The sequence below is a fragment of the Micromys minutus genome, assembly GCF_963924665.1.
Source record: "Micromys minutus genome assembly, chromosome: 9".
NCBI lineage: Eukaryota > Metazoa > Chordata > Mammalia > Rodentia > Muridae > Micromys > Micromys minutus.
The window spans coordinates 57,336,285-57,597,218 of record NC_137978.1 but is presented as its reverse complement, the minus strand read 5'-3'; the positions used below and the strand labels follow the sequence as shown (position 1 = coordinate 57,597,218).

Here is a 260,934-nt window from a genome sequence, read left to right as displayed (position 1 = left end):
CTCCCATTTCCTTGATTCATGATCCATGCACCTCCTTAGCACGTCAGTGAGAGGCTGTGGCTTTGTGCCCCCATTGGCACCTACCAGGGGACTGACAGCCAAGGCCATACGGCCTCCTCTAATACCCACATTCTGTTGCTTCCCTGACTGCTGTACCTGTGCCTGCTCCTGCCCATGCAACTTTTCCTGCCCCTGCCGCCTCCCTGCCCACAGGAGCACCAGTGTCTGCTTCGTGGTTTTGGTGTTTTTGCCATCGGAGCCCAAGCCTCACCAGCATATGGTGACTTGTCAGGGCCCCTCTGCACAATCCGAGGATTCCCTGAGCATGTCCAGGAACAGAACAGGTGGCTCTCAACGTTTGTTGGGTGAATACAGGTGCTCAAATAGAAACATGACTTTATCTTTCATGGCTTCCCTCCTCCCATGGTATTCCACTATTGCTTCTTCCTGGGTTCCTGAGGATGTCTTCTGACCTCTGCTCCCTCCTCTTTGTTCTCCAGCTGTCCTGTTCCTCTCCTTTTCTCCCATTGACACCTCCCTCTACCGTGGGAGCCTATAAACCCCAGAATTGTGCCCTGCTCACCCCCACGATGTCTCGTTCATAACATGCAAAGGTCATGGTGACTTCAAATGACCTTTGGGTGCTGTTGAGGCCCAGGGTAGAAGTTTCTTTGTGGTCCCTTGATTCCAGTTCTCTCTCTGCCTGAGGTATTTGAAGCTACTCTGAATAGACTGGTTGGCTCTATCCTAACCCAAGCTCCCTTGAGTCGCAGTTTCTGGGAGCCAGGAGCCAGGATGAATAGACAGCTGTCACAGCTATGGGCCCTGGCAGGTTCTGCAGATCTAGTGGCAGCAATAGGAACAGGTGACCTGCAGCTGACATTTGGGGATAATGCATGTCTACCCTCTGCTACTCTGGCATTCAGTCCTCGCCAACTTAAGGAACTTGGAAGCTCCCAGAGGCCAGGCAGGATGGATGGAGTCCCTGCTATCCGTTCAGTCTGTGGTGTCTGCTTCTCTGTCTTCCAGGGGTAGGGATCAAATTCCTTGTGTATGGTAGGTGTGCTTTAAAATGCCAACCCCTGAATTTTAAGTGTTGTCAGTCAATTCACTTAAACCAGCTATCATCACTAAAATCAAAATGTACCTATGCTGGGTTTGACCCAGTTGGTACTTACCCTTTCTGTGGTCATGGGGAATGTTCTTTACAGACTAGGCAATGGGCAATCTTCTGTAACTGCTTCCTGCTCACATCCTAGGTTCTCTGTTCTGGCAAACTGTTCTCTCTCTCTCTCTCTCTCTCTCTCTCTCTCTCTCTCTCTCTCTCTCTCTCTCACACACACACACACACACACACACACACACACACACACAGGTGTGCTAATGAATCCGTGGGTCTATGTGGAAACTAGAAGACAACCTCAGGTGACATCCTTAGGAACTCCATTGACCTCCTTTAAGACAGTTTCTCCTGTGCTGGAGAGATGGCTCAGTGGTTAAGAGCACTGACTGCTCTTCTAGAGGTCCTGAGTTCAAATCCCAGCAACCACATGGTGGCTCACAACCATCTATAATGAGATCTGATGCCCTCTTCTGGTGTGTCTGAAGACAGCTACAGTGTACTCACATATAATAAATAAATAAATTAAAAAAAAAAAAAGGCAGTTTCTCCTTGGCTTGGAGTCTACTAGTTAGACTTGGTTGGTTGGCCTGAAAACCCCAGAAATCCCCCTTTCCCTGCCTCCCAAGTCCTGAGGTTACAAGGGTGTGCCACCATGCCCAGTCTCTTTGGGGCATAGCCTAAGCCCAGGGTTGTGTTCTTCTTAGAATACCTTTGTCTGCTTTAGATAATTGTCTGCAGTAGGAAGAGTTGGGCTGGGAAGCTGGGAAGTAAGCAGACAGAGGCACACAAGGGTGATGTATCTGCAGTCGTGCTAGAGGTGAGCTAGGATCTTTAGCCTCTTCCCACAATCTTAACCTGCTCCTGGGACAAGAGGCAAGCGGCAAAGACACCCTGATTCTACGATCCCCAGACTTACCCTCCCATCTCGTACTTCACAGGTTCTTCCCACGGCAGCCACGGGACCCATGTCAACGTCACCTGCATTGTGAACGTCTGCAGTAGCTCTGACCATAGCTCTCAGTGCTCTTCCCAAGCCAGCACCACAGCCGGAGACCCGGATGCCAACCCTTCAGAGTCCCCAAAGGATGAGAAAGTCCCCTTCTCCCAGGAGGAGTGTCCTTCTCAGTCCCAGAGGGAGACCACAGAGACACTGCAGAACCATGACAAGCCCTTGCCCCTCGGTGTGCCCGATGTGGGCATGAAGCCCAGCCAACCCGGCTGGTATGACCAGATTGCAGTCAAAGTGGCCTGACCCCTGACAGGGGTAACACCCTGCAAAGGGACCCCCCTAGACCCTGAACCCATGGAATTTCATGACTTTTTCTGGGCCCATTTCCTTTAGTGGCCTCCACAGCCCCAGTTGCAGGTCAAGTGAGGGTTGAGGCAGGAGAGTGGCCAAAAACTGCCATGGTGTTTTACGGGGCAGTCCCAGGAAGTCCTTGCTCTTTTGTGACCCTCTGGATCTCCTGGGCTCTGGCCTGATTTTTGCTTCTGAGAGGCCCCAGTATTTTTCCCTCCTAAGGAACTAACATCCTCTTGCATAGGCTTGGAGAATGGATAGCACCTAAATGCTGACACTGCAGGACAGTCCCGGCAGGTAGGAGGAAGTGGTTCCCTGGTAGAGAGCAGAGGCCCTTCGGATTAGTGCTAGACTCTTAGGAAGTATCCTCTCCAAACTCACCGAAATCCTTTTGATGCAAGAATCAGAGGCCCCAACAGAAAGGATTGCTCTGCTGTAAGGTGCTGGGGCTGTAACTCAGTGGTCCAGTGTGCTTTTAGCACACCCTGGGCTTGATCCTCAGCACCACACGCAAAAAACTTAAGCAGGCAGCAGCTGACAGCACAGCCTGCCCCCTGTGTGGTCTGCATCCTCTGCCTTTGACTTTTACTCCTGTGGGCACACGGAAGGCTGGAGCTTCTCCTCCTGGCCTTCTAAGGAGCCCTTCCAAGGCCACACCTTCCTTTAGGGAATCTCAGGGACTGTAGAGTTCCCAGGCCCCTGCAGCCACCTGTCTGTTCCTACCTCAGCCTGGAGTACTCCCTCTAACTCCCCAACTGCTTGGTACTGTACTCGCTGTGACACACACACCCCCGCCCCCGCAAGTGCATGTCCGGGTTACGCACCCTGAGTTGGAACAGCTGATGGCATCAGTTGAAGGGTCCATCCGGAAACAGCTGAAGCCAGCTACTTTGCCAAAGGATTCATGCCCGTTTTTTAATCAACCTGTTCCCCTAGCATGCCTGGAAGAAAAGCGTTCAGGAGACCCCTTAAGACGGAAGTTCAGTCTCAGGTATTTGGATGCCATGCTCACAGATTCCACAGGATATGAACTTGTTAGAGGATCCCGGTTGTTACCATGGAGAATTAAAAAGACCGGCACTCAGGAATCAAGATATTGGACACTTGGGACTGACTTGTAGGTCTCTGTAGCGTCAGACTGGAGCGGCTAAGGAAGGAACACATCTGCCCTCTGGTGGTCAGTCCTGGGATGACCTTGGGCCTCCTAGGCACCAAGTTAATGAATTGGAAAGAACTGTTTCTGGACGTGGCCTCAGCTCCTGCGCTGGTGTGGATGTCTACAGGGTGTGCTAAGGAGTATTTGTACTGTATGCTGGGGAGAATTTCTGCTTATAAATGCTTTTTGTTATTGTTTTGCACACTGATCCCTGGCTGTGTCTGGGGACTGGTTGGGATTTTTCTGTCGTCCCTCGGGCCCACCTCTAATGTGTGAAGGAGAGATGGTTAGTTGGATTTAGGAGGTCCATGTAGTAAAGAGCTCTGGAGCCACCCCACCCCCAATCCCACAACCACTCTTTTAGAGAACTTGGCTGCCTTTCACTTGTAGCCTGTGGATTCTGAGGAAACATCCGGTCAAGTCGTCTCCAGGTGTGCCCCTATCTCCTGCTCTAAGTCTGGCCTTCCTCATTGTGTTGTGGGAAGGAGAAGGGGTTCTGTCATCTAGGAAGCCCGAACCATGGGTCCGAACAATGGCTGTACCAGCTTAGACCAGCTCAGGGCTCTGTGAGCAGGGGGTGGCGGGGGGGGGGGGGTCAGGGAATTGTTTGACTGCTGACTATGACGCATTTCTAAAGGATGGGTAGTCTAGAATCCTCCCTCCTTCAGTTTGTGTATGTGTGGGTGTGTTGGTGTGTATGCATGTTTGCATATATCTGTGTGCCTCTGTGTGTGTGGTGTGTCCCTGTATGCATGTGTGCCTGTGTGTGGAGGCCAGAGGTTGGCTTTGGGTTTTCTTTTTTTAATGTACTGAGGCAGGGCTCTCATCAACACCCAGAGCTTGCACATTTGCTCGTCTAGTTCGCTTCATGGATCCCATCCCTGCCTCTGGAGTGCTCGGATTACAGGCAGGCTGCCATACCTGTCCGGCATTTACATGGATACTAGAAATCTGAATTCTGATCCTTAGACTTGTGTGCCCAGCATCTTATTCACCAAGACATCTCTCCGAGGGCTTCCCTTCCTACTTAATGAGTTAATTTTGGACTGGCAAGATGGCTCAGTGGGTAAAGCAGTTTGCTGACAAACCTGATGACCCGAGTAAGGTGGAAGAAAACTGTCTCCTGCAAGTTGTCCCCTGACCTCCGCCCCATACATGCTTCTGCACATGTGCACATGCACATTCTTGCACACACATACACACTCACATACAAGAAATGTAATAAATTTTTTAAAATAAATTGAGTTTATTTTTATCATTATTTTTGGCTATCTGTCTTGCTTATAGATGGGGTTTTGCTATATACCCAATCTGGCTACATACTCCAGGCACCTTGAACTTGGACATTCTCCTGCCTCAGTTTCCAGAGTGCTGAGTTATAGGCATGAGCAACCATGGCAGGACTCTTGGCATTACATTTTATTTTTTAATCTTTTATTTTTTCATATACGTTTCATACGTTCCAGCATGAATATATGATGAATCTTGCACAATACGAATCTTGTCTAAAGATGACCTTGACTTTGGTATCCTCTTGCCTCTACTTCACAAGTATTGGGATGACAAGTATACTCATACTGTGATTTATGTGGTGCTAGGAATTGAACCCAGGGGCCTCCTGCATTCTAGGCAAACACAATCAACCAAGTACATGCCCAACCCCCAAACTTTACTTTTAACCTGTGATTTATTGACATTGTTACTGAGCAGACAGTTTGACCAGGATTCTGTTGCCTTGAGGAACTTTGCTTTGCCAATGCTCTGTTTAGCAAAGAACACTTACAGAGTTCAAGATCCCAACGCAGCAGTTCTCAACCTGTGGGTATGACCTCTCAGGTATCCCATATCAGATGCTTACATTATGATTTATAACATTAGCAAAATTACAGTTATGAAGGAGCAACAAAATCTTTTTTTTTTTTTTTTTTTAAGGCAGGGTTTCTGTATGTAGCTCAATCTGTACAGACTAGGCTGGCCTTGAACTCAGAGATCAGCCTGCCTCTGCCTCCTGAGTGCTGGGATTAAATGCATGTGCCAGCATGCCCAGTGCAATGAAATAATTCTATTGTTGGGTCACCAAAACATGAGAAACTGTATTAAAGGGTCGTAGCATTAGGAAGGTTCAGAATTACTGCCCCAAAAGATGTGTTGAATCCCCTAGAACTGGTATTACAGACAATTGTGCCAAATGGGTGTTGGGAACCCAAGTTGGGTTTTTTGAAAGAGCAGCGAGTGCCCTTAACTGCTGAGTTATCTCTCTAGCCATAATATACTCTTTTTTTTTTTTAACTATAAAGTTTAGCATTTTGCCAGGTGTGGTGCATGTTTTCAATCACAGCACTTAGGAGGCAGAAGCAGCTAGATCTCTACGGTTTAGAGGCCAGACTTGTCTACAAGGTAAGTTCCAGGTCAGCCAAGACTACGTAGAGAGTCCCCGACTCCAAATACATGTGTTCTTGAAGCCAGAGAGCTGGCGTGGTGGGTAAAGAGCCTTTCTGCTGAGGTTGACAGCTTGTGTTCTGTCTCGCATCTCACATGATGGAAGGGCAGAGCTGACTGACCTCCATTCCTACACCCACACATATTCATAATAAACATCATTAAATTTTTAAAAAGTATGTACTATTCTTGGCTCGAACTGGAGCTCTGTTGTGTTTGCCTGGCATGCACAAGGCACTGGGTTCAATCCCAGACACTGCATTTATTGGGTAGCCTGTAGTTCCTACACTAGGAGGCAGAGGCAAAAGAATCAAAAGTCGGTCATCTTTGGTTACATGCCAATTAATTCAAGGACAGCCCAGGGTGCATGAGAACTTGTCTCTGAAAGGAGGAGGAGGAAAGAGAGAAGGAGGAAGAAGAAGAAGAAGAAGAAAAAAGACAACACTAGCATTGTTCTTTTGGGCAGACCTTTAATAGATCATCTGCAAGTTAGTGTAAACCTTGTTTTTAAAACATTGCAACACTGTATTAAAGCCAGAAGGCAAATACATTAAGTACACATTAGTTAACTTTTCTCATTGCAATGAGGAAAAACATGACAAAAACAACCTAAGGAAGAAAGCTTTTTAGTTTTTGGTTTTGGTTTTTTGGCTCCTGGTTTGAGAGTCCAGGCCATCATGCAAAGGAAGGCAGGCAGCCGGTGGTTGGTCACACCGCATCTGGAGTCAGGAAGCAGATGGAGAAATCCTGCCCCGCTTACTTTTTTTCCCTTTAGCTCAGTCTGTGTCCTTAGCTCTTAGAGCGGTGGTTCTCAACTTGTGAGCCTCGACTGATTTAGAAGTGTCATATGAGATCTCCTGCATATCAAATATTTACGTCTCGATTCGTAATGGTAGCAAGATTACAGTTATAAAGTAGCAACAAAATAATTTTAGGGCTGGGGGTGGGGGTCTCCTAAGGGGCTGTGGCATTGGGAAGGTTAAAAACACTGCCATAGAGGGTGAGACTCACCATCTGTGTTAAATACCCTAAACAGCTTTCTGTGTGCTTTCATGGCTGCTCTGAACAGTCAAATTTGACCATGAAAATTAACTGCAGAACCAATCACTTCTTTATTGATTTTCAGATATTATACCAAAAGAAGGGGAAAAAAGCTCATGAACTCTTTTGTTTGGGTTGGAGGTTAAGACAGGATCTTATGATGTAACCTTGGCTGGCCTGAAACTCACTAAGTACACCGGGTTGGCCTTGAACTCATAGAGTCCGCCTCAGCCTCCAAAGTGCTGGCATAAAAGGCATGTGCCACCATACCCAGATCTCCATGAATTCTTTACTCTGGCACTGAGCATTGAAATGCCAAAGGTGTAGGTGTAGCTTAGTTGAAGAGCATTTGTCTACATTCTGAGAGGGGGGGGAAATACAGAAAGGAAGAAAAAGAAAGGAAGAAGAAATTATGACTCATTGATAGGATTTTTTGAGACACAGTTTCATCCTCAGGATCACAGAGAAGCTAGACAGGCTGGCTCTAGAGACTCAGCGAGTGAGTCAAAGCACGTGGAGCTCAGAGCTAGTGAGGAACCTGATCCCACAGCCTGTTCTGAGCATGTCATCTGAACCTAGCCCACAGTGTGAAGTAGCTTTCACAGCAAGCTACGTGTGTGTGTGTGTGTTATTTATTTCTCATATATATGTAAAAATTGAAATTTTATTTACTTAGAAGCATTCAGAATGTCAACAAAACAGCTGCATTTTTTTTTCAATTAACCGAAAAACAATTATCTTCATATCAGCTGCATCAGAGACAACTGGAGATGAAAAGAAAACAAAAACAAAAACAAAAACAAACCCAAAATAAACCAAAAGAAAAAACATGGAAAAAAAAGAACAAAACAACAACCAAAAGCCCAACAAAACTACTGTCCCCATATATAACTAATCTGTGCTGTGCACCAACAAGAAACTACCTTAAATTTCCATACCAATTTACATCCCCCAGACAGTACCAGGCAAGGTACTGTTGAAGGCTGTTGAAAATACCACCAGGACAGGGCTATCTAAAGACACATTCAGTAGTGTGTTAACTATATTAAAAAGAGGTTGAGTTCCATTTAAAGGCAAGCACTTGGTGGGGTGGGGGGCAGGGTTTGAGAGTTACTTCATCCATTAGGAGCACTGGCTGTTCTTTCAGAGGACTGGGGTTTGATTTTTGGCTCAGAACCATCTGTAACTCCAGTTCCTGAGAATCTGATGTTATGGTACTAGCCCTCTTTTAAAATTAATTTTGTCAGGATAGTTTATCACAGTAACAGAAAAGAAGGCAAGACAAGTAGAAATATCCTGGGCTGGGCTCTTTCTCAAAAAGGTCCATGTTCCTGCCAGAGGCATGCCTACTGCCAGAAGCTAAAGTCACGTCTTATTTGGTAATATGTTCCGCCACTGTGAACACATTGTGGTGACTCACAACCACCTGTAATTCCAGGTCCAGGGGATATGCCATCTTCTTCTGGTCTCCAAGGGCACTGGATGCACATGGGGCACATACATGCAGGCAAACATTCATACCCATAAAATAAAAATTGATAGATATTTGAGAGAGAAAAAAACATAGACTGGGAGTGGATGGGAATAAGGAGCTGCTCTCAGCCATGGTCACAGAGAAGCCAAGGAAATAGACCCATGTGCAGGTAGGGGGAGGGGCATGTGTGCATTTGTGTGTCTAGCAAAGGTAAGGGGGCTGCTGTCCAGTCTGATGACTTGAGTTCCATGCCTAAGACCTACGTGGTGGAGCGAACTGACTCCCACAGTCGACCTTCATGTTCAAAGACAGCTGTGTTAAGAGGGGCATGGTGGGTCACATCAAATTGTCCCAGCATTTGACGGCGGAGGCAGGAGGATCAAGTGTTCAAGGTCATCCTTGGCTACATAGCAAGTTTGAGACCAGACTGAATTGCATCAGATCCTGTCTCAATACCAACAAAAATTCGGACACTGGTGTAATATTTTCTGCAGTTACCTTCTCTTTACCTCTCAGAGATACAGATACCTATGTTTACACTGAACCAATGCAGACAGGCCCAGGAAGTATCCCCATCTTAGGATTCTGAAAAGTAACATGGTTTCAAGATGCTCCAAATTATTTTGAAGGGGGAATTCATTAGTATCCCCCAGCAACACACACACACACACACACACACACACACACACACACACTCAGACACACACTTCACTATCCAGATGGATTCTTTTACTCCGTCTCCTCACAACCTGGTCCTAACTCTGCCCCTGCCTCATCTTTAGGTGGGTAAACTGGCTGTTTCACTGACAAAGTAACAGAAACACAAGGGAATGCGGGCAGCTCCCAAGCCCCGCCCCCATACCTGAACTTGAGCCCATTTCCTTGGCTTCTCTGTGACCATGGCTGAGAGCAACTCCTTATTCCCATCCACTCCCAGTCTATGCTTTTTTCTCCCTCAAATATCTATCTATTTTTTATTTTATGGGTATGAATGTTTGCCTACATGTATGTGGACCATGTGCACCCAGTGCCCTTGGAGACCAGAAGAGGGTGGCATATCCCCTGGACCTGGAATTACCGGTGGCTGTGAGTCACCATGTGGGTTCTGAGAATTGAATGTGGGTCTTCTGCAAGAGTAGCCAGTGCTCTTAACTGCAGAGCAGTCTCTTCAGTCCATGGTATCTCTTACTTATGTCTTTGTTTGTTCACTTTACAGGCTGATCTCTGTCCCCCTCCTTCTGTTCCCCCCTCCCACAGTTTCTCTCTCCTCCCCCCTCCCTTTCCCCTCTGAGGAAGTGGAGCCCACCCTTCACCCCCACTTCCTGGAATCTCTTGAACCAAACATTGTTTCAGGGACTGACTCCACCTTTCCTCCTTCTGCACCAGCCTCCCTGTCTCCACTTTTCCCTGGTTGCTTACAGACACAATGACCCTTTTGTCCCTTTTGCAAAACAACATCCCACCTCTCACCAGAAAACCGGAAAACAAGAGTCTCTGTTGGTGAAATGTGGAGAGAGTGAAAGCCAGTGGCCTGCGGGTGGGCTGTAAACGGTGCAGCTGCTGGAGCAGATGGCACAGACGTCCCCCAGAAAGCTAAACCTATGTAACGAGCCCTGGATTCCACAGGCGCTGAAAATAAACCAAACAGAACAGTCAGATGATCCAGAAATCGCACTTCCGGATATGCACCCAGAAGCACTGCAAACCACACTCCCGAATGGGCAGGTATTTGGCGGAACACAGCCGTTCACTGCGGCGTTCTCCACAAGTAAGAGATGGAGGTACATCACCAAAGATAGACATCGACAAAATGTGGGCTACGCCGCAATGGGGGTCTTCTCCCTTAAGAAGGAAAAGTGGCTTCTGGAAATGGTCCAGCAGTTCAGAGTGCATAGTGCTCTTACCGAGAACCCAAGTTCAATCCCCAGCACCTCAGTGATCACACCAGATGGACTGAAAGCATCCATTACTGTAGCCCAGCTCCAGGGAAGCCAACACCTCTAGTCTCCATGGGCACACATGCGAACACTCATTTATCTTCACATACCGTACACATAAAATGGATAAAAATCAGACCCAGGCATGGTGGCCCATGCCTTCCATCTCAGTCCTCGAGAGGCAGAGGTATGTAGTTTGAGGCCAGCTTGATCTATGTAGTGAGTTCAAGGCCAGCCAGAATCACATGGTGGGATCTTGTCTCAGAAAACAAATAGAAACAAGCAAACAAAAAAACATTGTGCGGTCCTGTCTCAAAAAAAAAAAAAAAAAAAAAAAAAAAAGAGAAAAATATATATGTTTATGTATATGTTAGAATAAAATATAAAATAAAATAGAGAAAGTGATAGAGGAAGACACTTGATATCACTTTGGCTTCCGCGTGTGCATGCACATAGATCCATATAAACAAATGATGCATCTCTCTCTCCTTTTTTAAAAAAAGTACTTCAGAATGAGTTAGTATGAAACGAAGTTGAGATTTGTTGGGTTTCTGATCCTCCTACTTCCAGCTCTTGAATGCTGGGATTATAGGCATATACCACTTGTTAAATTTATATCTGGGAATTAAACCCAGGGTCTTCTTGTCTGCTAGGAGAGTACCAGCTGAGATACGCCCCTAGCAAGGCAGGGTTTCAGTCCGTAGCTTGGGCTGAACGAGAACGCTCCGTATGGCCCAGGCCGACCTCCAATTCACAGCCTTGCTCCTACCTCCTTAGTATGATCACCACAGCAGCAGCTGCCGCTTCGGGAGTTGCTGGATTTAAACTGCATTTTGCTTATTTATGGGCGGTGATGCATACATGCCAAAGCACTCATGTGGATTGTTATGGGACCACTTTAGGGAACTGGCTCTGTCCTTTCATTGTATGGGTCCTGGGCATTGAACTCAAGTGGTCAGGTTAGGGGTAGACACCTTTACTTGCTGAGCTAGATATCTGTCCAGAACAACAGCTGGGGTATATTAAGTACATATACTAAGAAGGCAGATCCAGAGCACAGGGGTTCAGAAAGAGTTGCCCTTAAGCACTATAACTCCCTCTTTCTGTGTGTGTGTGTGTGTGTGTGTGTGTGTGATTCCATCATTTCTGAAGTCACATTGTTCAAAGGATATAATTTACAACCAGATTCAAAGATGAAGCGGGTTTAAAAATTAAGTTACAATACACGAGCTGGCTTATTTATATCTCTTATTATGTAGAGCTTCCTTCTGTAAATGAAGTTATAAGATGGCTTATGAGGTTTCTTGCTGCCGTTTAAGGGTGAGGGCGGAGTCCTGATAAGGTTAAACTCAAAGATCACATGCATTTTGGCACTCAGTATAGGTTGTAAAGCATTTATGAGCTCTTGTTGAGATAGTAGTCAACACAGAGAGGATTGTCTGGTTCTGATAAGGTGTGCATGCATTCATGCCTGCGTGTGTATGTGCGTGTGCGTGCGTGTGCATGGTATGCCCAGTACAGAGAAGGATACTGCGAATCCTGCTCCATTTATTTCCACCTTGAGACAGTCTGTCACCTGGAGGTAGGCTAGCAGCCAGCAAGCCAAAGCAATTCTCTAGTCTCTGTCCCCTCCCCGACACCTCTAGGGTTTCAGTTTGCTAGGGTTACAGACATACCTGGGTTCTGGAGATTTGAACTTGGGACTTGACGCTCACACAGCCTGTTCTTTTACCCACTGCACCATCATCTACCTAGCCTCTCATAGGGATATTGACGGTGAATATCCTTGACTCTCAGCCAATAAGAAACGAAAACCAGATCCGCGGGTGAGGGCCTCCCTCCCATTTTCATGTTGTTTTAGTTTCCCACCCTTTTATTTCCTTATAGCCATGATTCTTAATCTTCCTAATGCTGGGACCCTTTTAAACCAGTGCCTCCTGTTGTGGTGGCCCCAACCGTATAATTATGTTGTTGTTGCTTCATAGTTGTAATTTTACTATTGTTACGAATTGTACTGTAAATATCTGTGTTTTCTGATGGTTTTAAGCCACCCCTGAGAATGAGTCGTTCAACCCCCAAAGGGGATGAGACTCACCTATTGAGAACCACTACCTCGTACCTACCTCCCAGGTCAGTCTTTGCCCCTGCAAGCGAAAACACCCAGTTTATGCTTTTCTGGGTATAGATGTAAGTCAGCTCTGTGGTCTCTCCTTGATGGACTATCCTCAGCAAAGACCGTCCATGACCCCTGGATTCCATGTTCTCTTTCTCCCACAGAGAGACCCATGTGGTCTTGAAAGCCCAGCACACATACAGAACATCCATCTGAGACTCCGGGGCCGTACGTGTTCTATGACACTATTCTCCGGGGCAATATGAATGAATGTCTACCCACCTCATATAGTGAAGGTAAGGAAACTATCTCTCTGTTCAACTTGGGAAACCAATATATTTATTGGCGCCACAGGAGTGTGGGTGAGGAGTTACTTCCAGGAGTAAAGAAGGCAGTTGTGCTACTGAATGTTTATCCCAGCAAGAGTGACCGCTCACGAAAGCCGGAACGCTAGAGCTCACTGCTCAACCTGTAGGCAGCTCCACAGTTCTAAATGTCTCTTCCAGGCAGCTCAGCCATCTTGACTGCTTATAGGATCAGGGAATGTGGTTTGACCGAGAACTATCTCAGTAGGCCGAGGTACTTGAGCACTTGGTTTCCAGCTGGGGTTGCTGTTAGTGGGTGGAGCCTTTAACTGGAGAAATTACGTCATTTGGGGTGGGGCCTTGCCTCGCTTTCAGTTTGCTCTAAAGATGTGATTGTTCAGCTTCTCCTCATTTGTAGCCATTCCTTCCCCCTACCATTATGGAGTCTCTTCCTTTTGCTTTTGGTCATGGCATTTGATTACAGTGCCAGAAAGTGACTAATACAGGAAGGGAGGGAGGGACTTGCACATCCAGTCCGTTTCAGGGACTTGACGCTTTTTAGTTGTTTCCCTTCTGAGTTTTAGCCAGCTCCAGAGGACTTTGCTAAGCAAAAACACTGGTCCCAATCTTTGAACATCTTTATCATAGGCTCAGTACTGGCCCTAGACATTGACGTATGACGAAAAAAGCTGAGAGCTGTCGTGACAAAGCCGGTAGCATGCTTGAAGCCCTGGGTCTGATCCTAACACTATATAACTGGGCATGGTGGGGTACACTCTTCAATCCTAGCACAGGAAAGATCATGTATTCAGCGAGAGAGAGAGAGAGAGAGAGAGAGAGAGAGAGAGAGAGAGAGAGAGAGAGAGAGAACTGAGAGGCTCCTTCAACCACAGGGCATTGAATATAGACTAAGGATGGAGCCTCAGGGACCTATGACTCACACCATTCCAGTCAAGGGTGGAAGCATCAGGTAATTAAATACAAGAAGGTACAATTTGGAGCAACTGAGGCAGCCATCTGGCTGACGTCACCAGTAACAGACCAGGTGCTTGTCCCCTGCTCTTTACAACAGAGCAAGCAGTCTGGCTAAGGAGGGGAGGGGATGTCTGCTTGCTCCTTAGTTTCTGTAGCTCACCCTATTACTACTCAAGACATGCCCATGTAGTAATGGTGTCCAGAACCTGTGTCAGAGAAGCTAGCTGACCTGCCATGAAGTATATCTTGGCTGTCCCACTCACTTCCTGTCTGTGCGATTGATCTTGGGCAAGTGATACCCGTTTCTCCCTATCTGGAAAATGGGGTTAAGAAAATACCTCCCTCGGAGGAAGGGAGGGGTGCCTTCAGTGCCTATCTGTAAAATGCTTTTCAAACACTGCTTAATCTGTTGTAAGTGCTTAGTTTGTGCCAGTCTTTTCTGAAGATGCCAGAAAAGCAACTAAGGGCGGTCTTGTCTCTTCATGCCGTCAGAAACACAAGAGGAAGAAACATAAGATGAGACAAAGGGACAGGGGCACTGGCCAGGGCTGGGTAGGATGGCTGAAGTGTTGGTGTGCTTTAGTGAACCAGGAAGTCCAGACAGCTCTGGGAATATGGGGTTAGACAGATCTGAGGCTGGGTAGAATATCCTTGGACACTCAGCACAGGAAGTTTTACTCTCAGATGACATAGGAGTGTGGGAACTGCTCTAGTATGGCTTGATCTTATAGTTGGGAAACCAGGCTGGTGGCTTGCATAACTTCTGGGAGACTGTTGGGGGGCGGGAAGGAGGCAGTTCACTGTCTGCTTTGCAGAGGAGGACTAGGAGGCCAGGCCGGTGGAGCTGGTCAGGCGTGACACTTATCAAAGGAGCAGGCTGGGTGCTTGTGGCAAGCCATTGACTCTGGGAGGCTCCTGATAGCCAGGTCCTTAGAACTGTGGAAGAGAGCCAAGGATGCCTGCCTGGGTGCCTAGGGAAAACTTCTCTGCCTGACCCTGACTCCATGTTAAGAAATCCACATTCAGAGCATCATTTAGGAAGGCGGGGGGCCAGGTTGAACCTGCTGAGGCTCAGATCCCTTACTCTGAGCCAGGGGCTGCTTTCTGCCTTTGTCGTTCTTGTTCTTTTGTTTGTTTTTTTTCTTTCCAGTTTTGAGGTGACAGTGACACCCTTTGCTAGGCCATCTTCATTTTCACTATAGACTTTGGTCCTGTGTAAGATGATGTATGTGCAGGACACACTTCTCTGAGCATGTATACACGCTACACATATGCATCTTGGGCCAATTTTATGCTGCTTACACGTTAAACTTATGTTTTGAACACACTGGGGTCAACACAAATCGTAACGTGAATTCCATGCCTTTCTTTTCTCTCATTCTCATTGGGCTACTTGACAGTTTAAAACCAGCTCTTGTGCCTTGAGCTCCTGTTTATTTGACAGTACTGTTTCAGAGCACTGGACACAGTCAAGATACTGAGTGTGCACGCACCTTTAATCTCAGTGCTTTGGAAGCAGAGGCAAGTGGATCGTGAGTTCAAGGCCAGCCTGGTCTGCAGAGTAAGTTCTAGGAGAGCCAGAGCTACACAATAGTTTCTCTCTCTGTCTCTGTCTCTGTCTCTCTCTCTCTCTCACACACAAACACGCTCACCTGTGCTGATATAGAGTTTATGGGGGGTGGGGTGGGGACTGAGGGCACAAAGACTTTAAATTCATGTTTTGTGTGCATACGTGTCTTTCCTACATGGATACATGTACATCATTCATGTGTGAGTGCCTGGTGTCCTCAGAGGTCAGAAGAGGGCATTGTTTTTCACATCACTGTGGCCAAATAGCTCCTGGAGCCAGAGTTACCATATTTATTCATTTTCTTTTTATTAGCAAATTCTAATCAAGAGCTCTCTCAATGAGTCCCTCCCTGAGACCCCACAGCCACATTTAAAAAAAAATGTGGACTGGAGAGATGGCTCAGTGGTTAAGAGCACTGACTGCTCTTCTAGAGGTCCTGAGTTCAAATCCCAGCAACCACACGGTGGCTCACCGCCATCTGTAATGGGATCTGATGCCCTCTTCTGGTGTGTCTGAAGACAGGGACAGTGCACTCATATGCATTAAAAAAAAAATGTTCCTCAGATAGAGCCACACCTGTGCTGCCCAACCTAGGCTTTGAGGCTGAAGAGCTGCATCCCTTCCGCATTCCATCTGGAGCATCCCCGGTTTTGTTGCCCCACTTCAGCTGCCGAAGGAGACCTGGGTTTGAGATGCTAAGAGGTGGATCTTACCTCCCTGGGAATCCAGGCCTCACTTAGGACTGAGTCAGCTGTCACAGTCACCCACGTCAGGGCCGCATTATGAAGCTTCATAATTACCACCGTGAACATGTTGCTACAGCCTTGCCGTTCAGCGTTCTGCACCTTCTGCTTGTGTGTAAGCCTTACAAGCTGCTCTTGCTGCTTCGGGGATAATGGAAGAACATTCATTCATTCACTCACTCACTCATTCATTCATTCATTCATTCATTATTGGTTACTTTTGTGCATCACTGTGGCCAAGTACTGGGCAAGTAGCAATGTTAAGTGAGGATGGGTTAATTTTGGCTCCCATTTTGATGGTCCTTCATGGTGGCGACAGCGTGGAGATAGGAGTAGCCTGGTCTAGGCCACAGATTCTGTGGCAACAACCAGGTAGCAGACAAAGAGCAATGTTGGTGCTCAGTTCTTTCTTCTTAAGTTTTTTTTTTTTTTTTTTTTTTTTTTTAATTAATCTGATTTCCATGCATGCATATGTACCAGCTTGTCTGTACATCATCCCTAGAAGCCAGAAAATGGTGCTAGATGGGTCCTCTGGAACTGGGGTTACAGGCAGCTGTGGGCCACCTGATATGGGCACTGCCTACTAAGCCCTGGTTGTCTGCAAGAGCAGCAAGGGATTTTAACCACTAAGTTGGGCTCTGCCTGCTGCTTTTCTCTTTTACTCAGTTTGAGGTACCAGCTCATCTTCTACATTCGTTCTACTCCTCAAAGGCACGGTTCATTGATTCACGGATGCCCTAGGTGGTCACTAGTCCAATGAAGAACACACTTGGGAGTTGTTATTAGGAGCGAGTGCACCTTCGTGCAGACAAGTGGAGGGGGAGGGGGAGGGGGGCGGGGTGGGGGAAGGGGATACCATTTCAAATGTAAATACAGAGAGTATCTAATAAAAAGAAAAAAAAAAAGAAAAAAGAATACATTTGGGAATTCCGTTTGTCCTCCCCCCCCCCTCTCTCTCTCTTGTCTCCTCTCCCTTCCCCTCCTGGTAGGGTCTCATGTAGTCCAAACTGCTTTTGTACTAGCTACATAACTGAGGAGGGGCTTGAACTCCTACCTCTCCTGTCTCCACCTCTCAAGTGCTAGGACTGCAAGCATGTGTACCATCACCTGGAGCAAAGATAATGTTTGCCGAGAAAACACCAGCGACAAGACAAAGCATCTGCCGTAGAGTCGGGGTTAGGAGATGAATGCAGTACAGACAAATCCGCAGATCATTTCTAATAGCATTAAGCGCCGTGAAGAGCCGGTCCTGATGGTTCACATGGCAGTTCCAGCCCTTCAGAGGTGGAGACAGAAGGGGCAGGAGTTCCAGATGAGTCTTAGCTCCACAGGGAGTTTTAGGCCAGCCTGGACAGACAGACAAACAAGGTCTATGAAGAAATACTGAAGCTGGGCACAGGAATCAGTGCTTAGGAGCACTTGGCTGCTCCTGCGGAGGAGTTTGATTCCCAGCACCCCCATAACCACCTGAAATTCCAGCTGCAGAGGAATCCAATGCCCCTGGTTTCCAAAGGCACCTGCACTCGGGTGCACATACCTGCACAATAGCCATGTGTGTGTGTGTGTGTGTGTGTGTGTGTGTGTGTGTGTGTGTGTGTGTGTGATTGTATATGGTTAAAACTACAAGTTTGTAAAGAGGAAAATTCGACGGGATAATGGATGAGAGAATTTCATAGAGGGAGGGGTTAAAAGTCCTGTGAAGTGGGATGTGTGGAGAAAGGAGGTAATATATCTTATTAGCCATCTTTCTACCAGGAGGCTGAGGCTGGAGAAGGATCTTGAACTTGAGGCCCACCTGAGTTATATGTAACGACTCTATTTCAGAAATCAACCTAAACAAGTTTTGCTGTTGGCTCTATGTTGTGATAAGAATATTTTGGATCCATTAGAGTGACTAAATTACTAAATTTAAATATTCTCTTTATCTCTCCCCTCACCTGACTGTCCTTGGTCCTGGGTGCTGAATCCAGCATCATGCATGTGCTAGGAAAGGACCCTGCTTCTATTAGACAGCACTGATCTAGGAGAAAAGCATGCTAAGCAGAGAGAATGACACGTGCACAGGACCCGAGGCAGGAACTGAAGCATGCTGGGAGTCAAGCAGACCAGAGAAAGTCATGGAAAGGGAATAAATCCAGGAAAAGCTTAGTGTGGCACAGTACAGAGGGTGTTTATTTATTTGTTTGTTTGTTTTTGAGACTGCCTCATGTAGCCCAGATTGCCCCACTCCCACCCCCAACTCACTATGTATCTGAGAATGACCTTCAAAACTTGATCTTTCTTTCTCCACCTCCTGAGCTCTTGGCTCAGTGTGTGTGCTTACAAGTGTGTGTCACCATGCCTGGATTTATGTAGTGGTTCTTGCCTCAACTTTGGGAAGCATTGTGGTGTGTGTGTTGTGTGTATGTGTGTGTTCTCTGTGTGTGTGTTCTGTGTGTTTGTGTGTTGTGTGTATGTGTGTGTTCTGTGTGTATGTGTGTGTGTGATGTGTGTGGTGTATGTGTGTGGTGTGTGTGTATGTGTGTGTTGTGTGTGTGTTCTGTGTGTTTGTGTGTTGTGTGTATGTGTGTGTTCTGTGTGTATGTGTGTGTGTGATGTGTGTGGTGTATGTGTGTGTGGTATGTGTATGTGTGTGTTGTGTGTGTATGTGCATATGTGTGTGTGTGTTGGGGTGAAAATATGAGAGGGTAAGATTTGAGACATGGATGAATTTGATATGTAGGCCAAGCTGTCTTCGAACTATCAATCTTCCTGAGTGCTCAGAAGGAGGTTTTTTTTTTTTTTAAATTAAAATTTGCATGTATTCATTTTGTATGTATGTGTGGGCAGGCACACCTGGAGGCCAGAGGACAGCTTGTGCGAGTCAGTTCTCTCCTTCCGCTGAGTGGGTGCTAGGAATTGATCATCTGGCTTGGCTGCAAGCTCCTGTTCCTGCTGAGCTATCTTGACAGCCCAAGAGCTGAATTTTAATAAGTGTAGTGGGGAGAGTGTTTTAAACAGGAAAAGACATGTTTGAATTACAGATTTCGGTGGCAGTCAAGGGGTCACTCTGGGTGGTGGGATGGAAAACATGGCGTTTTGGAGGCATGATACTGTCCCTGCTCTCAGTTTACCCAACTGTAAAATAGGACTGATTAGGCCGGTGCTCGCTCTTCAAGCTCCCAGCATCCTGGGAAGCAGCAGAAGCCCTTGCAGGAACGGCTGCCGACGCTAGGGGGACGCCTCATCGACGGCTCGGTGCTCGGCTGGCCAGGCCCAGGCACATAGCTACTCGATTGGTCGAGCCTAGTGCTTCAGTCACCGCCATTGAGGAGTGGCGGAGAGGAAGCACCTCGCAGAACCCGGCTTGGGCGGTAGCGACAGTGGTGTAGCTACAGCTAAAGCGACAGGTAGGGGGGCGGCGGTCAGGGCTGAGGACCTCGCGGGAAGCGGCTACATAATCGACCCGGCTGTGCTCCGACGGCCCGGCTCGGGGTCCGTGGCACCCGGCCTCTCCTGGAGCCCGGGCGCCCTCGCGGGGACCCGGGAGCCGGAGTGTCGCCGGCGCTTCAGGCCCGGGCTCGGGGCACCGGTCCCTGCAGTCTGGAGACACCACTGGATTTTCACTTCTCCCGAGGCCTGATTCCAACGTGCCAGTGTCCCTTCTGCACGCCCTTAGCGGGGCGGCGTCCCTTCCCTCAGTGTCTCCATCCCCTCTGGGGTCACCTCTGGGTGGGGACATCAGGCTTGGTCCCCGTGGTCCCTCTCCCACTCCTCCTCCAGGTAGGGGACCCTTCGTCTCTCCTACCCCTAGAGAGCCATCTTCTCCAGGCTTGGTGGCTCTGTCCCCTGTTGCTGCCAGATTCGGGGTTCTGACAGAAGACCGGAGATATGGGAAGGCCAAGGGAAGCTTCGTGTTCCTGTGGAGCCCCCGGTCTGACACCCACTTGGAGTTGTCCCCTTGTGGCAGAGCTCCTGGAATTCCTCAGCACTCAGCCCTAGCTCCCTGGCAGAGGGACTCTCTGGGTCCAATTGCAAATGCTTCCCTTTCCCGGTCTGGCCTCTTCTCGGGTGGGGCCTGGCTCAAGGTCATGTCCGGCTGTCTGCCCAGGCTGTGGGCTGAACCCAGATCCTCAGTGTCACCTGCTACACTAGATAGGGGAAGCCAGGTGGGGGTTATTGCCGGGCAGTTGCCTAGAAGTCCTGATGGACCTGAGCATATAAATACTCCGGGACTCTGGCCAGTCTGGCGGACCTTCCTGAAACCAGATTCCTTCAGGGAATCCTTGAAGTGGCCTCAAGCCTGCTCTAGATGCTCAGCAGAGCTAATGGATGCTTTCTGGCTTGGGCCTCACACTGAGCAGAGGAACATCTTAGGACGCTAACAGCTCATGCCTTTTAAATGCGTACTTTGTGTTCTAACACATTGAAAATAAGTATGGTACGGCCAGAACATGGGTTCAAAGGGACAATAGTTTCCTGAAAAAGTAGATTTATTTTACACTTATTTTGTGTGTGTGTTGCGGGGGTGGGGGGCAGCAGTTGTCAGAAGACCACCTGTGGGAGTCTGTAGTCTCTTTTTAGCCATATGGGTTCTGGGGACTAAGCTCAGGTCTTGGTAGCAATTTCCTTCACCCTCTGAGACATGCTAGCCCGACAGTAGTTTTCTCTTTACTGGGAAAACATCTGGAGTTGGCATTTTAGGGAGAGTTGGCTTTTAGGGCTGAAATTAATGGCAATAACAAAAGTAAAGATTACTCCAACCTTGACTCAGTGCCCAGGACTGTTTGAGGCTCACATAGTAAAACAATCAGTTTCACATTGTGTTTTTAATAGATTTACCTTGTTAAAATGGCAATAGAGAAATGTCTCTTTTACTTACACTGTGAAGCATTTTTGATTAAAGATGAAAAATTGTTTTTTGTGATCTTTAAAGCAAATCCTGAAGAGTCTCCTCCCGGTTCTTGGTTTTATGTCTGGAGCATAGTTCCCCCTCCCACCAAATCTTTTGAAAGAAATAAGACAATAAGGTACGTTTTCTTCAAAATGTTTCAATAGTATTATTATTGAGATAGGGTCTCAATATGTGGCCCTGACTGGCCTGGAACTCCCTACATAGATTAGATGATTGTCCTTAAATTCAGAGGTTGCCTGCCTCTTCCTCTCTTATTCTGGGGGAACATCAGGCTTGGTTCTGGGGGTCCTGAAGATTTAATTGATTTTTAACTGTCCCTGATTACAATTATGTCTGGCATGGAAGTGCTAGGAACGACTGACAAGTACGTATTAGTCTTCCCTTGAGGCTGGGTCAACTTTTAGGGGGCTTTTGCTTTGGGGCTGTTTTGTGTTGTTAGCTTTTTCCTTGGAGTGAAAGGATTTATCTACTCTCCTGGCAGTAAGATAAATCACTAGTCATAGGGCAGAGTTGTTGGAAAGGATCCTGAAAATAGTCCGGTTCCAAGTGGGGCACATACCACAGGAAATCTGGAATGTTTGGTGTGGTGGCTGGTGACCAGTATGATGACCCAGAACCCACCTAATCTTTTGTTTTTGTTTTGAGACTGAGTATGTAGGCCCTGGCTGTTCTGGAACTGCTCGGCTGCCCTTAAACTCACAGACCTGTCTGCTTCTGCCTGCCAGTGCTGAGATTAAAGGCCTGCACCACCATTCATGCCTCTCACTTAAACCTTTTTCTTTTTTCTTTCTTTTTATTTTATTTTTTTTGGTCTTAGTCTTTCTCATGCTCACTTTAAAAAAAAGTTTATTTTTGTATGTATATATGCATTTGAGTCTGTGTGTGAGTGTGCCCATACCAGAGCATGCATGTGGAGGTTAGAGGACAACTTTCTGGAGCCAGTTCTCTCCTGCATGTGAGTCCTAGGGATGGAATTTAGGCTCTCAGGTTGGTAGCAGGTGCCTTTACCCTCTGAGCTATTTGGATGGCCCTCAAGTTAACTGTTTGTAATAGTAAAAATATCTATGTAACTCCAGGAAAAAGTTTTAAAAATGTTTACTTTAAATTGTGAGTGTTTTGCCTGTATGAATGTCTGTGTACCACATGGGTGCCTGGTGCCTATGAAGGACCAAAGAGGGCATCAGATTCCTTGGAACTGGAGCTACAGATGGTTGTGAACCACCAGGTGGGTGCTGGGAATTAACTGAACCTGGTTCTCTAAAAGAGCAGCCAGTGCTCTTAACAGATGAGCCATGACTCCAGCTTCCCAGCAACACTTTGATAAATATTTGCTAAAGTATCATAGATATACTTACAGCAGATGAAAGGAAAACTGACTTTAATTGCCAATCAATATTCTGATAAGCTTTAGAGTGTTTATTAAGTGTGTGCTTAAAAGAATAATTATTTTTTTTTTTACAATACTGGCAAACACAATATTATACTACTTATTGTAAGAAGTAATTGTGATTCAGTACTGAATCTACATGCTGAACCTGTAACCAGAGCATTGGTAGTGTTTGCCTTTGTTGGCTAAAATAGTCATTAGGTTAGCATCAGTGGGGATGTTGAAGATTAGTGGTAAGGCTGGAGATGTACCTAAGTCGGTAGATTGCTTGAAGCCCTAGAATCAGTTCCCAGCACCACATACAGCATACATGATGGTGCAGACTTGTAATCCCAGTACCTCCTAAGAAGACCAGCGTTGAATATATTAGACCCTGATCTGAAAAAAAAAATAAGATCAGTGATAAAGCATTCCCTTTCTCTTCCATTTAGATGATTTTATGAATGAGCCTAATGAATAAATTTGTCTATTTTAATTAGGACACCCTAAGTAGTGTTGTAGAGTGTGAATTTCATTCACACAGCCTCTTGAACAGTTTTGCTTTGATCTAGGTTCATGCTTTTTAGCATTTGGGCTGGATGAGTCTTTGCTGCTTGGGGTTGTCATGGGTGTTGTAAGATGCTCATTAGTTTGTGCAGGCCCTCTTCACAAGACAGCCGTAGCAACATCTGAAGTGACAGTGATAAAAATGTCTTCACAGAACTGGAGAGATGGCAGTGGTTAATAACACTAGTCTTGCAGAGGAATTGGGTTTAGTTCTCAGCACCTACATGGAGGCTCATAACCTTCTGTAACTCTAGTTTCAGGTACCCGTATGACTTCTACCCCCCAAAGGCTCCTGCATGCATACAGTGCACACTCATACACATAAAAAAAGGAACATCTTCAGATGTTGCTAAGTTGCCCCTGTGAAAAGCTCTGATGAGGGCAGTCTGGTCCCACGTCTAGTCCCCAAAGGAAGGATTTCAGAGAACAGCTAACTTAAAAGGCTTAGCTTCAAATTGCAGGTGATTTTCAGAGTTTCAAAGTGACTGTCTCTATAGCCGAAGATCAGTTTGGGTGCCTCCTGAGTCCAGCTTGAGGCAGGCAGAAATGGGAGTCAACACAGAATTGCACCTAGGTTCTGTTTTGTTGTTGTTTTGAGGTAGGGACTCATTATTTATCCCTGGCTGGTCCTGGAACTCTAGACCAGGCTGGACTGGTACTCCCAGAAGTCTGCCTGCCTAAATTTTCCAAGTGCCAGCATTAATGTGTGCCCCACCACACCCAGCTGTGCTCTGTTAACTTCCTTTTTCTTTTTTTTCTCTTATAGATTCAGTGACCATGAGAGAGAGAAGTAAAAGACTGACCCATGATTTCTAAGCACCTTTTTCTGAGGAAATAGTCATGTTGGAAGGTCTTGTGGCCTGGGTTCTCAATACCTACTTGGGGAGATATGTCAATAACCTGAACACTGACCAGCTGTCCGTCGCACTTCTCAAAGGTGAGCACATCATTTGTCTTCAGTAAAACACGGTCTGCCTTTCCTTCCTTTTTTCTATTCCTTTTAAATCCAATGGATTAATTAAATTTTTATATAAATTATGTCTATCTGTCTGCGTGGGAAGGTAATGCATGTGCCATGGTGCCCCTGTGAAGGTCAGAGGGCAATTTGTGCAAGTTGGTTCTTTCCCTCTACTGTGTGGGTTGGGGAAGGTGGTGTCAGACTCATGTTAGCAGCCTTCCTGCACCTGTCCTAACTCATTGAGTCCCCTCACCTGCCCTAATTTCCTTGTGGGTTTGTGTTAGTTACAAAGTAGCAACAAAACATGAGAACCTATATTAAAGGGTCACAACATTAGGATGGTTGAGAACCACTGGTTTAATGTGTATAGAGAAGGAAGACAGCTATCCTGGTCTACTTTGATTTCCAGGTAAGCCTGTTCTTCATATCGAGTTCTAAGCTAGCCAGGGATACAAAGTTAGACCCTTCTTCAGGATGATTGGGCTGCCAGTAAGCAAAGTCAGAGCTAGTGGAGAGGAAGGAAGTGCAGTGTCCTGGGAACAGCGTTTGCCCAGGACCAGGCTGGAGGGAATAACATCTTGTGGGTTTTCACATTCTGAGGGTGGGACCAGAACTTCCTTGTCTTGGACCCCCACTGTGTTCCAGGAGTTTCCCAAACTCATGCTCTTCAGGACTGATTGAGTTGGCTGTGGGAGCTAGTGTGGTTCGGCTGTCCTCTACCCTCTCCTTCCTTTCTTTAGAGACGGAATTGAATTCTTCCCTCTCCCACTTTCCCTTTTGTTCTTTGAAGGAAACTAGTGGGAAGCAAAAGTGAGGAGTTTGCAGGAGTGTCAAGTTCTTGCTCTGAGACTTGTTGATGTGCCCGGTACCTCGAGACTGCAGATAACAGGCTTGGAGAGCACTGCAGGCTCAGCTTTCCTCACTGAGAGCAGAGTTAGCTAGTGACACATTGCTCACTGACAAGATGGAGCTTTAAGGCATGCGATGTATCTCTGGACGTACTAATGACGGACTTCTGATCTTAGCACTTCTAGGCAGAATGTGTCTTTTTAAAAAATTAAATTAAGTGCCAGGTGTGGTGGCACATCTTTTAATCCCAGTTCTTGGGAAACAGAATCAGATGGATCTCTGTGAGTGTATCTCGGTGAGTTCAAGGCCAGCCTGGTCAATGTAGTGGAACCCTGACTTAAAAAAAAAGATTAAAGTTGCATTTGTTTATTTTGTACGTTTATGGGTCTACATGCCATGGTATGTATGGGGCAGTTAGAGGTCAACTTTTGGGTGTTGGTTCTTTCTCTCCACTGTGTGTTCTTAGGCTCTTATTTAGGCTGGGCAGGAAGCACCTTTACTCTCTTGAGTCATCTCCTTGGCCCATGCTGCTGTTTTTCATTCACTCTGTAGTCCTGGCTGAACCTGACACTTACCATGAAGTTTCTGCCAGCTTCAAACTGGTAGTGATGCTCCTGCCTCTGCCTCCCAAGTGCTGGGATTGTAGGCAGACCACACATGGAACCTAGAATATGTCTTATAACAACTGTATGCATCATTGAGGTATTTAGGGTAACTTTTCTAGCATCCTCTTTAAGGACTGTAATTCTCTCTGGAGTTTAAATCTATGGAATGCAGCTGGGCAGCTTTTGGTCCCAGCACTCTGGAGGCAGAGGTAGGTGGATATCTGATTTCGAGATCAGTCTGCTCTTACATAGTGAGTTGCCAGGACTAGATAGACCCTATCTCAAAAAAAAAAAAAAAAAAAAAGATATGAAACCTTGAGGAATGTTTTTCTCTCATAACTGGTGTGAGTGGTGACCCTTTACTTAAGGAGTCAGAAGCACACCACAGCCCATGGAGCCATGACTGTGAACAGGGGGACTGGCTTTGGAAAGGAGCTGACAGTATTGGTTGGTCTTGACATAATGGAGTAGTGATTGAGGGAACAGGGTATTAGACAAGCAAGAGACCCTTATTTTGACCTAGTAGCAAATATTTACTGTTGTTAAATGTGTGGGGAGGCACAGAGATAACAGCGTTCAGGTGGCTGAGCTATCTATCATGGGTTTCTGTGGTTGGACTGCCTAGAAGGGACAAAAAGGAGAAGAAAAGACTTCATACCAGACTGAATTTATGTCCAGTTGTAACATTTATTAGCAACGTGAACACATGCGTGTGAGAAATTATTAACCCTCCCATAGGGCTCTGAGCACCAAGTAGGTTAATGAGGGTCAAAGGGCTTAGAGCTGTTCTTGGCAAGTAGTGGGCTCTCAGTGCAGGTTAGTCACCATTTATCAGCACATGGTCAGCTCAGGATTGGCTGGTGTGCAGTGGTGAGTTGTGCCTGTGCACTGAAGTACTTAAAATGCCAATCACTGCAAGAGTAGTTGGAGGACAGAGGTTGCACTTGGCCAACACTTAGTGAGCACCTGCCATTGGCAAGGCTCTGTGCTTTCGACTGGAGCTCAGGCTCAAGCTCACCCTGCTCTAACCACTTAAAAGCTGCCAGTGACTGTAGCATCCACTAACCACCTGTGACCTCTGGTGCTACCACTTAACCAGCTGAGGGTTCTAAGCAAGCTGCCTTTGAGAAACCGATGTCCAGGCTGAGCATCCCCAGTCTGGAAGATTCGGAAATGTGGAGCATTTTAGTATTGACCAAGGTCAAAATGCCTGTGATAGCAGGTCACCCTGGTTGCATTTTGAGTATTTTTAAAAATTAGTTTTCCAGCTGGGCAGTAGTGGTTCAATGCCTTTAATCCCAGCACTCAGAAGGGAAGCAAAGGCAGGCAGATCTCTGAGTTTAAGGCAATGCTGGTCTACAGAGTGAGTTCCTGGACAGCCGGGGCTACACAGAGAAACCTTGTTTTGGAAAAAAAAAAATTTTTTTTTTCCTTCACTCGTTCCCTCCTCTTTTTTTTCTTTCTTTCCATTAGTTTGGTTAATTGGCTGATTGGAGTGTGTATAAACTATATCAAATAGGTGGAGATCAGAAGATAGATAACTTGTGAGAGTTGTTCTCTCCTTCCACAGTGTGGTCCCAAGGATCAAACTCAGGTTGTTCTGCTTGATGGCAGTCGACTCTCCCCATATCAGCCCCTGGATTCTTCATATAGCCCGGCTGCCCTCAAAGTGGATTTGTAGCCGGGGCTGACTTTAAATTTCTGATCTTCCTGCTTCCACATTCCAAGTGTTAGGCTTACACGTGTGCACACTTCCAGTCTGCAGTGGTGACAAGGAACCCATAGTTCCATACATGAAAGGGAAAGTGTTCTACCTACTGAACTACAACCCTGGCTCTGAATATTTGATTTTTGTTTGGGAGTGCTCAACCAGTAAAATTTATTAAAATGAAAAGATCTCCCAAACCTAAAATAATTGAAATCACAAGTATTTCAGATAGGGATATTCAGCGTGTAGTATTTCTTTGCTTTTTAGGATGATTGAAAGAGATAATGCATTGGCTGGAGAGATGGCTCAGCACTTGTTGTTCTCCCAAAGGACCTGGGTTCAGTTCCCAGCACCCACTTGGTAGCTTGCAGCTGTATATTACTCCAGTTTCAGGGGATTTGATCCCTTCTTTAGGTCTCTTCATGCACCAGGCACAGAAGTGGCACACAAATACATATAGGAAAATCATCTATATACGTACAATTAAAAATTAGAGTATATTGTTACTTAGTATACTTAGTTACTGATCTATCGCTCTGAGGAGACACCAAGGCCAAGGCAACTTATAAAAGAAAACATTTAATTGAGGGCTTGCTGAGATTTCAAAGTTAGATCATCATGACAGGAAGTATGGTAGCAGGAAGCAGGCAAGCAGGCAGGCAGGCAGGCAGCAGGCAGGCAGGCAGCAGGCAGGCAGACAGCAGGCAGGCAGCAGGCAGGCAGCAGGCAGGCAGGCAGCAGGCAGGCAGACAGCAGGCAGGCAGCAGGCAGGCAGCAGGCAGACAGCAGGCAGGCAGCAGGCAGGCAGCAGGCAGGCAGCAGGCAGGCAGCAGGCAGGCAGCAGGCAGGCAGCAGGCAGGCAGATAGCAGGCAGGCAGCAGGCAGGCAGCAGGCAGTCAGCAGGCAGACAGCAGGCAGACAGCAGGCAGGCAGCAGGCAGGCAGCAGGCAGGCAGCAGGCAGATAGCAGGCAGACAGCAGGCAGACAGCAGGCAGGCAGCAGGCAGGCAGGCAGGCAGCAGGCAGGCAGGCAGGCAGGCAGGCAGGCAGGCAGACAGCAGGCAGGCAGGCAGCAGGCATGATGGCATGATGCTAGAGCTGGAGCCAAGAGCTCACATCTGATCTGATCTGAAATGCAGATTGCAGGTAGAGAGTCATTGATCCTGGTATAGGCTTTTGAAACCTCAAAGCCCATCCTCAGTGACATACCTCCAACAAGACCACACTTCCCCATCTTTCCACACTTCCCCATCTTTCCTAAACAGTCCACCGACTAGGGAACCAGACATTGAAATATATGAGCCAGTGGGGGCCACTTTCATTTAAATCACCACATGTATTAAATATTTAAAAGATTATAATAATCATATGATTTACCCCCTCCTCTTCCTTCTTCTAAACCTTCCTATATACTCCTTCCTTGCTCTTTCAAAGTCATGGTAAATATATATTTTTTTAAATTAAAAAATTATTTACATTGGTGTTTTGTGTGAAGATGTCATCCCTCAGAAGTAGGATTACAGTTAAGAGCTGACATGTGGGTGCTGGGATTTGAACCCAGGTCCTTTGGAAGAGCAGCCAGTACTCTTAACTGTTGACCCAAATATCCAGCCTATATATATATGCTTTTTAAATGAGATAATTCAGGGACTGCAATTATAGTCTGGGGTTAGAACACTGGTTTTGCATGAGTGGGTGGGAGATTAGGAAGGCATGAGTTTGAGGCCCACTATTTTGGGGATAATGATGAAATACTTGGCACATGGTGAGACCTCACTAAATGGTGGATCCTGTCACTATCATCTTTCACCTCAGCCTGTAAGGTTCCTGCCCACAAGGCAGTCATCACTGAGTGGCTGTGCTTGAGCTAGTGGCCGTAGCTGGATGTGACCGCTTGCTCCTGTGATCCCAGTACTTGAGAGGATGAGGCAGGAAGGACTGCGGTGAGGTCAAGGCCAGTCTGGGGTATGTAGAGTTCTAGCTAGTCTAGGTGACACTGCTAGATTCTGTCTTTAATTACAAAAATTACATTATATGTTTAAGTGCTTAGGCGAGGAACTCTGTCTGTAGGACCTGGGGAAAGCTGGGGTAGCTTTTGAGTGAGCTGAAAAGAGTTTCAGTGGATTGCACAGTGGTAACCACTTTCCACAAGGAGCGGCTCCCAGGAGCAGGGGCTGGGAACTTGTGGGTACAGGAGGATGATCTGGAGTCAGAAAGTAAGGCTTTGCTGGGCAATTTCTCCTTGTTTTCTGAACCCCACTCGGCCTGGTCCTGTAAATAATCTGGAGCAGAATGCAGAGACTCGGGTAGTCAACACAGATGGCTGGGAAATGCCCGAGTTCACCACAGTAGTAGTGTATAGGTCTCTGACCAGTGTGAGATGAGGAATTTTGGGGTGAGGCATCTATGAAAAAGCTGGGAAATTGTCTGCCTGGAAATGAGTGAGTGGCATTCTGGCTTCAAGTGTCTACCTCCTTCGGTGCTTTGCTGCATGAGTCTTAGGAGCAATTCTTCTTAGCAGGGCAGGGCTTTTCCCAGCAGAGCAGACCGGGGCACACATTTGTGTGTGTGCGTTGTAGGGGGGCATTAGTATGTTTTCTGTCTTGAACCATTACTGTGTTTTTGCTCTTCCCTAGCTATTGGCTTGCTGCAGGCTTCTGTTGCTTCTCTTTACTTTCTAAACCTGTGCTCTCTTCAGGTTCTTTAATGTTTTATGGTGGAAGTTCCTTCTATTTCTGAACAGTGCAGTGGCCAGGGAAACCTAGGCACCACCGACCTTTGTGACTGATTAGCATATGAGAAAATACGGCAGGCCAGTCTCAGTTCAGATGAGAAAAGGGATGGTGCGTGGCTACACTGGATCACTTAGTTCTCATATGCCTTCAGTCACTAGTGCTGTAAAAACAAACAAAACTGGAATTGTCTATCTGAAACATTTTCTGATTTAGTCTCCTTTATGATAATCTCTCCAATTGTGGAAATAGGTTTATTTTGCTTTAGGTTAGTTAGGTTTATGCAATGTGGGACCCCATGTGGATCCAACGTTCCCCCCCAAAAGCTCCCGCTTGATTAGAACCTGCCAAATTGCTAGGTTTGATCTGTTCTTTAGAGTTTGCACATCTGTTTATCCAGGAAAGTAACGTCCCTACATCATATTCCTTTGCAGTGAGCCTTGTCTGCCCTATTTCTGGGCCTTCCTACTCATTAGTGGTTCTTGTCTGTATTCCATGGCTATAATCCTCAGCGTTCTGCACACAGCCTTTGTTGAAATAAATGATGAACATTTATTTCATGGTGTTTTGTTTTTAGGTGCTGTTGAATTAGAAAACCTCCCATTAAAGAAAGATGCCCTGAAAGAACTGGAATTGCCCTTTGAAGTCAAAGCTGGTACGTGGAACCAAAGGAGGGAGGAAGGTTTGGGGATCAAGTTGTATCAGTTTCACTCAAGTGCAGGTGGATCTGTGAGATGGAGGCCAACTTGGTCTATATAAGAGGTTCCAGGCTAGCCAGGACTGTGCAGTGAGACCCTATCACAAACAAACAAACAAACAAACAAACAAACAGATAAACAAAACTTGACTCAGAACAGTCAGGGATTAGGGTTAGGGATGGAGTTAAGTGGTAGAGCATGTGCTTAACATGCTCAGGGCCTGGGATTCTAGTCCCAGAAACACACACACACACACACACACACACACACACACACACACACACATACACACACACTTAAACCCTCTTGCACACACAGAAAACCACAAGATCAAAAGAGTACCTATATATCTTGTATTTTTACAACTGTTCTTATATTTATTTGTGTATATGTACATGTCTTTGCACCAGCAAAGACACCGACAGATGGCATCTGAAAGCTTCCACAATTCTGACACTGGCTACTTTCAGAAGGTGATTCTTCAGACATTGAAGGATTAAGAGGAACTCTTTGGTGGAAAATTAATGGTTTTCTAATATTTGTGAAAATCCAATTTTTTATGCCTTTTGTATTAGCAAACTCGACCTTGTTTCTTACCAAAGGTCACTAAGATGTGTGAGGTTCTATTTTGCTGTCAGCATGCTTCATACTCTCTTGCAAACTCATTCAGTACTGCCACTGTGGCCAGGCATAGCAAAGCATGCCTATAGCCCAGCATTTGGGAGGGAGAAGGAAGGCCTGGTGTTCACTATGTAGATCAGGCTGGCCTGAAACTCATGTTACTGGGCTGGCTTCAAACTCACAGAAATCCTCCAATCTGTGCCCCCATGCTTAGTGAGATATCTCTTACTACATAGAGTTTAAAGGCTTGGCTAAAATGGAAGAAGGTGGGAAGGAAGTATATTCTATAGGCAAGGTAGTTCTGAGCCCAAGTTCTTGTGAGCATTAGGTTTCTTTATCCATATACTGTGCTGTCTGTTTTAGTTTACAGTGGGTATGGTCAAGGTTAGATATGTAAGCATGGTAACTCCCAATGAATACTCATCAACCAGCCAGTTATTAACAAGAGATGAGTTCTGTGACCAGGGGGCCTGTGCAGGTGGGCACCGTGAGAAGAAAGGCACCTTTAGGAATTCAAGATATAGTCTAGTTGGAAGAGTGTTACCATAGGACATAATCTATATCTAATATGAAAAAACCTCACTGGGCATTTTCCAGCTTAATTCATTGTAGTTGGTTGTCTTAGTTATGATTTTATTGCTGTGCACAGACACCATAACCAAGGCAACTCTTATAAAGACAACATTTAATTGGGGCTGGCTCACAGGTTCAGAGGTTCAGTCCATTATCATCAAGGTGGGAGTATGGCAACATCCAGGCAGACATGGTGCAGGAGGAGCTGAGAGTTCATCTTCATCTGAAGGCTGCTAACAGAATACTGGCTTCCAGGCAGCTAGCTGTAGCTCACACCCACCTACTCCAATAGGGCCACATCTTCTAATTGTGCCTACCACTCACTGGGCTGAGAATATACAAACTATCACACTGGTTCTTTTTAATTAATGACTTTATTTTGAGGTGGCTCTTACAGATCCTACTCTAACACTTGTTTCACATGATTGGCTAGTCTTGAACTCTGATCCATGCTGGCTTTAACTTGCCATCCCCCTGCCTTAACCATCTGAGTGCTAGGATTACAGACATGCACCACCACACCTGGTTTGTTCTTTTGTGATTATTTGTGATAATTGTTTTTTTTTTTTTTTCCCCTTCTGGTACTGGGAATGGAATACAGGGCCTTGCACTTCCAAGGCAAAAGTTCTACTAGAGCTAAATGTCACCTTCCAAAGCTCCCACTGGCTTTGGACTTGTGAATTTCTTACCTCTCTCTCTCTTCAGCATTTCCTAAGTGCACCACCACACTTGTCAGTTTTTAATTTTTTAATAAAATAAATAATGGTACCTGAGAAATGTGCAGGTGTCTAATGAGAGGATCCTTCTTCCAGGCTTGATTGGGAAAGTGACCCTCCAGATTCCTTTTTACCGCCCCCATGTGGACCCTTGGGTGATCTCCATCTCCGGCCTTCACGTAATTGTTGCCCCTGAGAAAATCCAGGACTTCAATGATGAGAAGGAGAAGCTACTGGAGAGGGAGCGTAAGAAAGTGCTGCTTCAAGCCCTGGAGGACAGATGGAAGGCAAGGCATAGAGCCTCTATATTTTAGGGGCTCCTGTGACATCCCCAGCATTGAAGCACTGGCCTCACTGACACGGGCTCTTGTCTTTGCAGAGTGAGCGGCGGCAGCAGAAGGGAGAACCATATTGGTATTCAGTCACTGCCTCAGTTGTCACAAGGATTGTGGAGAACATTGAGGTGAGTCCTGTCACCTTTATGAGGGCACATGAAGGGCTTCTGAGGTTTTGATGTGCTTTCGCTTCCGAGTTGCTCGTTTCTTGTGGGTTTAGCTGGTGCAGTGTTTGGGGGCTGGCTGTTCAGGTGTGCCTTTTTAGAGGTTGTTGCCAAAGGGAAAAACTGAAAAGCAAGTCCTGGCTTGTGAGGCCAACACAGGCCTTTCTTGCTTTAGGTGTGAGTAGGCGTTTTCTATTTCACTCCCCCTCCCCTTACCACACTTTCTTTTTGAATGTTGGAATCCCACTTGCTAAAGGATTTCTTACCTCAGAAGCCAAGTTATTTAGGTCTGGATGACTGGTTTCAGGGCAAGTCATCTAATTTCTCTGGTCACAGTTTTTTCATCTGCAAAATGAGTGAGGTGGGGTCCCACTGCCTACTGTGTGAACTGTGACCTCCAACGGATGTATCTTACTGAGTTTAATGGGCTGTAGTGCAGTGTCCACTTGTTTGACCATTAGGAGTGGGGTCGGGGATGAATCTTTATCAGTGTCACAAAGCAGTTCATGCTGACAGTCTCTAGGATTCTCTTGTAGTGTCAAGGCGACCCAGGCCAAATGTGCTTAGTGTGTGTCATGTTCCCCAAAAGTATAACCTGAGTGTCTTAGTCAGGGTTTCCATTCCTGCACAAACATCATGACCAAGAAGCAAGTTGGGGAGGAAAGGGTTTATTCAGCTTACACTTCCACATTGCTGTTCATCACCAAAAGAAGTCAGGACTGGAACCCAAGCAGGTCAGGAAGCAGGAACTGATGCAGAGGCCATGGAGGGATGTTGCTTACTGGCTTGCTTCCTCTGGCTTGCTCGGCCTGCTTTCTTATAGAACCCAGGTCTACCAGCCCAGGGATGGCACCACCCACAATGGGCTGGTCCCTCCCCCCTTGATCACTAGTTGAGAAAATGCCTTACAGCTGGATCTCATGGAGGCATTTCCTCAACTGAGGCTCCTTTCTGTGTGATAATTCCAGCTTGTATTAAGTTGACATAAAACCAGCCAGTACACTGAGGTTGTTAGTTTCATGACTTGGATAAAAAGATTGGTACACTTAGGGGCACTAATTTAAGAAAAAAGGTTGTTGTTATTATAATGTAGTAATATTTTTGTGCATATGTGCACAATGTTCTATGTGTTGATATGTGTGCATATTTTCTACAACAAAGGAATATTTTTTTCTTGTAAAACTTTTTTTTTGCATTTATTTATATACAGGGGGAGAGGTAGGGGTACATGTGAAAGTAAAAAGATTTCTTGTGGCATTTTGCTTCTGTTTTATTCTGTGAGTCTTGGGGATCAAACTCAAGTCATTGGGCTTGGTGGCTAGCATATATGCCTGCCTAGCTTTTTGCTGACCCCGGAAACTTCTTTCCCCAGAGGGCCACTTATCTATAGTATAATCACAGGAATGGTGGGGCCTCTGCTTGGGGAGTTTGTTGTTGGTTGTGTGTACTCTCAGAGAAGCCGACTGTACCAGCTCAGCAAAAAGACACACTCACTGTGTACTCCTCCACTGTTCATCCTCTGGGTCTTATATCTTTTCTGTCTCTTCTTCCTTGATGGTCCCAAGCCTTGGCAGGGGTGATGTACCTGTGTCATTTAGGGTTGAGCACCCCACCATCACTTTTTAACAAAATTTTGTTTGTGTGAGGGCATATGAGGGCATGTGAGTGAGTGAGTGTGTGTGTGTGTGTGTGTGTGTGTGTGTGTGTGTACACATGTACATACATTTGGAAGTTAGAAGACAGCTTACAAAATTTGGTTTTCTTCTACAAGGGACCTGGGGATTGATCTCAGATCATCAGTCTTGGCAGCAAGTGCATTTGTCCATTGGGATACCTCACTGGCCCATATTATGATTTTGCCATTAATATTAAGCATTGGTTTCCCCAAATTGGCTTCATTACTGTGATGGTAATCATATTGAGTGGTAACTTACTGTTGTTTGACTTTCTTTGTTCTTTTCCTTTTTTGTGGTGTGTATGGTTTATGTTTGGGCATGTGGACAAATTTGCAGAATATGAAGGCCAGAGCTGGGCTGGAGAGATGGCTCAGTGGTTAAGAGATGCTCTTCCAGAGGTCCTGAGTTCAAATCCCACCAACCACATGGTGGCTCACAACCATCTGTAATAGGATCTTATGCCCTCTTCTGGTGCATCTGAGGACAGCTACAGTGTACTCATAGTACTCATATACATTAAATAAATAATTCTTTAAAAATGAATGAAGTCCAGAGCAGTGTATCAGGTGTCTTCCTCTGTTGCTTTCTACCCTAGTACCTTGAGACTGGGTCTCTAAATGGTTACATTGTCTTCTGGAATGACTTGATTACAGCCTTCCTGAGATAACATTTATCACAATGAACTGTTATTCTTGAGTGGTTTGTGAGTAGAATTTTGAGCACACTGGTGTCTTTGAGTAGATGCCCTCTGTGATTGGACCCCACTTATAGGATTTTACCTGCAAGAATTATCTAAATATATTTTCTCTTTCCTTCCTCTTTGCAGTTAAAAATTCAAGATGTCCATCTGCGTTTTGAAGATGGTCTTACCAGTCCCTCCCATCCTTTTGCATTTGGCATCTGCATTAAGAATGTTTCCATGCAGAATGCTACAAATGAGCCTGTGAGTATGAGATCTGACCACACAGAATAAAACTCCATGCTAGGAGGCCTGGGGCTCTGCCCTCTGTCCTTGAGTGCTGTGTAAGCAGAGTGCTGCTACTTGGCTTTGCTATGTGTGTCTTGTATGTAGGTAATGAAAATTAATTTGCTGGGAAGAGGAAGCGGTTGCTTTCATTGACCTGTTCTGTCACTTTGGTTTTATACATAAAGAAGCTGAGCTACAAAGGAAACTCCTGCTCATAGTTTCATTCTCTGCCTGGGAATGTCTGTGACAGTTTCCACACCTTGTCTTTTTGTAAAGCTATTATGTGGCTTGTCTGTGGTGTGTTGCAGTAAATATTAAAAAATAACTAATGCTTATCTCTGCCGGCCGTGAGGTCTCACTCCTCAAGCCTGGTTTTAGTTTGGAGCCACATGCTCCTCTGACGCCCTGTCTGAGCTGCCACCACGGCTCAACTTGTCTGTGCAACTCCCTTCCCTGGCGGTGTTGAACTCACAGAGCTCTACCTGACTCTGCCTCTGGAGCCTGGGATTAAAGGTGCACACACCATCACGGCTCTGCTGGATGCTAGAGTAAATGCTATCTGGCAGGGCCAATGAGCTTGGTATTGTCAGCAAGTGCAATAAAAGTGGACAGTTCATTTCAAAGTTTGAGACGGCCTCATGGAGCATAGGCCAACCTTGAACTAGATTTGTAATTTACTACATAGCCAAATATCTCTTTAGATTTCTGGTCCTCTTGCCTTATTTACTTTCCAAGCGCTGGGAATTACATGTGTGCACCACATGTCTAGTTTGGAATCCTATAATTTTTATTTACTAGGACACTTGTTTAAAGGCTGAGTCTTTATGTGGATCCTGACCCTCTTCTGGTCTCTGCAGGTACTGAATACATACACATAAAATAAGAAACAGGGCGTGGTGGTACATGCCTTTAATCCCAGCACCCAGGAGGGAGAGGCAGTCAGATCTCTAGTCTGGTCTATATAGTGATTCTAGGCCAGCCAAGGGCTACATAGTGATACCCTGCTCCAGAACAAAACAAAACAAAAATGAAGGTAAAAACAAAAACACTAAAGCAATTTATTCTCTACTTCTGGAGAAATGTGAAACTAAGGAGTCAGAAGGCTTCTGAAACTCCGAGAATCAGTGTGCGTACACTTCCCTCCATCAAATGGGCACCAGAAGCTCTGGTTCCTTGTCTTGTAGGTGCAGCACACTGGTCTCTGGTCCACAAGACCTTCCCTCCTGTGTTTTCCTTCTTACAAGGACCCCACTCATTCACTTTGCCTACACCCATCCAGCACGGCACCACATTAACCTGATTCTGTCTGCACAGATGATGTCTGTGAATAAGACACACTCATCCTTGTGCTCCATGCTGACTTCTTAGAAGAGGACACTGTCCAAACCGATAACCCTCTTAATATTCCAAGATAGTCTTTCTATACTTAACTGACTTCCCACTTCAAGTATGTGTTCATGCACATGTACCCATATTGTTTCTCTGCCATTTAGAGTTCAAGTTAACAAACACAATTACTGTACCCTAAAGATAATAGGCCTTTTGTGCTTCTGACTTACAGGTAATTTGGCACTCATCTGTCCAATGATTATTTTCTGTTTGTTTTTTTTATAGCATCTTAGATATCCATTGCTGCCTCTGTATAATTAAAAATATTTGTGCACATTGGTATTTTGTTGTTTGTTTATTTATTTATTTATTTATTTATTTATTAAATACCTACTTACTCATTCAGACAGGGATGTACCTCTGGCTTTTTTGGAACTCACTACAGAGACCAGGCTGGCCTTGAGCTCGCAGAGATCAACCTGCCTTTGCTCTTGAGTGCTAAGAGCAAAGGTCCAGACCTTGAATGGATGGAGTTTAAGCTGTATAAGAGCAGTCTATTTTCCTTCAGTATTGCATCTCTTGCTCCTTGCAGAATGCCTGATGTGTGAACAACAGTTATATCTGTTTCTTCCTCTTTCTTTCCTCAGGTACAGAAACTAATGCGAAAAAAACGATTAGATGTGGCTGAGTTTAGTATCTACTGGGATGTCAATTGCACTTTATTGGGGGATTTGCCTCAAGCGGAGTTACAGGTATGTTCTGCTTTGGGGACTTAGTGTAAGATGGTACTGAAGCACATGGTACAGGAACCCTGATTTGCAGGCTGTTGTCCCCTGTGCTCTCTGTCTACAAGCATCTTCTCTCTAGAGTTTGCCTGAGGTGCTTCTCATGTCTGAAGGTTTAAACTTCAGATGCACAGTAGCTTGTGTGCTTTAACATGGATCAGGTTACGTGGTGAATTTTGTGTGTGTGTCTCATTTTCATGTAAAGTTATGTTTTTTTTAATTTAATTAATTAAATGTATTAATATTTAGTCATTACTAATTTAACACATTCAGTTAATACAATTATAAATGCCAATGGACTTAATTATTAATAGAAAGTTTAATTATTAATTACCAATTAATTTAACATGTTTAATTAATAAATATATTAATTAAGTTAATTTTGAGACAGGGTCTCTACATAGCTCTTGCTGTCCTAGAACTCGCTATGTAGAACAGGCTGTCCTAGAACTCACAGAGATCTGCCCGCCTCTCTTCCAAGTCCAAGTGCTTCTATTAGTTGCATGCACCGCCATGCCCAGCTAAAGTTCTATTTTTAAGATGTGTCTGTGTTGTCTAATTCCTTGCTTACTGCTGTGTGCCTATGACACACAGTGGTCAACATTTTGTTGGTCAGTAGGAACTGAACATGAAGGTTTTGAATGACCAGAGCAACAGATCAGTTTTTTTATCAAGGGGCCAGCCTGCTTGGGTTTCTTCTCAAACATTACCATGGTGGTGTTCCTTTAAGATACTTATATGAATAGACAGTGTCACTGTTTGGGAAGGACAGTGACCAAGCCTTAATCTTTTTGTAAAGAAACTGTAGTTACCTTTGTGAAATGGAGAAACATGGTTCATTTCCCCAGCTCCAGGTGACATCAAGTAGATTAGGTAATGTTGATGCTCCTACTGACTTAAATTCCCACTAGTGTAGAAGGTAACAGACAGAAGGAAGGCTGGTCTGTGTATAGCCAGCGTTCTTGTGACACAGGAGGCCATGGCCAGAAGCATGGAGAGTCGCAGTCACCACTACATCTTGGAGCCTGTATGCGCATCTGCCCTTTTGAAAAGGAACTGCTCCAAGGAGCCTCTGAGGTCCCGGCACAGCCCGAGGATTGAATGTGATATTCAGCTGGAGACCATCCCTTTGAAGCTGTCTCAGGTATGGTGTTGTTCTTAGAGGCTCAGACCTTCTGCGGGGAGCTGGAGTCGAGGAAAAATCTCAGGGCAGTGTCCTCAGCATTGTTTGACCCCAGGAGAGAGTCTGTTAGGTGTAAGCCCATGTGGGATCATATGGGGAAACTGAGCTCAGGCCCATTCTTGTACTCTTTTGGACTTGTGTTTTTTCAGTGCTGAGCAAAGAACACGGTAGAACTAAGAGGCCATCAGAGCGCCTCCTGCTGGGGCTTTGGTCACTGGAGCTCATCTCAGCAGATTAAGTGATGACTTGTTCTTGCTAATCAGGTCTCTAAGCCAAAGAACCAATTCTATACAAACCTCTTATCTCTTACTCTTACAAAGCTGCAGTACCGGCAGATCATGGCATTCCTCAAGGAGCTGGAACGAAAGGAGAGGCAGGTGAAATTCCGGAAGTGGAAACCCAAAGTGGCCGTATCCAAGAAGTAAGGGCACCTCTCTGTGTCACCCATAAAGTGTGCATCTTATAGCATCATGCTCTCCCTGTCCTTTACATGTGACTGCAGAAGAAACAGCAGTTGGTTTAACTTTGGTTCAGTTAGCTAGGTTTTAACATGTGTGACATGTGACTTCACTTAGCAGGCAGATTGCTGTTGCTTGCTGAAGTTTCTTGTATGCAGCACTCTCCAAACCCCTTTATTCTGTCCTCCAGTCTGGCCACATTATGTAGGTTGTGTTCTACTTCCAGAGCAAACATCAATTCTCTTTCTTAAAAATATATTTGAATTTAAGTTATGTTTAAGTGTATGTGTGTATGCACATGAATGCAGGAGCCCATAAAGGCGGGAAGGAGGGCATCAGATTGAAACTGGAATTAAAGGCAGTTGTGAGCCTAATGTGGTTCCTGGGAACTGAACTCTGGTCGTCTATAAGAACAGTATGATTTGTTTGTTTGTGACAGTCTTTTTATGTAACCCTTGATGTCCTGGAACTCCCTATGTAGAGCAGGTTATCTTCAAACTCATAGATCTGCCTGCCTTTGCTTCTTGAGTGGTGGGATCAAAGGTGTGTGACACCATGCCCAGCCTCAGTATGTGCTTTAACTGCTGCCATCTCTTCTGCCTCATAAAGCCTTTCTTCATGATCCAGTGATAAGTGTGACCAGTCTGACTTGTTAAACCTCTTAAAAGATCTCATGTATTCCCACACATGTCTTTAGAAATTCAGTTGAAAATCTGTAATGGTCAAGTCTGTGGTGATTGTATCAAGATGGCACTTGCCTTACTGCCAGCAACGATTTACTCCCTGAAGAGGGACTGCTCTGAGTGAGGCCTGTTGGTTACATGCTGTGCGCTTATTGACACACTGTGTAGTTCAATGTTCTTTGGCAGCAGATTCAGTCTTCTCCATATTGAGTTTAGCTTAATGTTAAAATGGACCCAAGACAGAGACAGTGGGCTGATATGAGAAATGTCTCAGTTTAGGACAAGCAGTGTTCTGGGTTGTCCTGGGTGAAGAACATTGTAGTGGTTTTTACTGGGAGGAGTAACACATTGTCATGGATTGTTGCAGCTGTCGAGAATGGTGGTATTTTGCCGTGAACGCTAATTTGTATGAGCTCAGAGAGCAGAGGAAGTGTTGGACATGGGATTTCTTGTTGCACCGTGTCCGGGATGCTGTGTTTTATACTGACAGATATTTCAACAAGTTAAAAGGAGGTTTGTTGTCTGCAGATGACAAGGTGAGTGGACTAATTTGCTTAGTTTTTTTTCTTGATATTTTTGTTTGGTTTTGAGACAGCATTTCATGTAGCCCAGGCTATCCTCAAGACTATATGTAGCTGAGACTGGTTTTGAACTCTTTATTCTCCTGCTTCTGCTTCCACAGTCCTGACAATACAGGTGTGAGTCACTACACTTAGCTCAGAGTGTTCTCTCACAGGCTGAAAAATCAGCTGAGTCTCTGAAGATGCAAAGTGCCTTACCAGGCACACTTTCTTAGGCTAGTCTCAGTAGAGTGGGGATTTCTTGGGAGGTAGTGAGCCTCATCTTGGGCCAGAAGCATGTTTCATCCGTGCTCCCTGAGGAGATACCTTGCCAGGCCCCTCCTGGTTCAGTTTTATGCATGCAGTTCAAGGAGAATTTTAGGGACTCATCAATATCTCTTCTAATCCTGAACCTAGTCTATTAGTTTATGACTAATTTCTGTGGATTTTGGCCTACATTTTCTGTAATCCTAGTTGGCTTGATTGACCTTGGGCTTCTTGGTGATAGAGTTGAAGCCAGAGCTGGTACCACAGGTGAGAAGGCAATTCTTATCTGAATGACCTGCAGGCTAATAGAACCAGCCCTGCCAGATGCTGGTAAAGGCCTCACCGCTTCCTCCTTCCGTCTTTCCTCTCCCCGTGAAAGGGAAGGCAATTGGCTGCTTTGCTTCTTTATTGTTTTGCTTTTGTGAACATTCTCTCTATTATGGCTCAGGTTATTTTTGACAGATGGTTCCTTTTGTTAAACCTTATGAGAAAAAAGGAGCATTTCTCTACTGGATGGTCCCCAGCAGTCATGCTGAACCCCTGAGTTCTCACCCTCCCTGCCAGCAAGCTGAAGTCATAGTCCTTACTTGCCTATTGCTGTCTTCAGTGGTGTCTGATATGGCTACTGACAGTGGGCGCCTTGTGGAAAGGATGGGTTACATCGTACATTTTGTTCTGAATAACTTTCTTGAAGACAGAGGCAGGATACTGTGAGAAAGGACGTGAGTCAGTGCTGAGGTGGCTGAGTGACAGCAACTCTGTGAGGTGTGGACCACACTTACAGTGTGTCCTTCTACTTTTAGGAAATATGACATTATTCTGGATGGGTAACTTTGCTTTCTAAAAATGATGCAATAGTTTTTGCTCCTACTCTTTAGTAACTAGTAAGAAACATGTTGAAATGACCACAACTTTGTTAATTGTGAATATAAAAGAGCAGGGGCCAGCATGCTCTTGAGTCTTGAGGGGTGGAAGACTAACTCTGCTTCCTTTGATCTCATGGCTACTTGTGACTTGAGTCCGTGTCGTGTAGAGCAGGACGCCTCAGCAGCCGCCCACTGAAGCAAATTATGTTCTCATTGCTCTGTCTGTCCCCACTGGTTCTAGTGGTGTTTGTGAGAACGAGTAACAAATGCTGGGTTGTAGGAAACGTCATTGAAACCAGAGACAGCTCTCATGACACTTGTTAATGTCTCATTTCTCAGCCTTCAGGGCGGTGCTGTGGTCAGTTTATTGGTGAGGGTGCTCACTTTGTCCAGCGCTGCTGACTTTTCTTTTGTCCCAAACAGGAGCAGATGTGTCGGATTGAGGAGGAACAGAGCTTTGAGGAATTGAAGATTCTTCGTGAACTCGTTCATGATAGATTTTATAAGCAAGAGGAGCTAGCAGAGGTGAGAAGTCTGTGTAGGAGGGTCATTTGGTCCTGTCACACCCTGAGCCCTTCAGTGTTGATGAGCTTGTGCTTCTGTCAGGACACATGGCAACCAATGGCACATCCCAGCCTCTGTCCATGGGTCTTCACGTCTGCCTCTTTGTGGTTACACAGAGTCTTCGAGAGCCTCAGTTTGATTCTCCGGGAGCCTCACCTGGAGACCCAGATGGCAGTGGAGGCAGTGGGATGCTGCAGTACCTGCAGTCCTGGTTTCCAGGGTGGGGCGGCTGGTATGGACAGCAGAGCCCCACAGGGAAAGTGGGAGGACTGGCAGCCGAGTCGCAGGAGCACTGGACACCTGAAGATATCTTGGGTATGCTGGGACCCCATCTGCTGCCAAGCTTGCATGCAGAATGGAGGGTTAGGTCCTAAATATCATCCCGTCTCTTTGTGCAAAAGCTTGACAGGTCATTTCCAGAATTCAAGGTCACATTTGGACAGCAGTTTGTTTCATAGAGGTAGGAGGGAGACACATCTGGAAGAGACTTCATGGCCACTGTCATTCGTTGTACATTATTAGACAGGTCTGAGTGGCAGCTATTATTAGAGAATTAAATCTGAGCCTTTCGCAAACAGACTCTGAGGCTTGATGGCAGTGCAGAGGCCTTTTGTAGTCTTACGATGCCAGTGTGAGCCTATAGAACAGGGCACTACTGAAGTGAAATTGCATTAGCCTCGTCAGCTACATGTGTCATACTGCCTGGTAGCCACATGTAGGTAGTGACCATAGTCATTTAGTCATCTGTCTTTGGGTTCTTGTCTACGGAAGGGAAATCTGGTTCAACAGCATCATCTCAGTCAGGGTATCTGGTCTTGCTCTCTTTAGGTTCTCTTAAGCCCATTTTCCCATACCATGTAGGCACCGAGGAGTTCTTTGACCCCACCGCAGATGCTTCATGTATGAATACCTACACAAAGCGAGATCACGTCTTTGCGAAGCTGAATGTGCAGCTACAGCGGGGCACTGTGACTCTCCTGCACAAGGAGCAGGGCGCTGCTCATGCCAACGAGAGTGCCTTCATGCAACTTGAGTTCTCAGGTACTGCTCAGAGCCAGCTCTGCCTGTTTCTAATGCCAAAACACTGTCTGTTTTTATCATCTGTGGTATTTAGACTCTATGAGAAAATAGGAACTGGAGAGATGCCTAGAGGTTAAGAGTGCAGACTCCTTTTGTAGAGGACCTGAGTTTGGTTCCCAACACCCATGTCATGAGATCCCAACTGCCTGGAACTCCAGAACCAAGGGATTTGTTTTAGTTAAATTTCTATGTGGTGATGAAACACCATGACCAAAATCATCTAGGGAGGAAACTTCCAATGGTCTTTGTATGCTTATGTAGACAGATAGGGTGTGTGTGTGTGTGTGTGTGTGTGTATGCATATGTATATTCAAATTTTATGAAAAATACTCCTGGTGACATATAGTTTGTTGTAGAATAAATGCATTATTTCTAGATATAAAGCACATTAGGCTTTAGAACATAATACCATCTCTTGTATTTATCTTTTATAGATGTAAAACTTCTGGCAGAGTCTCTTCCTCGAAGAAACTCCTCCTTGCTTTTAGTTCGGTTGGGTGGACTGTTTCTCCGGGACCTGGCTACGGAAGGAACCATGTTTCCTCTCCTGGTCTTCCCCAACCTGGTATGTACTTCAATGGCATGGCTAGCACACATGTGTGTCAGTGTGTACTGCAGTGACATGCCTAGCACACGTGTGTCAGTGTGCACTGCAGTGATATGCCTAGCACATGTGTGTCAGTGTGCACTGCAGTGACATGCCTAGCATGTGTGTCAGTGTGCACTGCAGTGACATGCCTAGCACATGTGTGTCAGTGTGCACTGCAGTGACATGCCTAGCACACGTGTGTCAGTGTGCACTGCATTGGCATGGCTAGCACACGTATGTGTCAGTGAATTATGTGTTTTAGGAAGTCAGAAGTCCTGTTAGCTGGACTGATTTTGACATGTAATGATTGGAGTCAGGCTGGGACTGGTCCTTTGTTAGTTATTACTGAGCTGTGTGGCTCTGCCTCTTCCCCGCTCATGCTGTGTCCACTGTGGGTGTGTGGCAGAGAACCTGGGAATAATGCCTGGAATACCACTCACTGCTTTCTGCATTTCAAGGTTAACACTTGAGTCTCTTTTATATCTGACAGCTCTGCTCATGACCTGCTGTTGTTAATGTGAAATCTCATCTTTCTAGGAGTCCAAAAGAGAACTACTCTCAGTCCTTTATATATGTTCAATTTTATATATAATATCCTTTACTAACTGTAGGATCTTTGGTCTTATTGATTTAGACATAGTCTAAATGAGGATTTACCTGTCCACACTGTCTATACTTCTCTTTGAATGTTCTTAGAAAGTATGGGAGGGTGGAGTTAAAATGTGAAAAGTGATAATATTCAGTATCCATTTGGCAATTGTTGTTGTCTGCTCTGGGAAATGGCACAGTAGTGCATGGATGTGGTAACGCAGTGTGAAAGGGGTTTGAGTCGTGTGCACAGAAGGAGCAGAGTGTGCAAGGTAAAGGGGGCAGTGCACTGTCCCTCTTACCTGCTGAAGTGTGTTTGTATATGTGTTTAATAGCAGAAAGAAGTTGGCAGAGTCTCACAGTCTTTTGGTCTTCAAACAGCATCGGAAGATAGAAGTGATCAATACTCTGGTAATTTTTCATATGTTCTTAAAATTAATCCTTAAAAAGCACGTTATTACTGATCGGTAGATTTTGATTTCTGTTCTGGTATAGTGTTCTGGGCATAGTGATTTGCCAGGTGGATCTGTGTTGCTCCTGAAAGCAGCATGCGCTCTCTGGGTACGACTGTGTTCCCCTGGTGTCACTAGAGTATTTTTGCAAGGCCTGTGGGTCTTGCACTGCAGTATGGGAACAAATACAGTAGTCTAGCTGTCAAGATTTCTGTTAAAAATTAGAGTCAGGTCACATTAGGCTTTATTTTTAAAATTGGCATAATTGTGAATAGATTAGAAAAGGATTTAGAAAATGTCTTTCCCCCAGAATGCTTCTCAGGCCTCCGTGTGGGTGTGGTGGTAGTTTTGATGTGTTCTACATCTTCTGTTCTTTTTTTTAGCTGCAGACCCAGACAATCCAGTCTTTGAGATGCTCTATGAGAGAAACCCAGTGCACAGCCACTTTGAGAGGCGGCTACATGTCAGCACGAGGCCCTTGAACATCATCTACAACCCACAGGCTATTAAGAAAGTAGCAGACTTTTTCTACAAGGGAAAGGTTCATACCTCAGGTTAACTTTTTTGTTTGTTTGATCCTATGTTACCTTTGAAAAAACTCTTTTGGGTCATTGCTGGTGGAATGCATGGTTTTAATGCATTTGGAAGACCCAATAGTGCTGCCAGAGCCTGCAGAGTAAGTGGTAGGATTGTGTGAGGACACCGAGTCTCCATGTCCTTGGCCAGTTGTCCTTCCAATGTTCCTTTAGGATGTACTTTTCCACCCTTCATCCTGGGATTGCTGTTCCTGTGGCCAGCTAGAATGTTTCAGCTTGGTGAAGTACAGTGGAATGTTCAAAAACTCCTTTCTAGATGGCAACATCGCTGTTCTTTTGTGACTGTAGTGTTGTTGATACACTTATGACTTCCTTTATTCCCCACAGAGACTGAGACAGTTAGAGAAATTCCTTCACTGGCAGGAAGGAAACAGTAACCGTGATAGAACTGGCTAACATTTTGCCTTCAATATAATATTCTGCTTTGTGTGGTTTTTGAAATACAGCACTTTGGAGTTTTTAGAAATGGTTTTAGGGATTCTAAGAAGTTAGGTGCCCTTCTCTCATGTACCTCCATGTCCTCAGGCTGCTCACCACTTCCCCAAGCCTTTTCCCTGCTGTCACGATGGCTGGTCTTCTCTGAAGAAAGAGCTGTTTTTGTTACTGATTTTTTTTCCACTTTGGTGGATTTTCTGGGTGAGGGCAGAAGTGATGGTGTTTTATTGGCTCAGTCACTTGACTTCTTTTGCCTTTCCAATCTTCCAGGCTTTGGTTATCAGTCTGAGCTTGAGTTGAGGGTAGCTGAAGCAGCCCGAAGACAATATAACAAGCTGAAGATGCAGACCAAGGCTGAGATCCGACAGACTCTTGACCGTTTGCTCGTTGGAGATTTTATTGTAAGTGACCTTGTGTGATTCTGTTTGGGGATGGGAGAGGCAACCATGTTTCCTGACATGCTCCTGACTTACAGTATATAGACTTGCTCATATCCCTTATGCCAACTAGATAAACTTCCCACCCTCAAAATAAATAGATTATTAGATAGATAGATACCCTTGTAGCTAGCATTTTAAATAGCTCATATCCTTTCTATTAATGATCTAATTAAGCAATGACTGATGCTGACTAGATCATGTTTTCCTTGCTCTGAGGGTACTTTGCTTTGGTACTTTGTTTAATTTGTTTTCCTTTTGAGACAGGGTTTCTCTGTGTAGCTGGCTCTCCTGGAACTAACTCTCTTTGTAGACCAGGCTGGCCTCAAACTGACAGATCAACCTTCCTCTGCCTTCTGAGTGTTGGGGTACTTTCCAGATTTGCTTGTGTCTTTCTCCAGATCTAATTTTGCAAGTATGTTGACTTTGGGATGTTGTATGTCCAGCTGATTCAAGGACAACAAGAAACAGCTTAATTGTCCAGAAAGGGCGTTTCTGAGAGTGCACTGCCCAGGCATGGCAGTAGATGGAGCTGTTAGACAAGTATGGTGCTTCTGAATCCTGTAGAACCAGCTGTAGGAAGTTGGCCATGGTGTTCCAAGTCAAGTGCCTAAGGACTGTTGGAGATGGGAAATTACTCTTGATTTCCTGTGTGTGAATGTATGTGTTTCAGCATAACATGGTTATTAGTGCCTTCCTGATAGCTTCACACACAAAAAAGGGCCTTTTTCTTTATTTTTCTAATTTTTATTAATTTTTTTCATATCATAATTTATTTTTTACACGGTTTCTCTGTGTAGTCTTGGGTGTTCTGGCACTCTTACTCTGTAGACCAGGCTGGCCTCAAACTCTGAGATCTGCTTGTGTCTGCCTCCTGAGTGCTGGGACTAAAGGCGTGTGCCATAACACCAGACCTGTAAATTATGATCAAAACCTTCTTAATCCAGGGTCATCAGTCAGTACAAACAACTCCTAAAATTAATAATTTGCTAATTTTTTTCTCTTTTCTTCAAATATCAGCTTATGATAATATCTCCAGCCAACAAGTGCTAAGTATCTTGTATGGTATCCTGGATGGGATTTCAGGGTTGCTTGGACACCTCTATAAAGCTCCTTGGCCGTCAGGGTTAGCAGTAATACAATTACCCCAGGCTAGCCTCAAACTTGTGGTTCTACTGCTTTGAGTTCTGGGGTTACAGCAGGTTTATTTTGCCTCCACAGGAGGAAAGTAAGCGGTGGACTGTTCGACTGGACATTTCCGCCCCTCAAGTGATATTTCCGGATGATTTCACCTTCAAGAATCCTGTGCTGGTTGTTGTGGATCTTGGAAGAATGCTTCTGACCAACACCCAAGGTAGAGTGTCAGTGTAAGGAAACAAAAGCCTGTCTATCTGTGCGTCACCATGGAAAACTGGACAGGTTTTCATAACATTTTAAAACTAAAGTTTAGGGTCTGGAGAGAAAAAACAAAACAATTCATCCAACCAAATGAAAACCTTCCAAAGTACAGTTGTTGCTTTGTTAATAATAGCTTGAAGTATACTTCACATTTCAGAACATCCAGGTCCGCCAGGCTGAATCTAAACCCACTGGCAGTCTCTAACTCTAATCCCTCTTTGCTCTTCTGTGGCCGTCAACCTTAATCTTTTTTTTTTTGTCTCTATATTTGTCTGTTCTAAACATTTCATACTTATGGAATATTTGAACATGTTGCCTTTCATGTTTACCTCTTTAACTTAATACTACTACTGTCAATGTTCATCCATGTTATTATTGTTGGTGGTGGTGCTAGTGTGTGTGTCCTTACATGGCTTTTACGAGTCCCTTTTTGGACGTGCCAGGTTTCTTTATCTGCTCTTTGGTTAGTAAACATTGGCAACACTGCCTCTGAACCCCACTGTTCAAATGATACCACGGCCAACAGTCACATCATGTTTTTGTGGCAATATAGATGTTCAGTTCTTTTTCATGCTTGCTTAGGAGAGGAATTGCTGGGCTGTGTGTCAGCCTTATATTTAGCGTTTTTAGGAACTACCAGGCTCTTTCCCAACTGGCTTATTTGCCCACTGGTTTGTGACGGTTCTGGTTTCCCCACATCCTCTCATTACTTGTTGTCTGACCTTCTAACTGTAGCCAGTTTAGGATTGTGGAGAAGTATCTCCCTTTGTGGCTTTCTCTTTCTTTTTTTAAAGATTTATTTATTTATTTATTATATGTGAGTACACTGTCGCTGTCTTCAGACACACCTGAAGAGGGCATCAGATCCCATTACATATGGCTATGAGCCACCATGTGGTTGCTGGGAATTGAACTCAGAACCTCTAAAGAGCTTTTGGGATAGCTCCCATTCAAGTTCTTCAGACCCACACAGAGACCACGTAACACATCTGCTACATATGGAGAGGTATAGGTCCAGCCATTTTATTTTCTTTGGTTGGTTGGTTAGTTGACTATGTTGATCTTCCTGTGGAGTTTCTATCTCCTTCTGGGTTCTTAATCCCTCCTCCTATTCTGTAAGAGTCCTCTAGCTCCATCCACTGTTTGACTGTGGATGTCTGTATCGGTCTGAGTCAGCTGCTTGGTGGAGCCTGTCTGCAGGCGTAATAGACTGTCATTAGTATTGTTTGGGATTGGTGCTTGCACAGGGATGGGTCTCAAGTTGGGCCTGTCATTGGTTGGTCATTCCCTCAGTTCCATCTCCTGTGCCGGCATTTCTTGTAGACAGGATACATTTGAGTTGAAAGGTTTGTGGGTGGGTTGGTGTCTCTATCACTCTACCAGGGCTCCTGCCTGGCTATAGGAAATGGTCTCTTCAGGTTACATATCCCCAATACTGTGAATCACAGTAAAGGTCACCCCCATTGATTCTTGGGCACCTCCTTTATTCCAGGTCTCTGTCTGCTCCTGGAGATGCCCCCCACTTCTTCATCCCCTTTACTGGCAGATTTCCATTAATTTTCATTGCTATCTAGCTATTTCTCCTGTCCTTCACACCTGGACCTGAACCACCCCCATTTCTTCTTCCCATTTTTACTTCCCTTCGTCTGACTCTTGTGACTGTATTATTCCCCCTTCTAACTTAAATTCAAGTTTCCTCCCTTGGACCTTCATTCTTGTTTAGCTTCATTGCATCTGTGTAATATATACTGTCATACCTGTATTTTATGGCTAATATCCACTTATAAATGAGTACATACCATGCATGTTCTTTTAGGACTATGTTATCTCTCTCTGGATGATATTCTCAAGACCTGCAAAAATCATGATGTCTTTGTTTTTAATAGCTGAATATTTTCCCATAGTGTAGATGTACCATGCTTTCTTTATCCATTTTCACTTGAGGGACATCTTGGTTGTTTGCGGTTTCTGGCTCTTATGGTGCTATGAACATAGTTGAGCAAGTGTTCTTGTGGAATGTTGGAACATCTTTTGGTTACATCCCAGGAGTGGAATAGCTGGGTCTTGCGGTAGAAATATTCTCAGGTTTCTGAGAAACTGCCAATTGATTTCCAAAGTGGTTTGTTGACTTTGCACTTTTATCAGCAATGTCTTTTCGTTGGACATTGTGCATTTTGATAAACATTTCCTAATACTCAGGGTTAGAGTTGGAAAGTTAGTTTTTTTATTTTTAAATTTTCTGTATTATGATATTTGTCTGGCAGTTACAGATAACTTGGTGTTTCTGGTTTTATTTTCCTGCCTTTTTGTGCCAGATGAGGGTATTGTGTAGAGCAAGAATACTTTGGAAGGGAAACAAAATGAACATTATAATAAGTGGAGAAATGTAAGTTTGGAGAATGCTGTAAGAGAGCTGTGTCAGCAGCCTTGCCAGTGTCAATGTGTGAAAATGCTCGCAGTGGCTGGTGGCTTCAGCATCCTAATGTGAACTTGGAGGGATTTTACCTACATTTTTACTCTGTGTATTCTGGTTTTCAGTTTAATAAGTTCACACTGAATACATAGCAGTTACACAGTATATGTCTGTCATTTTCATCCACTTAAAAATCATTGGCTTGGTAAAAGCTTTCCTGTTCTTCCTCTTCCTCCTTCTCTTCTTCCTCTTCCTCCTCTTCCTTTTCTTCTTCCTCATCTTTCATAATATGAGGTAGGGACTCATAATGTAGGCCTGGCAGGCTTAGAACTTTCTATGCAGAGTAGGCTATTCTCAGACTTAGAGTGACCTGCCTGCCTCTGCCTCAGAAGGGCTGAGATATTTTATAATAGAATTCTCAAGATTTTAAATCTATGTCTATGACTTAGTGGAATTTGAGATTCTTTTTAAAAATTTATTTTTTTAATGTGAATTTCTGAGTTTATGTACTACATCTGTGCAGGAACCTGAAGAGGCCAGAAGCAGGGCATCTGGTTTCATGGAGCTGGAGTTATAGGCAGCCAGTGAATTACTATGTGGGTGTTGGGAACCAGTCCTGGATCTTCTGCAAGAGCAGAAAGAGCTCCTAAGCACCGAGCTATCTCTCCATCCCTTCTTATTTATAATAAGGGAGGGAGTAAGGGAGCAAGTAGGAGACGTTTCACTTACAGTCTTTTCATTTCCCCTTATAGAAGACTCTAGGAGGAAAAGTGGGGATGGCTCAGCCTCTGAAGAGAATCAGTTCAGTGATGATGAATATAAGACTCCTCTTGCCACTCCTCCTAGCACCCCACCTCCAGAGACCAACAGTAGCAATGGGGAGAAAACACCACCCTTTTCCGGAGTGGAGTTCAGTGAGGAACAGCTTCAGGCTCATTTAATGAGCACACAGATGTATGAGAGGTACTCCTTGACATTCATGGACCTCCAGGTCATGGTAGGGCGTGTCAGAGACAACTGGAAACGTGTGCAGGACATCGATGTGGGGCCCACACATGTAGTTGAGAAGTTCAATGTTCACCTACAGTTAGAACGTCGGCTGATTTACACGTCAGACCCCAAGTACCCTGGAGCTGTGCTCTCAGGCAACTTACCAGACTTAAAAATCCACATCAATGAAGATAAGATATCTGCCCTGAAGAACTGCTTTGCTCTCCTCACCACTCCTGAAACAAAGCCCTCTGACACCCAGATCAGAGAGAAGATTTTCCCCCAGGAAGGACCTCGGGGAAGCTTGCAGGATTCTGTAATGAACTTGACCCAGAGTATTGTAATGCTGGAGCAGCACACAAGGGAGGTGCTGGTGGAGTCACAGCTCCTCCTAGCGGAATTCAAGGTGAACTGCATGCAGCTTGGTGTTGAGAGCAGTGGCCGCTACATCTCAGTGCTCAAGGTGTTTGGCACCAATGCTCACTTTGTGAAAAGGCCGTATGATGCTGAGGTCTCCCTGACTGTTCACGGATTGCTCCTGGTGGATACCATGCAGACTTATGGTGCTGATTTTGACCTTTTGATGGCTTCACATAAGAATCTGAGTTTTGATATTCCCACAGGAAGCCTCCGGGATAGCAGGGCACAGTCTCCTGTCTCTGGACCTAATGTGGGCTTCCAAACTGACATGGCCACCCTCAATGACCAGTCAGCCACTAGTGTTTCCCTGGAGAAAATTCTCACCAAAGAACAAGAGTCCCTCATTAAACTGGAGTATCAGTTTGTGAGTTCAGAATGCCCATCCATGAACTTGGACAGCACTCTGCAGGTAATTTCCCTTCAGGTAAATAACTTGGACATCATCCTAAACCCAGAGACAATTGTGGAGCTCATTGGTTTTCTTCAGAAATCCTTCCCTAAGGAGAAGGATGATGTGAGCCCTCAGCCTCTGATGACTGACCTTGAAAGAAGCATTATGGAACAGGGCACAATTCAGTCGACTTACGAGCAGAACACAGAGGTCGCTGTGGAGATCCACAGGCTCAACCTCCTGTTGCTTCGGACAGTAGGGATGGCCGATGGGGAGAAACATGGCAGGAAAATCGCAACAGCCAGTATTGGTGGCACCAAGGTGAACGTGTCGATGGGCAGCTCGTTTGACATGAATGGCTCCCTTGGCTGTTTGCAGCTCATGGATCTAACACAAGAGAATGTGAAGAACCAGTATGTCGTCAGCATCGGAAATTCCATAGGCTATGAGAACATAGTCAGCGACATTGGCTATTTTGAAAGTGTGTTTGTCAGAATGGAAGATGCAGCCCTGACTGAAGCATTGAGTTTCACATTTGCTGAGAAATCAAAACAGGAATGCTTTCTCAACCTGAAGATGGCATCTTTGCACTATAACCACTCTGCTAAATTCTTGAAGGAGTTGACATTATCTATGGATGAGCTGGAAGAGAATTTTCGCAGTATGTTGAAAAGTGCAGCCACCAAAGTGACCACAGTATTAGCCACCAAAACTGCTGAGTACAGTGAGATGGTGTCACTCTTCGAAACCCCGAAGAAGACCAGGGATCCCTTTGTCTTGGAGGAGAATGAAATCTATGGGTTTGGCCTTCCTTCCCCTCGATCAGACACAGTGAAGCTCATCTTGAACATAAACATCGAGTCTCCAGTAGTTTCTATCCCTCGGAGGCCTGGGAGTCCTGAGCTGTTGGTGGGACACTTGGGACAGATATTTATCCAGAATTTTGTGGCAGGAGATGATGAATCCAGAAGTGACCGCCTGCAGGTGGAAATCAAAGACATTAAACTCTATTCTCTGAATTGTACTCAGCTAGCAGGTAGAGACAATGCTGGACCTGAAGTCAGTCGGACATTTTGCCCTCCCTCTGGGTCGGCTAGTGTTAACAGCCAGGAGGAGGCTTACTTTACACGACACGATTTTTTTGAATCTTTGCATAGAGGCCAAGGTGAGAAGCAGAGACATGTTTTGAATGTGTGTAAAGGTTCTAAACTCAGCTCCTGTGTGTGTCCCTGAAAACAACACAGTGCCTTTCTTTTAGGGTTATCTCTGGGTAATGTTCGAACAATCATAGTGGTGTTTTTAACAGTTTTGTAGAGGGCTGGCATAGTTTTACTTCCTCTCTTTGGATAAGATAATAATGTATTTTGAGCCAGCTGTGGTGGTTCACACATTTAATCCTAGCACTCCAGAGGCAGAGGTAAGCGGATCTCTGTGCGTCTGAAGCCAGCCAGGTCTACGCTGTGAGTTTTAAACAGAGAAACCCTGTCTGGGAAATGTTTGCAGCTGGGTGAATGCTCCTTTGTCAAGATGCTTCAGTGGATGGATATGGTGTAACCTCACTTTATGTACTGTTTTTATTCTTTTGTTTTAAACTGTACATTTTTTTATACTTAAATGTTGCAGCCTAAGGTAGCACAAGAGTTTAATATAAATACAAAAGAAAACTTGGTCTCTGAGTGTGTTAAGCTTTTTTAGTGCTCTGATTCTTCTAAGTGGGTCTATACAGGGTACAAGGAATGCCATTTTCATGTTTGTATTCTGGATATGGACAGTCAGACCCAAGCAGTTCAGCTACAGAATCAGAAACATTCTAGAGACTGTTCATTGGCGAAGAAAGTAATACCGTTGAAAATGTCTGTGGTTCTCACTGATTCATTTGAAATTTGGAGAGCCAGCCTCTGGCCTAATGTGTTAGATGTACTCTTAACCCACTGGGCTACATCCAGCTTAGTAAACAGTTCTTTCCTATGATTGGAATGAGCATTCAGCTAGAATGCTGTCTTGAGGTCCAAGAAAGCTGGGCCTATTACTGAGAGCTGTGGACGGGGCAGTCTGTTTTGGAAAAGCATGGCTAAGAGAATGTTAGGTAGTCCATGCACTGTCTTAGTGTTACGATATCGGATACATTTTAAATTATATTTATTTGTTTTATGTGTGTATGTATGTGTGTGTCCACACGCATGCATGTCACAGTGCTATGTGTAGAGATCAGAGGACAACTTGTGGGAGTTGCTTCTCATTTTTAGCCATGTGGGTTCCAGAGATCAAATTCAGGTCATCGGACCTTTATCTATCCTTTGAGCTATCTTTGCAGCCATACCATTGCATATTTTAAAGCTGACAAGCAGAACATGTCATGAAAGCACCTTCTTTTCCCCTGTAAACTTCTCTGTGGTTCCACTTGCTGTGCGTTTTGGTCTCAGCCATAGACTCAGCTGCAAGGCCAACCTGCCGTCAGATAACCAGCCCCTAGCCTTTGTTATACATACGGGCACATGATCATCAGTGACAAACCAGATGTCAGTGTTCATGCTCTGTCATTTCTCTCTTCTGACAGCCTTTCATATCCTGAACAACACCACCATCCAGTTTAAGCTGGAGAAGATCCCTATCGAGAGAGAGTCTGAACTGACTTTTTCCCTTAGTCCAGATGAGCTGGGGACGTCCAGCATCATGAAGATTGAAGGAAAGTTTGTCAACCCAGTCCAGGTAAACAAACATAGGATTGATTTTCAGGTCAGAGCCAATTGTTCCTTGTCTGAGATGTGGGGGATCAGATACATTTTAGGTTTGGGAACTGTGTATTTGGGACATTCACAGAACCTTTACGGTTCAACATCTTTGATATCTAATGTGAAGTCTGAAATGCATTTTTTAAAAGCTTTATCTGTTTCATGTATGTGAGCACACTGTTGCTGTCTTCACACACCAGAAAAGGGCATCAGATCCCATCCCAGATGGCTGTGAGCCACCATGTGGTTCCTAAGAATTGAACTCAGGACCTCTGGAAGAGCAGTCCATGCTCTTAAGTACTGAGCCATCTCTCCAGCCTCTGAAATGCTTTTAAATTGGAAATCTTTTGACTGTTGTAGGTTTCAGGCATATTTTGATTTTAGATTAGGAAGAATTTTCCTATGTTTGTGTGTGTGTGTGTGTGTGTGTTATTTTAAGTTTTATTTATTTTTACGTGTCTGAGTGTTTTGTGTGCATGTGTGGAGTGAATTGTGTAGTGCCTGGTGCCCAAGTAGGCCAGATGAGGGTGCCCAATCCTACGGAACTGGAATTATGGATGTTCATGATTGTGAACTACTATGTAGTGCAGGAAATTGAACCCACGTCCTCTGTAACTTAATGCAAGTGATTAAGTACTCTTAGTCACTGAACCATTTCTTTTGCCCCATCTGTATTCATTTTGTATTTATATTGTATATAGTACTCAGATTATAATGGTATATATTTATGTATATTAAGTGTTGAAAGAAAATACATAAATTCAAGGACATATCATCAATGAATATTCATGTTGTAATAATTTGCTCTAATACATTGAACCTTGTCTAGCTCTGTAGCTAGGCTGACTCTGAATCCATGGTCCTCTTGACTCCTCATTCCCCAGTGCTGGGATTATGCGTGTACTCCACTGCCCTTAGCAACATGGGATCCTTCGGTTGTGCTATTTTGTTCCTGGCAATGGTTTTCTTCATGTGTCACAAAGGAACAAAGCTGACCTCTAGTCCCATTCTCCAGTGTGGATGGGAAATTGCTGCCTAAAAAGCCAGTTGCTCTTTCCCAAGAGGATATAATTCTTCTCCCGCATTAGATGCACTTGGAATAGACAGTGTAACAATGTGATCATTCTAGCCATTGACAGATCCTTTCAACAGAGAATAGTTAGGTTTGCCCTTTCTGAATTAAATTGGGCCAGTTAGGGTGTGTGTGTGTGTGTGTGAGAGAGTGTGTGTGTGTGTGTGTGTGTGTGTGTGTGTGTGTGTGTACATACGTATCCTTTCTTTACAAGTAATTTTTCCCCCTGATTTTACAAGACTAGAGGAAAGAGTAAGTTGATGAGTGTTTTCAGGATCTTAGGACAGTGTCCCCTCTGTCTGACTGTAGATGGTTACAAGTTTGACTAGTATCAGTGGCTCCTAGGTGTGAGTCTTTGGGTGAGAAACCTTCCTCTAGCTCTTTCTCTTTTTAAAGTTAACTTTTATTCTGTATGTGTGGGTGTTTTATTTGCATGTGTGTCTAGTTCTCATAGAGGCCAGAAGAAGACGTCCAAATCCCTTGGGACTGGAGTTACAGATGGCTGATAGTCTGGGTGCTGGGAACTGAACTTGGGTCTTCCATAGCATCATGAAGTACTCTCAATCACAGAACCATCTCTCTAGCTTCCCTTGCTCCCTTTCACTGAGATAGGGTCTCAGTTAGCCCAGGCTAGCCTCTAACGTGCTGTGTTGCTGAGGATGACCATGAATATCTGATTTCTCCTTCTAGTACTTGACTCCCCCCCCCCCCCATCTCTAGAACCTACATAAGGAAGAAGGAGAAAACTCCACAGTTTTATGCTTTGACTTCTATACATGCCACAGCACATGTATGTACATATATGCACTACACACAAGGATAATAAACAGTTTTTTAAAGGAAACATTTTAAAGCGAATCTTAGGCTTTATTTCACTTCATCTTGTCTATTTGGAATGTGTCTCTCTGAACGTTGTCTCCTTATATATTGTGATGGTGTCTGATTCTCAAGAATGTCTGCACTCTGGTTTGTTTGCATCAGGTCCAAGTAGGCTCTGCAGACTGCAGTTAGGTGCAGTTCCTTTTAGGGCTCTCCAGATCTGCCCTGCCTCATGTGCCATGCCATAGTTCTGTGTGGAAACTGGTCAGTTGCCTACAGAGTGGCCAACATGGTACATTTGTGTCTTTCTGAACTGGAACCAGTATTGCCGTGAGCCACCCAGGCTTCCCGGGATTCTGGTCTTTCTTAACTCTCCTCTTCTGGCTAGAGCTTCCCAGGCAAGTGCTGTCAAGCACCTCTGGTTACATTTTATCTGTCACACAAACTTCTGCATTTGATGAGGGTGTGTGGGTGGCAAGAGCCTGATCTCTCACTTGTAAAATTCCCTGTCAGTCATTTTTGTTGCTTCATTCCACTAATGAACTCTGTGGGGATGAAGATTAAATTAGGGGTTATAGAACGGTCACTTTCCAAGTCTGTCAAAATTTCTGTGTCTGAGTTTCGATCCCTCTGTTAATTACCCTTAATTAGTAAAAAAGATGTACTTGAAAATATTTTTAAATAAGAAATTCTAACTAAAAGAAAGTAAGACTCCGGGGGTGCAGCTCAGTGACAATGTTTGCCTATTGTGTTCTGGGTCCCACACCAGCCCCAACAACGGAAACTGTAAGAGAGAGAGAAAGAAATAATTGCAGATCTGCATATTTTTGGAAAAGTACCAACCATTGTTTGTCCTGCTGACTGCTGACGTGCAGTAGCTTTGCAGTCTTGTTTTTCAGTCTCTGTGCCCACATTAGACGTTTGGAAGGTTCCTGCTTTCTGCAGTTATTTTGTGTGGATAGAAAGAGTGGCTATGCTGACTCCATCCAGGGAGTATTTGCTGCACATTGGTATGTGTACATTTCTCCATGAGTGGCTAGGGAGTGGGTAGGCAAAGAAAGGACAGAAAACAGTGCTGGTCCTTGATGCCAAGTAACTTAGAGCCTCTTGGTAAGCATAGAAATACCAGCCGAGAATTGAGGTCTATGTGATAATAAATGGAGAGAGAGCTGGCGAGATGGCTCAGTGACTAGGGCTCTTCTGCTCATCTAGAGGACCTGAGTTCCGTTCCTAGCACCCATGTAGGGGAGCTGTCAGCTACCTATATCACCTCTAGGGGCGGGTTCTGACTCTTCTAACCTCCATGAGCACCTGTACAAAATACACAAAATGACAAATACATTTTACATGGTTCTGGAGTAACTGGGGCATTTCCTTTGAATGCAGGTGGTGTTAGCCAAGCACGTGTACGAACAGGTGTTACAGACGATGGACAACCTCGTGTACAGTGAGGATCTGAATAAGTTTGCAGCCAGTGCCCCGTCCTCCCCCTCCCCTAACTCTCCCCTGCCCCCACTCAGTTCCTGTGGAGAACCTTCTGCGGAGAAGAAGGAGAATGGATTGTTCAGCCACTCCAGCTTTTCTAGCACTTCTCAGAAGTCCTTGTCTGTAAAGGAAGCCAAAGCCTTCACTCAGATTCAAGCCAATTTCTGTATATCGGAGTTGCAGGTTCAGCTGAGCGGTGACCTGACTTTGGGGGCCCAGGGGCTTGTGAGCTTAAAGTTTCAGGATTTTGAGGTGGAGTTCAGTAAAGACCACCCACAGACCTTGTCCATCCAGATTGCCCTGCGCTCACTCCTCATGGAAGACTTATTGGAGAAGAATCCAGACTCTAAGTACAAGAGCCTGATGGTGTCTCGAGGGGCTCCCAAGCCATCCAGCCTAGCACAGAAGGAGTACCTCTCCCAGTCTTGCCCTTCGGTATCTAGTGTAGAGTATCCTGACATGCCCCGGTCTCTCCCTTCTCACATGGAGGAAGCACCTAACGTCTTCCAGTTGTATCAAAGGCCCATTTCTACATGTCGGAAAAAGCAAAAGGAAGTCCAGGACAAGAGCTATCCCCAGACCCCACCTCCTTCTCCCTCAGTGGATGAGCCCAAGGTGCTTGTTGGAAAGAGTAAATTTGACGATTCCTTGGTTCACATCAATATATTCTTGGTGGATAAAAAACATCCAGAGTTCTCTTCCAGTTACGGTCGTATTAACCGGAGCATTGATGTTGACTTTAACTGCTTGGATGTGTTGATCACCCTGCAAACCTGGGTGGTGATACTGGACTTTTTTGGGATTGGCTCTACTGCTGACAACCATGCGATGAAAGTGCCACCTGAAGGCCTTCTCCAGAACGTGAAGGCGGAGTCCAGTGCTTCCATGGAGTCTGAGGTCCAGGAGCCAGTGAACTCCAAGCTGGATCTCAAGGTATCGTTACATTCTGAGGATGAGTTTAAATCCTGTCTACATGTAAGCACTTCACATTTTCCTTAAAAAGAGCTCTGATTAGCAGAGGGCTGTTGAGAAATAAGACTTCAGATGTCTTGGGAAGGTTGTAAAGCCCATCTGCAGGCGGAGAAAATATGTAGTTTAAGTAGTTTGTCCTTCTGCTAGCTTCTCTAGCCTGTTTCCTCATTGTCCATCTTGTGTGACAGTGTGAGGTCTGTATGTAAAACACCTAGCCGAATGTCTGTCTGGTGCATGGTAGCAGCTTCTATTACACAGCTTTTGTACGAGGCTTTCTTGTTAGCTCCCCACCCTCTCACAGCATTCTTGGCTTTTGCTGGGCTCACTGTAGCAGTGGCCACAGAATTCAGTGTGCAAAGTTAGATTGCCTGTTGGAATCCTGACTCCTGCACTGCAGCTGTGGCCCTGGGAGAATCAGGGAACCTATCTGTTCCCCTTCAGGATTTTTATCAGTGAACTGGGTGGTGTGCCGCAGTGCTTATGGAGAGGTGGTCTCAATGTGAGGTCTTCCACCTAACAAGCATCCAGTGAGTTGTTACCATTACAGTTTTTATTTTGATGTGGATTTTCATGTTTGTAACTTAACCTTGATATTCATATTGTAAATATTAAAAAAAAAAGAGGTAGCAAGTAAACAGCCTGCCATTTGTGATGGAACAGCAGGTAGGTACAGGAGTTGAACAGCTGGGGCTAACTAGCACCTACCTGTCAGCGTCCCGACATCTGTGCAGCAGCAGCTGGTCACTTCTGTGTGCCTGGGGAGGAAGGTCTTCATCTGTATGCCTTGGTGCAGTTGGCTCACATGCACTGCCGGAAGCAGCCAGGAAAGGAACTCTGTTTCCCCATGTTGGTGTTTGTCTTGCTTCTCTACCCTACAGGCTTTACTCTATAGAAGCAGGAAGCCTGGGAGGAGAGATGGGGAAAAGCCAGTTCTGCCTCTTACTCACTGGTGAGCGTAGGGGTGGGGATGGTGGTGAGCACACTACTTGGCTGTGCTGAGGCTCTGGGACATTGGGCCTAACAAGGTGACTGGAAATGGCAGTGGTCAGTCTTTCTCTGGCTGGCTTTGATGGGTCCTTAAGGTGGCTTTGTTCTCTTTGTGCCTCAGCAATTCTTCCCTGCTGTAATAAGACGCCTTGTGCTCCTGGGGGCTTTACATACAAGGCCGTAGGAGAATAAGACCTGTAGGAGAATAAGATAAACGCTCCTTAACAATGTATTTTTTGAAACAAGAATTTTTGAGCATTTTTATTAAGATGAATTTTTTTATAGATTACAGAAGAAATGTGACACGAACTTCAGTATTTCCAACACTATAATCCATCACCTTTCCTTTCTTCACTGAAATCTTTTAAAGCAAATTCTAGGGCTGGTCAGATGATTCAGTAGGTAGATGTGTCTGCTGTCAAGCCTGATAGAAGGAGAGAACTGACTCCTGAAAATTGTCCTCTGACCTCTACTTCTGGGCACATGCACGCCGGCACATAAATACAAATACATTTATGTAAATGTCAGTAACATTAAAGCCAATTAATGAGACTGTCTAAAACTCAGAAACATAAAAAGCATAGTTACACCCCCACGTTTGTTTCTAGGGAAAGAATATGGGTATTTTTTTTACATAATCACAGTCATCGTCCCTCTCACTACACTGACAGTCGTGCCTTAGTGTTGTGCAAAGCTATCAGGCTGCTCTCAGATTTCCAGATTTGCACAAATGCCTTCTTCTGGATGAAATATGAAGGCATGGATAGGTTGAGAGATTTCCGGCCTTTCCTTTGGTCTCTGCAGTGCTAGGCTTTCTGAGGTGAGTTTGCTCAGCTCTGGAATAAGAAGGCAGGAAACCAACAATGGACCTCTGAGTCAGCGTTGCACTTGCTGCTGTTTCTTTAGTCTCTGGGATGTAGAGTGAGCCTTCCCTCCTGGTCCCCATATGCCGGTTGTGCTCCTCTTTCCCCATGACTTCACCTGCCTTTGGGATTAGGAGCAGGTGGATGGGATTCAGGTGCACCCAAGTGGCAAGTGCTCTGGTCACTCTGCATCAGGAGGCAGAGGAGAGTTGGTCCTTTCTCAGTGATGTGAAGGTGCCATGCTATGAAGTAGGTTCAGGCAGTGATATCTAGGTTCCTTCCCACAAAGCATTTTTAGACCACGGTGTCTGGTCTTTGGAGATTTGATGCCTATGGAATTTATTTCGCCTTTTTCTGGGGTCCCAATGTCCTGCGATCCTTCTGTGGTCTCTGTCAGAGGAATGAGAACATCTCTGCCTAAGGTCGCCGCTCTGACTACAATGCTCCTTCTTCCACTTTCTTGTCCTTTATGAGTACGTTTGCTTCCTTTGGCCATTGTTTTCCCTTTTTTTTCTTGGAGTTCCTTACCCACCTGGCAAATCCTGAACTCCTACTCTGCACACTTGGAGGAAAAGGGTGCTGGCACACATGTCCTTCCATTTCCTGCACCTTCCTGCTCAGTTCCTGGTCTCTAAGACAGAAGAGCTGGGGGCCAACCAGCAAATTCTAGTTGGAGTTACTTTAAGTGTAATGAAGCCTCAGTTAGAGAATACCATTCCTGAGATAGAGGTCTCTGTCCCTGTCCTGAAATCCAGTTGCTGAACAGAGACCTCTTTTAAATATGGGTTCAAAGGTATTAGGCAGGATTCCATGTCATTTTCCTCATTTGCTAATATAGATTTTATAGATGAGACCTGATTTTACAGATCTTTGAGTCATTACAGAACTGTGCACTGCTAGTGATGAATGCTAAGATGGGAAACCTTGTTTTCACCACCTACTGAGGAACAGAGAGGAGATGTGGCAGGATCTGGAATTGGAATTTCTTCCTCATGTGCTCCAGCAGCAGGTCTTCTTTGGGGCATAAATGAAATTGGCATCTTGTAAGGTTTAGGCTGGTGAGGTGCCCTGCTAGCAAGCTCAGCCATCGGAGTTTGGATTCCCAGAACCCACACAGTGGGAAGAACAGTAAAAGGAGAGAACATTCATTATTATAGGTTGTCCTCTGACTTCCATATACATATACAAGTCCACATACACAGGTGCACATGTAAATACATGCATGTACAAAGGCATGCACATGTGTGAGTACACGCAGTCTCTCTCTCTCTCTCTCTCTCTCTCTCTCTCACACACACACACACACACATGCACACACACACACAAACACACACACACATGCACGCACTGAATAAATAAGTAGTATTTACCTTCACCTTGTCAAGCCTATCATTGTTCTTACCCGTTCTGACTTGCCATTTCCTGTTCCCTTCAGTAACTTGCTTTTTGTATTGTCCCTTGTATCCTAGGTTCATTCGCTTTCTCTTGTGCTGAGTAAGGCCACCAGTGAGCTTGCTAAAGCAAATGTGTCCAAATTAGTCGCACACATGGAGATGATTGGTAAGTGGGACTAAGTCAAGCACTCATGATCTTGTAAGTATTCAAACATCAAATTATTTGTCCTCACACACCAAATGAGGTGTATAGCTGTGGCTTGATTGTGGGAACTGCTGAGATTATTATTTACAGTGGTGGTTTGCAAAGCTGGGCTTTGGAATCAGCATTGTCTAGTACAAAGGCAGGTGACTAGACCAACTTTCTCCCTGCTTCTCTTCCATCTTATTCCAAGACTCTTCTGAAGATTGTATGGGCTCCATCATTGTTGTAGGTGACCAGATAAAGTTTTGTTCAAGTTGGGATAGTTTTGAGAATGAAATGGGAGCTATTAATAATTAGATCAGGAAGACAGACAGGTCAAAGGGCTATTGTAGGGGTTCTGCCAAAAGAGGGTATAGTGTTCTACAGCAGGGCGTTGCAGCAAATCTGGCCCCTTTCTGGCAGGCTTTTGTAGGTTGGAATTTTTACTAGAACATCATATTTTAAGTAATAGGGTGTATAAACCACAAGCCCAAACACTGCTCCTTCCTTAAGGAATGTGTAATGCAGTAGTGAACATTAAGATGTGAATGCCATCATGATATCAGGAATATTATTTGGAGAAGAAATGGACTAATATAGAGGTCTCATGGTTTGATATAATTTTAGAAAGCATTCTAGAAAAGTGGTCTTCAACTGGGAGAAGCATAGCATTTTTTTAGATGACATTAGGAATCGTGTGTGTGTGTGTGTGTGTGTGTGTGTGTGTGTGTGTGTGTGTGTATGATGAGTCCCTGGTGACCTGATCTGGCCTGCCAGAGGTACATACCTTGGTGAGCATGGTGTTAGCTGTGTAATGTTCTTGTTGGTTTTGTTCTGTAGGAATAGTAGTTTAGTAGCTGGCCTGGGACTTCCAAGCCGACTAGTCTGATCTCCAAGTCCAAGGAGCCACTGTAATCCCCCCACACCCTCAGGAAGGATCACTTTATGCTCCTGTTCTAGGGGCATGTGCCCCAGCACCTATCTCTATTCTCTTACCCAGCGGTGTGCTCTCCCCTCCTAAGCAGACTCACTTCCATTCTGTGTCAGCACCCTCTGTCCCCAGCTTATTTTCTTCCTTTATCAAGTGACTCCAGGTCTACTCCTGTTGCTTGAGCATCCGATACAGACACTTCCTCATTCTTTCATATTCCTAACTCAATGCATAGACCTGGTGGTGGCTCTCTCCAGTCCAGTAAGTGGTCTGGTATCAGGATCCTGCTTCTTTAAGTTGGCAGTGATTTTAGTTTGATTCCTTTCCCTGTACCCCTAGTATGCAGTGTTGCTGGCTTGTGTATTGCTTAGACTTGTTCAACTCCTATAAACTTTGTCATTAAAACCCTTAGAAATAGCACATGAAATGTTTTCTGGTGTCTTGGCATCTGAAAATGTACCTCTGATATTTCTGTTGATCAAAAAATGAAAATTGGAGGCATGTGTATATCATTTTAAATTCAGATGTATTAAGTGATTTCAGAAAAGGTCCATAATAACATGTTCTGATTTTGACACATGTAGAAGGAGACCTGGCCTTGCAGGGAAGCATTGGGAGCCTGTCTCTGAGTGACCTCACGCCACATGGAGACTTCTACAGAGAACGCTTCACCACAAGTGGAGAGGAGGCTCTCATCTTCCAGACTTTCAAGTAAAGCATGCACCTCTACCCTAGCTGTGTCAGGATCACTGGTCTTCAGGGTTCTTTTCCAATATTGTTGTACACTTTATTTTCTATGTGTCTTCCACACTGGACAACTTGCAGAGTTGGTTCTTTGCTTACATTATGTAGGTTCTAGGGATTGAACCCAGGTCTTGCAGCTTGACAGAAAGTACGTTGATCCTCTGAACTGCCTTGCCAGCTCACTGTTGAAAATTCTCATTGGTTAAATAATGGAAAAAAAAACTTTTACTTTTTAAAGTAAAATTGAAAAGATATAGCTTGTGAGGACTCCTGATTTATATAGAATTTTAATAAGAAAGATTGTATTGGAGATTATTTAGTTCCAGATGAATATGGGATGGGATTGACATAATCCCAATTATCAGAAAACCTGGGCTCTATCAGTTCCGACCAGCTTGCTGTGTGACCCAAAGCAAGTCACTTAATCTGTTTGCCACTTGTCCTATGTAATGGGGGCCTGAGCTGAGAAATCTCCAGGCTTCCACACAGCATTGACTTTGGTCTGAAAGCACTGCTCATGCTGAATAACGAGAGAGTGAACTGTTTCTGCTAATAAATATGACTTATAGTGAGTTCCTTGTTGGGTTCTAGAGGGTATATTTTGGCCTGTTTACCTTAAAGAAGGGTTTCCTGGATGAGGTGTTCAGCGTTCTTGAGAGGTATTAGAGCATGTGTATTCTTACGTAAGGTTCCCCTCCCTCATGTTTAGTGTTCTGTTAGTGCTGAGAAAAGTGGTTCCAACAAAACCGGCCGTGGGCTGAAGATATGCCTTAGCAGTAGGTGTTTACTAGCATGTGTAAAGCTCTGGGTTCAATCTCCCTTGCCTCCCTCTCCCCCAGGTCTCAGAACTCCTCACTGTGAAGTTACCATTCTCTCCTGAGAATTTGGACTTCCAGGTTTAGATTGATTTGTTTATTTTATATATCACAATGACATGATTTTACAATAAATGAGACTGTGTGAACTCTTAATTTTTTGCTTGGCACAAAAGTGCATTTCTTAATAAATATGAATGTCCCCTACTTACTGTGGCATCTGGGCCCATTAGATCCAGAGTGACTATAAAAGTCCTCTGTTCATGTTTGAATCCACACTTGACATTACAGTCTACATTTCAGAGACAAAAAGACACAGAATCCCCCTCTCTGTTTATACAATCTCCTTTCTCCAGAAGCAGTAGTTCTGTTGCCTCCATTTCTCCAGGGCTTTTAAAATTACATCTCAAACCCATATTGTCACAGTCTCTGCCAGGAACAACTGTAGCCCTTAAGGCAGGAACAGAAGGTGCTGTGCAGTTTAGGTTCTGGAAATGTGAGTTTTATGCTCAGTGTTACCCACTCTTGGTTGCCCTGGTTGCCATACCACACTTTTGTTTAATATCCTTAACAGTGTGAAAATTATTAACGGGCTTGTTTTTGCTGCTTTCCGTTTTAATAGCTAAAGCTTTTTGGAGGAGAAGCCCTTAAATCAACCTTAGTTTTCTTTTAATCCTCAGTTTTGCTGCTGTCTGAGTCCCTTATTTGTCCCAATTTCCAGATATGGGCAGCCAGACCCTCTGCTTCAGAGAGAGCATGACATTCGTGTGAGCCTCCAAATGGCCTCTGTGCAGTACGTGCACACTCAGCGCTTTCAGGCTGAGGTGGTTGCCTTCATTCAGCATTTCACTCAGCTGCAAGATGTCTTAGGGCGCCAGCGAGCTGCCATCGAGGGTCAAACGGTGGGTAGCACAATGTCGCCAAGTTGCCTTTCCAATCTGATCTAAGGAGCTTTAAAAAAGAGTTTTTTTTTGTTTTTTTTTTTTAAATTGAAAATAGGTTTTATTCTTATGTTATATTCTGATTATGGTTTTCCCTCTTCCAGTTTTTCTCAGTTATTCTCTTGTAGCCTCCCATCCAGATCCACACCCTTTCTGTCTCTAGTTAGAAAACAAACAGGCATCTAAGGAATAACAATAAAATAAAACAATGTGAGGTGTACATGTGCATGCTTGCTTATGTGGGCACACAGGATCAAAGGCTGACATTGGGTATCTTAATTACTAATCTGAAGATAGGGTCTCTTATTGAACCCGAAGCTTGATGGTTTAGTTAGCTTGGCTGGCCAGCAAGTCACTAGGACCCTCCTGGCTCTACTCCCTAGCACTGGGGGTACTGTGCTGCCATGGTGTTCTTGTTTCCTTTCTGCTCTGATAAATCACCCTGACAAAAGCAACTTAGGGAAGAAAGGGTTTCTTTAGCACATAATTCCAGGTCACAGCCCATCAGAGCTGGGAAGTCACTGCAGCTGGAGTATTTTGTAGTCCAGATCAGAGAGAAATGAATGAGTGCGTGCATGCTCACTTGCTCGCTCACTCGCTCGCTCTGCTCGGTTTCTTTATCCTTAAATAGCTCTGGGTCTTCTGCCTAGGTAATATTGGGCTGGGTCCTCATATATCAGTGTAGGTGTCCCCTGCAACCTCAGACATTCCCACAGGCCCACCCAGTGTAAATATTCCCTCATTGAGACTGTGGTTCTAGACAGTATGAAATTTACAATTAAATCTGATTAACACATGTAGGTTCTGGAGATCTAAATTCATATCCCCATGTTCACATAGCCAATACAGTAAACATTAAGCTGTTTTTAGAGTCCTGATCAATAGAACTTTACAAATTATTTATGATTTTTAGTTATATGAATGGGTGTATCTGTTTGTGGGTATGTGCCCATAAATTTATGTACATATAGAAGCTGGAGACATCTGTTGCATTGGAGCTGGGGTTACAGGTGGTTGTGAGCTGCCCAGTGTGTGTGCTGGGAAGGAAATACAGGTCTTCTGGAAGAGCAGTACATGCTTTTATCTACTGAGCCATCTCTCTAATCAATGATCAATAGAATGGTTAAGCCCCCAGAGAGAAATCTACAATATCACACTGAGAAAAGGAGATGTATTTTCTGATTAGCAGTGTGTTGTCTAAGTGTCAGGTTGATTCCTCACCTCTAAGTTATACTTCAAAGTTCCTTTGAAGTTTAATTTTAGGTCTCTGTAAAAATAATAGAAGAGATTTCTGATTCACACTCTTGGACTTCTGGTCCCTTTTAGGACTTTAGTGAGATTGCTTCTGAAAACTGTTGGATCATTTTCCAAATGGATGAAACCTACCTGGACATTTCAGGTCATGGCATCCTTAATACCTTGATCATTTCCCCCACTTTTTTGCTGGGGCACTCACATTGCTAGCGCCTGTCCTACCCTTGTGCTAGAACCCCAGACCTTGGTTTGTGAGGCAGTGCCTTACTGTAAGCCAGGCCGTTTTTTACCTCATTGTGGCAGTTAAGCTGGCCTTACTTAGATGTGTGATCCTGCTGTAGCTCAACCATTGAAATGATAGACCTGTGTTATGTTGCCTAGATATTCTTCCTATTTATTTTTTAATGCTGTAGAAGTTATTTAAAAATATTTTAGTTTTTTCCTTTGAGAATTTTGTACACGTATACAATGTGTTTTTATCATCAACACTTCTACTTCTCCCATCAAGCTCCTCTCAGACTTCTAAGAAGTTACCATCTCAACTTCCTCTTTGGTTTTGAATAAGCCCAGTTAGCTGCTCATGTAAACATGGATGTGGGAACTCCACCGGAGCATGGACAACTCACCAGTGGCTACATTCCCAAAGACAATGACTCTCCTGGTGTGGTTAGTGGGATGATAGCAGCAAGAAAACAAGCTAAGGAGTCACGATCCTTAGCGAGATGGTGGGGTCGGCATGTAAGTGCTGGCTCAGCATGTAAAGGCACTTGTATAAAGGCCTGACGTCCTGAGTCTGATCCATAGAATCCATTTAAAGGTGAAAGGAGAGATCCAACTTCATAGAGTTGTCCTTTTACCTCTGCACGTGTGACATAGAATGTATGCCCCTCCCCAACACACGTACCACACACGTACATATTAAATTAAAAAGTTTAAAGAGTCGCTTTGCAGGTGTAGCTCATTGATAGAGCATGAGGTTCAATCCCTATAATACTTGCCTCCTATCCCCCCAAAAACCCTTTGTACTGCAAAGTTGTGTTTTTCTCTTTAAAAAGTAGCACAGATGGCTCAGTGGTTAGGAGCATTGGCTGCTCTCACAGAGGACCCAGTTTTGGTTCCTAGTACCCACATGGTGGTTCACAACTGTCTGTAACTCCATTTCCAGGGAATCTGGTGCCTTCTTTCCTCTTTTCCTTCCTAGACATGAGACACTTATGTAGTACACATATGCATATTCAGGAAAGCACACATATGCATAAAATAACTTGTTTGCCAGGCATGGTGGCACACACTTTTAATCCTAGTACTTGAGAGGCAGAGGCAGGCAGATCCAGTTTTCAAGTTTGAGGTCAGTCTGGTTTACAGAGCAAGTTCTAAGACAGCCAGGGTCACACAGAGACCTGTCTTGAAAAACAAAAGGAAAGAAAAAAACCCAATCCAAACAACAACAACAAAGAAAAAGAAGAATTAAAAAAAAAGGAAACAGCAGCTCAGGCCTAATGAGACTGGTAAGAGTACTTGTTACCTGGGTTTACACGTGTCCTGTAGTGTAGTATATTTTTTCATCTTTGTGAAATTATTTTCCATTTATTTTATGATTTATTCTCTAATCTGTATGTTATTTTGAAGTATGAAATCTAGTTTCCAAATATTTGAGGACTGTCTGGTATCGGTTTGTTTCTGATTCTAATTTACGTTGGTGGCACAAATAATCTGTCATGTTCTTTCATTGCTGTGTACATTTATGGAAGTTTTTGGACTCTGTGGGGGTACCATTATAAAACTGGAGAATTAACTGATCCTCAAGAGACTTTCCTTTCTTACCAGGTGAGGGACCAGGCTCAGCGCTGCTCACGGATTCTTCTGGATATTGAGGCCGGTGCCCCTGTGCTTCTTATCCCAGAAAGTTCCAGATCAAATAATCTGATAGTAGCAAATTTGGGCAAGTTGAAAGTGAAGAATAAGTTTCTCTTTGCTGGGTTTCCTGGGACTTTCTCCTTACAGGATAAGGTGAGACATCAGTGTCTGTGGCTGTTCAGTTTAGTTCTCATTTGAATATGAGTTGAAAAATCCCCAGTCCACAGCTCAGTGGCTGCTGTTACTTCTGAGGCCCTGTGGCTGGGAGATTTCTTTGGCGTTTTATTCAGTAACCCTTACAGCTGAAATAGTGTGAAGTTGTAATCCTCATTAAGTGTAATTAACTTGTTTGAGCAGCATCCCCGTGGGACCAGCCTTTCCTCTGTCATAGTGCTCTGCATGCATAAAAGTGTTTCTGGGCTGGTGCGATCACTTAGTGGAAAAACCCACTTGCCACCAAGCCTGAGCGCCTGAGTTTGATCGTATGCTCACATCTATCCCTGCACACACCACACATCATGCACTTACACTGTAATAGTCATTTTTTAAAAAAGGCATTCCTTTCTGTTTTCATGATTTGGTCCTGTTTTTATCCGAAGACACTTAATACCTTAGTGGTTAAATGCTAGATCATGCCCTACTCTGTATTTTAAAATGACCTGAGCATTTGTTTCTTACCGTGTTTGGAGTTGTTCAGGGTCAGCATGAGGCTTGCCAGCATTTTCACTGTATTTGGGAAGGCCAGGACGCAGCATGAGCAGCCAGAGAGCTCCAGAGCTGAGCTTAAAGGCGCTCCGATGATCCCCTCCTTGTGGGAGGCTGAGTGACATTTCTAACTGCAGTGATGCCGTCATTCTCAGGGCATGCTGTCTCCACTCTTTGTTAGTCTCCAGCCTTCACGTCCTCTGATTATTCAATACAAACTCATCTTTTGTGTGTGGCTTTAGTACTCCCTGGAATCCCCACCAGTGGTGCCCATGTGTTGTCCAGCAGCTAATAAGCTAGGAAGAGTTAAGTCTTGAGGAGGTGAGATAAAATTTGATTGTAAGCTTATCAGAACAATGAAGATATAGTGAGAAGCTGGTAACTGTTGAATACCCATTGCATGTCATTTGGTGCTAAATTTTCTACATATATAAAGAAACCCTGTTTCTTCATAGTACTTCTGGCACTAGCTTTGTAGGACCTTCCCAACATGCATTTTCTAACTTTGTAGAAACCTGCTGGACATTCTCCAGGTGGTATAGCTACCTACAGTTAGCTAGCTTGGGCCTACTATGGACACTAGCCATAGGTCCAGGTGCCTCTCATTTCTGACTGAGCAGCAACAGATTAGGGGTTTGCACAATCCCTCCCTCAGGTCCAGTAAGTTGCTATAAGAGCTGTAGAGCACAGGAGAAGCAGGCTTACTAGCTCATTACAGGTCTGGAAAAGCAAGGATATTCCAGGGTCAGGGGCAGTGGGACCTCTCTTGCATGCTTTAGAGAGTCCCACCTTCTCTTGTATACAGTTGTGCACACTTGGCAAGTGTGAGTCCGGTGTGCATGCTTTATTGAGGAGCTCCATAGCTCTTTATGACTGCATTTTGTCTCCAGCCCTTCTCCCATTGGAGGTGTAGGGAGTGTGACAGGGATTGACAGTGAGTTCTTTAGAATGTGTATGCAATACATCTTTATTATGAGGGCACACTAGATATGTGAGGCAGGGGTAAGCTGCAGTCAGAAATGGTCGTCTGTTCTGGAGCAGGCTTTTGTTTCTCTTCCCTCCCAGGAAGGGGAATGAGCTCATTTTCTGTGCTACATCTGTCTGTATATAGTCTGACAAGTGTGCTCTAAAGTTGGCCATGGGTGAAAAATTGCCAAACTATTGCAAGATATTTTTTACAAAAAGATTTCAATTTTTGTTAAGACAAATAACAATACAAATAGTATATTAATGACAAAAATTTTCCTGTCTTTGATTTTGAGGATTTGATTTTAGGTGGCAGTACCTACAAAGATTGCCTTTTCTTCAAGGTATAATGTGGTTGGTTGGCTTTCTCTCTCTCTCTCTCTCTCTCTCTCTCTCTCTCTCTCTCTCTCTCCCTTCTTTCTCCTCTCTCTTGGTTATTCTGAATAAAATAAAACAACTTTATGGGATTCAGTAGTATGTTCATACTCATATTCTTAAAACAGAACAAAATGAAGCCCCCAAATGCTGACCCTTTGGAATACTGTGCTGTGTGTAAAGCCTGCTTTATCACTTTCTGTGTGGTTGCTTTAGGAGAGTTACTTCTCATCTGTATAGAAAAGTCTTTCTTAAGGCCTATATTAAAAGCCTTTTTAGTCCTGGCTAATACTTCTTGAATGTCCTCATTTTATATTCAGAAGTCCCAGGAAAGCTGCTGTGTTACAGACTCATGGCTGTTCAGTGGAATTCCATAAGGCTGTGTGGAGTGTGTCTTTGTCTAGATCCCTGTGGTCTGGTGCACTTAGCTGTGCAGTTTAGCTCATCTGAGTTCAGTGCTGATGGATGGTTTCTGTGTTTTCTCTTATGATACTTTTCTCTTCTGCATTTACATTCTCCTGTTGAAGTTCTTGCCCATGTGGGATGTGTCTAATACAATGTCCAGTGGCCCAAGAACAGCAAATCCTCCTGACTTGGTGCATGTAGGTTCCCGAAGCACTGGTGCCTTCTGCCTCCAGGTTTTATGACTCCTGCATGTGAGACAGTTTCCTTTAAAACCTGTTTTACTGAGGACATGCTTGGATTTTGGCATGTGCTTGCCTTTTCTTTTTCTCAACCATTGCTTTTGCTTAAACCATAATTTCTAAGTCAGAGTAATTCAAAAGCTTTGGGTTGATCTCCTCAAGCTATTGATTTATTTAAACTAACTGCAGAGAGAGGATGTAAAAGTGAGTCAAACAAAAGAGCCCAAAACTCTCTGGAGTTTAAGTATACAGTACCGGGGCAGTTTTACTATGGAAACATTTAAATGACAGCATTTACCTAGTAATGCTCTTTAGAAAAATGCAGGAAGTTTGCATTACTGATAGTTTTGATTACTGCTCAGGAAGCAGAGACTGTGGCTTTTCAACTTTTCCAAAGCTGAGGGCAGCCTTGCTGCAGCGCCAGGGAGCCATGCTTTTCATGCTCCCAGGGAGAGTTCCTGTGGTGGGTGAGAAGGAGCTGTCTCATGATGCAGAAGCGGCACACAGCCGGGTCTGAGGGGTCATGTGGACCCAGGGAAGTAGAAAACACCAGTGACTAGTTCACTGTGGACTCACCTTTTCTACTTGTAGTCAGCCAAAGCACTCAGCTAGAAGTGTGAGTCTCTGGCCTGTCTGTTCAAGAGAGTCCCAGGGTTGGCTTTACCTGTACGAACAGAAATCTGACATGGGTGGCTAGCCTCCTTTGTTTGCTTTTTGTTTCATTTCTATGGTTACTGAGATAGGAAATGTAAATGCATTTGGGGGGATTAGAAAACACAAACATCTCGGGGCCTAATTCTATTACAGTCAGATTACCATTAGATACTTGTTGCTTAGATCCCAGGCTGACTTGATGTGTAGCTGAGGATGACTTTGAGCCTCTGATCCTTCCACCTCCATTGGGATTACAGGCGTGTGCCACAACATCCAGTTTATTTGGTGCTGGACATTGGACCCGGGACTTCTTGCAAGCTAAGGAAGCATTCTAATATTGAGGCACAGCTACAGTCCCCTAGATACTTTTTTTTTAAATTACAGTAAGCCCTTCATCTCTCCAAAGCAGTAAATATATTATATGGCTGAGAGATTTGCTTTGGTTGAATTTGGCAAAAATTGGAATTTGTTCTTAAGCCAAAGACTGTCTTCTTGTGATGTTGCTGTAGTTCTTAGTAGGTATGGAATCTTAGGCAACATTTTTGCAGATAATTGTGTGTGGTGATGTCATGGTGTCACTTTCTTGTCTCTGGGATCTTCAAATTGAAGGTGTTGTTACCTCCTCATCTCTGCATTCTAGTTTTCCTCTGTTCCTCCTAGGAATCTGTGCCTTCAGCTTCTCCAGCAGGCACACCAAAGCACACTATGAAGAAGATGACAAGCACAGAGGACCCCAAGGGGCCCCAGGTACAGGGGCTGCTCGTGATGCCTCCTGCAGGAATGGGCCTTGGCAGCTTGAAGAGTGACTTTGTACCCAGTGCCTCCATCAAGCAGCGCGGGCAGCAGGCCGTGCCACCTATTAGCCAGAGTTCTAGTAGTCCAGGTAAGAGAAGAGGGAAGAGTGGGGACTGTCATGAAGCTCTTTCAGGGAGCTCTGCCGTGTGTGATACTGTGGAGGCTGACAGGAGACAGCATCTGTGTGACCATCAGGCCTCATGCTGCTTTGGAGCAATGGGTGTCTTAGGCAGATTTAGTCTTCTGTAACTTCTGGAGTAGATTCAGTTAGAAGATGCAGTAGAAATAAAGAATTTTTCTGTTGTCTGTGGGACTCATAGGGGTCCAGGTGGTTCCCAGTAAATGGTGATATCCCAGTTAGTTCTGTGACCTCATAAACTGTCATCCAGACCCTGTTCTTATCGGGCACTGTTAAGTTTTCCAAAATGAGACACTAAACTTAGTGTCAGCAAGGTGTAGAGTGTAAGGGCAGAACTATAAAATTACTCTCAGAGATCTGAGTCATCTTGCTTACGCATGTTCTTGTTTTGGATTTCTATTTCTCTTTGGGCTTTATGGGACATGACTATGTACTCTAGGCTATCTTGACCTCTTTATCTTGCCTCTGCCTTTCAAGGGTTTTGTTGTGGCTGTGCCCTTTTTGTGAATGTAAGAATTAGTCATTCTGAGTCTTGTCCTAATGTGTAAAAATCAGTCATTCTGAACCTTGGCCTAATCTGGACTCTGGAGTTTTTAACATGTCATGGTGGATGCTGTATTTGAATGTGAGGACCTGGGTTGGGAGGGAGGTATGTGTAAGGGCGGCAGGGATGAGCTCAATGCTGATGCACTATGGGCAGAGAAGAATGGCAGCTGCTTCTGCTAGATCTGCCTGAGGACTGGTAGACTTCCTGTCGGACCTCACAACACTAGAGGCACAGGCAAAGGGACTAATGGCTGTGCTCATGAAAGATGCTTTTCATAATTGTGGCATTTTCTTGAACACACCAAATGAACCTGATGCCATGCTCATTTGGATTTACCCCCATGTCATCTTGCTCAAGATTTATCTCCCCTCACAGGGGAAGGGGCCAAGGTTTAGACAGATGATATAACTTGGCTGGTCATATGGCTGACAAGTGGCTGGGCAGTGAGTTTTGGAGGAGCACAGTACACTGGTGTGACTCTGTCCTTGAGCTCTGTGTGTGAGCTGAGTGCTATGGTGCTTGAAGGGGTGCCATGAGCCAGTCTGTAAGTGGTTAAGACAGTGACAACTAGGCACGCAGCCAGACTGACATGTAGGTAGATGCCTGTAAGAAGAGATTTGGAGTGTGGTACTTGGTCTTGGATGAAGGCTATGGTTTTCACACTGTCTCCACTTCCACAGCTGCTCCTTGAGATCTCTCTGAGGCCACGACTTTGCCGTTCTATAGCTCTCTCATAGATCAGCCCAACTCTGATAAGTTTTTACATATTTGTTAGTGCAACTGTACATCCAAGAACTCTTTATTAAGCCCCTGCTTAAGGCTAGGTGTTTAAATACTGTCCCCAGTACATCAGCATCCCCTCAGGTGTGCTTCCTCCCAGTATGGTACTTACAGGAGAAAGATGCTAGCTATCTAGATATCAGATATAGTTAAAGATAGATATGAGATGAGCATAAATATTGATAGATGACAGTATATGTTATGAGAAAAAGAAGAAAACTGAGGACCTGACAGAAGTAGGAAGGCGATGGTACTCATGAGGCTGCCAAAGAAGCAAAGCATGTGGCCTTTTGAAAGATGCCCGAGGTTTGGAGATTAAATGGGAAAATGGCAGGTTAGATGTGGGCTTATGTAGTGCCTCCTAGGCATTTGCAGGGAGTTTTGCAGGGTTTTGGATTAAATGTAGATACTGAAGTTTCTAAAGGAAGAGAACAACATTTCAGTCTGTTTCTTTTCCATCCAGATATTTTGTGAAAATAATGACTTTATGAGGGCCACAGTGGAATTATGAAGGTGTACTGGAGGATACTTTGTGGAAGTGTAGGCAAGGAGAAGGTGGTTTGATTTGATTAGTGGTAGTAGAAACGCATAGTATGTGTTTGGAAGGAGAATCGTGGCCTAGTGTTGAGGGTGGGCAGTAGGATGTGTGGATATGACACTGTGCCTAGGGGTGGGGGTCTCTAGAGGATATTGTCAGGGCCCTTGACAGTTAGGCTTCTGAGTAGTGCAGAGCTGGTTCGGAGTCTCAAAAACAGAATGAACTGACTTTGGTCCTTAAGTTTGCTCAGGCCCAGCTTTCTGCTTGCTATTTTTTTCCTTACTTTTTTCCCTTGGGTCCTTGTAGAAGACCATGTATGTCTGCTGGATTGCATTGTGGTGGATCTCCAGGACATGGACATCTTTGCTGCTGAGAGACACCCCAGAGAGGGCTCTAAAGCCTCAGAAAACAGTAGCGGGGACCTGATCTTCCCTTCCTATTTTGTGCGACAGACAGGAGGAAGTCTCTTGACTGAGCCTTGCAGGCTGAAATTGCAGGTGGAGAGGAATTTGGACAAGTGAGTGTTTTATCTGGATATCATGTAAGTCCAATCTTAGCATCTTAGGAGATGAGTGCTGTACGGTAAGTCAGGCGAAGCACACGCCTTTACTTAGTGAACGTTCATTGAGTCCTATGTGCTGCTCACAGGGCTTCTGTGATGAAAGAGAAACTGATGTTGTCACAGGGTTTAAATGTGGTTGAGGGACACAGGCAGTGTTGGGTAGATAGCTCTAAGGCAGTGTTTGATTCAGAGACCCTGTTACAAGATGATACAACTCTGCCTTGGAGACAAAGAAGAGAATGTTGGAAAGTAGCATGCATTTCAGTGGTGATAGGGAGGTAGGGGCCAGCAGGCTGTCTGGAAAACACGGACATTTGGAGTAAGTGTTCCATGTGTTCTGGATGTGCTACCCCTGGCCCCCTGGAATCTCTTTACTTTGCATAGCAGCCCAGGTTCAAATTTACCCCTACCACACCAGGAAGCCCACTGAAACACTAAGGGATCTGGCCCAGTCCACCTTGCAGTCAGCCTAATGTGTGGGAAGCGTGAGTCTGTAGTTCAGAGCAATCATTGATTTGGTTCTCACTGGCTCCATAACTCTCTGGAAAACTCTATGATCCTAAACCAGCAGAGTCATGTTCAGTACTAAAGGCTGGCTATGTATTTAGCCCAGGGAGTGCTCCTGCTTGTCTAGCTCACTCCTAGTTCATACATGTGCACTGGAAGTACTTACTGCAGTATGTGACATCTCTCACTATGGTTCTTTGGTTTGGGAGGAAGCAGCATTTTGCATTTTGACTCCAGTGAAAGATAGAAAGTGGCTAGATAGCAATGAAAAAGATTTGCTGAGTCTGGAGATGGTTTAGTGGTTAAGAAAGCTCTTCCTGGGGATCCATTTTTGTTCCTATCATACATTCTAGGCAGCTCACAACTATCTATAACCCCAACTCTGGAGAATCTAATGTCCTCTTCTGGCTTTCGTGAAGAGCTGCAGTCACATGCACACACACAAATGAAAGTATATAAACAAATCCCAAACAAAGATACTTGCAATGGGGACACTTTGAAAGATGACCTCAGTACCCGACTGGGGTTTACTAGCCCCGTTCCAGTCTCCAGGTTTGGGCGACTCACTTGGTGCCATTTCCCATTTCTCTTTGGATGCCTGCTACAGTTTCGTTCACTGGTGTTTCTCTCACTGGAACCGGTTATTTCAGAACTCCCTGGCTGCTGTCCAGTAATGGTTGGCATGAGCTCTATTTGGCTAGTCTGGCTTGGCCATCCCAAGAACTTCTTATTTAGAAATTGAACTCTTGAGTTTTTTTTTTTTTTTTTTTTTTTTTTTGCAAGCAGTGGTTTTAAAGAAGTACTTTTTTTTGTCTTTCACTTCTATAAACTTCTCCCACTTCCTGTGTGCTATGTGGGGTGGCGAGGCTCTGTAGCCCAGCAGGAGCACACCAGCAGACGTGCTGTCTGCTCCTCACCCATGATGCTAGGCTTCCCTGCTGTCCTTTGTTGACTGCATTATTATTCTGTTTAAACTCTGTTGTGGTACTTGAACATTGTTTCAGAGCATGTGTTGCTTCTGAAAGGCCCTGACTTCAGTTCTTAGCACCTGTATCAGGTGACTTACAACATTCTGTAACTCCAGCTTCTGAGGATCCCATGCTTCTGGCCTCCTTGCATGCATCCTACCTCCCCCCCCCCATTCATTAATAAAAAAATACAAAACAGACTGTTGTATATAGGTTTTTCCTTGCAGGCAAGTCAATATTATTTATGTTTGGCAGTTCTGAGTGTTATACCTAGGGTCACAGTATATGCTAGGCAAAAACCCTATCGTCAATCTGTATTTCAGCCTCAGGACAAGTCTGTCTATCTTCCTTATTTCTGTTTCTTTAAATAAAGATATGTACATTTTCCACTCTAAACCTGGCTCTTGAGTTCAGGCATAGTATCTGGAGGATTCAGGATGCCTGCTGCAGTCAAGGGAGGCAGAGAGCTCTTTAGTTCTAGCATGAGCACGTGTGTCCTGGAGCCCTGAGCATCTTCAGTATCACTCCAGGTCTTCCTAGGAATCTGTCAGGGGTTCTAACCAGTGTGGTTCTTCTACCCTACCCCCAGGAGGGCACAGGAGGAAAGGTCTTTTCCCATCTACTTTGGGAGCTGGAGATAAGAGCTGTGTATCTATCTGGTCATTGCAATTTCCCCAACTGGAATGTTTAAGCTGTTTGAGTCTTGTGAAATTTTTCTTGATCCTAGACTAGTTATGCCTGGTGTAGGTGTGGTTATGCCTGTAATTCCAGTATTAGGAGGCTGAAGTGGGAGGATTGCCATGAATTCCAGGTCTGTATGGACTGTAGTGTAAGATTGTCTCAAGAAGTAAAAAACAAAAACTAAAAATGTGTGGCTAGAGACAAGGCTCAACAGTTGTGAGCAATGGTTGCTCTTGTAGAGATTCTGGGTTCAATTTTCATCACCCATGTGGTAGCTGAAAACCACCTATTACTCCATACCTAGGACTTACATACGCATGATCCCTTCTTATCTCTCTTTACAAGCATTGCACACGTGCGGTATATAGACACACATGTAGGTAAAACATTCATGTATGTAAAATAAAAATAGCTCATATGTATTTGTATGTATATGTTAATATTTATGTGTGCATACTTATTTGGCATGCTTAGGATGGAACCCTGGGCCCATGTATGCTAGACAAGCTTTACTGAACTGTATCCTCAGCTCACTAGATTTGAGGATTTTTTTTTTAATTGCACATTTGGGAGCTAAAGCTGACTCTGTTAAAGCATGGCAGTCACAATACTTTGCACACTGAGAGATACGTGACTTTCTTTTGCCCATTGGAAGTTTGAGATGAACTGGTTGACAATGTAGGTAGTCACATTACATATAGTCTTCCATTTGGCTGTGCTGTGCCAAGGCAGTTAGTGACTTATTCCTGAGCATGGCTTCCTTTTTTCTCATAGAGAAATAAGTCACACTGTTGCAGACATATCTGTCCATGGCAGTCTGTCCTCTGTGCACTGCTCCCTGGATCTGGGTAAATACAAGCTGATCCGAGGCTTGCTAGAGAACAACCTGGGAGAGCCCATAGAAGACTTCATGAGGCCTTATGATCTGCAGGATCCAAGGATTCACGTGAGTGAGACCGACAGCGTGTTCTTCCAAGCTCATAGTCTCAGCTGATGATCACCTATGTGGATATTCCCCCAAGAATGCAGGAAGCAGAAGGGGAAGTGGTGGGACAGTCAGGGGACTAGAGCGTTTAATCTTTGAGCCATTTTCAGCTTGACACCATCAGTCTAAGGCTGACCAGACTTTTCCTTTTACAGACCGTGCTGAGTGGAGAAGTGTACACCTGCATGTGTTTCCTCATTGATATGGTGAACGTGAGTCTGGAGCTCAAAGATCCGAAAGGAAAAGAAAGCACTGGCTCCTTAGCCAGGTAAGGCTTTGCTTAACTCTCATAAGAACAATGTACCCCATGTGCAGGGTAGATTGGAAAGTAAAGAGCTCTGGAATAGCCTTAGGTGGCACTTCAGTGCTCAAGAACACTTGGAGCTGGAGCACGGTCCCACTAGTGTTAAGCAGTGGGGAATGGGACAGAGTGCCACTGGCAACTGCCTTGTGGGTTAATGTTTTAAAATCAAGAGAATTCAGACAGATATAGATAGATAGACAGACAGAGAATATGAATGAGAACTGTTTTGAAAATTGGCAGAACTGGACTGAGCTCCGTACTTGGAAACCTCTAGAAGCAACATAGCAACTGCTTCCTTTCTGGGCGTGTGCTGGCTAGTTGAAATGTGTGGTGTAGGATACAGAGTGGGATTTTGAAGCATGCATTGTAATTTTAGCCCTTTCCTGTCCTCTAAGTGGGGCAGCTGGTGCTCTGGTTTTCTAGATAGACTGCTGTGGTTGGTCTATTTATGTATCTACTTATTTTACTAGCCGTAGGATATATGGCTGGAAAGTTGGGTCACATTTGAAAATGGGATGTTAAGGCTCGTAAGGCCTGTCTGAAGCACTGACTTGTCTTTTTGTTCAAAGCTTGTGTGGCCTGCTCCCAGCTCAGCTGAGGGGAGCCATGCCATGGTGAACCTGCATTCTTGGGGGCCAGCTACTCTTTTGATTTGTACCTTGAGTTTTTCAATATGGAAGGATTCTGTGTATATTATAATGGTACTGAGCAACTCCTAATCGCTCTTTGCAACTTTCTCTTTTTCCAAAAAAGACAGTGGGTCTGAATGTCCTTCCTATTGATGGGTCAGTTTTCTTGCTTGCCTGAGTGCAGAGTAGGATGCTGCTTCCAGTGAGCTGTAGTGGTCTTACACAGACGTGCCCGCTGGCTCTGCAGAGAGAAATTTAGGCATGCTATAATTTCACAGGTGGAGGTCAAAAGAGACCCTGGATATCCACTGGGGATTAGGATTTAATACATGGCTTTGTTAGCCTAGGATGGGACATGGGATAGTCAATCACTAAGGATATGATGGACTGGGTATATTATTATTCCTTATGCCTTCCTGTGGATATAACACCTCTCTGCGATTGGAAACGGTTTAAGGCACAGTGCCACTGACTGCATGTTGAGTGCCCAGTTCAGGGTTTCAGATTGAATGGTGCTCTGGTACACTGATGATGTCACTCTTGTCCCACACCTGAACTTCATTTCACAAAGTAGGATTGTGTTTAACATCTCCTTTGCTTTCTTCCCTTTCAGATTTGACTTTAAGAAATGTAAGCTGCTCTATGAGAGTTTTTCCAACCAGACCAAGTCCATTAACTTGGTTTCCCATTCTATGATGGCATTTGACACCCGATATTCTGGGCAGAAGCCCAGCCATGGCATGACCAATGTGTTCAACTGTATCTTTCAGCCCTCCAAGAGCAGCAGCGCCACCCAGGGCTCCATTCAGATTGAACTGCATTTCAGGTAGTGGAGGCAGACGCCAGCTCTGCCTTCCTTTGTCTGTCTGTGCTGTCCTCCACCCTGTACGCCTCGCCTCCAGAGAGGTCTCATTGGGTAGCATAGTGTAGCTTGAAGTTTACTGTGTAGCCCAGGGTTTCCTCCTTGCCTCCACCTTCCCAGTGATGGAATTATCCCCACATTTGGCTCCCCAACTCTGCCTTTCCTTATGGTGATACTTCTTTTCATGTCCAGTGGGCCAAGTCCCTGTGGATTTAGAACGTCAAAGAGAAACTGTGAGGGTGCGCAGTCAGGCTCACAAGCACTCACCAGCTCTCTGCTGTGTGAACAGCCCTGCTTACTTGCAGTATTATGGATTCGCCAAAAGATGTCTCTGTTGCTTAAAAAAGAAAGAAAGAAAAAAGAAGAAAAAATGGGGGGGGGGGGGGGGAGAGAGGAAGGAGTTTGGCATTAAGCCAGATCCTCAAAATCAACCTCCTTGTAAGCTTTAATTTGTAAAGTGGCTTGGGGAAGGAAGAAATTATGTGAGTTTAAGGGAAAAACCCAAGCCAAAAACCTTTTGGTCTGCATGAAAGAATGGTGGTTTTGAACATTATTTATTTCTGTCTGGCAGTGGGGCAGAGAGGGGAGGGAAGGTGCTCTAGAATCAGACAGACCTTATCCCCAAGACTTAGTCTTCCTCTTCATAGCAGTGTGTATCCTTGTTGAGCCCTGAGATAGACTTTCCTCTTTTATGGAATGAACCAAAATTCAAACAAAAACCCATGCCTGTATCCTTGGTCAGGGGTAAGAGTTGAGTCATTCTGACAGTCACTTGGCACCTGCAGAAGCTGCTGCTGTCACTGTTGTCATAGCTTGTGTGAAATTATTATGACTTGGGGCTATTCTTGAACTTGTAAGGCTGGCATTTCAGTGTGCTGCTCCGAGTTTAGCCTTTGAAGGAAAGAGATCTTGGTGTCTCATATGCCTTTAGGAAGCCTAACAAAAGAGACATTTTAGCCCTTGTGTACCCAACAGTGGCAATGCTAGTGGCTTCCTGCTAGTCCCTGACTTGACCAGGCCTACTGCCAGTTGAATCCTCCCAGATCTGCAAACATGGGCAATTTCTCTCTCCTTTTACACACGAAGAGATAGATACCTGGAGAAGGTCCAAGTGACTCTTGGAAGGTTACACAGCTTAAAAGTCTAGTAGTCACAAGTTAGACCCGACCTTTGATATCAAAGCTGAGTCTCTCTAACTCTTAGGCCCTCTGGCCTCTGTCAGTGGCTGGGTATAGCCTTGGGATATGATGGGTGTGCTTGGCAGCCTCTTGGAAGATATTTCTCAGAAGGGAAGGCTTCTGTGTATTTGGGCCTGTTGCAGAGGGATAATTTGGTCACTTTATTCAGATTGATCTTGACTTTTTACACTTTATTCTTATTGATTTTGGCTTTTGACATTCTTCATCATGGCTTTAATGTACAGGGGGCCCAGATTATTGTTCTGACTATATACTAAAGTCATATAATTTCATGCAGCCAAACAATCAGTTCTTACCTTGGCTCTTGCTAACAGAAGTGCCCTTGTTAGTGAGAGGAGAGAACTGCTTCAGGAAGAATTGTTCTTCTGTTGGGATTTTGTATGTCAAATATAAATCACTTCACAGTGTTTAAAGGCTTGAAATTTTTTCCAGAAGCAGAGTCTGACACACTTACTTTCCAGTTAGCACTGAATTCTGACAGTCCCTGCTTAAAATGGGCTGGAAAAATTTTACAGAGGGCAACATTTTTTGTTCATTACAAAGGGCAGAGTGTTTCTGTGACAAATGCTGTATGTGAGAAGGAGCTGTGTCTGGCCATGCCCTTTAACTAGAGGCAGCAAGCCAGGTTTAGCAGAAATGAGACTGGAAAAAGCAGCCTCAGGCACCCTAAGTCAGCCTTTCCCAAACAGGCTTGGAAGTGAGTGAATGCACAGCCAATCTCCAGACCCTGCCTGTCACTAGCCTGTCTCTGGCTTTCCTTCCTCTGCCTGCTAGTGTGGTAATAGGGCTGGCTATTGCCCTGAGGACACTGTGGCTTCAGGCCAGGCCTGGGAAACATTCTTGGGAACCTTGAAGGCTATAAAACAAGTTCTTGTCCCCCATCTTTTCCTCTAAGTGCCCCATTTCCACTCTGGGATGCTTACTATCCTTTTGTGGCCAATGTCCTCTTCTCAGGCTAAAAGATTGGGTTCCCATGTTAGTTGAAGCTAAAGAAGCCAGACAGCACTCACATATGAATGTGGTGTTTGTGAAGCAGTCCTGACCTGCCCATCAGAAAAGAAGCTGGCATTTGGAGAGTACCTGCTGTGTGCCTCAGGCCTTCTCCTGCAGTGTTAGTACTTTTCGATTTATCTGTGAGGAAACAGGTTGATATGCCCAGGGTAACACAGGTTGAGAGTGATAAGATTTTAGTGTGGTTCTCTTAACTTCTAAGTCTCTGGTCTTCCTCCTAGACCAGTCTTTCCCAGACCAGCACCGCAGGTTTGCCATTCTTAAAAGAAGTGCCAAGGGCCAAAAGCAACTCAGAATTTGGATTTTTCTGCTGGCATTTTGGAGAATTTGCATAGGCTTTGCTAGCCAAACTCTTCTAGTAATATCTAGGAAGAAATGCCTCAGCAATTAAGGCTGCTTTCAGAGGGCCCAGGTTTTATTTCTAGAACTACGGTGATGATTCACAACCATTACTAATCCTGGCCCAGGGGACCAAGGTTCTTTTCTGGCCTCCTTGGGCACTGTATACATGTACTGGAAAGACACACGTACAGGCAACACCCATACACATAACAACAGAACAAAAAGCACCCAAAGGTTCTCAGGGCATATTGGAGCCTTTTGGGTTGACTGGAATGTGTACCCTGCATTGGTATTCCAGGCCCGGCTGTACTATGTGTACACTGTGGTGTGGCTGGGACCATCCTAGCTCCACCTACCACATGTCCATTGTGCCCTCTCAATTATTATATTATCAATATCAATAACAATAATAGACAGCCAACAAGGTTGACACTGCCAAGTGCCTGTTTCAGAATCATGTTAGTTAAAGGCACTGCTGTCTTGCCTTCTTAAATATAGTTAATACTCTTGGTTATTATTATATATTTTTAATGGAGGTCTGGCAGTTGGTTTGTTGATTAAGAGTATTTGCTCCTTTTGCAGAAGACCTGGGTTCAGTTCCCAACACCCACATGGTGACTTAAAACTGTTAGTAACTCCAGTTCCAGAGGATCCAGTGCCTTCTTCTGACTTTCATGGGTTCTGGGCATGTACATATTACACAAACATACATGCAGGCAAAACACTCAAACATAAAATAAATTCTTTAAACCATACGACTAACCTCCAGAAAACGTACTACTTTGTGTACTCATAAAGCAGTGCTCAGAGTGTTTCCAACTCAAAGCTGGCAGTGTAAGCATCACTGGAGGGGCCTGGCACTGCACACTGCACACCTGCATTTGCAGCTACACAGCAGCCTGAAGCAGGAGTGTCACTGAGTCCAGGCATTTGAGGCCACGTTGGATAACACAGGGATAACATAAAAACAGAATAACACTGAACTGCTACTTGCTGGAGTAGGGCCTTAGGAGGCCCAGCCGGTGATTAAATACATGTTTCTCTTTGCAATTCTGTTTTTTTTTTTTTTTTCTGCCTTCCTTTTTGTAGATCTACGAAGGATTCCTCCTGTTTCACTGTCGTTCTCAACAATCTCCGTGTGTTTCTCATATTTGACTGGCTGCTGTTGGTCCATGACTTCCTGCACACTCCCAGTGATATTAAGAAACAAAATGTCACCCCTGCACGCCATCGCAATGCCAGCAGTGAATCTGCTGTTGTTCCCAAAACTGTTAAGAGTGGAGTAGTCACCAAGCGGTCTTCCCTCCCTGTGTCCAATGAGAGGCACTTGGAGGTCAAGGTCAATGTAACAGGTGATTGTTCATAGTGTGCTTCACTGATTGGTGGTTTGGATGTTCATCAGACCTGTCTTGACAGTTTCCCTGTGCCAACCATCTCTCTCTCTCTCTCTCTCTCTCTCTCTCTCTCTCTCTCTCAGACAAGATCTCACATAGGCTAACCTCAAACACTGAGGCCTGCTTGCTTCTGTCTGCTCAGTGCTGAGAATAAAGTGTTTTTGTGTTCTGGGATTGTTGGTGTAAACCACTACAGCTTTTTTTTCTTTTTTCTTTTGGATAAAAACCCAGTGTGCATGAGTCTTTGAGATGCAAATGACCACAAAGCTGTCAGTGCTTACTAGTAGAGGTTGCTGGGCACCAGTGGGATACACTCTTGTGGGCAGCATGAACAGCTGTGCCAAGCTCTTGTGATGGTCCTGCCTGACCAACCAGTCTGACTTTTTGCTTGGATTCTAAGTCCTTTGGAGAAGGAAAGCTCTCCCACCTCTAAGATTTATTTGTTCATGTATTTAATGTGTATGAGTACTCTGTCATCATGCACATCAGAAGAGGGAATCAGATCCCATTATAGATCGTTGTGAACCAACATGTGGTTGCTGGGAATTGAACTCAGGACACTGGGAAGAGCAGCCACTGCTCTTAACCCCCGAGTCATCTCTCCAGCTTGGAAAATCCTTTTTAACCTTGGACTACCTTTTTTGTGCCTCTCACAATGACTGGTATGTCATTTCTGTCTGTCTTGAACATGCAGGTCAAAGAGAAGAGCTAATTCCATCCCTTCTGCTAGGCCCTGCTCTGTTAGCTCAGCCGTGCTTTCTAGATTCCAAGTCTGGGATGATAGTGAAGCGGGATGTTGAGAGCTGTCCTGAGTAAACAGTCGGTCTTCTCACCTGCCACAACTGCGCCTCTTGTGTTGACAGTAGGTGATGCAAACCTCCTTGCTTGCCTTGACTGATGATGTCCTTTGCAGGCACAGAGTTTGTGGTTGTTGAAGATGTGTCCTGCTTTGATACCAATGCCATTATTCTGAAAGGCACCACAGTGCTCACCTATAAGCCCCGCTTTGTTGATCGCCCCTTTTCAGGAAGTTTGTTTGGCATTGAGGTAAGTTTGTGTGTTGACCACATCATTGCATGTTGGGCTCCATAGGGAAGCATCTGGAAAAGTATTTGTTTGCTTTATGAATGCTTATCTACCAGTTCTAGGAATGGAACTGAGGGCCTTTTGTGAATGCTACGGCAAGCATCTTTCTACTAAGCTACATCTCCATCCAGTTCCCTTTTTATGTTAAACTGTTTGCTAGTCCCAATCTCCAGAGCTTCTGAGTCAATAGGGCTGGGAAAAGACTGGAAGCTCTTGTCTTTATAAATATATTTGTTTGTGTAATATATATATATATATATATATATATATATATATATCCACACATACACATATATATGTATATGTAGTGTGTTATGTTCTTGTAATTCATATATGGATATATGTGGTGTATATAATTTATAACTGTATTCATATATATAATACAGTATAATTTATACATACAGATATATATTACATCTATATGATTTTAATAGATATATGTATATAAATATATGATATAGTATATGTAATTTATATGCAGATATATGGTATATAAATTATGTATGTATACATATATAGTATATGTGGTATACATATATAGTATATACTTTATATATAATATGGTTATATAGTATGTATAATGGAGTGTGTGTGTATGTGTGTGTGTGTGTGTGTGTGTGTGTGTGTGTGTATTGCTTTGCATTAACCTAAGGCCTTGTGCTAGTTAGGCAACTACTCTACTTAGGTATATTTCTGTTCAGCTCAATCTTTTTCTATTTTGATTGTCCTAATTGCCTAGGCTAGCCTTGAACTTTTGGTTCTTTTGCTTTAGCCACTGGGGTAGCTGGGATTGCAGATCTGTGCCATCATATTCATCATGGCCTCCTGAGCTCTTCTTAGGGAAACATTGTTTAGTAAAAGGCCGCTTGCTTTCTCCTTCAGTCTGGTACCTTACTCTCCTATGTTCTCTCCTCCAGTGCAAGACTGTGAACACACAGGGCTCTTTCTTAGAGACCTGCCTTCTCAGGACATTAGTCAGGGAGACTTTCTTAGTTCCCATTTCCATTAGCACCTTGTTGGGTGGTCTGTCTCTGCATGTCTCATCTCCCCCTAGCCAGGGTTTATGCAGTATTTCTTTTTTCTTTTTTTAAAAAATATTTAAACAATGGTGCTTTATTGAAAAAAGGGTTAATTTAAATGGATACAGAGTTGGAGTCTGAAATGTTTTCAAAATACATTTTCTACAAGTGCAAGTTACTTCTTAGTAAGAGTAAGCATTTGTTAGCAAAAACAGTAAAACTGAAGTGGCTGCAAGACCTCACAATGCACACTGCCATCCTTGGGTGTCAGCTGGCCCCAAGTGGCATCCTTAGCTCACAGACACCGGACTCACATGGAATGCTTGGGAATTCCTTCGTTTTGTTTTTAAATCTTTCTCCAACAAAGTCAATGTGAAAGTAAGTCAAGCAAAGGTCTGCATGGGTGCACTCTAAAGTCATCGGCGCCTTTCTTGGGAGAGACTTCCCTGACCACTCACAGTGATGCAGTGTGAAGGGCAAGGTGAGCAAACACATTTTTCTTTGTACTTCATAAATAATCCTTTGTAAGCTTCGCTTTATTAGTACCATTGGTTTTTGGCCTGAATTAAACATAAATCCCTGCCTCATCGTCAGTCACGCACTTCCTTCTTTATGCAATATTTCTTTCCTGTGCTGGAAAAGATGGACCACAAGGCTCCTTAGCATATGCCAAGTTAACATCTTACAATACATCTCCCCTGTGAACTCTCAGGGAGAATTTAGAAATAAGATCCAATTGGGGATTGATTAATGGATTGCCAGATACAGTTGGTTTTGTGTAGTCTCTAAAGGAAAAAGGAAAATGAATATTTTTCCTGTAAAGTCTTAGAAAAACTTTGTTGCAGGTTTGTGCAGCTGAGGCAGTGGTACTGTTTGCCTCAATTGTTTCCTCACACTGAGTACAGTCCTGTGAGCAGCCAGGGCCCTGGAGTAAGGCAGGTCTGCTTAGAAAAGACAATGAGGGGCTTATATGGTGTCACTCAGGAGTATATGATCTATAGTACTGCTCTGGTGAGTCATGTGTGACTTAAAGGATTATGTCTCTGATGTTGGTGTGATTATGAAGGAGGAAATTGTACTTGGGTACTCTTTGTCACCAGGGCATATCATATGCAATATTAAGCAACATTCACCCTGTCTCTTAAGTCTTGAGACAACAAAGGGGACAAGACAGAGCTATCTCTGTGGGTTGCTCTTAACTCATGGATCTTAGTAAATGTTCCTCTCACCATGTAGTGGGATATTTGCTCAGCCTCTTGCCCCTTCTGATAGAACTTTGAATCCCTTCCACTGGGTCACTCATTTTCACTGGAAGCCATATGTGGTCCTTTGTGTAGCTGAAGCCTCCTCTCTCCCCCAAAGAAAAAAGGAAAATGAAACTTTCTTGTCCCAATGTCTCAGTAAAATGATGTGGCAAAATATTTGAGATGCCCAGTTTTTTAGGTAATACAATTAGATTTCAGTTGGTAGATCACTGGGGAGAACTGGTGAAGCAGAATGTAAGAATCTTGAATACAGTGGAGGGCTTTGGTAATCTTGGCTTCCATAGTGCTAAGAAATGCCCCACGAGGATAGAGTCTTGCCAGGAGATGAGTAGCTTCAAATGAATGGTCCCCACTTTCCTCCATGCTCCTTTTGAACACTACAGTAACTTGGCCCCAGAGTGGGAGCCCCTCTCCCCACTTCCGTCTGTCTGCTCAGAAGCATATTTATCTGTTAGCAATGTGTGAGGTCTAATGTAATGGACTCCTGAGTACTCTTCCCTCAGCTTCAATAATGAATGAACTTTAGAATTAGCAAATTCTGAAAGGAGGGAAAATTCCTTTGAAATAAATAATTCCTATTTTCTTTGTGTGTGTGTTCTATCTTGTCTTCAAAAGAAATTCGTCGTCGTCGTTGTCGTCACCATTGTTGTCATCATCATCATCATCATTTTGTTCACTTGATAATAGGATTCCACTATGTAGCATAGGCTGGCTTTTAATTTATAGTCCTTGTGGATCAGCTTTCCAACAATTGGGATTCTAGACAAGAGTCTCCATGCCTAGCTTTGTAATATTTAATGGGGCTGTATTTTTATGTTACCTGTGATGTGCTGATCTTAGTAGAGATTAACTTGCATAGAGGGCTGGTGTGGTGGAGCATGCCTCAGTCTTTCAAAGAGCAGGAGATCTATAAGCTGTTGTGGACGAATAGAAACACTTTCCTGCAGGTGAACTACTGAACCTTCTCTCGGCCACTGGCTAGAGTGGCAGCCTCGGATCTTTACAGTGTTTACTTCAGTAGATGATTCAGGTCTTGTGAGAGGCTGATTGCTCCTGAGACAGCCCACTGGTGCTGCTAAGTGCTACAGCCTCTACAGCCTCCTAAGGCAAGCCATAATCTTTCTTTGTACTGTTTCATTTTCAGGTGTTTTCATGCCGACTAGGGAATGAGCAGGACACTGCTCTTTCAATTGTGGATCCGGTTCAAATTCAAGTGGAGCTGGTAGGGAACTCTTCTTACCAGAATAGTTCTGGGCTGATGGATGCGTTCAACAGTGAAGACTTCCCACCCATTCTAGAGGTAATGCTGAGCTGTGTCCAACCCATGGATGCACTGTAGGTTCAGTTCAGGCACTCAGTCTAGCACCATTGTAGGTGTCTTAGTAGATGTAAAATAAATGTGATGTCAGCTAGGATCTTGCCATGTAGACAAAGATAGAAGACCCTTTAAATTACTAATACCATTTTGAATTTCTGTAATTGTTGACAGAAAGCATAACACAATATAGGTAAGATATATTCCTTGTGGGTAGAGTGCAGGATTGAGGAGTCCAGGGGCAGATAGGATAATCCAGCACAGGAGGAGAGCATTCCAGGTCCAGAAGCCGAGTTAAGGCAGAAGGGGGTCTCACTGGGACTGAGAGGTGTTCAGGAAAGTGGCAACTGAAGCTGAAGCCAGGCAAGGGAGGGTTAAAATGCTGGTGTTCTTGATACTACTTTCTTTTAAAGATTTCATTTCTTGTGCGCGCGCGTGTGTGTGTGTGTGTGTGTGTGTGTGTGTGTGTGTGTGTGTGTGTGTGTGTGTCTGTTTGTGAATGTTCATAGAGGCTAGAAAAAGTTGCTGAACTTATAGGCAATTGTTGCTTAATGCAGGTGCTAGAAACTGAACTCAGGTGCTCTGGAAGAGCAGTAAATGCTCTGAACCACTGAGCAGTCTCTCTAAGCAAGGTATTCTGTGTTGTTTTTTGTAAGAGGGCAATGATCAATCATTCACTTGGATCATGGGGAACCAATAGAGAAAGCCTTATTGTTTTTCAGTTCCAGCAGTACCTCACTAGAAAACTATTGAGTGAGTAAATAAGGTTTCTCCCAGACCTGTGCACCCTCACTAGTGTTGCCTGCTCACAGCATCTGTGCTGCCCTCACCAGTGGAGTGTATTGCTTACCCTGAGGAGGTGTGCATTTCAGAAATGGTGGTTCTATACTTGACCAAGTAAGGCTATGTTTGAATAAAGAAAACATTTTATTCATTGTTATTTTTATTAATAATAATGTATTATTATTACTATTATTATTGATGAGGTCCTGTGTAGCTTAGGCTGGCCTGGAACTCCTGATTCTCCTATGTCTATCTCTTGAGTGCTGGCAATATCAGGGGCAAAGAGATTTATTTTGTTGATGTTCTAGTTTCAATTCTGTTGCTGTGATAAAATATCCCGATGGAAAGAAACTTAGAGGAGAAAAGGGTATTTCATTTTACAGTTCCAGGTTATGGTTCAATATTGTGAAAAGGTCAAGGCAGCAACTTCAAACAGCCAGTTATATCATATCCTGAGTCAAGAGCAGGAAGAAATGAGTGCATTCATAATTGCTTTCTTGCTTGATGTTTCTCACGTGCTTCAGCACCTGCTGCCTAGGGAATGATACCACCCACAGTGGGCTGGGATTGTTCATGTAAGTTAACTTAAGACACAGCCACTAAGACATGTCCAAAGGCTACCTCAGTACAGCCAGTCTCATACTGAGACTCTTCTCCAGGTAATTATTGGTTGTGTCATGTTGACAAAGTTACTCATCACAGTTGATCAGTTTTTTATTTCAGACATTAAAAAAAAAGTAATGGCACTATGTAAAATGGATTAGTAAAATGTTGCCAATAGATGATCCTCTCCCCTAGCTATATTCCTTTCTTGTGTGGTATTAATTGTTCTAGAATAATCCTAATTTAGTGTTTTGTTTTATTTTAATTTCATTCTGTTTTGTGACTACTATCTGATGGCTGAGATATAGTACCTCATCATCATTTACTTAATTTCAAGACCTTTGCAATCTTCTAAATAAGAAGGTTGTAATTACATCTAGACTACTGGGACATAAAGTAGGAGTGATTATATTTGAGTGATATGTAGGACAAAGCCAAAAGCAATTTTAGAAACCATTGCTACCTTTTACATTCCATTAGATTCAGTTACAAGCCCTGGATATCAGACTCTCCTATAATGATGTTCAGCTATTTCTTGCCATTGCAAAATCCATCCCAGAGCAAGCCAGTGCTGCAGCACCAGACTCGGCAGCCTTGGAGGCAGATTCTGTCAGCAGTAGTCTGCCAGGGGCATCTCGAATTGGAGAGGATGTCAGAGACGGGTCAAGACACACCTTAGATCCTGTCTTGGGTACGTGTTGAATTGGAGACCCATCAGTTTTCTAGGTAATATTCTCTTTCTCTCATTCATGTTTTACTCTACATCTTGGCTGGCTCTGCAATTGCTTCATCCTACATGACCCATGATGTTCTCAAACTTACGCCAATTCTCCTGCCTCAACCTCTGTGGTGCTGGAAATTATTCACCATATGGGTAACATACCCTGTCCCCCTTTAACCTTTTTCAGTTTTCTTATGCACAGTTGAATTGCTCCTAGCCTAATTGTCACTAAGTGTCATAGAAAACCCTAAGTATGACATTTTGTTTGTTTGTTTGTTTAAAAACAAATACCCTACAGTAACTGTTCCAGCTTGCAGGTGGGTTCCCCTCCCCCACCAACTCCTTGTGGAGTTGAATGGCTCACCTTCAAGTTTAATTTTAAAAATTAAGACGGAAAACTCTGAAACGATGCTGTTCTCACTAAATGATAGTCTTCTACTCTTAACAACAAAACATAAGGGAATGACAGAAAAGTTCAAGGTGCACATGTTAGACGTCTACACTAAAAGCTTACTTTCCCTCAAGAAAGGAAATGCTATTTGTCACCCCTTCCATCAGCCTGTGGAGTAATGTGTATGAAATTGTTTCCTAGAGTTACAGCTGGCTAGACTACAGGAGCTGGGCTTCAGCATGGAAGATTGTCGAAAGGCTCTTCTGGTGTGTCAAGGTAATTTGGGTGTGGCTTCCATTATCTGTTTGTCTTGACCATGCACTTCCTTCTTATTTACTCCTCAGTTCCTTCAGTTGGAGTGAGAGAGAATATGAATATTCAAGAAGTGTCTTGAAGAATATGAATATTCAATGTGTTTTGAAGAGGGGGTGGGGCTGAACATCCTTCTGATTTGGCCATGGTTGTGATCCGACAAGGGTTATCATTGGAGCTGTCTGTGTGGGTCAGATTCTTTCTCTACCCCACATCAGCTGCTCTTAAAGGACCCTGGGCAAGTCACTGAGCCTCTCAGTGTTAATGCTTCCTTACCTCTGAAGCTCCAGAAGAAGGCCCTGGCTGTGGATAAATGCCTGGTACTGGTTATTAGTGGTGTTGGTAATGGTACTGGCTCTGAGGCTCTGATGACCATGACCATGTGCTGAGCTCTTATGGCTCTGTCTCTGGTCTTTTAAACAAACACCTATTACATATTTACTTGTGTGGATTTATGTTTATGGTATACTTGATAGTTAGAGGACAACTTGGAGTTAGTTGTCTCCTTCTATAATGTGGGTCTTGGGGATTGAATTCATGTTGTCAGTTTTAGCAGCAGGTGCCTTTACTCATTGAGCCTTCTGACTAAGCCCATCTTTGTTTCATTTAGTGTCAGACTTGAACCCATTATGAGGCCCAGGATGATCTTAAAACTTCTGATCCTCCAATCTCTACGACCCTAGCACTAGGATTATAGGTGTGAGCTACCTTGCTTGGTTTTATCCAGTGCTGGTGATAGAACACAGTAGGCAGGCATTTTGAGCTCCATCCCTGTCCCTAGCCTGGCTCTGGGTTTCTTGTGGAGTCTCCTAGCTCTTAGAAATAGCCATTATTGTCTGGACTTCAGATGAGGAAACCTGCTCAGACAGGTTAAGCAAGTTTGTCTGAGTTTATCCATTGCTGCTAGCCTAATGTGCATTAAAGAGAAGTCTGTCTGATGTGAAGCCCGTGTCCTTTCTTCTGTGGCCTGATGCACTCTGTGTCCTTCTACTATGGCAGTCCTTACCCACCTCTTGTTTATTTTAAGAAAAAGACAGTATTTCCAAAGTGTGGTTCCTTCCAGCCATTCCACATCTGTGCATTCTCTACTTTTCTAGGTGAAAAATGTGTATGGGTGTACAAACACACAGAGTTTAGTGCTAGAGACTAAGCCTAGAGCCTAGTACATGCTAGGCGAGTGCACTGCCGTGGAGCTGTGCCCCTGACCCCCACTGCATTTTGTTTATTGATAGTTGCATGACAGTCTCCTTCTTAACTGCGGTCTTCTCACTCCATGGTTTCCTTCATTTGAGCTCAGCCCTGCTCTGAAGAAGATTAAATTGACAGTCCTACGAACAGTTTATGAGTTTTAACTTTTACTCCATTCTGAGTAGAGTGGTAGAATGGTTCTCTAGTCGGCCTGGGAGAGGAGTCATCCTTTGACTGACGTATCCACAGTCCAGGTGCCACTTGCTCAGTACGCAGTGTGGCAGAGCTTGTGTTTGTGTAACCCTTTTATAACTTGAAAGGGGGCCCAAAGCAGAGAGCAGTGCCCTGTGGGATTCCGAGGTGCCCAAAGAAGCTGCAGAGTGCACCCTTTAAGGTCCAGGTAAAAGTTTTTAGCCAGGAAAGAAGTGTTCAGAGAAGCCCTGTGCTGAGGTTGCTGAGATCTATAGATACATAGAATTCTTCTGTCAATAAATTTCGAAGGAAAATTTGTGCCAGTTTTTACCAAATGCTTCAGCCACAGTACGCATCAGTGACAGGGTAGGTGCTGAGGTACAGGGCTTGCTGCTTTATACTTGCAGTGGCCTTGGAATCTCATGCATGAGATTTGTGATTTTGGAAATCTTTATGGAATCTGGGATCCACAAATGAGAGAAATCATGTGACACTTGTGTTTCTGAGTCTAGGTTATTTTCCTTCACGTGATGGTTTTTAATTGTGTTCACTTTCCCTAAAACACATCATTGCATTCTTCTCTGTGGCTGAATTACTGCACTGTGCATGCGAATCATACATTCTCTTCCCAGTCATGCTGATGCACACCTAGGCTGACTCTCTCTCTTTCTTCCTTCCCCTCTTTCTCTCTCTCTCCCTCTCCCTTTCCCTGTGTGTGTGAGCGTGTGTGTGTGTGTGTATGCACATGAGGCTATGTACATATGTACATATCTGTGGTGTCTTTATAGCTCTTTCCTGTGGAGAACACATACTATTTTAGAATGCTGTGCTAAGGTTACACCCCAGCATATTGTGTGTAGAGATGCTCATTGTATCCCCTGAAACCCCTTTACCACTGAAAACAGTCAGGGTGGCTTAGCTGTCTGGGTCCCTCAGCTTTGCTTTCACTCAGTCGTCACGACTTAACTTTATACTTCATCATGTCTATGACTGTTAATTTTTTAGCTATTCAAACACATTTTCTCCCACAGTCTACAAACCCTTTTGGATTTCATTGTGATTGAACTAAAGCCACTTAGTGCCATTACTCAACAAGATGGAAATAACAGCTGCTTAAATCCAGGATCACTTACTGGGCTCTGCTCTGAGAACTCACTTCCTCTTTCTGTTGTTCCTCTAAGTGCTGCAGGGCACAGAGATCAAACAGCTTGTCCCGTATTTTGTAGCTGCAAAGTACAGAACCAGTCTAGACCAGGGTCAACTTGCTTCAGAGCACTGACCCTCAAGCAGGTGAATTGTCTTATGTTCTGAGTTCTGAGTGTGGAATGACATTGCTTCTTCCTTCTTTCTTTTTTCTATTCTGCCTTTATCTCTGTCCCTTCCTTCTTTTTTCTTTTCTTGGTGGCAAGAGGGTGTTAGGACACTTGTAATTTAGGCAGGGGGGATTAACAGTTCTCTTTCTCTCATATACAAATACATGAATGAGAGAGAGAGAGAGAGAGACAGACGGACAGAGACAGACAGATCACACTCAAGCATGCATCTTATTTTGTTCTCTGCTGTCTGGGAGTTTGTAATTAAGAAGACAGACTATGCACAAATTAAGACACTTGAGGACAGTTAACATCAGTATGATCAGAACTTGGGTGGAGATAAAACTTGCATGCTAAGTGGACTCTGGGCTCCCCAACTCTGCCCCCTTCCTCACCTTTCTGTTCACAGTTGCTACAGAAGGGGCCTTGGGAGTTAGTGCAGGGAAGGAGTTATCAACTTGAGTAGAAGATGTGCAACAACGGGAGCTTACCCATTATGTGCACCCCAGCCTAAGAATCCTTCCGGATTACAGCTCTCGGCTGCTCACAAATTCTTTGTAATGCTTTGGGAAGTAGTGGGACCTCACACCTTCTGGTTTTCTTGAAGGCCAGCTGAAGAAGGCAGCAAGTTGGCTGTTTAAGAATGCAGAACCCCTGAAGTCGCTGTCCCTGGTCTCCAGCAGCAGAGACAACCCAGGGGCCATGTCAGCTCCACGCATCTCTGGAGTGGAGGTCAAGGCTGAGAGCGTATGCATCTGTTTCATCGATGACTGCATGGACTGTGATGTGCCTCTGGCTGAGCTTACCTTCTCCCGTGAGTGTACCTGCCTGTGGGCTTGTCCTGTAGCCCAGTGCTGGTCTTTTCTTAGGATCTGCCTTTTCAGTTTTCCATGTATTCTTGTTCCCCTCTACTTCATAATGAAGGTAAAACTTAATAGTTTGATATACATTTTCAGAAAAAAAAAAAAAAACTTTTTTTTGAGACAGGGTTTCTCTGTGCAGCTCTGGCCATCCTGGAACTCTTTCTGTATTCAAGGCTGGTCTCGAATTTAGAGATCTGCCCGCCTCTGTCTTCAAGTGTTGGAATTAAATGTGTAAGCCAGATTTTTTTTTTTTTAAAACAAAGCAGAGTTGAGGCTTAGTAAAGGTATTTTAGGGTACGCTTAAGCAGGAGGGTTAGTGAGAGAGGCACTCAAGAAAAGAGTGAGCCATGCCTGAAAACATGGGTATGGGGTCTCAAGGGATAGTCAAGGAAAGTAATATACTCTCAATGCGTACAAGGATGTTTGCCCAGATAATTGTATTTGTTTTTTGTATGTGGCTTGAGCCTATAGCTCAGGAATAGGAGAAATTGACACTAATAAAATTTCCATCACATCAAGAGCTCCAGATAAGTTACACTGTCTGTCCCATACATAGACATAATGGTGAGTAGAGTCTCCTGGGATTTCTAAAACAAAATCTGGCAGAAAAATGCTTCTGCCTGTTTCTGTCTTGAAAACGAGGATCCTGTTAGAAGGCTCATGTGGCATCTCCTGCAATGGTGAGCAAACTATTCATCTGTTTTTGAAAGGCTGGGACCCTGGAAGGAGTGTTCTTTCCTCAGTGCCATAGGATGTGCTAGGATGAAGGTTCTGAAGGGAACCAGTGAGAGTCACCTGTCACTTGCCAGGTGGTTGTTGGTGGTAGATACCTTTAATTCCAGCACTCCAGAATTCAAGGACAGTCAGGGCTATACAGGGAAATGCTGTCTAGAAAAAAAAACAGAGGGGGTTGGGAGTTCAGAGGTAGAGAATACCCTGTCACTTCCAAGGTTTGCAGCTTGCCATCCTTCTCTCCCTCATCAAGTTTGGTTCTGGGGACTTGAGGTCAGCCTTTGCCTATCTTACACTTGAATCTTCTCCATGCTTTTTAAGGCTGCACAATTAAAAGCCACTAAGTTTTTGAGTGCTGGCATGAATGTCTTTTCTGTAGAGAATAATTATCTAACTTCTTATGTTTTCTATGGTGACCTTAAGATTTTGAACAAATACAGGGTAAGAAGGGGTTCATGAGTCTCCACACTTTTTTGAGGAACTGTGGACACTGATGGTCTCTGTGGAACACAGAGCCAGTTTTTAAGGGTGTGGTTCCTGGTTAGTCAACTGCACTGCTGTGGATAGCCCCACACCCAGGAGTATGTGGCCAGCTCAAATTGAAGTTGATGGGTTTAAAGTAAAAAGAGGGTACAATGTTCTTGGGGTAGGGATGGGCTATAGAACTCAGGGTAGATCTGAGAGGAATTAGAGGAAGAAATTGGGGGAAATATGGTCAAAATACATTATGTAAAAATTCTCAAGGAACTAAGAAACATGTTAAAAGCAATATATGCTACCATTTAGCAAGACATACCTTTTATTCTTTTTTCCCTCTTTCCATGCATTCAGGAGAAATACACTTTCATGTTACTAAGGCTTTGGTTATACCTATGTGCTGTGGATGGGAGCAAGGGGGAGTAAGACCATGTTTTAGGTGAAGTGCTGAAGGGAATGCTAAAGAATTACAATTAAGATAATAATGTATATCTTATTTTTTATGTATATGGGTGTTTTACGTACAACTATGCATCACTGTATGCCTGGAGGCCAAAAAAGGTCATCACATCCCTTGGAACTGGAGTTACAGATGGTGTTGAGCTACACGTGGGTGCTGGGAATTGAACCTGGTTCCTCTAGAAGAGCAGCCAGTGCTCTTAACCACTTATCCATCTCTCTAGCACAAGATAAGAGTATTTGAATGCAATGTTTATAATGTGCTGGTTATAAAACATTAAAATTCATATACAAACTTTCCTGGGAGCAGAACTGCTGTAGTTATGTGTGCTCTCCCATGAGGCTGCAGTAGCAGCTGTAGCTAATATTTGAAGTGCAGTTTGTCTGGGGAGGCCAGCTTTGCTCCTGCCTCTCCAGTGAGGTTTGCTTGTGTTGCAGGTCTGAATTTTCTTCAGCACATAAGAACTAACCCCGAGGGCTACGCCCACTTCACCCTGTCTGGAGATTATTATAACCGTGCTCTATCAGGTAAGTATGATGTGTGTATTATTGTAGGATTTAAAGAATAAGCTTTTATGTTTACCAGGACCTGTTGCTGCATACATTAGATGAGAAAAGGGTGGGGTGGGGAGAGACTGCGGAACAAGGGGCACCAGCACAGATCTCCTATTTTTTAAAAGTGTATTTTTGATGTGGTATGACTACACTTAGAAGTCGTTCAGAAGTTAGTAAGCTGGTCTTAAAGAGTTGAGCATTAATGGTTTTGTTTGTGTATTTGATTTGAGACAAGGTCTCATTCTGTAGCTCAGGCTATTCTGTGATTAATGCGTTAAGGCTCATTAATCCATTAATTCCAGGCCTCGAATTTGTGTAAACCCTTTTCTGCCTCAGCCTCCTGAGTGCTGAGATTATAGGCCTACACCACAATATGTGGCCCAAAATACAGTTTTCTACCCTGCAGTCAGGCAGGAGCAAAGTGTGGTACTACTACATACTGGGTGCAAATGAGCCAGTTTCTATGGTAGACTTGGAATTCATGTAGTTTAGAAGTATTCTTCATGACTTAGTGAAGTTGAACAAGCATATTGACAGCTTCTCCTCTTCTTCCTCCCCTTCCTATCCTCTCTACTACCTTCCGCTTTGAGACAGCGTCTCTCTATGTAGCTCCTGTGTCCTAGAACTTACTGTGCTCACTAGGCTGGCCTTGAACTCAATTAAGAGTCTTCCTGCTTCTGCTTCTCCAGTTCTGGTATCAAAGGTGTATGCCACCATCCCTGGTCTGATTTCCCATTTCTTATGTTGAACAACTACATGAATGCTTATAATAATATTTCCTTTACATTGTGTATATAGATATATTGTTAAAATTCATTTTGTATGTGTGACTTGTTTTAAGATTAAAACAAAGAAACAAGAACCTTGGGAAAGTTAAGCTAATGAGCCTTCAAATATGGCCTTGGTTCAGTGGTGGATTGTTCTGCGAGCAGGGTTGATGTAGGAGCTCTTAGCTAAAGCCACAGTTTTCTATTCTAACCTAAGTCTGAGGCTCTTTTTTTCCTGTCTTGGTTAAGGAAGAAGTCTTCTAGCTTCAATGAAACACGATGTGTACTTTCCCTCCTGATGGAGAGTGGTCATGCTCTTCCAGGCCAGTTCATGGACACCAGGCATCTATCTGTAGGATGACCTATAGCAGACGATGGTGCTTTCACTGTGTGATTGAATTGGAGCCATTAAGCTGTAGTCTGTCCTTGCCAAGCATTCATGATCAGTATTCTATAAAGCCTAGATATCTGCTGAACAGATGTTTTATTTCCTGCACTCTTTCAGGCTGGGAGCCATTTATTGAGCCATGGCCGTGCTCTGTATCCTGGCAACAGCAGGCAGCTAGTCTTCTCCATCCTCCTCGACTGAAGCTAGAGGCCAAGGCCAAACGCCGCCTGGATATCAACATCACTTCTGTACTGATAGGTAAGTGGGAAGCTGCCTGTTTTAGGCTAACATCTTTTCTGTAACATGAGTCTCATGCCTGCAGACAAGGATGCCAGGTGGGCAAATGCGTGGCCCTGTGCCTCACATCACTTCATCATGGCTGAACCCCTATGCTCAGTGACTAAGCAAGAATCGCAAAGGGTGAACTTTCTCATAATGTTTTATTAGTAGGGTTCACTAAATATCCTAGAGATGAGGTTAGATTCACTTCTGTTATTCATAGAGGAATATCTGTTTATTTTTTAAGCAAGATGTTGTGTTTAAGCCTAGGCTAGTCTCAAATTCACACTTTTCCTGTCTCAGCCTTCCAAGTGGGTGGAATTGCAGAGATGTACCATAATGTTCAGTTTCAGAGTGGTTCTTTAAGATATTCTTTGAGCAGAATGAGTTAGTTCCCTGTCAGTTGTCACGCCACCTTAACTCTGAAAATGGATTGTTTAAGGAACTGTCAAGCCGATGCAATGTGTTCTTGCCGCTTCTTTGGTGGCCCTGAAATACACGTTTCTGGATTCTGGATGTCCCTGCTGTGTCCCTCCTACAGAATGTGCACTGAAGACACAGCACAACAGTCACTGCTCCTGAGTGTGCTGTGTACTTAATGTCTCAGTCCCATCGCCTAGAGTCACTCTGCCGTCACTCTCACTGAGTCACATTTCATGAGGGACTTTGGTATACACCTGCTTTTGCCAAAGCCGAATAAATCTGACCTTCTCTGCCTTCCAGCATTGTATTTCTGTCTTTGCTTTAGCCTTTCACATCATGGGTGGCTTTATGAAGGTAGATCATCGGATTGCTTTAATCTCTTCCATGTGGAATTGCTGTCTCTAGGGTTCAACCTTTTTAGATTCTTGCATAGGCCCAGCATGTAGGGAGGCACTCAGTAAAAGCTACTTTTGCTCAATTGAAATTATTTGATATGAACTTTTTATCTTTTTCCATCTCCCTTCTTAATGTATGAAATTCTTTCTAGATCAGTATATAAGTACCAAGGAATCCTGGTTGGCGGATTACTGTAAAGAAGACAAGGAAACAGAGTCAGCCAAGACAGAAGACTGGATGGGCTCTTCTGTGGACCCACCATGCTTTGGACAAAGTAAGATTTTACCTATATCAGAGTTAGTCTGTAGAGCTGTGCTTCACTGAGATCCTCGAATAGAATGGTCCTTCTCTGAGAACTCCATAGAAGTTCTGACTTGCCTCTGTTGTTCATTTTAGACTTTGTAAAAGGCAGTTTTCTGGCACAAACTACTGAACTGTTAATGCAGGCTCTAATTCCATTGATGTGGGGGAGAGGAGATCTGCAGAACATTACTCTTGATTCCCAGTGATGCTGAAGATGAGTTGGTCCTGACTGTGTCAGGACAGGCTGTTGGTTCCTTTATTTTTACTTGGGCGAAAACAGTTGGCTTTGCAATCAACAGGATACTTTAAAACTGGGTTATAAAAACATTTAAAGCTAGTGCTAGAGGGTTTGTGTGTATTCTTGGAAAGAGGGAGAGCAAGATCCCAAGGGGGAAAATGTTTTTAAAAGGGTGGCCTGTATTGTTCATGGAATATAAAGGAATTGAATCCCAGAATCTTGAGGAAGAAGTCAGTGTGTTCTTTGTTGGTGTTTTCTGTCCTGATGAATACCTCAGCATAGAGCTCTGTTGGCCTCACAGCTGGGGAGATGGTGACAGACACCACAGGTCCTGGTTGTTCCACAAGCCACTGTCATCCAAATTCAGCTCAGCCCCAACTCTTTCAGTGTGGTTTCTTTGGGGAGTCTTGGCCTGACTTCACATAGCTTATGAATACTTAAGTATTCCATCTGGTCCACAAACAGTCCAGGAAGATAGGCTTTCTTAGCATAGGAAGCATTTGTGCTGGTTTGCCCCTCCTTGGGGCTTGTGAGCAGAGTGCATCCAGCTTCTAGAAAGACGACAGAGACTGCCCTGGGCTAGTTCTCTGTTCTTAGGCTATTGCTTCTGAGTTCGTGGAGTCCCAGCTCCAGCTCCCCTAACCCTCCTAATTTGTGTGGCAAAAACAGTAACCTCGCCTGTCCAGAAGATGCTTAAGTGATCTTTGTAGGATGGCCAAGAGCATGTGGTTCTGAAGATAGCTTTGTACTGGGGACCTTAGATCCTGTCAGTGCCAACTTCAGGAAGGCCTGACGCTCTGGAGACCCCACTCTTCTTACACTTTCTCCTCTCTCTGTTGTTAATAATCACCCTATCTATACTAAAGCTTGATTTTTATTTCTCTAGGTTTTTTTGGTGTGGCTGATGTCATACACTGTTTTAAACACCTGAAACTGACGTATCTAAATAGCAAGTGCCTTTTTATTGGGAATCCTGGAAGCCTTCTCAGAGGCCCCCTACAGTTTGTGTAGCATTGGCTTTCAAGATAGTAGCTTTCAACTATGTTGAATTGACTACCAATATTAAGAATTTATTTGAGAATTTTAGCCATATTTCTCCCAAAGTTAGGCATTTTACTGAGTCAAATGTAAAACAGGCTCCTGGCTCAGCCCTTATAGTGCAGTTCAGCCTTAGGAACTGGGATTCAATGCTGTTTCACTGTAACTTTAGTTTTGTGTTACCTTGGTTGTGGGCCTTGCAGTAAGGGCTGATTCTGTAGGCAAATCTCCATGGCATAACTTATTCCATGGATTATTTTATGAGCAATTCAAGTGTTTTTATTGATACTTATGTTCAGTTTAGAATTTAGTACTGTGAGATTCACAATGCTGGATTGTTGAAATCTGGAGGCAGCCTAACTCTTGCCCTAAGTATTTGAGGTACCCAATCGTCAATGTTCTGTCCTATGTTTTTCCCACTGGAATGGCATATCTCCCCTAAAATATGTACTGATTAGTTTCTATGACTCCTGGGCCAATCCATAACATGCTTTAAATGAAAACTCCCCAAAGGCTTGTTGTTTTCCTCAATGGGATATTCAACACATTCCCTGTCGCCTAATTAGAAAAAGAAGATACAGCCACACCATCAAATCTGTGCAAATAAATAAATAAATTAAATAATTGCTGGCTTTCACTAGCTCTTACTGGTTCTTAGCAGTGAGGAAGATGTTCTTGAAATTGCATGATGCTTGCATGCCATTTGTAATTTTTCTACCTGTGCTTGTTGAAGGTGAGTCTTGTTCACCGCACCTATTTTTGCCTTCTAACTTTGTCTCTCTGTCTACCAGGCCTCCCTCTTGTCTACCTTAGAACTAGGAGTACAGCCAGTCTGACTAACCTAGAGCACCAGATCTATGCTCGAGGTACAGTACAGCCAGAGGCTGGCATTATTTTCCTGTTTCAAGAACTGCCTTACATCGATCTGTTTACTGAATTTTTTAAAAAAATTATTTGTTGCTAATCGGAGCTGAATGGGAATATATTCACTTGTAAGTACTTTGCCTCAGTTACCTGAAACAAGGTTTCCAGCTCATGAATAAAGAGCAGCACCTCATCATGTCAGTAACAGCAGATGTGACTCTGGTGAAAGTGGAATCACACAAGGAATGAAGCAGATGGAGGAACTCCATCCTCCACTAAGGCAGTACCACAGCCTCTTAGCGAACATTTATTCTCATGGGCATGTGAGGGGCTCTGTGAAATACGAACTGTAATAATTAGTCACAAAGCCAAGAATGCATTTCTGAACAAATTGCTTAGATACAAACATTAGTTTCCTTACATAGGAATTTATGTATTTAGGAGACAGAAAAGAAATTGTTTTGGAGAACTGACTGGTTGATGTGAGCAAGAAGAAACTCCTCACTTTGGACAGCCAACTGTATTTCTTCCTCTATGTTAATGAGTACTGGTAATCTAACGGATTTATGCGCGTGACTGATTCCAGATCATGGCTCTTGATATATCTTATTTTGAAAGGCATTTGAGCTGGGTTTGGTGGTATACATCTGTAATCCCAGCACTTGGGAGGCCGAGGCAGGAAGATCATAAATTCCAGTCTAGCGATGGCTTACATAGCAAGAACCTGTCAAAAGAAAAAGAAAGATAACCCAAAAGGCATTTGAGCCTCCTTTACTGGGAATTCTGAACAGGTTTATTAATACAGACATGTCACTGTATATTTTGTTTTAAGACGGCTCAACTGGGATGGATCTTTGAGAGTGGGCTCCCATCTTTATTTATTATGAATTCACACTGCTGAGCTATCTACTATGAGTTCCTTGTTTAGGCAAAGCCAAGCATTATTCCCCTGTAATCAGTGTAACAGACTCTGGTGGGCAACATAGGAATTTTCCTTCACTTTTTGACTAGCCAGCATTGGACCTGGGGCTTCAATGTCTTTATTATGATCCACAAATTAGGTCCTTTTGACAGCCCAAACTGCTATGTAGCATAAAACTCCCACTCCTTAGAATCGCTGATTACTTAGTAAAAGACATGCATAGGGGATAGAAATTTTTTCGGCTGGCCTCATTTGATGCTGAACTTGGATTTGAAGAGCTTGAGGCTTTCTCAACCCCTGAAGAAATTGGATTCATTTACTGGAGGCAGATTTTTGAGGTCATCAGGAAATAATGTTCTCTTTGATGGATTTGGGAGTTTTCTTTCTGGTATTGTGCCAAAAGGCAAGAACACAGTTGAGTTGGATGCTGATGCAGTCTGGGATTTATGTGTTCTCTGTGGTGTTTTAGCCTCTGTTATTAGTTTTGATCGGCACAGGAAGCATGGGATCCTGTGTACTGTGCCTTCCTTGTTATCTAACCCCACAGCAGTAGATACGTGGATCTCTTTATATATGGATGTCTAGTATTTGAGTCTGAATTTCAAAGTGGTCAAAACCATCTACCACCTGTTTTTTCAAAGTATGATTTGCAGATAGAAACTGTCAGTCTGGTTCACAGTAGGATAGGAAGGTATATCTGGTCCTTTTCCTCTTGGCCTTTGTCTACTGTAATGAAGGTGCTCTTCTGGCTCATGTGGAGGGAGGCTCCTCGCAGAGCACATGAGCACTGTTTACCCTTTGGAAGGATCTTGTGTGGTTCTCAACCTTCATAAGGATGAAATGCCTTAATGCAACTCCTCATGTAGTGACCTCCACCCATAAAAACCATTACACTGCTCCATAACTAGCTTTCCTTCTGTTGTGCAAATATCTAATATGCAGGGTATCTGATATTTGACCCCCAAAATGAGCCCGATCTACAGGTTGAAAGCCACTGCTCATAGTCTCAAACAGATGAGTGTAACAGTCTCTGCTGATTACTGTTGTCCAGAGAGAACTTGTTTTAACCTGAAGTTGCCTGTTTGGCAGTCATCATGTTCCTCCCTTTTGGAAAGTTGTCAAAATAAAACATCAGGGAAAGTGATGGCTGGGCAAGCTGTGGTTTATCTTGTCTGTGGAGGCGTATGGCCTTGTGACATGCATTCAGCTTTACTGGCATTATCCACTGCCAGCATTTGTTGTCCCTTGAGATGGGCTGGTGCCCCATCCTCATTGATGTTATGATGTGTTTCTGGCTGTCTTTGTGCTTCCAGGATTTCCACACTGGTTCTGCTGGACTCCGGGGCCCACTGTGCTCATCAGTGCCCATGTGCTATGAGCTCTGAGCCAGGTGCCTCCTGCTCTAAATTGTCACTGCCTGCTGGCTCCTGCCACCACCTCCCACTTACTTTGTACGGTTATTGGAGGTGACAGGCCCTTTGTCATAGCAGGGTGCAGAAGGCTCTTGGGACACTGGAGCGCCTTTGACAGTTCTCAGTGTTGATAGTCAGTTCATCTCTCCCTAGCACTTGGTTTCATTGCTTTCTGGTGGTTCTTTCACTGTAGTTTCCCAACCACAGTCTGTTTTGTGAAACAGCTGCGTGGAACATGCCTTTTTAGCCTCCTTGGTGGCTTCATTATGGTAGCTAGGGGTTTTTGCCTATGTTAAAAATCAAGCTATGTTGTTAAAGTGCCTTCTGTGTAAGCATGAGGACCAGGGTTTGATTCCTGCAACCCATCTGAAAAGCTGGGCATAGTAGCAAGTGTGTGCTTAATCCTAGAGTGAGTGTGGTAGGGGGACAGAGCAAGCAGATCTGTCAGTTGGTGAAATCCAGATTCATGTGACATCCTGTGTCAAAAATAAGTAAGTATAAACTGAAGAAGACCATGGCAACTCTAATTTTCACATACATGCATGCCTGCATACACATGCACATACATGCAGTACTCACTAAAAATGAGAGCAAGCATTTTATTTAAAAGCTTTTAGATAGCATGACCTTGATTCCTCAGTGAGAGAGGGGGAAAAGCACTAGAAGAGAAAACAGAGTTTTAATTTTGTTACTACGTACATGCTATGGTTCAGGGGTGGGGGCCTTCCATCAGGGCTAGGATTAAGAATGCATCTCTTGGGAGGAGTAGCCTTTTTCAGTCTTTTTCTTGATTTTAACCAGGTCAGGTCCTGATGGCCTGTTGTGAGCAGTAAGAACCATGAAAGTTGTGGGGACTGTCTATGCACCTGTGTGTGTGTGTGTGTGTGTGTGTGTGTGAGAGAGAGAGAGAGAGAGAGAGAGAGAGAGAGAGAGAGAGAGAGGGCACAGAAGCCTGCAGATCCATGAAGCATCTCTCTGTCGTATCAACAGACCTGCAGTTCCTTTTCTCTCTGTCTTCACACAGGAGACAGCTGTGGATATCATCTTCATGAAAGGGTTTCCATCATACACACAGAGTGGATATTAATAGTCTTTTTTAATTGTTTGTCACAGCAGAGGTGAAAACACCCAAGCGTCGGCAGCCATTTGTCCCCTTTGCTCTTCGGAATCACACAGGATGCACACTGTGGTTTGCCACCCTGACCACCACACCCACCAGGTAAAGAACTTTCATTCTGTCTCTGGAGCCACTGAAATTCCAGCAGCCTCTATGCAGCAGCCTTGCAAAGCAAGACTGGCTCCTGCTCAAAGCCCCTGGGCTTGTAACTGAGCCAGTAACTCATGTCCGGAGAGTTATGGTTGACATTCTGATTCTGTAGAGGACCTCTGTGAAGTGGGTCCTGAGTGTGCAGTGGTGCTGCTGTTTGACCTGGTTTGTTATGTTCATGGTAAGAGGGTGAAAGAAAAGTCATCCCAGGCCTCCAGAGGCTCCACATTCTTTAAAGAAGCTGTATGTGGTCTTAAAACTAAGTATTTTGCATTTTTTCTTTCTAAGCTGCTTTGGAAATAAATGCCTTCCACTTCTGACTCCTGAATACTTATTTTTGTCTCTAAAGCACACTTTGACCCAGATAGCACTGGGTGGAGTTGGGAGGGCCGTGGGAATTTGCCTAAGCTAAATGCAAACCTTGAATGACGACTTTGCCTGCTTAGATGTTGGCTCAGTGTTCTCAATACATTGGGGGGGCCTTTCCAGCTTCACGAAGGGCAGAGCTGAATAACCGTCAGCGCGCACACACACACATTCATACATGCATGTGTGAGAGTGTATGAATGTGGCTGTGGGTGAATGTATGTGTGTACTAATCCTTGTGTGTGAGTATGTATGCAGAGGCCAGTGAACAACTTTAAATGCCACCTTCAGAAATGTTACCTACCTTCTTTGACAAAGGTTCTCTCATTGGCTTATTGATTAGGCCAGACTAGCTGACCTCAGCTCCAAAGATCCTGTCTCAGTGCTAGGATACATGTACCACCACACCCAGCATTCCTACATGGTTTCTGGTGATTGAACTCTTATGTTCCTGGCTTGTGAGGCAAGCCATTTAATGCCTACTGTGTAGGACTAGGAAGATGGCTCAGTCAGTAAATTATTGTATGTAAGTATGAGGTCAAGAGCTTAGATCCTCAGCACCCTTGAAAAGCTGGAGATGATAGTGTGTGGCTGTTTCCCAGAACTACGACATGAAGACAGGAGGGTCCCTGAAGCTCACTGACAGCCAGGTTAGCCAGCTGAAGAGCTCCAGGTTATATTATAAGAGACCCTGTCTCAAATAATAAGGTAAAAACTGATTGAGGAAGTCACCTGATGTTGACCTCTGGCCTCTACATGCACATATGTCCATGGTGTAACACACACACACACACACACACACACACACACACACACACACACATTCTTAAATTAAAAACCATTACTTGAAACAGGGCTTCACCATGTAGCCCAGGCTGGCCTAAAATCGGCCATATAGCACAGGCAGGCTTTGCAATCATACTCATTCCTCAGCTGAGGTTGTAAGTATGCTGTACAATGCTCAGCATTACTTCAGTCTAGTTCTAAACATCCAAAGATGTTTAGTTGTGACTGAGCCTGAAAGTAGCTGAAGTCACTGGCTCTCAGGTCCTTTTTGGGTCACACAGAACAACCAGGTTATGTCATGCCAGTCAGTTACAGGAGGGCTGATGGCCCAGTGGCTCGAAACTCCTGTAGAGGCAGCAGAGAGGGCAAGGCAGAAGGGACAACCTGTTGTCTGGTTTGGTTCCAGGGCTGCACTGTCTCACAGTGGGAGTCCTGGAGTGGTTCCTGAAGGCAATGGAGCCTTCCTAGATGATGCACACAACGTCAGCGAGTGGCGGGAAGTCCTCACAGGTGAAGAGATTCCCTTTGAATTTGAAGCCAGAGGAAAGTTAAGACACAGGTAAAATGTGGTTGTTTATTCTTCTTCCATGAAAGATGTGACATGGCTATAAATGTTTGTCCCTGGTGTTTTATCTTTCTTCATTTGTCTTCACTGGCTTGAATGTTTTATTGTTAAAGATACCTCAACAGTCACTGTTTCCTCTTAAAATAGAGACTGTCATGCCATCTTAGAAAAATTTCTATTCCCAATTTCTTGATGTGTGAGAAGATAACTAAGTGTTTCAGAGTCTGGGCAAAAGCTAGATCCATCCTAACACTCGGATCCATTATATCCTGTCCAGGTTCCCATATAGATGACCGAGCCTGAAAGTAGCTGAAGCGGATGATGTGTTAGCCTGGAAAGGTTCTCAAAGCTTCATAATTTCAATCTTAAAATACACTTATGCCACAGACTTTCTGTAAGCAGATAGGCCCAGGATACAGAGCTGGGGATGGTAAGGCAGAAATTCGAAGCAGTGTAAGACTACCTGTTCATGGGGGCACTGCTGGCCCAGTCAGTCCTGGAGCAACCAGCTAGAGGACTTGGCACAAATAGGGAGGAAGGCTTTAGTTTCATTTCCTGAAAGATAATAGAAGGTATTATCTCACTATTTGTAAGTATTTTTAAGTAGAAAGGCTGTCTAGGGTGTAAATAGGTGAAGGCTTAGTGTTTGAGCCTTGTACTGATTTCAAGGAAGCTGAAGAGATTGTCCTGAGCTCATATGCAAACCTCGCTCACAACAAAGCCGTTCTTCCTCTTGTTCTACCTGCACTGGTTAGTTCTGACTGGTGAGGGTTTTGAATATATGGGTCTGGGTCTCTGGGAGTCTTTTGGAGGTGGGGGTGGAATCTCAATGCTGGACAGATTTCCAGAGTGTCCTGTGCTTCAGGAAGCTCTTGTTAATAGTGGCTTTCAATAAGCCCTGCCTCCTGCATCAGAGAGAGCTTGGTATCATTTCTGTCTTAGTTTCCGTATTCTATAACCCACTGTACTGCTTGAACTCATCAAAATAAATGCAGTTTTTGGCATTTTCCCCTTGGCATACTGTAGCCTATTCTGCCCTCCTCCCTTCCTGTCAGCCTCAAGTTCAGTTCCCTGTTTCAGCTTCAGCCTTCTGGCTTGAATTAGGCAAAATCTAAAATAGAATTAAACGTGCAATTTCCTCCTATTCCTTCTGTTCTGCCCACTGCCTCCTGCTCCAATTTCAGCTGAGTACTTGCCCTTTTAACTCCAGGAGCTCTGTCTCCCAGGCCTGTCTGTGGTCGTGTAGGGCCTGAGCCAAATAACTGGATGTGTTCCTTAGAGGAGTAGAATTTTCAACAAAGGAACCAAAAAGAGAAAGCGTATGTTCCCCAAGAGCATGGGTACGTGATTCTGGCTAGTACACTTTGAGCATCCCACTCAACTGATTTCCACCGACATTATTTCATGAAGATTAGGTAGGTGCTGCTAGGAACCACCTGGCAAGCATACAGATTTTCCTGGTTCTTATGAGAAGAGGGCAGATGCCCCTTGTTTCAGGCCCTCTGCATCTCAGCACTAACCATCAGCATAAAAGCCAGTTAAACTGTCTCTCACTAGGTAATGCTGAGAAGGCTTAACTGGCTTTTACATCATTATAAAATACAATGAGGTTGGCGTCTCTGCTCCTAATTTCCTGTCTTTTTGTGACTGGACCCTTTCTGTTCCTTTTGACAGACATACCCATGACCTGCGTATCCATCAGCTGCAAGTTCGAGTAAATGGCTGGGAGCAAGTGAGCCCAGTGTCTGTGGACAAGGTCGGGACCTTCTTCCGATATGCAGCACCAGACAAAAATTCCTCTTCCTCTACGGTGAGTGGCTGCTGTGCGGTGTCATGCACACTCTGCCAGGCCAGGCTGTCACACAGGGAAGCTTGCAGTGACCGTGTTCTGCTGAAGTGCTTTGCTCTCTCCTGTTTCTAAGAAGACATCAGAGTATTGGCTCAGGAGTGGGTGTTAGGAATCAACATGCAGATTAGTCTGCTAATGGTTGACATCAGTAGAAAACAAGGTGGAAATTTGGCAGCAATATGCTGTCTCATGTAGGTAGATATCTTTCTTGGCTGCTCACTTGAATAGTCAGTGTCTATGGAGGATGAGTTTCAAGGCTTCACCTGCTCCACCTCAGACCCAAACCATAGTTTTTCAAGTCTTTATTTTTTATGGCATAGTGTTTACACACAGTCCATGCTTATCCTCCAGTAAACTTCAAGTGATCAAGAGATTACATTTCCACTAAAGTGCTGTGGAAGTGGTTACTAACACTGTATTGTTTAGGGGCTAAAGATGAGAAAAGAGTTTGTTTCATATAATGTAGTAGGCCACATCATACCAAATGATCTGGGCTTGGCTGAGTTTGAGGGTGTGAGCCATGTGTATACAGAGGGCCAACTCTCTTGGTTGTTTCTATTGTATTATTAAGCGCTATCATTTACATACACCTTCATGTTATGCTGCTCTTTCATGGTCCTTTCATGTTCCTAATCCTACATAATCCATACATGTCTGATCACACAAGTTCATATGCCCTCTCCCTAGTTTTACCCTGGCCTAACCTGGGGCTGTGGGGTACTGGGGAAGGATGCCGGCAGCTTCCCCCGCTGCTACAGGCAGACACTAGTTAGTGTTCTGGTGATGCAAGTACCTTAAGTGGTTTTGTGCTATATTCATGTTTTCTTAGGCAGGTGACCTGTTTATGGGCATCAGTGATAAAGCAAACACTGTAGAGACACTGCAGCTTTCCTCATGATTCATACCTTTGGAAAACTCCATTCTACAGGTGCTTATTTTCACTGTCTGTCTCTGACACTCCACTTAGATTCAGTGGGAGAAAACAGATTATTTTCTTCCTAAATCCATGTCAGGCATGAAAAAAACAGCTTTTTCCACACATACTTTCTCATTGCATTGATGGGTCCTGGAGAAACATATCCATTGGGTAATTGTAGACTGAATATAATTTTCTCCTCACTGCTCAAGACATGGTCCATTGTCTTTAGACATACTACACCTGAAAGCTGTCTTAAATACTACTCTTTCAAGGCAGTTACATAGTCACTGAATTTGGTTGCACCTGCTATTGTGGGTCTGTGCTGAAGCTCTGATTTTTGTAACTCTCTCATAGATTGGCAGCCCAAGCAGCAGAACAAACATCATACATCCCCAGGTTTATGTGAGTATGGCTTTCCTGTTGTCATCATTGTGCTTACTGAGTGTGTTCACTGTACTGAGGCTGTATATAGGTGTGTGTTTCTTGATGGTCAAAGGACTCTGGCCTGTGTGTAACTGACACCCTACCCTTTCCTGTAAGTGGTCCTCCTGAAACAGTGCTAATAGCTGAAGATTCTAGTAACCCCAGGGCCTCCTTTCCTTCTCAGCTCAATTATCAGTTTCCCCTGGTTCAGCTGTGAATTTCATATGTAAGGAAAACACAAGAGCAGTTAGATTACTCCCCAGTGGTGCTTGAAACATTGTTGCAAGGTGACATGAACATAGTCCAGGCAATCTTTTCCTATTTCTTGTGCCTAAGGATCAAACACTGAAATTGGAGGTATGTCTGGAAGCTGTAGTATGTGGTTCTTGGGACCTAGGCTAGTGGAGGATTGAGCTTTAATGGTGATTTCTGACTACTATGTGTTCCCTAAAAACATTCAGAAAGGGGGCTGAAGACATGGCTCAGAGAATCTCAGTTCAGTTCCCAGCACCATGTCAGGCACCCTGTCGTTGCCTGTAACTCCAGCTCCCTCTTCTGGACACAGACACCTTCTCATCCAGGACATTGCTCACATAGACATACAGCCATCCACAGAAATAAAAGTAGTAATAATTAAAAAAAAAAATACTCCAGAAAGGATGATTGAGTTTTGACTTGGACTTTCCAGACCTTTGGTTTGGAAGCAGAGCACTTTGTTTTATAGCTTAGTAGGCCGGGTCTCTTGGTTGTTCTGTCATTTGTTTCCATGGCAAAGAAATGTCTAAGAGTAGTGCTTTTAGAACCTCTGTGGTGTATGTTACATGGAATTCATTCTTGAATATTTCTGTATGGCACTTGTACAAAACCAATGTTAAATGTGAACTTAACATTTAACATGGAACATTGGCCCAGCAGCATTGAGGGACCACTTCCCTCAGTTATACTGTCTGAAGTGGCGTCCTGTTTTTAAGGGTTATATAAGCATGGAATCTCAGTACTGGGGAGCTCAAGGTCCTCCTCAGCTACACAGTGAGTTAAAAGTCAACCCTGGCTACACGGAAACAAAACATGAAACCAAACCATTTTTATGAAGCAGAACCTTGAGGGTTGTGATGAAGAAAGTTTATTTTTAAAGCTTTTCATGTCAGGTAACAGTGCATGGGTCTTCAAAGGAAAGAAGCCCTTTGCTCCCGAGGAATGTCTCCTAAACAGACCAGGCTTTCCTGTTCTCTGTACTTTGCACAGACAGTTCTAAACCTCTGTAGACGTTTTCTGTTTTCTGTGTGTGTCTGGGCAGTGCCCATCCCATTGCTGGTGTTCAAGGAATGCTTTCTCAGTCTTAATTTGGAAGGAAGATGCCATGTGACAGAAAGCAGTTAGTGCCCTGGCAAGGTTCTACTTTTTTAATTCCTCAGGAGATTTGAAAAGAAGTCATTCTATAGTTTCTTTATTAGGCCTGGTGGTGTGCTTTTGTTTTTGTTTTTACCACATCACAGGAAATCTGGAAAGTTGAATAAATCCTTACCACTATTGAAGTTCTTTGTAATACTCTGTAGGCCTGGAGATAGCCCTTCCTCCCTTCCTCTCTTTGTAGAACTAAGAATCTTTGTAGAACTAAGAAGTGAATCCAAAGCCTCTGGCATGCTACACAGATAACTCTGACACTCAGCTTTCCCTCCAGCTCCACGTGTTCTTTTGGGATGTACTTTGTGGTATTATACCTGAGTAGACTATCTTATAGATGTTTTTAGAGTTGGCTCTTTTAAAAATGATTTATTTTTAATTATTTGATGTGTGTGTATGTAAGTGTGCTGGGTGTATATCTTCTTACCGAGGAGGCCAAAAGAGGGCAAATCCCCTGGAACTGGAGTTGTGAGCTGCCATGTGGGTGCCTGGAATCGAACCCAGGTCCTCTGGAAGAGTGGCCAGTGAACTTAACTATTGAGACACCTCTCTAGTCCTGGTCCTGCTCTTTCCTTTTTTGGTGGGGGAGGGTTGTTGTTGTTGTTGCTGTTGTTTTGAGACAGGTTCTCTCTGGCTGTTCTGGTACTCACTATGTAGACCAGGCTGGGCCCAAACAGATAACTGCCTGCCTTTGCCTCCTGAGTGCTGGGATTAAAGGTGTGGGCCACCGTGCCCAGCAGTCCTGTCTGTTTTAAGAGTATTTATGTTTAGCAGTATTATGGCCTGCTCACTTACTTTAGAGCTGAAAACTGGCTTGGCATGGACAATAATTTACTGAAGAGCAATGATGGCAGCGATGCTCTTCCACACTCTGGCGGGATTCACGTGCTCTGCGTATTCCCAGATGCAATTTTCTTTCTCTCTTTCGCAGTTCTCTTCGCTCCCACCCGTGCGGGTGGTGTTTGCAGTCACAATGGAAGGCAGTGCTCGGAAAGTAATCACTGTTCGGTCAGCCCTTATTGTGAAGAACAGACTGGAGACGCCAATGGAACTCCGGTTGGACAGTCCTTCTGCTCCTGACAGTAAGTCAGGATGGTGCAGAACTAAGTATTATCTACTCTTATTGTGACTCTTTGTCCTGTGTGCATAGTCTGTCTTGCCTCTGTCCTGAGATAATGAGTCTTGGGACGGGTTCCATGTCCTGCAAGTGCTAAAACTCATTTCCGTGGCAGAGCCGGTGGTGCTTCCTGCCATCATGCCGGGGGACTCGTTTGCTGTGCCTCTACACCTCACTTCTTGGCGGCTGCAGGCTCGACCCAAAGGACTGGGTGTGTTTTTCTGTAAGGCTCCCATTCACTGGACCAACGTAGTGAAGACAGCAGAGGTCAGCAGCAGCAAGCGGGAGTGCCACTCGATGGACACAGAGAAAAGCCGGTTCTTCAGGTGTGTTGCCGCCGAGATGGATGCCTGGGTGTTGGCTTTCCCCCCTTCAGGGGCTCTGCAGATCTTTAGCAAGGCCTCTGTTTGTTTAAAACTCTTGAGTTCTCCTTCTTTAAATTCTTGAGTTGAAGTTTGTAGAAGGAAGAACCCACAAAGGCTGTACTTAGCCACATGAGATGAGGCTGCCCTTTTGTACATCTATCTGCACAAAGAGAACACACAGGGAAGGAAAGAATAAAAAAAAAACCCACCCAGCTCCTGGGTCTAAACTGGGAAGGCAAGTTCTGGGGCTGAGGTTTCTCCTGAGGAATAATTTGAAGTGTCCTAGGTAAACTTCAGATTCACACACCTGAGACTGACTTTCTTGAGCACCATGACACATTGCCTCACCACTTAAGCCTGTGTCTCCCTCTGTAGCGTGTGATGACATCTTCCTGGGGTCAGTGTTAGAAGAGATACTGGAGTGCTGCCTTCAGGCTCTCAGAGACTTAAGACGTTAAGCTCTATTCAGATGCTTTACTTTTTGTGTAGTGAACGCCAGGGGTTTTTAAGGCCAAACCTATAAGCCATTGTACTTTCACATGAGGCTTTGTTCTTCTCCAAGAACTTCAACTCCCAGAATTCTAGGAAGTTACCCCGTCTCTGGGCAGTTAGGGCTTACAGGTCAAATTTGGGCATTAAACTAACTAGCTTGTTTTACTTGGCATATGCACAATGAATACCTTGACCAGTAATTCCAGATTGTATATTATTTTCAAGTATGTGTGGAACATTCTTAAAGAGAGACCATTTTAGGGGGCCATAAAATCAATAAATGCTTAAAAATTGAAATCACAAGAATATATATCCTGGCCATAGTTGAACAACAATAATAAAAACAGTAATAATACAGACATGTCAAAAAATGGGGAATACTGTAAAAGCAGTTCCTATGAGAAAGCAAGTTTTTAATGTTCTAAGAGAAAATACAAATATATGTAAAATTACCCATTTAGCCTTGAGAGAGAGAGAAGCTAATAAAGACAAATAGAAAAGGGGACAAATTAATATCAAAATTGGATTTTATAGTGAGTCTTCTTAAATATGATAACTTCCTAGCAAAACTGACCAGAGGGAAAAAAGAAAAAAAAATTACCAATAAAATGAAAGTAATGTTAAACTGGGCATATCCGCTCAGACTCGTAATCCTAATACTATGCAGGAGGATTTTGAGTTTGGAACCTGTTTGGTCTAAGTAGCTTTCAAAAAAATGGAGACTAACTAACCACTTCCCAACTGTTTTCTCACTGCAAACAAATGAAACAGTACTGCCCATCCAACAGACGTGAACAGAATTGCAGAGGAAGGAATGTGCTTTTATGCATTTGTGCTTAGTGCTGACAGATCTACTTGGGTTTAGATAGCCTGTCTGGGCCTTTGACCCTGAAGAAGACTATGTCTTCTCTTCTCAATAGCCATTGATTGCTTATAGCTCTTCACCTAGGCATGGGGCCTCATTTGAGTTTCCCTGTCCACATTGGCACATCACTGGTCATTTTCTAGATTTTGTTTAAGCATGAATTTCTCTTATTGAGAAGGAATTAAATTCAATTAAGTGGCTTTTTGGTTTTCTTAGGATCTATTACTGCACCTTTAGAAAAATCTTGACATTTTGGTCATGCTGTGGTTGGTAGCTTTACAGCTGTATTAAGTTAACAATTAAGAAAGAGAGACAACTCTAAAGATGTTTGAAAAAGTTATAGGGAATTATATAATTTGTTTACTTAAAACTACATATAGTATGTGTGTGATACCAGGGGTGATAATGTTTCCCCAAGAACCATAGTCTGTTTAGTGACAGCAACAACAAAAATAACCAGTGCTAGGCGTAGAACTCCTCCTTTGAGTTATTGGTCATGGGAGTCCAAGACACCTCCAAAACAGTGTAGGCGACTGCTGTGGCTCGTGTTTGCCTGCAGAAAATGAAGGTAAGCCCCCACTGTTGATAACACCAGACAGTTTGTTCAAATCCAGGATTTGGAGGAATAGGACTGGAAGTGACCTAGAAATCTCCTTTGTGAGGACTGCATCTCATAGTACCTGAAAGAGCTATGAAAGCTGCCAAGGGAGAAAAGTAACCAACAGTTCTACTCAGGTGTAAGGCTACAAACCACAACAGGACCAAAATGTCAGGGTCACATGAACATAGGCTTTCATTTAGTTTAAACTACCACACCCTTGCTACGACTGTGTAGGGAGACTAAAGAGAGAAATAGATGAACGATCACAGAATCATAGTTGGTGAAATAATAACGATATCAAGTATCTCAGTCTTGCTGTCAACTGTTAATCCTTAGATTGCTGGAGAAAAAAAGCCCAGCATAGAGTAGTGTATACTGTGTGACCCCGTTTGTATATAGCTTCTGAGCAGACATGTTTGAATGGCTGGGAGAACACACCTGTTGGAAATTAGTGAGGGCACGTTGGGAGTAGTCTTTAACTTGTTTTAAGTGATGTAATGGCCAAGCCTATTAAACCCCAGTATTCAAAACCTCTACATTTTATTGTGAGCTACATTTCAGTAGATATATTTTTATCAAAATCTGTCTGAGCTGAACCATTTTTTTCAGGAGACGTATTGCAGTTCTTAATTCAGGCTGATGGTTTTCATATGGTTTGTCTTTACAGGTTTTGCGTAGCCATAAAGAAGGAGAATTATCCAGATTACATGCCCTCAAATATATTTTCTGACAGTGCAAAACAGATTTTCAGACAGCCTGGGCATACCATATACCTCCTACCAACAGTGGTCATCTGCAACTTGCTGCCTTGCGAACTTGACTTCTATGTGAAAGGAATGCCAATTAACGGGACCCTGAAACCTGGCAAAGAGGCAGCCCTCCCCACAGCTGATACGTCTCAGAACATTGAACTGGGTAAAGCTGCCTTAGCATCATTTATAGTAATCCGTTAAAAAAAATACCAGAGACTATGTATGAGCATTCTGAGCCCATTGTAGAAATCGAGTTGCATGCAGTATCTCAGTGAACCAACTCAGAGCCAAGGACTTAGCTAGGAAGCAATCAACAGTACTCTCTCTTGTGTGTGAGTATGGGAGTGGGTCCACTTTTTCACACCATGCATGCGTATTGTTGGCTGTAGAGTGGGGAGAGTCAAATGCTTGTATGCACTCAGGTCTTCAGGCAGAAGGCAGTCTCTTGACTGTGCCCTCGTGTAAGCCTTACAGCATCACTTTAAGCCCATTTTAAGTAATGTTTCTTTGTAAGGGTCAGGGTAGAGAACAGCCAAGCAGACATCAGTGAGAATAACGTTATCAGGGCCTTCAAGGAACTCTAGGATTAGAATAATAAACTTAAGCTTACTCAAGGGGTTAAATGATGTCTTCATCACTGGACATGAACCTCAGCACTCAGGAGATGGAGGCAGGCAGATGTCTGAGTTCAAGGCCAGCCTGGTCTATAGAGCACATTCCAGGACATCCAGGGTCACACAGAGAAATGCTGTTTTAAAAAATAAATGATACAAAGAACACCACACATGTCTATCATGCTGTGCAGAGTTCTTAATTTGACTAGTGGACTCTAGGTTGCTTCATGTTTGTTCTTATCCAATAAGAGGAAAGTGGCCTTGAGGTTTCTACCTTATAAATCTTAAGTGAGTTCTCTAAAAGGACTCAAATTTACTTTTGTTATAGCCCATAATTGACAAATTTAAGTGCATATTCAGAAAAGCCAATGTCTTGTACCTTTAGGAGTATCACTGGAAAACTTTCCGCTCTGTAAAGAATTGCTCATCCCACCTGGGACGCAGAACTACATGGTCAGAATGCGGCTCTATGACATCAACCGGCGGCAGCTCAACCTCACCATCCGCATTGCTTGTCGCGCAGAAGGATCCTTGAAGATCTTCATTTCTGCACCATATTGGCTAATCAATAAGACAGGTATACACTGAGACCATTCAAGTAGCCTCTGACTTGGGAATTTGGATGCCTGAGCTTAGCTGACCAGCTGGAGCCATTGCAGACAGGTTGCGCCAGCTGTCTGATCTACGCAGTCTTCCCTGTTCTGCATGACCGTTGTCAAGCTGCTCATTAGGTGCTTGCTGTTTAGTGGCTGGGCCCGAGATAAACTCTCTTCCTTTCTACTGCTTCCCCAGAGTAATTTCCCCTTTAATTGTGTGCATGTTTCATGGGTATACTGGGTGGGAATGATATAAACTTTTTCCTCCTTCCTAAAGGGTTACCACTGATCTTCAGACAGGACAATGCAAAGACAGATGCTGCAGGCCAGTTTGAGGAGCATGAGTTGGCACGGAGTCTGAGCCCTCTCCTGTTCTGCTATGCTGACAAAGAACAGCCAAACCTGTAAGTGTGGCTATGTAGAGGAAAGGCAGTGAGCTAGCAGCAGTGGAGTATCAGCAAGGCCACAAGCTACCTGCTTAAGTAGAACTGTCCTGCAGCCCATGGTCCTGGCTTGGCAGCAGTGGAGTCCTAACAAAATAGGATTTAAAAAACAAAAACAACAACAACAACAACAACAACAACAACAACAAAAACCCTAAGTTATATGTTATTTGAAACTGAGAATAAACCATTTGTGAGTTTGTAATGAAAGGTAATTCCGTTTTATTTTATTTTATTTATTATTATTATTTTTTTAATTTATTTATTTTATGTATGTGAGTACACTGTCACTATCTTCAGACACACTAGAAGAGGACATCAGATCTTGTTACAGATGGTTGTGAGCCACCATGTGGTTGCTGGGAATTGAACTCTGGACCTTTAGGAAGAGCAGTCAGTGCTCTTAACCACTGAGCCATCTCTCCAGCCCAGTTCCGTTTTATTGAAATACAGCTTTTATTTTTTAACTGTGCCATGGAAGAGGAACTGGGCATTCCCTTCTCTTCTTGCCATCTCCCTTCTACTAGGAGCTCTGTGCCTTGGAGAGGAGTAGCATTAGGGAGAAGACAGTCTGTCCTTGGTGAAGTCAGCCTATGAACCCAGCTGAGGCTGTTTATGGGAGGTCTGTAAATCCCGAATGTGCTGTGGCACCATCTCAAAATTCATGGGAGTCTGTGGGTGGGAGTAGTACTTGTGAAGTTAGGTGAGGTCTCTTTAAGGCATGTAGGGACATTAATTGACTTTTGTTGGCCTTGGTATTCTGTTTTCCTCAGGAGTTTATAGGCCTGATCTAAAGATAATAGCGGTGTCCCATATCTCTAAACATTATAGGGTACTGCTGATTCCTTACATGAAGGTCCCCAGTTTACTACAATGGATGCGGATGTTTGTACCATAGCCAGTTTAAGTCTAAAGAAGGCTTGTGGTTAGTCAGAGTTCTGGCTGTTGGGAGGAGACACAGCCAGATGTGTGTGTGACACATCCAGGAGTTTCTCTTCTCGGAGACAAAGATGGTATTATCTGCCTAAGGCCAGGTTGTTTCTGTGGCAGAGCTGGAACACGTTCTGTAGTTGTTCCCAGGTTCAAGCTACCTCGTCAGTGCTCTACCGTTGTGATTACACTGGTTCCTGGACACACCTCCCAGCTGCCTCAGTTTACAATGTTTGCTTGGGGTTTAAGAAACAAGGTTGTAGCATGTGGCTGGCTCTCCAGTACTGGGATTTTCTCCCAAAGTGCTTAGCTGCAGTTCTCAGTCATTCCACACACTGCTGTGCTGTCGCTACCTCTGGAGTTAATTGTCTTGCTGTGCTTTGGGTTCACAGGTGAGGTAGAAAGTCATTGTGAGAGTCTAATCGGGTGGCAGCCACAGTGTTTTCTGGTTCAGAGTCTGTTGTGGAGGTTTCCATGTTTGCTCTCTTCTCACCACAGATGTACCATGAGAATTGGAAGAGGGATTCATCCGGAAGGCATGCCTGGCTGGTGTCAGGGCTTCTCCCTGGATGGTGGTAGTGGTGTCCGAGCTTTGAAAGTTATCCAGCAAGGAAACCGCCCAGGTCTCATCTACAACATTGGTGAGTTAAGTTTGGGACTGAGGGAGGACTGGACCATTGGCCAAAGACCCCAGGCCTCTATGAGTAAAGCAGCTATGCATGTTGGTCTGACAGCAAGTGCAGGCTGTCTGATCTGACTATGGTCACATATCTCTTCTCTGAATGCTAGATTGATGTCTACATAGGTATCTTCTCTGAAACACTCTTTAGGGGAATAATACAAATACTTAAAAACACTTCCATCCTCCAAGTGTTTCCACACATTAATTCAAACTTAGAAACCCTGAGCAGGTAAGAAGGTTTCATCTGGGACTGAAGTGGAGACTTTGACTGATAGTCCACATATGTCAGGCAGATAGAAAAGCAGAGAAGTCCAGAAGCAGGACATTGGTGTGTGAATTTGAGGCAGGAAATACAACCAAATGTGCCCAGGGATGTCATCAGAAGACCCCCAACTTGCTTGTTGTCTTCCTGTTTGTGGCAAGGAAGATTCTGTACCCATGTCCCTCAGAGCCACTTAAGGACACAGGGAACATTTCCTGAAGGTGCAAGATGAGTCGGATTTAACTATTCCCCAGGTTTAATATCTAGCAGTGTGTCTTTGTAGTAAGTCATTTCCAGGGACTTCACAGCCATATTTATGTAGACTAGAACTGCGTGGCTCTGTAGAGCTTTCGGTGGCTCTGGGAGTGCACTGCCCAGCACAGTAGCACTGGTTGCGTGCAGCACCTGAGTGCTAGTTCCTGAGAAACCAAGGGAGGCAGCAGCTTTTCATTTTAGTCAACTTTTTCAAAAGTTATTTTATTTTATTTGTATGGGTTTTGCATGCTTTATAGTGTGTGTACCATGTGTATATTTAGTGCCCAAGGAGGCCAGAAGAGGTCATAGGATTCTCTAGAACACTGTACAGTCTTGGTGTTGGTCTAGACAGTTTTGTAGGATAAAGAGCTATGATGGTCCAGTTTGTTCTGAATCCTGTAGAAAATGAGGTAGTTTAATCTTGAGGGTTTTAAAAAATATATTTATTCATTTGTTTATTGTGTGTGTGAGAGAGAGAGGGAGAGAGAGAGAGAGAGAGAGAGAGAGAGAGAGAGAGAGAGAGAGAGAGAGAGAGTATTTGAGCATACCCACATGTATTAGAACACAGTTTGCTAGAGTTTGGTTCTTTCCTTCCATCATGTGGGGCTTGGGAACTAGACTCAGGTTGTCAGTTGTGGAGGTAATCACGGATAGCTACGTAGCCATCTTGGCTGCTCTGCTTGAGGATTCTTGAGAGAGGAATTATCCAGGTGTAATTTCCTTAACTTGGGTTTGTATTCGTGCTCCCATTCAAGCTGCCTCCTTACCGTGGACATAAAGATCTTAAAAAGAAGCCATGTTTATTCGAGCTGAAGAAGAGTGTTCTCACATTTGCTGCTCCACCCCTTAAGTTGGCAAGGCTGCTTCATGCTGGGCTTGGCTTTCTGCTGGCTGTTTTGCTCTTAGTTTACCCAGATTGACTGCAAACTATATTCAGGACAGATTGGGGAAGGAAAAGGAATGAAAGTTACTCCTTTATCACAGCTCCTGAGAGCCAGAGTTGTAGCAGATAAGCCAGTGAAGCAGTGAGTACGCATGTAAATGTGCATACATGTGTAACCGTGTCTGCAAGGAGTAGCCCCGAAAGCGTGTGTAACCTTGCAGCATCTGTTAACATGTGTGCTAGGAGAGTTCTACACAGATCTGTCATCTGAGTTGTTTTTCCAAGTGAAGGTGCTGAAGGATGGGCTAAGATAAGGTCTTGGTCAGATTTGTTACATTTGTGTATGTGTTGTCCAGGCAGTCTGTGAACTCCTCGAGTTACAACCGGCTTTCTCTCAGGAATCTTTACAGCACATCCCACACAGAAAAGCTGGGGACACGCACCTTGAAAACAAAGGATTTTGTGTGTATTTTGATCTCAGCTCAATTTATTGGGGGGTCTACCAGGGCAAACTAGGATGAAGGGAAACACAAAACCCACCTTTTTCCAAAAATAGAGTGTCTGTGCTGCTTCTGGCTGCCTATTTGTACTTGCAAATTAAGCTCAGCTTTTGAAGTGCATTTTGTATTAGTTAAGATCTTCTAATTCTAATGCTATTGATTTCTGGTAACTAAAGTGTTTCTTTTTGTCCCTAAAGGAAAGTGGGTTGTGTGTCCCATCACCCTAGAGGTATGTGGTTTTTCTTAGGTAAGAGTTCCAGAGACACTTTGTAGAGACTGCTCAGTCTCTTGTAATCAGCTGACTTCTCAGTGTCTGTGGAACTGGGAGGGGTGCCAGCTCTAGGCCATGCCTGGGCTGAATCCAGACCTTGCCACCTACAACTGCATGACTGAGAGCAGGAAATTCCACTTCTCATGTCTTAGTTTCCTCATCTGTACAGCAGAAGTGATTGGATTAATGCTTTTATTCCAGAGAGGTATTACAGCAGTTAAGTGTGCAGTGACAGAGATGGCCTAGCGTGAGTGAAGGGGTCAGTGAATATCAGGCTATGGGTATAAATATTTTTAATTATTGTATAGCCAGAACTCAGCACAGTGCTTTGGACTTATTTTTTTGATTTGTATTTTTTTTTTTTTTTTTTTTGAAATTGTTGTCAGATTTTTACAAGGCAACTCAGTGTGACTTCAATTTTCTCTCTCTCTCTCTCTCTGTCTCTCTCTCTCTCTGTCTGTCTTTCTTTTTCTCTAGATATATTTTATTTACATTTAAAATGTTATCCCCTTGCCCAGTTTCCCTTCGTAAACTCCCTCTCCTCTTCCCCTCCCCTGCTACAATGGGGGTTCCCCCTCCCACCTCCCTGCCCTGACATATTTCCCTACACTGGGGCATCTAACCTTGGCAGGACCAAGGGCTTTTCTTCCTATTGATGCCCAACAAGGCCATCCTCTGCTACATATGCAGCTGGAGTCATGGGTCCCTCCATTTGTACTCTTTGGATAGTGGTTTAGTCCCTGGAGCTCTGGTTGGTTGGTATTGTTGTCCTTATGGGATTGCAACCCCCTTCAGCTCCTTTATTCCTTTCTTTAACTTCTCCATTAGGGACCCCGTTCTCGGTTCAATGGTTGGCTGTGAGCTTCCGCCTCTGTATTTGTCGTAATATGGCAGAGCCTCTCAGGAGACAGCTATATCAGGCTCCTGTCAGCATGTACTTCTTGATATTAGCAATATTGTTTTGGTTTGGTGGCTGTATATGGGATGGATTACTAGGTGAGGCAGTCTCTGGATGATCTTCTCTTCAGTCCCTGCTCCTCTATTTGTCCCTGTATTTCCTCCCATGAATATTTTGTTTTCCCTTCTAAGAATGACTGAGGCATCCACATTCTGGCCTTCCTTCCTTTTGAGCTTCATAAGGTCTGTGGATTGTTTCTTGTTATTCCAAGCTTTGGGGGCTGGTATCCACTTATCAGTGAGGACATACCATGTGACCATGTGTGTTCTTTTGTTACTGGGTTACATCCCTCAGGATGATGTTTTCTAGTTTCATCCATTTGCCTAAGAATTTTATAAAGTCATTGTTTTTAATAGCTGAGTAGTACTCCATTGTGTAAATGTACCACATTTTCTGTATCCACTCCTCTGTTGAAAGACATCTGGGTTTTTTCCAGCTTCTGGCTATTATAAATAAGGCTGCTATGTACATAGTGGACCGTCTTTCAGATATATACCCAGGAATAGTATGGCTGGGTCCTCAGGTAGTACTATGTCCAATTTTCTGAGGAACCTCCAGACTGATTTTCAGAGTGGTTGTACCAGCTTGCAACCCCACCAGCAGTGGAGACGTGTTTCTCTTTCTCCACATCCTTGCCAGCATCTTCTGTCACCTGAGTTTTTGATCTTAGTCATTCTGACTGGTATGAGGTGAAATCTCAGAGTTGTTTTGATTTGCATTTGATTTGATGACTAGGGATGTTGAACATTTCTTTAGGTGCTTCTCAGCCATTCGATATTCCTCAGTTGAGAATTCTCTGTTTATCTCTGCACCTTAATTTTTTAAATAGGGTTTTTGATTCTCTGGAGTCTAACTTTTTGAGTTCTTTGTGCATATTGGGCATTAGCCCTTTATCAGATGTAGGATTGGCAAAGGTCTTTTCTCATTCTGTTGGTTGTTATTTTCTCCTAATGACAGTTTCCTTTGCCTTACAGAAGCTTTGCAATTTCATGATGTCCCATTTGTCAATTCTTGATCTTAGAGCAAAAGCCAGTGGTGTTCTGTTCAGAAAAATTTCCCCAGTGCCCATGTGTTTGAGGCTCTTTCCCACTTTCTCTTCTATTAGTGTGAATATATCTGGTTTTATGTGGAGGTCCTTGATCCACTTGGACTTGAGCTTTGTACAGGGTGATAAAAATGGATCAATTTGCATTCTTCTACATGCTGACCTTCAGTTGGATCAGAACTATTTTTTGAAAATGTTGTCTTTTTTCCACTGAATGGTTTTAGCTCCTTTGTCAAAGATCAAGTGATTATAGGTGTGTGGGTTCATTTCTGGGTCTTCAATTATATTCAGTTGATCTACCTTCCTGTCTCTGTACCAATACCACACAGTTTTTATCACTATTGCTCTGTAATACAGCTTGAGGTCAGGAACAGTGATTTCCCTCACAAGTGCTTTCATTGTTGAGAATAGTTTGCACTATCTTGGGTTTTTGTTATCCCAAATGAATTTGCAAATTGTTCTTTCCAATTCTATGAAGAATTGAGTTGAAATTTTGATGGGGATTGCATTAAATTTCCCTAATTTTTAGCTCAGCCTGTTTATCCCTTGAGTAGAGGAAAGGTGCTGATTTGTTTGAGTTAATTTTATATCCAGCCACTTTGCTGAAGTTGTTTATCAGGTTTAGGAGTTCTCTGGTGGGATTTTTGGGATCACTTAAGTATACTATCATATCATCTGCAAATAGTGATGTTTTGACTTCTTCCTTTCTAATTTATAGCTCTTTGACCTCCTTTTGTTGTCTAATTGCTTTGGCTAGGACTTCAAGTTTTTAGTTTGATGTTGGTTTGCTGTGTATTGTTTTTACTATGTTTAGGTATAGGCCTCGAATTTCTGATCTTTCCAAGACTTTTAACATGAAGGGGTGTTGAATTTTGTCAAATGCTTTCTCAGCATCTAATGAGATAATCATGTGGTTTTATTTTTCTTAGAGTTTTTTTGTACAGTGGATTATGTTTATGGGTTTCCATATTTTGTACCATTTCTGCATCCCTGGAATGAAGCCTACTTGATCATGATGGATGATTTTGATGTGTTCTTGGATTCGGTTTGCAAGAATTTTGAGTATTTTTGTATCGGTATTCATGAGGGAAATTGGTCTGAAGTTTTCTTTCTTTGTTGGTTCTTCGTGTGGTTTGTGTATAAGCACAATTATGGCTTCATAGAAGGAACTGAGTAGTGTTTCTTTTGTTTCTATTTTGTGGAATTGTTTCGGAAGTATTGGTATTAGGTCTTCTGTGAAGATCTGATAGAATTCTGCACTAAACTCATCTGGTCCCAGGCCTTTTTTTTTTTTTTTTTTTTTTTTTTTTTTTTGGTTTGGGAGACTTTTGATGACTGCTTTTATTTCTTCAGGAGTTACGGGAATGTTTAGATAGTTTATCTGATCCTGATTTAACTCTAGGACCTGTTATCTGTCTAGAAAATTGTCCATTTCATTCAAATTTTTTAGTTTTGTTGAATGTAGGCTTTTGTAGTGGGATCTGATGATTTTTTGAATTTCTTCAGTTTCTGTTGTTATGTCTCTCTTTTCCTTTCTGATTTTTGTTAATTTGAATACTGTCTCTGTGCCTTCTGGTTAGTCTGGCTAAGGGTTTATCTATCCTGTTGATTTTCTCAAAGAACCAAACCCTAGTTTTGTTGATTCTTTGTATGGTACTTTTTGTTTCTACTTGGTTGATTTCAGCCCTGAGTTTGATTATTTCCTGTCATCTACTCCTCCTGGGTGCATTTGCTCTTGTTTTCCTCTTAGCACTGTTTTTGTGTCCCATAAGTTTAGGTATGTTGTGCCTTCATTTTTATTAAATTCTAAAAAGTCTTTAATTTCTTTCTTTATTTTTTCCTGGACCAAGTTATCATTGAGTAGAACATTATTCAGCTTATGTGTATGTGGGTTTTCCATTGTTTTTGTTGTCATTGAAGACCAGCCTTAGTCCATGGTGATCTGATAGGATGCATGGAAGTATTTCAGTCTTCTTGTATCTATTGAGGTCTGTTTTTTGACTGATTATGTGGTCAGTTTTGGAAAAGGTACCATGAGGTTCTGAGAATTAGGTATGTTCTTTTGTTTTAGGATGAAATGTTCTATAGATTAAATCCATTTAGTTCATGACTTCTGTTAATTTCTGTTTCCACGATCAGTCCATTGATGAGAGTGCAGTGTTGAAGTTTCCCACTGTTATTGTGTGAGGTGCAGTGTGTGCTTTGAGTTCTAGTAGAGTTTTTTAAATAAATGTTGGTGCCCTTGCATATGGAGCATAGACGGTCACAATTGAGAGTTCCATCTTGGTGGTTTTTTTTTTTTTTTTTTTTTTTTTGACGAGTATGAAATGTCCTCCCTTATCATTTTTGACAACTTTTGGTTGAAAGTCTGTTTTATTTTATATTAGAATGGCTGCTCCAGCCTATTTCTTGGACCATTTGCTTGTAAAATTGTTTTCCAGCCTTTTACTGTGAGATAGTGTCTGTCTTTTTCACTGAGGCGTGTTTCTTGTATGCAGCAAAATGTTGGATCCTTCTTATGTATCCAGTCTTTTAGTCTATGTCTTTTTATTGGGGAGTTGAGTCCATTGATGTTGAAATATATTGGGGACCAATGGTGGTTGTTTCCTGTTATTTTTGTTTTTAGAGGCGGAATTATGTTTGTGTGGTTGTCTTCTTTTGGGTTAGTTGAAAGAAGATTACTTTCTTGCACATGGATCTTTCTGAGTGCTCTGATTCACAAACAGCTAAGCTTTGTGTGATCAAACATTTGTGTGTCTTAGCTGCTGTTATAATGGTTTATTCGTGGTAAAGAAACTAGGAATTAAAAGGATATTGGAATTGCCCCTGAAACTTTTAAACATTTGTTTATTTTGTGTATGCATGTGCATTTGCCATAGTGCATGTGTGGAGGTCAGAGGACAAAGTGTAGGAGTCTGTTCTCTTTCTACATTTTGAGTTCCAGGGATCAAACTCAGGTTGTCAGACTTGGTGGCAAGCACCTGTAACCCCTTAGCTATCTTGCCAGCTCTGCTCCTCAAGACTTTCTAAAGTCTAAATGGGCACAAGGAACAATACATTGTGAACAATTGGTATTTCCATTTCAAGCTTCATACCTTCTCCAGGTATCATGCTTGTTTGATCAGAAGAACTAAAGAGTTATGAAAGCTAGTCATTTTTGTCAGACCAATAAATTTCTGTCATGATTAATCAATGAAATGGTTTTTGTCATTTGTAGGCATTGATGTCAAGAAAGGCCGAGGTCGCTATATTGACACTTGCATGGTCATCTTTGCCCCTCGTTACCTGTTAGATAATAAATCATCTCACAAGCTTGCATTTGCACAAAGGGAATTTGCCCGGGGACAGGTAAGCAGTTTGCTTGACAAATGGGCAGAGCTTGTTTAGTAACATGGAATTTAATGTCGAGGCTTGTTTCTCATCAAGAGTGTAATTTAGTGTTGTGAGTGACCCAACAGGTCCTTTGTAGGATAAGGCTCAGAGTAGGCACTTGGCAAGAAAGGCATGTGACTTGTTCAGGTACTAAGTATACTCACTAAAGCTCATGATCTGTGTGTCTCAGGGAACAGCCAATCCCAGTGGCTACATTTCCACCTTGCCTGGATCTAGTGTGGTCTTCCACTGGCCTCGCAATGACTATGATCAGCTGCTGTGTGTCAGGTTGATGGACGTTCCCAATTGTATTTGGTCTGGAGGCTTTGAAGTCAATAAGAATAATTCCTTCCATATCAACATGAGGTAAGTCTGAGGCTTGAAAGAGACAAACATAGCTTTGTTTGAAGCACATTGATTTTGTGTACACACACACACACACACACACACACACACACAAAGTGGACTTGTGAAATTATGGTTTAGATAGAGTTCTGAGAACTTGCAAAATTTCAGGGAAGTGTGAGCATTTTGGTGCGATGAGTTATATTTGGTGGGAAGGTATTGGCGATTTTAAGTTATGAATAAATACAGGTGGTTTTCAGGGTATGTGAAATCCAGAGTGACTGAGTGTAACTCAGAGTGGCTGTCTCTGTATAGATTATACCACTGATGGTAACTCTGTTTATCTTGTGCATTTGAATGTTCTCTGTTGTTGTTCTGGTAAATTATCTGGTCTTCTGTTCTGGTTTCATTTCTGTAACTATGATAAAACACCCTGCCCCCCCCCCCAAAAAAAAACCAAACAAAAACAAAACAACTTGTGGAAGAAAGGGATTTATTTCAGTTTATACTTTCAGGTTACAATCCAAAATTGTGAAGAAGTTAAAGCTGAACCTCCAAATAGCTTGTCATACCATGTCCTCATGGCAGGGGGAGGGGGAAGAGAGAAATGAATGTGTGCGTGCTCACCTGCTTATTACATGTGCTTAGCTCTGTTTCCCCACTTCCTTATAGTTCAGGGGCCTCTGTTAGGTCTTCTCATATTGATTCACTAAATTAAGACAGTCCTCACAGAGGTAACTCAATATGAGACAATCCCTTAATCATTAGACTTTCTTTCCAAGTGATTTTTGGTTATGTTAAGTTGACAAGGCTAAATATCACATCTTCTTTGCTTTCCCCAATGAACCTCAGGTCCTTGTTAGAAAAATCAACCTCATTCAGGATGACTTAAATTTCTTCCTGTTTCTTCAAATGCTTTTGTTGTATTTTTTGCATTAACAGTTTAATATGCATGTGAGGTGAGCACTTTGCCACTGAGCATGTCCCTAGCCCCATCAAATGACAGCAGGAGTTTTTTAACCTTGAGAGTAAAGGTGTTTTGCTGGGTTGTTCAGCCTGACCTTGAACTTCTCAGCCATGGTGATCACCCTTACTGACCGTACCCTGGACCAGCCAGTGCACATTCACACTGCTGTACACCTGTGAGGGTCTCTGCAACCACCAGAGCCAACAGAGTAAGGATCCAAAGCAGGCGAGAAGGTAGTTTTGTTCAACACTACTTAATAGTTGGTATTGATTCAAATTACTTCTAAGTAATTTATTTTAGGCATATTGAAGTGCAGCACAATTTGGTGACAATTTTCCAGGTAATAATTAACTCAGCCTGTGTTCACAGTAAAGCTTAAGACATGACTATATCAAAACTCTTGTAAGGTACATATGACATCTTCCATAAAGATAGGTTTTGTAGATTGACAAGTTCGTGGTAACCGTCTGGGGGAAAAAGCTGGTGTGGCCTCAGCCACACAGATAGCGAAAAGGTCACTAGGCTTTCAGCCTTCTGGGCAAATAGCAGGTTATATGCAACCCTCCGTTTGAAGAACAGTCCTGTGTGTTCAACATTCCTGGTCTCCAAGTGCTTATCTGTAAGCACCAAGATCTTTATGTCTCTCACACACACCCCTTGGCCAGCCTTGCACACTCACTGTGCTGCATACCTTTGACCAGCCAGTACACACACAGATGCACACAGATGGCCGTGACAGTATTTTTATTCCCCTGGACTAGTTGTCTCCGACTCTTGCTGCCTCCGGCTGCTAACCTAGGCCTAGTCCTGGCTTCTTCTAAGGTCCATACAGTCTTCTCAGGCCTAGAATGTTTTTCGCCTCTGAAACTTCCTGCTGAATAAACTTACTTGTTCTTCTTTCTTAGCTCTGGCTACTTGGTTCATTGAACCTGTTTGGGCTAAATCTCCTCTTCAAATTGACTGATTCAATCTCTCTCAGCCTTTGACTGAATTGCTCTGCTTGGCCTCAAAGAAACTCTAGCAATCTGTTCTAATCTTCTGGCTCCTTCTCGTTCTCTTAGCTGTTCTTTCTTCACCTGTGTCTAACTTGTTCTCTCTTCAGTCTCCGTACAACTCTCCGGGTAAAACTGCATCCTCTTTCTTTGCACTGCTCCTCAAGTAGTTTCCCATTGCTCTCTGCTGTGAGAGTTGGGAATTTTCTACTCCTTCAAATCTTTCTCTGTTTCATCACTGTGTCTGCCACTAGGCATCACATGGCTGCTTCCTTCTACAGACTAACATCACCTTAAAGATAGGAGTGTCTGTATTCCAGCCAGAAGGATTAAAGGTGTGTACTAAGGGCTGAGCCGCACCACAACAAAAAACAAGTTGTTTCAGTAAATAACACAGTCTTGGAGTTCACAGTGTGATCAAATATCCTGGAATACAGGGATCCTCTAGAGGTCTCAACCTTCCTAATGCTATAGCCCTTGTGTTGTGGTGACTCCAGACCTTAAAATTATGTCTTTGCTAATTCATGACAGTAATTTTGCTACTGTAATGAATCATAATATAAATATCTCTCTTTTCTGATGGTCTTAGTAGATCCCCAAAGGGGTCATACCCACAGGTTGAGAACCACTGCTTCATCTCCTGTAAAATTCAGGCTCTATATCAATTAAATAACAACTCCCCATTTTCCTTTGTCTCAACCCTCGGCAGCCCCATTCTACATGGAAATTTGGCTACTCGAGAACATGTATTAGTGGAAACGTGTAGCATATCTCTTTTCCATTAACTATCTTCTTTTGCTTAGGATAATATCCTTTAAGGTTTATCTGTGTGGCATAGGTCAGCGTTTTCTTCCTTTTTAAGACTGAATAGCATCTCATCATATGTCTATTTCTATATTTTATCTATCTGCTGATGGTTCCACTTTTTGGTTCTTATTTTAAGCACAGATGCGCACATGTATGTATGTTCCATACCCTGGGTTCAGTTCTTTTGTGTCTAGACATGGTATATAATCACTAGATCATATGGTTTTCTTTCTTTGTTTGTTTGTTGATACAGGGTCTCACTCTGTATAACTTGCAATTTGCTATATAGATCAGACAGGCTTTGAACTTGTAGAGATCTGCTTGACTCTGAGTTCTGGGAATAAAGGTATGTGCCACCATGCCCAGCTGTAATTTTAATTTTTTTCTTTAATACAAGGTTTTACTATGTTGTCCAGGATAGTCTTGAAATGGGAGCTCTAGCAGTCTTCCCACCTCAGCCTTCTGAGTGGCCAGGATTACAGATGTAGGCCACTGGCTTTATCATTTTTAATCTTTCAAGGACATGCAGTGCTGCTATGCTTTGTTAGGGTTATAGCATTTTAGATTACTGTGACCTGTGGCTGGTGACCCCAGTGTCTCCACAGCTTACTAACACTTACCACTTATCCATAGTGGCTACTCCTAATAGCAGCAAGTGGGGATCTCCCTGTGGGTTGTTCTTTCTGGACATTAAGCTCCAGGCTCTCAGAAATGCCAACAGATGCTGTGCTACTAAGCCCCCCGCCCTCATGATACCGCTGATTTCTCCAGTGGTTATTTCATGGCTTGGTGGCCATTTGTTCGCCTTCACTGGGTCTTCTACCCACTTCTGAGCTGGTGGTTGCTCTTTTGGATGTTTGCCCTGACCAGACTGATTTGCAGTCTCCTTGTCTGCCTGGTCATGCTACTACTTGTCTTCTGGGAGAGTGTTGTTGTTGAATCGGTACTTTGGTTGCTTTTGTCAGATCCAGTGCCATGAAGCTGTTTCCTTTGTTTGCTTTATGGTTTTATGGTCTCGGCTCTTGTGTGTGGTGCACCTGTGAAGGTTCACTTGTTGCCAGTGTGGATGTTCAGCTTTTCTAGGATGGTGGAAGGCATTTGGCAGTCAACAGCTCTGTTTCTTAGCTTCCCATTCATTCACTGGCCGGTCTGTGTGCTAGCACTAGTGTTGATCGCTGTAGCTTCAGAGCGGCTTTTGAAATAAGACCAGCTTGGTTTTGGTGGCTCTTTTGTTCAGAATTACTGAGATCTGTAGGAATTTTATGATCTTTTTCCTATTTCTGCTAAAACTTGCTTTTGGGAGTCATTCATTGGACTGGGATTAAACATGATTACGTTAAAAAGGTGTGTGCCTCATGGTAATCCTTTAAAAATGGCTTCAGTGTGTATTCTTAGCTACCGTGTGACCAGTGCCATCTATTTCTTTTCCTTTCCCCAGTGTTTCATCTGGAAACAATTTGAATAGAAAGTCCCAGGAGCAGTACAGGGAGCCTCTTCCGTCTCACACCTCTACTGATATCAGCATTTTGCTCAGTTCTACTTTTGTCCCTTCTTCCCTTCCTTTCCCCACACCTGTTCGGTGCATTGAGCATGTGTGAGCACACTTGGCTAAACTGTAGAAAAATAAGGTGAGGTTGTCATGATACTCGAACTGTATTAAATCCAGCACCTATCACAAATAATGGTTTGATATGTATCTAGGGAAATATCTTTGTTTTTAAACAAATAATAATACTATGTCTGTGATACCATTAATATGCATAGGAATTTAGTACCCCCACAATGGTTTCTAATAAATAATCGGTTCAGACTGAGTGAATGGGCAAGTCTCCATCACTGCAGCTCAGTCTTTCTGATCTCTGGTCAGCAGTCACCTACCTAATGCAGCTGCAGAAACTTTACCTCTTATTGGGGGGGGGGGGGGCTGCTGTCCCTTTTGTCTGCCAGCCAGTGGTGTTTGTCAGTGGCTCCCACGTGCTGTCATGTAGGAGGTGCCCTTTTCTGTGTTTGGATGCTGGTGCCTTGTGTGTACATTAGGTCAGTTCTTTGCATGAAGCTTATGTGATGCATGTGTCCCCTTTTCACATCAGAAGGCCTGTGGCACACTATGTGGTTACTCGTGTGGTTTGATCACTGGGCTGTTGGGGTGCCCAACATTCTGCCCACCTGTTGCAGAGTCACCTTTCCATCTTCGTAAAGAAGACTAATCCATTGAAGGATTATTTAAGCACAGCGTTCTGTTTCTCCAAACTTTTATACAACTGGAACGATTTACTATGTCAGGGATTAGAAATGATGATTTTGTTAATCTATTTGTTGATATTCTTCTATAAAAACAAGATCTTTGTAAACTCTAGTAATATATCTTAATGCAGTGCGTGTACATACACAGTATAGCACTGTACTTCTTTCCTCAGGGTCTCATATAGCTCTGGTGGGACTTGAACTTACTATGTCCCAGAGAATGACTTTGAACACCTGAACTATATCCCAACACCTTCATGGGTCTTCATAGGCTAATATCATCTGAAAACATGATTAGGAAATCACCATTTTGTGCTCGCTCTTAGTTTCTACTTTCTAGGTTTTAAAAGCTTTATTCTTGTGTGTGTGTGTGTGTGTGTGTGTGTGTGTGTATGTGTGTGTGTGTGTGTGTGTGTGTGGTGTCGTGTGAGTACTGGTGTCTGAAGAGGCCCAGTTAAGTCACCTGAGCCTGGAGCTACAGTAGACTGTGAGCCTCTCCATGTGGGCTTTGCAAGAGCTGTATGGCCTCCTACCTGCTGAGCCCCAAAGTGTTGTGACTAAGGAATGAAGGGGCTGCCTATCTTCTCCTTTCCTTTTTTATTTTTTTAAGATTTATTTTTATTATACGCGCATGACTGTTTGTGCATCACATGTGTACCTGGTACCCTCAGAGCTCAGAAGACATCAGATTTCCTGAACCTGTTTCCTTTTAATTAGGCTTTTGGTCTTTCTTTTGCAGGGACACCCTGGGAAAATGCTTCTTCCTACGGGTGGAGATTACCCTCCGAGGAGCTACGTATAGAATCTCCTTCAGTGACACAGATCAGTTACCACCACCTTTCAGAATTGACAACTTTTCCAAGGTACCAGTGCTACAGAGAGTTGGCTGCTCACATGCTACAGGGTGGAAGATCCTGGCACAGTACATGCAACACTTACTGAAGCTCAGTGGCCCTGAAACTACCACTTTTTTTTTTTTTAAGATTTATTTATTTCATGTATGTGAATACACTGTTGCTGTCTTCAGACACCCCAGAAGAAGGCATCAGATCCCATTACAGATGGTTGTGAGCCACCATGTGGTTGCTGGGAATTGAACTCAGGACTTCTGGAAGAGCAGTCAGTGCTCTTAACCACTGAGCCATCTCTCCAGCCCGAAACTACCACTTTTAAGAGATAGTTTCAGCTGCTGTTATTATTTTTAGATTTGCTTATTTATTTTATGTGTCTGAGCATTTTGTCTGCATGTATATGTGTGTGCACCAAATGTGCCTTCATAGATCAGAAGAGGGCATTAGATCCCCTGGAACTAGAGTTTTGGATGGTTATGAGTCACCATGTGAGTGCTGGGACTCTAACCCAGGTCTTCCACAAGAACACATACTGTTAACCACTAAACCTTTTCTTCAGCCACTTCTGATGATTATTTTAATGGCTAACTTGCCTTATCCAGATTGAAGTAAACTTTCTTCCTCCAAAAGAATTTGGTTGACACAGTGCTCTCTGTAGACATGCTATATAGGCAGAGGAAGGAATCAGATTGCCCAGGAACAGCTGAGCATGCTGCTGTTGCTCAGTTACAGTGAGATTTTCTATAATCCTAAGTGGTAAGTGGAAATCATCAGGTTCTTTTTCTTATTTTAGTCTGAGTTTGGGTATGTGAGTACCAAAGTGGACACTGCCCTGAATGAAGCCCTCTGCCTTCTAGGTTCCTGTTGTCTTCACTCAGCATGGCGTAGCTGAACCCAGGCTGCGGACTGAAGTGAAGCCCATGATGTCACTGGATTATGCCTGGGATGAGCCCACCCTCCCACCCTTCATCACACTGACCGTTAAGGGAGCAGGCTCCTCCGAGATCAACTGCAATATGAATGACTTCCAGAATAACCGACAGTTGTACTATGAAAATTTCATTTACATTGCTGCCACCCACACATTCTCAGGGTAATTCTGGACATAGTAACTGTTGTTGCAAAGCAGAATATTCTAACTGGTTTTAAATTTTAGGCAGTTTCCAAGGAGACAAGTAGCAGCTGATCCCTTTCTTTACGAAATCTCAGGCTCAGGGTCTGCCTTGAGAGACTAGTCCACAACCTCATTTGTAGCTTGATTGTCCCAGTGTCTCAACTCCACCCCCAGCCCTTCCTCTTTCCATCTTCCACTCCCCCACCCCATCCCCCAAGCATGGAGCCTAGCATTAAGCAACACTGACAAGACTTTTCCTGGATGTTGAATTCCTGCAGTGTTTATCTTGACGTTGGGCTGGTAATGTTTGTTTTCGGGTTGTTCCTATGGCACTGACCAATGTGACCTGCTTAAAGGTTAGTGCCTGCAAAACCAGTTCTGTCTAGTTGTAAGTCCCACATGCTCCTTGTTTTCTCAAAGCCACTGAGCTCTTTAAAGGGAGAGTCCTGATGGAGATTGCAAGCTGAGAGTTTGTGGCTAAACAGGGAGGGAGAGGAACTCTTGGAAACCATGGCGCAGTGACGCAGAACCTGGACCCCACTGGGGTGCTAAGAGTTGAAACCAGTTTTAGGGTCTATCTGACAATGCTGGTGTACATTCTTGGAAGAATTAATAATAGAGAAGAAAAAATAAGGGGTTTTATTTTTATTTTCATTGAGGGTCAAATTCATATAACAAAAAGCCATTTCAGACTGAACAGTTTGTGGCATTTACTACATTTATCACTTTACCAATTTCCCCAAAACATTTTTGTTGTCCCTAAAAGAATCTCCACTGGCACTTACTCCTCATTCCCCTCCTTCCAGACCTCAGCAACCACTGAGGCACATCACTTCCTGTCCCCGTGGAATGTGCTAGCTGGGTAGTCCCTGCAACCCACAGGGTCACCTCCACAATTTCCTGTGTCTGGCACCTTTATTGAATGTAATGTTTTGGGTTTCGCCACATCATGCCTTGTGACTCCGCCTTTTTGAAATGTGTTCAGTCTGTGTAGGCCTGAGAAATATTCTGTGTTATGTCCTTGCCCGTGTGTTCATCTATTGGTAGGCGTCAAAACTTTATACAGCTTTTTCGTAGGTTTTGTTCTCTAATGCTATGGATTGTCTTTTTATTTTTTGATGGTATCACTTAAAGAACAAAATTTTTTAGTTTCAATGAAATTGTTGAATTTTGTTATGCTTTTGATGTCCAGATGGTTAATTTTTAACTGAACCATTAATACTTTTTGCCATAAGGACTGATGCAAACAGGCAGGTGATCTAAATTAAGTACTGTGCACACTCTAGGTCAGGCTAAGAATGGCTCAGTGGGCACAGTCCTTTATCCATAGCGGATGTTCCTGGCTTTGGAGCCCAGTTCTCAGTTGGAAAGCTAAGTCCTTGTAATACCAACACGGCGGGCAGAGATGGGCAGATCCCAGGCTTTGCTGGCCAGCCAGTCTAACTGAAACAGTCCCAGGCTCAACAAGACCCTGTCTCAAATAAGAAGATAGGGAGTAATTGAGGCAGACATTGAGTGTGGACCTCTGGACACACTGCACAGTGTACACATACCAATGAATTTACCCAGCCATATATATGCAGTCCCCAACAACCTATACAACGGTGAATGGGTGGAGGAAAAATATTTAAAAAATACCCCAAGCCAAACAAGGCTGCGACATTTCAAAGAACTTGGGGTTTTTGAGCCCAGGCTTGACCTGGGGGAGGTGTCTGTTGGCCCATTGTGTCCGTCTCATCCTAACACTCCCTTGGGATTTGTGCTTATTGTTCCATGTCTTAATTAGTGAAATTAGGAGCAAAGGGGAAAGGCTTGAGTTGTGTTCTTACAAATAAACCTTGAATTGTGCAAGGATAGGGCAGCTCTAACCCTGTGTCCTGTCTGGTCTTCAATCCTGTATTTTATGATTTTTGTTTGTTTTGAGACAGATTCTTTCTATATAGCCTGAGTTCTCTTCTACTTCAGTTTCCTGAGTGCTGCGATTATAGACACGGGCCCAACTTTTTGGTTCTTTAATAGAGATTTACATTGTGTGTGTGTGTGTGTGTGTGTGTGTGTGTGTATACTCATTTATTTCCTCTTAGTTTGCAGGACGGAAAAGGAAGGCCTGTGGCTTCCCACAAGGCGATTACCTGTGCAGAACTTGTCTTGGATGTATCCCCAAAGACACAGAGAGTCATCCTGAAAAAGAAGGTAAGAGCTCAGAGGCTGCCAGCTAGAATGGGGCTTCAGGCAAGGAACCCTGAAGGCACTGGGTTCACATTCTCACTGTGTTTGTGCTTGCTGCTGGATCACTAGCCTTCTCACTCCAAGACCTTCTGAAGAGAAGACAGTCCTGAGTCTTCGACTTGTGGTCTTTGTTGTTTTGTTTTTCCCTTTTATCACTTCCTTTAGATCCTCACATTGAACTAAATGAAAATGCCCCACAACAGGTCCCCTTTTCATGGCCTTTGGATTAGCATGAGAAGAGTAAGGTGCACCTGTGAGTGTAGGAAAATATATCTATTAGCCAGCCTACATTTGGAGAGAAGGGCAGTAAATTCTGGTCAGAGATCTTATAAATAACAGGAAGAGTGGTAATGAGTAGTTGAAACCGAAAGATGACATGTTAGGGCCGGCTGAGGTGCAGCAACCACTCTTGGGAGGAAGATCACCGAGTTGTCATTTGAAACACACAAACCCGAAGAGTCTGCATAGTTTAAGTTCTACTATTTCAAGAGCCCTGATAGAGGGCTGTGCTTACACTAATGTGTCCCCACATGTGGCATGAGGTAACTTATTCAAAATCAGTTGCACTTTGAGGTTATGTAAATTTGGATAGATTTCTAACAGTCCTGGGACGCTCTAAAGCCACTGTGCCTGATGGACTTCTTCCTTCCTTCCTCAGTCATGTCAGGTTTGGAAACTAAGTTTTAGCAAAGAGGAAAAGGGCACCCCAGAAAGATGATGCGTCTCCATTTTTAAAGAGAGTTCTGGTTGGTTCCAGCTTAGGATAGGTAAATCCCTGAAGGCCAGCTGTCCTCGCTGGGCAACTGGATCCCACCTCAGCCTGCAACATCTGAGCTGCTTCCTGTGTTGGCTGGGACTCTGGACAGATGTGAACACAGGCAAGGCTGTGGAGCTGCCCGGGGAGCTCAACGCTGAGTTTGATGTCATCGGCATGGGCAGCAGTTCCAGCAGCAGAACGAGTGCTGGTCTCAGTTTGACGCTGGTTATCTCACTCCTCCTGAGCTGCCCTTCTTACCAAGTTTCTAGGAGTTTTAAAGGAACCATCTAAGATTAAATACATGAAATGCTATGTCAGACATACGGGGGTAATAGCATAGCTCACAGTTCTGAGTACACAGCCATGCCAGGCTCACACTGAGCACTTTGTGTTTATTTCACTTCACACAAGAACTGAAGAGGTGGCATAGTTTGCCCATTTGAGAGGTCAGGACGCAGAACTTAGGTGCCTTATTTGCGTTACGCAGGCTGAAACTAGCTCACTATGACTGTGCAGTTGGGTCTTAGATCTGGGCGTTTTTACTCTGATGTTTACATTGTCCCTTTGGTTTCTACTGTGTAGGATGTAGCTCAGTAGCTTCCTGCCCAACCCTAGATTCAAGTTTTAGTACTTGATAAGAAAAATGTAGAATGAAAAAAAAAACTATCTTTCTGGCACATGTGTATCATGTGAATTAATTAGTGGGTGCCAGAGGTGTTCACTGCTGTGGTGCAGCTCCTACATGCTAGGAGTATGTGACCCTGAGAGTTGCATCTTGGATAGAGATGTCCCTGAAATGGGGTTATGTGGGCTGTGCTAGGGAGGCAACATGAAAGAACAGTTAAGTACGCTTTGGAATTGGATGGGTCAAATTTGTCCCATTATTTACTGGTTCTGGCAGCATGGGGAAGTTACTTTTCCCCAAGCCATAACTTCCTCTTCTGTTAGGACAGTGACAACATGTGCCTCGTTGGATTATTTCCAGGGTTAAGTGAGTTATTGTATCTAAATTCTCAAGACCAAGGCTTGACCTGCATCACATTGTCAATAAGTATACCTATAGTATATAATGAATTAAATAAACTCCTTTGACAGACCTCAAAGCATAATTGCAGTATTTAAGTATTTTAGTAAATAAAGTACTTTGAAAATTAGAAGCAGTCAACAGGAAATAAACTTGAAATTCAACCAAGCTAATACTTGGTTGCAATTAATTGGTAACTGTTGAGACCATAAGCATTGGAAGAAGTGAGGGCTGCTGATGTCCCTGCAAGTTGCAGGAATGCCAGATGTAGATGCTGAGTTGTGTCTGTTCTTGAGATAATTATACTATCTTCTGGAGTGAGGACACCTGAAGTCATCATGACACGGAATAGTAGTAATCATGGCACTATAGCTAGGGAGCAGATTGGCCTGTCATTGGCTTCTGATTTTTTTTTAAGGAAAAATACTAAGTGTATAGGTTATAACATTTTCTTTAAAGTTTATTTTAGTTATGCATGTGTATGTCTTTGTGGGGTTTGTGTATTTACCAGTGCTCCTTACCTTAGAATCCAGGTAAGGTCTTCAGCTCGAGACCTGAAAGCAGGAGTTACAAGCTGTTGTGATTTGGTGCCTGACGTGGGTGCTGGGAAGTAAACTTCTAGGGCCCTCTGCAAGAGCACACATGCTCTTAACCGTGAAGCCATTTCTCCAGTCTCAAAGAGTACTTCTTAAAAAATTTGTACCACTTTCAAATTTTGGTTGCTTGGTTTAGGGGTTTAGCATGGCCTGGTGAGCTGGCTAGGGTTAACCACATAATCCCGAATCCTGATGACACGAGTTTGAGCCCCAGATCTAATGGCAGAAAGAGGAAATCAACTCTTGAGAATTGTCCTTAGACTTCCACACATGTGCACTATTAGGCACACTTGGTGGCACTCAACATACATTATGCACACATGCATATACCAATAGCAAAATAAAATTACAAAATTAAAGAGTTTGGCATACTTGATCTAACTAGAAATTCACAATAATGAAATCTTTAGTTAGGTATTTTTGTGGCATGGGAAACATGTAAATCCAGTGGTAACTAGAGAACCTCCTTGGCCCATTGTGAGGGCCAGGGCTAGCTGTGGCTACATCTTTTTGTATCTGTCCATCAGGAACCAGGAAAGCGCTCTCAGCTCTGGAGGATGACAGGGACGGGAATGCTGGCCCATGAAGGCTCTGCAGTGCCTCACAACCCCAACAAGCCCTCAGCCACACGCTCCATTGAGGGGTCTGCCATCCTGGATATTGCTGGCCTGGCTGCTGTGACAGACAACAGGTAATCTGCTGGGTAATTTTTGAGTCAAGTTCATTGCCTTCAAATTCACAGTTATGAAATTTGCCCCTCAAAATAAATTCTGTAAACTGTCATGAGAATTTGTATATTACTTTGATTTTTTTTCCTTAGTACCTGATGCCTATCAACTTTTCAGGTATCGTTTAATTTTAAAGTTGTGACAGCACACATACAAGTGTTAGGAAAGATCAAATAGTAAGATATCTTAGAGAAAATAAACATCTATTTTACTGAAAGTTTCATTCTACTCTTGTTCTCTAAAATTGAATAGTTTCTATTCTTAAGTTTTTCTAATAATGTATTAAGCCTTTCAAGAAGAACTAATTAGTAGCACTATGCAAACCTGCTTTTGAGTAACTCTGTGGTCAGTTTACTTGAATTACTTTAGCTTAAGTAAGTTAGTTACTTTATTCACTCATGTATTAGTTTCTCCGTAAGATCAGTGTTTTTAATTGTTGTTTCCAAAGATGTGTGCTTTAAGTCACAGAGTACAGTGTTTAGAAATGGAACAGTAAAGACAGTTGAAGATTCTGACTGTTCAGTAGATAACCTTTCCCAGCAAGCTCGGTGAGACGGGGGCACCTGTGCTTTGGGTCTCCACTCTGCTCTTTTGACTTTCCTTGTGTCAAGGCTCAGCTAGGATGCCCTTTAGATCGAAGGTGCTGGTAAACAGAGGGGCAGAGCCTCAGACTCTCCGTATGTCTCTGTCCAGATATGAACCACTGATGCTGAGAAAGCCAGATCGTAGGCGCAGCACAACACAGACCTGGAGCTTCCATGAAGGAAAGTTGACCTGTGGCTTGCACGGGCTGGTTGTTCAGGTCAGTTGCTTTTGACACTCTCAGTTGCAACTTTCAGGGTCAAAACAAAGTCTTACCTATATTATACATGATGAACTATACAATGGGAAAAACTAATCAGAAAGCAGGACTCTGTAGTTACTTCATTTTTGTTAAAGGCAGTTAAGAAATTTTTGCCGTGCATCTGTATGTTCCTACATGGGAAATGTTATTTTTTCTTTTTGAAGACTAATTTTATTTTAAAATATGTGATTGAAATAGAATCACATCACTTCTGTCTTCCCTTTCCCCTTCCAGCCCCTCCCACTACCCTTTCTCCACTCCCTCCCATGCTCCCACAGCTTTCAAGTCGATAGCTTCTTTCTCTTTATTACTATTGTTGGATGCATGCATACATACGCATGTATGCACATGTATGTATAAATGCATCCTGCTGAGTCCAGTTTTGGATTTGTGTGTTTCTGTTTTTAGGGCTGACCACTGTTCACTGAATAAATGATACAGGTGACTCATCACTGGCAGAGACAAATTCTTTTTATCCCTGCAGTCATTAGTTGCCTACAGTTCTTCCTCTGGGGGTGGAACCTATAAAACTCCCCCTTCCATGTTGGCATGTTCATTAATATTGCCACTGTTCCTCTCCTCTATACAGCCATTTGTAGGAGAAAGTGTTCCTCAGCAGAGTTTGACATATTCTGGCTCTTAGAATCTTTCTAATCCCACTGCTCTTACACATATGGCTCAAGACTTATTTTAATTATGTGTATGTGTGTGCATGTATGTGTGTATGTGTACATAGGAGTACAGGTGCCTGCAGAGTCCAGAAAAGGGCACCAGAGTCCCTGGAGCTGGAGTAGTAAGTGGTTGTATGCTACTTGTTGTGGGTGCTGGGAATGGAACTTAGTTCCCCTGCAAGAGCAGCAAGTTCTTTAATCACTGAGTCATCTCTCAGCTCCACAGGAGGTCTTAAAGGACACAGATCAACACTATTAGAAGTAGCTGTCCTGGGTGATGGCTTTTGCTACTTTTATTCTTGGTTTCTCTGAAAAAAAAATTTCCCTGATGACATAAATTACCCACTTTTTTAAAAAAGGGGGAAAGTATCTACCTAAAGTCCAACACTGAGGTAGGTAGGCTAGATTTAGAACCTGGAGGCTACAGTAGTCTCCTGTAAAGTGGAGGAGCTGGTCATCCTTATCTTCTTCCTCTTCCTCCTCCTCCTTCAACAATCACTCTTCCCGTATTCTTTCATTTCTTTTTAATTTAATTGAGATTTATATCACTTTCTTCTTTCATCCCTTCAAACCTTCCAATTCTCTCCCTTTGGTTTCTTTTAAATTCATGACTTTTTGTTTCTAACTGGTGTGTATCTGTGTCTATGTGTGTGTGTGTGTGTGTGTGTGTGTGTGTGTGTGTGTGTTACTTTTATGTATATGTTTTTAAGACTGACTATTTGGTATTATATAACCAAATTGTGTATATACATGCTTTTGATTTTTCTATTTCTGCATTCTTAGTGGTATCAAAATTAGCATGTTGTAGCAAATGTGACAGGTAAGACTGCTAGACAGTTTTCTTTGTCCTGAACTCAGCCAGTCTGTGACAGAATAAATTTCCATGTACTTTATAAGCAAATACATAGTTGGGAAGTTAATTGTCAGGCATTTCTATTTCTGCCTTTTCTTTCTTTGGGCGAGATGTGTCCCTGCCTGTGAGTTGAGCAGCACAGACTGAGTGTGCAGGCCTGCCCTTCGTGGGACTCACAGAGCACACAGTCCAGCAGCAGGTTCCCCTCGGTGGGCTCAGGCTGTCCTCTTACATGGTTCTGGGTATAGCCATAAGAAGCCTCTTCTGTTTGGTGAGATTTATTTTCTTTACCTCTGTGGCCCTGAGCATTTCTCATCAAAGGCCAGCTGCTTACTTATGTGAAGCTCACATCTGGAATGGATTTGGGATTTTCAATTAGCAACACAATTCAGACTTCTAGAGGCAAAAGAAGGTTTGTTTTAATTGGTGGGTTCCGGGTCTGACCCTGACTTTACTTCTAGTTGTTTTTTTTTTTTTTTTAAACCCATGTAATTCCAATTTTTGTGGAGCATTTTCCTCCCACCCAAATCCCCTTTCAGTGTTTGTTGTTTCCTGAACCTGCCCACCATTTCTTTGCTGTGAATGTGTTTTAGTTAGGGAACTGAGTCTGTTTCATTCCTGTGCTGAGTACAGCAATAGAAGAGTTGCAAACACTTTCTGGCCTGTTTTTTCTAAATTATTATGTACTTTCTGAACTTACCTTTATGAAAGGCTTCCACTGTATTGAAACCTGCCCTGTATGTCTCAGTATTTAAAATGAACAAAGATGGGTAGGCATGGTGACAGTGAGGTTGCCCAGGCAAGAGAGCAAGGTCTGAGGAACATAGCAGGACTATGACTCTTTTCCAAAAGCTTACCAAATTATGTTTCAGTCAGTATTACAGTTGAAAAGCAGCATTGACTTGAACTATTTGGTTGTTTTGCGTTCAGCATAGGGGAAGTTTTTGCTTTAGAACTGGCTTTTTAATTAGAACGTTGAGTGATACATGATCAGTTTTATAATATTTAAGGTTTGTAGGCAAACCTCAATGATAGTACTCAAACAAAACTGGCTTTGGCGACTTTATGAATTTATAGTAGTTGAGGCTTACTATAAGGTGGAATAAAACCAAGCCACTCACTGTCTTTGTGGTTACCTCTTATTGTGTGTGCATGTAACTTTCCGTGTTAATGCAGTAAACTTAACCTTGCCCTTATATACAGTCCTACTGTTTTTAATTTTTAAGACTCCTCAAAGGAGAATTTCAGTTCATTTGTTACCTCGGCAGTATTTTGAATTGTCCAAGTCTGTGCTTTGCTTGTACATTTTTATTTTGACATCTTTTAGGCCAAAGGAGGGCTTTCTGGATTGTTTGATGGAGCTGAAGTTGTTCTTGGTCCTGATTCATCTGTAGAGCTGTTGGGGCCAGTTCCACCAGAACAACAGTTTGCTAACCAAAAAATGAGACCTGGTTCTGGAATGTTGTCCATAAGAGTCATCCCAGATGGACCAACAAGAGCACTCCAGGTAAGCATTAGAAGGACCCACACAGCCCATGTCCTTTTCTTCCCACCCTCATGGTCAGCTGTTTATTTTAGTGTGTTCACATGTTGGGTGTGGGCTGTTCTGTCCTCATTGTTCTTCATTACAAAGCTGTGTGGGAGCTAGAGCGGAAGTGAGTGTAAATATAAAGTTAAGCTAAGTCTAAAAATGCTTAGGACTTAGCCAGGCATGGAGACGGTTGTTCATACTCCACATTCAAGAGGCTGAGGCACAAGGATCACTCATTCAAGTTAAAGGCCAGCCTGGTTACGTGAGAAGACCTTTATCTCCAACATAAAAGAATTTTAAAAGATAAGAAAAATGCATGTGGAGAAAGAGGAACACTCCTCCATTGTTGGTGTGTTTGCAAGCTGGTACAACCACTCTGGAAATCAGTCTGGAGTTTACTCAGAAAATTGGACATAGTACTACCTGAGGACCCAGCTATACCACTCCTGAGCATATACCCAAAAGATGCTCCAACATATAACAAAGACACATGCTCCATCATGTTCATAGCAGCCTTATTTATAATAGCCAGAAGCTGGAAAGAACCCAGATGTCCTTCAACAAAGGAATGGATACAGAAAAATAGGCACATTTACACAATGGAGTAAAAACAATGACTTCATGAACTTCTTAGGCAAATGGATGGAACCACAAAATTTTGTGAGGTAACCCAATCACAAAAGAACACATATGTTATGCTCACTCATAAGCAGATACTAGCCCCCAAAAGCTCAGAATATCCAAGAAACAATTCACAGACCTTATGAAGCTCAAAAAGAAGGAAGACCAAAATTTGGAGGCTTCAGTCCTTCTTAGAAGGGAGAACAAATTACTCATGGGAGGAAATACAGGGACAAAGAGCAGAGCTGGGACTGAAGAGAAGATCATCCAGAGACTGCCTCACCTGGGGATCCATCCCATATGCACACACCAAACCCAGTCACTATTGTTGATGCCAAGAAGTGCTTACTGGCAGGAAACTGATATGGATGCCTCCTCATACTGATAGAGAAGAGGATGCTTGCAGCTAACCATTGGACTGAGCATGGGGACCCCAATGGAGGAGCTAGAGAAAGGACTGAAGGAGCTGAACCCCATGGGAAGAACAACAATATCAACTAACATCCCCCCCCCCCCAACTCCAGAGCTCCCAGGGACTAAAACACTGACCAATGAGCACACATGGAGAGACCCATGGCTCCAGGTGCATATGCAGCAGAGGATGGCATTGTCTGGCATCAATGGGAGGAGAGGCCTTTGGTCCAGTGAAGGCTTGTTTTCCCAGTGTAGGGGAATGTTGAGGTAGGACAGGGAGGTTGGGAATGGGAGTACCTTCATGGAGGCAATGGGAGGGGTAAGGGAATGAGAGAGGAGGGGGAAAAGGGAATAACATTTGAAATGTAAATACAGAGAACATCCAATAAAATTATTAAGAAAGATACATACTAGTATTCTCTGTGCAGTTAACTATTATACTCATTTTCAAAACAATTGCTGCATGACTACTCATGAAAGTAGCTTTTCTACCCAGAGTACAATGGTGTGTCACGAGTGAGGCGAGTGAAGGGCCTGAGCTTTGAGGCTGGGGGAGTGCCTACAAGACATGATACACGAGCAGTAAGTTAATAGAAAGAGCGGACCTGATAAGGCAAGGCAGAGGGGCATGTTCACACAGAGGTGATTTTCTCAGCAGCTCTTAGAAGCAGGCAGCATTTCATTTACTAAGCATGTGACAGTCTGAATTCCATCTTCATAGTTTACCTTAGAGGCATAGACAGCTGCTGAGAGATCAACATAGGAAGTTATTGTATTAGGGTTCTCTAGAGGAGCAAAACTTCTAAAATGAATGTATTTATGGATATTAAAAGCAGATTTATTGGAGTGGCTTATAGGCTATGGTCCAGCTAAGTCCATGAATGGCTGTCCTGCCCAAAGGGCAAAGAGTCTGGAGTTGTTAAGCCACAAGCCTAGATGCTTCAGGTGGCCTTCAGTATAAATTGGAATTATGAAGTAGATTCTAATACCAGTAAATGAATGCTTCAGCAGCAGGAGAGACAACAGGCAGGTAAAAAGTAAAACCCCTGTTCTTTTACGTAGACTGCAACCAGACATGGCCCAGTCTTTGCATCTCAAATTGTTGATTAAGAAAACCTCAAGTATGCTCAGCTGCATGTGTTTTTGTTAATTCCAAAATTTATAGTCAAGTTGACAGTCAACACTAAATATCTCAGTTTTATAGTTACCTGGTAAGGTGAGTAGTGAAGAGACAGGTATTGGCATATGGTAAGAAATAAGGGTAGAGACAGGATTGGGAACTGAGATTCAAACTAACGGTAGAATGTTTTGTCCAAGGCAGGCAGGAGTTGGGGGGTGGTTGTTGTGATAAGGCTTGATCTGAGATAACTCACTGGCTAAAGTGTTAAAAAGATTGGAGGCAGAGAAAGCCCAACAGGCTCTGGCATATGATGATCAGAAATGGTGGCTTAGAGCAAAGTGCCGAGTGTGGGGGAGAGAAGCTAATCCAAAGGAAGCTGACTGAGTGTGGGATGGGGCCTGAGGCAAAGTGGCCTCTCGGAATCTGTTCTAGGCAGCAAGGGGCATAAAGGTCCACATCACTAAACAACATGAAGAGCATATTTAAGGGATATAGAAATTAGGTTGACACTTGCTAGGTAGGCTAAGATAACATGGTTCTCTGTGATGATATCCAAAAGCCATTGTGACTTCTGGTCTGAAGCTCAAGGTAAGATGTGTGTTGGAAATGCAGTCATCAGTCATAGAGTAATAGAGAGCTAAGGGAAATAAGACAGTAGAGTACTGTGTGAGTATTCTGGTATTATGCCCCACACCATAATCATTCTGTAATACAACTCTGCAGACGTCTGCCTGTGCTCTGTGAAGCCTGTCTTTTTTCTATGAGCCTACCGGTGCTCTGTGAGACCTAACCTTGCTCTGTAAGGCCTGTTCTTGCTCTCTGAGACCTGTCCTTGATCTGTGAGACCTGTTGTTGTTCTTTGAGCCTATCCACACTCTATGAGGCACCCAAGGTGTTTAGCTGGATAGAGAGAGTGCTATCTAGACTCAGAATTGCACCTGCTTCATTATTGCCCAGATCTTGCTCTAGCAGACTTGGAGGCCATTAGCTTCTGTGGTTTTCCAGGGCACATGTAGTGATTCTTGACCAGTAGTTAGTGTGGAAGTGTGAGCCCTCATTTTGTTCTGCTTTGATTTCAGATAACAGACTTCTGCCAGCAGAAAAGTGAGCGCTCATCATATGAAGTAGAGGAACTTCCCGTTACAGAGCAGGAGCTGCAGAAACTGAGGAATCCAGACACACATCAGGAGCTGGAAGTAAGCTTGCCAGTTCATTTATACATATGTGTATGTGTGTGATTGTGGTACCACAGTGCGTGTGAGATTAGAGTCACCTGCAGGTTAACTTTCTTGGTCAGCAGTTGGTTGATAGTTTGCTTGGTGATTGTGTGAACTCTTGACTGTGGGGTGCTTTCGTTGTGTTTACTGTTAGCACTCATGTGTTTATGTCATGCGAGCAATGTCTGCAGCTTAGATGGAGTCACAGAGTAACAGCTGTCCCTCTAGATGACAAAAAGGAAGCTGAATGATCCAAATTTTAATAGTATTTAGAGGATAAGAAAATATGACGTCTTTTTCCTCCATCTGACTCAAATCCTTCCTTTGTCTTTGGGCTTTGGGAAGAGAATGGCAGCTCGAGGTGGAGCCTGAGATGAGATGACATGACATGAGATGAGATGAGATGACATGAGATGAGATGAGATGACATGAGATGAGATGAGATGACATGAGATGAGATGACATGAGATGAGATGAGATGACATGAGATGAGATGACATGAGATGAGATGACATGAGATGAGATGAGATGACATGAGATGACATGAGATGAGATGACATGAGATGAGATGAGATGACATGAGATGAGATGACATGAGATGAGATGACATGAGATGACATGAGATGACATGAGATGAGATGACATGACATGAGATGACATGAGATGAGATGAGATGGCATGAGATGACATGAGATGAGATGACATGAGATGAGATGACATGACATGAGATGACATGAGATGAGATGAGGTGACATGAGATGAGATGACATGAGATGACATGAGATGAGATGACATGAGATGAGATGAGATGACATGACATGAGGGAGCCTGGGATGACATGAGGGAGCATGCTTGATGTACATTCTTTAATCAAATGCCTATGTGGAGCCATGTCAGATGCTGTAGAAATGCACAGAATAACCTGCTAAACAAGGGAAGAGGCTCTAGAACAGTCACTGTCCTGTACCATGCAGCATCTGTGTGTGCTGGGTAGAGTGTCCTCACACCCCAATGGCATTGTGACCTGATTGAGGAGTTCATTTGGAGTGGAAGGCTTGGCTTCCAGGGAGATAAGGACATCTGAGCCAGAAAGGAGACGGTCAAAACTCTGCAGTGGTTTTATACCCTTGAGAGGTATAAAATAGAAGAGAGATCGAAAGCCATTCGTATCTTCTTACTCCTCTGGTTTCTCTGAGCTCTCTTATAAACAATTGACAGAACTTTGATTTCCTTTCAGGTGCTTGTGCGGTTAGAAGGTGGAATTGGTGTCTCTTTAATTAACAAAGTCCCAGAAGAACTGGTCTTTGCAAGCCTGACAGGAATCAACATCCATTACACCCAGCTGGCATCCAGTCACATGCTTGAGCTTAGCATCCAGGATGTGCAGGTACCAGGATGAGAGTGTTGCTTAATGCTCATTTATGTGTGTATCTGTGTGTGTATGTGTATACATGAGTGCCAGTGCCAAGGGAAGACAGAGCTCTCCTGGATCTGGGGTTAGAGGCAGCTGGGAACCACTCAGTATGAGAGCTGGAAACCATATTCAGGTCCTTTGCAAGAGCTGCAAGCACTCTTTATGACTGAGCCATCTCCCCAGTCTCTGGAGGAAATAGCTAATCTTCAAAAGAATCATCCTGTGAAGACCTTCTGTTCCAATGTAACTCACAAATTCTCTATGTTTTTGAGACAAGGTCTTACTATGTGGTCTTGGCTGACCTATAACTTACTGTGGAGGACCGGGCTGGCCTGGAACCCAGGGAGAATCTGCCTGCCTCTGCCTCCTGCCTGGCAATACAAACCAAGATGAATTCCAGATTCTCTTGCTGGTGTAAATAGTTTAGTTAGCTAATGGGAGTGGTGGCTGGTGCACACACAGTGTGCATGTGGAGGTCAGGGGACAAAGTCAGTTCCCCCTTTCCCCTTTACCTGGATCCCAGGACTCGAGCTTGGGTTGTCAGGCTTTGCATTGTCAGGCCAGTCACCAGTCTCAGTTTTCCCATCATATGAGCTTAGAAAAAAAAAAAAAAAAGAACAGTCAGGTAGCCTTCTCCAGGAGAAGTTGAGATCACTGTGGGGATAAACAACAGGATCTGACTTCTACTTCCAGGCCAGATAGAGTAACTGAGACTGGCTTTATTCTCCTGTTGAGATAAGTCCTAAATCCACATGAAATAATAGCAGCTTCAGAACACTGGACACCTGACCACAAAGGACAAGATGGAAAATAAAAGAGGTGAAGCTTATGAGTGGCTTAGCTTGAGAAGGTTCCAGGCTGTGGTGCTGGGGGAGGAGGCTAGAACAGAGGCATTGAGAAGACAGAACTGAGCGTCCACAGAGACCAACAGCTAAGTCCTCAGTAGTGGCCCTGTGTGGAAAGAGCTGCAGAGAAAGAGGTTTGGCAGAATTCCTGACCTGTGTGGAGAAGCTACTCATCCAGCAGGATCTGAGGGAGCAGGCTGTGAGCTGCACCAGAACCTCAGAATGTGCGGGTGTCTTAGTTAGGGTTTTATTGCTGTGAACAGACACCATGACCAAGGCAAGTCTTATAAGGACAACATTTAATTGGGGCTGGCTCACAGGTTCAGAGGTTCAGTCCATTATCATCAAGACAAGAGCACAGCAGCATCCAGGCAGGCATGGTGCAGGAGGAGCTGAGAGTTCTACATCTTCATCCAAAGGAAGTCAGGAACAGACTAAGCATCCTCAGGCAGCTAGGAGGAGTGTCTCCAAACCCATCCCCAGAGTGACACACTTCCTCCAACAAGGCCACACCTTCTAATAGTGCCACTCCCTGGGCCAAGCATATGCAAACCATCACAGTGGGACACTGAGAAGAGAGGCTCAGGCAAGTTTTGCCTTCATAATTTATTGGCCCCAGATTGAATGCTGCTCTGACCCTGCCCTGAAAATCATGAAAGGAAGAGTTGAAGGTCAACCAGTATCCCAAGAAATGGACTATGTTTACCAAAAACTTGATAATGTATTTGGGTACAGACATGTCAAACACACAGCAAGGCAAAACTGACAGACTGGAAGCAGCCACTGTGCTGTAGATGAGAAGCATCACACTATGAGGACAAGAACACCTTCAGGGTGGACCCAGCACTAACGAAGTTGTTAGAACATATTAAAACTGTTGCCAGAACTGGAGGTTTGTATGTTTAAAAAGCTGAATAGAGACACAGAAATAAGAACTGACTTCAAGAAATAGAAATTTTACTTGAAATAAAATGATATAGCACAAAAAATTTAAAAAAAAAAAGAAATTTTACTTGATGTATATAACACACAACCTGAATGGCCTTTCATACCTGTAGGCTTCGTATCCGTGCTTAACGTGTCCAGAGCTTTCTCCATATCACTGTTTCCTAAACAAAGCATAACAACCATTTCCACAGCAGTTACATTGGATGAGGCACTGTAAACCACTTAGAGACAGTTAAATGTTCAGGAGGCTGTAGGTGCCTGTGTACAAATACCATCATGCTTTATAGGCTAGAAGATTCGTGGGTCTTAGCACACAAGGCACTTTGAACCAATTCACTGCCCCTCTGAGATGTCATAGGTTATATAAAAGCAATAGTAAAGTCAATCATGGATAAAAACATTATATACAAAGGAACAAAACTAAGATGACAAAGATAACAATAGATTTCTTGTTGGGAAAAAATGCAAGTTAGAGCATGTTCAGCAACACCATTAAGTGTTGAAAGTACTCAAAAAGCTGTCATTCTAGAAACATACTCCCAGAAAAAGTATGTTTCAAAAATAAGGGTGTCTTTCTTAGTCATTGTTCTGTTGCTGTGAAGAGATACCATGACCAAGGCAACCCTTATAAAAGGATATATTTAATTGGGGGTTTGCTTCCAGTTTCACAGTTAGTTCATTATCATTATGGTGGTACACAAGCAGACAGGTTCTGGGAAAGTAGCCAAGAGCTTTATATCCTGATATACAGCCTCAGGCAGATAGTGAGACTGGGCCTAGCATGGGCTTTTAAACCTCAGGGGCACACCTTGTCCAAGGAGGCTACACCTCCTAGTCTTTCTCTGGACTAGGGAGTAGATATTCAAATGCAGGTGCCTATGGAGGTTATTCTCATTGAAACCGCCACAGAGGGTAAAGTGAAGATGCCCTTAGACACAGAAATGATAAGAGGTTTATTACCTAAGACCACAGCTTCCATTAGAGAGCATTACCTAGCAGACAGAAAATGGTGGGATGGAGTTTGAGTCAGCACAAAGGAGAGGAGAAAGCCTGATGTGAAGACATGAGAACATGCAAGACTTGGCTTCTTAAGTAAGTCTCCTGAGGAGGTAATGGTTGTCTAGACAAGCATGACAACACTGTGATGTGGTGTCCTTACCACAGAGAACTAAAACGATTACCAACTATGGCATGACGTCTGCAGGGGACAAACACAAGTCCAGCACTGTGATTTTGTATGTGAAGTAGTATGATGTCATTTAACGGTAGATCAGCATATTGAGTTACATACTGTAACCCCTGCCAAATGAATAATAATTGTAGGTAAGTAATAAAGTGGAATGATAAGTGCTTGATGAATCAAAGAGAATACAGGAAATGGGGAAGACAACATGAGACAGTTAGCAAGCCATAGCAAGATGGTAGACAAAAACATAATGGTGCGAATTGTCAGTGAGATCAACATAGAGATGGTCAGATTGCATAGAAAAGGGACACAAGAAAAGGTCTGTAATCAGGCTAGAGGGTTAAGCAGGAGGATCATGTGTTCAGGGTCCACACGTTATGTAGTGAGACCCTGTCTCCCTCACATTTGTAAGCTATAAAGACTCAAGTAGGTTAAAAGGGCCTGAAACGGGGGGTGGGGAGGCACATTACACTTTAACTAGTCATGAGGAAGGAAGTAGGAGTCACATTGATTAATGTCAGAACAAAGAATATTAGCAGAGATAAAGAAGGTAATTTCCTAATGATAGGAGAATTAATTAATCAGGAGGACATGACACATGTGAACACTGATATGTCTAATCACAGACTCTAGCCTTCTGACATTGTGACACTGTGTCATCTCCAGAAGCCTCACTTGAGAACTGTGCAACTGACTTACAAAGAAAGAAACTGCAAAGAGAAAAAAAAATCTCATGTCTTAATAAGTTTACGATCTCATGTTGTGCTGCGTTTGTAGCTGTCCCTGGCTGCACATGGCTCAGAGCCTGACGGTTGGACACACCTGATTAGACTTTAAAGTATCTAGAAGAGAGCTGGTGAGATGTCTCAGTAGATGAGGGAGCTGGCTTTCAGGTCTGATGTGAACTGATGCCCACAAGACAGCCTCTGACTTCTACCTGTACACACACAAGCACCAACCAATTGTATATAATGCCTGGTGCATGCAGGATGAACAAGAGTCTTGTCTCAAACAAGGCAAGGACAACATCCAAGATTGTCTTCTGACCTCCACACATGTGACCCTATGAACACACGTCATTCACACCTGCCTGCATACTCTGGCACAAAGGCTGAAAAACATTGAAACTGAATGAGAGCAGGTAAACTAAGAAAGAAAAGAAAAGCAAAGCATCTGAAATCCATGAAGTAGAGTCTGTAATTGCAGTAGAAAAAAAATCAGTGAAATCAAAAGTTATCCTTAGGGGCTGGAGACACCACTCAACCTTCAGAGCTTACAAATGACCAGGGGTTCTGCTCTTTTGTTTTTAAGAAGTTTGGAACAAGAGAGAAGCTTTAATAGCATAGCAGTAAGAACACTGGCCTTGAGCAGAATAGGCCTAGATGCAACCGCTTCTATCAGTGGTCATCTTGAGCAAGGGCTGTTCTCTACTTCTGTCTGTCAGCTAGGGACAGTGTGCTGAGGCTTATACTCGGGTGTCACATGTATGGTGACCAGCACACTGCTGGGCACTGCAGGTTATGATGCTTATGCTAACTGGCTTTTGACATGACAGGTCTTCTCATTTGATGCTTTAAAAATTTTTTTTCCTATTTTGAAATTACTTTTTGTTAGCAAATACTGTGTCTATTGTGTTAAATATGAGGTTTTAAATATGAATATTCTGTGGAGTGGCTAAATTGAGCAAACTTCTTAGTCTTCACTAAGTCAAGTTTTAGTCATAACTTCCCTTGTTATTTCTGTTGTTATTGTCAATTCAATTTTTATATACTTTGTGCATGTGTGCATATGGCAGAATGTGTGTCAGGAGGTCACGGAACAACTTCAGAGAATCAGTTCTCTCCTTCCACTACATGGTTCCTGGCGATTAAACTCAAGTCTGGGGGCTTGGCAGCAAATGCTTTACCTGCTGAGCCATCCTGACCCCACTGTGATTACTTTCGAGGCACGGACTCACTGTGTAGTACATTTTAGCCTCTAGTGCTCAGGTCTCCTGCCTCCACTTCCTAAGTGCTGGGATCGCTGGTGTGCATCACTTTGCCCATGTGTGTGTGTGTGTGTGTGTGTGTGTGTGTGTGTGTGTGTGTGTGTGGAGTGGCCAGGGGACTCTGAGTAGCCTGCATAACATGAGGCACCAAATGTAAAGAACAGTAACTAAGCAGCTTCTGTTGTTTGTTTCTGTTTTATTGGCTTTTCCTGCCCCAGGTGGACAATCAGCTCATTGGTACTACTCAGCCCTTCATGCTCTATGTGACTCCCCTGAGCAATGAGAACGAGGTCATTGAGACAGGTCCTGCTGTGCAAGTCAATGCGGTGAAGTTCCCCAGTAAGAGCGCGCTCACCAACATCTACAAGGTGGGCTGGCGGGGAGGCTGGGGAACAATGGCTCTCTCACAGCCAGGCCACAGAACGAGCAGCCTGCACACTGTGTGCACAAAGGTGGCTCTCGAGGCCAAACCACATGTGGCTTTTGTTTGACCGTTGAGAGAAATGTTTGGAACACCTTTTCTTGGCACCCTGTATCCTCAGTTGTGTTGTCAGCAACCTTGTAGTACTGAACCCAGGGAGGCCAGGTGTGTCATTCCTAAGTGAGGCAGTATTTCATAGGCTGCTGTGGTCTGTTAACGGATGTTGAATAGTCCGGAGATAATTCTGGAGAGCTCTGTGGAGTCTGTCCTTGGAATAATGTGCCAAGGAAACTGCCATGTGTATACTAACAGCAGAGAGTTAAAAGGGAAGAAGCTTTCTGACCTGCGGGTTCCCAAAGTAGAAGCCAGCTGTGATAGCAGTAAGCTGTAAAAGCCAGGACCTTCTTTCTGGTCCTTTGTCACCAATGCTGAAAAGAGTAAGTCGACCTGCCCCTCCACCACAAACCCAGCCATGTAGCTTCTGCTCACTGGCGAAGCCCTAGGGATTGAGCAGGGTGGCAAAGTGTCCACTGAACACTTGGAGTTCTGTTCACTATCACAAGGCAAAGAGAGGTGAGCTGAAAGTCATTTATTATTAAATCACGGCTAAAGAAACCATGAGACAGGGTCGTGCTTTGCTGCCCAGGCTGATCTGGAACTGCTGAGCTCAAGCAAGCCTTCAGCCTCTGCCTTCCTTAGTAATCAGAAACTATAGTGTCTGCCTGTCCACCTCCCTGGGACTTGGTTCATGGCACAAATGAAAGCTGCTTTGGCGCTTGACTGTAAACCAGACTTTCTTTTTCTCTAGCACCTGATGGTCACGGCTCAGAGATTCACAGTACAAATTGAGGAGAAACTGCTGCTCAAGCTACTAAGTTTCTTTGGTTACGATCAGTCAGAATCAGGTAAAGCTAATCACTTTATGCTTCTGCCTGGGATTGGCCCACAATAGTATGTTATTCTGTGTGTAAAGCACAAGTAGTCCCTAGATACCAACCAAGCTGGCTCTCTGCCTCCTAGTCTGAGCTAGCTAGCTCACGTTTGGGGTTTAGCAGCTGCTTTCCCAAGATGGCTTATTGTCCGAGATACATCGAGGAACTAGGCTGCCCTGAGAGGATCTTGGCATTCTGGAATGCCCAATGGCAGGGTGTTAGGAAACAGCACACCCTCCCTTACTTTCAAGTTCTGTCCCTCTGCTCTTACAGAACAGAATGGTGGCCATCATTTAGCAGGGCCACTTCGTTATAAAACCAGCTCAGGGCCAAGATTCAGAAATGCCTTTTTGGCAGTTGCTTTGGTTTAGTTTGAAAAACAAAACTGGCTAACCACAATTATTAACTTTAACATTTGTACCCTTGTACCTTAATTCTCAGTATCATTACAAAGGTTTCTTGTTGCCGTTCTTTGGCCTTTGGAAAGGGAGTCAGATCACTATCAGAAAGCCTAAGCTTCTTAGAGGGCTGAAGGGAGAGTTCAGCTTCCTCATCACAGCTCCTTCTCCTGTTGTTAGATGGCTGCAGCTAAGAAACAAGTCAATGAGCACAGCAACCTTTTTCAACGATGTATTTTTTGTGTGCATGCATGTATGTATGTGTAAGTGTTTTCCCTGTGTGTACGGGTACCCGTGGAGGCCGGAAGAGGTCAGATCTTCTGGAGTTATAGGTAGCTGTAAGCTGGCCTGATTTGGCTGCTGGGAACTGAATCAAGTCCTTTAGAAGAGCAGTAAACACTCTCAATTGCTGAGTCATCTTTCTAGCCCCTTGGCTAGTTTTTATGTGTTTGTTTGTTTGTTTTGAGACCGTCAGTTGTAGTTCATGCTCAAGTTCATGATCTTACATGCTTTGGCGTGTTATCGTCTGCATCTGTCCACCATGTTGGCTAGAGGGAAAATGCATATACTTACCCACAATGCAAGAAACATATTTTTGTCTGTATAATCTAGATTTAGAATTGAGCCTTAAATCTTCAGCATCACAAATAAAATAGGATTAAGCTTTTAGAGTATTTAGGGTTGTCTAGGGGTTTTGCTCAGTGCTACTACCTGCAGGTAGCATGGGGTACTTACTGCAGGCAGTATTCATGGGGTACTAGGCTTTCTCCTTAGAGCCTCACAAAGAGAAAGTAAATAGGAGACAGCTATTGGGAGGAAGAGCAAGGCCCTGTCTGCTTAGTCCTGTGCTTTGCACTTTGGTTCAGGCTCCAGTTTATTTGGAGGTACACAGCCACCTGAGTGCACAACAGCCAGGCAGGTGTTCTGTTTGGCTCCTTCCCAGTGGATTCACTTCCGGTTTCATAGCTCATGTTTTTCTTGTAAATCCCTTGTGGATGTTTTTTACAGCCTTGCACAGAGAAACTTAGGCTTCTGAGAAGACCTTGACTGCCTGTCATCACTCTTCCTCTACTTTGAGTAGAACTCTGTTTTCTGAGTATGGAAGGCAGGTCTCCCTTAGAGCATCCTTCAACTTCAAGTAGAACTGATGGCAGCTTCGACTGGGAGTGTGCACAGTAGCTGTGAGCATTCTCTCTGCTTTTTTTCGGAGACACTGGAAGCCAACAGGAAGTTTACTGCCTGCGTGGACACTTGCATGGCTCTTCTAACCCATGTCCCTCCTTTGTACTCATGGACTGGCAATTAGAAACTCTGCCTCGATTATCCTGCTTCAGAAACTTGCCCTGTTCAGGAGAATGCTGAGCCAGCACTTTCTCGGGAACTGTTTTTATTCCTCATAGTATTGTTTATGTTGAGAGTATCTATTTTGGCTCAGCTGTGCTGCAGTGTAGATTCATATGACCTAGATCATGGGTATTTGTAATAACAGCAATAGTTCTGGAAAGTCTATAGCCAGCAAATGAAACTGACCTTTGCTTTCCTAAGATACTGTTTGCTGGGTATCTTAGGATGGCTCAGCATCACAGGTTAACAGATGAGGCTAACCTACCTTTTCATAACCAATGTAACAGCCTACTTCTATGTATAAATGACATCTGCATATAGTGTGCATTCCTGAGCCCACAAAGAGAGACTACATTTTGTTTGCATAGGTTTTTAGGTGAAGTCACACATGTTTGAATCAGGATGCCAACAGCTTTTGGTTTTGTTTTCTTACTTTTGTCTTTGGATCAGAGGTGGAAAAGTATGATGAAAACATCCATGAGAAGACAGCAGAGCAGGGGGGAACTCCAACTCGATACTACTTTGAGAACCTCAAGATCAGCATCCCCCAGATCAAGCTCAGTGTGTTCACCTCCAACAAGCTGCCACTAGACCTTAAGGTGAGCTCACAGCTGACACACTCGCCATGGGAGTATACGTGGATGGTTCACTTTCTCTGTCTGGAATCAGTACCCATAGCATTTATTTTGTATCTTTTCTCTTATAGGTATTCATTAACTTATGGAATACTCTTTTTGTCTAATGTTTGGGCATAACTTTGGTGAAGATAGACATTACCAAAAAGGGTAAAACGGGACGATGTAACTCTCATCTGTTCTTTGGGTGGCTCTAGGCTTACCTTAGAGCAGTAGAAACCTTTTTCCTGGCTTTGGTCTTGGACTTAAGAACTGACACCAAGATAGCCTTTCTTTTGACCCACTGCCCAGATCTCTCTTGCGGTCTTCTAGTAACTCTTTATTCTGGGATAGGTGTCACTAGGAAGGTCTGACACTTTTGTGGGAGACTCAGCTATATAAGCTTGCTGGGATATGGCCTGTACAGCTTCAGGACATAACCCTCCTACTAACCATCTTGGTCCACGGATGACCAGTACAGCCTTAGCAACACCTTTATTTTTCGTATCAAGGCATATTCTAAGGAAGGGAGCAGGCTGACATTCAAGTCCAAGTCTGCCCATGTCTGGGCTCTGCACACACTACACTCTGCACCCCTGGTGCCTTGCTTGGTAGGTGGGGAACTAAAGTTCATGGTCTTATTTCTTCAGCCTGGTTAGTAGCAAGGTGCTGCTGGAAACAGGAGTGGGATCAGATGGTTGTTGAAATGTCTTGCCTTACTCTGACTCAGACTGGCAGCCAGTGCTTCTGGTTCTCCCTTGTGCTGTGCTTGAACTTGTCCATCGCTTCCTTTTCCCAGTGCTTTCTCACTTCCCCTCCTTCCATCTCTGAGAAGATCCAGGATGGCCACTCTCTCCACAGAGGAACATCTAGATAAGCTGAAATGAGTCGTGAGCCTGCAGTGCTGGGCTCAGATGCCAGTGCCAGTTCAGCTGCAGGGTCAGCCTGTGGGTGCAGAGAGCCCTCAGTCCAGTGAGCCCATTGCTGCACTGGGTGAGTGTAAACCCAGCACTGCCAAATCTTTAGGTTTTTAAAGAGAAGCTTGAAGTCTGCATTTTTATATGGAATCTCTTAGTTTTTTAGTGGCAACCAATTCACATTTAAAAAACAAAACAAAAGAAAACCAACTAAAATCCAGCCTTGTGGGCTTGACAGAACACATGTGTGGGCCTCATGTGCCACAGCCTACCAACTCCCAGCTTCTAAAATAGACCTGTAGGTGGCCAGACTATAGATAAGACTATGATAGGGCTGACGGCTTCAGTAAATGCAAACAAGGGAGGGCCAGGCAGGCGAGGGGCAGCATCCCGAGAAGAGGTACAGTGCCCTTCTCTCACCACTTTGCTGCTCAATCTGCTGTAATGTTGTATTTCCCAGGAGGCTGGAGATACTTATAATTAGCCCGAGAGTGAGGGGAAAACCATGGGAAAACTACTGTCTTGCTAATATCCACAAGTATCCACTTGACTTATGTGACCTTTGGAATGGGTTTGTTTGATAAAGTCTGTTCCCCCAGAACACTTGGCTCTCACCCAGCAAGCCAATGCTAAGCATTTCCTGCAAGTGGAAGACTTCTTGATTTAAAATCATCTTGTTAAAGAGCACAGACACCAGCATTCCTCTCAATGCTCCCAGCAGAAGTGCGTGGTCCCTAGTCCCATGGTACTGATGGCCTGTGTCCTCTGCAGTCCTGTGGTACTGATGGCCTGTGTCCTCTGCAGTCCTGTGGTACTGATGGCCTGTGTCCTTTGCAGTCGTGTGGTACCTGTGGCACTAATGCCCTGTGTCCTCTGCAGTCCTGTGGCACTAATGCCCTGCGTCCTCTGCAGTCCTGTGGCACTGGTGCCCTGTGTCCTCTGCAGTCCTGTGGCACTGGTGCCCTGTGTCCTCTGCAGTCCTGTGGTACTGATGCCCTGTGTCCTCTGCAGTCCTGTGGTACTGATGGCCTGTGTCCTCTGCAGTCCTGTGGCACTGGTGCCCTGTGTCCTCTGCAGTCCTGTGGCACTGGTGCCCTGTGTCCTCTGCAGTCCTGTGGTACTGATGGCCTGTGTCCTCTGCAGTCCTGTGGTACTGATGGCCTGTGTCCTTTGCAGTCGTGTGGTACCTGTGGCACTAATGCCCTGTGTCCTCTGCAGTCCTGTGGCACTAATGCCCTGCGTCCTCTGCAGTCCTGTGGCACTGGTGCCCTGTGTCCTCTGCAGTCCTGTGGCACTGGTGCCCTGTGTCCTCTGCAGTCCTGTGCTGCCGATGCCATCTGTCTCTGCAGCTCTTACTGGTGCTGTATGTGCTCTGCTGGAGCGAACTCAGTCCTTTGTGTTGACTGTCTTCCTGATATTCTATTGAAAGAACATTTTAAAAGCACTCTTAAGCAAATTCCATGACATACTTGTGTTTCAGGAGGATGTTGGGATTAGAACTTCAGAGTTGAGCTCTGGGTTTGTGGAACTCACCATGTTACCATACCTTGAGTATTCCTCCTGGAGTCTGGGACTCCTAAGACAATATCACTTATTCAGAGTTTTCTAACAGAGTAACAGGGCTTTATTAGGAGCTCTTAGGAAGAGCAATATACTCTTTCTGATGAATATGGAATCACTAAACACATGTGCTTAGGAAACAGAGCCCTCTCTCTGAACAGCAGCCACAGGAGTCTGACTAAAAGGTAACCCTGTCTTAGTATTGAAGGAACAATTGCCTCCATTCTCTGGATTCCCAGGCAGGAGTGAGGATGTCAGAAATCGGGGAATGGGGGTGCCTATCCAGATTTACACTGAGGTACATTGTTGCCAGATACAGTGTCTGTCTGGTGACTCAAAGGCATCCACACTGTCCAGGTGACTCCAGCTGTCTCCATCTGCTATCTTCATTGGATTCATGACTGACAGAAGGGAAGCTAATATTCCATTTCACGGACACAAGAGCACAGCTGCCCTTCCCTTCTCTTCATGCTCTCTGTATGGAGTTTGCATGTTAGAGATGTCGTGGCATATTGAAAAGCCAGGTAGCTTTTATATGGGGATTTCCTCCACTCCTTTAAAGATCAAAAGATACCAGGGGGTCTTTAAAAGGTTTCTGAAGGTGGCCTACAGCAGTTCTTTTCCCATTTAGAGCACTGGGGTATAACAAAAGAAGGACCTTAATTGAGCAATCTAGTTTGGAAGAAAACCCACACTTTAATGGTCAGAGAGCAGTCGGGTGGGGTAAGGGGGGGATTTCAAACAAAGACACTATTTAAAAAGCCTAAAACTGTCTTCTCAAAGGCTTGAAATAATTTGTTGGGAAACTTCAGACCCTTTACTTTTTTCCTCCCTCCCTAAATAAAAACCAGATTTGTTAAAAGGAAAAAAGATCCAGTATTGTTAATTGTGCTTCAGAAAGTGCCAGAGAGGGAAGTAGCCCCGTAGTTTTAAACACTGTCCCCAAAGGGAAATAGGCAAATGCCCTGCTTCACATAAACAATCTCTATGTGCCATAAATAAACCTTTAGAGAATGAATTCCAGACAGTTTTGTTTAGTGTGGGATAAACTAAGAAAGGAAAGGACATGGCCCTGGGACTAGCTGTGATCTGAGGCCTCGTGGACAGGTATTTCTTCTTTCAACTCAGCGCCGTTTCTGGAAGGTTTCAGCTGTTTTGTCTGGGAGGCGGGAGTAGATACTTTTCTATTTTATCAAGAACTTCTGAGCACGGGGTTGCTTTCTCCAGAATCCATTTTACAACAGGGAAATGCTACTTGAGTAAATAAGTATCAGAGCTGTGACCTGCTGTACTCAAGCACTGGTTCAGTTCATCAGGAGGGAGCAATCCTATTGGGCTTTCTTCCCTCTCATGCCTTCTTCCACAGACCAGATCAGCCTGAAGGTGGCAGAGTAATTCATACCGACAAGCTGGCCCTGTGCCTCTACAAATGAGGGACCCCAGACAGTGAATGACTAGGTAAAGACAGTTTCACTCCAGGGCTGGGTACTTCCTTGGTTCCAGAGTAGATGGTGCCTGTTGTGAACAATTTTATCAGCTTGGTAGAGGTCAAAGGTCCCTGTAGCAATGTACCAGTCTTTTTTAATGTTTGGTCACAATGAGGAATTTGTGTTTTAGTGTTTGTTTTTTTAGCTCTCTGTCTTAAGCGTTTGTTTAATCATGCTTTTTAATCTCTTATTGGAGCTGCATTGGTAAGACCATGTCCTCACTCTTCAGTCCCTTTCATAGCATGCTCGGTCCTTGACTGTGAATAAGGAGTTAAGCTGGCTTTCAGTTTCTCTGTCAGCGGAATGGGGGAAATTAGGCATGCTCTGTGACCTCATGCCTACTCAGTCTTTAGTGAAGAGCATGGCTGAATGAATGCAGAAGAGTTTTGAGAAGAAATAGTGGACCTCTCTGTCTTGGGTGCTTTCTCCCAAATAGGTAATTGCTGTTGTAAAAACAGCACATTTAAATCCAGGATCTGCTCATGGCTAGTCATGTGATTTTAGTTGTGCACTTAGCATATCTTCGATCTGGGTGGGTCCCAGCAGGCTGGCCTTGAATTTAGTCTATCTCTCAGTTTAAACACTTGTTACTTCCATCAAACACAAAACTTTTATAAAGTGTTTATAAAATGAGAAGAGATAAAAGACCAATAACCTGATAGAAATGTGCCCATCATCAGTGCTTAAACCCCCCAATGTTAAATTTAGCAATCTTCCTGTCTCAGTTTCCCAAGCACTAGAATTACAGGGGTATGCTACCACATTGGCAAGTTAAGGATGATCTTAGCCCCTAAAGTTTTTCCTTCTGATATTAGTGACATTCCAAGGTTCTAGACCAGTGTTCTTTCCCTGTCTTCTGCTCGTCTGGTCTGGTCTCGTCGGTATTTATTTGGCTGTTTGTCTGTGCCATGTATCTTCTGTTTGGTATTTATAGCTGTGTGTCTCTGCTGTGTATCTTCTACACTCCTTCCTCTACTGTTGCTTCTTGGTCTTTTTTTTTTTTTTTTTTTTTTTTTTTTTTCCGGTGTTTTGTTCTTTATGTTGAGTGCCAGGTTTCACTTCTGTGAACTGTCTGATCCTAGCACTTGGCCAGGTTTCTATCAGGTTATTAGCTTTTATCTTTTAACTACAAACTCTTTATATGTTTTATCTTTGACAGAAGTAACAGTGTTTTCAGGATTTACTTTGCCTTTTTATTTGGCTGTGTGTGTGTGTGGGGGGGAACCTTGGATGTTGTTCCTCAAAAGCTGTTCACCTTGTATTTTGAGATAAGATCTCAGTGACCTGGGCCTTCCCAGTTAGGGTAGATTGGCTGGCCAACAAGTCCCAGGTATGTACCTGTCTATGCCCCTTTGTGCTGGAATTACATGCACAAACCATGTGCCTGGTGTGTTTAGGAGGCATAGGGGATGTGCCAAACATGATGGAAACCCCACTAGCTTTCAAAGTTGTTGCTTCTATTTCTTGTTGATGAGCATTGTAGACACAACTTCTCTATATTTCTAGAAGAACTCTCACAACAAACTTCCTGTTGTCTCTCACAGGTCAGTGGGGTAGGGTTGGCTTCAGCAGAACCTTTCTAGTGAGCTCATATCTTTAAGTTAGGTAATTTTAGCTTTTCCACATGGTGGAAGCATCAGAATAATCAGTGTAGAGGCCTGAAGGTCTCTCGATTCCGATACTGACTGATTGCATGTCCTTACCTTTGAAGCAAATGACAATTATTAAAGATTCTAGATTTTCGGCAAATACACCAACATTTATCCATGGAAGATGCAAAGTACCGTGGCTGTTTTAACTTAGCATAAGTACCTGGGGACACACTGAATGTGTACAAGGTATTCACATAGAAAAAAGAAACTTTGTTGGTGTTGTTAAAGGCCTGGCTAGATTAGGGCAGAGCCCAAGATTTATAGTGAAGAGTTCCCACGACAGTCCTCAAGGTTATGAGTAGAGTCAGAGCACTCACAGTTCCTTCCAGGACCACATCAGTTAAAATGGGAGCGCTGTAGTGAGCGGAACACAAAGGAGTGGAAAGTCATGTGACTGTAATAGAAAGTGCTCATTAGTGCTTAGGCACATACTGCCTACAAAGGTGTGTAGGGACCGAAGGTTACATAAGAACCAAGCGTGCAGTGTCACGGTGTGAGTGTGAAATAAAACAGACATCAGGCTTTGTGGCCTTAGGAATGAAGACACAGAGAGCCTCTGACCATAAGAGAAAAGATTGAAAAGAATGCTCTCCTTTAAAGTAAGCTTGACTCATGACTGAGAGATACCATTTAATGAATAGTAAGACCAGATACAGAGGAAGAGAAGGCTTCTGCACTATGTTTATGCATATACAGAAGTCCTCCAGAGCAAGACACACACAGGGGCTTTTCTAGACTTCTGGGAAAAGTGTGAGCTTTCCTGGCTCCCCTGAAACTTTTTGGCAGTATATACTCAGGTTGAACATGCTCATTCTTTCTTAGCCAGCAGCCCTGCTCCTAAACAAAACGGAAACAACATATGTAGATTCACCAAAAACACGGGTTAGGAATGCTTCAGCTACTTCGTTCATAATAGTAAAAAATTTTCAGTGTCTGGGTGTGACAGTACACATCTTGGATTCTAGCACTCTAGAGGCAGAGGCAGGAGGATCTCTGTGAGTCTGGGGCCAGCTTGGTGTACAAAGTAGTTCCAGGTCACCCAAGGCTTCATAGAGAACTCTGTCTGTCTCAGAACACCCAACTTTACACCAACACTAATGGTTCAGTGAGTATTACTTGTGTGGTGTAATATATAAAAATGGAAATTAATAACATACTTATATGCAACAGCATAGAATGCAAAATCAAGAAAACATAATCTGTGGAGAGAAGAAATTGTTTTGTAGGGGGCAGGCTGCTTTCAAGGCAGAATTTACTTACTGACCTTGGGACTGCTGTGATGGTTTAGTAGTTAAAGCTCTTGCCATTGTGAGCAACAGGAGTGAAGTCAGGATCCCAGAACACTACATAAAATCTGAGTGGGTGTGCTGTCCTGTCTGCAGTTCCAGTCTTGGAAAGCAGAGAGATGTTTGGCGCAAGCTGGCTAGTAAGACTGGCTGTCTGAGAGCTCGTAAGTTTGATGGGAATACTCTGCCTCAAAGAACAAGGTGGAAGAGAGTCAAGGAAGACGCATATCAGCTTTGCATTTCAACACATACACACTTCCACATATGCACACATGATCATGCCCATAACCCCCCCCCACGCCCCACATACAGGAACATGCAAGTGACAATAAGAGGCAGAAGCAATAAGATAAAAGGAAACAAATTGAGTGTTGTGTGCTATGGCTGTGCTGTCCCTGTGCAGTGTGCATTAGTCAGAAAGGAGGGCATGGCAAACACAGGTTTCAAACAGACCAGAGGGACTCTACTGTGAGCCCGCAGTGTTTGCTGCTATAATGATGAGAATATGTATGATTTTGGGTAATAGAAATTTATATCTTTTTTTCCTGTTATATTTTACTTTTATAACTATAGGGGAAATCCTTAGATCTAAATGGTAATCTTTAGTTCATAGTTTTTCATGGATTCTAGAATTGTAGCACCCCAGAAAACCATCCTGATGTTGAAGTCTGTAGTTTCCTTTCTTTTCTACCTAGGCCCTGAAAAGCACCCTGGGATTCCCACTGATTCGGTTTGAAGATGCTGTGATCAATCTGGACCCCTTCACTAGGGTGCATCCCTATGAGACCAAGGAGTTTATCATCAATGACATCCTCAAGCACTTCCAAGAGGTGTGTGAGCATACAGGGAGGGGAGGGAACGGCAGGGTGAAGATAGTCAGGGCCAAGGAGTTTTTTTTTTTAGGTATTGGAAATCTGTTACTTAGATATCACTACTGTGTCACATGTCTTGGGTCTCTCTCTCTCTCTGTCTCTCTCTCTCTCTCTGTCTCTCTCTCTCTCTGTCTGTCTGTCTCTCTCTCTGTCTCTCTCTCTCTCTCTCTCTCTCTCACACACACACACACACACACACACACACACACACACACACACACACACACACACACGATACCCTAAGAATCCCAAGATTGACTTAAGAGCTGTTTGTCTTGTTCCTCAAAGCCAGTAGTCCTGGGGGCTTCCCTAGGTTAGTCACAGCTCTTTGTGGTTTAGTTGATGCTTCAGTGACAACACAGAGTACTGTGAACTCTATGTGCCGGGCATGGCCTGCTTTCAAGAACCACACCACTGTTTAATGCCTCTGAGACCTTGACCTTGAGTTGAACTTATGTTTGGACATTTTCCATTTTGTATTTTTAATCTAGACAGCACAGCCCCAAATATAGAGCCTTTAGTGGATCATCAGATTGTACAGAATTTGTTAGTTTTCACAGTCAAAGCTTATCCCATCTTCTTTTTCTGCCCTCCTCCTTTCGTTTCCTAATGAGATAGTTCCCCATCTGCCTCTAATGTTCATGAGCAGATAGATACTCCTGGAATCCAGTGAGAGTTTGCTTACCAAGCCTGAACTCTCTCTCCTCACATACTCCAGCTGAGTATAGACTCCAAAGCTTGTTCCCTCCTTCCTCTTGCCTGATTTCTCCTAGCAGAGATCATGGGAAGGGGAATATGATGCTTGCTCTTAAAAATCCCCAAAGAATCTTTCCAGTCTCACAGCTGCTTTTATTCTCCTAACTATCCTTGACGAATATTTTTAAGTATATTGGAACCAGTTCCTAGTGTGTGTGTTGAGTGAAGTTTAGGGACATCCATGAGAGCACAGGAGGTCATTGGAGGGTGACGAAACCTGAAAATGTCATTGTTGACAGTTCTGGAGGATGAGATAGATACCTAACCTTTTCTTGGGGACACTGGTACTGACGTGGCTTTCCTCCTCCTTTCCATCCCACAGGAACTCCTCAGCCAGGCAGCTCGGATCCTAGGATCAGTAGACTTTCTGGGCAATCCCATGGGCCTTTTGAACGATGTATCGGAAGGGGTCACTGGACTGATAAAGTATGGAAATGTCGGGGGCCTCATAAGAAATGTTACCCATGGAGTGTCAAATTCTGCTGCCAAGGTAAGAGAATATTGATGAAATGACATGATTAGCCTCAAGAGGCCTCTCTGTCACTGGAGTTTCACTGGTGCATAGCTGGCCTGGAAAAATTATAGTCACAACCTCGAGTTTTTTTTGCTGCAAATGGTTTGCCTTCCTTCACTGTGGTGGTCTGCCAGGCAGGGCCAGTGAGCATGTTCCTTCACGTCTCATTCCCTAGTCCAGCTCTGCGGCTTTCCTGGTCACTGCAGTTGTCTCCTGACTCTGGGTTTTGTGTATCCTTCGGGGTATGGCTTACACCATCCTTAGTATGAAGTAAAATTCCCATACCAAACAATATGAAATTGGACTGTGCCTTCTCTCTAAGATATACTAATTCCCTCAATTTTGTGGAAAAGTCTGAACCAAATGAGCTCCAATAATGTAGTAGCCTTGCAAGCCGTGTGAACCCAGCTGTGGGAGGACAATGGGGCTGTTCTCCTGAGTCTTGCAGCCCAGTGACCTCTTGGTTCCCAGGCATCTTGCTTGGTGGGTGTTTCGATGGTCTACTGTTGGTATCTAGCAGCTGGTTTTGTGTGTGAAGCTGAGGGCAGTGGAGGTGGCTGAATGAAGCTGCTGTTCCATAGCATATGCAAGCTGTCTGAGAGCCCATCTTGTTCCTGGAGAGCCTGACTCCTTCCTGTTGCTCTTTGCTCCACCATCTGTTCATGCAGATATTGCCTTGACATTCATGAAGGAGACCTGAAGAAGCACTTGTGGATACTTGTTGCTCCTTCCTATAGGCTTAACTCCTATGAGGCACAGGTGATATCCACCATGGGCTGCTGAGAAGAAAAGTTCCTCTGGCAGAGCGCCCCCCCAACCCCACCCCTTACCGTATCCCATGCTTTAGAGCAGGTAGGAAGGTGCACTAGGATTTTTTTTTCTGTGTTGTATGTATTCCTGATCATAAGGCATGTGGGGCAGGGGATGAAGTATCTTTTTCCAGAGTATTACCAGGGAGGACAGTCTCCCTCAGATCAGTGTCTGAGGCTGTGCTGTTACTTGGTCAGTGAAAGTGCTCACCTTGTGGGTCAGCACAAAACCATGTTGTTTTCAGAATAAAAGAAGGGAAAAAGAAGGAAATTTTCAGAGTACAACGTAGAAGCTGGTAAAATCAGGATAGGATCTGAAAGACCGTTTCCATCTCTTCTGGAGTCTTTCTTATGCCTCCCTCAGCTCCACACCTTACAGTGCAGCACAGCTCAGCTTCTAAGCACTTCATTTAGTCAGCCAGTGCCCCACAACATTCTGTTGTAAACACTCCACTTAAAGCTTTTATTATATCTCTCTGGATACCGTACTTTATATTGTTATTTCTTTTGCATAAGGGGCTTTCCAGGCTTGACTGCAAACTTTGTCCACTGTGTGTTTAGTCAGCATATTTCATGAGTCCGCCGTGTCTTCAGTAAGTTGAGCAATATTGGAGTTGTAGGCTGCTACTGAGGGAAATTGCTTTCTAATTTATTTTGATGAACTCTGGGTTTGTTATTACAAAATTAAGTCCATCTAGCTGCAGGACGGGAAGCTCACACCTCACATGTGGGGTCTGTCTGTGGGCACCAGACCAGGACATCTCTGATGCTGCGTGTGTGCTAATGTTCTCCATCTTCCTGTAGTTCTGAGGGTTGAAACCACACCTTCATGTTGTTGTGTTTGCTTCTCTGCACTCATGGGGGAGCCGAAGGAAGTGCAAATGACACAGGACTCAAGTCTGGCATGTGGAGAGAATTTAGAGATTTAGCGTTCCAGGGAGGAAGAGGGCAGAAGGTGGCCCTGCCCCTCATGAAACCACTGTCAGCCACCCCACTTTGCTGTGGTGTTGAAGTCAGTTTGTTTGTTGTGACTTGGACGAAGCTCTAGTAGTTCTGTGACATTCCTGGTGCCAACATTGTTAACAGGGAAGGGTGCTGGGTCAGGGTAGAGCATAGCTCTGTCACCGGGCACACTCTTGCTTGTAAATGCTTACTGAATGTCTTCTGTCTGTCCGACCTGTCACAGATGGGCACTTGCCACACACTGCCTTGTTGGAGTTAATCTCTACCCTGCAAATCAGGAAGTGAGGCTTAAAGGGCTTGGAAGCATCTTCAAGTTCAAATAACTAAAAAATACCAGGGGTGGACTTGATATAAGTTCAGCTCACATACCCCCTCCCCCATATCTTCCCTGTGTGTCTAAGGTCTTTTTTCAAGGACAGTAACAACTGCTAGCCTATCTTCCGGAAGCTTGTTACTAAACAGAGACATTGCTCTTTTAGCTGCTCAGTCCACTGCTATCCTGTCTCCCATTGTCCTTTCACCTGCAGGGCTTGGGGTGGGGTTGGTACCTGTGGTCACTCTCTCCACAGGCAGTCAGAGCTTAGTGCTTGCAAATGTGGCTCTGGTCTGGTGACATTTGGCTGTATAGATAACCCAGGTAGTTATGTTTGGCATTGTTAGTCCCAGAGTATCAGTGAAGAGACTGAAGCTTAAAGGTAAGAAATGACCCCAGCAGGCACCTATAGAAGCTTTATCTTCCCTAGATCACTCTCTCTTTTTGAAAGTTCCATGCATTGCTACAGTGTGTTTTGATCATATTCATCCACCACTTCCTCTTCCCAACTCCCCCTAGCGCCCCCCACTTTGTGTCCCTCCCAACTTCCAATCTCCCACTTTGTTCTTTTTTGGTTATGAATAAACCCTGAGTCCAATTAGTATTGCATGGGTGTGGGGTCATTCATGTGGTGTGTACAACTTACCAGCACACATGTCCCCAAAAAGAAAGTGACTCTCCCTCAGCCGTCAACTAAGCTCCTCCCTCACTGACTGACACTTGATCATCAACTCTAAGGTTATGACAGACATCCCCATGAATATTGAGGAAAAAAAAAAAAAAACCAATGGGATAAAGAATAAACAAGAGAATGGGATAGCTAGGAGTGGTGACACACCCTCAGCACTTAGCACTCAGGAGGCTGAGGCAGGAGAATCTTTTTTAAAGATTTGTTTATTATATATAAGTACACTGTAACTGTTTTCAGACACAACAGAAGAGGGCATCAGATCTTATTACAGATGGTTGTGAGCCACCATATGGTTGCTGGGATTTGAACTCAGGGTCTCTGGAAGAGCAGTCAGTGCTCTTAACCACTGAGTCATCTCTCCAGCCCGAGGCAGGAGAATCTTGAGATTGAGACAAGCAGAGGCTACTGAGTGAGATGCTGTCTGAGAAAACAAACCAAACAGAGGCCTGCTGTTCTCAGTGAATTGTCAAGGGTTTTAGCAACTCTGTAGAGGGGGTAGGTAGAGAATGAGGCTGGCCTTGAATGACTTCCTCAGAGTCCAGCTAGGCCCTCAGATGATGTTTTCTCCCACTTCTTTGCTCCCTACTTTGGGCAGCAGTGTGCCATTGAACGGTTTCCCTCTGCTGGCCCTTTGTCCCAGGAAACCAGATATGGAACTTTGCAGTGATCAGTGGACCTGGACTTTTCTCCTACAGGCCCTGCTGCAGTGCCTGCCTCATCTGCTGTGGCCTTGCAGCAGACAGGGCGTCCCAGCTGCCTTTTGTTTACGAACGAGCATTTGTTTGTGTTTGTTTTGCAGGCAGGGTATTTATGGGGCGCAGACGAGACTAACTCACTGTTTATTCAAGGAGAAAGTTAGATCTTCGCACAAAAGAATGTTCTGTGTAGATTCTGAAGGGGAACAGCAATTTATGACTTGTGTCTGTTTTTGTCATTATGTGTGACTGTTCCATTTTATTGTCGAGCTGATTATCCCCATAATAGCTTTTCCATGTACCTATAATCGAGAAATAGGTGGATGGCTTCTCGTAAGCATCAGGTTTTACTGTGTTTAAGTTGGCATGGTTTAAGTTGAGCAAAACTTTCTTCAGACAGTGATCTGCCCCTTGGAGAATGTAGGGTTTTATGTTTTTAGAAACATTTTGATCCCAAATCACCTGAAGGATTCCTTTTCCAACTCAGATGAGGTATGCTCAGGTTGTCACATGTGGGGAAATGACTCATGTTTGGGATCAGAGTTTTGTTTCATTTTCTTCAATAACCTTGAAGACTAAAAGGATTTCCTTACTTTGAATTACGTGTAGTTAGAGGCAGTTTTCTGGTGCTGACTAACCCATCCTTGCTCAGACGATTCTCAGCCATCTGGGTGGTCAGAAGTGTGTTTGGCACAGGGGAGAGGGTTAGTGGCACGAGAATCCCAAGTGACCAAGGTTCCCAAGAACAGCCTAGGCGTTCTCTCCTTCATTTGAGCAGGGAACTCCACAGCCTGGCAAGAAGTGAATGACAGCCCTTCATTTCCTAGTGTCAGTAAGTCAAGTGTGGGGACCTGAAGTTGTCACTGCAGCAGTGAGCAGCACACATTCCAAATGGCTTTAACTCATCACCCGGAAGAACAATTGCATGGTGGAAGGAAAAGATGAAAATAAAGACATGTGTCCCCGGTGCAGTGCCTTTCCTATCTAAGTACAAATATGGCTACTAAAAGAAATTGGATGTAATCAAGCTTAGTCATAGACCTTCATGTCCTTCAGGTCAATGTCTGGACTGCACAAAGTGTTATGCCAGTGAGTTGAACTAGACTCAGTTTTTACAGTTTTCTGACGGACACAACAACTATTTTGACCACTGAAGATTAAGATCACTGTGACTAGAAGATTTATTTTCTTTGAGTTCTTTCACCTTTATAATTGGCATCTAAAAGTTTCTGCCTGTTTATAACAAGTATTTTTGAACCAATATCCTAGTTGCAAACTACAATGGTGTCTGACTGGTCTTCAGACACCTTTCTTGGTGCCCCTTTCTTGGAGTGGATAAGCTGAGTTTACCTTTTGTGTGCTACTTCAATATTTTAAGCATTTCTAGGCAACTAGAATGTTTAAAAATACTAATATTTTAAGGAGAAATGACTCAGCAGTTAAGAGCACTGACTACTTTTATAGAGGACTTGAGTTTAGTTCCCAGCGTCCACATGGTACCTCACAACCATCTATAATTCTAGCCTCAGGGGATCCCATGCCCTCATGTGACCTGTGTGGACACATTCGTGCCCACAAGCACAATTAAAAATAAGAAAATAATATTTCACTTCAGCTCAGAGTACTTGAAACTAGGAAACATTGTATTTCCTTCTGTCAGTTAGTGACAGAACATTAACTTGTTTTTCTCCCTTGCTTTTTCCTTTCACTTTTTCCTCCCCTTGGTCTCTCCCATAGCTTTTAAACCTCTGTAGAGACACCTTGTGTCTGTGTCCTACAAGCACATGGCTCTCAGATGCTTAGCAATAGAGTTTAAAAGCCAGGTGGGGAACACTGGAAACAGTGCGTCATTCTGATTTTATGCTTAGTCCTATTGACCTGCTGTGTAGTTTGCTTCTTGGAGGAAATTAAAACTTGTATTTCTTCATTAGTCTCCTCGTCATTCCTCACTAGTCTCTGTTGGTCTTAGTCACTCTTTTCTGATGACGTCTGAAGGTCGGGAGAGGTCACCATCACTACCTTAGAGGTAAAGATGCTCTAACAGAAGCTGATAGGCTTGGAATTTTTCCCTGGATCTTCTAGCTTCTAGAACTTTGCTGGACATTGTTTCATGAGTCTTCCCTTGAGTACAAAAATAGGCATCATTCTAGTCTTGGAGTCACTCCTGTCAGTGCCCTCAATGAACCTTACTAGTAAATTCCCTATCGCAGAGTAGTTTCAGAGACAAGAAGCAAACCAAAATGACTCTTTCTTTTAGAGCCTTAGGAATTAACCAGGATGTTATTTGTGTCAGAGCTGAAAACTAACAAAAAGCAGGATGGAAGTAAAAAAAGATTAGAGCAGAATCTTTGTGGATGAAGAGACTATAAGAATTGAAGCTTATATCAAGGTATTATGTTAAAAAATCTAAGCAGTGTTGGGGAGGAAAGACTATGGGAGAAAAAGGTACTTCTACAAGACATGGGCCTTTTCTTTGCCTTGCCCCATAGTCAAATGATAACATGCTCAGGCCTAACTCATGGGGAACCAAGGGCATCCCAACGTGACCACAGGAGAGTACAGTTGTTCAGTACAGAAAAGCAGAGGGACACCGCATTCAATGGGCATGCGTGAAACGTGATGTCTTCTTTCCTTTCTGTTCAGCTCCAGTGGGGAAGCCCTCCTATGCATTTCTAAGAAGGAAGTGTCTAATTAAGCATGAGGAAAGTAGCCATAAGCCAAACATTAGGAAGCTCCTGGAAAGTCAGGTAAAGACAGGAAGACCACAAAGCTGGCTGTCTTGATCACTCCCTTGTCTGCGGTGCCCATCCCACACCTCATGTCTGAGGCTCTGAATTTATAAGGTCGAACCCAGATGCCACCAAACTTTCCCCTCTATTTCCCATGGCTCTTCATGCTGCTGTTACAGTAGCAACTGTGAGCTCTCCCTCTTCCTCTTCCTTGCCTTCTCCCTCCCTGACTCCGTGTGTGTGTGTGTGTGTGTGTGTGTGTGTGTGTGTGTGTGTGTGGGTGTGTGTGTGGGTGTGAGAGAGAGAGAGAGAGAGAGAGAGAGAGAGAGCCATAGGGAAAGAACACCCTGCTCTTCCTCAAGGATGGGGTCCACGGCCTAAGGAAATGTGAAGTGCAAATGTCTACTTATTGCATCCTGGAGGAGACTTCAAGCTTCCCAAGGGCAAAGATTCTGTCTGACATTTTTGACCGATATTCCTTGTGATCAGCCATAAATATTTGCTATAGGAAAAATGGAAGTGAGCCAGTTGCATTGTATGGGGTGTCTCTTATTTGGCTCTTCGTTTTTGCACTGTGTATGCTCAGCAAAGTTATGAAATAGAACACCAGCCTGCTTTTTATTATCTGTTGTTTAGTTTTTAATGTGATATAAACAGAACTGTAGAATGGTTGGTTTACAAGTTTGTCCCAAACATATCTGAAGCCTGCAGCTAACCAAAATAGAAAACAGGGCACGCATGGGTTGCAGGACCACAAGTTTAAGGCTATCCTGAAAGACAAAGTGAGACCTTATCTCAGAGACATTGACTTGGAGGATGTGCTCTCTTCACCAGCCCCTTGTCCTTCAATTCTCACATAGTATAGTCCACAGCAAATACTCATCATGTAGGATTCCAGCAGGCCCTGGCTCTGCCCAACATGGCAGGAAGCCTTGGTGGACTCTCAGAAAAAGGAGAAACTAGATTTCTCTAGTTCCTCTTGATCTGTTGAATAAAAATGTGGGTGGGAAAGAGCTATTTGCTTTCTTAGTAGAAAATACTTAGGTAAATTAAATTCATGTAATAAAACCTTAGGTTGGAGGCATTAAATGCCTAGTGTTTTTGCAGAAGTGAATGTTAAGAAGACTGTGCTTTCAAAACCAAACCATTGTTTCAGTTCTGGTTGTGTGTGTGTGTGTATGTGTGTGTATGTGTGATGTTCAAAGCCAGGTATTGTAGCCAGTGGAATGATTTTCTCTTTATTGGTAACTTGGAAATGCCCAAGCATTATGGCAAAGTCACAAAAGGAGGTGCAGAGTTTCTGTAAAGGTTTTATAGGCATTTAGCCTTTGTAGCAAGCTCCTGTCACTATCTGAAGTTCACACACTTAGACATTAGAGGTCAAGGATTATCCCCATTTGACAGATGAAAATGTTGAGTCACATTGTAGGTAATTAACTTCTGGAGGGTCAAATGGAGCTTGCAGAAAAGGACAGGACCCTGGGCTCCTTTGAAGCCTCAGGCTATTTCCCATAGCAATCACTACTGCTTCCTCCTCAGGAGCTGGAACACTTTCATGTCTAACTCACTAGGCTTGCAACATCCCTATGGGGCCAGCAGGCCGGGCTGTCGTCACTTTCCTGAGTGGTGAGAAAGTAAGTCACCAACCCCAAATGGAGCTGTTAGTGTTGGGTCAGGCTGCCAACTCCTCTCTGCCCTCTGGTCTGAGATACCCCAGGGAGCTAGCTGGGAGAGTATCTCCCAGGAGCACTCATAGCTTCCCAGATAGATGGCCTCTCTCTTTTCATAGCCATGCTGGGTTGTGAAGGGTGGGCGCTAAGATCCCAGGTAGGTACACAAGGCTACAGTCACACATCCAGAGAGAAATAAAGACAGGTAGAGTCTAAAAGCCCATTTCTAGTGACATTAGTGACTTTTATTTTATGTCCCTCAGCCCTAGAAAAGGAAAAATTTAGACTGCTACAGAATAATTGCCAAGAGAGACTAATCAAGTCAAATTAATCAGCAGACAAGATGAATTGTCAGGCCTCTGTGAATAAATGATAAAACAGGGGGAATTTGCTGCCTATTTCTCTGTAGATCAATAATAACAACAACAGTAATAGTGACTGCTCTCAAATCAGTATCACACACAGACTACTGACGTGTGTCAACTTAGTCACACAGGTTGACACACAAGACAACACACACAAGTCACAGCATAGACTTGAGGTCCAAATGCTGTTGTGAAAACATGGTGGCAGACTAGAACCTCTGTCTTCCCTAAGCACATGTTGTGTTCCCGAGAAGTCTCAGTCTGCTGGACATGGAGAGTTAGCCGTTCTCAGTTGTAGACTAGAACACAATCCCTGAGGATAACAGCCATGGGAAAGAATATCAAGATTGGCACTGAGCCCTCGCAGACCATTGAGCAGAAACCAAGACCTTGTGAGGATTCACAACCTGTTAGTCCCCAGGCCAGCTTTGTTATAGGCCTTACCCTTATGACTGGTGGGCAGCTTTTGGTTGCCTGCATCTTATCTTTTAGAAGGGAAGGGGGATTCTAGATATTTTTTTGGCATCCTTTTTAAAATTTTTACACTTGTATATGTGAGTGTATGTGGTATACACGTGTGGTGCCTGTGCATGCATGTACAAAGGCCAAAGGTTGGCATCAGGTATCTTTCTCTTTACCTAACTTATTTATTTTTTTGAGACAGAGTCTCTCCCTGAACGTAGTGCCCACCTGCTTAGGCTAAACTAGCAGGTCACTGAACCCCAGGACCTGTTCATCTTCCCACCCACAGGCACTAGGATTACAGGTTCTCTGTGCCTGGCTCTGTATCGGGGCCTTATGTTTGCCCAGCAGGCACCTTGCCCACTACTCCATTTCCCCAGCACCTTTATTTTTTTTTAAACATTATCTCTGTGGATTTTATGTGTTCCCATGACTACCTTCCACAACAGACTAAGAAAGGCAAGGATCTAGTTATTTCCTCTCAGGCTTTCAGGGCTGTGCTGTGAACACTGTGGGGAATGTCCTTGAGTTGTTGCTCTGACCCATCTGCTCACCTGTGTGGGGAGGGAGGCAGGGCTGCTTTGAAGCAACTCACCTAGCTAGTCTTTCAACAGGATCTCATCCAGCCAGTTAACCCGGGCAAAGCTGCACTTCCCACAAACAAAGCCAAGTAGGAAGCCCTTCCTTAACCAGGCTTAGAGGACAGCTGGTGAGATGAGGCAGAAATGAACTTCAATAGACACATAGTTTTGGGGGCCCAAATTTATCCGAGGGGTTCTCTAAGTATTCATGGTTTGCCTGTGTCTCCCATAACTGCTGTTGTCATCAGTTCATTCCAGAGTCTATATAAAAAGATAATCTAGGGGTAACGTGCCATGGGAAGAGGCCAGGCCTGTCTTCTTTGGGGTGTGTAGCAAGGGCAGAGAATGTAAAAAGGCCACATGCTCAGTGGGAATATGGCTATGTGAATCACAAGCCTTTGATAAACTTCTCTTCCCTTCTAGAAGGGTCTCTGCTTCTGGAAGCAAAATGCTGGTGCTGTGTCTTTACCGTCGGCCGTGGTCTCTTTTGGCACAGGAGGCTCTGGATGGCTTTCCTATGACTTTGTGGGTGCCAGGAGTTTGGGTAAAGCAAACCAGGGTGGGCTGGATACATCTGTGTCCTGGATTTCATGGTTTTGGCCTTTGCCAAGGGCTGTCACTGTCAGGTCACTCCCAGCCATTGTCCTCACTGGAGTCCGTTGATGAAACTTTAACATTTCATTTTTACCTTAATCCAGAACACTCTGCCAAACCAGCCAACCAAATGGTGACTAAATTCTGACCCCTCTTTGGGACAGATGAGCACTGTTCCCACTTGTGCCATGTCTGTCTTTCTGTTCTTGTTTTCATTCAGACCTAAATGCTCCCTCCATCTGGAGACTCTTCACAGCTGAGGTGTTTTGTCAGAGCAAGATTGCAAAGAGTTAACACTTTTGCTTTTTCCGCAAAGTTATCTGTGAAGAGTATTAGTTGTTTAATAAAGCGTGCCTGCCCTCCCGATGAACCCGCCAGTGACTCTGCAGCTGGGGTCATTCCAAGTTCACGCGGTGGACTTTTGACTGCCTCTGTGTCTGTGAAAACAGCCGGCAGCTCCTGCAGGGATCATTCATTCAGGCCTGTAACATAAAACTATTGCCAATGGGCACCTGCTGGGCCAGCTTCCCAGGAGGGTGGGGAGAGAAGATACCAAACTCCTCAGGCATCTGTGGAGATAAGAGCCATTGGGGCTCAAGGGATCTCTAATCAGGCTTGCCCAGGACCCACTTTGGGCCAGTAGGCCAGTGTCAGAGTGTTAGCTAGCCAGGGCTTTGACTGGGGGGGTGGTTGGGAGGGACGAGTTGGGTGGGGGCAGGTAGAGGAAGAAGGAGGGTGGGAAGGAGAAGGGGGTGCAGAAGGAGGAAGAAAGATTCAGAGTACATTCCCCAAATTTCCAGCCCATTCTTAATTCCTTAAAACAAGAAAACAGTCAGTCCATTGGTGTGAATATTTCTAACCTTTAAAAAAAGTTGTTCATTCTGCCTGAAACTGTATTTATTGATTCTAACTGCTCTTTTTGTCAAATTCATGTACCACCGAGATCACATCTCACTGAATTGGCCCTGTCCTTGAAAGCCTGCTAGCCAATAGCCTGAATCCCATACATTTAGGGATAGCTTTTACATATCTAGCAACAAACATATGCGTAGGATATGATCCAAATTTTTCCCCTTTGCTTGGGAAAAAAGTCCACCTGCCTGCTGGAAAGGATACGGCTGGGAGCTCTGAATAACCAAGTCCATGCATGCTGTCATGCGTCAGCAGAGGAGACGCAGCAGTGTGGCACTGAATGTCAGCGTGTACAATCTGGAGAGTACTGGCCGGTTCTGTCATAACACATATGCTCCACATACAGTGTTTCATAAAACACAAGTCACCTGTAAATGTTTGATTTACCTCCTCGTCTATGTATTTACTTAGCCTGCATCTTACCATCATTTCCAGTAAACTGTTAACTGTATTTATAGGCCTGGGCTATTCTAATCTGCCTATGATGATATACTGCTTAAAAGCAGCTTTGTTCTCACAGAAGCCTTTCATTCCTCATAACTTTGTGCAAAGAAACATTTAACTTAGTTCTGCACTACTGATAACAGTCCCAGGAAATTCCGGGCAAAAGCCAGAAGCCCATTTTCTTCATCAGGGACTGTGGCCACATCTGGCTCTGTGTGCTCTGATAAAGAGGACAACAATGTTAATTTTGTATTTCCTTGGCTTTTGTCTCTCATAATTTGTTGCCAAAATGATCAGGCAGTTTGTCCACCTGCATGCTGTTTGTGGACTGTGTGGTCACAGTGCAGAAAGGAGCCAGACCACATGGAATGCTGTCGTCTGTGAACTGCCTTTCCTTTTATTCCTCAGTGTTGCTGTACAGATGTCGGGGTGGCTATCAGCACCCACTGTGCCATTGAGGTAGATTTGTGTTTAACGAAATAGCTGAATGAGCATCTGTCAAATATTAAAGTCTAAGCTGGGGATGTAGCTTAGTAATCAGTGTTCTCTGTCATATGTGAAGCCCAGGTTCAGCCCTGAACAGTGTTGTTTTGTTTTAAGGTAGTAGCTAACATTTATTGTCTGCAGTGTGCTGGACACAGTGACAGCTTTAACACAAACTGATTCGGTTTATTTATTATTGTGGATGCACGTGAGTGTGCATGCCCACGGCACATGTATGGAGAGCAAAGGGTTATGTCCTAACACCATGAGTTCTGAGGATTACTTCTTACCCACTGAACTACCTCAACAGCTCCAATCTAATCTGCCTAATCCTTAGCACCATAGTTCCAACTTCTCCTTTTACAAAAGACTCCCTCAGATATTAGTTAAGTTGCTCAAAATTAGAAGAGCAAGGCCCATACTGTGACAGGCCCATCTTGTACCAGTGCACAGGTGATGCCCTGTCAGTGGGCTTCCCTGCTGGATCCCCTTAAGTACCTTATTTGTAAGAGTTAACCGGTAGGTGCTGGGCTCAAGGAGGTGCAAAGAGTACTCAGCGTAGCCGAACATCACCTCCTAGACTCTCCTTTTGCACAGAAGTGCTTTTGTAGATGCAGTGGCTCTGTCCAAGATGAAGCATGTAGCCCAGAGCCTGAGACACTCAGTAAAACTCTACATACAGACCTACCTAAATATAGAGTTATGCAAAAACCTTCTAAACATGTGAAACATGAAGCTCAGAAGCCAAGACAGTCAAACAGTTTAACAGGTTTACTTTTCCTTTAGCTTGCAACTGTATGTAGACAGCTAGAAACTCCAGGCTCTATGCTAGATACCAAGGAATTGCTGGAGAAAACTAAGTATTTACCCCTCGGGGGCACCACAGTATAGGAAGGAAAAGGATGGGAACCATGTGTTCAGGGAGCATCCAGGTGCTGGGGCAGGGAGCAAAGGAACAAAAGGAGAAACCCATGGAGGTGGGTGCCACACAAACAATAGATTACAGACAGGAAGAGGAGGGACTATGTGTGTGAATCACAGAGCAATTGTGTGTGTGTGTGGGGGGGGGGGGTTCTGTGCCCGAGCCTCGGAGTGAACCACTTGGCTAGCTGGGCTAGTTAAGAAACTGACCCACTGTTTGCCTCCTGACTCCATAAGGAATGAAAATAAATCAACTTAAGTGTTTGACATTTGGAGCCTAGTACTGTTGTCATACCTGTGATCTACACAGAGAAGAGTTATTGTTTTGCAATTGCATTGTGTATATTGAGGAGAAAGAATCACACCGTCAGGACAAACCAAACAGTCAACCTCACATACTCCAGGGTGGAAGACCTGACTCACTTAAATGTTGTTTGTTTTTTAATTATTCATGTAGTATGTATGTTTTCTCACATGGAGGTAAGAGGATAACTCAGAAGAATCAGCCCCTTCCCTTTGAGCTCTAGGTGTAGAACTCAGGTTGTCAGGCTTGGCAACAAGCTCCAAGTGAACCATTTTGGTACCCCACCCCTTATGTACCTAGAGCTCACAGCCAAAGGAACTGTGTCTGCTTGCCTGCTGTGGTGGCTTGTAGATACACCAGACTGTTCTTTATGGCCAGAGTGGCTCTGCCCAGGCACCTCAGCACATCTCATTAACCAAGTGCTCCACAGTAGAAAATTGCCCTCCTGAAGCTAGAGCCAGCAGACTAAGGGCCTGCAGGTGAAGCAGCTGGACCACAGGAGGAAGAGAGGCAGCAGGTCTGTCTTCAGCCATGCTGTTCTGCAGAATGTGGAGCTCAGTGTGTGCAGTATGTCCCACTGACCCCCAAACTACTTTTGGGAAATTCTCTGACTCCTTTAAGCTGCTTGATGATCTTTTTAGCAAATAGGTAAACTAGATATGGCCTGGAATTGAGAGGGAAGAGCATGTTTCCTATGGGAGTATGTTTCATGGCCTCCACTCCTAAACCCTGGTCTCACCTGCTTTGATCTATAGATTCTTTTCTAGAAATCTGTCCTCTCATGTTTCTCAGTGCAGCTAACATGCCTAGAGCTTGGCTGAGACTTTTCTCTTTCACATATGAATTAAAAGAAGGTATTTATCTTGAGGCACACATGACCTCTGCTTTCCTACAGCTATGTAGACTAAGTACAGATGGCTTCTTGGTGACCTCTTAGAACCTTTGAGCCATTGGTTTCCAGTGCTCAGAGTCATTTGCCCAGCAGTTGGGCTGGGAAGCAGCACCTGGGTCCTTTGACTCAGGGTTGAAGTTGTGTTTCTTGGCACATATGGTCAAGAGAAAGTCCCTGGTGCAAGCCTCTCAAGACTATCCCTGACCCTGACTTTCTCAGCATGCCTTGTATGCCCATTGCCATCACCCAAAACTTAAAACTTTGTGGCTGGGCAATTGTGTCCTAAACTTAGGTAGAATGAGTCACCATTATAATCCTTGGAGAAATTTGCACATGCTAAAGATTGACTGTTCATGCACTGACCCCCATCCCCACCTCCATCATAATTCTGGTTTCTTACTTGTAGGGTGATATTATTAGCATCAGAGTCTTAGAGGGCGATCGGGTCATGAAGGTGGAGCAGTCATGATTGGGATTAGCACCTTGCTTTGAGATTCGGTCTTGGACTGCTGGAATTACAAGCATGTGCCACTACATCTGGCAGGGCCCAATACCCTTTTATTTTCTAAATAATCATTATTATTGTTTTTAGATAGTCTTGCTGTTTAATCCAGATCAGCCTCAAGCTCAAGATTCTCCTGCCTCAGCCATTTAAATACAAGGATTACAAGCTTGCATTTTCATGTTTGGCACAGGAGTGGCCTTTTAAAATGAGCCAGTTCACCCTTCCCACTCACTGAGTTCACCCTTCCCACTCACTGCATGAGGTTATATTGAGAAAACTGATGAATGGGAAGCAAACCCTCTTGAGACTTCGAGTTCTGGGCAAAGCCAGGGCTTCCTCGGTGTTCATACAGAATACCTATGCTAAGAGTTTGGTTTTATCTTAGCTCACCTGCAGGATGGGGACACTTAGTTCCACCTTAGCAAGTCCCTGGGCTCAGTCCAGTGGTTGGCTGTAAATATCTGCATCTGTCTCAGTTAAGTGCCAGGCTTTTGTCTGCAAGCATATCTTGGCATCAGCAATAGTGTCGGGTTTGATGTCAGTGCATAGGATGGATCCTCAGTTGGGCTGATCTCTGGATGGCCTGTCCTTGAATCTCTGTTCCATTTTTTTGTCCCTGCATTTCTTTTAGACAGGAACAATTCTAGGTCAAAATTTTTGTGATGGGTAGGTAGCCCCATCCCTCCACTGTGTCTGTCTACTGAAGGTGGTCTCTTCAGGTTCCATCTCCCCAATGTTGGACATTTTGGCTAATATCATCCCCACTGGGTCCTGGGAGCCTTTCATATCCCTGGTGTCTGGGACTTTCTAGTAGCCCCCCCCTTTCCATCCCACATTCCATATTGCTACATATTTCTATTTATTTTCTTGACCCTCTGGGCTTCTCTCCTGCCCCCCCATACCTTATCCTGCCCCACCCTTTTCCCTCCCCCTCCCCTCCCCCATGTAGGTCTCTCCCTCTTTCTGCCTCCCATGATTTTTCCCCCTTCTAAGTGAGATTGAAGCACCCACATGGCACTAAACTGTCTTACTCTTCCAGAGGCTAAAGACAGCTTCAGCATCTTTCATGCCTAGCTCTTCAGTCACAAGTCGCCTCTCCAGACACTACCTGAGGAGAACAGCGACTTTGTGCAAAGCATTCTCAAAATGCAGCCTCTGTCCTAAAAGGTCAATCCCAAATAGGCTAATATGTTCTCAGAAGCTGCTTACTTTCCTTGGGAATATCTGTTGTTCTTAGTGAGTTAAGAGTTGGAAGACAAGAGGACCTACCAGGACAGGGAGAAGGAAGAAACAAGGCTGTATCAACTTTAATGACACTTAACCCCCAGAGTTCCATTGGACTTTGCTAGCGTCACTTCTCCAAGCAGAAAGGTGTATACCTTGGGTCTCTGTGTGAGTTTTGTGACATTCTGGAAGATATTTTCCCACAGAGATAAACATAGAGCTGAGTCCCCTCTCTAGACACTCCTTGGTTGGCTGTGCTCACACTCCTGGTGTCTAGGGAAGTAGGGATTGTAGCTGTCCTTCTGCTGTGAAGACTGAACTAGCTAAGTGCTTTCACAGGTGCTGTCACAGGGTGGTGCCCGCTGCTAGCTGGTTTTGGTGGGCCCTGGGTACTGTTCCAAAGAATGTCATGTTCATCAGCAGCTGGGAGTTTCTCTTACCTGTATTGCTACAAAGTTGCCTCCAACTTCAGCTTCATTTATTTGAAGAAACTGGGAACTCTTCCTAAAGCCATGAGCCCCATCCATGTTCACAGCAGGGCTGTCAGATGGTTCTTGATCACATGGTCAACCCCTCATGTCTTGCCAGGCTTTTTGGCATTGACATCTGAGACATACAGCACTTCTCAAGATGGAGTCCTTTTTGTTGGTAGTGGTGGCAGGGAAGCGGGTGGGGATAGTTTGCCTCTTTCCTGTTGAATCAATTTCCAAAATTTTGTATTTTGAGATTTTGGTCAATTTGTAAGTGACATGTTTGTGTTTTGATCTTAAATATTCCTAAAGGGAGTTTTTCAGTTGGCTTAGTCAGTGCTAATGGCAGAGGCGGCCTGGCTCCTTTTCAAAATCTGTGAGCCAGGGCTAAAGAGATGGTTCAGAAGATAAGAACATTGGCTGCTCTTCCAGAGGACCCAGGTTCAATAACCCAGAACCCACATAGCACCCCATAACTACCTGTAACACTGGTTCCAAGGAATCCATCATCCTCTTCTGATCTCTTTGGAAACTGCATGCATGTGCTATACAGACATACAGGCAAAATAGCCATTCACATAAAACAATAAAAATTAAAAATAATGAAGTCCACATGCCTCACTAGGGTAGAGATAATTGACCAGCATCATAGGCTAGAGATAATTAGCAAGGCATTATGATGTGACCACTATGTAAGGTATTTTACCTCATAATCTGGCTCAGTATTTAGGCACAAATCTTTGGTTATCAACTGCATATCAAGTTAAGCTGCTCAGAACAGCTTTTCTCTGTATGTCATAGGGATCTCAGAAGACTAGCATCCTCCACACAGCCACCAAATCATCTGCCATGAAAGCCTCCTTACAGCGTGTGCAGCCACTAAATGGCTAAGTTCTATACCCAACTGCCTTTAGAGGCTTCTTGGGCTTGTGAGATAGCTCAGATTATAAAGGCTATTGCCACCAAATTCAGTGATTTGAGTTTGATCCCTGGTATCCACATAGTAGCAGGAGAGAAATGACTCTGACAAATTGTTCTCTCAGCTCTATACACATAGTAGCACACAAATAAACCTCCTAGTAAATCAATCAATCAGTCAATCAATCAATCAATCAATCAGTGAAGTTTTTATTGTTGTTTTAAGACAGGATCCCTCTACATAGCTCTGTCAAGACATAGAACTCACTGTGCCTTCAGATTGCCTTCAAACTCACAGAGATCCACCTGCCTCTGCCTCCCAAGTGCTAGAGATTAAAGATGTACCCCCATTATGCCCAGCAATCAATGTAAATTTTAAATTAAATTTGATAAAAACCAAGAGGCACTTTGTATACAAGATTCTTGTAATCAATGTGGGAAAACCTCAAGACATGCCTAAATCCAGTCTACTGGCCTGTTGAAGTCACTCTCCTTCATTCTGCTGTCTCTGTGCTTTCAGCAAACTCTACCAGTCCTTTTGAGAGAAAAAGCCAAATCCTATTATGGAAATGCTTCAAACCACTCTGAGCTTCCGGATTAATCTGAAACTACATCTGAGTTCATAACTGGGTCACAGTTGCAGAACAGCAGAAACTTGCCAGTTCAGCTGGTGTGTTCCTCAGGCCAGTTAGGACCCCAGCAGTCTCCAGGCTGGACCTTTCTGATTGCTTTTAGACCTTGTGCTCTGAGATAATCGGGTGCCTATGGATAACTTTGTTTCTTAATGAGAAGGAGTGGCATGTCTGATAAGTGTTTGTCTGTGAAATGGCTACACAGGACACATCCCAGAGCTAGAGAGCCTTAAAATTCCAGAGAACAGAGGAGGGGAAAGCAAGGTCACAGCTTGGAGGTGGTGCTGACAGAGTGAGCGTCTGGCCCAGCTTTCAAATACCTTACTATTCTCAGGGCTTCCCTGCTGGGTCTGTGTCCTCGGGACTACATAGAATTAAACCAAACAGAAGTGGAAACAGCCTGCTCTGTGTTCTGTAGACAGAAATCTGGGATTCCTAAATATCTCCCTTCTCAGTAAATCCCAACATGTACCTTTTCCTTTCTTTTTTTCCCCCTCTACTGTGTTCCCACTTACTGTTGTACAGCTGACAAGTAGCAGTTTGTCCTTTGTCAATTACAGACAGTTACTGGCTTGGGGTCGTTATTTCCTCTAACTTTTCCGTTCATAAGCATTACAGAAAGGTTTGGTGTCAAGACAGACTTCCCAGAGTATCTTGAAAGCTCTCTGCCCCCCCCCCCCCTTCCTTCTCTCTGTGTGGTGATACGGATTGAACCTAGGCAAGTGCTCTACCACTGAGCAACACTCCCCAGCCCCAGAACAGGTTTACTGTTGTTTTGTTTTGCTTTTGTTTTTTAATTGCAGCTGTTTTCATGATACCAAACAGAGGAATGTGGTTAGGAACTTAGTTTTGAAGTGATGCAGGTCTCAACTGACTTGAAGGAGGTTTATTCGATAGCTACCAACAGAGTTGAGAATGATTCTAGCGTGTAAAGAACCAACCTGCTTCTGAGAAAGATTAAATGATAAAATTGGACAGTCACTGGGCTCTGCTTCAGCTACCTCTGCATCCCCTCCAGACAGCCCTATGGAGCAGAAGCTTGCAGATGGATAACTGTGGTCTAGACAAAATAGGCGACTTACAGTGATGGGCTGTTGGTGACAGGCAGATGCCCCTGCTCTGTTCCAGCATGGTGGCCTCCTTGGCAGCAGCACAGCATGGCGATGGCCGTTCTGACTGTGCGTCCTGGGCACTGCTGAGTGCACTGGGAGCTGCTGCTGGTCATGCTGCCCTTGTACAGCCTTGCTCTTGGCTGAAAGACCTCTCCCTGATGCCACAGAGCCCTGTTACTTCTTTCTCTTTTCCTGTGAAGTGCACTCACCACCTGCCCTGGTTGGTGACAAGGAAGATACTGTCACCATCAGTTTACAAGGATCTTAAGGAGGAACTTTCCATTAGGTAAATAACTGTGAAAGAAGAGCCCCAGAGAACAGGGAGAAACTGAAGCCTAGGATCCTGTTACACTGGCCAAATACCTTTGGCACCCATGCTTGCTGAGTATCATGCAAGGGTCAGGGAAACAACAGCACAGAACTGAGGAACACAGTGTGAATTTTCTCCCTCCATGCCATTCTACTCTCTACTTAGATTTCTGAAATCAGTGGTTCAGAGCCAGGTCCCAAGCCCTGACTAGCTTGCAGTGTTTCTATGTGTATGTTTTTACCCCTGTGCTGCAAACAATGCTGTATAGAACTTAACGACTTTGGACTGTGGCCAAAAGGCACAAGTGTGGCGAGTGCCGATGCTTCCGTCAGCTACAGAAGGGAACCCACTGTAAGTGCGTGAGCAGGTTCCTGAAGGACGTTCTGTTCCTTGGCACCTTTCATCTTCGCTAAGCTGACGTTTACTTGAAGCTCTAAGTGGTTTTGTAGGCTTGAGCTGTTTTGTGTTTTAAAGAGCTGGATTGACTTAACTCTGTAAACCCCCTGCTGTGGGGGTATTGACTATAACCACCAGAGTAGCTATTTGCTCACAGATGATTTCCCAAATGTCAGTACCTTTCCCAGTGTTAGCCCAGTGCACGCTCTGCTCCAGAGCTGCCAGCTCCCTCTGAACATGGCGTGCACCACACCGGAGGATCCTGTCATGCCATGGCACTGTCGAATGTGTTTATCATTTTACAGAAGTTGAAGCTTCTCAGCACAGTATCGAGTGTCCAATATATTATCTCTCCTGTGGTAAGGGCTGTAACACCTTGTCTGACCTCAACAAATCCTCCAAAGTGACATTTTTAATGTCCACCTAGGGGCTAAGAGTTAAAGTCACTGCCCATGGTCACTCTGCTATTAAGTGTCACAGTCAGAATATGAACTCTGGTGTGATTGTCTTTCTGTTACAACTCACACTCACGCATACCTCTAGGTGGCCACAGTAGCTCTTGGGCTGCTGCCTGTTAGACTGACCACATATCCAAGCTTAAGTTGCTCACATCCTAAAGACTTTGATCCTTTCCTCTAGAAGCCTCCAAGAGTCACATCTCCTTTGAATACTCTGGATGTCAGACTCCAGCATTCATTTACCTCAAGATAGTGAGAAAGGGGGTAAGGTGACCATGCCCTGCGTCAGTCAGATCACTTCAGTGCTGACATTGTAGGTCTTATGAGCATTTCTACCCTGTTGATGATTACCTTCAAAGCTGAGGGCATGGTTAGGAAGTGTTTCCCAGCCACAGCAAAGTCAAGGTTGTAGGCACAGAGAGGACCAGTCCTAGAATTCCTCCACAGCCTGCATATCAGCATGTTGTCTGTGGGGGGGAGACAGTGGTGTATTTTTCCTACTCACTTGGATGAATATGAGAAGTGACTTTAAAGATGATCATGCATGGGTCCCCAAAGTGATAGGAGGCCAATGTCTTAATCCCTGTGCCTACCATCTGTCTGGTTTTGGTTTTGTTTTTACTGTAAAGTGTCTCTTGGTAAGAACTGACCAACCTCCTAACAGGTCTGAATAGGTCACAGACTTCAACATCCTCCATTTTTTTCTATTCTCAAAACTGCTTTCTGTTGAGCAAGGTGCCACATATTCTTAATCCCAGAATTTGAGAGTGAAAGCAGGAGGATTAGGAGTTGTTTAGCATCGTACGCTTATACAGCACAATCTCAAAGCCAAAGCAAAGGGCTGCTTTCTAGGAGGGCAGACTTTTATAATAGTAGCTTATGGATATCTTTTTATGCTTTCAACTCACAAGTACCAAACACCAAAGCTAGATAGATGGCTTGCACAAATAGTTTTTATGGCAGAAAAGTAAGAATAGTAAATTAACTTAGGTGTGGACATCTTTAATAACAAAAGTAAAGTTCCTAGCCAGGGTGTTTCATGCCTATAGTCTGGGGCAGGAGAATCATCAGTTTGGGCACACATAGACAGACCCTATCTCAAAAACAAAACAAAACCAGATGAGGCACCAGAGAAGCATTTGGAAGAATCTGGCATTTGGAACAGAGTGACCTCTCTCGAGGGCTTGTTGGCATTAGGTATTGGGCAGCCGTGGCATTAATGCCCTTGTCATAGGCCCTCTCCTGAGCCTCTGGTGTCTGACTGGTTTTACAGAAGGGATTGGAAGAAGTCTGGATCATGTTGGGCACCCCTCCTAGATGATATCCCATGCTCAGAGGAGGAAAAGGTAGTTCTTATCTTTATCTTCACCAGCTGCCTAAAAGGCAACATGGCTTTCATTTATAATTTCTTCACAGTGCTTACCTCTTCTCCAACTGAGGAAGAGCCCAAAGGTGACCTGGGTGCTCAAGGGCATCCTGCAGAGACTGTCATTGACGTGCACCACATGGCTGTACCGCACCACCTCTGGGGCTTGGGCACAATGGGGATTGTGTTAATGCTAGTGCTCCAGCTAGTGCTGGCTGATGCATCTAGATCATCACTGTCATTGCAGTGAGACCTGTAGCTGCAGGGTAGGCCCCAAGGCTGGTGCTCATCTTCCCATTGAAAGTCCACACTGGCCCAGGCTCAGTGCTTTGTAAAGACATGCGCCGCGTAGACTGCTTAAAGTCCAGCTGGAAAGGTTTTGGAAGCCATCCACCGAACACTGTAACTTTATAGGTGGTCCCACTCTAACAACTTGGTTTGGGGCCTTGAGTTCATCTATTGTGAAGAATGGGGTGTTAAAGTTAAATCAGAGTTTGGCTGGCTACAATTCTAACCCTTTGAAAAGGGTGACTGTTCTAGGACTAGCAGCTGACTAATGGTGGTAGGAATACTAGTTGGACACCAGGCCCTGTGTTACTATTGCTGATCTTGCCAGCCATGCAGCTGAAGAAGGTACCATTGCCACGCTCCAGTGCAAATGGAGGCTCAGAACCCAAAGCTTCCACAGTGCTCTAGGGGTCTGACATCTGGCTCAGGCCCATGTGCAGGGTCCTGGCCTTCTGTCCTGTGGAGCTCTCCAAATACAAAGTCCATGCTCTGTGATCCACAGTGATAGCTTTGCAGCCTCCCCTGGTGCCTCTCATTGCCCCAAAGGAAGCTGTAAGATTAACTTTCATTAACTTTATTTCTATAACTAACTGTAGAGTGATGGAGAAGGTGAGGCTGAAAAGCAAACTGTGACAGGGATCTGATTTCCAACATGTGCCGTTGATGCTGTAGACCACATCAACATTGGTGTGGGCTTGGTGGGAGGAGCTTTCCCATAGCTGGCTCCACAAAGCACGTGCTGCTTCCTCCCCGTGTCCAAAACTCACCTGCCACTCATGTCAAGAAGCCTCAGGACTGATGGTTTCCAGAGCAGGTCTGATCTGTATTATCCACAACCAGAAGCCCTCCTTCCTCACCCCACCTTAATCAAATCAGAATGAAGCTTGCCTCCTCCAAGCAGTCCTCCAAGCAGGCTGTTGGCTTATAGTCTTCCCATTGAACTGTATATCTGAATAACATTCCTGTGAGTTTTCTGAGAGGTTAGTCCTGGGTCATTGGCACTTTAAACCAGTTGTTTTGGTAGATCCTTCCTGAGAAGGTTAATTATATATTTGATACCCTTCTCTTTTTATGCCTGAATGATGGGGATAAGTACCCTGTGGTTTATTAACTGTCATGTTAAACCTTTCCAAATTGTCTGGTGACAAAACAGAGTTTTACATCCTTTTTATCCTGCCTTGATGAATGAGACAGCTTCTCTGGGTAAAGTATGCCAGAGTAAATAAAGTCCTCTGACTTGTGGGGGATGATGGCTTTGCACTCATGGTTTCAAATCTGCTGTTCATCTTTTTGCCTACTTCCTTCCTTTGATAAATGGGGCTAGGCACCTGATGGGCACCTGGTAATTGTTGAGTAAGTGAAAGAAGGTGTAACTTTAGGAAGTTCATCTCACCTTTACTTTTCCCCCATCGAACCCCATGCTCAGTACATGCCAGGCAAACATTCCACCAGGCTGCACCTTTACCCAGGTTCTCCAGAAATTTTGATACAAAACCCTAGATTGATAATCGGGTGTTTTCTGCCTTGCAGTACACTGTCTATCAGCTCAAAGGGCTGTGTTCTGAACATCAAAGGATTCCAGTTCATACCATCCCACCCTAAATTTAAATTAAATTTAACTTAATTTAAAAAATATTTGTGTGTATATATGTTTTAGCATGTGTTTGTGGTGAATGTACATGTGTTTGTACACAAAGGCTGGAGAAAGAGGTGTCCGGCTCTAACAGGTTCTAGCTTATTTTCTTCAGACATGGTCCCTCATTAAACCTAGAGATAGACTGGTGACTAGCAAGGCCCAGCAACCCTGTTGTCTCTGGCAAAAGTATGCCAGGTAGATAATATCCTCTGATTTGTGGAAGAAGATGGATTTTCACTTGAAATCATGGGCCCAAATCTCCTGTTAACCCTTTTAACCACTGCTACACCCCTGGGATACCAGGCACCTGTACAGCAGTGACCAACTTTACATGGGTGGTGGGGATTTGAACTCCAGTCCTTGTGCTTGTTTGGCAAGTGTTTTAATCTGTTAAGCCACCTCTTTAGCCCTCCACACCTTTATCTTTTAATAAGCTTTTAGTGGTACAGGTAAAGTAGCTCTTACATGGGATACTTAGGCCTAGATGTATTTAAGATTTTATGATTTTTCCAGCCTCAGGACTATTTGCATGTGAGATTTCCTAAACTCAAGTTTAGATGTATAATTCAGCCAGTTTCAGACTTGGATTCATACACACCTCACACACAGTCTGGTGCCCTAACATCTGATTTGCAATCCTCCACATGGGGCAAGGCATGGAATTTTCCACTGTGGTATTATTTTAGTGCTCAAAAAGTTTCAGATGTTAGAATATCTTACATGTAAATGTTTTTTGGATTTGAGTCGTTGAGCCTATATTGTGTTCAGCAGATGTGTAAATGCTTTGAGAGAATTCTTCTAGTGCCTCTTGTTTCCCTGTGTCCACTACCGAGGGTTTGAAAGACAAGCTGCTGGGGCAGATAGTATGTAACTCAGCAGTGAACCTTTTTTTGTAATCACAATTTATTTACTCATAGCTAAGACCAGGGAAGGTATTTATTTAATAGAAAAAAAAATGTTGAGGCTTTAAAACTCCACGTGTTTTAATTTGTTCCAGTTTGCAGGGACCCTATCAGATGGCCTGGGGAAGACGATGGACAATCGGCACCAGTCAGAGCGAGAGTACATCAGATACCACGCGGCCACCAGTGGGGAGCACCTTGTGGCTGGCATCCATGGCTTGGCTCATGGTAAGGCACTTGCACTTAGGCTAAGGAAGAATGCCATTCCTGCCATGGACCCTCATAAGTACCTTTATATACATATCTGTGCACAGGGGGAGGGGAGCTGCCAGCAGCAGAGTACTGGTGAGGTGTCTTGGTGAGCCTGATAGACTTCCACTCCTTTGCTCAAGCCCTGTCCCTCTTCAGGATGCTGTGCACGGTGCACTTCCTCCCAGCTCTCCAGCTTCCATTTCCAAGGGCATCAGGTACAATCCACCAATCTCCTCTTAGAATCTGGGCCTGTTGTTGCTTTAAGACTACCTTTAGAGGGCTTAGAAAATGGCCAACTTGGTAAAGCACAGGCAAGGCAAGCACAAGCCCTGAGTTTCCCAGCACCCACATCAAAAGCCAGATGTGGATCCCTGGGGCTTGCCATTCAGCCAGCCAAGCTAAAGACACTCCCCAACAGCAACAACAGCAACGGCAGCAGCAAGAGGTGGATGACATCTAAGGTTGACTTCGGACATCTGCTTGCATGCAGACACCCATACCCAGGGCTGCCTGATGCTTGCCACTTGTTCCTTCCAAAGAAACTAAAATGTGAAAGTGGCTGCTGGCATATGGTCACACAGGAGGGGCCATCCAGAGCCCACTGCCCCATAGTGTATGTTCAGCAGTAGCTGGCAGCTTTGACCAGACACTGTGAGTCATTGATACCATGACAGTCCCCTACTCTATCTGTCACAACTGTCTGCATTTGGGAGAAGGGGAAACAGTATCTTGTAATGATGTGACTAGTTCTAAGCTTAGGGTACAGTGTTTACAGTAGAAGGATGGAATGTGGCTTTGCTTTTCTGAGCCTTAACAGTTATAAAGTGGGCAACCAAGCATCAGGCCGATGTAAAGTTGGGCTAAATATGTTTATAGAATTTGAAAGTGGGATTTGAAATAATCCTTCTGGAGTAAAGATTCAATCATCTTTATTAACTGTAATGATAATACAGTAACAAGTAGAGGACAGTTTTAATTAATGTGAAAATCTTTGCTGTGTCTAATGCTGTCCTTTCTTCAGAAAGGTGGCTAGCCTCACTTTTTGTATAAACACAACTATGTACTAAGAAGCTGGTGATTGTTCAGAGTTGCAAAGTCACCGCCAATCAAGGATTGTCCTTATGGTATATACAGCCCCTCCACTGGAGCCACTTAGGCCAGTCTGAACCCAGAACCAGTGCCCACCTCATCCAAGAGGACATTGAGCTCTGGGCAGTGTGAAAGGAGCGTCTCCTTTAGGAGGAAAAGACTCACATCATAATAAGACCAGAACCTATCCAGTCCCCTTAACTTAAAACTGGAGTCCTGGAAAAGATCGGAAGATCTCAGTGGATGAACATGCTTGCTGCCAAGCTAGACAAACTACATTCAATAGCCAGGACCCACACGATGGAAGGAGAGAACAGATTTCTGTAAATTGTCTCCTGACTTTGGCTTGTAAGTGTGCTTGTTTGAGCAGGTGTTTATATGAGTACATGTGTCTACAGGTGTGTGTGTGTGTGTGTGTGTGAGAGAGAGAGAGAGAGAGAGAGAGAGAGAGAGAGAGAGAGAGAGAGAGAGAGAGAGAGAGAGAGAGAGAGCATGCTCACATGCTTACAAAATAAATGAGTAAAAAACTGGAGTTCCTACTTGGCCTGGATCCATTGAAGTCCACCTCCTAAGTCCTAATTGTTTAGCAGGAATTCTGTTCAAAGTTAGGATAGAAATGTTGCCTCACTGAAGCAAAAGGACCCTGAGTCTGAAAGAAACACTATGAATTCTTAGTACACTCTCATCCAACCAGTTTCCTTTCCCAATTTGTCTCACTAGAACTGAAGAGTGCAGAGAGCTTCCTCACACCCCAACTGTCAGAGGGTAAACATCCTGTGAGTGTCCCTGGCCCAAGTCCTAGAAATGTTCACTGTACTGGGCCTGCCTCTTCCCTGCAATGCCTGTGACCTCACTAGCCTTTGCCAACTTGTGGACACTTCTGGGCCTGCTTCAGCCATAGCTGTCAGCTTTTAAAATAAACGTTTGAATGCCCTTTTCACTTAGATTGGTCTTTTAAGCTTAATACAACCCCAAGGGTCCTGGTTAGCCTTGGCAGCTATTTGGGGTGCCTTAATGAATTCTTCATCATTTACACTAATGGCCTCAGCAAAGCATGCAGTATTACACAAACCATGTCAAATATGTGGTGGTATTGGCTCACAGTATTCGTGGAAAAGTGAAATATGGTTAGCCAACTTTACATTTCAGAGGCTTTAACCTTTCCCAGGGACTATTTCCTAGTCTCCTGTTGCTTTATCCCCTTCACTGTATCCTCTCTTTACTGCCTGCATGCTGCTTCAGACTTGGACTAGAAGCGGGGGAAAGGCCTCCATTAACCTCTCACCTTTTCTTTCATTCAATCAGTGACTAGTGGACTGATGATTTTTTTGCATTTTTTTTTTTTTCAGTTTGAGGCAGGGTCTCATTTATTCCAGGCTGCCCTCAAATTTATGTAGCTAAATTCAAGATGGCCTTGCGTTTCTGGCCTCTGGTCTCTACTTCCCTAGTACTAGGATTCCTGTGTGTGCTACCGTTCCTGGTTTTATACAGCAGTACGGACTGAACCTGAGCTTTGTGTACTAGGCAGGCACACTACCTACCAACATTACAGCTCAGGGGTTTGTTTTGGTTTTGATTTTTTTTTTATTATCTTAGACATGTGTTCTTTCTAACGCACAGTCTGGTACAGTGTCCACTATTCTGGACTTTCTAGACAAGTCTCCTGGGTCCCTTGACTTATACATCCACAAACTGCATCATCATTCCAGATGCACAAACTGGAAATTTGGTTTGTAATACTTTTGGTTTTGATCTTGGCCAGGTAACAGTAACCTTGTTTGTTTTTCTCACTAGGTATCATCGGTGGATTGACCAGTGTTATAACATCAACAGTGGAAGGCGTGAAAACAGAAGGAGGAGTCAGCGGCTTCATATCTGGTCTTGGCAAGGGACTTGTGGGCACTGTGACCAAGCCAGTGGCAGGTGCCCTGGATTTTGCATCTGAAACGGCTCAGGCGGTGAGAGACACAGCCACACTCAGTGGTCCCAGGTCAGTGTCATAGCAAGAGTTGATCTCTGCTTTTGAGCTCAGGTCTGAGGCTTCTCTACTCCACATCGATGTGTTTAACAATGTGTTTGACTTAGTTATGTTGTTTAACTTAAACATGTAGCAGAAATGTCTTGGCTCGTGCAATAAAAATATATGGAAAGGAGGCACACCATGGCATGAAGAAGGGACAGAATATGCTTATAATTCCAGCACTGGGAAAGTGCAGACAGAAGAATCAAGAGTTTAAGATCATAGCATGTTCAAGGCCAGCCTGGGCTACATCAAACCTACTCTTACTGCACCCACCCACACAAAAAGTGTCATGTTTTTCTATAAATAGGTAAGAAAATACAATGTCTGGTCCTCTCATTAGAGAGATTGAAATTAGCAGTATATCATTATAAGCCTCCCCATGCCCATCAGCTTACTGAATGCTGGTAGGTGGTCTTTTCTCCTAGACCCAGTGTAGTTCTAGAATACATGATGTTGCAGTTAAGCACACGGGCTGTTCCTTCTTAGGTTTCCTTCTAGTCAGCATTGCCAGCCAGTCCTCTAGCCTTTGGAAAAGGAATCATCCCCACTTCTACAAGTAAGCTGGTAGTTCTGCTATGAGATATTGATTTGTCTTTATGCCAGTTAGGACTGGAAGTTAGAGATGGCCCATGTAGTGCCAAAGCCCATAGAACCCAGCCACTTTAACTTTAGGTGTTTAATGGTCTACTTTAGTTTCCCTTCTCCAAAGAAACAAGGAGGTTTGCTGTTTCTAGAGGGGCTTCACTGAGCCCATGGAAGATTACTGCAGCCTACATAGTTGATGATCCTCGGGTGAAAGCAAGAGTCAGCGGCTTCATATCTGGCCCTGGCAGGGGACTCGTGGGCACTGTGACCAAACCAGTGGCAGGTGCCCTGGATTTTGCATCTGAAACAGCTCAGCATCTGTACCTGTGTAGAAGCTAGTTGGCTGTATCCATACCTGTTGCTCCTTCAGAAGTCAACACCAATTAAAATGAGTGCCATTGTCTGCCATCGGGGAACTTCATCAGTGACATCTTGCTGCAGTAGGAGAAATGCTTATCATTATAGACCAAGCCCTTGCTATGTGTCCTGGCAAAATGTCTTCCATCTGGAAGCAGCTGCTTGTGGCATGTGGGGGAGTGGTGGTGGTAAGGTGAAGGCTGCACACAAGTTAAGCTACATTCTAGTCTCAGATATAAAGCTAAAACAGCCCTGATGTCTGTTTTAGGCATATGTGTAGCAGTGAAGATGGGCAAGCAGTAGAGAAACCTCCAAAGTATTTCCAGCATGTTCTTTATTTCTACTCAAAGCTCAAGAGATACCTTTCAGCATAAAGTGTAAATACAACTGAAAATCCCAAACATTCTCAAAGAACTGTTCATTATTTGTTAAAATATCACGGGATTGGTATGTTTGCTCAAAAAGAAAAAAGCTTTGTAAGGTGCTGGAAAAGTGACTCAGTGGGTAAGCCATGCAGTGCTCTTGCAGAGAACCTGAGTTCAGTTCCCAGAGCCCATGTTGTGTGGCTCACAACCACCTGTAATTCCAGCTTCAGGGTGTGTGTGCTCTTAACTCCATGAGCACTCACACACGCACAGACACCCTCTCCCCACATATACACATGTTTAAATGTTGAGTCTTTAAAAGATGATTTCTGTGCTGTGAAGAAGTTAATGATGTTGACTAAAAAGAAATGTTTTGGCCTTTGCACAGTGTTGGTTTGCAAGCCTGCAGGATGCTTTGTATTCTTTCTAGACGCACAAACCATGTCACCATGATTGCTGTAGGAATAGAGATATTTTTGTCATTTTTATCAGTCACCCAGCATTTCCCCCAGAACATTTGACTTAGTGCCATCCAGTTTCTGTCATTCTCTCATTTATTTCCAGTCATTAAATGTTGATTGAAATTTTCCTATGAAATCTAGGCTGAGAATACTGGAACGCTTAGGATTAATCAGGGCAACAGACTCGAACAATCATATACATCTTTATCTACAGAATGTTGCTAGATGACCCAGAATCAATGTAGAGATAGTGTGGTGATAGGCCTGATCAGAAAATGTGCAGGGGGTACAGTGGATGGCTGGTTTCGAGGCCTGAGGAATCAGGACACTTTTTTTTTTTCTAGAGATGAAGCCTGAAGTACAAGCAAGGAATGACCAGACAAAGGGAAGAAGTCCCGAAAGGGAACCTGGCAGAACAGACCAAGTAGATAGAATGAGCTTCTCACAGAGTTCTGTCTAGAGGCTTCCACCTGGCCAGTCTCACTCATCTTTGATCTTTACTTACAGGCAATTCAGGAAGCCTTGTGATTAGTCCAAAGCCACACAGCTGGCTAGAGATAATAAAGCCAGACTCAGGCAGCTTACTGCATGACCCCAGCCTAGCACCTGCTGCACTGTGCCCTGATTGGACAATCTTTCTGCCTAGAAACAAGCCACTCAGTGAAGGGCCCACGGGCATTAGATACTCAGGAAGAACTAACCACTTGCATCTGTCCTCTCAGATCCTTCAGGGCCAGTGACTGTGGATGTCATAGCAGCCATGTCCACAGGCCAGTGGATCAATCATGGTGCCCTCTACTTTATTGAAAAGGTGGAACAGGGGTTTTCCAAAGTACAACAGTAGCCTTTCACCTGGCTTTCTCAGTATATTTTTCTAGGTCTAGGTTATTAATAAGTTATGTGATGGAGAGAACAGAACACTTGACCCAAAAACCTCCCAGACCCTGCTCACTTACTAAACCTGACTCGTCGGTGTGATCTTTAGCCTGTCCACACCTCAGCATTTTCCATCTATACATAAGAGATTAGATATACTTGTCTATTAAATAGTCTACCTCCCAAGGGTTTGAAGCCCAACCAAGGTTATTTTAATATAGAAGCATGAAGAGCTACACTAAGGCTGGGCAATATTATCCTCAGGTCATGCACAGAGCTCCCTGCAGGTGGAGAAATGTGTCCTTGTCTCTGGGCTTTGCTCTGATAACACTAAGGTCTCTCCACAACATCCTGATACTACCCAAGGGATAAATAACCCAGGCTTCTTGGAAGTGAGGTAGAACCATCTCCAGCCATCCCCATTGATTGAACAGGATCCAGGAGTGTTACTCAGGATTTCCCCCACTGTTTAGACAATAGGGACTAACAAATGACTTGAAGGGATTAAAAGTGAGATTCTGACCGAAGACTGACCTGAACCCAGGGAGCATGCCAGGAACAGAACCCAAGAGTCCAAGAGTTCTGCCTCTGAGTCTGCACTTGGAAGAGATTCTCTGCTTCCTTTGCCATATTTCATCCTGTTGAAGGCTTAGATCTCAGCCATCTATGTTTTAAATGACCCAACTTTTGAGCAGATGAGAGTGAAGTAAGTCATAAACTGTGAAAGAGTACTCTTTCCAGTAATCCATCTGCATAGTAGCTTTACAGGAAACACTGGCTCTTTCTCATGGTTATTTGAGCATGGTTTTATTTATAGGGAACCCCCCTCCTTATGTTCTTTCAGATTAAAATACTTCTAAGTTTCTCTTGCTGGGCATTCCAAAAAGGCAGCCATCTAACTTTCTTCTAGTGTTCCCATGCAGTCTAACCGTCCTTAGGAAGGCCAGTGAAGGAAGGGGAAGAAAAGGCCAAGGACAGCAGCGCCTCTGGCCCATGAATCCATGTTGCAGACCAGTATCCCCTGCTGCATTTGTTAACTCTACAAGTATGTGTGGTTTGGAACCGAAACAGGAAGCTTTTTCCAAGGCAGTGTTCTGCTGGCTCAGGGTGCGTCTTCTAGTCTACGTGGAGTGGGCCACATTTGTCTGTTCTTAAGTAAAGTATAAAAATGGCACAGATGCTTGCAGTGCCACTGATGCCATATGAGAGCGCTTGGCACTCTCTGGGGAGACCAGGCCAAGCAGGGCAGCCAGCCATGTGCATGCCTGGTTCTCTTCCTAAATGCAGTGGTACTGAGGGGGTGTCCAGAAAAAGACCAATTTCAAATGAAGGTGGGACTGCCTGCCTGGGCCCACACTTTTCTCTGTGTCGTGGGCTCTTGGCAATACAGCATGCTGGGGAAGTAACAGACAGATTTATGAAGCCTGGCCCAGAGGTTTCCACCAAAATATTTCTTCACCTTTTTAGTCAAGACCCCAAAAAGCAGGAGAAATGGGAGTTGACAGAACTTGAAATATTTAAACCCATTTAGCAAAGGCCAGGAGTGTTGCGCTTATCTGGTTATTTAAGTTAGATAAGTAGGAAGGGAAGTTTGAAGGATGATGATAGATCAGTGTTTAAGAATATAGCCATCAGGACTGACATTCAGGAATCTCAGGACGCTATACCAAGCCCAGACATAGATTCTAGTTGCTGGGAAGCTTTTGAATAACCTTCGTTGATTTCACAGAGGATTTTTTAAGCATCTTTGACTTTTTTAGTAAAAACATTTCCAAGATACCACCTAAAATGTCCTAAAGACACTGTTAATGGCCTGTTGGTGAGAAACCAAATGGCTTTCCTAAGTTAGAACCGTTTCTGGTACAGGGTTTGCCCTCCTTTGGCTTCCAGGAGTATGAAAGAACTGCTTCCAGGGCTTCCCTGGCTATGGTGCTCCTGCTTTGCCTTGGACTTGGTGTCACATCAACACATGCAGCAGGCTTTTGGAACTTCCAGAGAGCAAAGTGTAACAGTGAAGGTGTTCATGAAAATACATAAGTGCTCTCGGTCTCCCCAGCAGTATTCCCATTGAGATGGAGAAGCAGACTCCTTGTTTGATCAGGTCCAGCATTTCTCTGGAAATTCCTCCGTTTAGTCCGTCAGTTGCAAATGAATTTTCTGTATTTTTCCATGTTTGTTTTAACAAATGATTTCATTTACTACCCAGGAAAATAAACACTTCTAAAGATGCACTGGGTTATTCAGCCTGCAGCCCCCACCTCTCATTTGTTTAACTTCAAGCATGTACCTTACAGATGAGTCCTGTGAACTGGGAGCAGGGATGCAGATGTGGGTATTGACGGGGTGAAAGCTGGGGCTCTCTGTGTTTGACTGTGAGGCTCTGTGCCCTGTCCTAGATTGTTGTGTCCATCAGCCTGGTACCATTCTGCTGGGGTATGGCATGATTACAATATGCTTGGGACCCCGTTTCTGTGAGGGCAGAACATCATTTCCATATCCTAACAAAGGGAAGGGACTATCTGCCCCTCCCCACCCCCACCACCGCTGTCCACAGGGCACCATGGGCAGCATGGTCTCCACTTCATCTGTCAGCTGCTCATGGCTACAGAGTGAGAACCATGGCTCCTCGGTTCCTCATGGACAGGACATATTCTCATTCCTCAGTCTTCCCGTGCTACCACAAAGCTATGCCAGCAGCTGCCTTAATGACAGTGGCTGCCTCACTCCGGTCTGAACTCAGGCTGAGGGAATTACAGAAGATATTTTTAAGAAACATCTTAACAGGCCTTCATGCCTTATAAGTTAAAATTCTCTCACAGGAACACAAGTAGAGAAGTCTTATTTTCTGAGACAGACTTCTTCCCTCTTGGTGAACTCTAAATCCTCCACTCCCCTTCACTCAAAAGGCCCCAGACAATGCCGTCCTCATTATAGCATGACTTATGGAAAGCTCAGCGCTACTGCTGCGAAAGAAAGGCAAGGTGTGTGTGTTCATGCTCACACGTATTTGAGAAAAGCCTTCCATTTCTGAAATCCCATGACTCATTTTTATGCAAGATTATCTGTTAAGAGAAAAAAAACCCACTTTTTTGGTCATGGTACATTATAATCCTTTCTAGAAAGGAGAGCATCTCATTTTTGCCATTTTTGGCATGCCAGGATGACTGACTTCATGGAAAAAGCCTGATCCTGCTCCCAAAGCAAAAACTGACTGAAGTTAGGGAGAACAGGCTCAGTGTCTGAACCAACATGTCCTATACAGATGGCTTTCAGGATTGGGCTTTTTGCCACCAGGGAACCAATGAACTGGCAATCGTTGGTCCATCTTGCCTCTGTTCAGTGAGTCCACGGGACTCACATTTGAGGTCTTCAGTCTGAACTTCCAGTAAAGCAACGCTCATAATTATCCCAGAGAGGGGTCTGTATTTTGTGTGGAGCTGTTTACTGACTATGAGAGTCCACTGCAAAGGCCATGGAGGCACCTTGAATCCTAACTGTAGCAGCATTCTTTGTCTTGGGGGAGACTGGGATCTTCCTTAAAGAGAGGCTCCAGGTAGAACTGGAAGCTCCTCTCCCAAAGCTTCAGATGAGATGAATTCTGAACTACACAGATTTAATCCTCTGCTGCAGACCAGCAATTACTGGAAGATTGGATGGCGGGGTAGGGATGAAGGATCATAAACTTGCAAGTGGCTTTGGGCCCCTTTCTTCCCCTTTCATAGCACCTTTCAAAGAGAATCCTGTTAAATTTCTCACTCATTTGGCTTATAGGAGAAGAATAAAATCAGGTCAGATCTACATTTTCAGTGGCAGTAAACTCTGGATGAAGCTGTCTGACCATAGAGTACATTTATAATCAAGTCAGTTGACAGTTGACCAATCAGCACCCTGAATGGCCTAAATACAGAATGTAAAGTGCTTTCATTAGTGCAGGTTTGAGCATGTGTGGGGACTTTTAGAGCAAGGACCACCAGGGAACCCCAGCTCTATAACAACCCTATACTTACATTCATGTACTTATATATGAACTATATAGTTCATATACTATATATGATAATATAGTTCATATTTATACACACACACACATACACACACACACACACACAACAGTTCTATACTGGTAATCTCTAATGTGTGTACAATGGCATTTTTCAGAACCCTCAACAGAGTGCATGTAGGGGCAGACATAGAATACAGATGTTTCAATTAAGGAAGACTCACAGAGATTGTAAATATGAAAAGCAATCAATCCCTTTCCCTCACCTTAAGTGACTGTGCAGGCACATTGATGGTGGCAGGTACACCTGTGCTTGGTTAATTTCCAGCAAGCCATTCTTTTGTAAAATGTAGTGATGATCCTCCTTTTGCTGATAAACTGCACATATCAGTGATGTCGGATTAATCTTGAAGAGGTAAGGGCAGCAACAGCGTCTTGATGTTCCACTTTGGTCTCTAGCCAACCATTGTCAGCTCTCCTGGCTTGCTCCAGAACTTTACTAGGTTTCACAAAGTAATGATTGGGAAGATTTTATCACATACCAGAAGGACCTCTTACAATAATTTACCTAATTTAGTCCTTCACCTTAACCTGCCCAACATAATAAACTGCAACCTTGGCAGCATCAGTGCTAAGCAGAGAGCCCAGGTCCGTCCTGTTGGAAGGATACTGGGTTGGGTTAGCACAGCTCTGACTATTCTCGGGTGCTGGGGACTGTGTCTTGGTTTCAGAGTTTACTTGCCCACTCTGTAGCTTTCTACCTAGTGAAGCTGGTGGAGCAGGGCCAGCCCCAGCATTTGGATAAGTCCTTTGAACTCCTGAAGGAAAGCTGTTTTTATGAGGCTGCTGCTCTCTGTTCACACTGGAGTCAGCTCCTGGTACACTTTCCCCAAACAGACTTCAAACATTGAGAATGGCAGGGGCGACCCAGGTCATATCATAAAATCCCAGCAACCACAGAAAACTTCAAAGAGGCAGAACAGAGCCCCACCTCTTCTCTTGAAGAGCCTGGGTCCTGGGGATCCTGGCTAGAATCCAGTCAGCCTTGCTGAGTAAGGGAGAATGCCAGGGCAGGGCTCATGGGTTCCCCAGATTTCACCAGTTGACCCCAGAAGCACAGTTTGGGTGGAAATAGCTGATACCTGTCCACCTCCTGTTAAGCCAGCCAAACTGTTGCATATGCTTTGCTATCCCGTAGAGCAGGGGTTTTGGGGGGTCACATATCAGATATTTACATTATAGTTCATAACAGCAGCAAAACTGCAGTTAGCAATGAAATAATTTTATGTTTGGAGATCATCACAACATGAAGTCCTATATTAAAGGGTGACAGCATTTAAAGGTTGAGAACCACTGCCTTCGAGGGATGATGTAGAAATTAGTCTTTTTGTGTCTGTTTGAACTGCTGGGGACCCCATTGATGCAGGTTCACCCGTTCTTGATTTCTGATTTTTCAGATATATTTGCTTAGTAATACTGTAAGTTGACAATAGACGTTGATTACTGAACTCTTATTTGTATGCATTCAGTAGGTATTAAATGAGGATATCTGAATAATTAGAGCCAAGCTATTCTGAAGAGTTTTCTGGTTGAGCATCAACCATCACCAAACCATTTAGTGTGTGTGTGTGTGTGTGTGTGTGTGTGTGTGTGTGTGAGCATGCGCACACGAGCTCTATCTACACATAAACCTGTGTGCCAGAAGAGGTTATCAGATCCCATTATAGATTGTGAGCCACCATGTGGTTGCTGGGAATTGAACTCAGGACCTCTGGAAGAACAGCCAGTGCTCTTAACCGAGCCATCTCTCCAGCCCTTAAAATAAGTCTCAATTTAAGGAGATAGCTTCTCTTTGGGGTAAGAGGGTGTTGAGATACAGTCTTGCTCATCCCATGCTGGCCTCATATTCACTCTTGATCAGAGTCTACCCTGAAACTCCTGGTTCTTCTGCCTCTGTCTTCCAAATAATGGGATTCCAAACAGTGCTACCACTAATTCCAACATTTTAACTTTCCTTTTTAACCAAAAGACTTTCTAATGTCTCAGTAGCTAACCCTACAGTCTTCTGCCCACCTTTCCCTGTTCCTGATTGCTGAGGCTCAAGGAGCTGCCTCCCTGATATGGGAACTCTCTCCCCAGAGAGATGTAAACAAATGTGTAGCTGCACAGGTGGAGTGCCGTCTTCTGTTACCCTTCCAGAGTCTCTGTTTTAGCACCTCCAAGACTCTGAGGCTTTGTGCTATTGGGGCAGAGGTCTATACTGTTAGCTGGGAGGCACAGGAAGTGAGATGAGATGAGATGAGGCTCCACTGACCCTCCCGACATGATTCCCATGAGGTGACATCCACACTCAGCAGGCCTGGTCCTGAAGGTCTCTTGGAAGCAGTCACAGCTTCTCGGATGAAGATGGAGGATTGCTACTTCGGAGACACCCTCCATAACACCCTCTTAGCATTTTAATAGTGTCTTTAATTTGGGGGCATCTGTCTCTTTAATTCTAAAATGAATGAATGAATAAGCAAACCGCTAGTCCCACACCCCATCAGACTTTCTATTGAAACACATATGTTGCTCTTATTTTCAGTATAGGTCTTTCCTTCTGTTCTGATAAATCAGTGATGACTGTATAAAGGGTGTTCCCAGTGAAGCCATAGGTTTTTAGTTATTTAATTTGTTGTCATCCCCAGTTCTCTCCCCCACTGCCCTGAATCTGTGACTACCTTAAGTATTATTGTTTGCTTAGTTTTCTATCTGCATCTTCTGAATGTCTATTTTAATTCCCATCTGTGTATTGCTCATTTACCCATAAACACTTCTCTGTGCATTGGAAAACAACATAGGTGGTTATCAGTTTCATTCATTCCCATGAAAATTCCTCCTAGACCTAGCTCCTCATCCGCTTTATGGACTGGTCCTGGTTATAGGTTTGTTTTCCCCTTGGCTATTCTCTGCACCATCCCCCAGAACTCCTGTCGTACCCCTGCTCTGAGTTTTTCCTTCTGTTTGTATTTGTTTCTGTCTTGTTCTCTTCTGAATAGACAGTCCTTGGGTGTTGGTGATATTCCACCCTCTGTAAGGCTGAAGAGGGCTCCAGAGTGTCGGGTGATGATGACCTGGCGGAACCCATTGGTTAGGTCAGATGGGTGTCCAAGGATATGTGTGCATCCATCTCCTCTTCCAGCCTCTGACCGGCCGATCCTCCTGCTTTCAGCACTTCACACAGACACCTCCCTATTTATCCTTTATACCCAGGCCTTCAAGGCTCCTTAGGGCCTTCATCTTTCTGAACTCTAGCAAGTTCTGCCATACTAATTAGCTCACTGCTTTGTGGCTTTCCCTCCCTCAGGCTTACATTTCATCACCATGTGTCCGTCTGCTTTTTTGCTTCTAAAACTTGTTGACCCCTTCCCTTTTTTCTTTGGGTGTGTGCCACATGCATTCTCTTGCTTTCACTTTCGAGGGGCTTCTGTGGACTGGATCTGCCATATATAATCAGAAGCCCTATATATAATGCAGACTTGATGTTAACTTATCCATCCTTAGTGCTATTTTTTCCCTAGCAGCTCTGGTAGAATTTGGTTTCCTGAAACCCAGAGTATTATCCTTGCTCACATCACTATTACACATTTGGTATTGTTAATTTGTAATAACATTGCTTGTACTTGTAAGCTTTTCCTGTGACCCAGGCCTAGTTCTCGGGGGCTTACACTCGGTTCGCCATCACAGCAACTTTGGAATATCTATGAAGGTAGTCCTTGGCATTTTCTCAGAATGATTGTTGCCAGTCTGACCCCAGCTTTGAGTCTGGTATTGCTCTTTAATCTCTCATTCTGTGTGTTGTAAAGAAACCGGTTATAGAAGGCTCTTGTCAAATCCAAGGAACATGAAAGAAAGAGCACAAGTCGATGGTAGTGACAGGGCCCTGTCACCACCCCTCCTTGAACCATAAAAGCCATTCAGAGGAGCGGGCAGCTGGTGAGCGACTCCCTTAGATCCTGGGTGCTGATGGGTGTTTTGTAGTTTGCAAGGGAAGTTGCTGAAAGTTTTCTTATCTTGACACTAGGAGGGCAAGAGGTCTTTCTTCAAAGAGAAAGGCTTGTCTCAGAAGGAGATGTGGGAAGAACATAAAACTGCATGTTCTTCCTGGTGTTGGACGGAAACGTGACAGCCAGTGAGAAGAGAGAACAAGCTCCAGGCCCTGGTGGCCTCCATATCTCGGTGGCACAAAGCGCTGCTGGCTTGCCGTCCGTGATTTGAGTCAGTGTCCTGTTCCTTGGCCTGAAGCCACCATTCCCCCTCCTAATCTCCCTTAGTCAAAGGTGAGATTCCTTTGACTCATAGGACTAGGGATAATAATACCTACCTCAGTGGGCGGTGATATGGATTGAATTATATAATGTATGTAAACCACTCAGCCTGGTGTGCGCCTCATAGTTGTGGCTCAAGCAATGGTGTTTCCTTCAATGGTCTCTCCTGAGTGTGGACTATGGAACAGATGAAGCAGCAGTTAATTGTATTAGTTTGAAATCTGTCTGATTCTTCGCTGTGCTGTGAAGCTTGAGACTTGTGTGTTAAGCTTTGTGTGTTCTCATTTTCATCACATAAAATCAATAGTTAAATCAGGCTGAGAACCTGACTGGACCTGCTGGCTGGTGGATCTTACCTGGGCTTTCAGCCCAAGTTCAAGAACTCTATTAGAGAAGGTGTGCAGAGGCCACGAACCTACCCTGAACCCACTTGAGATGAGCAGGTGACCCCAGACTGTTGTTAGTGTGTTCTGTAATTGAGATGCCTCTAAGTTTCAGCAGAGTTCAGCCAAAGGCCCCACATGACATGGAAATCTGCCCTGGAGCCAGGATTGTCGGGGAAGAGTTATGTAGCAAATGTCTCCAAACATTGGCATCTGTTGTCTGCCGGGGCTAGGGTGACCAAGAATGATGGCACACTTACGAAAATGTGGACAGGGCAAGCGACCTGTGACAGCTGACAGACCATTTTTGTCCACTGCTGCACAGCCAGATCCTAGGATAAACAACCTAAAAGCATTACATGGCTTGGAAGGCATTCTTCAAAAACGATTATCTTTTCCAGACGCATTACAGTCTATGGCTAAGTATTGTACAGCCAGGTTCCCCTCCAGCAGGGCCATTGTCACTGTTGAGGAGGGCCTGTGCATCTGAATCTGCCTGGACACTCTCCCAACTGTACTGGCATGGCAGTTGGGGTCTCCAGTTTCTGTTTAAAAACAAACAAAACAAAACAGCAGACTCAAGTTCTGGGCTCCATGTTTAGGAGGGAAAATTATTTTTACCTCTGTAAGTTTGGCTCATCCTGTCCTAACATTCCTATCATGTCCCCTATTCATAATTTTGACAGAATGGAGATGGCAAGCAGCTTATTCTAATGCTTTGAGTTATTGAATATGAACTTTCTCTAGACTATAAATGCTCAGCCCTAATTCACTTCAAACCTCATCCTCCTAGTTGGCCTATTCCAAGAAATTGAACCCATCACCTCTTGAGCCTCCTAGGAAATTCTGAATGGCATTAAGCAAGAGAGATGGCTCTTGGGACATAACATTCAAGCCAGGCCTTTTATTTGGGGGGAGGGGAGGGCAATTCTGTACCATGCAGATAATACAGTGTGTTCTATCTGATCACAATTTGAAGAAAAAAAAATTATCAAAATCAAATATATCACAACTTTTTTTTTTAACTTTCAGGGAAGGATTCAAAGGGTTGCTATTCCGAAATTATAGTGGGAGATCTGATAGGATGGCTTGGAACATCGCCCTGACTTGTTGTATTGAAGTGACAGCAGTTCATATCCTTTTCATCTGTCTGTGTAGGATCAGTTCTTCCTTGTCTCACGTCTTTGTGATCAAAATCACCTATCTGGATGTTCCCATTGAGTGTCAGCTGTAGGTAGGTCTCTGGGCATGAGAACAGGGCTGCAGATTGTAAGACACAAATCCTAGTTCTAGTCTTGGTACAGCTTTGTTTGCCGGCTTGTGCAGCTAGCTTTTGACCAATCCTACCCCCTACCCATGTCATTCTCTCCAGTGGCAAAGGGGAGAGGGTCATTTGTGTTCTGGTCACATGTGTATGGTATAGTGAACACCTATTGAGTTTTCTATAGGAGCGTCATAAAGAGGACTCCTTATAAGGGCTGACTCTGCAGATACTGGGAAGAAAGTCCATACAAGACTTTCAGTGCTGTTTTATCAAAATTAAAGGCATTGTCAGTATTGCTATGGGGTACTTAAAACATTCCTTAGCAACTGTGGCTCTAGCCCTGACCATAGTTGGACTGACCACCACTTAAGTTGGCTATATCTAATCACCCAGAAGAGTGAGTCACTGCTTCAGCCCTCCCTCTGAGTTCATCTCTGGGAAACTTGCAGGTATACCAGGCTAACTCAAACAGGTAGAGTGGGTCACTGCAGCCTACATAAGATGTAACATCTAGGAGCCTGCTGTAAGTGGACTCCTTCCCACACGCATCTTTTTTGAAGATGTACACGAATGTTCACAGTTGTTTGGGTGTTTTGCTTTGGTTTTTCTCCCCATTGGTGGTAGTAGTTTGGATTTTTTTGTTTGTTTGCTTGTTTGTTTTTTGAGGGTTTCAGGTTTTTGTTTGTTTTGTTTTGTTTTATTATATATTTTAGCTGCTGGTCAAGAGGTCAATATCAAAAGAAAAGAAAGACCTTGAGGAACATTTTCAGTAAAAGTAGATGTGTGTTGTTAGAAAATAAGTCCCATATCTATTTCTGCTCAGTCCCCAAAACCAATCTTATAGCACTGCTTCGTATCCTAACCATGTAGGGGACAAGTAGCAGCATTAAGGAGCTAATGGAATAGGTAGCCCACAGACAACCAGACAGATAGGTGGACAGTAGCAAGGCTGCTGCTGCTATGTAAGCAATTTGTGCACCTGCATTTTCAGAGTCTGGTCTTCTTGTTTGCTTTTGATCAGACGTCCTCCCTGGAATATTGTCACAAAGGTGATCTTAAGATGGTCCATCAGGAAGTAGAGGCATCAAGTTCACTGCTTATAAGTTCTCCCATTCACTATTGGCTGATGATAGACTCTCATTTTCAGGGACAAGCCATTTCACAAATTTGAATATTCCAGAGACTCTTGATACACAGAGTTTCACTGTGGGCCAAATCAGGTCTCCAGGGATCTTTACATTACCTAATGATCTCTAAAGGAGGCTGCATTCACTTCTGTATATTGACATGACCCATGTGGCAATTTGATACAAGTGCTCTGTTGACTGCCCCTGGAGATGCAAGGTTTCCTTGTGACTAAGGCTAACTGAACTCTAACCACATATGTAAGCAAGTGGGGACAAGTCCCACGGATCACACATTTCTCTTGAATTTCCTTGATGTGCCTATTTTTTGTCACTTCTTGTTTTCTGATTCATGTGGTTCTTAGTAATATTTTTATCAAATCAGAATAAAGAATATGCAAAAGATTTGCCATAGACAAGAGGGATTCTAAAAAGCAAGAAACTTTTTCTGTGATTAATTCATTCCTAGGCACTGCCCATAGAGCCCTTGAAAGAGTGCTTTAGGTTTGGGGATGACAGATTCACTGGCTCATCAATCTCTCAGCATTGGGGCATGGATAAAGAAGCCTTTGAGGACAACCAAGAGTGCCCCTCAGAAATAAGAGGCTTGCTTAGAATGAGGAGGCAAGCAGTTTCAGCTTGAAGCAAAGTCCTGGCCCAAGCCTGCCTCAGCCCAGGGTTAAAACATGCCTGTAGGTGTGTTGTCTCTGGAACGGGGGTCCACTGTTTTCAGATGGTTTGGGAATTGTCAAGATTTGTCCAGTTAGCAATGATCCTTCAGAGTTTTCCTGTCTGGTCCTGTAGTATCTTTGGTTAATCTTGTCCTTGGTTTTTTTCTTGCCCCTGTGTGCCTCCTTCCCCCTTCTCTTATGCTTGAATCCTGGTTAGAAGAGGACTAGTAACCATTCCAGACCTCTAAAATCCAACCTGACAGTCTCATTCCACAGAGAGCTGCAAATGCACACGAACAGGTTTCTAGCTGACTGGTGGGAGAAACTGGGATCAGCTTCCCTCTTCAGTTTGTACACATTCTCCATCAGTGTTGAACACAGATAAGCCACTGGAGCCAGGCAAGGAGGGCCTTCCTCATAGGTCAACCCTCAAACCTAAAGAAGCCCTGCCAGAGCAGGCCGGCTACCCAGCTCTGTGTATGCCAGTCAGAGACCCTGGGCTCGGGGCAAATGAATGGACATATTCAGAAGATCCGATGCGTGAGTCCTTAAGACCAATGCCTCAACAGACATGACAAGCATGCACACTCGTGTGGCATTCATGCAGTCTACTTTGGTAATCAAGAAAACCAAGTTTCCTTTTTTTATGTATTAAAAGTATGATCAGCTGGTAGTCAGTGTTTGCACTCCTGTCTCCTGTGGAACCAGGAAGATTAGAAGATGGGTAGAGATAGAACACGCCTCTTCCTGATGTCCTAGCAGAGTTGAAGTAGAGATTCAAATGCATAAGGATTTGGTAGCCGTTTTACGAGAAGCTTGCCAGGGCTTGGACTAAAGAGTTTGCTTTCATGAGGACAAAGTGAAGTTGTATGTTGAAGAGTAGTTTGGGGCCTATATACAGGGGCCCAGGGCCTGCTGGGATGGGGTTCACACTCGGGCTGTCCTTTTGCCCTTCCACTGAACTCTCTTCATTTCAGTCATGAGCAAACAGTCAGGGCCTGAACTAACAACCCTGCAGTCCTCCGAAGCACAGCTCGCTTACAGTACCGAACAAAGGGAGGGAGGGCCGCGTGGGCCGGCCCGGCCCAAGGAATGCAGCTTCAGGGTTCTGCTCCATAAATTTAACCAGCACGACGAAAAGGAGATAATATGAGCCTTCGTGATGATCTGAAAGGGGGAGGCTCTGTGTCCCATTGATTGCGGTCTGGCCCGTTGCCAGGCCCAAGCCTGACCGACAGTTGAACCATATCGTTAAGGCGTGTAATACAGCTCGAGTCTTGTACTGCCGCCAATGAGTACATATCCACAGGGCAAAAGTTTATAAAGAGTTGAGGCTGTCCTGCTTAACCCTCTCACACGGCATGTAATAGACCCAGCTGCCATTCAGAACCTGCCCATCTGAGGTCACACAGGGAAGCTTGCATGCTTCCTTTCTTCAAACAGCATTTCAAGTCTGGGGAGAGGGATGGAGAGCCACTTTGAAGGGGGTCACAGTGCTGGAATGTTCCACTCCAGAACAGCTAGGCAGTCTGCTTCCATCCCTCCCCCGTCCCCCAGCCCAGAAATGGGACACCATGGTGCTTTCTTCAGAGAGGCTCTCTGTTTGCAGTATAATGTTCCTGAAGGAAACGGGACTGACACAACAGGAAACATAGCCGTCTCCTAGAAGGCTGTGTTGGTAGCAGAGTGGTGGATGCCTGGATGCTGTATCTTCATAGCAAGGACTCTCCATGGACCTTACTCTCTGGCTCTTTGAGGTCAAGCCCCATGCTGATCAAAGCAGGTGGAAGGCTGCCTTATGGAATGACCTGGTGTTCCAGGTGGCCTCAAAGGAACTCTATCCCCTCACTAGAGAGAGCATGGGGAAGTAGATATCTCAGCAAGGCCCAGGCAGCCTGAGTTCTCAGAAGGAACCATTACATGAGCAAATGTGCAGATAGACATGGGCTTAATTAATATAGCTACCTGTATTTAGAAGGCCTAAGAGAGGAAATGGATTGGGGTAGTTTTATCTTGTCAGCCCATCTCTTCCCTTAGCCTCATTGGGGGCCTTGTCCATGCTTTGAGTCTGTCATTTCCAGAGCAGAGGGACCCTGGCTCATGTCCAAAGACCAGGTCACCACACTTTGTACTCAGGAACTGTGGCATTCCCTTCTATACTCAGAATCCGCCCTTCCAGAAAGCAGCAGTGACACTCCCTGGCTCTAGCCTTGTTTCTGCTCTGCCTTCAGAAATCCCTCTTTATCTGCTCATCACCTGGGAACACCAGCTGCTACACAGCTGGCACTGGAAGCCTCTGTGTAGGATGCCTGTTAAGTCAGATGCGTTCAGCATGCTGTGACCCCCTTGAGAGGCCAGGGGGATTTCTGTTTATTTTGGTGCTGTGGGCCTGAGTAAAAAGCTGTAGAGGTAAGGGAAAAGACACAGTGCCCAGGCAACCTAAGACCTTCAGGTTCTTTGTTAGTCATGTTTCCACTGTCAAGGTGCTCTGAAGGCCCCAAGAGACTCTGATGATGACTCCAGCATGGAGGGCGTTGTCATCTGGACTCCATTACACGATTGCTAAACCCAAACTGCATGTGTCTCTTCATCATGCATATATGAGGCCAAACTGTATGAAGAAATTTTGCTGCTTTTTGGATTTCTTTGGTTCTGTTTAATAATTAATCATTGAATATGCCGTGAGTTAGCCAGATGTTAACTAGCATTCATAGAGATTCTTATCTGCAAAAATCTGTAGTCAGAACACCAGGAAGTCCTCAATGGTTTTTGTGCCACATAGAAGGAAGTTTGGTCCCACTCCCTGGTCTGAGCAATCCTTTGGAAAGGGAGCCCTGAAGAACTGAAGACTAAAGAGTCATTTCTGGCCTCTCGTGTGACTCACCCTTTGTCAGCATCGGAGCTGCTCTAGGCTTGCTTATGCCCCTTTCTCCCCAAGGAACTTGATCATTACTTAGCCAAAGCTTGCCCTTGATGTCTGCTGTCTTGCCTAGGTCCAGAAGAAAAAGGAAACCCTCTGTTTTAGGGGTAGATAGGACAGAGCTTTTGTGTCCCTTGTTAGTATCAGAGGACGTTCAGCTGCACCTGCTTCTCTCTGAGCTACAAGGAGGCTTGGGCAGGAGGGCAGAGCCTACTCCTACCTTTCTGTCTTTCTCACAAGCCTGTATACCCTTGCACAGGGAAACAATTAGAAAGGCACATGCTGGGTGTGAGCAATGGCTGGCACCAGATCTAGGAGATTTTGCTTACTGCCCCATCTGTCTGGCAGTGTCTACCATCTTACCCCTGTCTCTCTGGCTCATAACATGTTTCTAACACAGTTTGTATGTGTGCAGTTTTTTTTCCAGGCCTATAAAGACAGCCCCCACTCCTTCCCCAGGCCAACAATACAAATGAATTCAGTCTTACTGACTCTTGTCTCCTGAGAGAATAGGCTCTGGGAAGGTCAGCTCTGGCCCAGGGTACATCTGATCTCTATGAAATCTCAAAATACACCTGTGAGGACCCAAGCCCTTATCTTTCATTTTGATCTCTTTACACCTGGACTATTAATTCTGCTTTCAAAGGAGGTTGGGGAGTGAAGAGCATTTCAAAGTGAGGTTGATTTGGTTTCTGAACCAGCGTGTCTTCTGGCTTGTGTTTGGCCCTGATGAGAATCAGAAGGGACAGCCATAAGCCCCTTCAGTCTTGTGGATCTGCAGCTGGAGAGCCTCAAAACCAGTTCCAGATGTCACTTTTTTCTTGTTGGTGGGTTGGGACTGGGGCATGCTGGAAGGCAAGCTGCACGTGCTCTTTCCCATTCTGATAATATATTCACAGTGCATGCCTTACCTGAGGGATGCTCTAACAACTGTACCATGCATACCCAGGACCCTGTTGGGCCTGCCAATTCCTCCAGCTTTTCTATCAGAGCCCATTATTCTGAGTTTGCTGACTCACATAAGAAGGAACACTCTTTCCTGCTGTTTAGGGTCAGAAAGTGACCATATGGTAAAAGTAAGTAAGTTCTTAAGCCAGGGAGAAGTCCTATAGACAACTGCAGCTTGGCAAAGTCACATACATGGCCCTCCTTACTGTATGTAAGCCAGGGAAACACAGGGCCTGGACAGGCTATGGGAAGAGACATAAGTAGTGGCCACTCCCCTCTGAGTGTCCCTTTTCCATAAAAAAGTCATTCAGCAACAGCCTCCTCACCTAGTCTGTGTGCTATACAGTATTACAGTGGAAACCTGGACTCATCTGTGGTTTCATTGTGAATATACTTTAGACATGTTTCTATGAACTAAACTGCTTCCTGGATCATCATAGTTTCTTAAAACCATAGTTTTAGTGCTTAAGTAAAAGAGCATGCTAGATGTATTCATTGAAGTTTGGAGCACTGTTAGTTAGCCCTTTAACTGTTACAGCACACCATTGAAATAGTTGCCATTATTTTCTCCCCTTCTTGTCTCGAGAGAGTGAGTAGAACTCAGTGTAACAGGTCATTAATAATCACCAAGAAGTTACCAATACGATGCCACTAAACACCTCTCTGCATGTCTAGATGTACACATGCATGGGCACATAAATATATGCATATATGTGAATGTTACACAAATACATGCATTTGTGCACTCGGGTGTGTGTCTGTGTGTGTGTGTGTGTGTCTGTGTGTCTGTGTGTCTGTGTGTGTCTGTGTGTGTCTGTGTGTGTATGTTGGAAGCTCAAGAATCCTAGCTCTGCTACCAAGTACAAACATTAACCTAAAAGCACCTTTCCATTCCAAAAGAAAGTTGTTTTGAACATTAATATACTATGTGGCTAATATGCCATAATATACTTGCCTCACGAATAACAGACACTTGCAGCTTCTCATAGCTAAGAAAAGCTGTGCTCAGGGTCAGTTTTTAAAAGCTTGATTGTTAGATTGGAGTGTTGCATGTTTTCTGTAGTGACAAATTACAGATCACTTCCTAGGAAGGTGAGGCAGTTTGCGCTTGACCTGCAGAGCTGAAGTGAAGCCTTTTCTTCAACCCTCTGCCAGCTCCTTCATTCAGTCACAGCTTTTATGGGGTGGCTGCTGTGCGAGACACCATAGTAAGAAAGAGGCTTTATCTTTTAAGCCTGCAAATCAGAGCAAATGTCTCATTGCTGCTGCTGCTCACACTTCTCTGCAAGTCAGCAGGGTTGCGTCATCACCCATATTTCTGTGGTCTGTTCCCACTTCCCACTTGTGAGCTGCTTGTTATTTGTTGTCTTCTATTCTTAAGTATCTATATGCAATCTGTTCCTTCTAGCTTACAGTACAGCAAGCCACATCTTGATGGCACGCCTTTTTCCAAAAAGCTGTAGCATGCTTTTCCAGGCCTCCATGGTTCGTAGCACTCCCACTTAGCTGCTGCACTCACTCATCTGATAGAAGATCTAGGCTTCTGTAGTCATCAAAAGTATAGACTGTGTGGTGCTGTGTGGCAGACTTTTCCTGGGGAAACACAACATACATATCTACTCACCCCAGACCAGGAATCTACAACAGACTAGTGAGCTTTGTTGGGGTTACTTACAGGAATATGAGTGAGTGGTTAATTACAGAATCGGAAATGGCTCAATGATAACTGCATTGCCAAAATCCAGCCCAGTACAAAAGCCGGAAACCTGGAGTGCACCAAACATTTTGCAAGGAACCCAATGAATTGGAGGGTGTCCTTTCCAGATAGTTTAATAGGCTTAAGTCTTTTTCAGGCAGCTCAGCTAGTGTTTGCTTATTTTTAGATAACTAGGCTAGCTTCTGGGGCTTCTTTGCACTTGGTTTGTCTAAGATTGACTCTTAACAGTCTTTACTGTTTACTCTTTGGGAGGGGGAGACCTAGTGAATCTGATCAGTTTCAGGAACTTTCTGAAGCTTTTTGGAGTTGCTTGCTTTCTCTCTTAAGGAGCGTCTCTTTAAGATGGACTGTTTCAATCTTAGAGGAAACTGCTCAATAACATAGGACTAGAGAGGTAGTATAGAAGTTAAGAGCACTTGATGCTTTTGCAGAAGACCTGGGTTTATTCCTGCACAGTGCTGTATAATCATCATTACTCCAGTTCTATAACCTGACGCTCTCTTCTGACTTCTGTGAATGCCAGACATCCATACAGTATACATACATGTAAATAAGATATGCACATAAAGTAAATAAATATTTTAAAAGATTTTAGACCTTGGGCACTGGAGAGATGGCTCTGTTGGTAATACTTTTGAGAATCTGAATTCAGATCCTCAGGACCTATGTAAAAGCTACATGCAACATTGTACATGTGTGATCCATCACTGGAAGGAGGGGCAGAGGAAACAGATAAAATTCTGAAGCCTAGCCAAGTTTATGAACTACAAATTCAGTGAGAGACTCTGCCTCAAAAATTAAGGTGGAAAACAACAGAAGAAGGCATCCAGTGTCAACTTATGAGCTCCCTATATGTATGTGCACATGTACATATAATACATACATACACACACACACACACACACACACACACACACACACAGGGGGGGGGCAAGAATGTGGACTGTACCTTTTTGATTGTAAGCTTCTCGGTATTGGTATCCCTTCATGGTGTCTACATGGTGATGAATTCTGTGTATCTTAAGAGTCTTTTTTCACAAATGATATACAGTAAGTTTACTGAGCTCAAGAGAATTAGAAAGACCCTTAGTCAAGTTTGCCACTTTCAGCAAGATATGTTTTCTTCACCATAGAGTACAATGCTAGTAAACACCCCCTGAGAAGAGCAGTGAAGGTTAGAGTGTCTGGGAATCCAGTGAGAATGTTCATAGCTACAGCCACAGCCCTACCCTGAATGCCAGCCGCCCAGTCTCTGCCTGGTGTCTTCTCACCTACGGCTGATGGGAAATGCATGTGCAAGAGCTAATGCTATAACCGTACATGGTTCTGGGACCTTTTCATGGTGCCTTGGGTCATTTACACACCCTTTCATTGTGTTCAAGTCATCCATAGACCAACACAGTGCCACCGTTTAAAACATACCAATTGTTCTCTCACGTTCTGCCATTTTCTTAAGTGTCATGAACCTCTGTGTAAAGTGCTTGGGATCAACTAAATTAGTTTCCTTTTGCCCAACATAGCAACCATCATCTCCAGTAGCCTCTGAGCACTCACCAAGTGTACTGTGCTTTTCTTCCGTTCTGTTTTTATTTGCAGTCATTCTAATATATGGAGAGTCAGCCATTCAAATGAGTCACCTTGTCATGAAAACCTGTTATTTACTTTAAACACTAAGAACTATAGGTCTGAGCACTGATTCTCTCATAACCTGCCAGTTTGCAACATACACAAACCAGAGTCTGCAGTGAGCTGCATAGCTACTCTTCCTAATGTCACCTTGCACCTCTCCTTGCTTGTGTTCAGTGGCCTTCAACATACAGCAAAAGAGCCCTTCTGGCCCGTGTCACTGGGGTCCTGATTCAACAGAATTCAGCAGACCTTTTGAGTGCAGTGCATGTTTAATGTGACACAGATGGGGGACATCCTGCAGACCTTTCTGCTTTACAAATTTTCAGCTTTTTGCATTTCATCAGCATTGCTTATTGTTTACAGACTGTAACCAGAGACAGCAGAACAGACTGTAATTTATAAAAAGGTTGGGGATGGGGGGGGGGAGAGACAGGGTGACAGAGCCTCAGGGGATCTGGGAGAGAAAAAGTCCAGTAGTGTGGAATGTTGCTTGCTGTCCAGACCAAACAAACCAGTTTGCCAAGGGTTGATGGACTATGACAGTCAGCCCTACTCATGCTAACACGGGGCAGCATGTAATTAACAGACAGCTTGACCATTTTATCACCAAATAGAGAAAACTCTCTGTCACAGGTGGAACATCCTGGTACCAGGCAGAAATGAGATCGTCATGGAGAGACCAAAGGGTATGGCCAGGGTGCCAGCTTTGCTGTTTCTTTCCTGTCCAGAAAGGACACTGCTGAACATTGTTTTCATTCAGACATGTAGCTCTTTTCTTTTGCCCCTTCCTGTAGGGACTTATGCCTGGCCCTATGGCAAGAACCAGAACAAAGAGACGGGTCTTTTTTGGTATGAAAAACTAGGATAGTCTTGAGGACATTGGACTGATAGACCAGAGCCAGACAGAAACAAGCTTCAAGACAGAGCCTATCTCTGGTTTTAGATGGTATGGCTGGCTGAAGGTGGCCTTGGCTTCTGTAAGAGCTTAGCCATTGGTTAAGTCTAAGGATTAACAAGAAACACAGCTGGTGAGAAGGGGCCTGGGGACTGGAGGTGACTTGTTGTCTTCAAGGTCAAAGGAACCTAAAGCTTGGGCTGATATTGTGTGAGCCATATGAGGAATTCACTCAGAATAGGTCTCTCTTTGGGATTCAAATGAAATTAGAGTCTAGACCACTGGATCAGATGTTTCTGAGCCATTGGCCAGCTGAATGTCAAGCTGAGTATTGCTTCCCAGAAGGAGCTGGACCCAAAGTAGCTGCCAAACTTCTGAGCCCATTTTTTTTTTCCTTCTCAGAAAAATGCAAACATTGAACAGTCCCCCAAAGCTGCCAGTTACCATCTGAGAGCGTGTGAGCTATACCAAGAGCTTCCTAGTAGAATCACCAGCATTCCTGTGCTCCAGGGGCTCCTGAGTCACTCCTAACACCCATTCTTCACCTCTTCACTCCAGAGGCCTTGATGCTGGCCAGCCTTCCCTAATTACCTGACTCTCCTGCACCAGCTCCTACAGTTTCCAGGGATGTACATTCATCTTGGCTGTATCTGGGCTGGAAGAAGGTGTACCTTTCTTTTCTCCCTTGGCCTCCTACAGCTCAGCTAAAAGGCCTGAACCGGGGCACAGGCTACTGGATGGCTTTTACTCCTTTGGAGTTCTCTTTCTTTTTCTACTTTTTCTTCCTTCCAGCCTCTTCCCTCTGTGTGACAGGAAAATGTGAGAAGCCCTGAGGCTGAGCAGATAGTCCCAAAGCAGCAAGCCCCTAAGCCACAGTACTCCAGGTCTACCTGGCTTTGGCTTGGACAGAGACCCTGGAATAGCAGTGGCTATACAGAAGAGGTTATTTTACAAATACATTTAGAGAAAGTGTTTTGCCAGTAATATACATACATACATACATACATACATACATACATACATACATACATACATGGTATATATTTACCATATATATATTATATATATATATATATATATATATATATATATATATATATATATATATACATATATTTGTATTTGTGTTATGTATGTTTTGTATGTATTACGGTATGTTAATGGTAAACTCTTGACAATGGTGAATTTTCCTAAAGACAGTACTCTGAGATTATTCCAGCTCTAAGAATTTCATTGACTATTGAATTCCAGCTGATTAGCACTGCTTCCTTACAAACATTACTTCAGGAAATTCATATCTGAATAGAATAGAACAGGGAAAATGCTTTTGTGTTCAGTTTCAACATGCTCTTAAGGAGTCACGCTTACTGGGAGCTATGTCACAGACCTTACCTCCCTCCCCCCATATGAGTGCTTTTGGCAATGAAACTAAATACTACACTCTCGGACTGAGGTGGTTTTTGTTTGGTTTGGGGTTTGCTTTTGTTGTTTTTCACGACAAGGTTTCTCTGTGTAACCCAGGCTGTCCTGGAACTCAGTATGTAGACCAGGCTAGCCTCTAAGTCGCTTTCCTCTGCCTCCCCAGTGCTGGGATTAAAGGTGTGCACTACCACACCCAGCAAGGATTTGGGTTTTTTAAGGCAGAGGCTCAGGCTGTAGCTCAGGCTGGCCTGGAACTCATTATGCAGCCTAAACTGGCCTCAGACTTTATAGTCTCCCAGTGCTGGGATTAAAGGGGATAGCCACTGTGCCCAGCCACATTTATGAGTTTTAAGTTGACTTACTTTTTCTAAGGAAGAGGGGGAATAGACAGTTAATTTTATGAGTCCTACTGTGTGCTGTTTGTCTTTTCATGCAATATTATCAACCAAGTAGGCACTACATTCTCACATGCTGATAAGGAAACAATCTGAGAATAATTGGTTGGCTTCTTAATGTCCAACAGCTAGTTAGTCTCTAGCTGGGATAGCCTTCTATTTTTCCTGTCCCCACAAACTTTTCTTCTCTGTTCCACCTTGACCACAAAAGATACCAACTTTTGGGAGATAGTTTCTTATTTCTTCCTTTGGAATTTTACATTATATAGTCATTTGTCAGAAGTCATCTGAAAATCAGCTTTTTCTCACAAGTCTTACAGACTCAGCTTTAGCCACTGGGAACAATTCTGGAGTCAGCATTAGAGTGACAGGTTTGCCAGGAGTGTGAATCTGGTCAAAGATAGATTCTAGTTTGAACTCAAGGATAAAACACAGTTTGGTTGTTTATTACCCCTTTCCTGTAATGAAAATTGTGGCCATTTTATAAAATAAAGCAACCCTAGAATGCAGGCAGATTTATGACATTTTGGAAACCTTTCCCAAGGCTCACAGCTGTGCAGAATTCATTATAAAGTGAGCCTTCTTGGCCTTCTGAAGCCAGCTGAAGTAAACAGGTAGTCTCACCCTGGAGGCAGTTGACCAAGAAAAGTCTGCAGTATCATTGTCCTCAAGTTGAAGTCCCAGCAGCACATCTGCTGGCATTAGCTCTACCAGCTGTCACGGTCACAGTGTCACGTTGTCCCCAAATGCTTGAGATTACAAAGAGCCTTGACCCCTATAAACAAGTCAGGTGTGAATCCCACTGATGAGTGCAAAACCAGCCCAGGAAATCGTCTCTGCTGGACTGCTAAAACCTAACAATATAAATAGGATTTCTATATTCCTTGAGTCAACATCTCCCTTATTCTCAGTGGCATTAGTATGGTGTGAGGCTTTATGTATTCCCTTACACATGACTCAGACTTCAGAGCTCCAGGGAGGGGAGTGGAATGTCAACAGGAAAGGAAGTGGCAAGCTGTGAGCCTTCCCTGGCCCATCTGTCTGAGCTTCCGCCCCTTGTCTGTGCTTTGAGTGCTGGTCTATGGAATGTGTTATATAGATTAGATCCCATTCTAAACACTATATGTTTATTGACTTATTTACTCCCAGTAATAGTCCTATTATCAACTTCATTTTAATATTTTTATATTCATTAATTTTCTTCTGTGTGTGTGTGTGTGTATGTATACATGTACATGTGATATGAGTGTACATATACCATGGTGAAGTATGAAAGTTGATTGTTTCACATGTGGGTCCTGGAGATTAAATACATGTCCTCAGGCCTAGCAGTAAGTGGCTCTTCCCACTGAGCCATCCTGCCAGTCATCAACTTTGTATTATAAACAAGGAAACAGTTTATAAATAATGGACTTGCTCTTCAAACCCAAGCTTCCTTGTCACCACACTGTACACTGAGTGGAGTGAAGTCTTTTTGTTCAGGAGAAGCACATTCCTCATAGTCTTTGCAAATGGATTTATGAGACAGAGACAAGAAAGATGATCTTCTGGACCATCAGAGTATATTTTAGCCATATCAGGCTCTCTGGTGCAGTTGGTGCCATTGGGTAGACTGGTTCTATTTAGAGCAATGACAAAAGTTTGATGGAGCCATTTAACCAAAACCCCTGTTGATACCTTATAGTTGTTAGCAGTGAACAGTCAATGTTGAGAGTCTGAGCCAACCTTCTGGTTTTAGTCTAGTTATTTGTGCTTGGTTAAACACACTGCATATCAGTAAGATAGTGGAAACAAAAATCTTGGGCTCACATATAAAATAAATGCAAGTATCATGTATCACTCCACAGAGGTCAGCTTGTACAACCCTCAGTAAGATGGTAGCCCTCTGTTGAATAAACATCTACTGTGCTTGGTCACCACAGTCTGTGCACACCTTCTACTCATTGACTGATATCACTAGCTTGATAGACATTGACAATGACAGACCTCTCAACCAGCTATCAGTTTACAGTGTGCCAGGGTTTGGACACACACAACCATCTGTCTCCACCTGACAGACTCGTGACACCGCTACTCATCATACAAACAGAGAACAAATCATGGCCTGGCCAACTGCTGACCTCAGGCTGAAAGGCAAGCTCAACCAAGTGGAACTGGTTAGATCTGCCTGCCACCTTGTTTGGATTTACTGTTGCTTCAAGACTATGACAGAGGTTGTTTTCATTGCTCTGATCTTTGGTTTGGGGGCCTCCGGTATCTGTCACATAGCCCCCACCAGATGAAGTGAGTATTCATGGACAGCTCACCCTGGGTGGGTATCTGCGGTGTATCAGCCACTGTGTGAGTAGCCTCTTCCCTGGGGGAAGAGGCATCCATGGTGTATCACAGCCTCCTGACATTTTCATGAAGTTCAAAGCCCAAGTTCATTTGGTGCTGACATTTTGGATTAGCTGGTTGACTGGAAGGCTGCTTCTTCCTATATGCTGTGAAATTTATAAACCACAGCAGCTGAGGGCTTAAAATGGCCGACAACCTCCAGCTGGCAGCAATTAAGTGTACCGCAGACCTTTGGCTAAACAAAGGCTTGTGGAGGCAGAGACTGCACACACTGAACTGACTCTTGTTCTCGGTGTTGGTCAAGAAACATGGTTACCCAAGGAGGGTAAGTGGGGGTTTTCCCCACTTCCTGTTTAGTGTGGTACTAGACATTGCCCAAGTGGCTGCCGATCATGGCATTTAGGAGTAGGGTGGCAGAACAGTTTGAATATTAACCTTCATGCCCCAGCGCCAATGACAGGAGCCACAGCTACCGCCTCATCAGTCAGGTTCTCTCAAGAAGCACAAACGGTAGAATGCATATACGGATGTAATGGGGAGCTAGTAGACTGGCTTTTAGGCTGGGACCCAGGCAGTCCAGCAATGGCTGTCTCACAATGCAAAGGCTGAGAATCTAGGATGGCTCGGCTGTGTAACATAGAGGATTCCTGGAAATCTGCTGGTTTTGTGACTACATTATAATTGGCCTCGGTAGGATAGATAAACTTGCAAAAGAGACTGGGGACAAGAAGGCAAAATACTTCCTTCTTCCTTCATCCCTATCCTTTTATGTGGGCTGCTACTATGAGGTATGGCTCAGAATGAGGGTAGTTCTTCCTTATTCACATAACCAGATTGGGAAAATTTCTCCCAGGAGTGTCCAACAGCTTGGTTCCAGTTGATTCCCAGATGTAATCAAGTCTACAATCGAGACTAGCTACCACAGAACACTGTTATCCTATCATTGGAAAGGAGATAGAATCAGAAAACACTAAGGCCATTTTATAGCCACTTCAGCAGTAGGCTGAAGAATCTAAACCCAGCTGGTGAGATGGTTTAGCAAGTAGATGGATAGATGGATAGATAGATAGATGGATGGATGGATGGATGGATGGATGGATGGATGGATAGATAGATAGATAGATAGATAGATAGATAGATAGATAGGTAGATAGATGGATAGATAGATGGATGGATGGATGGATGGATGGATGGATGGATAGATAGGTAGATAGATGCAAATAGATCACAGCTAAGTATGGAACAATTTAATTGTATTTTGTTTTTATCTTTTGAGACAGGATCTTATATAGTCCAGACTAGACTTTAATTTGCTTTTAACTAAGGTTTGCCTTGAATTACTGACACCCTATCCTCCAACCTCTGTCACTGCTTCTGGTTCCTGAATGTTGGGAGTATGCCACACCCCCAACATTCGTTTCTTTTCCTTTCCTTTGACTGCTTGTTCTCATGTAAAAGTAAGTTTCACATTTGATTCTTTTGTTACACTGGCCACATCTCACATGCTCGTAGCCATGTGGCATTGATAGCCTATTAACCAGTGCTGCCCTAGACAGTGCCAGGCACTGGAAGGGGCATAGTTATGTCTTTCTACTGCATCATAGTGGCAGTGCAAAGTGGCTCTACCCCTTTAAAAGCAGCAAAAATTCTCTTCTTCAGCAAACTTTAATATCCTGAAATCTGGCATAAACTATGTGTGTGTGTTTATGTTTGTGTGTGTGTGTGTGTGTGTGTGTGTGTGTGTGTGTGTGTGTGTGTATCTAAATCCAAAGGTCATCAATAATACAAAATGTATATTATTATTATTATTATATTGTTGTTCAAATGCACAAGAATGTTTATAGCCACATCACTTATAATAGCAAGACTTTGGCCAGCACTCAGATATTCATACCATGGGGTATTAGTAAACAGATACAGGTGAATTCCAGCTGCCCAAGCGAATGGCTGAATCCTCTCAGTAGTCAGTTATCTGCATCTACGGTTATCAGCACGATTAGAAATTATAGACAACACTGGTGTGCCAGAGCACACTTTGAAGTGTAGGAAGGCAGCCTAAGAAAGAAAATAGGCAATAGACACACGATTCAGAACCAGATACCAGAAAAGAAATGAGAGTCTAGATGCAAATGACCCAAGCTGTGGTTAGCAGTGGGGCTGGGTATTGTTTGTTCAAATAAAGAAGGAGGCCAGTGATAGTGGCAGGCCCTGAACAGAACATGAGGAAGCCATCCTAATGTCCTCCTCTCAGTGCCTGCTCACTGCCACCACAGATAAGTGTCTATGTGTCTACATAGTCGTACATGTGGCTGTGAGAACCACACGGTATCTCCTTTTCCCAGTGAAGGCAACCTCATAACCTTTCTGCCAACTCCTAGGCTTGGAAATATTTGCTTATGTTTGGCTTTTTTGTTGTTGTTGTTGTTTTTTCAGTAAGTTTAGGTTCAGATTTGTACTCACAGTGACTTTATACACCATCCCCAAACCCTGCTCACAAACTACCAACCCGGACATGAGAACTTGAAATTTTAGTTGTCTTTTAGAGAGGAAAAAGTAGCTTTAGTTATTCACTCAACATTGTAGAAGAATGAGGAAGAGAACCTTTAATCTGCCTTTCACCTTTCTAAAGAAGACTCTCAAATCACCGCTCTGTGGGGAGCCCCTCATTTACAGAGCTTGTCTTCTCTTTGAGCTGTGGGTTTTTCCCTTGTATATCACATTGACATGAACTGAACATCACAGTGAGTTCCTATAGCCCCGCACTAAGCACTGAGTCCCGCCTAGCCCTTGGTGTTTGGTAGACCATGAACAGAGGTCCATAAAAACTGGGGTAGTTTGCCCTCCGCAGAAAATCAAGGGGAAGATAATCATAACACATGGATATGTGGGTGTGCCCACAAGGGAGGTGCTCTACCTGCTCATTCTGGATAGATCTGTGGGGTATAGTTTTCAGGCTAGAAGATAATAAATGTATTGGAAGTAGAGATAAAGTTTAAGAAAGGTGGTCAAGGAACTTCTGGCAAGGAATAAACTTTTTGGTGACATGGGGTACATTTTCTTCCATTTTAAGCTGGTGTGACTTCTAGGAGCTCAGGAGCAGAGGCCTGCCACCTTTCATTGGTTTGCCAGACTTCCTTCAGTTCCTTCAGAGGGAGGGAGAGTTCACAATTCGTTTTCTCCTCACCCTGTTGTTATGCACTAAGGAAATCTGGAGTCTTGAAAGGAACAGGACACATATCCACAAAGGTTAAGGTTTCATATCTGGCCTTTCCTTTCCTAGTAGACTAGACAGAGGTATCCTGGACCTTTCTCTTAGACGAGGTGCCCATTGACTTTCACATCACAGAACCTCCTCTTTTCTTCATAGCCCAGCAAAGGTCTCTGCTGCTCCACTCCCACAAACAATTCACCATTCTGTGGCTTCTCTGCAGGCAGTAAGGTGCTGCTGAGGCCAAATGCTTTTTCTTATGCTATGTGCTGTCTGCATGGAGGCAATGAGTACATTTATATCTGAGTGAGGTGATGTGCTTTGAAGAGGTGACTGGTTTGCTCTTATGTTTCCAGAAGAGCCATTCTCACTGATGTAAGGGGAATTGGCATTTGGGAGGATAAGGCAGGCCAGCCAGAGCTATATAACAAGTTCAGGTCCAGCATGGTCTACAACATAGTAAGACCCTCACTCAAAGCAAGTAAACCCAAAGGCCATTTGTTAGCAGCTGTGGAGAGGTGGAAAGACTAGTTAGTGTGGAGTATATGTTACAGGTAAGCCCAGGAAGTGGAGTGAAAGGAGACTCGAACTTTACATTGAAAGGAGGTAGGAAAGTGACTTCACAGTCTTCCTCTTGGAGGGATGTTTGTTCTTCTACTTGGTAGCCAGTGGCCCTTCCAGGACCCTCTTAGGCAAAGGAGCCATAGGATTGCCTTGGAGAAGACATGTTATTGATTGGTCTAGACAGTGAAATGACAGCGATTATTTCACCAGTCCAGGAAACTAGAGAAGGCCATCTGGAAAAGCCCACCCAGCACCTTTCTGGGGACCCCTTACATATGGTGATCTTCTAGCATCCATAGATGAGCAGTTATGAAGTTCCTTTCCTGGTCAACTCAGTGTCTGCCAACACCACCATCCCCACTTGTGGGGAGAACATGGGAGTGAGCACATTAGTAAGCCTAAACCTTGAAGGAGGAATTGAGACTAACCATACTGGAAATATGTAAATGTATGCTATAAAGGAAGTAACCCATTGCCCGGTCCCTTGTGCAAGTCACTATGTGTTCTGTATCACTCCTGAAAACACAGCCAAGAGGACCTAAGCACGCTCACACCTAAGTATCTGAGAGCTATCACACACTTACACACACACATACACACGTGGCACCTTCTGGACCCACAGCCTGGTGCACTCAACCTGACCTGTGTCCAGAAACACTTGCAGTGATCTTAGCTCTGCAGATAGCCTGTGGCAAGTTGCAGAGTACTTCTTCCCAGTCAGTCTGTCTCCACCACCACCAGCGTGTGGTTCTAAAGTGCTGACTCAGTGTGGCTGCCTGTTCCCTTCTTTGAGGTATGTCTAGAGAGGGATGTTTTGCTTCAGTGGGTTCCAGGAACAAATAACAAAAAGTACAGAAAGTACGCGGCTAAGGACAGACGCGGTGCACTCTTATCAGTCATCTGAAGTATGTGCTGTCTTTCCAAGACCAATATGGACTCCTGTTTCTAGGAAAACACCAAAAAGTATTTATCAATTATCCTGTCTATGGTTTGTGGAAAAAGACAACAGCAGTCGACCCTGAAAGCCATAGCAAAGCAGATTCCTTTAGGCAACTAACAGCCAAGGGCATGAGTTAGGGCTGCTGCTGCTGTGGCCTGGGACTAGTCCCCTCACGTGGCTGCTGCATTCCTTACCCTTTACCAGGGAGACTGAACTTACTCCACAGGAGTGTGGCAGCATGGCAGATTCACCCTAATGCCTAGGCCCCTGCTGTGTTCTTCCTAAACCCACTGCATGTCCCCAGAGAGCTGACCCAAAGAGATCCCTAGCAAAATGGTGTGGGCCACAAGTAGGCTTGTGATAACCATCGTAAAGAGCCATGGTGTTAGGTAATCCATGGTCTCTAGCAGAAGCCCAGTGGGCACTTTACTTGATCTTCCAGCCAACAGGTAGGTTGTGTCATCCCATTACACAGAAAGTGAAAAGGAGAGCTAAGGAATTCAGCTGATTGAGCATCACAGTGGTCATGTCATAGACCACACAGGCCTGCAGCAGCTGGACCCTGTCTATGAAGCAGTGCCCTTTTAAATGAGGAGGAAAATTCTTTTAACTGTGACACTTTAACCTCTTCTTGTCCATTTGTCCTTCTAGGACCCAAGCCCAGAGGGTTCGGAAACCACGTTGCTGCACTGGCCCCCAGGGGCTGCTTCCTCGATATAATGAGAGCCAGGCAGAAGGACAGGAACAGCTCTTCAAGCTAACAGACAACATCCAAGATGAGTTGTAAGTAGAGGGCTGGGGGTTGGAGAAACAGCCCATTGGTCTTCTGTGTTGCCTCTTCTGTCTTTGAGAAATTTTTCTATGACCCAGGAGCTTTATGTTAATACAGCCCTTGGAAGAGACTGAAGAATGACTTATCCTAAATCTCAGATTGTAAATGGCCATTACTGGAGGGAGTGGCTGTCAGCCTGCTCCAGAACAGACCTTGCTGTGTTGTCTCTGCAGTATCAGTCTCTCTGTAGTCAGTTCAGAGAGGCCAGTGCATGAAATAGTCTCAGTCTTAAGGGATTTTTATCCCATACATTTTTTTAAACTTTAGTATCTAGTGTTTGCTAGAAATGCTAGCAAACTGAAACCAAGTAGCAAATTATTACCCATCAGATATTCTGGAGGTGCAGTTTTCTTATTATTTTGTCACTTACGCATTCCCAGCTGGTGAGGTATTCTTAGCTCACATGGTAACCATGGCAGTCTCTAGCACTATTTTGTGAAACTCTTCAGAATGTAAGGTGCTCTGTGACTTGACCAGGTGTGAAGGGACTGAATTTGTGGTGTAGAAATGTCCTGGTGTAACTTGTGCCCTCTAAGGTGAAGTGGGCTAGGGAGAATCTGGCACTGTGGCTGTTACTGGCTGGTGGAAGAGTTCAGGGGAAGATTAGCTCCTGGGGTGGCCTCCAGTGTCATTGGCTGAGACAGTACAAGAGGCCTCACTTCCCATTTCATGTCTTGTTTGGATGAGGACATAGAAAATGAAGCCTAGAATTTAGGAGACGGGATATGGCCTCTTCCTAGGTGTATCCTGCCATGGTATTATTGGAGTGTCTCTAAATAATGCTGTGCATTTCTTCCCTTGAGCCTATCCTGCTACCTAACCACGTGCAGTGGACTGAGTGGCTTCAACAACAGAAACTTGGATCTTCATTTCTGAAGGCTGAGAGGGTTGAGACTGTCCTATAAACTGCATCTTTGATGGAGCTTTGGGCCTCAGACTCAGACCTAAAGAATCATTTCACAGCCAAGAAAAACATGATACAGACTCTACTAGAATGACAGCCAGTGATGGCTGAGGTGTCCCACTCACTGGAGAACCCTCTGAACCTAGAGTAGTGCCTGGAATTCAAATCACTCAATAAACTCAGCTGGAGAGCCATAGCTCAACATTTGTGATAACACATGTCCCGCTTCCCACATCCCACGGGGATCTAGGGGTACTATCAAAGGTTAAGTAAGGGATGAGAGATGTAGCTAAGCTGGTAGAATGCTTGCTTAGCATGCACAGAGCCCCAGGTACCATCCCCAGCACTGCATAAACCAAGAGTAGTAGCATTTGCACTCAGGAAATGGAGGCAGGAGGATCACAAGTTCAAAGTCAACCTCAGCTACCTTCCATAGTCATCCTGTCATCCCTGTCTCATAAAGGAGGGTAGGCTAAGTAAAATTACAGATCTTTGTGTGTTAAATCATAAGTATTTTTGCTAACTCACTTCTATTCGATCCAAACCATCCCTGGTACTTTGCAGCAAGAGACAATAAGACCAGAAAAACACTATGGATATGTTGTGTAGTCCAGACACCATGGAGTTGCTGCCCACATGGTACAACCCTGGAAGCAGGTCAATGAGCTAAGATCTGCAGTCAGAATGAAATCAGCAAAATGAGTTTCACAAAACACTTGAAGTTCATGTGATCTGGGCATAGTTACTGGCTGAATTTTAACTTTGAAGATGAGGACCTTGTATCTCCACCCACACTGAAGATGGAGCCTGGCCAGTGGGTGGTGAGGGAGGCATGTGACCTCATTCTTCCTGGGCATATAGGAGAGGTCACCAGGCGCCCTAGCAGATGTGGCTCAGAGTGCCCTCTGTTAGCCTGTACTCAGGACAGTGTGAGTGGTCCAGTCATCCCTCTGCAGGAAGAGCCTTCTCAGGAAAAGCACGGGTGCTGACTTCTACCTCTGACTTTTATCCTAGATTTGTAATTAAAAACATGTTTAAGGACCTAATTATTTGCATATTCCCCTCAGAGTTAACCCGTTAAAGGGGTCTTAAATACCTTGCTCTACTGTTCTAACTAAATGCTTCCACATTTTTTTCCAGTTAGACTCACTGTTTCACTTCTGGAAAATATTGTGTAATTACTTCCTGATGGAGTGAAAACCCCACAAAGTCCCCCAGCACCACGGCAGCGTCAACTTTGATCTCACACATCAAGTTGCATTTAGTTTTGTAGGGTTTTTTCCATTTAATTAAACAGTATTGAACAGATTGTCACTAACATCCAATCTAAGGTCTGCTAAGGCTTCACAGCAGGCTCATTGGTTTTGTGCACCTCCATTACTTCCCATTCTCCCCAGTCTTAACCTACCATACAGTAAAATAACACTTACTCTATATGGTTAACTTTTCTGAACAATGCCGACTTTGTGGCTAGAAGTCACCCTTTAGGTTTTTTTTTTTTTTTTTTTTTTTTTTTTGTCTTTTATGAACTATACACTTTGTTTCTAGTACTTTATCAAGTTGGCCCATTCAGATTTCAGGAACAAAGGCGATTCTGGCCTTGTGATCCAGAAGCTGCTGTGCCCAGCAGCATGGTCCTTGGGTTCTTTCATCATTTAAACAGAAACGAATATTTAGGAGGTGTGTGTGTATATGTGTGTGTGCACGCACTCGTGTGTGTTTAATACAGAAAAGTATGTAAAAGGAAAACAGAGGCGGGCTTGTAAACCTCGGGTTTTTCTCCTTGGGTGCTTGTCTCCTAGAGGCTGGGGAGGAGGAAATTTTAAAAAAGAGGATCCTGACCAAAGTAGCATGCTAAAAATGTCACCTTTCTCTTCTAATGAAACCAACTCATTTACATGGTTAGCAAAATCAAAGCGTTCATGAGAGGAGTAATAGTGAAATCTTCTCTGTTCTCTTTGTCCCTCCTTCCTTGCTGAGAATGGACTCCAAGGCCTCACATGAGTAAGTGGGATTGTTTCTCCCAGCCACAGCCTAGCTCCAGCTTACACTTTCTAGGTCAAGAGCTAACCTACCAGAAACATTTGACACCTGCAGACTTGCTGCTCAGATAACAGTCAATGGCTTGCTTGAAGTTCTGAGAGCAGTACAGCCCCTGGTGCCCCACACCCAGTGTTGTTCCTATGTGTACTCAGGTTCCTCCACACCTCTTAGCAACCCTTCTCTGACATCTTCTGAGTCCTTGCCCAGCACATTAAGTTTTACTGTGTGCCAGGTCAGTTACAATTTTGTGGTGTTCCTCAGCAAGTCCACAGTCTAGCAAGTCAGACAGACTTGTTTGGGAGGGGAGGAAGATAGCAAAGGAGATAAACTGAGAGATGTTCACTGCTATTTCCCTTGTTGCCTACTGCCTGTAACATACAGTCGCTGTCCTAATAGAAGTCTGAGTCCCTGGTCATGGGCCTCTGGTGGTTAGTTTTGAAAAGCAGGCCTCTCTGTCCTCTTCTGGAAGGATAGAACTTATTCTGGTGCTTGAGTCTGTATCTTCTTCCCTCTGCTCTCACAGGACAGATGGAATGTCCCTCCTCTGTCACCTGAGAGGCTTTCCATCAGCCCATGTGGGCCAGCAGCAGTGAATAGCAGCTGTAGGTAGAGTATGGAAAGCCAAAGTCCATGTGTCAGCCATGGCCTCTGCTGCTCTGTTGGCTGGGGGTGGGGTGCAGAGCCGGTAGAGAGCTGGCCTGCAGGTGGGCAGCCACAGAGAAGGGGAGGGGCTGGAGGAATACGCAGAAGAATGAAGAGCCAAGATGGCTCTGCTTTGCCCTGAGTTAACTCCTCACAGAGTGAATGACAAGTTTGGGATCAGATCAGCAGATGAAGGGTCTGCCCCTAGCTGTTTAAGTGAGTGTTTGATGTGGTTTTCAGATTTGGGGGGGGGGGGGGGCAGGGGTGGTGGTGGGGGATGTCAAGCAAACTGAAAGCGGTGGTGGTGATGGGACTCAAAACCTTGACCTTGGGTAATGAGTTGCAGAGGAAGCCTCAGGGAAAATGGGGAGACAGCTATTGGCTGTCATTGCCTAGCTCTCTTTTTTCTGCTGACCCTGCCCTTGGTTCTGATCTGCATTTGGTTTGAAGGCTTTGGAACAGTAAATGCTGTGAGCAGCAGCAGCCCCGGGGCATGAGCAGGGCTCCTAGACCCGGAGTGGAGATACTGACAGTGAGGGCTGCTGTGTGCACTTGTTCTGTCCCAACATGCATCTTTTCCATGTATCTTAACCAAAGGAGTTTGTAGGCAGTACCATCTCCCTTGGAGATGAAGGAACTGAGTCACCAAGCTGCAAGCCACCTGACCAGAGTCCCAAACAAGTGGACCCTCCTTTCTAGCCTAGCTAAGATTTCCTTTACCATGCTGCCTGCCTTTTAGAAGCACCCCTGGCTCAGAGCCACACTTATTCTTTATGTTTCCTGGCCTGTATGTGCCATTTTTGGTCTCCTAGAAGGGAGTTGGGATGTGTACTCAGGACCACCCCCTGTGCCCTTTGGTATAAAGGCATCTTTCTGTGTGTCACCAAGGCTCCTGAGAGGACGGAGCACTAATTCAGTCTCTGCTGAATATTGTAGTCCATGTGCCTGCTCTCACCCTGCCTCATGGCCACCTTCATGGCTGGTTGCCTGGTCCATCTGTGCTCTAGAGAAAAGCTCTTTTTGTGTGTTCAGCTATTTTCCATCCAGTTCCAGCTGGCCCTGAGATGCTCTCTGTTCTTTCTGTCTTTCCTTCTGTCTCTCCGAGTTCTTTCCTCTTCCATTCTCCTCAGTAATGCTGCCCCTGACTCTTGAGTGTGGAGCATAAGGAGGCTGTGCTAAGCCTGCTGATCACCAAGAGTGGCTGAGTGCTTCTAATTTTGGCAGTGAGACTTTACAAGTCTACATTCTCGGCATTGCCAACCAGTTAAATGAGAACAGCAAACCCCAACTTTTGTCATGGGAGCCATAATTAAAATGATGACTGGAGCAACGTGGGTACTTAGCAAGTCCTCACGGGTGGCTGTCTCAGTGGTGGGTACTCAGGAGGTCCTGTGGGTATACAGTGGACCACACTGGTGCTTAGAGCGCCACTGAAGCCAGGATGCTTAACAAGAAGCAGAAGGAATCTTCTGGCAGTGCTTTGACAGGCCAAGGTGTTGAAAGGTCAGCAGCAATCAAGGGCCAGGATATTTGGGCAAGCTTTGAGGGTACAGATGGTGACTCGGTGTTGGAGAATAGGAAGGAGAGCGAAGGATGATGTACTTCTAGAGAGGTGCAGAGGAGAGTGGGGGCCAGCCATGCTTGGGTCTACAAACTGGCAAACTGGCCCTGCCCTGCCCTGCCCTTAATGACTCTACCCTTCCTGTTGATTTTTGTGCTTGAATTAAGGCTATCGACCTGGATCCATGGCAGTTCCAGATAGAGCCTTGGCTCTGAGCAAACACAATTTAAATCCCCAAGGTTCATAGCCAGCCCGTTGTCAGTCAGCTCTTGGTACGCTTGCCATCACCCGGAGTTTCCTTACTTCCCCTGATGCCCAGTCACACTGGGAAAGGCCAGCATAAGATACAGGTGGCTACTAAGCTGAGAAGGCTGTCACTGGCTTTCAAGGTAACTACTCTTGGCTCACCAGCTGAGCAGAGAGGTATGACCTGCATAAATTTTCACGTCAGTCTGTGAGCTCTGCAGCATGTACTCCAGGAATCAGGCTTCTCTCTGTGTATTTCGAATCTAAGCTGTTTCTGAGTGGCCTGGGAGCTTTGAGAAGTGATGACTACAGTTCTGAGAGTTCAGTGGTATCACAAGTCCTATGACCCTGGCCATACTGAACTGGGTCAGGTGACCTCTCTCATCAGGGCAGTCAGAGGAAAGAAGTAGATACAGGTGTGTAAATGCTATTGTTTGCAGTCTAGCAGACCTCTCCCCTCACTTTCTTCTAGCCTCTACTGTCTCTCCTCATGGTCTATCTGGTCTGTCACATGTCTTGTCATAAAGTATCCAAAAGTTCACGGATCACCCCACAAAGCTCATATCAGAACAGGATTCTTTTTTCTCTGTTTGAAACTCTTAGCAAATGTTGCTTGTTAATGTTCATGAGCACCCTACAGCAGACAGTTGTGAACAGCAGCTCCTGAGGCCATCCTTTCTAATACAAACTTACACGTGAGGAACCTGAGTGCCAGAGTAAGAAAGCCATTCGCATGCACAATGGGGGGTGGTAACTGGCAAGCCTGAGACCCTAAATCTCAGTGGGCCTCTTCCCTTTTGAGCATCAAGGGATGGCCTGACCTGACACAGCTCAGCATCACGAGTTCTCTCTCCCATGCAGTTTCATAGCCGTGGAGAACATCGACAGCTACTGTGTGCTCATCTCCTCCAAAGCTGTGTACTTCCTGAAGAGTGGGGACTACATAGACCGAGAGGCCATTTTCCTCGAGGTCAAATATGATGACCTCTACCACTGCCTTGTCTCCAAAGACCATGGGAAGGTGTATGTGCAAGTGACCAAGAAAGCTGCAAATTCCAGCAGTGGCGTGTCCATCCCAGGCCCATCCCACCAAAAGCCAATGGTGAGTACAGCTGCTTCTTGCCACTCACATGTACAAACCCTGCTCTGCCCCTGCTTTACTCTGAGGACTCCAGTGGGAGGTTGAACTGCACTGAACGTTCTGCTCCCGTTCTGATGGGAGCCCTGGGTGTGTTCTCTTACATTTTTGTCTCAGTTACCTGTTAACACAAAGCAGTGACATTACTCATAGAGTTTTGTGTCCCTGAAACATGGTACTAAGTGCTAGCACTCTGAGTCCAGGACAGGGCACATACTGTATTGTTTTTCTGGTATCAGAAAACCACAACCTTTTGATCTATGAACAGTAGTGTGAAGTACATTCAATAGATATTTGTAAATAATGGTATTCGACTCCGTAGGGTAGGAGGTGTGTCAGAACTTTTGGGTGGTGATGCACCCAAACGTTTCCAGCATGTACTTCTCAACAGTGCTGTTAGAGACAGAGGGGTTAGGGCAGGTGATCCCTTCAGGCCACATAGGACCCATGCTAGGGCTCAGACTTAGCTGACCCATCTGACCCCATTACTTAAGTCTAACCCAAAGAACTTGCTCTACTGAACTGCGAGTGAACCCATAGCACAGCAGTTGTGAGGAAGCAGCTCCATCTCTAGTCACAGTTCCAGGCATTGGTCCTACTTCTGCGTCCCCAAAGCTTCGCCCTTTCCAGTGATATTGTTCATCTCGGCTCTTTCTATAGACCAGAAAATCCATCTTGTTGGGTTTCTCACCAGGGGCACTTCAGCATTCTCTGTTCTCTCAGGGATGAACTGGAATGGGTTTGAGTTTGTCAGCCCCTCCTGGGGTCAGTTGCTTAAATTAGAGCTGGTAGGCTGCAAGTTAATGCCCCAAAGTGTGCATTTTCTACCAACATTGCCTACCCACCCCCTGTCTACCCTTTCAAAGCAAGCTAGCAATGACACACTCTGGGTAAAAAAGCCTTGCTGATTCTCATGTGCTCAGCCACCACCAAGCTTTGAACTTGAATAAGGGGTTCAATCCACTGTCCTCCCTTACCTCTGAATAGAAGCTCGTCAGTTAGAGGTGGTGATAGGCTGCTTGCAGTAACCTGGGCCATAAACTAAAAGCTTGGATCAGTGTACCAGGCACAGGCCCCTAGGAATCTCTTTATCTTGATGTTCAGATGGGAACTGCCTTGGGGTGACTCTCCTCTGCCCATGTCCTGTGGTAGTGCTTGGCTGCCCAACCTCAGGGCAATGTATTCATTCTTGTCTTCTCCCTAGGTGCATGTGAAATCTGAGGTCCTTGCCATCAAGTTATCACAAGAAATAAACTATGCAAAGAGCCTCTACTATGAACAGCAACTAATGTTAAGACTCAGTGAGAATCAAGAGCAGTTGGAGCTGGACTCCTGAGGACACCCGGCTGCTGGACAGGGATGCTCCAGGCTGAAGCCCAGCCCAGAGGGCTGAAGCCCAGACTCGGCTCCTGTTAGAAGGGAAGTCAGAAGAGGTTTGGGGGGAAAATATCAAGGAACAAGGGAAAAGAAATTCTCACGGGGAAAATGTAAACAGAAACCATATTAGTTTGTGGGACAGGGAGTTTCTTTAGATTATGGGGAAATAATTTCTAAAGTATCAATGGAATAACGTTTTAAAATGTATTAAGATGGATCTAATTTTTAGAATGCCCTGTATTTTGTTAACATGTATATATGTACAACTGTGTGTTTGTAAATACATAGAAGCTTCTGAGCAGGGCTGTGCTGTTGTGAAGGTTTGTTACCTGTACAGTAATGTAGAGTTGGACTGGCCCTTCTGCCACACTAGTTCTGCACGCCTCCTCCAGGGACCCCTGTGGGAATCAGTTCTGGAAGTGGAAGGGTGCATTGTGTGAGTGCAGCTGCAGTCAGTGTTCAAGGGTGCGTCTTCAGTCACCTAGAGGCAAGCAGAGCCACCATGGAAAGGACTAGAGACCAGCATGGTGCCCATCTTTGTTCTCACCCATGTTACAGGCAGTGTTGAAATTTCTCAGGCAGTTTTCTAATGTCTGTCCATTTGGCTTTCTTCAACCGCTCTACCCAACTGGGGGGTCAAATGTTAGTTGCTAAGTGTGTGCTTACACATCATGGCCATCCAGGTTTTCCTCATGCTGTTTGTGATTACAGTGAAGCACTGGTGGGTTCTCTTTTCATAAATGGAAGAAAGTCCCATTTCCCACTGTGTTCTTTTTAATAAAGCCACATGTTCACGTCAAGTACTGTGGCTCCCTGAGAGCAGGATGAGAAAAGAGAATTTCGGAGAAGGGTATGCATGGGAGGCAGGGACTTCTGGGTTTCACTTTGGTGGTTCCCTTTTCTAGGACTAAGCAAATTGGAGGTGGAAGGTGGGCCTCACCTTATACTACAATCAAGCCTTGTAGTTTTGGGTGTTTGTTTGTTTTGTATCGTATTGTTTTTAAATAAGTCTAGCCAATGTCTACAATTGTGTCACACACGTAGCTGAGATCCAGGGAGACCCAGTGGGTGTGTTTTGGTATGTATAATTCAAATTCTTCCAAGGCACAAACGTAGCGGATCTATTTTCCAACCCCCACCCCAATTTCCGTGTGTGTGTGTGTGTGTGTGTGTGTGTGTGTGTGTGTGTGTGTATCTGCTCTGTGTATGTGTCTGTGTGTTTGTGAATGTACCATGGTGTATAAGTAGGTATAGGGCAAAAGCAATCCTAAAGGAGCACTTTATCTACGTAAGTGCTTTCAAGGCGCTGTCTTCATGACCTCCAAGTTTGCCATCTTCACTGGACTGGACTGGACTTTTGTCAGTTGGGTCTTCGGTTGGTCATTTGTTGCTCTCTAAGGAGAGCTTGATGTTCTTAGTGCCCTTGTGGGAGACTCGCATCTAAGGGGAAGGAATTAGTTCCTCGTGGTCTTTCTCAACAACCTGGGCCCATATACCCATACAAGTCTTCCTCTGGTCTTATTATCAGTGACTCGAGACATGAGATCTTGGTGTCTTCTATAGGAGGCTGCAGAAGCATTGCTTATGTGTGTCCCCTGCCATATTCTGGGAGAGTCCCTTCAAATAGTCTAACCATTACGAGGAACTAGTGTTGCTAAGGGAAGTCTACCCTGCCTTGGGCCCCTTAAACTGGGTTTCTCAGTCTGCAGCTGGTGCTTCAGGAGGACCCAGGAGGAGTCAGACACCCCCCCCCCCAGCTCCTTTCTAATTTAATCAGCTCTTTAAATAACTGTCCATCTCCTGTGATGGCACAGCCCCTTCCTGTGATATTTAGCTTTAGAAGGAGTAGATATTAAAATGGGGTTTGGAGACCAGATGGGGTAAGGCTGCAGGGTGAAAGGAGATTAACTTTGAATTCTCAGTTCTCCCAACCCTCATGCTAGGCCTGGGAAATAGTCCAGATGCCTTCACCATTGCTTCCTGACTTGCCAGGACAGAGCCCAACGCTGCAAAAGAAACTGGCCTTGCTGCAGCTTCTGTTTCCTTTTAAGTCGGTACTCATCATGTGTCAGAGACTGCTGGGACAGTTTCATACTGCCTCAGATACAGCTCTTCTGGAAGAAGTTAGAAGATGAAGGGAAGCTGGATGAAGACACATTAGAAGCCACCCTGGTTCTTACATCATATTGGAAAGCCAAGAGAGCATCCTGTTCCAGACCCACGTGGAGGAGGCATAGAGGTAGCCTCTCGTGTCAGCCCCCAACTGTTCGGTGGGGCACTCATCCCACCTTAGTGTTCTAAAGGATCCAGGGCCACTTTGTGTTCAAGTGTCATTTGTGCCTCAAAAAAATAAATAAATAAATAAATAAAAGATATAAAAAGTATCAAAGCTGCTCAGTGAACAGAAAATAAAATACCCAGTTCTTCACGATGTATATACAGACTGTGCAAACTCCATACCCCAGAGTTAGCACATTCTATAAAATAAAATGCATTGTTGGTTTCTAACACGTTTGCCTTCTTTGTCTTCCTCTTCTTCCTCCTCCTCTTCCTCCTCATCTTCCTCTTCCTTCTTCTAGTTGCCAGAACTCTAGAATCATCACCTGTGACTACATCAAACAGTACAGCCTTGGCATTCAGGGGCAGCCTCTGCGCTCTCTCCAGTGACTTGCATCACCACTAGAAACTGGACATACCTGGAATGAGCAAACAGAAGCGGCTTTGCCCTCCAGTAGTCATGTGCTACATGCTGTTCACTACCACCAAAGAGCTGTTGGGCGGGGCCTACAGGGTAAAGGTCATCATTTAAAGTTCAGACAGATAGGAGGCAGAACAGGCCCATTTAGAGACAGGTGTTGATTCATGAGGGCATGGATCCATATAGATTTCAGAGTTATACTAGCAAATGCATCTAATAAACCAGGAGGACCACATTCACATTTCAGAATCAGGAGCAGTGGAGCAGTTGTAGTGGGGGCTGGGACTAAAAGCTGGGTGAGAGGAAAAACATTCCGGGGAAAATGGAAAGAGTGAAACCAGCGACACCACATACTGACACCTCTAGAATATTAGATGTTAGCTAATACCTGGTACCTCAAGAGGAAAGGGTGGCTATGGGCAAGGACCACACCTATATATCCCCAGCTGCTTATACAGAATGAGGAGGGTCCCTGAGCCCAGGCATTTGTAGTCCAGCAACTTAGCAAGGGGGGGAAAATACAGGGTAAGGGTGGTCATACATGAGAGAAGTTGGGTAGACATTTGAAGCTTCTGTGTTCTAAGGACAGGAGTTGGTTATGGCAGGGCAGGGGGTGATAGAGATACAGAAAGGGGTGGCTTCACCCTACAGGACAGTGGACAGTAGTAGGTCAAGGCAGCCATCTCTTTGCCAACACTGTGGTTTACCATTAGGAACAGTGCCTGCTGAGTTCTAGCAAGAATTTGCAGTGTCATTTTTATGAACATACTGGTTTTCTTCCTTTAGTTGAATTACCATTTGAATTACATGTATGTAGTGTGTGTGAGAGAGACAGGCAGGTAGACAGTCATCTTGTGGATACTGGGGATTGAACTCAGGCCATCTGCCGAGCCATCTTGCCAATATTCTGTGAATAGATTGCCTGATAGAGCCGACCCTTAGTCCCTGGAATGGTTCTCGTTTCTACAGTGTGTGATAATGTGTTAGTCTTTCCATATGTCTTGTTTCTTTTGCTGCTATTTTGAGTCTTTGTATCTTTAAAGTAAGAAATAGCTTTGCTTTTTGTTTTTTTGTTTTTTTGTTTTTGTTTTTTTTTTTTTTTTTTTTTTTTTTTTTTTTTTTTTTTTTTTTAATGGATCAGAGAGCTGTCCACATTCTTCTGGTTAGTACTACTTAAATTACAGTAGGGTTTCCTGTTGTGTTTTTTGATGGTTAGACCAGAGGGTGGGTTTTTTGGTATTTTTGCATTCGTTCCTTCAATCACTGCCCCGCTGTCTGCCAATTGGGGTATTTTAGATTTTCCACTTCTTAGTCAGCTTTGGCAACATTTTCTTAAAAACATGATTTAAGCCTTTTTGTTATCATACAGTTGTGTAGATTTTCTTCCTTTAATTCCTTCTGTGTTTTCTCATCCTAAATCCTTCATATTTCCACAGCTTGGTTTAAGCCTTTTGTCCTAATAACTACTCTGAAACGTCCTTCCCTTTGCTACTTTCTTTTTGTTACTCTTGATTCATTTTGATTTGTTTTACTCCTTCTTGCTTTCTAAGGTAGGTCCAGTTATGCCTTGGTATCCATGGAGACAACATCCCCATCCCTGTGGGTTCCACATCCTCAAATGCTCAAGTTCTTGATGGTACACGTATTTGCATATTGAGGTGATTAATGCCCATCAGCTTGAATGGGTTTGGAATCACCTAGGAGAGACACGAATGTCTGTGAGAGTGTTTCCAGTTTACCTGCGGAGGCAAGAAGTACTATGAATGCTGGCAGTACTAGCCCACGAGCTGGAATCCTAGACCCATCACCCACCAAAAAGAAAAAGAGAGAAAGCCAACTGAACAACAGCATTCATCGTTCTCCATTTTCCGACTGAGGATGCAACAGGACCTGATGCCTTGTAACTCTGCCACCATGCTTTCTCACCAAGCTAGACCAAACCTTTGGACTATGTTGGGTATTTTTGTTGTAGCAATGAGAAAAGACACTACCATAGAAAATTAATTCTAGCAGTGGGATGATGCTGTGAAAACCCCTATCCGTGTGGTTCTTAGGCATTTAGAACTGGTTTGTGGGAGGGATGTGCAAGGGTTTGTAGCTTGGGACCAAAGAAATCCTATTTGATTCTATAAGCAGAACTTAATGGAACATTCTGGTGGGGATCTGGAAAGCTAGAGTGCTGATAGTGCACACAGTGGAGGCTGAGGTGTTAGAGCGGGACAAGAATTCATTAGGAACTGGACTAGAGGTCATTTGTGTCACCTTCTGGCTAAGGGCATGGCTTTATTCAACCCTTGACCTGAGAATTTGAGTGAGGCTTAATACAGACACAATGGACTAATTTGGTTGTCGTAGGAAGTCACAAGACAGCCAGCATCTGTGGCAGTTACTGCTACTGCTCTTGTACAAGTTTCTGCTGGCACGGTGTAAAAAAATGTTCAGTTTTGTGATAAGGAAGTATCTTAGTTACTGTTCTGTTGCTGTGAAAAGACACATGACCAAGGCAACTTACAGAGGAAATCATTTAATTGAAGACTTGAAGTTCAGAGGGTGAGTCATGGCAGGAAGCATGACATCAGACAGGCATGGTGCTGTAGAAGTAGCTGAGAGCTCGCATCTTGTCTGCATGCCCAAGGCAGAGAGAAAGGGAGACCGAGCCTGGTATGCACTCTTAAAATCTCAGACTTACCCCAGTGACACACCTCCTCTAGCAAGGCCACACCTTCTAATCCTTCTCAAAAGTAGGGACTAAGCATTCAAAATATGTGAGCCTATTGGAACCATTTGCATTTAAGGCACCACGGGATGTATACAAATAAAGCAAGGTTGCTGATAGGAAGGGTACAGAGAAAATAGCTGTAACTGTTACAGGAATGAGTTCACTTGGAGTCAGGAGGGGCCTTATAGTGGAACACCAGAAAAGGTGCCTCATTGAGATTCCAACTTGTCAGAATCACAAATGCATTTGAAAGGAGAAAGTCTGAACAGAGAACACCACGGTGGGACTTTCCTGCTGCAAAGGGGGGCAAGTGTTTCCCAAGCTCAGCCGCCACCGAGCACAGAGGCCCTTCAGCCATGGGAAAAAGGACCACATGGTATCTTGAGCTCCCAGCAGAATTTGATAGTATCACCCATACTGTATTTGTTTTATAGACATAAAAAAGATGCATGAATTACAGGGTTGTGAAGACTTGTGCCAATGTTCCCAAAAGCACTGAGGCCAGGAAGTGTGTTACTCACAGGGTTGGAGTTTATGCAAGGAGGGTGTGAGATGCCATTGCATGCCTCTGGGAAGGGAAAGGCTAAAGTGTAATGGAGATACCTGGGTAGAAGGGATGCCAAGTCCATAAGATGTCTGCCAAGGAAAGGAACAGGGTCACCAAAGGCTGTTAGAGTCTAGCTGATACCACCAGGGGCCTCAAATGCAGGCCATAAAGCTCTAGGGTTTGGTGTTTTCCTGGCTGAGTTCTGACTTTGCTTTGGTCCAGTCTCTCCTAGCTATGCCTTTTTGGAATAGGAATGCTAAGTGTTCACCACTGTATATTGAGAGTATATAAAATCTTATAACTGTTATTTTATAGGGCTGACATCTAAGAGTTTCCCTGAGTTCCAGAAGAAACCCTGCAGGAACACTTTTGGTCGATATAGAAACTTAAGATTGTAGGGACTTTGAGAGATGAACTAAATGCATTCTGTGTTGTGGACCTGACATGAGACTTTAGAGAGCTGAAATGCAGCACTGTGGCTAACAGTGACGGGTTTGGGGGTATCGGGATGACAAGGCGTGGATCTTATGGTGGATCTTCAGTGTCAACTTGTCTGGTTTTGGAATCACTCAGGAGTCAGCGTGAGGAGTTTCCAAAGAGCCTTAACTGAGGAGGGAGACTCATCCTCTGGACACCATCTCATGGAATAAGAAGAGAGAAAAGGAAGAGGCCAGCTAAGCACATACATTCAGCTCTCTGCAGAGACTATGTGACCAGCTATCACACACTGCTGACATGCCTCCTTACCATGATGGAGAGGTAGTTTGTCACACAGAGAGGTAATGACTATAGAAAGTTGATACCAAGAGTGGGGTAAACGCTTCCTCCCTCAAGTCACTCTTATCAAAGAGTAATTAATACACGTTATAAACTACACACATTCTCCTACATGTTTTAACTTATCTCCTGCTTACTTATAAGACCTAATTGTTGTATGTTGTTTCCTCCAAATTGCCATGACTGTTGCTCTCCTAAATTATGTTTGAGTGGGCCGGTGTATATTCATACAAGCAGGGCGCACATGGGAAGTCAAAGACACCTTATGGGAGGTAATGTTCCCATGGAGGTCCTGGGGTTCAAACTCTAGTCTTCATACTGAACAGCAAGAGCTGTTACCCACTGAGGTACCTCACCAGCTTTCCCATTGCTTTCTTAAATCAGAGTAACTATGATCACCCTCATATGATTGGACGTGTTAACATTCTGTCTGAGTTAGGGTTTTATTGCTGTGAACAGACACCATGACCAAGGCAATTCGTATAAGGACAACATTTAATTGGGGCTGGCTTGCAGTTTCAAAGGTTCAGTCCGTTATCATTAAGGAGGGAACATGGCAGCATTCAGGCAGGCATGGTGCAGGAGGAGCTGAGAGTTCTACATATTCATCTGAAGGCTGCTAAGAAAAAGTGGTTTCCAGGCAGGTAGGATGAGAGTCTTAAAGCCTACACCCACAGTGACACACCTACTCCAACAAGGCCACACCTACTCCAACAGGGCCACACCTTCTAATAGTTCCACTCCCTGGGTCAAGCATATACAAACCATAACACATACCTTTGTGGCAGGAAGGGGAGGCAAACTGGAAAGGAAGGGACTCCTCAGTAATGTAACTACCAGTGAGTTGGACAGGAGTCTTCTACGACATGGCGTTCCTGAGCCATCAACCATATTGCGAAGGGATTTTCAATGACGTGGCTGCCCGAGTCACCTCTGTTCTTATAGGGTTACCTCTTAATTATGCTCCTGTGAGCAACCCCAGAAAACTTACTGGCTCCCAAAGCTGAACTTGGATGAAATTGTTTCTTTGGTGCTGATGTCCTTTCTGGAGTGAAGAGACATTTCTTTGTATCTCACCAGGAAGCCACATGACCCTAATGCAATAATATGTTTAAATAATTATCAAGTGCATGCTAATGTCATAGAAAGCAAGTTGATTCATTTTTAGGTACAGCTCTCCTTCCAAATATGTCCCCTTCCTGCTACCAGCATGGAACCTGCAGGTATGATGTGTAAAGACAGGCAGGACCAAATCTTTCTTTTGCTTGTCTCTTTCACCTTGCTTCTCAAGGGACACTGGTGTTTTAAGTTATAAATTCTTCTGAGAGAATGCATGTTTGCCTTCTCAATTTTGATAGTAAAGATTATTTTATTGATACCAGTTTGGGCAGTAAGGGTTCCCTAGAAATATGTTCAACTTCTAAACATTGTGATGCCATCCTTAAATTGGTGTCTTGAAATTTTTATTGTGATGTCATAACAGGGCACTTTGAGAATTGTGATGTCACAATTTATGTTTTGAAGACATAAGACTGCACTGTGATTTAACAATAGAACATCAAGATGTGACAGTAGTGCATTCTGATGTCATAATTCAGTACTGTGTTGTCATACTGTACCATTGTAATGGCATCATGATGTCACAATTAAGAATTGTGTTATCATAGTGGAGCATTGAGAAGGAGTGTCCTGAGAAGGAAGAAGACAGTCAACAGGGCTGAATGACACAAGACCGTCAAGGACATGTGGTTGGCTTCAGTGACATGGAGGATGTTACCTGTAGGAAAAGTTTCACTGATATTTGGGTAATTAAAGAAGGTGAACCTAGCCCACAAGGTGGCTAAGCTGATCAAAACACTTACTTCCTGTGCAGGCATGGTGACCAAGTGGGATTCTGGAACCCACATAAATAAAAGCAAGGGAGAGAATGAAGGTGTCCTCTGACCTCCACACTCTCACCATGGCACATGTGTACACACACACCTACACACAGAGACTTCATGCATACACATTACACAAATACCATAATGATAAATAAAAGTTTTGTAAATTAAAAAAAAAAAACAGTAAATTGATTATAAGAGAGATGAAGTAATTTGATTGGCAGGTCAAATGGAGATAGTGGAGTGACAGGGTAGCCAGAGACTAATTAGTCTGTGATGGTGACATCCTAAGCGCGTCTTCAGAATCATAGCCTTGGTGTGGGCAGATGGGCCAGCATGTGTCCTAGACATGACCAAAAACATGAGTAACACAGGGACAAGCTGATATGCTTGCTGTTATCGCCTGCCCTCGGCAGTTCTAAACAAAGCCTGCAGACTATGGAGACAGGACTCTCCGCTAGTGACTTTATAGTCTACCAAGTTTTAATAACACATGTGTAAGCCTCAGTTAGGCACATTTGCATTATATATCCTTTACTATGCCTTGCATCCCACATGGAAACAATCTCCAAGGGCTCACAGTTAGGAGGGTGTCCAACACCCCTGGTGCTCTCAGGGCGAGGGGTTGCTCACAAACTCTCAGGGTACAACTCAAGACTCCAGCCCTTCGGCAGGGCTCCTGATACCAGGCTCCCCATATGGAGCTTCTGCTATTAATGTTTGCTGAGAGAGTAAGGGATGATTCTTCAGTGGCTTATCCCACTAGTCAGATGTGCTTGTGTAAGCAACCATAATAAAACTCAGTGTCTCAAAAAAGAGAAGAAAAATGAAAGAAAGTAGAGGGTGGGCGAGATGGAAGGAGGGCATCAGCAGGGGTGAGAGAGGGACAACAGAGAAAATGAGCTGCACACAATCAAAACACATTACACACATGAGCTACATGTCACAGTGAAACCCATTACTGTGCATGATTCGTGTGTAATAGTTAACAAGAGTAGGAAAGACTCTAGCCCTCATTTCCAGCATATTCCTGCATTTAATCAGACTAGTAAACCATGGCAGATGATGGTTCAAAAGATGACTAAAACTGCTTGTCTGATTGCACCCTCCTGTGTGGCCACTTACCATTTGTTTGGTTTAAAAGTATTTGATACTGAAGCAATGCGGGCCAGGATGCAACATTTTTGTGTTTTGTAAGTGCAAGCTTTAGTTCATACATGAAATATAAAAAAGATCAATGCAGGTGTCAGGCCTATAATCCTGTTACTTGGGAGGTTGAGGCAAGATGACTGAAAATTCAAAGCCAGCTTAAACTATATAGCAAACCATGTCAGAGAGAAGGAAGGAGGGAGGGAAGAGGGGAGGAAAGTAAGTTACATCAGAAGTGTGTTCCAGTTTCATTCTGTTTCTATGATAAAATGCTGCACATCTAGGACACAGTCCACTATTGAGGGAAATCAGGGCAGGAACCTGAAGGGAGGCCTGCTTGCTATTCCATGCAGCACTGCCTCTGACAAGTGAAGTACAGCAGAAATTGTGGAGGATGCTGCTTGCTGACTCACTCACAGGCTCATGCTTAACTACTTCTGTTACTCAGTTCAGGACCACATGCCCAGGGAATGGTTCTGCCCACCGTGGGCTATGCCCTCCTACACCAACTAACAGTCAAGACGATACCCCACAAATGTGTCCACAGGCCAATGTGATCTGAGCAATCCCTCAAATGAGATACTCAGGTGACCCTAACTAGGCATGTTATAGCTTAGTAATAGCCGAAATCCCTCTGTCTGTGTGCATCTGCGTGTTTCTACATGTTGTCTTATGTATACATGACTGTGTGTGTGAGTGTGCGTATGTGCTCATTGCAATTACTAAGGTGTATGTTCTGTATGAGTGTATGAAGTCAACAATTACAATCTAAGGGTACTTGAGATCTGCCTCTTTTGCCAAAGCGAAGCCTGCCTCATCTGAGCTCTTTCATTGCATGAGGGCATCACTTCCCACCACTGTCTGTGGCACCCACTCTCCCTTTAGTATCAGGCCCTGTGGCAAAGCCTCCTGGTCTGTTAGACGATTCCTTTTTTTTTTTTTTTTTTTTTCTCAGATTTTCGGTCATTGGGTTCACTGTAGACAAATATCTCTTCCTTTACCAGCTTTTTGAAAACTAACCCTGGACAATTTGAGCCTTCAGACTCCCCATGCCCAGCATCTGCAACCCCTCTCACCCTGAGCTCACTAAACCTCTGCCCAGTACTTTTTCTACCACCAATTCTTGAGAATCATCTCTTTAGCTTTTTTACTTTCTTTTCCTTTCTTTCTTTTACCGCAGAATTTTTAAATCTCACTGTTTCCATGTTCCAGGGTCCTTTACAGATTGTGTGCCTCAGCGACTAATTGCTGGGATCCTAATGTTACCTTTTGTAGATGTGTGACAGTATTAAATCCTCTTACAAACTGCTGCAGGATTCTAATAAAACCTGCATGATATAGTGCAGTAACCAAATTAACTAAAACATTAAGTACTTGAAACTACATGTAAAATTCACGAAAGGACTAGTTATGTCTGTCTTCTAATACTTTTCTTTTTTACTGACATGATTATATATTTTAAAAGTTCAGGAGCCACTGAGATGACTCAACAGCTAAAGGTGTCTGTCATCAAGCCTGATGACCTAAATTCAGTTCTTGGAACCTATATGGTAGAAGGGGAGAATTGACTCCCATAAATTTTTCTCTGATCTCTGTGTGTGTTCTCAAATATGTATTCATATGCATACAGGATAAATAAAATTTAAAAATCTGACAGCTTAAATAAAGAGAAACATTTTTCAAAGTTAAAATTATAATATTCTATTATATTTTATATATATTTAGTATATAAATTTATGTTCTATATGTTATAATATATTAATTATGTGTAATATGTTTTTCTAATATATTAATTATATAATACAATAGAAAAAGAAATTAAAAATCTGAATAGCTCTATCAAAGAAATTAAACTTGAAATTAATTTAAAGACTCCCCATAAAATCTCACCCAAGCTGGCTCCATTTGTGAATTCTGTCAAACATTTACAGACAGACGAATATTGGTTTTGTATAGGTTCACAGAGGAGAGAAAAAGCACTTTCAACTCATTTCACTTTGGCACCAGAAAAAGATAAAGACTTTATAAGAAAATTAAAGGTACAGGTAGTAGAGATGTTGGCACACACCTTTAATTCTAGCCCTCAAGAGACAGAGGCAGGAGATCTCTGTGAGCTTGAGGCCAACTTGGTCTACAGAGTGTGTTCTTGTATATCCAAGGCTACACAGGGAAACCCTGTTTCTAGAAACCAAAACTAGGAAGAAGAAGGAAGAGGAGGAAGAAGACATGACGACATCATAAGAATTGTGACATATCAAAATTTAGCAACCACTTTAGATAAGCAGCCTAATCAGCGCACTCATTTTTATTTTTGTGTAAGTGTGTGCTTGTGTGAGTGTATGCCACTTGTGTTTAAGTGTTCATGAAGCCAGAAGAGAGGAAGCTTCAGACCCACTGGGGCTGGAGTTGGTGAAAGTTGTGAGCGCCCCGATGTCGGTGCTGAGAACCAAACTCGGATCCTCTGTAAGAGCAGCAAGTGTTCTTAACTTCTGGAGCCTCCATCTCTCCAGCCCAAATGCAACTTAATTAAAAACAGGGAAACAACCGGACAGAGACACCTTATAGAAGAGTCAAACAGGGTTAATGAGATGACTCAGCAGTAAAGGCACTCGCTGCCGACCCAGTGACCTGAATTTCAACCCCTGGATCCACAGGATGTAAGGAGAGAACACACCCTCTCAAATATTCTCTGACCTGCACACGGTGGTGCATGTGAAGTCTCTCACACACCCTCTGACCCACACACAGTGCACATGCACAGCTCCCTACATGAACAGACTCAAGTTAGCTGTCAGAAGAGTCACACATGCAGCCCGAGGTTTCTGAAAGATATCCAGTGCCACTCAAAGAAATGCAAGTTTAAATTACAAACACTACTGTTCCAGTAGAACGATTAGCACGAAAACATTCGACAACAATGAGTGTTGACAAGGGTGTGCAGTACCTGCAACCTTCATCCGTTGCTGGTGGAGATGTAAAATTACTCTAGAAAACAACTTGGCAATTTTTCAAAGCATTAGACATGGACTCACCTTGTGACCCATTAGTCTTAGTCCTTGGCATCTACTCAAGAGGAAGGAAAATGTGTCCACATGGAGACACATACACAAATATTCACCCACAATACTCTCAAACCGGAAACAAATTACATGTCCATCACTGGGGAAGAAATCAACAAACCATATGACAACACAGTATTGCGATAGTACTCCACCATCAAAATAAATCCAACACCCACACTTGCGTGGGCCAATCCCATGATGGTTTCCATCCAAACTTTCCAAAGACAAGCAACTCGGTGGTGTGCAAGATATGGGAACAGGATTAACAAACAGGGACTACTATGGAAATAGTGGGGACAAAGGACAGGAAGGTGAGGTTGCATACACTCAGAGAAAAGATATTTGGGGTAAGAATTAGCCCAAGCTTTAAGAATGTGGCTGGGAGAGAAAAGGGAAAAATGGGAGGAGGATTTGGAGACAAAGGGTGGGAGTTTCTACTATGCTACTGTGCCTCGCTCAAAGTCTCTCTCCTTCTGGAACTATCCATGGGGACCCTTGTCTCTCTCTTTCTGAGTCCTCGCTGAGAGCCTAAGAGAGCAGCATGTCCCAGCACTGGCCATTCAGCCATGTGCTCTCCCTGGCAAAGACCACTTTCGAGAGTAGTCATGTGACCCAGGGATGGCCCATCTGTGTGCTCCCATCCTGAGAGAGAGAGAGACAGACAGAGAGAGAGAGAGAGAGAGAGAGAGAGAGAGAGAGAGAGAGAGAGAGAGAGAGAGAGAGAGAGAGAGAGAATGAGAATGTGGCTCTTTCTTACACCAGACTTTGTCAGGTATAAGCCTGGAGCTGCCAGACATAGGTCAAGCTCAAAGGCTTGTTTAGGTCATTTACAGCAGGAAGGGTAGGGGCAGGGAGAGTGACAGGTACCTTCTGGACACCTTGAACATGAGGCCCTGTAGAATGTCTAAGGACAAGAGACTTGGAGTCACTCCTTCAGAGAATTAATTCTGATTAAACAGACAGGAATGGAAGACAGTGCACCGAGGGAACAGATTGGATTCAGCTAGAGGAGTTGGAAACAAGAAAGGTCCCCAGGAAGATCACAGACGCCTGTGGAAAGGGCAGGGGTGCCTGTTCCACCCACCCCGAGGTCAGGTTGTGCAAGACTGAACTGGATTAGGAAACTAGGCCTTAGGTGACCTGCTCCCTGAAGGTTCTGTGAGCCCTGGCCAGAAGCCACCCTGGTTTTTAAATAGGTTCCAAAGGTTAAACTGGGGAGGCAGGCAGGTCCCTGCCTCTAAAATTTGACTCTATGAGAGAAGGGTGGCTTCCTTTTGCTTCCCTTTGCGTGTTTTTAAAACAGCAAGGAGTTTTATAGGCTTGTAATTAAAGAGAAAGGGGAGGTGGGAGGAAGGGAGGAATGGGGGAGAGAGGAGCAGTAGGAGAGGGAGGAGAAATATTTTGGGGTGAACTCAGGCACTGTGCTACAGCTGGGACATGCCTGCGCCAATGCATTTGCTCCTGGATTCCGTGTTCTCTGTTTGTCAGGGGACACCTCCATCACTTATGTGGGTGGATCGAGAGTTGGAGGGTTCGAGAGGAAGCAGAGCCATAAGCTCCTCTGTGGGACAGAGTCTGTTCTAGACCCTGGGCCTCCGTAGCCCAGGCAGGTGCAGGAGGTGGAGGCAGGAGCAGAAACCACGCTCAGTGCCTGCTTTGGCAGGTCTGCCTGAAGACCTCAGAAAGAAGGGACTGAAAAACAAAGGAAGCCTTTTGTCAAGGCCACTCATGGGACTTAAAATTTTTAAGCAGCCCCATTTTAAAAGCAGAAAAAGAAATTAAGCTTGTTTTTTGATTTGATTTGATGTGATTTGATTTGATGAAGTGGATTACAGCACTGGAGAGGCAGAGGCAGGCAGGCAGACCTCTTGAGTTTGGGGCCAGCCTGGTCTACAGAGTGAGCTCCGGGACAGTCATAGCTACACAGAGAAACCCTGTGTTGATAAACAAGAAAATAACAAAAGACAGCATAAGACACTCCGTGCAGGGATATAATGAGATCAGCTCCATCTGCAGCCCCCATGCCCTGCTCTCCCTCTCTGTCCCCTTTGTCCTAGACAGTTTTTATTCTACACCCATGCCATCTGTGCATGTAAGATTTTATGTGTCTATATAAAATATACGACTTAAGTCAGAGGATGCTCAGCAGGTGAAGCACCTGCTGCCAACACCTGAGGACCTGATCAGTCCACATACGGTGAAAGCAGAGACCAAACTCCACAGACTTGTCCTCTGACTTCCACATGCATAACATGGCATGTTCACACATACATACACGCCCATACACCAAACATCACAGACATGCACATATACTACACACACAACACGCTCATACGTACCCCACATACACACACCAAGCTATGGTGTAAGACTGTGGTCCTGTGTGACTTCTCCACTGACATTACACTATAAAGATCCAGGGTACATGCTTTGTTCTCAGAGCTGGAGCTGGAGGGCTGCTGGAAGTGGTACCAAAGAACAAGACAACTTTCCAGGGCAGGACAGAGATGAAGCAGCCAAGGCAGTAGTGAGACTGAGATGCTCTCAAAACTGCTAGGATTCCTGACCTTTGTCCTGGAGGCCGTGGAGATCCACACCTTTGTACAGCTTGGCCCCAGGGAAGCTTCTTTATGGGCCAAGAGCAGGGTGTTATGAGATTTTCAATCTCATGTTGAGTAAAGAGGTTAAACATCAGGTAAGGGATCATGAAGACAGAGGACAAGCTCACCCAGAGGATGAGAAGGCTATGAATTCCACACTGCTGAGAAGAAGGAACATCAGAAGAGGTGGAGCAGGATGGCATCTCCTCTCATCCTGCTAACCTTGGACCAGCCAAGTCAGCAGCAGTGATCTGTATTCCCAAAGTATAATTCGTAAAATGAGCAGCAGCCTGTACTTTTCATAAATCCTTTGAAGCTCACCTCCAAGAAAGCTACATTTGAGAGCATTTTCTTAGTGCTTCTTGGGTCTGTGGGAGAAAAATCCTTGTGGGTCAGAAGCAGGCCCTATGTTGTTGGGCTCTAAGCGCTTGGCTTTGTTTGCCAAACACTAGCAAGATTAGGCAACTCTGCAAACAGAACCAAGGTCCTGGCCAGCTGCCCAGAGTGGTTACAGTCCTGGGCACAGAAGCAGAAGAAGTGCACATGGGGACACACACACACACACACACACACACACATAGATCAGGCAGGCAAGAAAAATTGGTTGGACACTTTGGTGGTCACCGTTGGCTGTCCAGGTCATTAATCATTAATAGGTACAAACTTTAGCCAGTTTATTTCAGAAGATAGCATCCATTCTGGCTGTAAATGCCAAAGTTGTAGGAGAAAGAAAGCATCCAATTTGATCAGTTCTTGGCAACCATATTTTGAACCTGAACTAATCCAGGGATCACATCAGTGGAGCTCACACAAATGAGAATAGAATGCTCATGGCTATTATTATTTTAAAATAGGCCTTTACTTAAAAAAAGTTATGTGTATGGCTACTTTACCTTCATATATGTATATAACCATTTGTGTATAGTGTCCAGCGATGCCAGAAGAGGGTGTTGGGTCTCCTGGAGTGAGAGTTACAGACAGTTGTGAGCTACCATGTGAGTGCTGAGAACAAAACTTGAGTCTTCTAGAAGAGTAGCCAGTGCTCTTAACCACTGAGCCACCTCTCCAGCCTCTAGTTTATAAAAATAAAAATGTAAAAATTAAAAACACCAACAAACCCAAAACAGAGTGATTAATTCTTTACAAACTCAAGAGTGGTCAATTCCATCCTAAGCCAAAGTGATTGGTAGTCTTAGCTCTAATTTGTAGCCTGCCTTTTTAGTTTGGCAGGTGGTCTAATTTGGGGGTTTAAATTCACTTTGGATCTTCTCAGTGGAATACTTCCTAGACATCTCTCTTTAGAAGATTAAGTGAGGTTGAGAAAGAGAACAGGAAGTTGGCTACATTGAGATCTTTTGTTGCACACTATCTCTTGCCTTCTGTGTTTGCTTGTGTTTATGGTTGCTTTATCATTTTCCTGCCTCCCACTCCTGTTATCCACTTGTCCAGTTTCCCTCCCTGGACTTTTGTGTGTTTTTCCAGACACTCACACATGTACACATCCACACATTTATAAGTATAGGTTTCAGCAAATACATGCATACTGATATATTCTCTGCCCTTTTTATTTTTATGACAAAAATATATTTCCCTTGCATTTTCATTAATAATATCTCTTAGAAATTATTCTATATCAACACATAAGTCACATTCTATTTTTTGGATCATATAGTATTTCCTTTGCATATATAGTATATACCAGTGCCCTACTGATGGTCACTCAGCTTTCTTTTAGTCTTCTTGTTATTGCAGACAAAGCTGCAGTGAATCACCTTGCTCAGGCCTGATTTTGCAACATGCCCAGAGTTGTAAAAGGGGAATTGCTCTATCTCTACACGTTGGCAGTTACATAAATGTTTCTAAATTACTTTCCATAGAGTTTGAATTTTTATTTGATCACCAGAAATGAAGGGTAGTGCACTTCCTCACGCCTTTATCAAGGTCATATGATAATCTTTTTATTTTTTTTAAATTTTTTCCAATTGGAAAGAAATGAGAATCAATCAAACAAACAAACAAAACCCACCCCAGAATGAATGACAACTCTTATTGGCTCCATTAAGACTGGAAAACTGGGGCTGGAGAGATGGCTCAGTGGTTAAGAGTACTGACTCTTCTTCCAGAGGTCCTGAGTTCAATTCCCAGCAACGACATGGTGGCTCACAACCATCTGTAATGGAATCTGATGCCCTCTTCTTCTGTGTCTGAAGACAGCAACAGTGTACTCATACATTAAATAAATAAATAAACAAATAAATAAATAAATAAAAGTTTAAAAAAATACTGGAAAACTGGATGGTAGCTCACCTGATTGAAGAGTCTCTTCTTCAGAGCAATTGTTACTGTTTATAGAGCCCCGGGGTGGAAGGGCTTACCAGTCTTGTAAATTTCAGGTTCTTCCTGGGACTTCTGAGTTGTATTTACTTCCTAAACCTTGTTTCAATTAGGTGGAAATAGCTACCCAACATTCCATCTATTCCTCTGGCTCTCACATTTTTTATACCCCCTTTGCAATTCTTCTTTAACCTCACAGAGAGTAATAAGTGATACTTTCCTTCCTTCTGTTGCTAAACAATGGACAACTATGCCACAGCAATAGTCACCCAGTTTCTTGACCAGGGTGGTTTGAATGAGCAATGTCCCCTGTAGGCTCATGTACATGAACAATTGGTCCCAGTTGGCAAGACGGTTTGGTAAGGTAATGGAACCTTGAGGTGGTAGAGCTTCAAGTACCCAGATTTGATCAGTTTTTCTATAATAATAAAAGACATTGGAACTGGTACATAACTCAGGTCTAGGTATCTTCCTCTGTGACATGCCACCGTAGGTTTTGAAGCAAGGTCTCTTGCCAAACCTGGAACTTGATTATTCTTCTATACTGGCTAGCCCGGAAGCCCAGCCCCAGAGGATCTCCTGTCTCTACTTGCCCAGCACTGGAATTGCAAATGCCCTACCATGCCCAGATGTTTGATGGAATGTGAACATTAGAACCCAGGTCTTCATTTTTATGTGCTTGGCATTTAAATAATGAAGCCAGCTCTTCAGACCCCTCTGGGTGAATTTTAAGAATGCTTACTTTATCTCTGGCTTTTATCAGTTTTCTATAATGGCCTGGGTGTGGTATTCTGGCAATTATTCTAGTTGGGATGTGCTGAGCTCTTGAGTCTGTGGATTGGTATCTTTCATCCATTTGGATGGAATATCCTTTATCACTTTCAGTGTTTTCTTTGTCCCATTTTTTCTCTGTAATTTCAAATAAGGCATCTCCAAAAGCAGCAAGATAACTCTCAGGTAGGGGCACTTGCCACCAAGCCTAATGGCCCACATAGTAAAAGCAGAAATTCACTCCTACAAATTGTTCTCTGACCGCTACACATGTGGTATAGTCATGAAATTTTGAAAAGTAGGAAAAAAAGTTTATATTTAACAATACTTCATTTACTATTTTGTGGGGTTTTTAAAATGCTGTTTATTTTAGTATTGTTGTTTTTCAGCCAGAGTGCCTGCCTCTAACTCCCCAACTGCTGGGACATGTGTCAGCACAGTTGGGTATTTTATTATTATTATTATTATTATTATTATTATTAGTTGTTGTTGTTGTTGTTATTGTTATTATTATTATTATTAATATATTTCCAATCCAGCCATTCCCCCCCATATCCTGATATCCCCCCAACACAGTTCCTAATCCCATTCCTCCTCCCTTATGTCTCCAAGAGGATGTCCCTACCCCTACCAGGCCTCTCACCTTCTCCGGGCCTCAAGTCTCTTGAGGATTAGGTGCATCTTCTCCCATTTAGTAGAATACTTTTATTCATATTTGACAACTCTTTACACACACACACACACACACACACACACACACACACACACACACAGTGCATTTGTTACTTTGAACCCTAACTCCTTCTTCTCACTCACCCTGGGACCCCTAACATGTCCCCATCTCCCTTTCATGTCCTCTGGTTTCCTTTGTTAATAACCTACTGGGTCCAATGACACTGTCAGTTAGAATGTTGCCTGATTGTACTGACTTGATCTTGTGACGAAAACCACAGCTACATGTTCATGAGTGCCATGGCCGTGTCCTGAAGATTGCCTTCCACATCACTCCTTGCACTCCAGTTCTGACATTCTTCCAGCCCCTCTTCCATGATGTTCCCTGTGCCTTTGGGTAGGAGTTAGTGCAGTGACATATTTAGGGCTGACCACTCGACAGATACATATTCTCAGCACCCTGACCAACTATGAGTCTCTGCATCAACCGCTGACCGCAGCAGAGAGGAGCTTCCCTGGCCAGAGTTGAAGGCAGCACTAATCTATGAGTGTGAGCATAACTCTTTAGTAGGTGGTTTGACAACATGTGCACCACCACCACCACCACCACCACCACAACAACAACAACAACAAAGCATCAGTAGTCGGTTCCCCCCAGAGTCAGTGACCTTTTGAGCCATTGACTTTTGACCAGATTAATGGTATGAGACATAAATTGCTTCCCGTGCAGTAGGCCTCAGATAAATCTAAAAGCCCATAACCTACCTTCATGCCATTTTTGTGCCCCTGGGCACATCTGTCTTGGCAGGCCAGTACTGTCCCATGCAGGATTGACTGCTGGAGACACCATTGATGATTTTTCTCTCCCAGCAACCTCAATAGCTATTCAACAGGGAGAAACATTTTTTAAATTAATTTACGTAATCAAATGCTGCACCCCCTCCTGATCCCCCCTCACAGAAACCCTCTCCCTATCCTGACTGTGGTATTTGTTCCCCATCAGGGCTCCATTGTCTGGCCTCAGTGAGAGAGGATGCACCTATCTCCTGGGCGGGAGAAAATTTTAAAGTCAATTTCAGTTTGATTTCCCTATGACCTGCAAAGTATGTGGTGTCTTCAGCCATAGGGCTTTACCGTCCAACTGTGGAGGGCAGCCAGGGGCAGTGACAGCAGCCTATGTTGTTGCCATGAGTGTTTCTGGGCGTCCTCAACCAATGACTTCTAGAGCAATATCCCATACCTAGTACTGATATTTTCATGTAAGAGTCTGTCTTCTTGGGAATCATTGTTCTCCTATGTGGGAACTCTAGATTAAAACTCCAGCCATTTTTAAATTATATTTTAATTAGTTTACAAAGTATGGATTCCTATAGAAACTTTTCATATATTCTTACTTTTGATTAACCTACCTTCACTTTCTTCTCCCCCATGCACCCCTGTTTCTGGTTAATCCATTAACTCTTGGTATTCCACCCCTCACCCCACACCCCTGCCATCTCCCTGGTGTCTGTGTCCTATTATGCCCTCCCCTCTTAAGGCTTCTTTCCCTCTCAGGAGTCCTTTCTTGCTTCCAGGGCTTACAGTTACTCCACATTAACACAAAAATCTAAAAATTTGAACTAGGATCTACATCTGAGGGAGAACCTGAGACATTTGTCTCTCTGGACCCCGGGGTGCTTCACGTTTGATCTGTTTTTTTTTTTTTTTTGAGATTTCATTTTTTTCCTTATAGATAAACAAAGGTCCACTGTGTCTATTTTCATTGCTCACTCATTGGCTCGGGGACATCTATGCTGATTCCACTCCCTAGTTACTGCAAGCAGAGCGGTAATGAGCCGGATGAGTAAGTCTCTCCCTGGGAAGATTGGAGTGTTTGGGATGCATGCCCAGGAGCATCGTGGCTGGGTCATATGGAAGTTCTATTTTTATCTTTTTGAGGAACCTCCAGACTGGTTTCCATAGTGGGTGTACCAGTATTTGGTGTTGTTTGTTTTCTTGATGATAGGCGCTCTGACTGGGGTGAGGTGGGATCTCCATGTGGTTTCAATTTGATTTCTCTGATGGCCAGTGACGTTAAACACGTCTAAAAATGATTTTTTAATCAGCTGTATTTTTGTCATTGTTCAATTCCATGGCCGATTTTTAATTGTTTTGTTTTACTTTGTTTTCTTGGTGTCTGTTTTCTTATGCTCTTTGTATGTTTTGGAAACTGATGCTTGGTCAGATTTATAGTTGGCAGGTATTTTCCCCTATTCTATAAGCTGTTTCCTCATTTGACTGACAGGTTTTTTTTTTTTTTTTTTTTTTTTTTTTTTTTGTATGTCTTATTAGGATTCATTTACTTTCTTCGCTTTTACACAGTTCAGAGACCAAGCCTAGGGAATTGTGCCACTCACAGTAGGCTGGTTCTTCTGATATCAACTAATGTAATCAAGACAACTCCCCACAGAATACTCACTGGCCAACCTGTTCTAGGCAGTTCTACACTGAGACTCTCCTTTCAAGTGATTCTAGGTTGGGTCAATTGACAATTAGAACTATCCATCTTGAGAAGCAAATGCTCTCATCTCTCTCGATGCCCTCTGACCTTCTGTCACTGTCTCCTATTGGCTGAGGATAACTGGAAGCCAGGTGCCCAGTGATCCAATATCTGGAAACCAGTCACATTATCAAGTGAGAAAAAGAATGGAGATCAGAAGGCATATGGACCCCGTGTCCCAAATCTCAGTGTTTCCCCACAACCGCCCATGGGAAGGTAGGGGAAGGTAGAGCCACAAGGTGGCCAGAACCTGGGTCTATAACACCCTAACTGGAGGAAGGTTTCCAGCTAAGCAGGAGCTGGCATCTGGTTTAAGAGAGTTGTAAACCACATTCATGTTAGAGTTACTACATGTGTGGCTTTTTACTTAGCAACCCGACTCTGCATATCCACAGAACAGGGCAGCACATTTCATCTCTACAGCATTGTTGAGAGACTTCAACCAGGTAGAATTTGCTTCCGACCATGCTTGAAAATATCACAGATCCCTAAGCAATGGCAGCAATTATTATTATTGCTTAGTATTTGAAAGGAATTCAAAATCATGACATTTTTATTTTCTTTTCATGTGTATGTGTGGCTTGCATGCATAAGTGTACATGTGTGGGTGTACATAGTGTGTGTGTGGGGTAGGTACATGTGTGTGTGGCTACATGGAGAGGTCTAAGGTTAACATTGGGAACCTTCCTAGATCGCTTTAGTGGGAGAACAGATCGACTATGAGGAATATGTACAGAAGGAAGTACAGCATCCCTACCACCAGCCCCATCCTTCTGAAAGTGTGGTCTCTAGGCATCGAGCTCATGTCAAATGTCTCCACAAGAATTCACAGTGTGACAAGCGGGCCTCAAGAAGGCCCTCGGGGACACTGTGTCCAGGCCAGAGCCTGACTCTCTACGGGACAGGACGGAGGTAATGCTGCATTCACTAGGCTTACAACCTTCCACTTTTGTGTTTCAGAAGCTGAAGGCACTCACTGGCTATTGTCTGGTTACCCTGGGGACAGGACTCAGGACAGAGCGAGGCTCCCAGAGAATGTGGAGAGGAGAGGTAGGCCCCACCTCTTCAGTAGTGAACCCAGCCTTCCCAGTGATGCTACAAAATTAATAGGTATGTGCCTGAGCCCAGTGGCCACTCCCCACCCCTGGGTGGCCCCCTACCCACAAGGCCATGGCTTCTCCACCAGCTAATCGCAAAGAGCAGGAGGTGCTTTGAGATTCAGAAGAGGTAATCAGATGGCCTATGTCGCCAGGGAGGCTATCAAGTAGCAACAGATACCTAGCCATAAGCCTCAGACCAGGCCAGGGCATGGTGTTCCCTGCTTTGAAGGACTGGCCCCAAACCCCACCCCCATGCAGAACAGACCATCCTCAGCTTTGCAATGTTGCAACCAGATGCAGGCTGCTGGCCTGGCCGGCCCGATGGAATGTACTGTTGGCTCTCTCTCTCTTTCTCAGGGAGTCTGCATCCTGCCCCTTGGGGAGAGGCTGAGCTCACCAGCTTTCTCCATTCCTCTTCTTGATTGGCACTTTAATGAGGGCAGAAGGGGCTGACCCCCTGCCAAGGGGCCAGTTCATGCCCCGTTTATCTCACAGCCCGAGTCAGACTAAAACAACACTGCAGGCCTAGCCGCCAGGAGCCTGGGGGCCTGCCGCCCCCACCCTGGGTGATGGATTGAGTGACCACAGTGAGCTGGCAGCTGAAGTGTGTGGTGGCCGCACCTTCCTGTCAGTGTGCAACAAAGGAGCCTGGCCCCACCGGCTGGCTGGCCAAACTGCTTTCCTCCTTGGGGCAGCTCCAGGAGCTTGGCCTTCCTCCCTGCTTCCTGAACACCAGTGCCAAACTTTTAGAGACAGGTCTAGGGACGAACCTGATGTACTCTGGAACCATTTGGGGTCCTGGGGACAATGCCTGGAATGGGGCCTTCTGAGGTTTCAAGCTTGGCTGACCAATAAGGACTTCTTCATTTTAGGTTCCAAGTATCACGGTCCAAGATGGACTTTTCTCAGCTGATTCTCCATATCATATGCATCTGACCAGCTCTGAGCCCACTCACTGGGGGAGTCCAGCCAGGCCTTCCATTTGCTGTGCAGCTGTGAGTTAATTTATCAACCTTACTGAACATTTGAGTCTTTTTCCCTAAAAGGCTTATATTTGGTATCCCCCTCATTGTTTTTTGTTTTTGTTTTTGTTTTTGTTTTTTAATGAGGCAAAGCCAGTACTGTCAGAACACAAGTTCCTATAAACCAGGTCTCAGTTTACCTGATTAGCAATGACTATATCTCAAGCACCCACCCCACTCTTCTCTCTCTCCCTCTCTCTCTCTCTTTCTCACCCCCCACCACGCACACACACACACACACACACACACACACACACACACACACACACACTCATGCTATGGCACACATGTGGAAGTGAGAGAACAAGTTACAGAAGCTACTTCTCTCTATTTACAATATAGGTTCCAGGGGATCAAACTTGGGTCCTCAGAGCCAGCAGCAGACACTGTCACTTACTGAGCCATCTTACTGACTCCTTTGATTGACTTTCTGAGGAAGAACCAGGAGTTGTCACACTCTCTCCACTGGTACCCTATCCTAATGGCTTCCGGAGGAAGCTCGCTTTACACATGGGGAAACTGAGTCTCAAGGTTGTCCATTTGCCCAGTGTAGTGCAGAGTAGAAAGCTGTTCTCACCAGACCACAAACATCTTCCCAAGGTTCTGGGTGACAGGTTAGAATTTCCCTCTGGAAAAAAAGTGGACAACCCCAAGGCCCCCCACAGACAAGGAGCTATAGCAAGGCTTGTGACATTTTTCTGGGCCACTTGGAGTAGTCAAGATGCCAAGCTTTCTCATGGCCCTGCTGATGACAACAAGTGAACTTGAACTCTAAGCTATTCCCCAGACCTCACAGAAAGCAGGGGCCACAGAGGGAAAGATGCTGCCTGCTTCAGCTAAGGGGTATTGCCATATCTTCTCCTCTGCTTCAAGGTTCCCTGGGGCTTTACACCAAGAATAGGGCAGTCTCAAAAGGCCTAGTTGTTTGGTTCCTTGGAGCTTCATCTATAAACCCAGACCTCCCTGGAGTGGGAGGGAACCATTCTCCACTTGGAGGAGATATCACCTCCCTGTGAACTCCCAAAGGGCAGGAGGCCAAGTCCCAGCCAAGGTCAGAGGAAGTGACAGACCGTAATGGGACTCTGTGTGGTTCTTCTGGTCCTTGGTGCAGGCCCTCCAACTCAGGGATCTGCCTTTCAGCAATGATACCCTTCACACTGGACAAAAGATGACAGACGTGAACAAGGCAAGGTAGATGGGGTCTCAGAGGGTGGGTTGAACCCCAAACTCTGAGCCAACAGACAAAAGTAGACTTTGGACCTTTATTAGGCCCATGAGGCCTAGTGCCCAACCACAAATCTGTGGAGTAGCCTTAAAACTTTCCCCAGTCATTCCTTCCTATCTTTCAGCCCCAAGTCAGCCCTAGGACCCTTTTGTCATGGGACCTTTTGGAAAAACTCTCCCTCACTGGCCCTGCTCTCAGAAGACCCCCCCCCCCTGTCAACCTCCCTAGACAAAATAAGCCATGTTCCATTCTGGGTCAGGCTCTGCTGAACTCCACAGGGCCAGTCCAAGAGGATGCCACCGGTTAACGCCAGGCTGTAATAAGCCAGCTGTGCAGAGCTGCCTCTCCTTGCCTGGGGTCCAAACAGATAGCCAGGCATGTATCTGATGCCTGCAATTGCTATGTTCTTGCAGAGTGCCACCCATGCTGTATGAACACACTCCACCAGCCTGTGTGCAGGGACTGGTATGTTTTATTTACCCTGCAGCCCCCAAACCTAAAAGACTCTTGTTGAATATTTGATCAGTGGATGTGTGTGTGTGTGTGTGTGTGTGTGTGTGTGTGTAATATAACTAGGGGCATCTCTGGGGATGAGTGGGGAATAAACATCAAAAGATAAGCTTTCCAACCTGTATACCAACGGCACAGAACAAGATAAGACCTGTGGGGAAGAGCCAGAGGAAAGATTGTAAGGAGGGAGAGAGGATGAGTGACAAAGGACTGACACATATGACCTCACAGAGACTGTGGCAGCACAAAAATAGCCTGCACAAGTTCAAGCCAGACAGGATACCAGCACTGAAAGAGAGAAGGGGACAGGAGCTCCCATTAACCAAGGAGTTACTTCCAACTGACAACTGTTCACAAAAGAAAACTGGTTTCTCCAATGGAATCTCACTGGGTATACAAACCACACTTATGGGTAGCTTTACACCCAGCAATAGACAACCAAGAAAACACAATATTTTTTGTCACTTTTTTTGTTTGTTTGGTTTTGGTTTTTTGAGACAGGGTTTCTCTGTGTAGACCTGGCTGTCCTGAAACTTGCTCTGTAGACTATGCCTACGAACTCACAGATCTGCCCAGACACTGCCTGGGATTCTGGAATTAGGAATGAGGGCATGTGCCATTATTTATTTATTTGTTTGTTTCTTGGTTTATTATTGTCCTTTGCTTGAGTACAATTTCCAATTTTGTATTTCTATGCGTTTTGTTTTTGTATATCTCTATGTGTGTTTTTCTTGTGTGTGTTTTTTTTCTTTTTTGTTTGCCTATTTGTTTTCTTAAGGGGGGCATGGAGTTGGGTAGGTCTGGAGGTAGAGTATGTGGGAACAGTTGAGAGAGGAGAACTTGTAATCGAAATGTATAAAATTGTTTTCAGTGTGTGTGTGTGTGTGTGTGTGTCCTATATGGTCTTATTATATTGCTAGCTACATATAAAACAAAGCATCCATTCATGGTAGACTTAGCATGTGACTTTGTTTGTAGATCACTTGCTTTGCAAGAGGACCTAAGTTTAAGCCCTAGGTCCTATGTAAAAAGCCAGGCAAGTGGGTGCGCATTTATAACCCCAGCACTGAGAAGTCTTAGCTAGCTAGTCAAGTTGAACTGGTAAGCTCCAGGTCAAGAAGAGATTTTATTCCAAAGGTA

At 44.2% G+C, this 260,934-nt stretch overlaps 2 protein-coding genes across 2 annotated transcripts in view; both read left to right on the top strand.

Moving 5' to 3' along the window:
- TNFRSF1B (TNF receptor superfamily member 1B) overlaps positions 1-4,130 on the top strand; it is a 29,312-nt gene extending 25,182 nt beyond the window's left edge. Inside the window, exons 9-10 of the mRNA XM_080921277.1 lie at positions 214-280; positions 2,062-4,130. Coding sequence (XP_080777403.1) covers positions 214-280; positions 2,062-2,375 — 381 coding nt within the window. The 3' untranslated portion in view covers positions 2,376-4,130. The remainder of the gene's footprint in view (positions 1-213; positions 281-2,061) is intronic.
- Positions 4,131-19,525: 15,395 nt separating this feature from the next.
- VPS13D (vacuolar protein sorting 13 homolog D) lies at positions 19,526-236,633 on the top strand. Its single transcript, XM_080922046.1, has 70 exons — positions 19,526-19,565; positions 21,092-21,185; positions 23,770-23,940; positions 30,432-30,509; positions 32,559-32,749; positions 32,842-32,925; positions 35,464-35,580; positions 37,581-37,685; positions 38,692-38,862; positions 39,222-39,322; positions 40,410-40,578; positions 42,159-42,260; positions 42,416-42,614; positions 43,161-43,340; positions 43,814-43,944; positions 44,892-44,967; positions 45,392-45,562; positions 46,310-46,440; positions 47,698-47,830; positions 51,040-53,253; positions 54,646-54,797; positions 58,098-59,129; positions 62,488-62,578; positions 64,112-64,238; positions 65,808-65,988; positions 69,109-69,291; positions 73,143-73,365; positions 75,588-75,798; positions 78,774-78,945; positions 79,140-79,252; positions 80,531-80,743; positions 84,421-84,683; positions 85,639-85,772; positions 89,240-89,395; positions 91,277-91,487; positions 92,110-92,184; positions 95,521-95,727; positions 97,883-97,972; positions 99,272-99,412; positions 100,404-100,526; positions 106,143-106,248; positions 107,855-108,007; positions 109,688-109,823; positions 111,136-111,183; positions 113,540-113,690; positions 113,841-114,051; positions 116,716-116,963; positions 117,800-117,991; positions 118,288-118,414; positions 119,882-120,024; positions 127,457-127,587; positions 127,802-127,977; positions 133,706-133,829; positions 134,675-134,910; positions 137,016-137,124; positions 140,065-140,228; positions 140,959-141,067; positions 143,961-144,140; positions 147,399-147,515; positions 148,774-148,923; positions 154,135-154,284; positions 155,146-155,242; positions 157,462-157,610; positions 165,223-165,357; positions 166,478-166,645; positions 190,810-190,942; positions 193,850-194,045; positions 226,095-226,226; positions 232,533-232,773; positions 234,014-236,633. Exons 3-70 carry the CDS (start codon positions 23,844-23,846, stop codon positions 234,143-234,145), a joined length of 13,092 nt encoding a protein of 4,363 aa, XP_080778172.1. The 5' UTR covers positions 19,526-19,565; positions 21,092-21,185; positions 23,770-23,843; the 3' UTR covers positions 234,146-236,633.
- The last annotated feature ends 24,301 nt before the right edge of the window (positions 236,634-260,934 follow it).

Bases quoted from the DNA above. Each gene is read 5' to 3' on its own strand.
- VPS13D (XM_080922046.1), top strand. From the start codon at position 23,844: ATGTTGGAAGGTCTTGTGGCCTGGGTTCTCAATACCTACTTGGGGAGA. The intron at 69,292-73,142 runs GTGAGACATCAG...TGTTCCTCCTAG, and splicing joins CTTTCTCCTTACAGGATAAG to GAATCTGTGCCTTCAGCTTC. The intron at 79,253-80,530 runs GTAAGGCTTTGC...CTTCCCTTTCAG, and splicing joins AGCACTGGCTCCTTAGCCAG to ATTTGACTTTAAGAAATGTA.